We start from the raw sequence: 288,358 nt of genomic DNA, 5'->3' as shown, positions 1-288,358 counted from the left end.
TCCACCCCTCCCTCCTCCTCTCCCCCACCCCCACCATTCCACTCCTTTCCTGCAACTCCCCCCTCCTCCCCCACCTCCCCCTCCCCCGCTTCACCCTCCCTCTTCCCCCCAGCTCACCTCCCCCACCCCCCCAACCTCTCCTCCTCCCCTGCGCCCCACTTTCCCTCCTCTTCCCCCCCACCTCCCCCTCCTCTCACCCACCCCCCCCCCCCCCACACTCTCTCCTCTCCTCTCCGCTCCCCCTCCCCCCCTCACCTGCTCGGGATTTAGCTGCTGGAAGTGACAAATGGGTATATATGGCAGCAATGGTTGGATGGATCTCAGGAAGTACAGGGGCCACGACTCCACATCCCCGAAGGTGTTGCTGTTGATCAGCCTCCTGGCGAACGCTCTCTTCTGACTTGCCTTCATGTCCGAGCTGTGATCCCTGATAGCAGCTAAACTGTAAGAAACAAAGCAGCTGTCAGCGTGTGGGGGTGGGGGGGTGGGGGGGCCAGGGTCAGGGGTTACCCTTCAACCCCAACTCCTCAACCCGGGGTGGGGAGGGGGTGGCGGGCAGGGATCCACCTTCCACGACTCCCCTGTCGCTGGGGTAGTTCCCCTGCAGGGGACTGGGTCCTTCTCACCCAGGCAGCCATCCTCCATGGCAGCTTATTCAACTGTGGAAGGCATTGCTGGCCACTCTTGTCACGCTGTCGCTCACACCCACACCTTCCAGCAGGAGGTGCTGGACCGCAATCTGGAGCACAAACCTCTTCCCCACACCACCCACCACCCCCCACCCTCCCACTACCCCCAACTCTTCTCAAACCCAATAGTTGGGGAGGGCCCTCCACCCAGGTCACTGTGTTGATCACCAGTTTGGGATCTGCTCCATGGTCAGACAAAGCTGTGACTAGCACATTGACAACCAGGCTCCCACATGAACTACGGCCACCCAGACCAGGGGCTGCAGTGCCCACTGCTCACCACTAACTCAGAATGGGAGGCTTCCAGAACTTAGCCCTGACCTACCCTTCTGCTCCATATTTCAGCAGAGAAGCCTCACACCTCCTCTAAACTGCTGTTCACAGCAGGAGAGAGGGGGAGATGGGGGAGAGAGGGAGAGGAAAAGAGAGAGAGAGAGAGAGGGAAAGAGAGAGAGGGAAAGAGAGAGAGAGAGGGAGAGAGAGAGGGAAAGAGAGAGAGAGAGAGAGGGAGAGAGAGAGGGAAAGAGAGAGAGAGAGAGGGAGAGAGAGAGGGAAAGAGAGAGAGAGAGGGAGAGAGAGAGGGAAAGAGAGAGAGAGGGAGAGAGAGAGGGAAAGAGAGAGAAAGAGGGAGAGAGAGAGGGAAAGAGAAAGAGAGAGAGGGAGAGAGAGAGGGAAAGAGAGAGAGAGGGAGAGAGAGAGGGAAAGAGAGAGAAAGAGGGAGAGAGAGAGGGAGAGGGAGAGGGAGAGAGGGAATCACTGTGGGGAGTGCAGGGTGCATGGGGGCATTAACCCGTGCTCCCCAGTATCTGAGTGGACTGGAACAAGGCCCTCGGGCTTTGAGTGAAACTGTGGAAGGGGCTCTTGCTCAGGGCACCATCTCCAACAGGAAAGACAAGGATCGCATTTCTCCGGATGTTCAGAAGTGTTTACAGCCAGAAACATGTACTCACTGTTATAATGTAGGAAATGCTGCAGCCAATTTACACACAGCAAACTCCCTCAGCACTAACCCTCCGACAGTGCAGCTCTCCCTCAGTACTGACCCTCTGACAGTGCAGCACTCCCTCAGCACTGACCCTCCGACAGTGCAGCACTCCCTCAGCACTGACCCTCCGACAGTGCGGCACTCCCTCAGTACTGACCCTCCAACAGTGCGGCACTCCCTCAGTACTGACCCTCCGACAGTGCGGCTCTCCCTCAGTACTGACCCTCCAACAGTGCGGCACTCCCTCAGTACTGCACCGGGAGTGTGAGCTGAATTATGGGCTCACATCTCTGTGCGGGACTTAAACCCACAACTTTCTGACTCACAGGGAGCCTGAGACAATGACCGGCCTGAATCCCAACAGACACAGGACGACACAAAAGAGTGTTCGGTTCGTTAAAGAAATCAGAGCATGGATTTTTCAGACCTTTTGTCGATGAACTCACACACTGTCATTCAGCAGGAGGGAGACAGGGAAACTCTGGATGTCCGACACTGTCATGAAAGGAATGAACTGCGACAGATCCACAAAAAGGTCGGGGGTCACTCGGGGAAACTTGTGCAGAAGTGCAGCTGTGAGGGTCTCCAGAGCAGGTTCATCTCTCTGGGAAACCTGAAAGGGAAAAGGGTAAAAGTATTCGAATGACCTCTGGAGGATGAGGTGATGTTTCATACGGCGAAAATTGCTTCACATTCAGTCAAACATTCAGCTTAGTTACTTGGGGCATTATGAATATCTCTGCCCAAAGGAATGACAAATCAGATTGAGATCCTCCTTCCGCATGTGTCCAGCAGTCCCTGCAGGCTATTTGACCTTAGAGAGCATCACAGCTGAGCCTGATTCTGTTCCCAGCTGCGATTCATGCTCACTCGCTTCTTAATGGAGGTGCCTCACCATCTGCTGCCGAAACCCTCATTTACGTTTTTGTTACCTCCAGACCTGACTATTCGACTTGGCTGACTTCCCATCTTCCAGCCTCAACAATCCTGATGTCGCCCAAAACCCTGCTTCCGAACTCGCACCAAGGCCCATTCACGCCGTGCTTGTTGACTTACGCTGCCTCCTGGTCTGACAACACTCCCGTTTTAAAATTCGCGTCCTTATTTTCAAATCTCTTCATGACCTCAGCCTTCCCTATCTCTGTAATCGCCTCCGACCCCACAACCCTCTGACATATCTGAATGCCTGACTCCAGCCTCCTGCACGGTCAGATTTTAACCCCTCCACTGATTCTCCCAAAGTGTCCTCTTGTGGCTCAATGTCAAGTCATGTTTGATGACATTCCAATGATGCATCTTGGGACGTTTTATTACAAAGGAGCTATATAAATGCAATTTGTCATTGTTGTTGAGTGGCAGAGAGGTTCAGGGAGGGAATTCCAGAGTTCGGGGCCCCAGGCAGCTGAAGGCACAGCCGCCAGTGCTGGAGCGATGGAAATCGGGGGATGCTCAAGAGACCGGAATTGGAGGAGTGTAGAGATCTCGGAGGGTTGTAGGGGCTGGAGGAGGTTACAGAGATAGGGAGGGTTGTAGGGATTGGAGGAGGTTACAGAGATAGGGAGGAGTGTAGGGACTGGAGGAGGTTACAGAGGTAGGGAGGGTTGTAGGGATTGGAGGAGGTTACAGAGATAGGGAGGGTTGTAGGGGCTGGAGGACGTTACAGAGATAGGGAGGAGTGTAAGGGACTGGAGGAGGTTACAGAGATAGTGAGGGTTGTGAGGGCTGGAGGGGGTTACAGAGATAGGGAGGGTTGTAGGGGCTGGAGGGGGTTACAGAGATAGGGAGGGTTGTGGGGGCTGGAGGGGGTTACAGAGATAGGGAGGGTTGTAGGGGCTGGAGGAAGCTACAGAGATAGGGAGGAATGTAAGGGACTGGAGGAGGTTACAGAGATAGTGAGGGTTGTGAGGGCTGGAGGGGGTTACAGAGATAGGGAGGGGTGTAGGGGCTGGAGGGTGTTACAGAGATAGGGAGGGATGTAGGGACTGGAGGAGGTTACACAGATAGGGAGGGGTGTAGGGACTGGAGGAGGTTACACAGATAGGGAGGGGTGTAGGGGCTGGAGGAGATTACAGAGATAGGGAGGGGTGTAGGGAGTGGAGGAGGTTATAGAGATAGGGAGGGGTGTAGGGGCTGGAGGAGGTTACAGTGATAGGGAGGGGTGTAGGGGCTGGAGGAGATTACAGAGATAGGGAGGGGTGTAGGGAGTGGAGGAGGTTATAGAGATAGGGAGGGGTGTAGGGGCTGGAGGAGGTCACAGAGATAGAGAGGGGTGTAGGGGCTGGAGGAGGTCACAGAGATAGAGAGGGGTGTATGGGCTGGAGGAGGTTACAGAGATAGGGAGGGATGTGGGGGCTGGAGGAGGTTACAGAGATAGGGAGGGTTGTAGGGGCTGCAGGAAGTTACAGAGATAGGGAGGGTTGTGGGTGCTGGAGGGGGTTACAGAGATAGGGAAGGGTGTAGGGGCTAGTGGAGGTTACAGAGATAGGGAGGGGTTTAGGGGCTGGAGGAGGTTACAGAGATAGGGAGGGATGTGGGGGCTGTAGGGGGTTACAGAGATAGGGAGGGGTGTAGGGGCTGGAGGTTACAGAGATAGGGAGGGTTGTAGGGGCTGGAGGAGGGTACAGAGATAGGGAGGGGTGTAGGGGCTGGAGGAGGTTACAGAGATAGGGAGGGGTGTAGGTGCTGGAGGGGGTTACAGAGATAAGGAGGGGTCTAGGTGCTGGAGGGGGTTACAGAGAAAGGGAGGGGTGTAGGGGCTGGAGGAGGTTACAGAGATAGGGAGGGGTGTAGGGGCTGGAGGAGGTTACAGAGATAGGGAGGGGTGTAGGTGCTGGAGGAGGTTACAGAGATAGGGAGGGGTGTAGGGGCTGGAGGAGGTTACAGAGATAGGGAGGGGTGTAGGGGCTGGAGGAGGTTACAGAGATAGGGAGGGGTGTAGGGGCTGGAGGGGGTTACAGAGATAAGGAGGGGTCTAGGTGCTGGAGGAGGTTACAGAGATAGGGAGGGGTGTAGGGGCTGGAGGAGGTTACAGAGATAGGGAGGGGTGTAGGGGCTGGAGGTTACAGAGATAGGGAGGGTTGTGGGGGCTGGAGGGGGTTACAGAGATAGGGAGGGTTGTGGGGCTGGAGGAGGTTACAGAGATAGGGAGGGGTGTGGGGGCTGGAGGAGGTTACAGAGATAGGGAGGGGTGTAGGGGCTGCAGGAAGTTACAGAGATAGGGAGGGTTGTGGGTGCTGGAGGGGGTTACAGAGATAGGGAAGGGTGTAGGGGCTAGTGGAGGTTACAGAGATAGGGAGGGGTTTAGGGGCTGGAGGAGGTTACAGAGATAGGGAGGGATGTGGGGGCTGTAGGGGGTTACAGAGATAGGGAGGGGTGTAGGGGCTGGAGGTTACAGAGATAGGGAGGGTTGTAGGGGCTGGAGGAGGGTACAGAGATAGGGAGGGGTGTAGGGGCTGGAGGAGGTTACAGAGATAGGGAGGGGTGTAGGTGCTGGAGGAGGTTACAGAGATAGGGAGGGGTCTAGGTGCTGGAGGGGGTTACAGAGAAAGGGAGGGGTGTAGGGGCTGGAGGAGGTTACAGAGATAGGGAGGGGTGTAGGGGCTGGAGGAGGTTACAGAGATAGGGAGGGGTGTAGGTGCTGGAGGAGGTTACAGAGATAGGGAGGGGTGTAGGGGCTGGAGGAGGTTACAGAGATAGGGAGGGGTGTAGGGGCTGGAGGAGGTTACAGAGATAGGGAGGGGTGTAGGGGCTGGAGGGCGTTACAGAGATAAGGAGGGGTCTAGGTGCTGGAGGAGGTTACAGAGATAGGGAGGGGTGTAGGGGCTGGAGGAGGTTACAGAGATAGGGAGGGGTGTAGGGGCTGGAGGTTACAGAGATAGGGAGGGTTGTGGGGGCTGGAGGGGGTTACAGAGATAGGGACGGTTGTGGGGGCTGGAGGAGGTTACAGAGATAGGGAGCGGTGTAGGGGCTGGAGGAGGTTACAGAGATAGGGAGGGGTGTAGGGGCTGGAGGTTACAGAGATAGGGAGGGTTGTGGGTGCTGGAGGGGGTTACAGAGATAGGGAGGGGTGTAGGGGCTGGAGGAGGTTACAGAGATAGGGAGGGGTGTAGGTGCTGGAGGGGGTTACAGAGATAAGGAGGGGTCTAGGTGCTGGAGGGGGTTACAGAGAAAGGGAGGGGTGTAGGGGCTGGAGGAGGTTACAGAGATAGGGAGGGGTGTAGGGGCTGGAGGAGGTTACAGAGATAGGGAGGGGTGTAGGTGCTGGAGGAGGTTACAGAGATAGGGAGGGGTGTAGGGGCTGGAGGAGGTTACAGAGATAGGGAGGGGTGTAGGGGCTGGAGGAGGTTACAGAGATAGGGAGGGGTGTAGGGGCTGGAGGGCGTTACAGAGATAAGGAGGGGTCTAGGTGCTGGAGGAGGTTACAGAGATAGGGAGGGGTGTAGGGGCTGGAGGAGGTTACAGAGATAGGGAGGGGTGTAGGGGCTGGAGGTTACAGAGATAGGGAGGGTTGTGGGGGCTGGAGGGGGTTACAGAGATAGGGAGGGTTGTGGGGGCTGGAGGAGGTTACAGAGATAGGGAGGGGTGTAGGGGCAGGAGGTTACAGAGATAGGGAGGGTTGTGGGGGCTGGAGGAGGTTACAGAGATAGGGAGGGGTGTACGGACTGGAGGAGGTTACAGAGATAGGGAGGGTTGTGGGGGCTGGAGGGGGTTACAGAGATAGGGAGGGGAGAGCCCATGAAGGCAGTTGATGCAAGAATGACAGTTTTACATTGAAGATGTTGCTAGAATGGGTATTAGTGTAGGTCAGTGAGCACAGTGTTATTCCAGGTAATTTCAGAATATTCCCATGTCAACTGTTTGACCACTGCCCATTGTTACCCCACCTGGAGCTGGTGCCATGTTCTATGCATGTGAGAGAGCAGTTTCTTCACAGTGTCACTTTGAGCTGACATTAGGAGCTTCCGCAAATTCTCCTGGGGCATCTGCAGATATTCCTGGGAACAAGAAAGCACAGCACTACATTATTATTGTAATCGTTCCATCCTCCCTCTTCATTCCTATGCTCTATAGTGCTCTGACTCAGCCTTGTGTTCACCTGTCAGTGTGGCTCAGTGAGTGTTATTCTCAGCAGAGTCAACAGAGCCGTGGGTTTAAATCCCGCTCCGGCAACTTGAGAATGTCGGCTGACACCCCCAGTGCAGTACGGAGGGAGTGCTGCACTGTTGGAGGTGCGGTTCAGCTGAGACGGTACTTGAGGTCCTGTCTGCTCTCTCAGCAGCTGAATGTAAAAATTCCACTGCAATGGTTGTGGAGCTGAGCAGGGCGAGTTACTCCTCTGTGACCCGGACACCAACATCACAAAAAAAACAGGTTAGCTGCAGGCCACTGTCATATTGTTGCTGTGGGATCTTGCAGTGCATAAATTGGCTGCCTTGTTCCCTGCATTACAACAGTGACCACATTTCGAAAGCACTTCATTGGTTGTAGATCGCTCTGGGACATGTGAAAGGTGCCAAATAAGCTTTATATAAGTTTGAAAGTGACCTATTCTGGTGCGACGAATGATGGAGTCGAGAGGTACGGGGAAGGGCACATGGGTATGACAGTGAGACAGAGAATCAGCCATGATTGTACTGAATGTCGGAGCAGGCTCAAAGGGCCGAATGGCCCACTCCTGCTCCTATTGTTTCTGTGTTTGCCCCTTTCCAACCACAAACAAGGCCTTTGGCCTCAGGATTAAGTGGCCCACAATGTTGGTTGGTGGGGTGGGGGGGTGGGGGGTGCTGTGGGGGTCCGGGTGGGGGTGGGGGGGGCTGTGTGGGGAGGGTGAGGAAGGGATGTTGTCATGCATGTCAGGAGATCATCAGGACCTGAACTGTGATGACCTCTGAGGTTGAATAGCTTGATGATATACTCACGCTGCCCAGAGGAAAAAAAATGGCCATTTGGCTGATGTCCAGAAAGCATGTGGACCTCAGCCTAATCCACTGAAAACTGGGAGAGAAACTGACACCAAACTCATTGATTTATCCCACAACACCCCACTCATTAATACTTGATTAGGAATTACATTCAATAATTTAAGAGTCCCTTGAATGATTAAAGTGACTGTATTAAAGTTGGTCACAGCAAACTAAGTGTTGTTTTGCCTGCTGGTAGTTTATTAATAAGCTGCATTCTTTTTCCACCTACTTTTGGGGTGAATTCTGAGACCATCATCTGAGAAAGAGCAGCTTTATTCAGAAAGTGGGTTTTTGGGATCTTACAGATATTCAAATGCCTCACGGAGTGTTTGAACTCTGAGGAGTTCTCATTAAGAGGAAGGTTTGAGGGGGCTCACTACCCAGTGATAAGGCAGGTGACAGCCTGTATGCTATTGACACAGCCGATGAAAAGAAAGATCTGTCCTACATGAAAGGAAACTTGAAGCTTCAGAGAAACGGCCAAATTCTACAGCCTACTATGGTTCAGTCAGATAGTGTTGAACAAATTTAAGGAGAAGCTAGGTAAACGCATGAGGGAGAAAGGAATCAAAGGGTATGCTGATGGGGTGAGATGAAGTAGCATGGAGGGGAGGGTGAGTTGAGCATAAACACCAGCACTGACCCAGGCCTGTTTCTGTGCTGTATATCCTACGTAACTATCAGGGTGGAGGGTGTTAATAAAAACAAGAAAGTGCTGGAAATCCTTAGCCGGTCTGGACAGGATCCAAGGAAAGAGAAACGGTTCATGCTGTGAGTTGGATAGACCCATGTTCGGAACTGAAGGAGTGTAGAAACTTGACATGTTATTTGGCACTAAATGGTAGGGAGGGGCGGGAGGGAAGGCCTGGGACAGACAAGGCATTTGTCCGGAGTGAGCTGTTCATTATTTCATTCACACTCACTCTGGACAAATGCCTTGTTTCTTTACACAACCGTTCCCACTCCCATCGCCTTTTGTTCCATGACATCTTTACCATTTAATCAGTCACTAACCTGTCCCACCCGCTACCCTATCCCAGAACTTGCCTTTCGTTCTTCCTCCTCCTCCCCGCTTTCGACAGCGTTTCTATTCTCCTTCGGTCCCGGAGAAGGGTCACATTCAGCTCAAAGCATGAACTCTGTTCCTCTCTCCACAGATTGCCGCCAGACCTGCTGAGCGTTTCTCGAACTTTGTTTTTATTTCAGATTTCCTCCTCTGCAGCACTTTTGCTTTTATTAAAGGAGTTTTATTGTTCGATATCAACGCACACGAAATTTACAGCGAGGGTCAGCAGCGGGTCAGTGATCAAAATCTGAAACCTTGGCTGATAACCCTCTTCTCTAGCCTGAGGTCACTGAGGTTTTGTATCTGGCTCTTGACTCAAACCAGGGGTAGAACCAGGACCTGTATTAGATAATGATCCTATTAAACTTATCACCAATGAAGCTGTTTCACTAAGTAGCTGACTAGCAGGTCAGCCTCCAATTCTGATTCCCAAGTGTTATCCGAGCTCAGTAGGAAACACTCTCACCTCTGAATCAGACAACTGGGAGTTAAATCCCTTTGAAAATCTAATCTGACACTCCGACACAGCTCTGAGAGAGTGCTGCACTGTCAGAGGTGCTGTCTTTCAGGTGAGGCATGAAACCAAGGCTGCCCTCTGTGTGTGTGTGTGTGAAGAATCCCACGGCACTATTTTGAAGATAAGCAGGCGGGTTCTCCCCAGTGTCCTGGCCGATATTTATCCCTCAAATCAACATCACTAAAACAGGTTAATTGATTATTTACCTGGTTGATGTCTACGGCTGACATGTTTGTCTACGTTACAACAGTGTCTACACTTTGGGACATCCTTAAAATGTGAATGCAAAGTTTCGCTTACCTGAAAAAGAACTCTCAGAGCTGGTGAATCGTCTTCACTCTGTAACATATCCCAGAGGACTGGCTGTGGAGATAAGACAGACAAGACGGTGTCGATATTTACCCAATAGAGATTATGACCCTTCATCAGTAAATGCACTTTCTCCCTCCGGTTTTGGTTCATTCTGAAGGCACCTCGCATTCCAGGATGCAGTTCCTTGTCTACCAGAGTAGTCCTCAGGTACCTCATTCTTCAGGTGTGAGTCTAAATAGTGAACGTTGCCAGGCTGTTTGGCTGGAGGAGGCAAGGCCACTCCTCATATACATGTGAACACTGCTGCAAAATGCATGTGCTCAGATGTGGGGATGTAAAAAGGATTGTGTTCAAATGCAATATACCCCCCATGGTCGAATTTCATGCCAAAACATACATAAAACATTAACTCATGGGAAAGGTGCTGGACAGAAAATTTGCTTCCCAGATCCCAGTGTGAATCAGTGTCTTTGGAAAGAGCAGGGTGTTAGAGAGTATGCAAGGACTGTGGTCAAATATGAAGTTATCAGCATTGTCTTTTGGATGAAACATTAAACCGAGGTCCCTGTCTGCTCTCTCAGGTGGATGGAAAGGACCCCACGGCACTATTTTGAAGAAGGGCAAGGGAGTTCTCCCTGATGTCCTTACCAATACTTAAACACCAACCAATATCACTACAAAGGTACCTGGTCATTGTTATGTTGCTGTTTGTGGGATCTTGCTGTGTGCAAACTGGCTGCTGTGTTTCCTACATTACAACAGCGACTACACTTCAAGAAGTACCTCATTGGCTGTGAAGTGTCCTGAGGTTGTGAAAGGTGCTATATAAATGCAAGTTTCTCTTCCTTCCTCTTCCTCATAATCACCATTTATAACTTGCTTTGGTAGTGAGAGAAGAACATCAATAAATGGGTCACAACTCCAAAAATTATCAGTCTCATATTAAACTCCATCATCCTGTAACTAATCTAAATTCAAATACTTTATTCTGTGAGATAATCACACTTTTCCCTGGGGTTTTGTTACTTGACTCTCCCACAATGCTCAGCCAGTAGGGTGAGGAAATACATTAATTATTCAGCTTGTGGACCGAGGCGAGTGAAAGTGAGTGAAGTATCACAATTTGCATCAATCTTTGCTTGTTTGCGTTAAAATCTTCACAAATATATATTTTTTAAATTTACAGGGTGGATTCCTAATTGATGTTACTGTCAGCATCAGCACAAACTAAGCACAGGCCTGGGAGAGTGATGCATCTTCAAATACTTGTTCCCATTAATGCCTCCACATCTCAACATGCTGCTACGAACTGATCTGGAGGTTAAGATCTGGAATTTCATAGAATCTTACAGCACAGAACGAAATCAGTGTGTTTGTGTCGGTTCTCTAAAAGACCAATCCGATTCGCCCTACTTTCCCCTGCTCTTGGCCCCTCAGCTTGGCACATCAGTGCTGGTTAAGCTTTTATCCAATTTCTTTTGAAAGTTATCATTGAATCTGCTTCCACCGCCCTTTCAGATACTACGTTCCAGGTTACAACCCACTGCATTCAAAAAAAACTCCTCACCTCTCCCCCTTTGACCTTTCTCTCAGTTATAAGTTATCCTGGAACTCCTTTCCTAACAGCACTGTGGGTGTACCTACACCACGTGGACTGCAATGGTTCAAGGAGGCAGCTCACCACCACCTTCTCAAGGGCAATTAGGGATGGCCAATAACTGCTGGCCTAGTCAGCGATGCCCACATCCTGTAAATGAATTTTTTAAAAATATATTAAAAAATTGTGGTTGCCAACTCTCCTGTCAGTGGAAACAGTTTCACCTTATTTATCCCTCATAATATTATATTTCCCTTTAACCTCCTCTGCTCTAAAGAGAGCAATCCCAGCTTCTCTAATCCCTCCACTTAACTGAAATCCTTGGTACAACTCTGATAAATCTCCTCTGCATCCTCTCCAAGCAAGACCTGAGCATCCTTCCTAAAGGGTCGTTCCCAGAATTGAAAACTTTCAGCTGAGACCTAACCACTTCTGGAAGATATCCATCAGCCAATGAGGAAGCAGCGTCACTGAATTCAAACAGGACACAGTGACTACCCGCAACTTCGAGGCCTGTGATGGCTGGGACTCGAGGAACCTTGCTCCAATGGTACTTTTCTGAAGAGTCTTACTTGGAAGCAGTGTAAAGAATTGGTTGTTAAGTATCTCCCCAAAAGTGCTTAGACCTCAGTTGGAGTACTGTGTTCAATTCTGGGCACCAGTCTATGGGCAGGAGGTCCTTAAGAGAGGAGCTTTACTGAAATGTTACCCATGATGAGGGACTTCAGTTTTGTGGAGAGACCAGAGAAGCTGGGATTATTCTCCTTAGAGTAAAGAAAGATATGGGGAGCCAAAACATAACAGAAATACCTGGAAAAACTCAGCGGGTCTGGCAGATGCTGCCAGACCTGCTGAGTTTTTCCAGGTATTTCCGTTTTTGTTTTGGATTTCCAGCATCCGCAGTTTTTTGTTTTTATAAAGATATGGGGAGTTTCATTAGAAGTGGCTATATCCTATTGCTTACACTGAAGCAGTTGAGAAGGTCATTTTTAAGGGCTCCATTTGTCTCCTCCTTCAAGTAGCTGTCAATAGTCTGTAAGATACTGATGGAAGCATTGGGATTGAATGCAGCCCAGAAAGAAGCATTGTCTGATAAACTGGACAGAAGAACGGCTTCACTCAAAACCTCCTGAACGTCACCCTCACTGCGATCGAGGCTGGAAAAATCCAGGATGTAATCGAAGACTTGGAGAATGTAGTTAGCGTTTGAAATCCAGCTGAAGGCCTGGTCATCACACCGGTTAAAACGTTCGACGAGGTCCATCAAGAAAGCGGTTGGGTTTTTACAAGGCTGAGCGGTGTTGAAGCTGAAAGGTATTGGTAGCTTGTCAAGCAAGTGGCGGATAAAACACTCCCCACCCTGTGGAGTGTTGGAGGCCGTGCAGTAGTTTACAATCCAAGGGTGCAGCTGTGAGACTATATAATAGAGAGTAGCGTTTCGGCAAATGACCTCCTTTAACCCCTCACCATCCTGATCTTTGCAGGTTGCTAGAAGGCTGCCATTGAGGAACATCTCGGGTGACCATGTTTTGTAATCACATTTTAATGGACCGTTTCCAACAATCAAAGAATTCAGCTCTTTTTTCGCTCGATCGAGCAGGTTGCAAAACCGAATTAACCAGGACATTGTCTGTTCATCGACTTTTAGAGATGTCCCATTGGTGCAAATATTGTGGATCTGGACTGTAGCATTCGCAAATATGCACTCCTGCAAATTGTTGATGGTGACATTTAAAATCTCAAACAATCGATGACAATTGGTGTTTGAAAGGGGCAGATCCTCTAAACTGCCGATTGTGTGTGTGCAGAGAAGGCTGCTCCAGCCGTGAGCTCCAGTCATGCTCCTCAGAAGTGTATTGTTGGAGCAAAGCTGCTTGATGTATTCAACACCAAGATGAAGGATACATTCCTGAACCTCATCCATTTCAATGTGTGAACTCTGAAACATTCGGTCACACTTGTTCCTAACAATATTTGCTTCTTCAGAGTCGGTACATAACCATGAACAGACTTGGTTAACCCAGCGCTCGATCACACCGATGTTCTTCAGGAGCCTCATTTGGAAACAAAAGTGGTTGATGTAATCGGTAGCATTCTTATCGCCCCCCGTTGAAGAGATCTCTTCCACGTTCAGCTGGTATAGCTGACTGCAAAGGTTAATGATCAGCCTCTTGTCTCCAGTCACATTCTTCAGGAAGGTTTCATTAGAGCAAAGCTTGTGGATATATTCGGTGCTATTGGCCAGCAGACACCTTTGGATATCTTCCGGGCCCAGGCTTGCAATGATGCACCATCTGTAGCAATTACTGGCGGAGGTGCCAACTCCCCTTGACCCGCTCTGCAGCTGGGCACAGAGCTGGAGAATCCAAGGTTGGTTGAAGTCTTGCTGACTCAACAGGGAGACGTTGCTGCAGACGGTGGAGTTGAACTCCGAGGTGTAAAACTTCCTACAGATCTGAACCCAGTAAAGATCCTCCTCGACTGCGGAAAAGTACCAGGCAGCTTCTGAGCAGGCAGCTCTGAGATCTGGTGGTGCCTGGGTAACAGCTGGGGTCTGGTTGAAGAGGTTGCAGTAAAGGTAGAGAGTGAAGTTGGAGATCCCTGGTAGCCGGGGCATGGAGTCATTGCAAACAGCTTCCAGAGTGCCAGCATTGGGAAGGTCATTGTCATCTTTAACTGCCTCCTCCGATCTCTTGGAAACTTCATGGGAATTTTTCCGTGTGTCTCGGACTTTGTCACCCAGCCGGCTACAAGCTAGAAAAGGTGCTTCTGTCAAAAGCCCTTGTGAGCTGAATCCCAGTATTGGGGTGTTCCATGAGATATTGTTCCTGATCCCCCTAGATTTGAAAAAAAAAACAAGTAGGGAGACATCATCATCCAGAACAGAAACACACTGGGGCTTTTTTGCAATGGGTTCACCCACAGGCCAAGGTGAAAGATTTGAAAATGCAAATAACATACACTGGATGTAAACACAGGAATACAACAGAGTCAACAGCAAGAAACAAGTGGGACATGTTTTCTACTGTTCATAAATGTTAGCAAACAAATTAAAGAAGGAACACAATCTTCTAAAACATTAACATGTAAAAATGCTTATTAACTCCAACCTTAAAATACCCACCAAAAAATACTCCAAATTCTTAACACACAAGCAACTCAGAAACTCAAAATTGGCATTGGATGGTCATGATCTGTTTGTTGACTATTTACTTGTTCTGAATCATTGGTTGAGTCGGTGAGCTAAAACACTCTGAAAGAGTTTCCTTACGGTGGACAGAAATGTGCTACATGCTCCTCAAAACCCGATATTAGCCCCGGTTCCAAAGAATTTTGTTTGACTTTCAATTACCTATTTCTGCAGCGACCAATGTTTGGCGGAACAGTCCAAGAAGTGGGACATGCCAATTGGGAGAGGGAGGCAGCAGAACGGGGAAGGTGCCTGAAAGAACCGCCCAAGCAGGTAGCTTTCCAGGAGGCTATTGTCGGTGCTGAGAGGGTACAGGGTAGAGTCCCAGACTACAAGGGGCCATTGAGTGTGAAGGGTGTGTCACCAATAGTGGAGCTATAGTCTTACAGCCTATCAGGCCTGGATTTAAGAGTGAGGTCCCTGTGTTTTGTCATTTTGAGTTTCAAGCTTCTCAGTTCCATGGATACCATGTTTTGTAATCATATTTTACCGGACCATTTCCGACATAAATTCAAACAGCTACAGATGGAGGGAGTGCTAATCGTTTTACAGGGGGAAGATGGAGACCTTTCAGCTCAAACTTGTGCTTTTGTTTTAAAGGCCAAGCTGAAGCAACAGAAGTTCTCTCACCATAAAAGGAGTTGCCTCAGGTCTCCTGTAAAAAAGAAGAGAAATGTAAAAGCTTCATCTGCAATGGTTTCCCATGTCATTGTGTATCTAAACGTACAGTGGTTAAGACCATTTGGAATCTTAAATTAGGATACAGGAAGTGTGTCAGGAAAGGAAGCAAGCGAGGGCTCGCTGAGAATGAGAAATTCTAGTTAGGAAGCAAGGATCAAAAAACCAGGACCTTTATTTTAAAAATGCCAAAAGAAGTGAAGATGGGACTTAATAGAGGTTATTAAAGATTGCAAAGGCCAAAAACTAATAAATTATTTCTAATATCTGCTGAATCAGTAGCATAGCGGCACAATTTTAGAATGATCAAAAATGTGTTCATAAGCCAGGCCAGCTGAGGGAGTGCTACACTGTCAGAGGGTCAGTACAGAGGGAGTGCTACACTGTCAGAGGGTCAGTACTGAGGGAGTGCTACACTGTCAGAGGGTCAGTACAGAGGGAGTGCTACACTGTCAGAGGGTCAGTACAGAGGGAGTGCTACACTGTCAGAGGGTCAGTACTGAGGGAGTGCTACACTGTCAGAGGGTCAGTACTGAGGGAGTGCTGCACTGTCAGAGGGTCAGTACTGAGGGAGTGCTGCACTGTCGGAGGGTCAGTACTGAGGGGGTGCTACACTGTCAGAGGTTCAGTACTGAGGGAGTGCCACACTGTCAGAAGGTCAGTACTGAGGGAGCGCTGCACTGTCACAGGGCCTGTACTGAGGGATCGCTACACTATCGGAGGGTCAGTACTGAGGGAGTGCTACACTGTCAGAGGGTAAGTACTGAGGGAGTACCGCACTGTCAGAGGGTCAGTACTAAGGGAGCGCCGCACTGTCGGAGGGTCAGTACTGAGGGAGTGTCGCACTGTTGGAGGGTAAGTACTGAGGAAGGGCTGCACTGTTGGAGGGTCAGTACTGAGGGAGCGCCGCACTGTCGGAGAGTCAGTACTGAGGGATCGCTGCACTGTCAGAGGGTCAGTACTGAGGGAGTGCTGCACTGTCACAGTGTCAGTACTGAGGGAGGGCTGCGCTGTTGGAAGGTCAGTACTGAGGGAGTGCTGCACTGTCGGAGAGTCAGCACTGAGGGATCGCTGCACTGTCGGAGGTTCAGTACTGAGGGAGTGCTGCACTGTCAGAGCATCAGTACTGAGGGAGTGCTGCACAGTCGGAGGGTCAGTACTGAGGGAGTGCTGCACTGTTGGAGGGTCAGTACTGAGGGAGTGCTGCACTGTCGGAGGGTCAGTACTGAGGGAGTGCTGCACTGTCAGAGGGTCAGTACTGAGGGAGTGCTGCACTGTCAGAGGGTCAGTACTGAGGGAGTGCTGCACTGTCGGAGGGGCAGTACTGAAGGAGGGCTGCACTGTCAGAGGGCCAGTACCGAGGGAGTGCTGCACTGCCGGTTTTGAACAAGCCATAAATCTGAACCCTGTCTGGCACAATTTTGAAGATCAGGTGATTTCTCCCAGACTGTCCAAGCCAATATTTATCACTTGACCAATATCAGAAAAGCAGGTCAATATCACATTTGTGGGAGCTTGCTATGTTCAAACTGGCTGCTGTTACAACAGTTCAAAACACCTCACTGGTTGTAAAGGTCACGAAAGATACTTTATAGATGCTTTGATGAGAGATATGAATGGGAAAAGTAGAGAAAATGTATTTCAAAAGGGGGATATTAGAAATTGGAATATTTTGCCACAATGGGGCTATTTTAAAAAGGGAATTGGGTAGTAGAACAGAAGAGGATTTGCAGAACGATAACAAAATGTGATTAGTCCGTGTATTCTACAGCAACATAACCTCGGCTGAGACATCACTTGCCGACAGAACATTTTCCATCGTGATCTAACTGAGGGATTCCGATGACAGATGTAACTTCTTTTGCCAGAGAGCCTGTCATTTGTGACACCTTCCGCTTAAAGTTGGTGTAGACAGATGTCCCGACCTTCCGTAAAATATTCTGTTTGAGCTCTTCCAGGCCGTCCCATAGGATTTTCTCACCCCACGTGGTTTGGGTTCGATTGGCCGAATGCAGCACACCTGAGCCGCTCCTCCTCCTGCTGGGCTTGGAGAGAATCTGGAGCAGGCTCTGCACGCTGTTGACACTTTCTGCTGGGCTCCGGGTTAGTGGGCCGGGGTTTCTGGTGCTCTCAGGCTCTGGAGGCCTATTCCACGGCCGGAATCTCTCGGTCCCAGGAGGTGGACCGTGGGGCTGAAAGTTGACCACTGGCTTCCAGTTTCTCAGGTCAAACAACTGGCTTAGACTTTCAAGCCAATCCACATCGATGGCACAATTGCTCTTCCCTATTAGTGAACAGATTAACTCCTGAAGACCAGCACTGGCTTGCACATGAGTGCCACTGGATAATGTTTGGGAAGCCATCTCACTCAGAGTAACAATGGCCTCCCAGTTCTGCTTTTGGAAAAACCAACTAAAGAGCTGATGCTCGGTGAAAAAGTCCAGGATGCTTTGTAGAAGCTCGATTAGACCATCCAGGTTCCGGCTGGCCCTCAAAGCTACAAAGAGGTCCTTCAGTTCCACAGTGGCCCTGGGTGGGGGATTGACTTCCACTCCTCCTGGGTCAAGAACGGTCAACATTGAGCTTTCATCTGCCAGGTCTTGGTGGTCATTGTTCTGTAAATGTAATGAGATGTTGTACAAAAATGCAGAGAGGCTCTTAGTGTCCAGCCTACGCTGGCTGAGAAAAGAGGGCAGGTCTCTTGGCGGTAAAGCAATCAAAGCTGTGAGTCCTCCCACCAGGCTGGCAATGACAGAATGGATGCTTCGTGAATCTTTGGAACCCGATCGTGCATTGACAGGGAGCGGTTCCGTTCTTCCTTCTGTAGCTGCTCCTCCTAATAACCGAGCGACATCTTTCAACAATTCCATGTACAGGTCAATCTTGTTACCTGTGAGATTAAAGTTCAGCTTTCAGCACCAAGCACTTAGTGAGTGACGGTGAGCACTGCCTCAACACTGCCTTCAAACCTTCAACTGTCTGCCCTTCATTTGATAGAGACCACTTTTGTTCAAAGGATATGTGATACTCGCTATTCATATAATACTTTCTTCATTCCAGTTTTGCCAGCCCCTCCTTTCCTGATTCTAGTTGGTTAGAGTCCCACCATTTGAAAAGCCATCTGAATCTCCTTAAAAAGCTGAGCAATAATCGTAATAGAAAAATTTGACCTTGGGAGGCATAAGAGCCAAACATCACACCCACACCCACACCCACACATCACACCCACACCCACACATCACACCCACACCCACACATCACACCCACACCAACACCCACACCCACACATCACACCCACACCAACACATCACACCCACACCCACACATCACACACACACATCACACCCACACCCACACATCACACCCACACATCACACCCACACACACACATCACACCCACAACCACACATCACACCCACACATCACACCCACACAACACACCAAAACCCACACATCACACCCACATATCACGCACACACCCACACATCACACCCACACCCACACATCACACCCACACATAACACCAACACATCACACCCACACCCACACCCGCACCCATACATCACAACCACACCCACACCCACACACACACATCACACACAAACCCACACCCACACCCAAACCCACACATCACACCCACAACCACACATCACACCCACATATCACACCCACACCACACATCACACCAACACATCACACCCACACATCACACCCACACCCACACATCACACCCAAACCCACACATCACACCCACGTATCACACCCACACCACACACCAACACATCACACCCACACATCACACCCACACCCACACATCACACACAAACCCACACATCACACCCACATATCACACCCACAGCACACATCACACCAACACATCACACCCACACATCAAACACACACCCACATATCACACCCACACATCACACCCACACCCACACATCACACCCACACATCACACCCACGCATCAGACCCACACCCACACCCACACCCACACATCACACCCACATATCACATATCACACCAACACCCACACATCACACCCACACATCACACCTACAAATCACACCCACACCCACACATCACACCCACTCCCACACATCACACCCACACCCACACCCACACATCACACCTACACCCACACCCACACCCACACATCACAACCACACCCAAACATCACACCCACACCCACACATCACACCCAAAACCAAACCCAAACCCACACCCACACATCACACCCACACATCACACCCACACATCACACCCACACATCATACCCACACCCACACATCACACCCACACATCACACCCACATATCACACCCACACATCACACCCACAGCCACACATCACACCCACACCCACATCCACACACCACACCCACACCCACACATCACACCCACACCCACACCCACATATCACGCACACACCCACACATCACACCCACACATCACACCCACACATCACACATCACACCCACACATCACACCCACACCCACACATCACACCCACACATCACACCCACACAACACACCAAAACCCACACATCACACCCACATATCACGCACACACCCACACATCACACCCACACATCACACCCACACCCACTACCATACATCACACCCACACATCACACCCACACTGACACATCACACCCACACATCACACCAACACATCACACCCACAACCACACATCACACCCACATATCACACCCACACCACACATCGCAACAACACATCACACCCACACATCACACCCACACCCACACATCACACCCAAACCCACACATCACACCCTCACATCACACCCACAAATCACTCCCACACCCACACCCACATATAACACCCACACCCACACCCGCACCCACACATCACACCCAAACATCACACCCACAAATCACACCCACACCCACACATCACACCCACACATCACACCCACACCCACACCCACACATCACACGCACACCCAAACATCACACCCACACATCACACCCACACCCACACATCAAAACCACAACCGCACCCACACCCACACATCACACCCACAGCCACACATCACACCACACATCACCACCACACCCACACCCACACCCACACATCACACCAGCACATCACACCCACACATCACACCCACACCCACAAATCACACCCACACATCACACCCACACCCACACAACACACGCGCACATCACACCCACACATCACACCCACACCCACAGATCACACCCACACTTCACACCCACACCCACACATCACACACACCAATCACACCCACACCCACACGTCGCACCCACACATCACACCCAAACATCACACCCACACCGACGCATCACACTCACAAATCACACCCAAACCCACACCCACACATCACACCCACACATCACACTCACACCCACATATCACACCAACACATCATACCCACACATCACACCCACACCCACACAACACACCCACACATCACACCCACACCCGCACATCACACCCACACATCACACCCACACATCACACCCACAAATCACACACACACATCACACCCACACCCACACATCACACCCACACCCACACATCACACCCACACATCACACCCACACCCACACATCACACCCACACCCACAACCACACATCAATCCAACACCCAAACCCACACATCACACCCACACATCACACCCACACTCACACATCACAACCACACATCACACCCACGCCCACACCCACACATCACGCCCACACATCACACCCACACCCACACATCACACCCACACATCACACCGACACATCACACCCACACCCACACATCACACCCACACATCACACCCACACATCACACCCAGACCCACACATCACACCCACACCCACACCCACACATCACACCCACAATTCACACCCACACCAACACATCACACCCACACATCACACCCACACATCACACCCATACATCACACCCATACATCACACCCACACCCACACATCATACCCACACCCACATCCACACATCACACCCACACCCACACCCACACATCACACCCAAACATCATACCCACATATCACACCAACACATCACACCCACAACCACACATCACACCCACACCCACACCCACACATCACACCCACACATCACACCCACACCCATACATCACACCCACACATCACACCCACACATCACACCCACACACACACATCACACCCACACATCAAACCCACACCCACACATCACACCGACACATCACACCCACACATCACACCCACAACCACACATCACACCCACACATCACACCCAGACCCACACATCACACCCACACATCACACCCACACATCACACCCACAACCACACATCACACCCACGCATCACACCCACACCCACACATCACACCAACATATCACACCCACACATCACACCCACACCCACACATCACACCCACACATCACACCCACACATCACACCCACACCCACACATCACATCCACACCCACATCCACACATCACACCCACAAACACACCCAAACATCACACCCACACCCACACATCACACCCACAACCACACATCACACCCACACATCACACCCACACCCACACCCACACCCACACACCCCTCACACACATCACACCCACACCCACACATCACACCCAAACATCACAACCACACATCACACCCACACATCACACCCACATATCACACCCACACCCACACTTCACACCCACACCCACACCCACATCCACTCATCACACCCACACATCACAGCCACACCCACACATCACACCCACAAATCACAGCCACACCCACACATCACACCCACACATTACACCCACACATCACACCCACACCCAAATGTCACACCCACACATCACACCCACACATTACACCCACACATCACACCCACACCCAAACTTCACACCCACACATCACACCCACACATCACACCCACACATCACACCCACACATCACGCCCACACATCACACCCACACCCACACATCACACCCAAACCCACACATCACACCCACACATCACACCCACAAATCACACCCACAACCACACCCACACATCACACCCACACATCACACCCACACATCACACCCACACATCACACACACAACACACCCACACATCACACCCACACCCACACATCACACCCACACATCAGACCAACACATCACACCCACCCCACACACATCACACCCACACATCACACCCACACATCACACCCACACATCACACCCACCCATCACACCCACACTCACACATCACACCCACACCCACACATCACACCCACACCCACACATCACACCCACACATAACACCCACACCCACACATCACACCCACACCCACACATCACACCCAAACCTACACATCACACCCACACATCACACCCACAAATCACACCCACAAACACACCCACACATCACACCCACACATCACACCCACACATCACACCCACACATCACACCCACACATCACACCCACACCCACATCCACACATCACACCCACACATCAGACCAACACATCACACCCACACCCACACATCACACCCACACATCACACCCACACATCACACCCACACATCACACCCAAACATCACACCCACACCCACACATCACACCCACACCCACACATCACACCCACACCCACACATCACACCCACACATCACACCCACACCCACACATCACACCCACACCCACACATCACACCCACACACCACACCCACACATCACACCCACACATCACACCCACACCCACACATCACACCCACACCCACACCGACACATCACACCCACAACCACACCCACACATCACACCCACACCCACACCCACACCCACACATCACACCCACACATCACACCCACACCCACACATCACACCCACACATCACACCCACACATCACACCAACACACACACATCACACCCCACACCCACACATCACACCACCACCACACATCACACCCAACATCACACCCAACAATCACACCCACACCACACAACACCACACATCACACACACATCACACACCACACCCCACACATCACACCCACACATCACACCACACACACACCACACATCACACCCACACATCACACCCACACCCACACATCACACCCACACCCACACCACACCCACACAACACATCAACCACAACCACACCCAAACATCACACCCACAACCCACACATCACACCCACAATCACACCACACCACACATCACACCACTACATCACACCCACACATCACACCCACACCCACACATCACACCCACACATCACACCCACAACACACACACCCACACATCACACCCACACACACCACACATCATCACGCCACACCCACACCTTCACACCCACCATCACACCCACACCCACACATCACACCCAACCCACACATCACACCCACACATCACCACACATCACACCCACCCACAACCACACATCACACCCACAATCAACACACCCACACCACACATCACACCCACACATCACACCCACACATCACACCCACACCCACACATCACACCCACAACATCACACCCACACATCACACCCAACATCACACCCCACACATCACACCCACATCACCATCACACCAACACATCACACCCACACATCACACCCACACCCCACACATCACACCCACACATCACACACCCACCCACCCACACATCACACCACACATCCACCCCCACACATCACACCCACACCACACAATCACACACCAACACATCACACCCACACATCAAACCCACACCCACACATCACACCCACACATCACACCCACACCCACACATCACACCCACCCCACACATCACACCCACACATCACACCCACACATCACACCCACTCCCACACCCACACCCACACATCACACCCACACATCACACCCACACCCACACCCACACATCACACCCACACCCACACATCACACCCAAACATCACACCCACACCCACACATCACACCCACACCCACACATCACACCCACACCCACACATCACACCCACACATCACACCCACACCCACACATCACAACCACAACCACACCACACCCACACATCACACCCACACCCACACATCACACCCACACATCACACCCACACCCACACCCACACCCACATATAACACCCACACCCACACCCGCACCCACACATCACACCCAAACATCACACCCACACCCACACATCACACCCACACCCACACATCACACCCACACATCACACCCACACATCACACCCACACCCACACCCACACATCACACGCACACCCAAACATCACACCCACACATCACACCCACACCCACACATCAAAACCACAACCGCACCGACACCCACACATCACACCCACACCCACACATCACACCACACATCACACCCACACCCACACCCACACCCACACATCACACCAGCACATCACACCACACATCACACCCACACCCACACATCACACCCACACATCACACCCACACCCACACATCACACCCACACATCACACCCACACATCACACCCACACCCACACATCACACCCACACATCACACCCACACCCACACATCACACACACCAATCACACCCACACCCACACATCACACCCACACATCACACCCACACATCACACCCACACATCACACCCACACCCACACATCACACCCCCACCCACACATCACACCCACACATCACACCCAGACCCACACATCACACCCACACCCACACCCACACCCACACCCACACATCACACCCACAATTCACACCCACACCAACACATCACACCCACACATCACACCCACACATCACACCCACACATCACACCCACACCCACACATCACACCCACACCCACATCCACACATCACACCCACACCCACACCCACACATCACACCCACACATCACACCCACACATCACACCCACACATCACACCCACACATCAAACCCACACCCACACATCACACCCACACATCACACCCACACCCACACCTCACACCAACACCCACACATCACACCCACACATCACACCCACACACACACATCACACCCACACATCAAACCCACACCCACACATCACACACACACATCACACCCACACATCACACCCACAACCACACATCACACCCACACCCACTCCCACACATCACACCAACACATCACACCCACACATCACACCCAGACCCACACATCACACCCACACATCACACCCACACATCACACCCACAACCACACATCACACCCACACATCACACCCACACCCACACATCACACCAACATATCACACCCACACATCACACCCACACCCACACATCACACCCACACACCACACCCACATATCACACCCACACATCACACCCACACCCACACATCACACCCACACCCACATCCACACATCACACCCACACCCACACCCACACATCACACCCACACCCACAACCACACATCACACCCACACATCACACCCACACATCACACCCACACCCACACATCACACCCACACATCACACCCACACATCACACCCACACCCACACGCACACATCACACCCACACATCACACCCACACTCACACATCACACCCACACCCACACATCACACCCACACCCACACATCACACCCACACATCACACCCACACCCACACATCACACCCACACCCACACATCACACCCACACACCACACCCACATATCACACCCACACATCACACCCACACCCACACATCACACCCACACCCACATCCACACATCACACCCACAACCACACCCACACATCACACCCACACCCACACCGACTCCCACACATCACTCCCACACGTCACACACACACCCACACATCACACCCACACATCACACCCACACATCACACCAACACCCACAGATCACACCCACACATCACACCCACACCCACACATCACACCCACACATCACACTCACACATCACACCCACACCCACACTGAAACCCACACATCACACCCACACATCACACCCACACCCACACCCACACGTCACACCCACACCCACACTGAAACCCACACATCACATCCATACATCACACCCACACATCACACCAACACATCACACCCACGCCCACACCCAAACGTCACACCCACACATCACACCCACACATCACACACACACCCACACCCACACCCACAACCACACCCACACATCACACCCACACATCACACCCACACATCACACCCACACATCACACCCACACATCACACCCACACCCACAACCAAACCCAAACATCACACCCACACATCACATCCACACATCACACCCACACATCACGCCCACACATCACAGCCACACATCACACCCACACATCACACCCACACATCACACTCACACCCACACCCACACCCACACCCACACATCACACCCACACATCACACCCACACCCACACCCACACTTCACACCCACACATCACACCCACACCCACACATCACACCCACACCCACACATCACACCCAAACCCACACATCACACCCACACATCACACCCACAAATCACACCCACACCCACACATCACACCCACACCCACACCCGCACCCACATATCATACCCAAACAAAACACCCACACACACACATCACACCTAAACCCACACATCTCACACACACACCCACACCCACACATCACACCCGCACATCAAACCCACATCCACACCCACACCCACACATCACACCCACACCCACACATCACACCCACACATCACACCCAAACATCACAACCACACCCACACCCACACATCACACCCACACCCACACATCACACCCACACCCACACATCACACCCACACATCACACCCACAACCACACATCAAACCCACACATCACACCCAAACCCACACCCACATCCACACATCACACCCACACCCACACATCACACCCACACATCACACCCACATCCACTCATCACACCCACACCCACACCCATACATCACACCCACACATCACACCCACACATCACACCCACACATCACACCCACACAACACACCTACAACCAAACATCACACCCACACATCACACCCACACATCACACCAACACATCACACCCACACCCACACATCACACCCACACATCACACCCACACATCACACCCACACATCACACCCACACCAACACCCACACATCACACCCACACTCACACATCACACCCACACATCACACCCACAAATCACACCCACACATCACACCCACACACGCACATCACACCCACACATCACACCCACACATCACACCCACACCCACACATCACACCCACACATCACACCCACACATCACACCCACACCCACACATCACACCCACACATCACACCCACACATCACACCCACACATCACACCCACACCCACAAACACACATCACATCCACACATCACACCTACAATTCACACCCACACCCATACATCACACCCACATCACAACCACACATCACACCCACGCCCACACATAAAACCCAAACATCACATCCACACCCACACATCACACCAACACATCACACCCACACCCACACATCACACCCACACCCACACATCACACCTACACATCACACCCACACATCACACCCACACATCACACACACAGCAACACATCACACCCACACCCACAACCACACATCACACCCACACCCACACCCACACATCACACCCACACCCACACATCACAGCCACACGCATACATCACGCCCACACATCGCACCCAAGCATCACACCAACACCCACACATCACACCCACACATCACACCCACACCCACCCATCACACCCACACATCACAACCACACCCACACATCACACCCACACATCACACCCACCCCCACTCCCACACATCACACCCACACGCACACATCTCACCCACACCCACACATCACACCCACACATCACACCCACACCCACACATGACACCAACACATCACACCCACACATCACACCCACACCCACACATCACACCCACACATCACACCCACACCCAAACATCACACCCACACCCACAACCCCACCCAAACATCACACCCACACCCACACCCACATCCACACATCACACCCACACATCACACCCACACCCACACATCACACTCACACATCACACCCACACATCACACCCACACCCACACCCAAACCCACACATCACACCCACACATCACACCCACACATCACACACACACATCACACCAACGCCCACACATCACACGTCACACCCACACATCACACTCACACATCACACCCACACCCACACACACACCCACACCCACATCCACACATCACACCCACACATCACACCCACACCCACACCAACACATCACACCCACACATCACACCCACACCCACACATCACACCCACACATCACACCCACACCCACACATCACACCCACACATCACACCCACAAATCACACCCACACCCACACCCACACATCACCCCCATACCCACACCCGCACCCACACATCACACCCACACATCACACCCACACATCACACCCACACCCAAACATCACGCCCACACCCACACCCACGCCCAAACATCACACGCAGAGCCACACCCCCACCCACACATCACACCCACACATCACACCCACAACCACACCCACACATCACACCCACGCCCACACATCACACCCACAACCACACATCACACCCACACATCACACCCGCACCCACACCCACACCCACACACCCCTCCCACACATCACACCCACACCCACACATCACACCCAAACATCACACCCACACATCACACCCACACATCACACCCACATATCACACCCACACCCACACATCACACCCACACCCACACACACATCCACTCATCACACCCACACCCACACCCAAACATCACACCCACACCCACACATCACACCCACAAATCACAGCCACACCCACACATCACACCCACACATCACACCCACACATCACACCCACACATCACACCCACACATCACACCCACACACAAACATCACACCCACACATCACACCCACACATCACATCCACACATCACACCCACACATCACGCCCACACATCACAGCCACACCCACACCCACACATCACACCCAAACATCACACCCACACCCACACATCACACCCATACCCACACATCACACCCACACATCACACCCACACATCACACCCACACATCACACCCACACATCACACCCAAACCCACACCCACACATCACACCCACACATCAGAGCAACTCATCACACCCACACCCACACATCACACCCACACATCACACCCACACATCACACCCACCCATCACACCCACACTCACACATCACACCCACACCCACACATCACACCCACACCCACACATCACCCACACATAACACCCACACCCACACATCACACCCACACACACACATCACACCCAAACCCACACATCACACCCACACATCACACCCACAAATCACACCCACAACCACACCCACACATCACACCCACACATCACACCCACACATCACACCCACACATCACACCCACACATCACACCCACACCCACATCCACACATCACACCCACACATCAGACCAACACATCACACCCACACCCACACATCACACCCACACATCACACCCACACATCACACCCACACATCACACCCACCCATCACACCCACACTCACACATCACACCCACACCCACACATCACACCCACACCCACACATCACACCCACACATCACACCCACCCATCACACCCACACTCACACATCACACCCACACCCACACATCACACCCACACACCACACCCACATATCACACCCACACATCACACCCACGCCCAAACATCACACCCACACCCACATCCACACATCACACCCACAACCACACCCACACATCACACCCACACCCACACCGACACCCACACATCACTCCCACACATCACACCCACACCCACACATCACACCCACACTTCACACCCACACATCACACCAACACACACACATCACACCCACACATCACACCCACACCCACACTGAAACCCACACATCCACACATCACACCCACACCCACACCCACAACCACACCCACACATCACACCCACTCCCACAACCACACATCACGGCCACACATCACACCCACACCCACACTTCACACCCAAACATCACACCCACACATCACACCCAAACCCACACATCACTCCCACACATCACACCCACAGATCACACCCACAAATCACACCCACAACCACAACCACACATCACACCCACACCCACTCCCATACATCACACCAACACATCACACCCACACATCACACCCAGACCCACACATCACACCCACACATCACACCCACACATCACACCCACAACCACACATCACACCCACACATCACACATCACACCCACACATCACACCAACATATCACACCCACACATCACACCCACACCCACACATCACACCCACACATCACACCCACAATTCACACACACACCCACACCCACACCCACACATCACACCCACACATCACACCCACACATCACACCCACACCCACACATCACACCCACACCCACACATCACACCCACACATCACACCCACACATCACACCCACACATCACACCCACTACCACACATCACACCCACACATCACACCCACACCCACATCCACACACCACACCCACACCCACACCCAGACTTCACACCCACACCCACACATCACACCCACACATCACACCCACACCCACACATCACACCCACACATCACACCCACACCCACACCCACACATCACACCCACTACCACACATCACACCCACACATCACACCCACACTGAAACATCACACCCACACATCACACCAACACATCACACCCACAACCACACATCACACCCACATATCACACCCACACCACACATCACACCAACACATCACACCCACACATCACACCCACACCCACACATCACACCCACACATCACACCCACATATCACACCCACAGCACACATCACACCAACACATCACACCCACACATCAAACCCACACCCACACATCACACCCACACATCACACCCACACCCACACATCACACCCACACCCACACATCACACCCACACATCACACCCACACATCACACCCACACCCACACCCACACCCACACATCACACCCACACATCAAACCCACACCCACACCCACACATCACACCCACACCCACACATCACACGCAAACATCACCCCCACACCCACACATCACACCCAAACCCACACATCACACCCTCACATCACACCCACAAATCACACCCACACCCACACCCACATATAACACCCACACCCACACCCGCACCCACACATCACACCCAAACATCACACCCACACCCACACATCACACCCACACCCACACATCACACCCACACATCACACCCACACATCACACCCACACATCACACCCACACCCACACATCACACCCACACATCACACCCACACACACACATCACACATCACACCCACACATCACACCCACACATCACACCCACACATCACACCCACACCCACACCCACACATCACACGCACACCCACACATCAAAACCACAACCGCACCCACATCCACACAACACACCCACAGCCACACATCACACCCACACATCACACCCACACCCACACCCACACCCACACATCACACCAGCACATCACACCCACACATCACACACACCAATCACACCCACACCCACACGTCGCACCCACACATCACACCCACACATCACACCCACACCCACACCCACACCCACACCCACGCATCACAATCACAAATCACACCCAAACCCACACCCACACATCACACCCACACATCACACCCACCCCCACACATCACACCAACACATCATACCCACACATCACACCCACACCCACACATCACACCCACACCCACACCCACACCCACACATCACAACAACACCCACACCCACACATCACAACCACACCCACACATCACACCCACACATCACACCCACACCCACACATCACACCCACACCCACACATCACACCCACACATTACACCAACACCCACACATCACACCCACACATCACACCCACACATAACACCGACACATCACACCCACACATCACACCCACACATCACACCCAGAACCACACATCAAACCCACACATCACACCCACACATCACACCCACACATCACACCCACACATCACACCCACACCCACACCCACACCCACACATCCACACCCCCACACCCCACATCCACTCATCACACCCACACCCACACATCACACCCACACCCACACATCACACACACCCACACATCACACCCACACCCACACCAACACCAACACCCACACATCACACCCACACCCACACATCAAACCCACAAATCACACCCACACCCACACATCAAACCCACAAATCACACCCACACATCACACCCACACATCAAACCAACACATCACACCCAAATCCACACATCAAACCCACAAATCACACCCACACCCACACATCAAACCCACAAATCACACCACAAATCACACCCACACATCACACCCCCACACATCACACCCACCACATCACACCACACATCACACCCACACATCACACCCACACCCACACCACACATCACACCCACACATCACACCCACACCCACACATCACACCCACACATCACACCCACATATCACACCCACACCACACATAACACCCCAACATCACATCCACACCCCACACATCACACCCACACATCACACCCACACCCACACATCACACCCACACCCACACATCACACCCACACATCACACCCACACATCACACCCACACATCACACCCACACCCACACATCACACCCACACCCACAACCACACATCACACCCACACCCACACCCACACATCACACCCACACCCACACACATCACACCCACACCCACACCCACACATCACACCCACACCCACACATCACACCCACACATCACACCCCTCACCCACACATACACCCACACCCACACACCACCATCACACCCACAACACCACACATCACACCCACACATCACACCCACACCCACACATCACACCCACATCACACACACAGCAACACACCACCCACCACCCACAACCACACATCACACCCACACCCACACCCACACCCACACATCACACACCACCCACACATCACCCCACACATCACACCCACCATCACACCAACACCCACACATCACACCCACACATCACACCCACACCCACACATCACACCCACACATCACACCCACACCCACACATCACACCCACACATCACACCCACACATCACACCCACACATCACACCCACACATCACACCCACACCCACACATCACACGTCACACCCACACATCACACCCACACATCACACCCACACATCACACCCACACCCACACATCACACCCACACCCACACCCACATCCACACATCACACCCACACATCACACCCACACCCACACATCACACTCACACATCACACCCACACATCACACCCACACCCACACCCAAACCCACACATCACACCCACACATCACACCCACACATCACACCCACACATCACCCAACGCCCACACATCACACCCACACATCACACCCACACCCACACACACACCCACACCCACATCCACACATCACACCCACACATCACACCCACACCCACACCAACACATCACATCCACACATCACACCCACACCCACACCCACAACCACACCCACACATCACACCCACTCCCACACCCACACATCACGGCCACACATCACACCCACACCCACACTTCACACCCAAACATCACACCCACACATCACACCCAAACCCACACATCACACCCACACATCACACCCACACATCACACCCACAAATCACACCCACAACCACACCCACAAATCACACCCACACCCACACCCACACCCACACATCACACCCACACATCACACCCACACATCACACCCACACACACACATCACACCCACACCCACACCAACACATCACAACCACATTCACACACCCACACCCACACATCACACCCACTCATCACACCCACACATCACACCCACACCCACACATCACACCCACACCCACACATCACACCCACACATCACACCCACACATCACACCCACACATCACACCCACACCCACACATCACACCCACACATCACACCCACACATCACACCCACACATCACACCCACACCCACACATCACACCCACACCCACATCCACACATCACACACACACCCACACATCACACCCACACATCACACCCACGCCCACACATCACACACACACATCACACCCACACCCATACATCACAACCACACATCACACCCACACAACACACCAACACCCACACATCACACCCACATATCACACACACACCCACACATCACACCCACACATCACACCCACACCCACACATCTCACCCACACATCACACCCACACCCACTACCACACATCACACCCACACATCACACCCACACTGACACATCACACCCACACATCACACCAACACATCACACCCACAACCACACATCACACCCCAAACCACACATCACACCCACACATCACACCCACACCCACACCAACACATCACACCCACACCCACACATCACACCCACACATCACACCCACAATCACACCCACAGCACACATCACACCAACACATCACACCCACACATCAAACCCACACCCACACATCACACCCACACATCACACCCACACACACACATCACACCCACACCCACACATCACTCCCACAAATCACACCCACACATCACACCCACACCCACACATCACACCCACACCCACACCCACACCCACACATCACACCCACACATCTCACCCACACCCACACATCACACCACACCCACACATCACACCCACACACACACACACCCACACATCACACCCACACCCACACCCACACCCACACATCACACACACACATCACACCCACACCCACACATCACACCCACACCCACACATCACACCCACACATCACACCCACACCCACACATCACACCCACACATCACACCCACACATCACACCCACACCCACTCCCAAACCCACACATCACACCCACACCACATCACACACCCACATCCACACCCACACATCACACACCACACCCACCATCACACCCACACATCACACCCCACACATCACACCCACACCACACCCACACCCACACATCACACCCACACATCACACCCACACATCACACACACACACACCCACACATCACACCCACACATCACACCAACACCCACACCCACACATCACACCCACACATAACACTCACACGCACACCCACACTTCACACCCACACATCACACCCACACCCACACATCACACCCAAACATCACACCCACACCCACACATCACACCCAAACCCACACATCACACCCACACATCACACCCACAAATCACACCCAACCCACACACACACATCACACCCACACCCACACCCACACCCACACATCACACCCACACCCACACCCACACATCACACCCACACCCACACATCACACCCACACATCACACCCACACCCACACATCACACCCACACCCACACCCGCACCCACACATCACACCCACACCCACACCCACACATCACAACCACACCCACACATCACACCCACACATCACACCCACACCCACACATCACACCCACACCCACACATCACACCCACACATCACACCGACACCCACACATCACACCCACACATCACACCCACACCCACACATCACACCCACACATCACACCCACACATCACACCCACACGTCACACCCACAACCACACATCAAACCCACACATCACACCCACACATCACACCCACACCCACACATCACACCCACACATCACACCCACACCCACACCCACACCCACACATCACACCCACACAGCACACCCACACCCACATCCACTCATCACACCCACACCCACACATCATAGACACACCCACACATCACACCCACACATCACACCCACACCCACACCCACACCAACACCCACACATCACACCCACACCCACACATCAAACCCACAAATCACACCCACACCCACACATCAAACCCACAAATCACACCCACACCCACACATCACACCCACACATCAAACCAACACATCACACCCAAATCCACACATCAAACCCACAAATCACACCCACACCCACACATCACACCCACACATCAAACCCACAAATCACACCCACACATCACACCCACACATCACACCCACACATCACACACACACATCACACACACACATCACACCCACACCCACACCCACACATCACACCCACACATCACACCCACACCCACACCCACACATCACACCCACACCCACACATCACACCCACACATCACACCAACACCCACACATCACACCCACACATCACACCCACACCCACACATCACACCGACACATCACACCCACACATCACACCCACACATCACACCCAGAACCACACATCAAACCCACACATCACACCCACACATCACACCCAAACCCACACCCACACCCACACATCACACCCACACATCACACCCACACCCACACATCACACCCACACATCACACCCACACATCACACCCACACCCACACATCACACCCACACATCACACCCACACCCACACCCACACCCACACATCACACCCACACATCACACCCACACCCACATCCACTCATCACACCCACACCCACACATCATAGCCACACCCACACATCACACCCACACATCACACCCACACCCACACCAACACCAACACCCACACATCACACCCACACCCACACATCAAACCCACAAATCACACCCACACCCACACATCAAACCCAAAAATCACACCCACACCCACACATCAAACCCACAAATCACACCCACACATCACACCCATACATCAAACCAACACATCACACCCAAATCCACACATCAAACCCACAAATCACACCCACACCCACACATCAAACCCACAAATCACACCCACAAATCACACCCACACATCACACCCACACATCAAACCCACAAATCACACCCACACATCACACCCACACATCACACCCACACATCACACCCACACCCACACCCACAACCACACATCACACCCACACATCACACCCACACCCACACATCACACCCACACATCACACCCACACCCATACATCACACCCATGACCACACATAACACCCAAACATCACATCCACACCCACACATCACACCCACACATCACACCCACACCCACACATCATACCCACACCCACACATCACTCCCACACATCACACCCACATATCACACCCACACATCACACCCACACCCACACATCACACCCACACCCACAACCACACATCACACCCACACCCAGACCCACACATCACACCCACACCCACACATCACACCCACACCCGCACCCACACATCACACCCACACCCACATATCACACCCACACATCACACCCTCACCCACACATCACACCCACACCCACAACCACACATCACACCCACACCCACACATCACACCCACACATCACACCCACACCCACACATCACACCCACACATCACACCCACACCCACACATCACACCCCCACATCACACCCACACCCACACATCACACCCACACACCACACCCACACCCACACATCACACCCACAAATCACACCCACACCCACTCCCACACATCACACCCACACATCACACCCACACATCACACCCACACATCACACCCACACCCACACATCACACCCACACATCACACCCACACCCACACATCACACCAACACATCACACCCACACATCACACCCTCACCCACACATCACACCCACACATCACACCCACATATCACACCCACACATCACACCCAAACCCAAACATCACACCCACACCCACATCCTCACATCACACCCACAACCACACCCAAACATCACTCCCACACCCACACCCACACCCACACATCACACCCACACATCACACCCACACATCACACCCACACATCACACCAACACCCACACATCACACCCACACATCACACCCACACCCACACATCACACCCACACATCACACCCACACATCACACCCACACCCACACATCACACCCACACATCACACCCACACCCACACCCACACCCACACATCACACCCACACATCACACCCACACCCACATCCACTCATCACACCCACACCCACACATCATAGCCACACCCACACATCACACCCACACATCACACCCACACCCACACCAACACCAACACCCACACATCACACCCACACCCACACATCAAACCCACAAATCACACCCACACCCACACATCAAACCCAAAAATCACACCCACACCCACACATCAAACCCACAAATCACACCCACACATCACACCCATACATCAAACCAACACATCACACCCAAATCCACACATCAAACCCATAAATCACACCCACACCCACACATCAAACCCACAAATCACACCCACAAATCACACCCACACATCACACCCACACATCAAACCCACAAATCACACCCACACATCACACCCACACATCACACCCACACATCACACCCACACCCACACCCACAACCACACATCACACCCACACCCACACCAACACCAACACCCACACATCACACCCACACCCACACATCACACCCACACATCACACCCACACCCACACATCACACCCACACATCACACCCACACCCATACATCACACCCATGACCACACATAACACCCAAACATCACATCCACACCCACACATCACACCCACACATCACACCCACACCCACACATCATCCATACCACCCACACATCACACCCACACACCACACCCACATATCACACCCACACATCACACCCACACCCACACATCACACCCACACCCACAACCACACATCACACCCACACCCAGACCCACACATCACACCCACACCCACACATCACACCCACACCCGCACCCACACATCACACCCACACCAACATATCACACCCACACATCACACCCTCACCCACACATCACACCCACACCCACAACCACACATCACACCCACACCCACACATCACACCCACACATCACACCCACACCCACACATCACACCCACACATCACACCCACACCCACACATCACACCCCCACATCACACCCACACCCACACATCACACCCACACACCACACCCACACCCACACATCACACCCACAAATCACACCCACACCCACTCCCACACATCACACCCACACATCACACCCACACATCACACCCACACATCACACCCACACCCACACATCACACCCACACATCACACCCACACCCACACATCACACCAAAACATCACACCCACACATCACACCCTCACCCACACATCACACCCACACATCACACCCACATATCACACCCACACATCACACCCAAACCCAAACATCACACCCACACCCACATCCTCACATCACACCCACAACCACACCCAAACATCACTCCCACACCCACACCCACACCCACACATCACACCCACACATCACACCCACACATCACACCCACACATCACACCAACACCCACACATCACACCCACACATCACACCCACACCCACACATCACACCCACACATCACACCCACACATCACACCCACACCCGCACCCAAACCCACACATCACACCCGCACATCACACCCACACCCACACATCACACGTCACACCCACACATCACACCCACACATCACACCCACACCCACACTCACACCCACACCCACAGCCACACATCACACCCAAACATCACACCCTCACCCACACTTCACACCCACACCCACACATCACACCCACACATCACACCCACACATCACACCAACTCCCACACATCACACCCACACATCACACCCACACCCACACATCACACCCACACCCACACCCACACATCACACCCACACCCACATATCACACCCACACATCACACCCACACATCACACCCACACATCACACCCACACCCACAACCACACATCACACCCACACCCACACATCACACCCACACATCACACCCACACCCACACATCACACCCACACATCACACCCACACCCACACATCACACCCCCACATCACACCCACACCCACACATCACACCCACACACCACACCCACACCCACACATCACACACACAAATCACACCCACACCCACTCCAACACATCACACCCACACATCACACCCACACATCACACCCACACATCACACCCACACCCACACATCACACCCACACATCACACCCACACCCACACATCACACCAACACATCACACCCACACATCACACCCTCACCCACACATCACACCCACACATCACACCCACATATCACCCACATCACACCCAACCCAATATCACACCCACACCCATCCTCACATCACACCCACAACCACACCCAAACATCACACCCACACCCACACCCACACCCACACATCACACCCACACATCACACCCACACATCACACCCACACATCACACCAACACCCACACATCACACCCACACATCACACCCACACCCACACATCACACCCACACATCACACCCACACATCACACCCACACCCGCACCCAAACCCACACATCACACCCGCACATCACACCCACACATCACACCCACACATCACACCCACACCCACACATCACACGTCACACCCACACATCACACCCACACATCACACCCACACCCACACACACACCCACACCCACAGCCACACATCACACCCAAACATCACACCCACACCCACACATCACATCCACACTTCACACCCACACCCACACATCACACCCACACATCACACCCACACATCACACCAACTCCCGCACATCACACCTACACATCACACCCACACCCACACATCACACCCCGACATCACACCCACACCCACACCCAAACCCACACATCACACCCGCACATCACACCCACACATCACACCCACACATCACACCCACACCCACACACACACCCACACCCACAGCCACACATCACACCCGCACATCACACCCACACATCACACCCACACATCACACCCACACCCACACATCACACCCACACCCACACATCACACCCACACATCACACCCACAAATCACACCCAACCCACACCCACACATCACACCCACACATCACACCCACACATCACCCCCACACATCACACCCACACATCACACCCACACCCACACATTACACTCACACCCACACATCACACCCACACATCACACCCACACGTCACACCAACACCCACACCCACACATCACACCCACATATCACACCCACCCCCACACATAACACCCAAACATCACACCCACACAGCACACCCACACCCACACATCAGACCCACACATCACACCCACGCCCACACATCACACCCAACTATCGCACCCACACCCACACATCACACCCACACATCAAACCCACACCCAGAAATCACACCCACACATCACACCCACACCCCCACATCACAACCACACATCACTCCCACACATCACACCCACACCCACACCGACACATCACACCCACACATCACACCCACATATCACACCCACCCCCACACATAACACCCAAACATCACACCCACACCCACACATCACACCCACACATCACACTGGCACATCACACGCAAGTCCACAAATCATACCCACACCCGCACATCACACCCACACATCACACCCACACCCAAACATCACACACACACATCACACCCACTCCCACACATCACACCCACACATCACACCCACACCCACACATCAAAACTACACATCACACCTTCAACCACACATCACACAAATAACCACACATAACTCCCACACATCACACCCACACATCACACCCACACATAACACCCACACATCACACCCACACCCACATATCACACCCACACCCACACCCACACATCACACCCTCATATCACACCCACACCCACACCCACACATCACACCCACACATCACACCCAAACCCACACATCTCACCCACACCCACACCTTCACCCACACATCACACCCACACCCACAAATCACACCCACACCCACACATCACACACACACCCACACATCACACTCACACATCACATCCACACATCACACCCACACCAACACATCACACCCACACATCACACCCACACCCACACATCCCACCCACACATCACACCCACACATCACACCCACACATCACACTCACAAATCACAACCACAACCACAAATCACACCCACATATCACAACCACACCCACACATCACACCCACACCCACACATCACACCCACACCCACACCCACACATCACACCCACACCGACAAATCACCCCCACACATCACACCCACACCCACACATCACACCCACACCCAAACCCACACATCACACCCACACCCACATATCACACCCACACTTCACACCCACTCCCACACATCACCCCCACACATCACACCCACACATCACACCCACACCCACACATCTCACCCTCACATCACACCCACACCCACACCCACACCCACACATCACACCCACCCATCACACCAGCACCCACACATCACACCCACACATCACACCCACACCAACAAATCACACCCACACATCACACCCACAAATCACACCCACACATCACACCCACACATCACACCCGCACATCACACCCGCACATCACACCCACACCCACACCCACACATCACACCCACACATCACACCAGCACCCACACATCACACCCACACATCACACCCATACATCACACCAGCACCCACACATCACACCCACACCCCCACATCACACCCACACATCACACCCACACCCACACCCACACATCACACCCACACATCACACCCACACATCACACCCACACCAACACATCACTCTAAAACCCACACCCACAAGCACACCCACACCCACACATCACACCCACACCCACACCCAAACATCACACGCACACATCACACCCGCACATCACACCCACACCCACAACCACACCCACACCCACACATCACATCCACACATCACACCCACACACACACATCACACCCACACCCACACATCACACCCACACATCACACCCACACATCACACCCACACCCACACATCACACCTACACATCACACCCACTCCCACACATCACACCCACAAATCACACCCACACATCACACCCACACCCACACATCACACCCACACATCACACCCACACCCACACATCACACCCACACATCACACCCACACATAACACCCACACCCACACATCACACCCACACCCACACATCACACCCACATATCAGACCCACACATCACACCCACACCCACACATCACACTCACACCCACACCCACACATCACACCAACACCCATACATCACACCCACACATCACACCCAAACCCACACATCACACCCACACATCACACCCGCACATCACACCCACACCCACACCCAAACCCACACATCACACCCACACATCACACCCACACATCACAGCCACACGTCACACCCACACATCACACCCACACATCACACCAACACCCACATCCACACATCACACCCACACATCACACCCACACCCACACCCACACATCACACCCACACATCACACCCACACCCACACATCACCTCCAAACATCACACCCACACCCACACATCACACCCAAACCCACACATCACACCCACACATCACACCCACAAATCACACCCACACCCACACCCACACATCACACCCACATCCACACCCGCACCCACATATCATACCCAAACATCACACCACACACACACATCACACCCAAACCCACACATCTCACACACACTCCCACAGCCACACCCATACATCACACGCAGACCCACAACCACACCCACACATCACACCCACACATCACACCCACACATCACACCCACACCCACACATCACACCCACACCCACACCCACACATCACACCCACACCCACACATCACACCCACACATCACACCCACACATCACACCGACACCCACACATCACACCCACTCATCACACCAACACCCACACATCACACCCACACATCACACCCACACCCACACATCACACCCACACCCACACATCACACCCACACATCACACCCACACATCACACCCACAACCACACATCAAACCCACACATCACACCCAAAGCCACACCCACACCCACACATCACACCCACACATCACACCCACACATCACACCCATACATCACACCCACACCCACATCCACTCATCACACCCACACCCACACATCACACCCACACATCACACCCACACATCACACCCACACCCACACATCACACCCACACATCACACCCACACATCACACCAACACCCACACATCACACCCACACATCACACCCACACCCACACATCACACCCACACATCACACCCACACATCACACCCACACCCACAACCAAACCCACACATCACACCCTCACATCACACCCACACATCACACCCACACATCACACCCACGCCCACGCATCACACGTCACACCCACACATCACACTCACACATCACACCCACACCCACACACACACCCACACCCTCAGGCACACATCACACCCGCACATCGCACCCACACACACACCAACACATCACACCCACACATCACACCCACACATCACACCCACACCCACACATCACACCCACACCCACACATCACACCCACACATCACAGCCACAATTCACAGCCACACCCACACGCACACATCACACCCACACCCACACCCGCACCCAAACATCACACCCACACCCAAACCCACTCATCACATCCACACGCACACTCACACATCACACCCACACCAAACCCACACATCACACCCACACATCACACCCACACCCACACATCACACCCACACCCACTCCCACACATCATACCCACACATCACAACCACTCAACACAACCACACCCACTCCTACACATCACACCAAAACATAATACCCACACATCACACCCCAACCCACACCCACACATCTCACCCACACATCACACCCACACCCACACATCACACCCACACATCACACCCACACATCACACCCACACCCACACCCACACATCTCACCCACACATCACACCCACACCCACACATCACACCCACACATCACACCCACACCCACACATCACACCCACACATCACACCCACACCCACACATCACATCCACACATCACACCCACACCCACACATCACACCCACACATCACACCCACACCCACACATCACACCCACACATCACACCCAAACCCACACCCACACATCAGACCCACACATCAGACCAACACCCACACATCACACCCACACCCACACATCACACCCACTCATCACACCCAAACCCACACCCACACATCACACCCACACATCACACCCACACCCACACATCACACCCACACCCACACCCACACATCACACCCACACATCACACCCACACATCACACCCACACCCACACATCACACCCACACATCACAACCACTCATCACAACCACACCCACTCCTACACATCGCACCCACACATAACACCCACTCATCACACCCAAACCCACGCACACACATCAGACCCACACATCACACCCACACCCATACATCACACCCACACATCACACGCACACCCACACATCACACACACACCCACACATGACACCCACACCCACACATCACACCCACAGCCAAACATCAGACCCACACATCACACCCACACCCACACCCACACATCACACCCACACATCACACCCACACCCACACATCACACCGACACCCACACCCACACATCACACCCACACCCACACATCACACCAACACATCACACCCACACATCACACACACACATCACACCCACACCCACACATCACACCCACACAGCACACCCACACATCAGACCCACACCCACACATCACACCCACACCCACACCCACACATCACACCCACACATCACTCCCACACCCACACACACACATCACACACACACATCACTCCCACAACCACACATCACACCCACACCGACACCCGCACATCAGACCCACACATCACTCCCATACCCACACACACACATCACACCCAAACATCACTCCTGCACCCACACATCACACCCACACCCACACATCACACCCACACCCACACATCACACCCAAACATCACACCCGCACCCACACATCAAACCGACACCCACACTACACACCCACACCCACACCCACACCCACACATCACACTCACACATCACACCCACACCCACACCCCCCACATCACCCCACACCCACACATCACACCCACACCCACACATCACACCCACACATCACACCCACACCCACAACCACACATCGCGCCCACATCCGCACATCATGCCCACACATCACACCCACACATCACACCAACACATCACACCCACACCCAAACCCACACATCACACCCACGCCCAAACATCACACCCACACATCACACCCACACCCAGAAAACACAACCACACCCACACACACAGATCACACCCACATCCAGACATCAGACCCACACTCACACATCACACCCACACATCACACCCACACATCACACCCACACATCACACCTACACCCACACATCACACCCAGACATCACACCCACACATCACACCCACTCCCACACATCACACCCACACATCACACCCACACCCACACATCACACCCACTCATCACACCCCGACCCACACATTACACTCACACATCACACCGACACATCACACCCACATCCACACATACACCCACACAACACACCCAAACCCACACCCACACATCACACCCACACCAACACCCACTATCACACCCACGCCCACACATCACACCCACACATCACACCAACACCCACACATCACAACCATACATCACACCCACACCCACACCCACACATCACACCCACACATCACAACCACACCCACACCCACACATCATACCCACACCCACACCCACACATCACACCCACACCCACACTCACACATCACACCCACGCCCACATATCACACCCACACATCACACCCACACATCACACCCACGCCCACACATCACACCCACACAACACACCCTCACCCAAACATCACACCCACACATCACACCCACACATCACGCCCACACATCACACCGACACCCACACATCACACCCACACCCAAATCCACACCCACACATCACACCCAAAACCACACATCACACCCACACATCACACCCACACATCACACCCACACATCACACCCACACATCACACCCAAACATCACACCCACACCCACACATCACACCCACACATCACACCCACACCCACACATCACACCCACACATCACACCCAAACATCACACCCACACCCACACATCACACCCACACATCACACCCACACCCACACATCACACCCACACATCACACCCACACCCACACATCACACCCACACATCACACCCACACCCACACATCACACCCACACATCACACCCACACATCACACCCACACCCACACATCACACACACACATGACACCCATACCCACACATCACACCCACACCCACACCCACACATCACAGCCACACCCACACCCACACCCACACATCACACACAAACCCACACATCACACCCACACATCACACCCACACCCACACCCACACACACACCGACTCATCACACCCACACCTCACACCCCCACATCACACACACACTTCACACCCACACATCAGACCCACACATCACACCCACACCCACACCCACACATCACACCCAAACATCACACCTGCACCCACACATCACACCCACACCCACACCCACACATCACACCCACACATCACTCCCACACCCACACCCACACATCACACCCACACATCACACCTGCACCCACACATCAAACCCACACCCACACATCACACCCACACCCACACCCACACATCACACCCACACATCACACCCACACCCCCCACATCACCCCCACACCCACACATCACACCCACACCCACACATCACACCCACACATCACACCCACACCCACAAATCACACCCACACATCACACCCACACCCACAACCACACATCACGCCCACACATCACACCAACACATAACACCCAAACCCAGACCCACACATCACACCCACACATCACACCCACACCCAAAAAACACAACCACACCCACACACACAGATCACACCCACATCCAGACATCAGACCCACACCCACACATCACACCCACACATCACACCCACACCCACACATCACACCCACTCATCACACCTACACCCACACATCACACCCAGACATCACACCCACACATCACACCCACACCCACACATCACACCCACACATCACACCCACACCCACACATCACACCAACTCATCACACCCCGACCCACACATAACACCCACACATCACACCGACACATCACACCCACATCCACACATACACCCACACAACACACCCAAACCCACAACCACACATCACACCCACACCCACACCCAAACATCACACCCACAGCCACACATCACAACAACACATCACACCCACGCCCACACATCACACCCACACATCACACCAACACCCACACATCACACCCACACATCACACCCACACCCACACCCACACATCACACCCACACCCACACCCACACATCACACCCACACCCACACGTCACACCCACACATCACACCCACACATCACAACCACACCCACACCCACACATCACATCCACACCCACACCCACACATCACACCCACACCCACACTCACACATCACACCCACGCCCACATATCACACCCACACATCACACCCACACATCACACCCACGCCCACACGTGACACCCACACAACACACCCTCACCCAAACATCACACCCACACATCACACCCAAACATCACGCCCACACATCACAACCACACCCACACATCACACCCACACCCAAAACCACACCCACACATCACACCCAAAACCACACATCACACCCACACATCACACCCAGACCCACACATCACACCCACACATCACACCCAAACATCACACCCACACCCACACATCACACCCACACCCACACATCACACCCACACATCACACCCAAACATCACACCCACACCCACACATCACACCCACACATCACACCCACACCCACACATCACACCCACACATCACACCCACACATCACAGCCACACCCACACATCACACCCACACATCACACCCACACACACACATCACACCCACACCCACACATCACACCCACACATCACACCCACACCCACACATCACACCCACTCATCACACCCACACCCACACCCACACCCACACATCACACCCACTCATCACACCCACACCCACAACCACATCCACACATCACACCCACACATCACACCCACAGAACACACCCACATATCACACCCACACCCACACATCACACCCACACATCACACCCACACATCACACCCACACATCACACCCACACCCAGACTCGCAGCCATACATCACACCCACACACACACATCACACCCACACATCACACCCACACCCACACCCGCACATCAAACCCACACCCACACCAAACACATCACACCCACACCCACACCCACACATCACACCCACACATCACACCCTCACATCACACACACACATCACACCCTCACCCACACATCACAGCAACACAGCACACCCACACATCAGACCCACACCCACTCATCACAACCACACCCACTCCTACACATCACACCCACACCCACACATCACACCGACACCCACACCCACAGATCACACCCACACATCACACCCACATATCACTCCCAGACCCACACATCACACCCACACCCACACATCGCATGCACACCCACACATCACACACACACCCACACATCACACCCACACCCACACATCACACCCACACCCACACATCACACACACACCCACACATCACACTCAGACATCACACCCACACATCACACCCACACCAATACATCACACCCACACATCACACCCACACCCACACATCACACCCACACATCACACCCACACATCACACCCACACATCACACCCAAACCCACACATCACACTCACAAATCACACCCACACCCACACATCACACCCACATATCACAACCACACATCACACCCACACCCACACCCACACATCACACCCACAACGACAAATCACCCCCACACATCACACCCACACCCACACATCACACCCACACCCAAACCCACACATCACACCCACACCCACACATCACACCCACACATGACACCCACACATCACACCCACACCCACACATCACACCCACACATCACACCCACACATCACACCCACACATCACACCCACACCCACACCCACACATCACACCCACACATCACACCCACACCCACACATCACACCAAAGCCCACACCCACAAGCACACCCACACCCACACATCACACCCACACCCACACCCAAATATCACACCCACACCCACACCCACACCCACACACACACATCACACCCACACCCACACATGACACCCAAACATCACACCCACACATCACACCCACACCCACACATCACACCCACACCCACACACACACATCACACCCACACCCACAACAACACATCACACCCACACCCACACCCACACCACACATCAGACACACACATCACACCCACACGCACACATCACACCCACAACCACACCCACACCCACACATCACACCCACACATCACATCCACACCCAAACATCACACCCACATCCACACCCACATCCACACATCACACCCACACCCACACCGCCACCCACACATTACACCCACACCCACACACACACGTCAGCCCCACACATCACACCCACACATCACACCCACACCCACACAATCACACCCACACATCACACCCAAACCCACATCCACACGTCACCCCCACACATCACACCCACACATCACACCCACACATCACACCCACACCCACGCATCACACCCACACATCACACCCACACATCACACCCACACATCACACCCACACCCACACAATCACACCCACACATCACACCCAAACCCACACCCACACATCGCACCCACACATCAGACCAACACCCACACATCACACCCACACATCACACCCACACCCACACATCACACCCACACATCACACACAAAACTACACCCCCACATCACACCCACACATCACACCCACACCCACACATCACACGCACACCCATACCCTCACATCACACCCACACATCGCACCCACACCCACACATCACACCCACACCCAAACCCACACATCACACCCACACGCACACTCACACATCACACCCACACCACACCCACACATCACACCCACACATCACACCCACACCCACACATCACACTCACACCCACACATCATACCCACACATCACAACCACTCATCACAACCACACCCACTCCTACACATCACACCAAAACATAACACCCACACATCACACCCAAACCCACACCCACACATCTCACCTACACATCACAGCCACACCCACACATCACACCCACACATCACACCCACACCCACACCCACTTTTCAGACCCACACATCACAACCACACCCAGACATCACACCCACACCCGCACCCACACATCACACCAACAGCCAAACATCAGACCCACACATCACACCCACACCCACACCCACACATCACACCCACACATCACACCCACACCCACACATCACACCGACACCCACACCCACACATCACACCCACACCCACACATCACACCCACACATCACACCCACACATCACACCAACACCCACACATCACACCCACTCATCACATCCACACATCACACCCACACCTCACACCCACACCCACACATCACACCCACACATCACACACACACATCACACCCACACCCACACAGCACACCCACACATCAGACCCACACCCACACATCACACCCACACCCACACCCACACATCACACCCACACCCACAGATCACACCCACACATCACATCCACACATCACTCCCAGACCCACACATCACACCCACACCCACACATCACACCCACACCCACACATCACACACACACCCACACATCACACTCAGACATCACACCCACACATCACCCCACACCAACACATCACACCCACACCAACACATCACACCCACACATCACACCCACACCCACACATCACACCCACACATCACACCCAAACCCACACATCACACTCACAAATCACACCCACACCCACACATCGCACCCACATATCACAACCACACCCACACAACACTCCCACCCCCACACATCACACCCACACCCACACCCACACATCACACCCACAACGACAAATCACCCCCACACATCACACCCACACCCACACATCACACCCACACCCAAACCCACACGTCACACCCACACCCAAATATCACACCCACACTTCACACCCACTCCCACACATCACCCCCACACATCACACCCACACATCACACCCACACCCACACATCTCACCCACACATCACACCCACACCCACACATCACACCAGCACCCATACATCACAGCCACACATCACACCCACACGAACACATCACACCCACACCCACACATCACACCCACACATCACACCCACACCCACACATCACACCCACACATCACACCCACACATCACACCCACACATCTCACCCACACCCTCACATCACACCCACACATCACACCCACACATCACACCCACACCCACACATCACACCAAAACCCACACCCACAAGCACACCCACACCCACACATCACACCCACACCCACACCCAAACATCACACCCACACCCACACCCACACCCACACACACACATCACACCCACACCCACACATCACACCCACACATCACACCCACACATCACACCCACACATCACACCCACACCCACACTATCACACCCACACATCACACCCAAACCCACATCCACACGTCACCCCCACACATCACACCCACACATCACACCCACACATCACACCCACACCCACGCATCACATCCACACATCACACCCACACATCACACCCACACATCACACCCACACATCACAACCACACCCACACAATCACACCCACACATCACACCCAAACCCACACCCACACATCGCACCCACACATCAGACTAACACCCACACATCACACCCACACATCACACCCACACCCACACATCACACCCACACATCACACACTAAACTACACCCACACATCACACCCACACATCACACCCACACCCACACATCACACCCACACCCATACCCTCACATCACACCCACACATCGCACCCACACATCACACCCACACCCAAACCCACACATCACACCCACACGCACACTCACACATCACACCCACACATCACACCCACACCCATACCCTCACATCACACCCACACATCGCACCCACACCCACACATCACACCCACACCCACACCCACACATCACACCCACACCCAAACCCACACATCACACCCACACGCACACTCACACATCACACCCACTCCCACACATCATACCCACACATCACAACCACTCATCACAACCACACCCACTCCTACACATCACACCAAAACATAACACCCACACATCACACCCAAACCCACACCCACACATCTCACCCACACATCACACCCACACCCACACATCACACCCACACATCACACCCACACCCACAGATCACACCCACACATCACACCCACACCCACACATCACTCCCACACATCACACCCAAACCCACACCCACACATCACACCCACACATGAGACCAACACCCACACATCACACCCACTCCCACACATCACACCCAATCATCACACCCAAACCCACACCCACACATCACACCCACACATCACACCCACACCCACACATCACACCCACACCCACACCCACACATCACACCCAATCATCACACCCACACCCACACATCACACCCACACCCAAACCCACACATCACACCCACACGCACACTCACACATCACACACACAACACACCCACACATCACACCCACACATCACACCCAAACCCATGCACACACATCAGACCCACACATCACAACCACACCCACACATCACACCCACACCCACACCCACACATCTCACCCACACATCACACCCATACCCTCACATCACACCCACACATCACACCCACACCCACAGATCACACCCACACATCACACCCACACATCACTCCCAGAACCACACATCACACCCACACCCACACCCACACATCTCACCCACACATCACACCCATACCCTCACATCACACCCACACATCACACCCACACCCACAAATCACACCCACACATCACACCCACACATCACTCCCAGAACCACACATCACACCCACACCCACACATCGCACGCACACCCACACATCACACACACACCCACACATCACACCCACACCCGCACCCACACATCACACCCACAGCCAAACATCAGACCCAGACATCACACCCACACCCACACCCACACATCAAACCCACACATCACACCCACACCCACACCCACACATCACACCCACACCCACACCCACACGTCACACCCACACCCACACATCACAACCACACATCACACCCAAACATCACACCGACACCCACACATCACACCCACTCATCACACCCACACATCACACCCTCAAATCACACACACACATCACACCCACACCTCACACCTACACCCACACATCACACCCACACCCACACATCACACCAACACAGCACACCCACACCCACACCCACACATCACACCCACACCAACACCCACACAACACACCCACACATCACACCCACACCCACACCCACACATCACACCCACACATCACACCCACACATCACACCCACACATCACACCCACACCCACATCCACACCCACACATCACACCCACACCCACACATCATACCCACACCCACACCCACACATCACACCCACACATCACACCCACACCCACACCCACACCCACACATCACACCCACACCCACACCCACACCCACACCCACACCCACACATCACACCCACACATCACACCCACACCCACACATCACACCCACACATCACACCCACACATCACACCCACACATCACACCCACACATCACACCCTCACCCACACCCACACCCACACCCACACCCACACATCACGCTGCACATAAAGGATCTAGCATTTCAAAGAACAATGGCTTCTCCTGTGTCCTGGGGCCAATATTTACCCCTGCATCACTAAAACGGGTTCCCTGGCTATTATCACATTTCTCTGTACAAACTAGCTGCTCTGTTTCCTGTATTACAATGGTGAATACACTTCCACGGTGTGTCAATGGTTGCAAAGTAAAAAGAAAGCCTTGCATTTATATAGCGCCTTTTACAACCACCAGATAATCTCAAAGTCTTTTTCAACCAATCAAATACTTTAAGTGTAGGAAATACCCTGGGATGTCCAGAGGTGGTGAAATGTGCTATAGAAATGCAGGCTGCCTTTCTTTCTTTTAAACTGAAGCCAGTTGTGCTCCATTAATTCAGCACCGACTGACTCGACAGCTGGTCCTTTGGGTCTGTGTGACGTACTTTAACAACTAAACCTCTGTGCTAGCCGTGCATTCGGAACTTCAGGCACAAACCTGACCAAGTCGCTGAATCACAAGCTCTTACCTGTGCCGTGTGGGGTCAGCAGCAGCAGCAGCACCAGGCTGACCATGAGGGGGACTGCGGCTGTCATCCCTCCTCGAGAATGGGGACAATCCCCTGCGGGGAAGTCGAGCCCTCACTCCGCAACTCTCATCTCCTCCCAGCCCAAACACTGACGTTTCAGCAGTGATGTCCCATTCGGAGGCTGCACAAAGACAGGAGGGCCCACATGACAGTACAGGGCTGACATTCTAACCATGTGCGCACTGCCTCACAATTCATTGCAGGTCTCAGCTTCTACAGCGCAGGTTAATGATTTTATTTGGGTTTTTTTTTTTAATTGCCATATAACAGACTTATCTAACCCTTGTCCAAAGAAACAGGAGCTGTGATGAGTGAGCCTCTTGGCTCCTACATTTAAAGGTTTGCTAGATCCTGGGACTATTGCCATGGCTGAAATGTGAGCTTCCTGCAGTACAAAAATAAAAATACCTGGAAAAACCCAGCAGGTCTGACAGCATCTGCAGAGAGGAGCACAGTTAACGTTTCGAGTCCGTGTGGCTCTGCAACAGAACTAAGGAAAAATAGAAAAGAGGTGAAATATAAGCTGGTTTAAGGGATGGGGGGGGGTGGGACAGGTAGAGCTCCCTTAAGCGCCTGCATTCAAAAAGCGAAACAAGACAACACAGGGAAAGGACTTTGGGTTGCAGACAAGTTGCTAGTAGGGACCATTAGAGTCATTGAGGTGGATCTTCACCCGACAATGGTATAGGCAGCGAGTTGGCCACTCGTTCCCCATCTCTCTCTCCTCCCTGTCAACTTCAACAGAAATAAAAACCAGGAGGGATGTAAGACGAGCTGTGACTCACCGCCACACAAAGCCTCGATTGACCCCCGGCTCTGTCAGAGAAGGGGTTAATGGGGATTTCTGACATGGAATTTGGGGAAAGAAAGTCATTGGCTTAGCAACGTGGACCAATCGGTTGAGGAATGTGCTAGGTTGGTGGATGTAGAGAGCCTGTTTGATATTGTATAACTAATAACCCTCTGAGATCATACAGACAGGGCCGTCCCTAGAGGGATGCGGGGCACGGGACAGATCACACACTGTGTGGGGTCCCCCTAAGGTTTTTAGGCAAGTTTCCTCTGACTGTTGAGTCCCTGAGCGCGCGTGTGTGTGAACAAGGAACACCAGCAGCCTCCCAGCTACCGAGCCCTCAGTTATAAGCACGTGCTGCACTGCTGACTGTGATTCCCATCTCCATGTAAAACTACATCTTGTTTCCGAGGTGGAACATAACTCACAGAGTCACGCAGTGCAGAAGAGGCCCTTCGGCCCATCGAGTCTGCACCGACACATGCGAAACACCTGACCTACCTACCTAATCCCATTTACCAGCTCTTGGCCCATAGCCTTGAATGTTATGATGTGCCAAGTGCTCATCCAGGTACTTTTTAAAGGATGTGAGGCAACCCGCCTCCACCACCCTCCCAGGCAGCGCATTCCGGACCATCACCACCCTCTGGGTCACCATCACCCCCCCCTACACTTCCTGCCCCTCACCTTGAATGTATGCCCCTGCTGGATCTCCTGTGCTCGAGGGGAAAGATCCATTATCTCTACGGGATTCCGTTGGAACATTTTTAACCCACACGCGCCCCACACTCCCAACTGGGGGAAAAGGCTGGAATTTCCCAGCCCCTCGCACCGGCCATGCCGAGGTGAACGGAGGTTTCAATGGCTCACTGGCCCCGGCACAGGGGGTGGGGGGGGAGGGGGCAGTAGTGGGGGTCGGGGGATGGTGGTTGGGGGGAGTGGGTAGAGGGGGGAGGGGGTGGTGGAGGAGAGAGGAGGAGGGGGTGGGGGAGGGCTGGAAAATTCCGGCCTACATGTTGGGAGTGAGAACAAAAACAGAATTGCCTGGAAAAACTCAGCAGGTCTGGTAGCATCGGCGGAGAAGAAAAGAGTTGACGTTTCGAGTCCTCATGACCCTTCGACAGAACTTCAGTTCTGTCGAAGGGTCATGAGGACTCGAAACGTCAACTCTTTTCTTCTCCGCCGATGCTGCCAGACCTGCTGAGTTTTTCCAGGTAATTCTGTTTTTGTTTTGGATTTCCAGCATCCGCAGTTTTTTTGTTTTTATTTATGTTGGGAGTGAGGACAGTCACCACGTTCAACTTTTTAAAAAAAATTACAAACTACAATGCAAGAAAGTAATTTGACTCTTGTTTTTAAAAATGACCTCCCCCACCCCACCCCCCAACCCCCTCTGCCCCCACCCCCATCCCCACCCCTACACCGCCATGACTGAGAGCTGGGGTAAAATCCGCTCTGTCAAGGTCAGCATTGCCGTCTCCAATGGCGATGAACGGCACTGAGCCCAGCAAACCCCCTCCCGCCCGACGTGGTGATGTCAAAGGGCGGGGCCTTGGGTGGTCACCCGGTTTGACCGCACCCTAGGGACGCCTCTGTGTACAGAGCCCATAGAGGTCAGCCTGCCAACTCATCGCAAACAGGGGAAATCGGGGGCACATCAATACCCGACAAGCTGTGACAAAAGGCCCGAAATGTTAACTCTGTTCCTGTCTCCACAGACACTGCCTGACCCGCTGGGTCTTTCCAGCGTTTTCTGTTTTTACCTCAATGACCAGTCTGACTTTATACCGCAACAGGTGATATGCTCACCTGGGGAAGCTTGAAAGTGTCTGAGAATACGGGGTAGACCATTTAGGACTGAGATGAGGAGAAATTTCTTCACCCAGAGAGTGATGAACCTGTGGGATTCGTTACCACAGAAAGTAGTTGAGACCAAAACATTGTATGTTTTCAAGGAGTTAGATATAGCTCTTGGGGTGAAAGGGATCAAAGGGTATGGGGAGAAAGCAGGAGCAGGCTATTGAGTTGGATGATCAGCCATGATCATAATGAATGGCAGAGCAGGCTCGAGGGGCTGAATGGCCTCCTCCTGCTCCTAGTTTCTATATAATGATTAACCAGAGCAGCAGAGACAGATGACACATGCTGGATTAACTAGGTGAACAACGTCCTGTCAGTGATAATATCTCAGCGTGAGGAAGGAAGGAGGAGTGAGATTACACCCAGGAACAAGAATAGAGAATTCATCAAAAGTTCAGACAGGCAAATGAGAGTGAGTGAGAAACTGAGTGTGACAGAGAGACAAGCACTTATACAGGGTTAACAGTATCGTTAGGTAAAAGTTTGGTGAACTGTAACATAAAACATCCACAAACATCTCTCTTCCTCAAAAGGCAGAGGCTTTGAGTATTTTTAAGGCAGAGGGAGATAGATTCTTGATTAACAAGGGGGTGAAAGGTTATCGGGGGCAGGCAGGGATGTGGGGTTGAGGTTACATTCAGATCAGCCATGGTCTTATTGAATGGCGGAGCAGGCTCGAGGAGCCGAGTGGCCTACTCCTGCTCCTAATTCACAACTTCATTTGTTCATATCTATTATATGCTAAATCTGCTTACAAAATGTAAATTGTAATTTAGGAGTTCCCTGTCAATACCTAAAATACACTAAACTTGGTTACATTCTATGTCTTTAAACCTGTTAGGGTGGGGGTGGGGGTGGGGGCTCCCATAATGCTGTAATTATTTTCAAACATGCTTTCCAAAACCACACACAATATTTTAAAATGAGCCCTTCAGCATAGGCTGACTGTGTCTATGACTCTGACCCATAGCCACTGAGTTATAGAGAAACAAGTCCCTCACTTCAGCCTCAGAGCGCTGTCGTGTCACTTCTGCACTGAAATTGCAGTATGAAATTACCCCGTCCGTTAGTTTAGAATCATAGGAAGTTTATGGGCACAGAAAGAGGCCACTCGGCCCATCGTGTCTGTGCCGGCTGAAAAATGAGCCAGCCAGCCTAATTCCTACTTTCCAGCATTTGGTCCATAGCTCTGCAGGTTATGGTACTGGAGGTACAGGTCCAGAAACCTTCTAAATGAGTTGAGGGTTTCTGCCTCTACTGCCCCTTAGCAAATCAGTTTAAAGTAAGTAGACTAAAGTTTTGTTCAATTAGCAGAAAATTTCATTTGGGTGTGAAAATACATTTGATATTGTGCACTGCAATTTTAACCCATTTAACATTTCCCCATAACCAAGGCTTGGTATTATTTCTCCCTTCCCCTTAAGTAGGTTGTGTGTACTTACAGCCTTCCTTGAATTCACCAGGTAATACAAGCTTGATAATAAGAGAGACAATGTCCTACAGCATCTCCGATAGCTTCGGCAAAGACCTATGATCTTTCCTTTTAGTGAAAGTCTGTCTCTGTCTCTCTCACACTGACTGCAGTCCTTCTTTTGCATTAGGTTTCTCCCACTACAGGTCAGATTTCACACATACATGTTCCAGGGTACAATAACACACAATTACTTTCACCAATGCTTAAACTGAATTCTGCTTTTTTCTCTCTTTTCTTCTACCTTATCCCTTCTTCTCTCCTGTGGTGCCCTCAGATACCTTGGCCAAGACTTCACACCATCAAACGTGAACTGGTCTATGTGTATCGCTGAGCTTTTCGACCAAGTGATGCATCAAAGTCAAGCCTATCTGTCTCATTCAATGTCCATTCGTGTGAACTTACCAGAAGTCACTGGATGAAATGTTTTGTAAGTCTGAAATATGGAACGCTTCACGAATTTGCGTGTCATCCTTGCGCAGGGGCCATGCTAATCTTCTCTGTATCGTTCCAATTTTAATATATGTGCTGCCGAAGCGAGCACGAGAAGTCACTGGATAGTGATCAGGAATGATTGCCTCTTGCAGCTGCCTCCAATTCAAAAATTACAAGGAGTAATTTGCAACTGGGTCAGTGAGGAGGTTATCGGTAGATTTTTTCATTTGAACCCCAGTAGAACCCAAACTCAGAGACATATCATATGTGATGATGGCTATAAGACAGGATGACAGAAATTGTACTGACAATCAGAGCTCATCACTCCCTCTCCAACGCTAACATCCTTTCCCCGAGATTTCAAAACTGTGGAACTCCTCACCCCCCCAGTCTTGCCTTCCTTTCACAAGCTACACATTTACAATACAAAATACACACTATTACTTCTCTCAGAAACAGAAAATATGGAGAAAGTTCCTGGTTCCAAACCCTCAAACCAGTACATTATCCGTCTTCTCTCTCTACATTTTGGATCTCAACCTTTCACTTGAGTTGCCCAACAATCAGAAGCGGGAGTCTGAATACGTCTGCTCATAAAGTGAGCTGAAATGGAAAGTTCTGGGCTAGATATGCAGAAACTCATTAGGTAGAAAGGCAGGTTAATCAGTGTTTTGTTCCGTTTTTACAAACTTTAATTCAGATGTCACATCGACATGTTCAACTGGGCTTTCAATCTGAGAATATTGCGTGAAAAGGTCCCTCAAACTCTGTTCCTTCATAATCCTGGACTTCTAAATACCAGATACAATGCAGTGTACTTATCCCCCATATAAATAATGCAGCAGGAAGTAGGTGATGTACAAGTCTGACCGGCTCCAGCGAACAACAGATAAGGAATCTAAAACCTTTACTCATTACCCAATTCAATGAAAGCAGTTAAGTTGCTATGGTGACTCCTCTTGCTGTTTTAAAAACAAATATTGGCAAATTGGCGTGCCTCTCTGCCAAATATACTTTTACATGATCAGGTAGCTAAATGGAATAGCAAAACTTCTGCCATTAACTGAAAGAGTTTGATGTTATCGGAAAATCCCCACCCCTTCAGAGAGTTAGCCTAACCAGTTAGCGTCTTTCTTTCCAGTTTATTTTCAAGATGTAGGCATCGCCAACAAGGCTGGCATTTATTGCCCTTCACCTGTTGCCCTTGAGAAGTGGTGGTGGTGAGCCACCTTCCTGAGCGGCTGCTGCCTGGGCGTTGTAGGTGCTCCCACTGTGCTGTTAGGGAGTTTGCTCCAGGATGCCCAGTGGAGTGGCTGACATATTTCCAAGTTGGGGTAGTGTGAGCAACTTGGAGATATCGATGCTCCCATGCGCCTGCCACTCTTATTCCTTTAGGTAGTGGAGGTCACAGGTTTGGGAGGTGGTGCCGAAGAAGCTTCAGTGAATTGTTGCAATATTGCAACTGTGGTGTGTCGATGGTGGAGGGAGCAGATGTTTAAGATGGTGGATGGACTGCCGATCAAGCAGGCTGCTTTGTCCTTGTTGGTGTTGAGCTCCCTAAGGGTTTTTGCAATTGTATCCAGCTAACCTACACGCAGCTGATTGGGGTAAGGAGCGATGGATTTGAATAAGTCATTGAAGATCCAAGGTTCAGCCTCAGGTCTAGCTGATTTACCTGAGTTCAACCAGGCAATGAGTGCCACAGGAAGCCTTAATCTGCATGGATTAGAGAGAAGGAAATGTAAAAAGTAAAGAATTGGATTTACCCCTTAAAAAAAACTGAAGGGAATCGAGCAGGGCCTGATCTCTAACATCTGCACCAGATGCTGGGAACCATAGTTCCCAGTCAGTTGCTTTAACATCAGCATGGGTTTAGTTAAAAGAAGTTAGGATAACCTGGTGTTTGGGAGCAGACTTCAGATGGTGCTGCTGGTAATTCTAACTTCCTGGTTATGGGAGTCAGTGAGCTAGAGAACTAGTGTGTGGATCAGATTAGTATCAACAGGGCAGGGTTCCATTCTCATTCCAGCCGAGTTAGATTTAGGGTCACCCTCCCTGTCATACCCATGGTAAAAATCATGAAACTTTGCTGTGGATTGGCAAAAAATCACCAAGGATGGTGATAATGATCCTGGCTATAGCCACACAAGGATTGATTTGATTAAACTGTACTGGACCATGACTCATTAATCCATGCCACACTAAGATGCACCATCATACGAGGGCGGAGGGAAAGGGAAGTAAATTATAAACGTACAGAAGTGGCAGACAGGATGAGACCAGCTGGCCCATCAAGCCTGTTCCATATGGTCATAGTGAGAAAAAGCTGCCACCCACCGACAGCCATTTAATCCCCAGGGAGAGGCAAAATTAGGGAAGAGGGATGTGGGGGAATTCCTCCGTTTGAAAGGTGCTCAAAACACGTTTCAGGAATGAGGCCTCACCTACATTTTGCCCACTGACTAAGCTTACCCAATGCCTTTTTGAAGGGTTGCTGTGAAGCTGCACTTACTGTATGAGTCTGCAATTCATATCAGAAACTGGTGATCCCTCTGTGGAAAGATCATGACATCTAACCGAGTTCATTGTTGACAACGTCTACACATGCCCCATGATTAAAAGGTATCAACTTGTTCTACAGCTTTATAGTTGTTGCAGATTTATTGTTGTTCTACTTTAGCTAATGAAAGGGTGCGAAAAACTGTGATAACCTATGCTCAGCCCATGTGTCAGATTTCAAATCAAAGGTTTTATTTCTCTTACTGAGAAACATTTCTTTAAAAAGTAAGACCGTGCATTCAGGACATCACTAAGATGAAAGAGTCTAGACTAGAAGCCAAGGGTAATTAGGTGTAATGGTTGGGTTAGGTTAGACAAAGCATGGGTGTAAAAGCCAGCAGGTCAAAGAAGTCAAGACCAAAGGAGGCCAGGATCTGGAGCCCTGGAAAAACAGGGGTTAAATTGGTTATATGGAGTCTGTGAAGATTCAGGATTGAATGTAGTTTGGTTTATTGTGAGTTCAGGAGTTAGCTCAGAAGCTCTGACCATTAAACAAAAAATCAAGCAAAACTATAACAACAAGGTAGGAGCCTGGATGGTTCAGCTCTCAGCTATGCGCTGTATGTGGTATCCAGCTCAGCAGTGCAGGAGGTGCATGATCACCAACCCAAGGAGAAAATCTCTCCTAGAGCAGGCTTCAACAGCCTTAGAGTTTGAAGTTGTGCTCACAAGACAAGGTGAGGGAAGATATAAACATAAAAGCAAAGTACTGCAGATGTTGGAAATATGAAGTAAAAATAGATTTTGGAAAAATGGGAAAACTCAGCAGGTCTGACAGCATCTGTGGAGAGAGAAATGGAGTTAACGTTTCAAGTCCGCATGACTCTTCATCAGAGGGAAGATATAATTAGGTGGGTTTTGCCTCCCTGCTCAGTTAGGCACAGTACTGCCTCTCCAGGCAAGCTCTAATAAAATGTGGATTTTCAAAGAAAAGCCAGATCAACTGAAAAGGCTACACACACGCTAGTGCGTCTCAAGGTAACTTCAATAGTTCAGGATTACAGCTGAAAGGAGGGAAACTAAACAAGATCTGGGTTCTTTTCACTAACATTACCCATATCAAATGGCTTTGGACAATGATACACTGACAAGCTGTAAGCTACATTGACAAGCTGTCAGCTACACCTACTGCCAAAGGATCATTCAAAGAATAAAGCAGTAAGGATACAACCACAAAGTCCCAGATGACCAAGAAGTAGCAGCAGCAAAGATGGCTAGACATTATAAATTCCATTTATTTTAAAGACAGAATGCTATTTTATATGCATGACAATTTTTAAAGATGTTACCTATTGCCCCTCAAACACCATCAACCCATTATGTCTAGTTTAAAGCATACTCTCACTGATCATTCCTACGTTCCATTACACTTCTACATGCTCTTCAACAATATGAGAATCACCATAAGAGACATGCAGCCATTTTGAAATGAGGGTAGAATTTTGAAATCTACGGTTGACACAACGATAAATCCTGTGGCATTGACTTACTGGGAGGAAAGCAGCTTAGTTGGAGGCCCATAACATGGCATGAAGTATCCTTAGGCAGTGTGAGTGCTAGTTTAGGTGACAAGTAGAATGTAGAGACACAGGGTGCTCCCATCCCACAATGGAGTGGGCCACTAGAGTTCCACTCTGGTTCTGTACATCTAGTCAGATATTGCCAGGGGTTGTTGGATCTTCCACACCTGTTTTTGGGTGTCCTTGCGGTGTCTCCTTCTGAGTTCCCGTGACTTTTGTTCTAGTAAATTGAGTGCTTGCAGGGGTTGGAGAATACTGCTGCAACAGCTGCCCTTCTATCAAACACTTTGTATAGTTTGGGCAAAGCTCTTTTGTATTGTTATTTCCATCTGATCTGCAAAAATCTTACTAAAGATAAAGCCAACTAAACCTTCACATTGAGGATTTCTTTAATTTGCTTTCAGCCCCACTGTTTAGCCATTAGAAAACTGCAGATGCTGAAAGCTTTCAGCACCTTGCCATTTGTCAACAATTGCAAAACCAAATCTTATTTGGAATGAAATATCTTCTTCTTGGCAAGTCCCTCAGGATTGAGGATGACTCACTTCCACTTCAGGTTGATGGGTTGCAAGATGGCTGATAAGTCCAATGCTCGATCTGCAGGTTCTGCTACGTGAGAGGTAGGCGGGTGGATGAGCTGTTTGGAGGTTTGTGCGTTCCCTCCGGCTCCTCAACTTCACCTCTGCACATTCCCATCAAAGTCTCTCGATGTACTCAGTGCCCTCCCAAATGAACTCTCTCTATTTTGGTCAGTCACAAGCCAAGGTCTCCCATGACTGGGTGGGTGTTTTATCTCTTCGCAGGTGCTTTGATGATATGCCTAAAGCATTCCCATTGTCATCCTGGCAACCAAGCTCAGAATGGAGCAATTGCTACAGGAGTCTGGTGTCAAGCATACAAACCCCACCCAGCAGAGTTGGTTTTGAGTGACTAGCACCTCAATATTGGGAGAGGACACTGCTGTTGGGCAGTCTTTCCAGAATCTCACCATTGATCTGAAACAATAAAATATGCCTGAGTGGTGAACCAGGCTCTGTTGTGCAGTACCATTATGCACATGGGTAGGAGAGCCAAAGATAACATAGACTTGGAAGCAGACAAAAGGGAAGAACAAACAGGCTCTGGATAATAGCAACTGCATTGGATATCATTGGCGTGCATGATTTAGGAATATGCAGGGGGTTCTTATAACATGAATCTAATTACATGTTAGAGGCTGGGAATTCTGCAGCAAGTAACATACCTCCTGGCTCCTCAAAGTTTACAAACCATCTACAAGGCACAAGTCAGGAATACAATGAATACTTTCCACTTGACTGGATGAGTTTTATTTATTCATTCAGGGATGTGGGCTTCTCTGGCTGGGCCAGCATTTATTACCCATCCCTAGTTGCCCTTGAGAAGGTGGTGGTGAGCTGCCTTCTTGAACCGCTGCAGTCCATGTGGTGTAGGTACACCCACAGCACTGTTAGGAAGGGAGCTCCAGGAACAGCAACATTGAAGGAACGGCGATATATTTCCAAGTCAGGATGGTGTGACTTGGAGGGGAACTTCCAGGTGGTGGTGTTCCCATCTATCTGCTGCCCTTGTCCTTCTGATAATGGTCGTGGGTTTGGAAGGTGCTAATGAGCCTTGGTGAATCCCTGCTGTGCATCTTGTAGATGGTACACACTGCTGCTACTGTGCATTGGTGGGGAGTGAATGTTTGTGGATAGGATGCCAACCAAGTGTGCTGCTTTGCCCTGAGTGCAGCTCTAACAACTCGAGAAGTTCTAAAGAGACATGTGGACTCAAAACATTAACTGTTTCTCTCTCCACAGATGCTGCCAAACACGCTGAGTTTTTCCAGCATTTTTGGTTTTTATTTCAGATTTCTGGCATCCACAGTATTTTGTTTTCAACTCTCTCCACCACTGGTGTACTCTGGCAATAGCATGTGTCATCTACAAAATGCACTGCAGCAACTCAGTGATGCCCATTTGACAGTACCGTTCAAACTTGTGAACCCTAACTATAGAAATATAAGGCAGCAGATGCATGGGAACATCACCTGCAAGTTCCCCTCCAAGCCACACACCATCCTGAACTGGAACTATATCAATGCATCCATCATGACTGGATCAAACCTTGGAGCTCCCATTCTATATCAGACTGAAGTGGCTCAAGGTGGTGTCTCACCAGCCCCTCCTTAAAGGCCCTTAGGGATAGGCAATAAATGCTGTTCTTTCTAGCAATGCCCACACCCCATGAACAAAAATATTAAATTGATTGTAATAATATTTACAATTCTATTCCCCCATCACTTGTCACTGTTGTACATCCTTCAATACTTCTATGTTCTCTCTCACCTATTCGCTCTTTGAGAAGGCAAATAACAATTTGGCACTTCTATCAGAGCTGTCACAGGTAAGCCACTAGGGCACCACATGCTTCAATAGTCTGTTCATATGCTGGAAGATAACAGATTGCACCAGCGTATTATGAACTTTCAGTCAATGCTTTATACTAAAAAAGCACTGCAAAAGGCAATGGCCATCCAAGGATCACCTGGCTTCTCTTATAGATTGAAACACTCCCATGTCTCAAGAGGGAAATTTTCCAGACTGATGTTGACTGTCTTTTCCTACAACTAGTTCAAAAGGGTAAGTTTGAATTGAATGGATCACTCAGATACAAAGGCACTAGCTGTCTCAAACACTCAGGGTGACAGTCATCACGCAGGATGTATGATCAACCTGGCCATCCACTATTTAGAAAAGGGCTTTGGACTTGTAATCGGTTACTTGGTGTGACAGCCATGTTTGTTGCCTGCTTTTAAAACAGGAAGCTATTCTGCAGATGGATTTCATTGGATGTCATCCACCAATTGAAAAGCATTCATAGGCTCTGGGGACCCAAGTTTGAATCCCACTACAGCATAGAATAACGATGACCATATAATCATTGTCAATTATCTTAAAAAAAAACTCATCTAGTTCACTAATGCCCTTTAAGGAAAGAACCTCTGCTGTCCTTAATTGGTCCAGCCTACATGTGACTTCAGGCACATAGCAATGGGGATGACTCTTAAATGTCCTCCAAACAAGGGCAATTAGGGATGGGCAATAAATGCTGTACTAGCCAGCAACACCCACATCCCATGAACATTTTTTTTAAAAATCAGCTAAGGTAATAAACAGCAATACCTTGAAAGTGGGAGATGGGCTCTTCCCAACCTGTTTCAAATTCAAGTTCACCTGAGAACTTCTGAAAATTTAACAAGAGGCTTTGCAGCTTACTTAAAATCCTCTGCTTTACAAGCCATTCACTTCAACCAAAGCATCAACTCATCTAAGAAACTACAGGCCTGCCACAAGAGACTGAGACAATCAAATTGTAATTGTACTTGTCTTATCTTCATCTGTCTAATCTGCGTGTCATGGTGTGTTAGGGTCCAGTGAATGAGTCAGTGTATTTTTAAAGGGTGAAAAAAAAACACATTACATACTGCCTGTGGTCAGTGTGTTTTGCAAGAAAACACAATACTGTTCATGACAGTTATGAATTACAATGAGAAGTAGCTCTTCTAACATCAGGCCACAGTCATGATGGTAAATGCCAAGTGTACTTCAAGTTGCAGCAGGGTAGGCTCCTGGAATCATTTTTATTATAATGCAAGCACACAGCAGATTTCCAACTTGACCTCTTTTTAAAGTGGTAATATTGCAGGTAATGCAGTATTTTGCCTGGTACTGTTCCAGTACAATGTAGTCGTCAAAGGCTTCAATCCAATTATTCATAATTAACACTATTACAAGGCTAAGCATGATTATAAATTGGATAACAAAGCAGTAACAGCTGATTATCTGCTTTCGGGTTTCAACTGCTACATTAAAATGATTAGTAGACATGCAAACTGAAAGGAGTTTCAATTTTAACTGTTTATTACATAGCACTGCACAGTTTAAAGGCATGTTCAAACCAAATGGTCAGAATACTGATATATTTGTGTCCAATGCTAGCATTTATAGATTTTTTAGTCACCCAGAAGATTTTCTCCCTTGTCCTTAGAGCTCCATGGTGCCTGCTGCCTTTCAGTAACTCGCGCAATTGTGCATAATAATATGAAGCGAAATCCTCTCTTATTCAACGTATACACTGGATAGTCCCTTTTGATTTCATTATATCTCTTTTTCTTAGGCTGGAACACTGAAGTCAGTGGTGGTTTCCACCACCATTCTGATTGAAATTAGTTAATTTAGCACAGACCAGTATCTGAACTTGGTACATTGCTGACTCCTTATGATATTTATAGATTTTACAAGAAGACACTTACAACCTTTTAAAATGAAAATAGCATCCAACTTTCTAAGTGCTAGCAGGGACATTTCTGAACAATTTCTAAGTTCAATACACTTTGAGTTAAAACAGAGATAGATTTCTAGGTGCACAGAGATATTGCAATCTAAATGTAAGCCCCAATTTTGTTTGCCCATCTTGTCTATACATTCTGCCGCAGCAGTCAGTTCTGTTGAAAACAGAAAATATTCAAAATTATCACAGCCCTGTGATTTTTTTTATGGACAGATACAGAACAAGCTTTCAGCAAATTAGAATAATTCAAAGGGAAGGAAAGTGGAGAGAGTAGTATTTCAAAATGTTCCTTTATATAAAAAAGTTTTATATTTTTCATAGTTGGTTTTATAGCAGTGAAATATGAGCATAACAGAGTAAGACTTTCATCAGCCACTGTAAATTCACCAGCATTTGAAAAGTATGGGCCAGTGAACATTCCAGATATGGGCCTTTTAGCAACAGTTTCTGCTAATGGATCTGCTGCGTATTCTGAATTTTCAAGTTAAACTGCACTACTAAATGACAAAAAAATAGACTGGCCAACATCTTTTGATGCTCTTGTGACTATCTGCAGTTGTGAATGGGATGGTAAGAAAATTTGGAATTCGAGACAAATGATGATTTTTACATCCTAATTTGTAGTATACACATCAACTGACAAATGTCATACATTAAGATTATTACCTTCATTTAAAAAAACCTGATTTCTGGCCTCAAGATACATCAGGGTCAGGTCCACCTTCTGTCAATTTCCCCAGCACCACCAGCAATCAGCTTCACAAGTCCCAGGGCAGTTTCACTGAAACAAGGTTCACCAGGTGCTTCCTGGTGCTGCCCAACTCCCAGATCAGCTCTGGGCCAAGTCTGGAATTATGATATCTATGTCACCTCTGGGAGTCAGCAGACAGCTTCCTGGTGATGTCCAGAGCTTCATCAGACCCAATGTGACAGGGCTGCACAGAAGTCAGAAAAGGAACAAATGATTTTTACATACTTTTTTTAAAATGAGAAATTACAAAACTATAACTCCACCTAGGATCTCTTTACCCTTTAACCGCAATCAAGATTAAAACCTGCTCTAGGATTGAAAATTCTTCACTCCAAGATTGAGTAAAATACAGTTTTTACAGCCATGAGCCAATTCAGGCAGATATAGGAAGACTATACAACGTGTACCAAAAACAAGAATCTTCTCAAGTTGCAGATAAAATGATGCCATTCCAGACAGCAAAATTGCACTGTTTGGGAGCAACTGCCTAAACAAACCCTGTAGCGCACTATGAAACTATGGTTAGTGTTTAAAGGCTCCTCTCACCGCCCATAATTATTTTACAGCATATCTGTAAATAATTAAAAGAGAAAAGGCCAACATATGAATAAATAAATGAAAATGAAAACGTGCAAATCTCCATGATTAGCTTAATAAAAGAATATTTACACAATTTAAGTGTGCAGAAATTAATATTTAAAACTGGATACAATTAAAGGGATCATAAAAGCCGTATGATTATGTGAAAAAAAGCAACCACAAGGAACAAAGGGTAGGTTATGAAATTTACAGCCAATTAGATGCTCACATGGAATAAAATACAAGGCCCAATTCAGATTAATCTTAAGTTCTTCACTTGCCAAATGAAAAATTATAATTTAATGCACAATTTAGTTGGCATAGTCAATTATATTGGTGTGGCTCCATCTCTGCTAAGTGATACAAAAGAAGATTAAATACAATAAACAGTTACAGGCTACTAAATGGAGAATGAATCCCTAAGTTCTTGATGAGTCTCCATTAAGTTTAGCATTCCAAACAAACACATCGAATTAGGAAAGTAATGAGTGTCTGAGTAACACCAGAGTGAAGGATTTGGGTTTTCCTCATTTAGTATGAGCCAGGGAATTAGAGCAGCTCATTTCAGACTCCTTTGAAGTTGAAATACAACTGGAATAGAAAGATCTATGATCAAAAATTGATAATTCCAATTTTAAAAGAAATTACCAGCGAAAAGTTGTTACAGTACTTAAAATTGAACTTGGACAAGACAATTTTGTGGATCAAAGCACTTTCGTAGTTGAGCCCTGGAAACTCCAGATCATTTATCCTTCCCCCTCCTCCCTCCCTCTCTCCGAGAAAGCTTTCCAGAAAATGACTTCTGGAAACATCTGGAATACTGGTATTTTGTAATTAATTTCAACAGTTAGGGCTATTCAGTAGCAAGGTCCATTTGAAATTCTTCATATTAAAACACATTAAAATAGTGTCCATGTTCACTAATTCCCCATTTTGGCAAAGACTTATTCAACCTGCAGAGCAAAGGTAATTTCATTACCTGTGTTCACCTGTAGTATTTTTCACATAATCTACAATTTACAGTTTGAAGAAATATATATCCTAACATGCCAGCTCTATTGCAACATGTATACAGTATACACAGACTTCATTTTGTGCATATGCAATTTTCATTTCTGTGCAGTCCAGCTCCCCACTGGTTTCTTTTCACTGGCTCAGGTATGGATGTTGGTGGTTGTTGAGTTGAGAATTCGTGATCGACACTCAAATTTGGAAGCTTTTGAAAGTTCTCGCTGGAAAAAGGAAAAGGAAAACAGGTTAACAAAATATACTCAAAATATATCATCTCACAGGCTAATTTCTAAGATATGCCACTCAGCAAGCAAATTTTCAAAAAGACAGCCAAACCTCTCTCATTATTCCAGCAGACACTTCAGCATTTCAGTAGGGAGGCATTCAGCTAGAACTGATGTCATGCATTAGAGAAGTTAAAAAAAGCTGGCAAAATGAGAATACAAGGTGTGTGATACCAATACTTTTTGACCAGAAAAGCAGCAAATGTGATGGCCCAAAAAACACACAGTAGTATGTCTTATTAGATACAAATTTGTTTGCAGTGTAGGTCAGATTCTAAGAGTTTTCGGATGCTGTAGCATCACAGTTGCAAGCATTAAGGTGCTTTGTTCAAATATTTTAAAAATTAAACTCTCAAAATTGCAATCGCCTAAACTGAAGCAATTACCTGAGAAAAGTTGGGGAACAATAATAATATTGCAGCACATTAAAGTACAGTGGGAGCCATCAGATTGAAGTGAAAAGCTAGATATATTGGAACACCAAGAGGCGAATGACAAACGCAGGATCATTTGTAACAAAGGAAAGCCTGTACAGAGCAGAAAACCTTAATGATGCCAGTAGGGAAGAGACTTAGTGACAATAACCTTTTACACTTGACAAGAAGAAACAGGATTACAATATGGTAAAATCTGCTCAATTACTGATAAAAAAAAATGTGAACCCAATGTTGCAAACTTCACATTTAACTAAAATTCGATTGCGGGGAACAAAAGGGACTTCAATTATAATTCTAGTACAACCTTCACTTCCTTTACCCACTAATCCTGTTCCTTTTGTCTCTTCTGAAATGAAGAAGTAGACATGCAGGATCAGACTGCTCTGGAGGGGTAACAGGGGCAGATTCACCAGAATGATGTCAAGGGTTAAATTGAGGACAAGTTGCCAAAACTTAAGCTTGTATTTTTGAGGTTAGAAAGTTGAGAGCTGATCTCGTCGAGGTGCTTAAAACAACTGAAGGTTTTGACAGCAAAAATACAAAGGAGCTCTGGTAGAGTAGTTTAGAACAAGGGAGCATAAATCTAAAATTACAGCAATGTTTTTCAGGAATGAAATCGGGAAGCATTTTTCCACATGAAAGCATAATGGAAATCTGGAATTCTCTGGAAGACAGCCAAATGAAATTGAGATTTAGATCATAGTTGATCGAATTAAATGATGGAACAGGGTTGAGGGGCTGAACAATCTAATGCTCCTAATAATGAGTGGGAACCTGGGCTGATTTTCCCCTCCCTAACCCAGGGACATTGCCCCAATGTAGCACTCCTACAATCACACTCTGACTGAGATCAGCTGACTCAAATATTTCTGCATTAATGTATGCATTAGTGACTCATTGCCTTTACCAACTGAAGCATTCAAATGACATAAGAATCTAAGAAGTGGCTAGGTGCTTCAGCAATATTTTAAGCAATAGTCCTTTAGCTCTCCAATCATAACTTGTAGCTCAAATTATTTGCCATATTGGATTCACATTGTATTAGTCGAAAGGCAAAAATTCAGTTGTGGAGCAAAGGTAGAAAAACAGTAGAAAAAGTGCAGTCTTTGCAGGTGCACACTTTACCCAAACGCTACAAGCAAAGAATCCAGACTGACCATTAAAGCAGTACCATCTACCAATCCTTGGGAGCAGTGTTTCCTGAGAATAGAGTATTACAGCCATACCAATATAACTACCTTGGAATTTGAATTGCTGATTTAATTGAATGAAAGCTAAACAAAATTCTTGCTGACTTGGTACATGCTCAGTGCACAGAATGAAAAAAGAAAAGAGATGTCAGGCAGGCAAAATGAAGCTGAAAACAAAGCCGTGAAAAGGATTAGTTAGTGTGCAGCTATAATTTCCCACACATTACATTACCAAACTGCTGGGGTGAAGGGCAGCACAAAGAAACACTGAATAGAAGCAAAGCAGAGGGAGAAGTGACTCTTAACCACCTCCTTGCCTCCAGTCAGAGCACGAGTCAAGAGTTCAGCTACCTACCATCAAGAATCAGCCTGGTTCATTACATGAAGTTCAGGTGGCATGTGAAACAGAATACAGCCATCAAGCGAAAACAAACCCATGTGTGCAGATTGGAAAAATGCAAGATCTACATTGTATTCCAGGTGATCCTTTCCCAAAAACAGCATGAGTTCAAATTTGAAGGGGATTTGTAAAGATAGACAATATCTGATACATGCAGCACACAAAATTTGCACATAATTGTACACTGATTGTGTGTGTCCATTTTCACTTCTATCAATGTTGTACAACAGTTAGCATTTTATGATCTATAAAAGGTCAAAATATTATATCATTCCATTATAGGAAGCACATGTCTGAGGACCCAAAAAAAGGGGGCAGGGTACTGGGTAATTACTTCAGTAGTATTAAAAGCATTAGTGTAAAGGTAGCCATAGGGTAAGGATGCTAAATTGGTAACAGCAAAGTAACTAAGCAGATACAGAGCCAAACACAACAGATAAAACAGCTTTCATGCAAACATGCCATAAACAATCAGCAAACACAAAAAAAATAAAATGGCAGCACACAGTCAGGAACTATGAACTCTAACCCAACTGCCCTAGTAGGGAATATAGTAAATGTAGGAAGAGAGATCTGAAAATTAAAGGGCAATAGAAAAAACACACTTCCAATTGCCTGCCCATTTCCAAGTACAAAGTTTCTCAATGCAGCGTCTGAACTAGCTGTTAGAGAAGTAATTGTATACAGAATGCTTTGTGTGTTAGTCTCAGTGTATTAATACTTCTAGTTGCAAAAAAAGAGAAGTGTTTCAGGTTGGAGTTTGATGCTCAGCTCGTGAAGAATAATGTGAACCCATGTTTGATAAACTTTTCTAACCACAGTGGACATGTATCAGAGCACTTTGAAGCTACAACTATGAGAACAGGACTGTGTAGTTAATGGTTTTAAAGCTCTAGTTCTCACTAGATTGAGTTGGGAAATCCTCGATGGTGGATTACCATACCGACCTGCAAAGTGCTGCTTTATATTTGTGCAGGCTCCTACAGTGGAGCTGAATCCATCTACAAACACAGAATAAAAGAAGTTATCAGGATTCCAACAGTAACTGGTAATGGAAAGAGGGAGTATTTACTGCTTTCAGAGGAGAGTGCAAAACTCCTAATGCCCAAGGTCCCACAACTCAATAAACCAAGATCTCGCAAGTTTTACACTACCATTTGCAACCATTCAACACCATCAAAATAAATCTACTAAAAAACAATAGGTTTCTGAAAAACTATATATAGACTGATTTTCCATGTTAGCAAACTGTTGAGCAGGGGTTTATGCCAAGTGATAGCAGTAAATGTGCATAGAAATAATCCAACATTTAGCCTGCACTGCATAACACTACTGAAACAAGTGGCAGAGCTGGAGTTCTGGAAAATTGATAACACCAAAACTGCAGCCAAATGGACGAAGAGAAACTGCATTTCCATAACTCCCAGAACATGCTACAAACACAATATGCATCATAGACTGGATGATAATCCAGATCATTCCCACCTCCAAACTGATCATCTGATAGCTGTGAAAACTCTTGTGTGATAATGATTTGAAGTAAACATGCAAAAGAAACAATTCTACTGGGCAGTCCTTTACTCACTTTCGCCTTTTTAAATCAGCAAGAAGGAAAAACTTTATTCTACTTCCCAAACCTATCCCATGACCTCCAACAACAACTGTGTGCTGCCACAGCGATTGGTAGATGACCGCAAAAAAGGAAATTACCGCAAACTCAGAATAAGTGGTGGCAACTGAATTTATGCTGAGATTATGCTGTGGTGTGGAGATGGTGGACGCACCACTCATTGCTGTTGCATTTAGGTGAGAAATATTTTCTTTGTTCCTTTCAATCAGGCCAAGGCGTGGGGGCTTTGTAGATGAGTATCCTGGTGTGCGCACAGATTGTCCTGCCTAAAAAGAGCAGGAAGGAGAGAATTAGATTGGAATACTGAAGGCAACAGCATTAATATCACAGTTACTGGTATTATTACTAATAAAACAACTGTTTTTGTATTTGATCCCCCCACCCCACCATGTTCATCTAAACTATCACCAAGTAGTACAATTACAATCATCCTTCAAACTTGAGTTGCTTCAGCAAAGACTATTTTGAACTAATGGAACATTGGGTGAAATGTTGATGGGAGCAATTAGAGGTTGTGGATAATTTTACATAAAGATTTCTCAATATCAAAAAATAAGGACTTAAGTGTGAACCACCAACAGCAAATTGCTAGTGTCACATAAAATAAGCCATGCAATACAATCCATGAAAAAGTGACATAACTTCATTTAAAGGCAGACAAGAGCTATAGTTCAGTGAAACATTGCACTAGTCAATTGTTTAACTTGGTATCAAAAAAATCTTGAGTAAGGCTGCATGATTCCATGCAAACTATGCCTTTGTTCTGTAAATTCCATAACCAAACTTGGAAGACAATTTTATACAACTGTCAAGAATGCATTAAAAACATTTTAAATAACAACAAAAAGTATTAATTCTAGGCTCAGGTTGCCTCACAATTCTACCAGAAGGCTTCAAAATAAATTGGCAGTAGTATTCTTCCGATGGCTCAGCTGGGATGCTATAGCTGTACACAACTTGCATGTCGAGTTAACCAAACAGTTGGGGTGTTACAATCTGAAAGTAGGTTAAGGACACAATCAGACTTGACTGTGGCTCTCACCAATCAGCCAGCACTCTGAGCAGCCTTACATACGGAAGGTCATTTAGGCTATATGCTGAAGGGTTGCACCTATATCCCAGCAATAATCAGCACAGGAGAGATAGTGAGAAAATTGGGACCAGAGTGAATATGGTCAGGAGCTTCGAGCAAAGACTAGGTGAAAAAAACAAGTTAGTATTTCAAAAATTATATCACTCCAGAGTCTTAAATAAAATGTAGAGATTAGCAGTGAGTACAAACATCAAAATAGCTTCTATAATTGATGTCAATTATTTTTAAAATTCAAAATATATTTTAATAATTGGAGATATTGAGTCCCTTAATTATGATTTTAGCCATAAGCAGACACCTGGCTGCATACTTGCCTAGAAAACAAAATAAAGCATGCAGACTGGTGACTGACCTTGCGTCCAGACAGCGGGGGTCGTGAGATGGGTGAGTAACAGATGCTACCGCCAATGGCAGAGCGAAAGGTGCTGTTTGGGGTGGCACTGGCAATTGATGTACCATTTAGCTAAGACAAAGCCAGAAAAAGGAGGAAATATTAATAATGTTAATGCAAGGGTCTGTGGGGCAAAAAGGGTGACAGCACATCAAGCGCAAACTAAGTTTTAGTGGCAACATTGAATTCACATTTAAAAACACATCCAAACTTAGAATTGTAGCTCAGCATAAGAAATACAGAATAGCAAATGGTGCTCCATGCTATGCAACTTCTCAACTAACAAACAGGAACGCCTAATTTTCAATTACCACAATGTGAAACATAAATAACATGAATCTTAACTATTGACGACAGAATATTTTGGAGTTATGCAATTTAGAACAAGTGATTCGCTCAGATCTCATTAGGTGGGTTCAATCAGAATTTGGATCTCTTGATATTACTGACCCAATAAACAGATATGTCAAGTCAGATAGATAAAAACACAGAATTTTTACCAGCAGTCATTAACATGTAGCCCATACCAAAGATGTCAATGACTATCATCAACAGGTTTGTGGGAATAAGTAATTTCCAAAACTGAAAATAACTTGCATTTATTACTCAATGTGTGCACACCCAGTGTATGGGCAAAAACATCCAGACAACAGCAGTTTTTGAATACACTTACCTTTCGTGATTTCCCTGGGGTATTTAGTGCATTAATCCTTCGTTTGCTTGGAGTTTTGGGGGCACTGCCATACAACATTTCCTCCTCAATCAGCTTGCTCTTTTTCAGTTGCTGCAGAGCAGACAATATCCTGTTAGCTTCCAATCACATACCTGCTGTCATTGCATGGGGACTTTATACAATATCTGAACATCTTTGGCTTCTATGACAGATATGACTAAGAGGAGTGAATGAGAGTCTGCTTCTTAAACATCCAGTGCTGAGGGAACAGATTCTTTTACCTTTACAAACTGGGTGTTCCACAGGAGATAAAAAGCCTCTTAGGCATTCTTATAAAGAACTATTGAAACTCACATGGGAAGCTTGAATAAATCCAATGAATCCATGCAAGACAACATTCATTGTTAGCTATTAAAAATATAGGTCCAGTGGCACAACACATTTGCATATTGATAATTTTGTCGTCAGCATCTTTGTAGACTTACAATCCCAATTAGATTGTTTTGCAGAGGGGAGGGAACTGTTCCTTTGCAACCCTCCCCAAAAGTTAACTAAGTAACAACATTGGCAGAGATCCAAAGATAAATTGAACAATCCATATCACATAACAGTATAACCCTGAACAAGTTAAATTAAAGCTTGATCTCACCCGCTCTTGTTTCTCTCGCTCTTTTTCCAATTTATGCAGCTCCCATTGTTCTGTCACATAATCCATGAAATTTTGTCCATTAACCTGAAACTGAGCATGATGCTCCTGCTCCCAAGCATCAATCTGAACTTTCAACTCTTCCTCCAGCTAAAATACACAGCAATTTGTTTGTTAATTTCTTTTCAGCAAGTGTAAAGTTCCTTTCACAGATTTAACTATGAAATATTGCCCTGCCTCTCCAGATACTGTTATTTAGCTTGGGATTCAACTTTAGAGTGAGGTAATCTACCTTACATCCAAGCCAGGCAAACTGAGATATTTTAATGGCAAAAGATACAAACCCTGGAACAGTAAAGCTGATTGGAGTAACTAGGTACACAAATCACAAAGCTGGTGCGCAGGTATAAAAACACTAATGAAACGCTGGTTTCTATGATGAGGGTTGGAAGACAAAGAGAACTACTTTAGTCGCAGAAATCCTTATTCAGACTCCATCTGGAGCATTGTATTTTGATCCTGGCACTGCAATGTGAAGTATAAATTAGCCTTAGAGGGGCTACATCATAGTTTACCAAAACACTGGAGCTAAAATGATTAAATTATGGAACTCAGGTGCATAAACTTCTATCGTATTCTCTTGAGTTTAGATGATTGAGGATGATCTAATGGAGACATTTCAAATGATAAATGGGTGTGATATAGGGTAGGGACAGAAAAGCTATTTCTTCTACATACCAGATTAAGGAGGCACCAATGACAAAAAGTAGAGCTAGGGCAGTCAGCATTGAAATCAGCAAGCACAAAAGGGCAGTAGAAATATGCAACTCTTCCAAAAGGTTGCAGATGTGGAGTCAAATGAAAAATTTCAAGACAAATAGATAGATTTTTATTTGCTAAAGGATATGCCATGACAGGAGATGTGCAAAGTCAGGTGGAAGGAAAAACCATAATCTAATGAAGGAGCTGAATGGTTTCTGCACTTGTTATCTCAGGCTTTTAAAACCAGAGGTTAGCAGGAAACAATGTGTCAAAATACAGAATTCAATTACTATTCTATTAAATCAAAATGAGTCTCATTCAGCAGATATCCTAACTTGAGGAGTTTTGAATGAGCATTTCAAACCATTTCACCCACTCTGCTTAAATAAATCATGCAGTCAGCTGATTCTACTGGAATCATTGGAAATGGGTATAAAAGTGTGTCACTCTAGTACTATTATTGTCATATTCATGTGAACCATAGCTTTCATAGGAGATTCAAAACAAAGACACATTGTGTTACATACTTTAGGCAGCATTTTGTAAAGCTTTGTTCTCTGCTTCTCTTCTTTTAATAGATTGCCCCCTCGGTTGGTGAAGCGGTTTGGGTCCGCTGCTTTCTTCTGCAAGGAGGACAGTTAAAAATATTTTTACTTTTGATGTCTCCTTCAACCTGGTTAAACGAGCTGCTCAACTCATAGTGGTAGCCATGGGTTTAAGCTATTAGCCTCTAATCTTGTTGCTTGATCAAGAACTCCATCAGTGGTAGGGGTTTGAGTAACAGTAGTATTCACAGTACAATCGGCTGAAATCACATTGGCCTTTAGTAACAGAATCCAAGTGCGACTGTACATGAGTTTTGGCTTCTCACCTCAAAACTCAGATAAAGCTTCCAATTTTCTTCCCACTTCCAGACACCCTCAAACAGCTGTTGGTGTGCTTGGTAATACTGCTTTAGTCGATTGAGCTCCAGGTTATGCAGCTGCAATAAGTCCTCTGTGTAGTCCTCTTAAAAGAGGGTGAGAAATGTGTTTTAATCAGCATGTAGGTCAAATTCAGTGCTTACATTACACCCATCTAAATTAATTTTCAACAAAAATGTGGAATTTCAAGTTCCAATTTGAAGAGATTTAAAATATACATGAGCCCAATTACAGTTTGCAATTTCTGTGATTTGAAAAAAGGTTTATCCACTCGATTTTCAATGTAGAAAAAGATTCAGTTTATGAATTTGCTTAACATGCAGATAAACTCCTAAATCTAGAAGAGGATACTGACATTCCTCCAGCTTGATATCATACATATTTCCTGGCATTTTTGCCCATTCTTTTCTTTCAATCCTTTATTTTGGTTACCCATTCCCATTGCCTAATGCCTACAATGAAATATGCACACAAATTAGATAACTCCTTTAGATTTCCCTTCCCTCCACACTCCCCTAAAGCTGGGAGACATTGCAGTTTCAGGTAAACTCTGCCCTACTCTAATTTGAAGCAGACTTGCAATTGAATGGAATGGGAGTCAAATTCACTATCCATACATTGCATTGTCATATTAGCAGACAATCCCCCACCATTCCCCCCACTTTACTTGCTAATATTTAGAGACATGCATTTCAGTCAATGTTCCAGTTGGAAGTGGGTGTGAAAATGTACAGATCCTAACAGACCACTGTCCTAACTGCCAACTGTGGTAAAGTTCATGGAAACTAACCAAGAAGCAGTTGTTAAATATTTCAATCTTATAGTCGTTTGGTTGTACAGAATTTGAGTATTGCTGAAAAAAGACATTTTGTTGAAGCTTTTCAGCCTGCACTCATCTGGTATTCTTGTGATTGTCCTATATCAGGGGAAGCAACAACTTTATACTGTATGAGAAGAGAGTGCTGATTGGTTGGCGAGTGGACACTGATTGGTAGAGGCATTGCCATGGAGAGTGCACCAGTTAATGGTGACTGACAGTTAACTGCCAGCATTATTTGAAATTTTAAACCAGCCAGTTTGACTTTGATTGGTCAAGGCATCCAGTCAGAAAGATGCTCTGCCTAACATGCCAATGGGTAATGGGGTATATGAATTTCAGTGCCAATGCAATGCTAGGTATGTAGGCCGTACATCCAAAAGACTGGCAGATCTGATCAAACAGCATGTTCCTTCCACTGTTCACAATGGCAAGGTACAGGCTGTACTCAACCAGTCTGTGCTTGCAAAACTCAGTGTCCAACATTAGATGCAATTCCGCAATTGGACAACATTTGCTAAATAATCCTCAGTGTGCTAAAAACTACACTGACAACCTGTTTAAGATGTCAGTCGGACTCGCAGTGTGACACATTTGCATGTACTGGAGGCTACACATGTTAATACACAGGGCCCAGTTCTTTGTAGACAGAAAGAATATGTACACACATTGCACCCATTTCAGCTAAACAAAATAAAATACAACATTGTTTCTTCCCCTGACGTTGGTACCCTTGCGATTATCTGATGAGTGCAAGACAAAAAGCTTTGACAAAATGTCTGAAATATTGCTGAAAACAATCATAATAGCCTGACTACAGTATGGCTGAATTATTCAGTAAGTGATGTGGAATCTGAATTACCTAATTGTAGGCCCCTAATAAGTTCTCCAATTATTGCGTTTGTAACAAACCTCAAGTTCATGAGCCATCTATCCTCCAATTAGTTGGCAGCAACTACCTCTTTCTCTCCCCCACCACCTACCCAAAAAACTTACAAATTGAAAAAATAAAACAGGAGCAATACACAGAGAAGGTAAAACAATCTAACTTATGCAGTTAGTGAATGTTGCAGCATCCATCTCCAATCAGTAGAAGTGTTATTATCTACACAGCTCATGGAAATACCAAACAGAAAAGAAAGTACAGTATTCAACAAACACAGGCCTATGCCCTACCATAATATTAAAATAATTAAATGCCCATGTTACTTGGAATGAAGTGAAATTTAAACAAACCATCATGGTATGGAGCAAATGCTTGCCGCTGTGCAGAACTAAAGAAACATTTCTCCCAGTACGTTGTCATCTCTTGTCTGATTGCTTCAATCACATTTTTCATGTTCTGCTGTTTCAGTACCTCTAGACGCTCCAACTCTGTCTGTAGCTGGACCACAAAATACATTGCTTGTATCTGATTCAATTCAGCATTGTGGAATCTAAAGATTCCTGATGTTTTAATCATTGGATAGAAGCAGTTATTTAGGTTACTTATTTAGATCAATTTTCTTGAGCAAGTATGCTTAAATCTATGAGGACAGGGTCCTAAATTGAAAAATATGTGGTGTTATCAAATAATATTAGTAGCTGGCTGCCATAATCGAATGTAAGTAATCACATAGCATAGGTCTTAGGAGTTTTTTTTAATATACACTACATTACAGGGGGAAAGAGGAAGAAAGAAAGTGGGGGGTATGCAAGTTGGAGAGGAGGGATGTCTGAGCTTCCAGTCCTGACCACTGTTCAGTGGGCCCAGCAGGAAAATGACAGTAGATATGGATAAGGTTCATCAATGGGAGCAGCACAGCATATAAACGATTTAAAAGCTCCAAGGATTTGAGTTTTCACTCTGCAAATCACAGAATCACAGTGCAGAAGAGGCCCTTCAGCCCATCGAGTCTGCACCAACACGTGGGAAACACCCAACCTACCTGCCTAATCCCATTTACCAGCATTTGGCCCGTAGCCTTGAATGTTATGACAAGCGCCCATCCAGGTACTTTTTAAAGGATGTGAGGCAACCCGCCTCCACCACCCTCCCAGGAAGTGTATTCCAGACCATCACCACCCTCTGGGTAAAAAAGTTTTTCTTCACATCCCAAATGTCAACATGCAAGTGCTTAATATATTTGAAATTTATTTTCAATGGTGTTTAATGCTTTTAATAGAAATGGCAAAACAACGTCACTAAAATTGTTAAGGATCCACATGCTAACCAGCCAGATTTTGTTGCACCTAATGGTATCTGCTATTAGTTAGATTTGCTTCTGGATGCATTAGCTTAAAACAAAGCTGCTGAAAGTGCAGTGAAGAAAAGAGAGCAAGAAACAGGGCACCTCCTTAACCAGTGAGATATAAGGAATAGGAAATACTATAAACAGAAAGGACCAAAGATGGTGAATTCAATGTCAAATCAATTACAGAAAGAAATAGGAGACTAAGATTGGATAAAGAAACAGAAAGGAAAATAATTTTTAATTCAACTTTTATAAAGTCTCTCTAAAGGCTTCAAAATATGAAGGAATGAGACTCCACACATAATAGTTCAGTGCCAGAGGTTGATGTGATTAATTATTTCCAATTAAAAGGGTGCTAGTTACTAATTACTAGATATATTATTACAAACTAATTAGCTATAAATCTCTTGACAAGATTAGTTCATATCTGCTGCACAGATACAGAAACTTCACAATATTCATGGTAATAGTAAGGCAGACAGCAAAATGCCATTTCTGTGAATTGGCACAACTTGGTGAGCAACTTTTAAACATTCACATTTAACTGCATATTTGATCCTTGCCCGAAGTTGCCATAGCGGTTAAACATGGATAACAGAGGGCAATTTGCAATATTTTGACAAATTTTAGCTCAATGTTCAGCAAAATTACAACAGCTAACTAAGCACACATGGAAACACAGTTACTTACTGCCTGCATTGTCTTAGCTCTGGAACCAATCATGTGTACAGAAAAAGCATCACGCTCTTCATGGGAAATCTGGAGCCAATCCCACAGGTTAATTATTTGATCTCTCAACTCTGAGCACTTGGTCTCATTCTGAGCTCTCTTCACCTCCAACTAGAGAAATATGCATCACAGTTAGTTATAGGCACATTCCTATAATCAGACACAAGGACATAACAGTTCATTCATAATGCAATGTACAATAAAAGCCCTTAGTTACAACAGAGAACATACAGGTAACAATATTTCCACAACATTCAATGCTTTATTTGCATCACTACCAAAAAGCAGAATGCAAACTTTTTCTTGAGTTTTAAAAGCACTTTTGAATTGTGTCAACTAAGTGCCTATTAATACTGAATTAGGGAATGTTTTGTATTGAGAGCCCAGTTTAAAAATGGGTTAAGACTACCGCAGGTTCAGTTCATGTAACACACTTTCAACCAGCAACAGAAAACACTGATTTAAATCAGAGTTGGATTCAAATCCAAATCCTGAAGCCCAGTAGGATAAATGTAATCCGTGCACTGCACAGACAAATATGGGCAATAACAGTGACACCCACATCCCATTAATGAATATTTTTATAAATCCTATTCCCAGGTTTCTAAAGGGTTGTATATTCTTAACATATTACTCAAATTCTAGAAACGAGCTTGAATGCTTTCCAGGCTACAAAGTTATCAAGTGAGGCAAGTTGATAGGTTAGGAAGTGGAAATGAATCATTTAATTTACATATAAAGATCAGCCATGATTATATTGAAATGGTGGATCAGGTCGATGGGCTGTATGGTCTACTCCTGCTCCTATTTCTTATATTATTTCAAGCAGCTTGCACTCATTAAAGGATTGCTGGTTTACATCAGCAATCTTAAACTTTGATAACTGCAGTTTTAGATTGAATTTCCTTGAAATGGGCTAACAGTTCCTGCTTAGCAGAATGTAAAAAGATGTTACATGAAGATTTGCTTTGACAGGAAAGTTTATTAACTTGAAGTAATAGATAAATGAAACAGCAACTAATGAACTGACTAGTTCCATAAATAAAGTGATAGTGTTACGGAATAGCATCATTTTTACCTCCAAGGGCTTCAGCCTGAACAAATACAGCATAAATCTCTCCAAATTTAAAATGAATATACTGTACAAACATATCAGGTTAAAGCAAATGTTCAGGAAAAGTCAGACAATCACAGCTTGCAACAAGTTTACTGAATTCACAAAATGGGAATCAAGCTGAGTGCAAGACAAACTGTTGCATTCATCCTTAGTTTGCCTTGTCCAAATTTTGCCAACAAAGAAGTTGACAATCATATTTAATACTTTTATGTACATCTGTCATCCAGCTTCATCTGCTTGGTTAGGTGACCATAAAGATCCAACAACACAATTCAAAAAGGAGGAATAAATCCACCTAGTGTCAAGGTCCCATTTATTCCAAATAAACACGCCCAAAAACAAACTGCTGATTTATCTCACTGCTACTTATGGAACTATATTTTTCAACAGTTCAAAAGCAGTTCATTAACTAAAGCAATTTGATATGCTCTGAGGCTCTGAATGGTTCTACATAGGACGTAGTTCCGTCACAATTTCATTTACACACCTGTTGAAGAAGTGTTTTCAGACCGACAACGTTCTCATTGGACAGACAGAAAGCATCCTCATCCTCACACACAATATCTCTCTCAAAGCTGGTATCTGGAAGTTGATCAAGTTCTTCCATACAAAGGATGATTTTTTTCTTTGTTTCAACAAAGTCTGCCCTTCTGCGCTCCTGAAAACAAAACAGATCTATTAGGGAACTTAACACTTCAGGATTTCACATCTGCAGTACATGAACATCACAAGTTTAATTTATAGTGTAGGCTGATAATGATTTGTATCATAGGTTAAATTGTACAGCATTTATTTATTTTATGCTTATGTCATGGTGAGAAATAGGAGACATGTATCATAGGAATAGGGTTAGGCCATTCAGCCCCTTGAGCCTGTTCCACCTCAACTTAATTTAAATCACACCTGATCTCTGCCTCAACTAATTTAATCACTTTTACCCAGCAAAGCAACATCCTACTGGGGGGGGAGGTGTAGTCAATATTATTGACCAGAAGCTTAACTGGACTAGCCATATAAATACTGTGGCTACAAGAGCAGCCTCTGCGGTCAATGGCTGGGAATTCTGCACAGAGTAACTCATCTCCAACACTTCAAAGCCTGTCTACCATCTACAAGGCACAAGTCAGGAGCGTGATGGAATACTCCCCACTTGCCTGGATAAGTGCAGCTCCCACAACTCTCAAGCCTGACAACAACCAGGACACAGCAGCCCATCTACCAAGTTAAAATATTCACTCCCTCCACCACCGATGCATTGTGGCAGCAGTGTTCACCATATACCAGATGCACAGCAGCAACTCACCAAGGTTCCTTCAACAGCACCTCCCAAACCCACGACCTCTATCATCTAGAGAAACAAGGGCAGCAGAGGCATGAGAACACCACCAACTGCAAGTTCCCGTCCAAGCTACACACTATCCTGACTAGGAACTATAGCACCGTTCTTTCACCATCAAAATCCCAGAACTCCTTTCATAATAGCACTGTAGATGTATCTATGCCAGATAGACTGCAGCAGTTCAAGGCTGAAGCTCTCCACCACCTTCTCAAGGGAAATTATGGGTGAGCAACAAATGTTTGCCTTGCCAGCAATACTTTCAACCCATGAAAGAGTAAAGAAAAGATTTTTGCTGGGTAAAAATGAATCAATCTTGAAAAGGTTCAATTGATCTAGAATCCATAGCCTTTTGAGGGAAGCAAATGACTCAGATCACAGCAGCATCACCTCATTTACAGTAAAACCAGTAGGAATTGATAGGACATTTCAAAATTAGCACACTTGGTGAATCGGTTGAATGCAATTTTACAAAAGTTAGTACACTTGCAGTTAACTCTTCATCAAGATCTTAAATTTATCTTTACCTTCTCCACATTAAGTGAAGCAATATGCTCACGAAACGCATCAAGCTGTTCAAGACTAGGAACAGTGTCGGCATCAATGGGGTAAGCTGCTGTACAGAGTATGTCACAAAGCTCTTCATCTTGTTCTTTAAGGCACTTTAATTTCAGCATCCTCTCTTTCTTCTGCTTCAAGAGGACCTCTAATCGTGTTCGCAGATCTTTCTCCATTTGCAGCATCGTGCAATCATCTTCTTCTGGCTGCCACAGATACAAGTTTAAGCTGTTAATAAGAGTGAGTGGGGTGGGGAACAAAAGTCTTTTTCCTCTTTTCCCCAACCTCCTATTCAAAAACAGGTGATTTGCAAAGACATTTTCTCTTACCATACAAACAGCCAAGTTGAGTTCCTGACATATAGCATGCAGTTCCTTCTGACACATATCAATGCTCTTTTTCAGCCGTTGCCTCAGACTTTCTTCCTCTGCAATCATCATATCCAATAAGCCCTATGTGGAAATGGAGGGTAATAAATACTGGGCAGGTTTCAGATTTGGGAATCAGCTACATTTGGATTTTAGGTAAATTCATAATTTGCTTTTTTTAAAAAAAGCTACAGGCTGTGGGCATTGAAGATGAGTGCGCACATGTTCCAATTTGCCCACATTCTAATTCACCACAAATACAATAATGGCCCCAATTAATTTTGACAAGGTTGCTTTGTTTAAAGTTGCACCCCAATGTATTAAAGAAAGACAAAGAGAGCCAGTCAGCCAGCCAGCTAGGTCTGGGGAGCAAGTTAGACTTGTCCTCACTTGTCACCCCACCAGCGTCCGCATTCAAAGGATCATCCTCTGCCATTTCTGCCAACTCCAGCATGATGCTGCCACCAAACACATCTTCCCTTCATCCCCTCTGGCGGCATTCCGCAGGGATCGTTCCTTCCAAGACACCCTGGTCCACTCCTCCATCACCCCTACACCTCAACCCCCTCCCACGCAACCGTAGAAGGTGCAACACCTGCCCCTTTACTTCCCCTCTCCTCACCGTCCAAGGCTCCAAACACTCCTTTCAAGTAAAGCAGCACTTCACTTGCACTTCCCTCAATTTTGTCTACTACATTCGCTGCTCTCAATGCAGTCTCCTCTACATTGGAAAGACCAAACGCAGACAAATCTGTAGTTAAATCAAGGGGATATTTGATAGCACTTGTGATTCTGCAAATTTACTTGCTGTTGTCAAATTAAGTGGCTTAAGGATTCAGAGTAATTTTTATTTGGTCCAGCCCACTTACTTTCAATCTGCCTTTGGAAAGGGGCATTAGCCAGCTTAGATCACAAGGGAATGTTTTTGCTATTGTGTAAATTGATATTGGACAGTAAAAACTCTGAAACAAGAGAGTAACAAAGCAAGACCCTAAGCTTGTAACAATACCACAATAGCTTAGGTTTGAATAGTTGATGAAAGTTTCTCATGCTGAATCTTATGACATTTCACTAAAGTGAAAGTAGTTAATTCTGAAAACAATTTTTGCTACTTGCCTTGATATGCTTTTTAACAACTTCAGTTCTTTGCAATCGTTGATCTTCTGGAATCCCTATCTCTTCCCAGATATTCCGCAGATGGGAAAGTGCTCCATTAAGACAGGTCACTGACTCTGTAGCCAGTGCATCACTGCAAAGAAAGGGTGATTTTTTTTCATTTGTGGTGACAGCAAAATATCAGCATAAATCTACGCAAAGGTGCCAAAAGCAAATGAAGACTTTCAATTTCACCTGCATCTCAATCCAAAACAGAAAATCTAATCTAATAAAGAGCCTCGTCAGAAAACTAAATACTCTTAGAACAGAACTGAAGTATACATCACATTGTTAAATATTATTCAGTGCAGGATTTTAGATCAAAAAGCAAATACTTTGTTGTTGACAGATCAGACTCCACTATATTTCACTGACACCATTTTTAATGAGCAAAACCTACAAGGTCAGAGAGAGAGGACTAAATGCATACAATATTTATTCATGATAAAAATTACTGAAATAATGAAATGCCAAAATTGTCAAATAAACCTAACCAGGACCAAGAGTTCAATCTGAATGGTAGAAAATTCATTCTTTTTGGCAAGATTAATGCAAAGAGTAAAAATGACTCATTTTGCTAATGCATTTTTAAAAAATTAGCCATTCAAATGTGGGGAAAGGATATCAGAACTGCACAAAGTTAGAGATATGGTGAGGGGCAAGACCAAGAAAGGATTTCAACACAAAGGTTAAAATTTTATGTTGAAGGCGTTGGAATATTGAAGCGATCGGCAAGCAGGATTTGGTGCAGGATAGGATACAGGCTGCAAAATGTTGAATCTGAAGTTTACAGAGGGTGGAAGATGGGAACTGGTCAGAAGATCATTTGAGTAGTTGAGTCTGGAGGTTTGAAAGACCTGGATGAGTCACAGCTGAGGCAGATGTTAAGGTTAAGAGCAGGGACAGAGGTGGGTGCTGCTTTCAAGGTGAAAGTGCTGATCTTTGCGAGACAATGTAGCATCAAAGTTCAGCACAGGATAGAATGGGTTGTGAGGTTGTGAACTGTGTTTCTATCCAAGACAATGGCCAGGGAGCAGAATAGAATTAGTGCCAAACATCCATAGTCTGTGGTGGGGACCAAAGACCATTGCTTTGGTCTTCCCAGGAACTGACAGGAGTAAATTACAGCTCACTGACAGCACAGAAGCAGCAAAGATTTAGAGATAGAGCTGGGTATTGTTGACATTCAAATTTGAATTTGACCCCATGTCATCATATGATATTGTCAAATGAGGGTAGTGGGGCATGTAGATGAGAAGACCACCCCCACCCCCCGACCCCACAACAAAAGCCAGGGAGAATCCAGCATAATGACGGGGGGCAGGAAGAGAAGCTATCACTACGAATATTCTGGCTTCAGTTCTATAGTGTGGATCCAAGTGAGGGAGGTCTTGCTGAAGTGAACAACAGAGAAGAGGCATTGAAGAAGAATGATATTGTCGGCTGTACTAGAGATTAAAGGGATTGAGGAAGAAAAATGCAGCTTGGAGGATATTATTTCTGACGTTGATCAGTTTGGTTTCTGTATTGTGGCAAGGATAGAAACCTGCCTTGAGAGGTTCAAGCAGAGTTGCAAGACAGATGGGCACATATTTAGGAGCTGAGAAAGCTGCAAAGCCTCGAGAGGAAAATAAACCTGGGACAGAGTATCAGTTCTTTACCCCACTAAGAGGATGGTGGTGACGTTCTTTTGACATGGAGGGAGACTTTATCCAAGGAATGGGAATTGTTTATAATGTCAGGTAGCACAGGGCCTGGGAAAGGAAGCTAGGTGACCTGTTATCTAGTGGGAATGAGGTAAAGGGAGCAGGCGATGGGTCTCATAACAGGCTGATTTCAGAGAGGGTGCAAGGGGAATAGGAGAGAAAGTACAGGACCCGGGTTGAGACAAGGTTTTGCCTGTTGAATAAGAGGCATTAAATAATCCCGTGAAAAATATCAACATTTTAACATAAACCTCTTGATGCCCCGCTGACGCATCGCATTCACTGCGCAAATCTCCTCTGGACACACTGTAGCCCGCAATTTGGCCGCTTGTCTGGTCAATGGGAATTGGTTAATCTATTTAGCTATCAGTCATGGTTAGGCGGTGGCAACAGGTCACCAAGAATTCACAGGTGCACAGGAAAGTGGTTTCTATGATTATACCCTGGCTTGGGATTGTGAGAAAGCAAAAGGAGGAGGAGAGTCGATGATGACCCATTTGCCAGCGAGTGTCAGTGAGTGAATCCCACCCCCCCCCTCCTCCTCCTCCTCCTCCCTCCCTGCCAACAGCCGCTGAGGGAGGGAGGGAGGGAGGGAGGGAGGGAGGCAGCAGGTAGGTCCCTGGGTTTACCTGACGGTTGTGTGGGTGGCGGGGGGTGCGCTGGCTGTTGCCCCAGGTGCCGGGTTGACTGAACTCTCCACCTGTTTCAGGTGCATCGCTTCGTGCAGCCGGGTAGGGGCCTGGGGTCTAGGGTCTCGGGGGTCCGGGGGACCTGGGGTCCAGGGGTCTGGGGGGTCGGGGTCCGGGGGTCCAGGGGGTCCGGAGGTCCAGGGGACCTGGGGGTCCGGAGGTCCAGGGGGTCTGGGGGTCCGGAGGTCCAGGGGGGGGTCCGGAGGTCCAGGGGGTCTGGGGGTCTGGAGGTCCAGGGGGTCTGGGGGTCTGGAGGTCCAGGGGGTCTGGGGGTCTGGAGGTCCAGGGGGTCTGGGGGTCTGGAGGTCCAGGGGGTCTGGGGGTCTGGAGGTCCAGGGGGTCTGGGGGTCTGGAGGTCCAGGGGGTCTGGAGGTCCAGGGGGTCTGGAGGTCCAGGGGGTCTGGAGGTCCAGGGGGTCTGGAGGTCCAGGGGGTCTGGGGGTCTGGAGGTCCAGGGGGTCTGGGGGTCTGGAGGTCCAGGGGGTCTGGGGGTCTGGAGGTCCAGGGGGTCTGGGGGTCTGGAGGTCCAGGGGGTCTGGGGGTCTGGAGGTCCAGGGGGTCTGGGGGTCTGGAGGTCCAGGGGGTCTGGAGGTCCAGGGGGTCTGGGGGTCTGGAGGTCCAGGGGGTCTGGAGGTCCAGGGGGTCTGGAGGTCCAGGGGGTCTGGAGGTCCAGGGGGTCTGGAGGTCCAGGGGGTCTGGAGGTCCAGGGGGTCTGGGGGTCCAGGGGGTCTGGGGGTCCAGGGGGTCTGGGGGTCTGGAGGTCCAGGGGGTCTGGGGGTCCAGGGGGCCTGGGGGTCCAGGGGTCCTGGGGGTCCAGGGGGTCTGGGGTCCAGGGGGTCTGGGGGTCTGGAGGTCCAGGGGGTCTGGGGTCCAGGGGGTCTGGAGGTCCAGGGGACCTGGGGGTCCAGGGGGTCTGGAGGTCCAGGGGGTCTGGAGGTCCAGGGGGTCTGGGGGTCCAGGGGGTCTGGGGGTCCAGGGGGTCTGGGGGTCCAGGGGGTCTGGGGGTCTGGAGGTCCAGGGGGTCTGGGGGTCCAGGGGGCCTGGGGGTCCAGGGGGCCTGGGGGTCCAGGGGGCCTGGGGGTCCAGGGGGTCTGGGGGTCCAGGGGTCCTGGGGGTCCAGGGGGTCTGGGGTCCAGGGGGTCTGGGGGTCCAGGGGGTCTGGGGGTCCAGGGGGTCTGGGGTCCAGGGGGTCTGGGGGTCTGGAGGTCCAGGGGGTCTGGAGGTCCAGGGGACCTGGGGGTCCAGGGGACCTGGGGGTCCAGGGGGTCTGGGGTCCAGGGGGTCTGGGGGTCTGGAGGTCCAGGGGGTCTGGGGGTCTGGAGGTCCAGGGGGTCTGGGGGTCTGGAGGTCCAGGGGGTCTGGGGGTCTGGAGGTCCAGGGGGTCTGGGGGTCTGGAGGTCCAGGGGGTCTGGGGGTCTGGGGGTCCAGGGGGTCTGGGGGTCTGGAGGTCCAGGGGGTCTGGAGGTCCAGGGGGTCTGGGGGTCTGGAGGTCCAGGGGGTCTGGAGGTCCAGGGGGTCTGGAGGTCCAGGGGGTCTGGAGGTCCAGGGGGTCTGGAGGTCCAGGGGGTCTGGGGGTCCAGGGGGTCTGGGGGTCTGGAGGTCCAGGGGGTCTGGGGGTCCAGGGGGCCTGGGGGTCCAGGGGGCCTGGGGGTCCAGGGGGTCTGGGGGTCCAGGGGTCCTGGGGGTCCAGGGGGTCTGGGGTCCAGGGGTCTGGGGGTCTGGAGGTCCAGGGGGTCTGGGGTCCAGGGGGTCTGGAGGTCCAGGGGACCTGGGGGTCCAGGGGGTCTGGGGTCCAGGGGGTCTGGGGGTCTGGAGGTCCAGGGGACCTGGGGGTCCAGGGGGTCTGGGGTCCTGGGGGTCCAGGGGGTCCGGCCCCCACCCTGAGGAAGGTCTAACGTGACATTATCACCAGAGGCAGAAACTCCTCAAACCCAACACCTTCCATTCGAACCATTCATCAAACGGTCAATGCCCATCCGCCCCGTGGTCAGTGTGAGGGGGGGTGGGGGGTGGGGGGCGGTTTCGGTGCCGTTTGCCCCACCCCCGGGTATCTCTCACTCACCTTTTCCTCACCATCCCGCAGGCGCTGCCGAATCCGCTCCCTCCCTCTCCCTCTCCCGGTCCCGGTCCCGGTCCCGGTGCTGTCTCCCCCGCTCCGGTGGATGTGACTCTCCCTCTCCCCCGGTCCCGGCGCTGTGTCTCTCGGTGTCTCCCCCGGTGTTGGTCCCGGTATATGTGACTCCCTCTCCCTCTCTCTCTCTCTCTCTGCAGCGGTTCTGACCGTTGCTCCTCATTCGATTCAAATTTTCCAACCGCCAAACCGCCGCACGCTCCCATTGGTCGCGTCGCCCTGACGTCAAGGTACAAGCCAGCGATGACCTCATCGGCAGGGCAAGGGATCGGCCAGCGCATGCGCTCCGCCGCCTTTAACAACCGTAAGCCATTCAGCCCCTCCCCACCCCACCGTTCAATCAGATGATCACTGATCTATATCTTACCTGCCCTGTTTCCCTAACCCCTGGGTGTAATAGTGACTCAAATGGAAAAAAAATAAGGCTTTGTTTGAATTACTCTCCAATTTAATAAGAAAAATATTGTTATCTAAAAGCTGCTTTAAAACTGATGTGGTGTCAGGTCTCACTTATAACTTGGAGGTGATGTTTATAATTCCAATACCGAGGAGGCAGCGCATTCAGAGATGGAAATAAAAATAGGGGAACCGACTTCAAAGCCATTAAAAATGAGCTAAATCACAGCAAACCACACTGTAATTTCAGTGTAAAATCTGAACCCACCACTCCTATTGTGGTTTCCCACAATCAGAAGATTCCACGACTTGGATTCCAGCTTTATGTGTCCTAGAGAAGGTTTCTCTTTAAAGCAACAATAAACCCAATCATGCTCCAATATTTTCATAATTAAAAAATCCCTCCCACGTTTCCCTTCTGTAATTGTTACTTTATTAAGAAACCTATTGAAAAGTAAAAGATAAAAGGCAGGATGGTCATGTTTATAAGGTAGCAAACATTGGAATTTAAAAACCCTTTGGATGGGAAGAGGAAGGGAAAACTGTGGGAAGCAGGGTGCTGGAATAGGACAAATTAAGAGTACCAGATGATATAAGTCTTCATTTCAACACAGTGAGATTGTAGAAAGGAGGAATGTCATGTAGAACAATCTATTTAATGTCGGAGGAACACAATAGGAAATTTCAGAGCAGCAATGACCACAGTAGTATCAATGAACTGGAGACAAGATAGGTTGCAACAGAGAATTTGGATACATTATACATGTGTAATGGGGTGTTGCATTGCCTACTCCCAACTCCTATTTCTTGATGTGTTGCTTGCACACGCTAAAAATAATTCTTAGAAACGTGAATCAGAACTTGCAAGATTATATTACAACATTCAGGCTAGTGCAAACACAACCATTTTGCCAAGTGCTGACATCAGTAGGAAAAGGATAATTTTTAAAAACTGGAATACGGTACTTAAAATACCTGACTCACTCTTTTAATTCTACCAGTTAAACATTCCATGAGGGGACGTAGGCACTTTGAGGTTAACTTGAAGTTAATTACTGTTGTTTATGGAAGATTCTTCAGATTGGTTGCTATTTATCTAACATCTCAGGGAGGGGTCAGGTTATCTTCAGACTAGTGAGACCAACAGGAAATGTTTAGCGTTCATCAGTTTACTTTTCTGAAATAAAGCTTCAGTTGTGATTTGTCTTGTGAAGTATGACAGATGCATTGTATAATCTTTCTGTATATAAAATTGATGCTATTTGTGATTACCAGTAATGTGAGGGCCATTGCAGTTGAATAGCCTCCCAATGGTCATCATCAGAGGGACCTTGGTGTGCATGTCCACCAGTCCCTTAAGGTAGCGGGACAGGTAGATAAGGTGGTTAAGAAGGCATATGGGATATTTGCCTATATTAGCCGAGGCATAGAATGTAAGATCAGGGCGGTTATGCTGGAACTGTATAAAACACTGGTTAGGTCACAGCTAGAGTATTGCGTGCAGTTCTGGAATCCGCATTATAGGAAGGATGTGATTGCACTGGAGAGAGTGCAGACGAGATTTACCAGAATGTTGCCTGGGCTCGAGAGTTTTAGTTATGAGGAGAGATTGGATAGACTAGGGTTATTTTCCCTGGAGCAGAGGAGATTGAGGGGGGGACATGATTGAGGTGTATAAAATTATGAGGGGCATAGATAGGATAGACAGAAAGGAACTATTCCCCTTGGTGGACAGATCAATAATCAGATGGCACAGATTTAAGGTAAGGGGCAGGAGGTTTAGAGGGGATGTGAGGAAGAGTTTTTTCACCCAGAGAGTGGTGGGAATCTGGAACTCTGCTTGAAAGGGTGGTAGAGGCAGAAACCCTCACAACATTTAAGAAGTATTTGGATGTGCACTTGCGATGCCAAGGCATACTAGGTTATGGGCCTAGTGCTGGAAAGTGGGATTAGAATAGTTAGGTACTTGTTTGACCAGCGCAGACTCAATGGGCCAAAGGGCTTTCTTCTGTGCTGTAGACCTCTATGATTCTATGTTGGCTCATACATGAAGAATGAGGTCCTAGCTGAGATATTGGAGGGCAGCCATAGAAATGTCCACCACAAGCAGTCTGGAGGGGCAATATCTAAGAGCCACCAGCTCAGTGGTAGCTCTCTCACCTCCAAGTCAGAAAGTTGTGGGCTCAAGCTTCACTCTAGAGACTTGAGTACAGCATCCAGGCTGATACTTCAGTGCAGTACTGAGTGGGTGCTTCATCAGTCCGTGGTGCCGTGTTTTGAATGGGCCATTAGGCCTTAACACTTGCTAGGGAGAAGGTAAAATCAGGCATATTATCCATGTAATTGCCTCTGGAACAAACATAAAGCCCTAAGATGTACAAAAACAAACTGAATTTCAGATGTTAACCTCAATCCAGTATGCATTTTAAAAAAAGTCTTTTTTTTAAAAAACAGATTTATTACACATTATGTACATAAACACAGGCAGTTCAGTGCACAACACAATCTCTCAGTTCCAAAGCTAACAGTATTTCGGTACAAGTGAAATTTCACATCTCTGGGAACAGAAACTTCCAAATATTACCAATAATAAATGTTGATGCTTAAATCATATCTTAATGTAAGTTGCAACAGTCCAATTCAAAAAGGTCTTTTGACATTAACTCATTAATTAAAGTAGCTACCATTTTACCAGGTTGAAGTAAATTGGACAAATTTGAAAAGGAGGAACGTAAAAATATATATAAGGAAGGGGGCAAGAAAATGAAATCAGAAATAAAAGTTCGTATTGAGGAGTACTGATGAGATGGAACAAATCGCCTTTTCCTGTGTTGTCATTTCTGATACTTTATATTTTTTAGTTCCAAGATCACCCTTTAAAATTGGTACTTGTAAAAAAAAAATTGCCACACTTTTAGAAATAAATAATATAAATTGTATGTTAATATTAGGGAGAATAAGGTGATTTCATGTGCTTATGTATTTTGGAGATAATTTTAATCAGCAGCTTATATTCACAACTTTGCAAAAGCTATGCATTAAATGGGGAAATCACTGAGAAACTAAAAAGTACCTGCTTTGGAATGGTTCACTGTGATACAGATCAGCGAGGTTCTGTGCTCAGTCTGTCCCAAGTGACCCGATTATAGTCAGGGCAATAGTTGAGGGGGGTTACAATTGGTCTCAAACACACTAGAGCCCTGGAAAGGAAAGATCAGTCGAGGCTCCCACTCCCGCTATATGTCTAGTTGATCCTGCTGTAAAATATGTTGGTATTTATTAGGCTTCTTCATTTAACCCCCAACCCAACTCCGCTCATCACCATGCTCGAATGTTTTCTGTAACAGGCCCCCACATCAGCCTGAGCCAGGAGTTAGTGGCTTCAGGAGAGCAGAAAAGGAAATTAGGGATATAAAAGATACTTTCAATGAATATTTTAATCCAAAGGGTCTATTAAATAAATGCATTCCCTCAAACACAATGTGTGTATCACAGATATTTAGAGATTTCATGTGTTTTCAGCACAGAATACTAAAGCCTACAGATTATGGTGTAAAGTAAGACTAAATTAATTCAAATAGGCCCTCCACACTCTCAGTGCAGCAATTTTGCTGCTGTGCATTAATCTACACTATATTCCAAAAGGCAAGGTTAAATATTTCATTTGAGATCCTCTGTCAGAAAGGGAAGAGACTCAATGCAAAATATTAACCTATTTTATTCTCTCTTTCAGGTGCGGAACTTTGATAAACCCAAATTCCCAGTATTCCCTTTTATCTCTGCAGGCCTTCACTTGTCAATGTTAATGTTTGACAATTCCTCAAAAAACATAATTCTGGTTCTCCAAATCTGCTCCATTCAGAAACTGGTGAGGTCTCACTGATCAAGTAACGAACATTGTTTACGTTCTTGGTTGTCCGAGGCACTGGTCATGAGGGGAACAAGTCAATCTAATATGGAATTCCCAACGTCAGATCAGATTACCCTGTCATTATCTCAATACTACTTGTGGGAGCTTGTTAACAAACTAACTGCCACTCCTGTCTGAGAAGCAACAGTGATTACACTTTGAAAGTCGTTCATTGGCTGTAAAAGGGTGTGAAAGGAGCTGCACAAACACAAGTTCTTCCTGTCTAATCTCCAAACTCAAGCCTTCTTCCAAAAGCTGTCCCAATGCAGTGTGAATCCAGTTCTCTTGGGCTTTAGTTGAAGCAAGTGTGTTGCATATTCTTTACTTCTGCCTCTTCAGCTAGAATCCATTCTGACCTCCCCCAAATAAAAGTTATATCCACAATCAAATTCCTCTGCCAAGCCATCAAAAGGAGGATTTCAGTAGATCCAGCTCACAAATCAAATTTGCACACTGCTACTTTATAGGCCCAGTACCTCAGAAAACATTGGCCACAGCTGAAGTTTAAATCTCAAAAATGTGCCCATAGTTTCTTCAGATATGAGTGACCCCATGCCTTTTTTTGTTATCAGTTAGTTTGAGTGAGGTTGAGGCAAGCCTCTCTTTTGTCTTCTTGGCTAGATTCAATTTCTCCCCAACTCTCTGTAGCTCTGTCACTGAGGAAGCTGGTGCATTTTCACGATTCTAACAGAGATTCCAGCATGCGAAAGCTGTTTGTGATCGCCGTGGTAACAAAAACAAACTTGTATCCTGTGGGAGAGGAAAAAGAAAGAATAGGTTTGGTTGCAGTCAAATGTAATTTCCCCCTCTTGACAAGCAACTGTACGAAAAGCCATTTTGGTCGCCCTCCTCCTCTTCTGAAGCCTTTGAGTCATGTTTGAGTGAAGCCCCGGCCGCATAGGTGCAAACTGCCTGTTAGAGTGCGAGCGTTAACAGGCTACCAGCCGTGGGGACGGGGGCAATCCGAGTCAACCGGGTCCTTCCCTTCTCTACCAAGCATCCACACACACACAGATTTTTCAGTGGATGGCCACTGGACAACAATCAGGAATGGGGACGTGGGATAGTTTTGCTTCTTCTTCCTTCCCTTGTCCGGGGATAGTGACCACAGAACGATACAGAACAGAAGGAAACCCTTTGGCCTATTGTACCTGTGCCAGCTATTTTGGGAGAGCTGTTCATTAATCGCACTCCCTGCTCTTTCCCCATAACCCTGCATTTTTTTCCCCTTTTATCCAATTCTCTTCTCAATGTGATTGAATGTGCTTCCACTGCTCTTTCAAGCAATGCATTTCAAATCACAACAGCTCGTTAAAAAAAAGTTTCCTCATGCTGCTTCTGTTTCTTTTGCTAATCATCTTAAATCTGTATCCTCTGGCAACCAAACCTTCTGCCACTGGAAACAGCCAATTGCATCACAAAATCAATAAATTCAGAGGAGGCCAGTGAATCCAGGAGCTTCTGGTCCCTATAGCAGTGACACACTTCTACTGAGCCACCGGGAGCGCTCAGCCATCGGTCTTGTACCCAGAAGCTAAATATTTTTCTTTTAGATCTACACAGCTCTCACTTCTCCAGACTTTTCCTTTTGCCATTACAGAGGTGCAGCGTCCCACTTTCATTTATACATTTAAAATTAAATTAAAAATTAAAAACAGAAAATGATGGAAATACTCAGCAAGTCAGGCAGCGTCTGTGGAGAGAGAAATGTTTCAGTTCGATGATCCTTCATCGGAACTTTCTCTCTCTCCACGGATGCTGCCTGACCCGCTGAGTATTTCCAGCATTTTTTGTTTTTACTACAGAGTTCCAGCGTCTGCAGTATTTTGCTGTTGTATGACACATTTAAAACTCAGCTTCATAGGAACAATCATGATAAACATAGAAACTAGGAGCAGGAGTAGGCCATTCAGCCCTTCGAGCCTGCTCCACCATTCATTATGATCATGGCTGATCATCCAACTCAACAGCCTGCTCCCGCTTTCTCCCCATATCCTTTGATCCCTAAATGTCAATGGAAAAAGCTGAGGAGACTTGTGCACTTGCTGATACCAGATAATTATTGTTACCTTTCTCTCTGCCCAGGAACCTCAGTGCTGCAATTTCTGAGAACGTACAGCCCCCGAGAAACACCACAAGGATGACTCTCTGCGCACTGCAACAATACCCCGCATCCACGGATCTTTCTAGAAAAAAAACACGGATAGCACTTCAGACATATTATCAACAATGAAACCTGGGTCATTAGGCGTTGAAGTTACAAAGTACTTTTTATTCCCCACCCTCCCTCTCCCATCTCCAAACTACACTGCCTCTGATGCCTTACAGTTCCACTAGAGCAGCCACTCATAAGTATCATGCACAAGTGATCGATTCTTTATGCACGAGCCTTGACAAAGGGTCATAACAGGTTATTCTCTTTTCGAGAAAACACAATCCTTCCTCATCCGACATCCAGTCAAACAGCCACTCTTTGGCTATGCTCATATGAGGGATTAGCAAGGAGCTGGAGGGCTTTCAATGTCCATGAATCTGTGCTGAAGCAGCCCTTAGCATCTTTAGAAAGAGGATGAGACCACAATAGGAGGGAGACAGAAGCAAACACAATGATTTAGGGCACTCAGGAGAGAGCACCACCATGTAAACAAATGACAGATCTGAGCAGTTCAGAAACGTACCTATAGTGATAAATTCATTACTGTTTAGGAACCGTGACACCTCCTCCATTCCTGACCAGCCATCACGCTCCAGCACCTGATGGATTACAAGGAGTTGTCACACTGAACATGGGGGAGAGAGAGAAAGAGAGAGAGAAAAACAGCACAACCTGCATTTATACAGCACCGGTATCACAGCAAAATAACCCAAGGATCTGTGTAAATGGAAGAAATAAATATGGTCAAAAGTTAAGAAAAGTGACTAAACGTCAAAGAGAGGTGAAAAAGTAGCTTGACGGGAGGGGTGTGATGGTCAAAGGCAGTGTCACTAAGGAGAGGTAGTGCACCAGCACACTAGTGTTGGAAGCACTTAGTGCCTGAGCTGAAGATGATACAACTACGATGTGTGGGAAAGCAATTCAGCAATAGATGGCCAAGAAGTGCGCTGACAGAGAAGGGGAGTGTCAGCTCCGTGCAGAGTCAGTGATGGGGGAGTGTCAGCTCCGTGGGCTGACAGAGATGGGGAGTGTCAGCTCCGTGCAGAGTCAGTGATGGGGGAGTGTCAGCTCCGTGCAGAGTCAGTGATGGGGGAGTGTCAGCTCCGTGCAGAGTCAGTGATGGGGAGTGTCAGCTCCGTGCAGAGTCAGTGATGGGGGAGTGTCAGCTCCGTGCAGAGTCAGTGATGGGGAGCGTCAGCTCCGTGCAGAGTCAGTGATGGGGAGTGTCAGCTCTGTGCAGAGTCAGTGATGGGGAGTGTCAGCTCTGTCCAGAGTCAGTGATGGGGAGCGTCAGCTCTGTGCAGAGTCAGTGATGGGGAGCATCAGCTCTGTGCAGAGTCAGTGATGGGGAGCGTCAGCTCTGTGCAGAGTCAGTGATTGAACACATTAGTACTGTGCACAGAATTACCTGGAAAAACTCAGCAGGTCTGGCAGCATCGGCGGAGAAGAAAAGAGTTGACGTTTCGAGTCCTCATGACCCTTCGACAGAACACTCCCCAGTTCTGTCGAAGGGTCATGAGGACTCGAAACGTCAACTCTTTTCTTCTCCGCCGATGCTGCCAGACCTGCTGAGTTTTTCCAGGTAATTCTGTTTTTGTTTTGGATTTCCAGCATCCGCAGGTTTTTTTGTTTTTATTATTATTTTAGTACTGTGCACATTTGTGTGGTTGTGAGTGCTGGTGCTGGGCACTGTGATCGGCACTGTGATCTCACACGTGAAAGGTTTTCCTGACGAAACGTGCTTACTGTTATACCCAATCAAAATTCAGGAAATATATGCCCTACAAACTAAACCAATTCATTCCACAAGAGCCAATGAAATGCATTTAAACATTTCAAAATATGCAGCTTCATACAAGTTTAATTAAATAGGACAATAGTTCTCAGTTTGGCCTTCCATGTTGGGTTTATTCACCTTGCTGTGTAGATCTATGGATTGTCTTGTCTTGTGTTGGACTGCACAGAACTCACCTGTTCTATAATCTTGCAGCTCAGTGGAATATATGCACCACTGAATACATAGGCCATGTCCCGTGGCACCTTCAGATCATACTCTTCCTCAGCGCGGGGGATCTGGAAAGGGACAGAAGATGTTGAGTGCTATGGCACAGGAAACAACACAAACAACTGAAAAGGGCACTCAGTGGAGTGCACAGCCATGCCACGCTCTGCTAACTCAATGTTATTACAATTACGCAGATCTTTCTTGAGGCCTTTCCCTGCCTGGCTGATGCTCTGTAACTAGAAAGCTGAAATGAAGGAATCTTTTTGTTAGGAGCTTCCATCTCACCGAGGAGACGTCAGCCCAATCCACAAGCAACAACCTGCTCTGAAAACGCTGCTCACATTTTGACAGCTATGACAAACTTCATCATAGCAGCACAGACAATCCACAATATTCTAAATAAAACCCGTAACTATTTAAAAAAAAGTCAATTTGCCTTATCTCCCAACGTTAACGGATCTGTTTAAAAATTCCGAGATCCAGATCTGCACCTTCGTCAAAAAGCTATCTGTTCTTCCTTGGGTATACCCTATCTACGTACCAAGTTTTGTTGAAATTCATGCATCATTTTTGAAATATGCGTAGAAACAGGCTAACAGAGGCAAAAACATTACCTCTGCTCACATTCAGTAGCAAAAGGTAATCACAGAATAGTATGGCACACAGATGTCATTCAGCCCACTGAGTCTGCACCATAGTTTGTAAAGGGGAAGAGTACAGTGAATTTTCCACAATGTGAAAGTGCAGTAGTCAGAACTCCAGGTATGATAGATTAATTCATTACAATAAAACAAATAACCTTACAGATGCAATAACTACTAGACTGCTTAGTCAGAGTCTGACGTAGGTTTAAAATATCAAAGTGGGAAATAGTCATACTGCTCATTAAACATGCTCCCTACAATTTGCCCCATAATCGACTCTGCTCAAACCATTCAATCACTTAAAGAGATAACCAACCACACTGAATGTTGGCAGGCTGGTTCACGACGGGAAGCATCACAATGAGCCGAATTCTATCCTCGCCAGTACAATCCAGTTGCTGAATAGTGATCAGTGACCTCCCCAGCCTAGGGGTTCTAAGCTAAAGCATCAGTCAGTTCAGCACAGACTGAAGTGGGGACTCTCCTGCTGAGAGTATTGATCAGTTCCACAATTGGTGGAAAGAAAGAAAGAATTGCATTTATATAGCACCTTTCAAGACCATCAGACCTCTCAAAGTGCCTTACAGCCAATGAAGCACTTCTGAAGTGTAGTCATTGCTGTAATGTAGGAAACACGGCAGCCAATTTGTGCACAGCAAGCTCCCACAAAGCGCAGTATAATTATGGCCAGATAATGTGTTATTGTAATATTGGCTAACGGATACATATTGGTCAGGACCCCAAGGATAACTCCCTTGCTCTTCTTGGAAATAGATTATCATGGGATCTTTTACATTGAACAAGCAGGCAGTTGGGGGCCTCGGTTTAATGTCTCATCTGAAAGACGGCACATCCAACAGTGCAGCACTCCCTCAGTCCTGCACAGGAGTGCCAGTTTTGACATTTGTACTCAAGTCCTGGAGTTGGACTTGAACCTGAAACTTTGTGATTCAGAGGAAAGAGTGTTACCCACTGACACAGTTCCACAACAAATGGGGCATTTATCCTGTGAAATGTCAGGGGAGCTTGGGCTTTGTTTAAATTTTTAAAATATTGTTCCAAGCCGCCTATACTGTTTCTTCCAATGCTTACCAGGTTCAGCCGTTTGCTCAAAGCTCTGAAATGGCCTTTCCTGGCCAGCGATGAAAAGGCATCGGTCAATTTCCCTGAAAGTAAATGATTCAAATTTCACTTACAATAATTATAAAAAATCACCAGGGAGGTAAACCAGCAACATGCATGCAGCGGAAATGGGACTCAGAGGTAGCATGGTGCTGGAGCTGTAATGTATGGCATTGCAAGCTGTGAGAGCTGTCTTGAGCTTGTACCATACACAGCTTAACAAACAATGTCAGCATTAGTGAGACAGAATTTCACAACCAAGGAGACAGAAGACTAGGGAATACATTAAGAGCGAGAGATGGCGAGTTATTTCATCATGAGTCATCACAGGCAAGCCCAACCCTAACCCCACTGAATATTCAACCATATACATTAGACAAAAGAAATTACTAAATTGTATTTTACAACTTTGGGACATTCCAAAACATGCTATTGCCACTGAAGCATGTTTGAAGTTCCAATGTAGGCAACAGACAGCCAGAATGTGTACAGCAAGCTTCCACAAACAGCAACATGATAAAGATTCAATAATCTGTTTTACTGGTGTTGATTGAGGGATAAATATTGACCGAGGCACTGGAGGGAACTCCTCTGCTCTTCAAAATAGTGCCATTGGATCTTTTGCATCCACCCAAGGCGGCAGACAGGGCCTCAGTTTAATGTCTCATCCAAAGGCACCTCCATCAGTGCAGCACTTCCTCAGTACTGCACTGGAGTGTCGGTCTAGATTATATATTCAAGTCTCTGAAATGGGACTTGAAACCAGAACTTTCTGACTCAGAGGTAAAAGTGCTACCTGCAGACGTCACTGTAAGAAGCAGGAACGTACTGTGCTGTAATTCATTTACCTCCATCAAGCTGAGGTTAGACAACCCTACACAATTCCAAGGGCCTGGTATGAATGGGTCAGTTCCACACTAGTGCTCACAAACTGAATCATCAGAAGAAAACATTTTTAAAAATGATGTAATAAAAAGTTCAGTTTTTGAGAATCTGGTGCACCTTTCTTTGTCCCATTATGACACTGTTAAAGCCTTGCCTGGGTTGAAAGCTATATACGAGACAAATAAAGCTCCTATGACATTCGAACATCTAGTATATCACCACTTTATGCTTCCAGTGTCTCCTTACCGACTGCTTTGTCCGTCACGAGTTTGCCCATGGTGCTCTCCACCGCAGTCAGAGTCTCACCTGGCTGCTGCTCTGTCAGCAATCCAATTTGTTTCAGACTGGCGAATGTCAGGATGTGATCATAACCATAACTCTGGAGGGGGATAAATGCGAACGGGTTACAGATCAGGACAGTGACCACTGGTAGAGAATGCCAAAGGGAAGTGGTCTGTTCACTGCTGTTAGATGTCCTGAACACAATTGTCATAAAAGGTGCAATAATGATAAACTCATCAACAAACCCCAAAGAAGGTTTAATTGGAAGCAGCTGAAGTACAATCAGAAACTACTTAATCTGGTTACATCGATCATTTAATTTGACACTCCCGCTACATTACAACAGAAGTCAATTGTCCTACAATCCTGAAGCTCACTATTCATATTAGTTACTCATAGACCAAGTCCCAATCTGTAAAATCAGGAACTGCAAAACCAACAGTTTTGTTATATTCAATTAAGGCAAGTTGGCCAGGTTCCCGGTGAGCTGACATTTACACCGTGTCAGGGTGATCAATAATGGATGGTGACTGAGGTCGGCTGTGGAGTAAATATCACTGCTTGCTTCAATCACATTAAGGCTGGATTGTGTGTCAGATCGCATTGTCAATTTCATAGGTGGGTAGACAATGTATCGGTCAATCAGAGCCTTTGGGTGTGGGTGTCAATTTCACCCTTTGTTTAACGTATCAATTAGCAATGGGTAACTGAGTGGGGCAGCCTGGCACAATGAGTACAGCCGTGAGAATGACACTAAGAGCAAAGGTACAGCAGGTCAACATAATGTGGTTTTGGTAATTGTGAATTAAGCACAATGTCAGTACAATCAGATTCTATTGCAGCTCTGTCTGATGCCTCCAGAAGAACTGAGGTGCATCTGTAAAGGGACGTTTGCCTCAGCCACTGCAGGAAAGACAAATGTGCCGTAGCATCTTTTTTGGATTTGAGCAGGCTGAGCAATGCTTCTTCCTGACCACTTCCACCCTTTCCTCTCTTCTCCATCCCTCTCCAGACGCCAACCTCCCCACCCCAGGATCTCTCCAACCTCACTCTCCCTCCCTTCCCCCTTAATCCATGGCTTTTTTTTAAACCACTGGGGAAAGGCAGACAGCAAAAGATAAAGTTACAGATTGCAGCTCCTAAGCAGTGTTCTGGATAACATTCTTCCTTCAGTCTGTAACATCAAAAATGGCTTAGCCCTTACCCTCTGGGTCAGAAGGTTGTGGGTTCAAGTCCCACCCCAGAGACTTGAGCACATAATCCAGGCTGATGGCCCAGTTGTCGGATGAAGAATCACCAGCAGGGCTCAAAGTTGGCCACACTCCAACAACAAAAAACTATCCAAACAGCTCAGACTCCCGACCACTGCTGTAACACTGACATCTTTTTTTTGCCTACCTGCAGATACTGAGTTTTCAACGAACGGTAATCCTTAGAAATCAGGCCTGAGGGGAAATAACAGGAAATATGACATACAAGACAATGATCAGAAGAAAAAAAACAGCAAAATGCTGAAAATCTATAATAAAGACAGCAAGTGTGGTACTACAAAGGCCTGTCAACTTCCATAAAGAGAAAAGATGGGGGAGTCCTTCATTAGAAAAAAGATTCATCTCCTTAGAGCAAGGAAGCTTACGGGAAGATTAACAGAGGTGCCCAAAATAATGAGGGGTTTTGGTGAATATTGAGAAACAGTTTCGACTATGGGAGGCGAGGGGAGTAACCGGTCCAAGATAAGAATCAGTGGGGAAATTTGAAGAAATTTCTTTACAGAGTGAGTCATTGCGAGCTAGAATGCACTGCCTGAAAGGGTGGTGGACACAGATTCAGTGCTAACTTTCAAATGGGAACTGGATAAATATTTGAGAAGGAACTATCTGCAGGGCTGTGGGGGAAAGAGTGGGGAGGGCCACTCATTGCATAGCTCTTTCAATGAGCCAGCACGGGCACCATGGGCCAAATGGTCACCTTCTGTGCTGTGTCATAACTATGATTAGAACACGATCTCCAGCTGACCTCTAGCCTTGTTTTTTTTTCAGGTGCTGGAGGACCTAGCAGCATTTTCTGTTCGTATTTCTGCGTTGTTATTTTTCCAGTGGTGTTTTAACATTTTCTCCAGTTTTCCTCCTTTTGGTATTAGCTCCCTTAAAGGGGTACACTTCCACAGCGGGTGGTTGTACCTCAGTTCCTCACTCATGCAGCCAATAACCATATGTGAGCCACAATAATAAATGTTGACGAGCTCCACAATGGTGAAGAACATCACGGACCACGAAAACGTAGCCCACATCAGGTGTCCACACTTGTCCATTTGTTGCTGTGTGTTGACCAGAAGTGGGAACCCTGCCTCCCTTTCCCTTCTGTACTCCAAGGGGCTGCAGGGAATTGCAGCAGCCCACTACAGCTGAAACTGACAGCCGCCTATTCTATATAGAACAGAGAAGGTGACGTTATCTTTAAGCCAGCGCAAGATAAGCACTTAAAACTCCAGCACCATCCTGTTCTGGGCCATCAAATAGACTGGCAGGCCAATCTATAATATTACTGTGTATGGTGCTCAAATAATATATAGTTTTCATCATCTCTATGGAAAGGGGATATTATCGCCCTTGAGAGAAGAGCAACGGGTGACACCAGGTATCAAGAATCCAGGTTATGCTAACGTTAGTTGTGCTGAGCTAATTTTCTTTGGAAATGAGGTGACTTCAAGGTGACATAATTTGAAGTTTTCAATATTATGCAGGGAATTAATGCAGGCTAATTATTCACAATGGCCAAGGGCCGAAATACCAGAGGACAAAGCTACACATTAGGAAAAAAACAGGAAGTCATGCAGGAGTCTTTTTCTTACACAGCTGCTAATATAGCTGTGGGGTAAATTACCAGTGAAGGACACTGATCTCTAATAAGAGAAAAGCTTTCTCCTGTTGCTTAAAATTCCTGTGTTCTATCAGAGCTTATAGTTTAATGATAACAGATCTTTACAGTTCAGACTGACATGGTTGCTATTCAAGGAATCATTTAGACTGTGAAGGCTTCAGACTCACCATTTTCTGTCAGTGAAAGGAGACACATCAACCGAAGACTCTCGAGTGGAGAAATCTGAAAGATCAAAACGAGTCAGGGATAAACTGGATCCGTGCAGGAAAGTTATGAAATATAAAACGTCAAGATCAGAGGGTTGTCATTCTTCAGAAAGACATTTTCTTCTCCTTGCCCCACTAAATTGCCCTCCAGCACCTCGTCAAACTGACAGTCTGAACAGTAAGTGTTGGAGGGGTATTCAGCTTGATTGCAGGGAAATCACAGCCAGATTCAGGCCTCTTCCAGTGTGTACACAATGGCACTTCCAGCAGTCACTGCAGGTTAACCGTCAGGAATGGGAACCCAGGCTGTTTTCCTTCTACCCCAAGGTAGAAGCCCACAATCTATCCCAGTAACTCAGAATTAAATTTGGGACCTTGCTGGCCTGCTTAGCTCATATAAACACTGTTTTTACTAACATACCATTAGTGAATCTGTGATCTTATACAAAAGATTGTTATCAAAGTTTTAACCCACCCTCTAAGAGTACACTCTATAGAAACACTAATTACAGATGGTCCATAAAGTAAGGTATTAAAGCCATTTTACTGTGAGGAATGACCATTACCAACATGTGTTTGTGAGATTCACACTGCCCTTGTAAATGAAGTCACCTGCCCTGTATTGGTGTCTTTTCTCATACCTTTGCACAATAATTACTGTAATAGCACACATTACAACTGTTACACTGATCACTCACTCTTACCCAAGCATAGTTTCCCATATAGGAATGCACAAGGTATCTCAATCCCTATAACCTCCTGTTCAGGGTGACTAAGTGATTGCAAACCATGTATACTAATGCAACATACCTGCCGGTTGATGTGTTCCTCAATGCAGCTGGTGCTCTCTCTGATGTCAAATCCCTGCAATAGTGCTGTGGAGGAAAAAAAAAAATCAGTCGGTGAACAGAACGCCAACCAAAAGCACACAAAGGAATGTCAGGAAATTGGTAAATGAATGAAAGGCAAGTTCGCCCTTGCAACATTCCTTCAAGACTGACACTTGCCGGATGTACAGATATACAGTAAAGGGTCTTCACTACTGTCTGTCTAGCTCTCAGATATCATTTGTTAAATCGAGACATTTCTGGCATTAGAAGTTGTCCCTCCTGTGAAACATCTATCATCTTGTCTTCAAAATTTAAAAAACCCGTCAACTTCTGACATAAGGAAATTCCTGCAATTGTCCCAATTGGTGGAATTCGTTTCCAAATCCCAGTTTTGCCCCTTACACTAAGAATAACGTTGATCACTTCAGCAGGGTAACATTTGGATCTATCAGATTTTCTATGATTTTATGCAGAAGTGAAGACTCACCCTATTGTCTCCTCAAACACATTCTTCCTCAGGAAATTCCAAACTGCAGAATTCCTCACCTTCCACTTGCAATCTTTAGTGTTTTAAAATGCTAGCTCCAGGCTCTTGAATCACTACTCCCTCAATTGCCCTCACTTCTCTCCTATTTTTTGCCACCGTCTTGGTGCTCTGTGGACCCCACCAATTCACCTAGATTCCTAACTTACAACAAAAAAAAAGTTTTTTTATGGGACTGGGACTCTGTGATCAACATACCATGTTCAGACTTTAGCAGCTCCTGAAAATCCTGTTTTGTTTTCTTTTTCATAATTGACTCACACGCTCCAATATCTAAGAGAAAAACAAACGGATAAAGTTTTAATTGCAAATTTTCTACAGAATTTCCTTATATCTTGTCTAGGACAATAGGACCAGAGGGTAAATTCAAAACCAATCAGCAGGAACAATATAATCAATGAGTGAATGGTCAATCTATGGAACAGATTTCCCTAGGGAGATGGTGGAAGGAGTCTATATTGATTCATTCAAATTCCAATTAATTAGATGCAGTCCTTTCATGAAATAACATTTTGGGATCCAGAATAACCTGAGACATGATCTGTGGGGAGTGTAACATGCTCAGAAGGAACAGGTGGTTTTGGACCTCTGGTTCCCAAATCTCTCCAGCGCTGGGGGGGGTTTCCTCACCTCATGTCTGGGTCTGTTGTAGACTCACTGACTGAGATTGATCCCTGTGATTAGTCGACAACTCCACTGAATCATGTGACTGGCAGGATGGTAGAAGATGAACTAGATGAACCTTGGTCATTTTTGCCCAGCAATTCTTGTTTGAAATAAAGGTAGTTTTCCTCAAATGTTCAAACGTGTTTAATGGTGCTATTGTTTAGAGGCAGAAAAAATTAACATTATAAGCAGTTCAGAAATTTAAGGGCTACTTGCCAACCTAAATAATTAGTTTTAGTGGCTTCCTATGCACCCCACCCCCACCCTGTCCCAATTTTCTCTCTGCCTCTCTTAAAAAAACAATAATGCCGGCAAGATTATCTGCAGCTATTCAACCTCAGGGGCAACACAACTCAGGTGACCCTGTACTCCCATGTGCACTTCCCAGCAGGGGTTACTGGTTACTGATCTGCAGGAAGGAATCCTGGCTGGTCCCTAAGTTAAAGCAGCTGGTCAGAGAAGCCCACCCCAACCGAGATCAGCTGATCCAGCACAGACTTGGGATTGACCATGTGATGCTCTGGTCTTTATCACTCAGCAGTAAGGCAGCTATAGTTAAACATAGGAATTCTGGGATGAAAGAAATGCTATTATCTGTCTCGTTCCTTCCATCCTGGGAGGCAAAATGATACAACAATAATGGAGTTATTGATTAATCACAGCAAAGGTCTCCACAGCAGACCGAGATATAAGGCAAAGAAACCATGGGTTCAAAGTCACTTGATCCTTCCGAGCATGCTATACTCACCATGTCTTAAATTATTAATAAATTATGCTGACATTTATAGATTTAGTTGATTTTTGAGGAATACCCAAGAAATTAATGGCACCAGGTGACATTACTATACTGCCCGATCTCTCACTCGTAGCAGTGGCCATCAAACCATCGAGGTTCTGGGTTCAACACGTATTAAGGAGCTGTGGTTCAAGGAAGGATCTGCATTTATATTGTGTTTGATCGCGTCTCTCAGGTGTTCCAAATGCTTCACATGATGCAAGTCACTTTGAAACCTGGTGACTGTCAGCATGTGGGAAGTGGGGCAGCCATTTTGTACATAGGAAGATCACACAAACAGAAATGTCCAGGACACTGTAGGGACTCCCTGTTTTTTTTGAGTAGTGCCATCAGACAGGGCAGATGAGGCTTCAACTTAATGTCTCACCTCTGATGATGCAGCATTTCCATAGTAGATTAATGGAATGTCAGTCCAGATTTTGTGCTCTAGTACCGAAGAAGTTTCAACCCATAACCTTCTGATTTAGGTGTGAGTACCACCAATAGTTAATCACCTGTGGCACAGTGTTCCTGCATGTAACTCCAGGCTAAGGCTCTTGGGTACTTACGAAGACTCAGCAACCGATGCTCCTGTTTTAAGCTCTTTAACTCCTGAGATACAAAATCCTTCATCTGTTTAATGTCCATCCCTTGGCGTTTCTATTTGGAACAGTAAAAAGTCACTCAGATCCTTGTCTAGTTGGCTTACACATGAAAATGTCCCCTTATTCTCTTCTAATCGTCTCACCTCCTCTCCCAAAGATGCTGAATCTTGCTGGAGTAACTCATACCAAGACCCATTTACTCATCACCTCGTGTGCTCACTCACCTGCATTGGCTCCCACTCTGGCAGCAACTCCTTTTCAAAATTCTCATCCTTGTTTTTAAAACTCCTTCATGGCATCGCCCTTCCCCACTCGCTTTCTCCAATTCTAGACTCTTGCCCATCCTGGGCTTTCATGGCTCCACCATTGGAGGCTGAGCCTTCTGCTGCCTGGACCATAAGCTCTGGACTCCCTTCCCTAAACCTCTCTGCCTCTTTATCTCTCTCTCTTCCTTTAAGATGTTCCTTAAAACCGATCATTCTAATATAACCTTGTATATATTGGTGTCAAATCATGATTGATAATGCTCCTGTGATGAACTTGGTTCGGGGCTGGGGCATTTATGACCTTCCTATGACCTTATATAGACGCAAGTTGTTGTTGGGGTACAGTTCTTTGGTAACCGCCAACCCTCTGGTACCTCAACAGATTGATCCTTTGTCAAGTGTGGACACCAAGTGTCAGCAAGTTTGGAACCTTGAATGGCAGCGTTGCTAAGCCCAATTTTATTCTCAGATAACAGACCTTTTTAGCAAGAGTCACTGGATGGTGAGCCCTGGCAGACGTTTCCGCCTGCCTAGTTCACAGTGCTGAGTGCTGCCCCAACTGTGATTAAGGCATGCTAAGAATCCAAACTCCAAAATACCCCATGGAGAGAGAAACAGAATTAACATTGAGTCCATATGACCCTTCTTCAGAGCTAAAGACAAGTAGAAATAGGACAAAATTTCTACTGTTTAAGGGGGTTGGAGCAGGATAGAAGGCCAGCAATAGGTGGGGGCTAAGGAGAGATTGACAAAGATGTCATGGACAAAAAGACAAATGGTGTGTTAATGGTAGTGATAAGGGCTAAAGAAGGTGCTGATAGTGGCATAAAAGTAAGATAGTGGAATGTGTTAGTAGCAGGACAAGGCTTGTTGTGAAAGAACAACATGGAACAAGTAACAGGTGGCCCTTTTGGGGGTGGGGTAGGGGAGTTGTTTGGGGGAAAAAGGGATAAAAAAGGGGATAAATAATGAATAGATAAAGAAAAATGAAAATAAAAATAATTATATAAAAATAAAAATAAATTTTAAAACAGGGATTAAGGGGTGAGGATAGAGTTCATGATCTGAAGTTGTTGAACTCAATGTTAAGTCTGGAAGGCTGTAAAGTGCCTAGTCGGAAGATGAGGTGCTGATGTTCCAGTTTACGATGGGCTTCACTGGAACATTGCAGCAGGCCAGGAACGGACGTGTGGGCATGAGAGCAGGGTGGTGTGTTGAAATGGCAAGCGATAGGAAGTGGGGGGGAGGATGTGTTTGGTGGTGGCATCATGCTAGCAGAAATGGCAGAGGATGATCCTTTGAATGCGGAGGCTGATGGGGTGAAACGTGGAGAACAATGGGGATCCTACCATGGCTCTGGGAAGCAGGGGAAGGTGTGAGGGCAGAGGCGCAGGGGATGGGTTGGACACGGTTGAGGGCCCTGTCAACCATAGTGGGTGGGAAACCTCAGTTAAGGAAGAAGGAGGACATGTCAGAGGAACTGTTTTGGAAAGTGGCATCATTGGAACAGAGGCTTGAACAATCCCCATCCACCACCACTGAACTTATTCTCTCACAGAACAATTTCTCCTTAAACTTATCTCACTTCCTCCAAATAAAAGGTATGGGTACTCCCATGGGCCCCAGTTATGCCTGTCTCTTCATGGGGTATTTGGAACATTCCTTGTTCCAGTCCTACTCAGGTCTCCCCCCACAACTCTTTTTTCAGTACATCCACAACTTTCAGGTGTCACTTGCACCTCCTTCAATTTGATCTTCTGCATTCGCTGCTCCCAATGCAGTCTCCTCCACACTGGGGAGACCAAAGGCAGACTGAGTGACCACTTTGTGAAACATCTTCGGTCTGTTGGCAAGCATGACCCAGACCTTCCTGTCACTTGCCATTTCAACACACCGCCCTGCTCTCATGCCTACATGTCCATCCTTGGCCTGCTGTAATGTTCCAGTGAAGCTCAACACAAACTGGAGGAACAGCAACTCATCTTCCGACTAGGCACTTTACAGCCTTCCGGACTGAATATTGAGTTCAACAACTTCAGATCATGAACTCTCTCCTCTATCACCACCCTCTTTTAAAATGTATTTTTTATCTACTTATTTTTATCCATTTTTGCATTGTTTATCTCCATTTCTTGCCTCCCCCCCAACCACTGCCTCCTCCCCCAAAAGGGCCATCTGTTACTTGTTCTATGTTGTTCTTTCACAGAGCACTGACCCTTGTTCTGTTAATCACATGTTCTGCTTTAACTTTATGCCACTATCAGCACCTCCTTTACCCCTGACCACTACCATTAACTCTCCCTTTGTCTTTTTGTCCATGACATCTTTGTGAATCTCTCCTTAGCCTCCACCTATCGCTGACCTTCTATCCAGCTTCACCTGCTCCACCCCCCCTTAAACAGTATAAGTGTCGTCCCATTTCTGTTTGTCTTTAGCTCTGAACAAGGGTCATACTGACTCGAAGAGTTAACTGTTTCTCTCTCTTCAGATGCTGTCAGAACAGCTGAGTTTTTCCAGCATGTTCTGTTTTTATTTCAGATTTCCAGCATCCGAAGTATTTTGCTTTTATCCAACATGCACCATTGACAGGGTGGTGACGTACTGACTGAGACATCAGGCAAACTTAGGATCTAGGTTAATGGATCTGATGGATGAAGAAATTAGGTACCTCACCCATATAAACACAATGTACATGCGCCAACCCTTTCTGTGCTATCTTAATGGAGGTGTTAACTCATGTGTTCAGTTAAAATAATTCGATAGGAACACCACCTACTGTCATTTCTATAACACAGCTCTCATCAGGATAGTATTACTATGAAGGAAGAGCTCTATTTTCATTGATACTCACATCATACTGTGCCTGAAGCCGTCTTGCTTTCTGGCTTAAGAACCCAAACACATTGGAGAAATGTTCATTCCGAATCTCTTTGAAAACCTGTAAAAGCAGCAACGTATAAACAAATGACATACAATTTATAGCCAAGTGTTAGAATTGCACATCGAGTCTGCTCTGCCATTCACTGAGATCATGGCTGATCTGATAATCCTCAATTCCACTATCCTGCCTTTTCCCCATAACTCCTGATTCCCTTACTGATTAAAAATTTATCTTAAGTATACTTAACGACCCAGCCTCTACAGCCCTTTCCGGTAAAGAATTCCACAGATTCACTAACGTCTGAGAGAAGAAATTCCTCCTCATCTCTGTCTTAAATAGGCAACTCCTTACTCTCCCACAAGGGGAAAGAACCTCTCAGCATCTACCCTGTCAAGCCCCCTAAGAATCTTATATGTTTCAATAAGGTCATCTCTCATTCTGCTAAACTCCAATGAGTACAGGCCCAACCTACTCAACCCCTCCTCATTAGAAAATCCCTCCATACCCGGGATTACCCTAGTTAACTTTCTCTGGACTGCCTCCAATGCCAGTATATCTTTCCTTAGATAAGGCTACTCTCAGATACTCTTACACAGTGCAACTTCTGCACACGATGGCCTTGTTTATACTGACCTACCTCCCCACCATCTGGAAGAGAAAAATACGGAGAGTAACGATTCATGGTTATTTTAAGTCAATAAGGTTGGGAATTCCTCTCTGACCCTAAAGGTAATCAAACTCAGACAATCTTACAATTCATAACCTTGCACAAGGTGCACATGCTTAGCACTAGATCTAAATGTGAGCAAATTATATCTTCGGGGGGTTGGCTTGTGGGTTCAATGTATAATGGTGTCTATCTGCTTTCACATCATCAACTCCTTCAGTTGGTTTAACTACTGGGTCCTTTACCTAATGAAAGGTCATCAACCTCCTTCTCTCTCCACAGATGCTGCCAAGCCTGTTAAGTATTTCCAGCATTTTCAGTTTTTACTTCAGATCACCAGCAGCTGCAGCATTTTATCTCAGTCCTTCATCTTTGTTGTATCAATGTCAAATGCCTGGGGTGTGTCTTTGGGGGCTGCTTAGGTGTGCACTACGGAACCTCGTGGGCGACAAGATTCTGATACTACCTGGTGGAGTGGTTCAGGATTTGGCCATCAGTGAGGCAACAGCACTATGAACATATGAAATAGGAGTAGACCCCATTCGGCCCCTCAAGCCTGCTCTACCTTTCAGTAATGGCTGATCCGTTTGTGTTTCAAATTCTAGATTCTCATCTAGCCCCGATAACCTTTGATCCCCTCGCCTAACAAGAATTTATCTACCTCCGCCTTAATAATATTCAATGACTAGAGGCAGGGAATTCCAAAGTCGCCCAACCCTCAGAAAAAAATTCTCCTCATCTCTGTCCTAAAAAGACAACGCCTAGTTTTAAAACAGTGCCCCCTAGTTCTTGACTCAACCACAAGAGGAAACATCCTTCCCACATCCACCTTGTCAAGACCATTCAGGATCTTATGTACTTCAATCAAGTCACCCCTCACTCTTCTAAACTCCAGTGGAAACAAGCCCAGTTTGTCCAACCTATCCTCATAAGACAACCCATTCGTTCCAGGTATCAGTCTAATAAATCTCCTCTGAACTGCCTCCAATGTATTTACATTCTTCCTTAGTAAGGAAACCAAAACTGCACACAGTATTCAAGATGCGGTCTCACCAATGTCCTGGATAACTGAAGCATAATATGTTTTATGTTCAATTCCTCTCGTAATAAAAGATAGCGTTCCATTAGCCTTCTTGATTACATGCTGTATCTGCATTCTAACTTGTTGTGACTCATGCACAAGAACACCTACATCCCTCTGCACCTCGGAATTCTGCAGCCGTTCTCCATTTAAGTAATACTCCGCTTTTTTATTCTTCCTGCCAAAGTGAACAACTTCACATTTTCCCACATTATACTCCACCTGCCAGATTTTTTGCCCACTCACTCAATTTATACATATATATCCATCTGCAAACTCCTTATGTCTTCTTCACAACATACTTTCCCACCTATCTCTGTGTCACCTGCAAATTTAGCTACCATGCCTTTGCTCCTCTCATCTAAGTCCTTGAGGCAAATTGTAAAAAATTGAGACCCAGCACAGAGTCTGCGGGACTCCACTACTAACATCCTGCCAATCAGACAAAGACCCATTTATGCATACTCTATGTTTTCTGCCAGCCTGCCAATCCTCTATTCAGGCTAATATGTTTCTTTGAATTCATTCACAGGATATGGACTTCACTGGCTGGGCCAGCATTTATTGCCCATCCTTAGTTGTCCTTGAGAAGGTGGTGGTGAGCTGCCTTCTTGAACTGTTGCAGTCCATGTGGTGTAGGAACACCCACAGTGCTGTTAGGAAAGGAGTTCCAGGATTTTGACTCAGCGACAGTGAAGAAACGGCGATATATTTCCAAGTCAGGAGTGAGTGACTTGGAGGGGAACTTCCAGATGGTGGTTTTCCCATCTATTTGCTGCCCTTGTCCTTCTAGGTGGTAGTGGTCGTGGGTTTGGAAGGTGCTGACGAAGGAGTCTTGATGAATTCCTGCACTGCATCTTGTAGATGGTACACACTGCTGCTACTGTGCGTTGGTGGTGTCGGGAGTGAATGTTACCCCCTACACCATGAGCTTTTATTTTTGGCAATAACCTTTGATGTAGTACCTTATCAAATGCCTTCTAGAAATCCAAGTACAATTTGTCTACAGCACATTTTACTCCTTCAAAGAACTCTAATAAATTGGTTAAACATGATTTCCCTTTCACAAAACCATGCTGACTCTTCCCGATAACTTTGTGTTTTTCTAAGTGCCCAGCTATAACCTCTTTTAACGATTGACTCTACACCTTCCCCATGACAGATGTCAAGCTAACTGGCCTATAGTTTCCTATTTTGTGCCTCCCCTCTTCTTGAATAGAGGGGTTATATTTGCTAATTTCCAGTCTGATGGAACCTTTCCAAAATCTAGCGAATTTTGGAAAATTAACACCAACGCATCTACTACCTCATTAGCCACCTCTTTTAAGACCCTAGGATGAAGTCCATCTGGACCCGGAGACTTGTCAACCCGCAGCTCCATCAGTTTGCTCAGTACTGGTTCCCTGGTGATTGTAATTTCACCAAGTTCCTCTCTCCCTTCCACCTCCTGATTTATAGCTTTTACTGGAATGTTTTTTGTATCCTCTATAGTGAAGACAGAAGCAAAATACTTGTTCATTTCATCCGCCATTTCCTTATTATCTATTAATGCCCACTGTCACTCTCTAGAGGACCAACACTCACTTTACTTACTTTTTTCCTTTTTAAATACCGTTTGCTATCCATTTTTACATATCAAGTTAGCTTCCTCTCATACCCTACTTTTCCTCTCCTGATTAACCTTTTAGTCATTCTCTGCCATTCTTTATATTCTGAACAATCAGCTGACCCTGCCACTCTTTGTGCGGTTAAATGCTTTTTCCTTAAGTTTGATGCTTTCCCTAACTACTTTAGTTAACCATGGATGGTGGGTGCTCCCCTTAGAATTTTTCTTTATAGTAGAAATATACTCATTCTGAGTATTCTGAAATATCCCCTTAAATGTCTGCCACTGCTTCTCTATTGACCTAGCCTAGTATCCCAGTTCACTTCAGTTAGCTCAGCTTTCATTATCAGCCACTGCCAAATCTCAGGGCTAACAACATTCAACCAGAAGAAACCAACAGTATGAAATAGGTATAAATCAGCCTGGTGGCATGCTGCACTTTGCACATTTCTGATGTAAATGGTAGAGGAAGAAGTCTGCAGTTTTGCTTTATTACTAAATAGGAAAACTAATTTACTTTTCTGTGAGGTAAAGCAGCCCAGGCTTTGAACAAATGGTGAGTTTCTTATCGAGTTAATAGAGGTTGTGTCAGTTTCATTGTAGAATTTTCTGACCATTGAAAGGTTTCTCTCACTCACATACTCACTTTGTCCTGAGAGTTCAGCAACACTTTCACACTTTTATTTGACGACGTTACTTCTAAACCAAAGTCCACACTCCCTGAAATTGACCAGATTCCACAGTTACTTTTCCAAGGAAGGACGCCTGTTCTGTACATCAGCAGACTGTGAAAGTGAGGGACTGCGTCATGGGCGATAACTGAACTGCCCACCCATTTACCCAGTCGGAGGAGTAACGGTCACACACTCAGGAGCCAATTATCTTCAGGCACGCATCCTTCTCCTATTCCGACTTTGCAGAAAACACTGACTCGTGCTATGATATGGTCCTCTGAAGCTTAACAGAATCCTAGTACAATGCCTGAGTGACCATCCTTCATCTTGTGTGCCATGATATTATTAACACCTATTCAAACATAATGGCTCAGTGGGTAGCAATCTGACCTCTGAGTCAGAACCTCATGGCTTCAAGTCCCACACCAGACACCTGAGCGCACAATCCAGGCCAATACTCCCAGTGTCGTATTAAGGGTGTGCTGCACTGTCAGAGGTGCTGCCTTTCCAAAAAGGCAATTAAACACAGCCACAACTGCCCTCTCAGGCAGAAGTAAAAGATCACACATCATTCACACAAATCCCAGAGGTGAAGGCCATTGTCTAACTACTCTCTTCCACTCTGCCTGCCATCAGTTCTGGTCCATTCTGAACAGCAGTAATTCTTCATCTTACAATTCACTGCCTTCAACAGAATGAAACAAAAGTGGAGACTCACTCACCGCATTTTATTCTGAACACATCATCGACAAGTCCCTCATAAACAACTTGAGAACACATTGGAGTCACATAATCCACATCTGCAAACAAAGCACACGGTTTCAAATTCAAAACACAGCAAGGTTACAATGACAATGATAGATACACGACCCATTTACAGGTAGAGCTACCCCTACTGTTTCCACTCGTGTCTCAGCAAGTAATGGCATTGTCTACATTGTAAGGAGTCACAGGGAATTCAATGGAATGTTGAGTTTGTTGATTTTAGCCAGGGCAATAGTACATACAACAGTCCTCAGTATCCGCTAGGAGCATAAATCAGCCACATTTCCTGCTTACTATCCAGTAGCTCATGTTGGAAAGTATGAGGTGGTTATGCTCCTAGGATTAGGAGAAAACGGATGGGAGGAGGCTTGCGTGCAACATAAACACCAACTTAAGTCAGTTGGGCTAAATGATCTGTTTTTGTAAATAGTGTGGGTGGACGCTGGACGATGCATTCCCACCACAGGTGGATTGTCTTCCTAGGTTCACATCCGAGCTACGTCCCTGAATGAGACACCAGAGGGCGGCCTCTGGAACCCAGTCAGGATCAGTGCCTTCCATAATGGCGGCGAGACACATGGCACATCACAAATTGTGGGGAATCTGACAATCGAAGCTGCAGCTTTGTCACTCATTTCTGCACACATTTCAGATTTCTGCAACATTGCAGTACCTCTGTCAAGAAAGAAAACTCGACCAATCTCAGGCTGACGTGGTTTCATTTCATTCTCTGAATCCTCCACAATCTCCTTCCACAGCTCGTAGGTCATCTAAATCAGAGAGGCAGAGAGAGGGAGAATGTAAAATGCAACTCCATAGGGGTGGCTAACTTCAAAAATGATCAGAACCCAGACCTATCATTTTTAAATGTTTGTTAACCTTTCCCTTCCAGAGTCGGGGCTGGATATGAAGCCAGGGTCCCAAAGGAGGACAGCCTGTGTTTGACAGTTAATTTAACTCAGTGGCACTGCCCTCACCTCTGAGTCAGAAAGCTGTAGGTTCAAGGGCTGTGCAGGACTTAAGCACATTATCTAGACTAACACTTCAGTCTTGGTTTACATCTCATGCCTTGCTAAGACAGTGCATGTGCGCTGGGAACGGGTGAGACACAGGATTAGATAGTGAACTTTCACCTCTAGGACCTGGATTTGAATGAAATGCTGACTGACGGCTGTAATAATTCAACATGGAACGAGTTCACTGACACAAATGACATGGCTCATAAGATAAATGGGTTTGTGAAATTCTAGCCGATCATCTTTCCTTTGTTCATTAGTAAGCTAATGGTTCGACAGAGGTGATCAGGTGAGTTGCCTGATTAATAATTCATTCTTATTTCATGTTCCATTACCTTTGCACATCTGCCAATTCCGTAAGTCTTTGTGAAAGGTCCAAATAGGGAGTGCAACACATGCAAAGCTTTTGCCACTGTGCAGATCCACCGATGGTCGCCTTCCTGAGGACAAAACACATGGAAATATAAGGTCCTAAATTCTTGTCACAATAAGCATCTTAAAATGTGATATGGCATTTATTGCCCATCCTTCAATGCTTTGAGAATATGGTGAACCTTCTTTGAACCATATTTTAATAATCGAGTGTCTTGTGAGGCTACTTCAGAAAGCACGAGGGTGCATTAGAGAAGAAGGAATAGAAAGTTAAGCTGATACATTGAGATGATGTAGGGTGGGAGAAGGCTCACAGTGAGCATAAACACTGGCTAAGCAGCCCGTTTCAGACTGTAAACTCTAGGCAATTATCAGCCTGTGTGACTCAGCGCACATAGCACAATGATTTTACCAACTGACCCACATACATCATTATATCCAGGCAAATAAAACAAAACCATTTGGGGGGCTTTATTTCCTCCTTTAAGACACTCTTTAAAATCTTCCTCTATGACCAAGCTTCTGGTCACCTACCTGGTATCATGTTACACCATATAAATGCAAGTTGTTGTTGTTGAGGGGGGTCATTTCCTGGAATGATCTGGAGGGTCCTAAGCACAAAACCTGCCACTTACCAGAAAATAGTCACGGAAAAACTCGGGCAACTCCATGCTGATAAGGTCATCGTCCAGGGGCAGTAGGTAAAAGGCCCACTCGTCAAAGGTTACGTCTGAAATCAGCCAACATGAAGCACAAACCAAGTAAACAATAGTATAAAACAACATAATTATATGTTTCCCATTTGCTGCCTTGTCTTGGTATCGAGTCCCTAACCTGGGTCTTTTAGTTTTTCAACCTTGACTGCCATGTTGCAAACAAGGAGTCACGGCCTTATGCAGTCATCAGATGAAACAGGGCTGCAAGTGATAGATAATCAGAAAAGGGTCTGCAGATGTCATTCCATTCCCATTTTCAAGTCACATATTCAGTCCTTAATTTATTTTTGTTCATATTTGTAATGGAATCTGTCTATGTAAACTTGTCATGCTGCACTTGCAGCCTCCCACCAGAGGTGACACTGCAATATAACTGTGGATGTAGTAGAAAATGTTGACAGGAAGATTTGATACAACATGTGCACTAAATGGCAGCCTCAGCTCACTTCCTCCCGAGTCAGAAGGTTCAACCCCCACTCCAGAACTTGAACATAAAAGTCTATCTGACACTGCAGCGCAGTAATGAGGAAGTGCTGCATTGTCAGAAGTGCTGTCTTTTGGATGGAATGTTAAACCAAGGCCTTGCCTGCCCTCTCAAGCGCACATAAAAAATTCCATGACACTTTTCCAAGAAAAGCTAGGGAGTTTGCCCCAGTTTCCTAGCCAAATTTTACACCTCAACTAACATCACCAAAACAGATGACCTGGTTGTTGGCATTGCTGTCTGTGGAATATTGCTCTGTACACACTGGCTTCTAGGTTTGCCTATACTGCAAAAGTGACTACACTGCAGAATCACAGAATTGTTACAATGTAGAAGGAGGCCATTCAACCCATCGTGTCTACACCAGCTCTCTCAGCATTTTAACTTAGTGCCAATCTCCTGCCTTTTCCCCGTAACCCTGCACATTGTTTCTATTTAAATAATCATCCAATACCCTCTTGAATGCCTCAATTGAACCTGCCTCCATCACACTTCCAGGCTGTGCATTCCAGACCCAAACTACTCACCACGTGAAGGTTTCTCTCGCCTCACATTTGCTTCTTTTGCAAAATACTTTAAAACTGCGCCCTCAGGTCCTTGATCCATTTACAAGTGGGGACAGTTTCTCCCCATCTACTCTGTCCAGGCCCCTCATTATTTTGAAAATTTCTATCAAGTCTCCTCTTAGCCTTCTCCTCTCCAAGGAAAACAGTCCCAACTTCTCCAATCTTTCCTCATAACTGAAGTGTCTCCTCCCTGCAACCATTCTCATAAACCTCTTCTGCACTTTATCCAATGTGTTCACATCCTTCCTAAAGTGTGGCACGCAGAACTGTACACAATACTCCAGATTAGGTCTAACCAGTGTCTTATTTAAGTTCATCATAACATCCCTGCTCTTGTACTCTATGCCCCTATTAATGAAGCCTAGAATACTATAGGCTTCAGAAATAGCTACCTGTCCTGCCATCCTTAATGACTTATATATATATATATTCAAGGTCTCTCTGCTCCTGCACACCCTTTAGAATAGTATCCTTTATTTTATACTGTCTCTCCATGTTCTTTGTACCAAAGTGTATCACCTCACACTTCTCTGCTTTGAACTTCATTTGCCACCTATTTGCCCACTCCACCAATGTGTCAAGGTCCTTTTGAAGTTCTACACTGTCCTCCTCACAGTTTACAATTCTCCCAAGTTTTGAGCAGTCTGCAAACTTTGAAATTGTCCCCACTGACCCCTGGGAACTCCACTACAAACCTTCTTCCAGCCTGCAAAATACCCATTAACCATTACTCTGTTTCCTATCCCTCAGCCAATTTTGCATCCATGTTGCTACTGTCCCTTTTATTCCCTGACTTATAACCTTCCTCAAGTCTGTTGTGTGGCACTGTATCAAACACATTTTGGAAGTCCATATACACCACATCAACGGCCTTACCCTCAACAATCATCTCCATTACCTCTTCAAAAGCTCAGCAAAGATTTCCTTTGACAAATCCATGCTGACTCTTCCAAATCAATCCATATTTTTCCATGCGACTATTAAACCTAACCCGAAAAATTGTTTCTAGAAGTTGCCCCACCACCGAAGTTAAACTGACTGGTCTGAAATTGGAGGGCAGATATTTACAACCTTTTTGAACAAGGGCATAATGTTTGCAATTCTCCACTCCTCCAGCACCTCCCCTGAACCTAGTGAAGATTATTGAAAGATTATTGCCGGTGCCTCTGTAATTTCCACTCTCACTTTCTTCAATATTCTTGGATGCATCTCATCCAGTCGCGATGCCTAAGTACCAACGGCTTATCCTCATCAATTTTAAACCCTTCTAGCGACTGAGTTTCCTCCTCTATCACCAAGGCCTGGGTAGCATCTGCCTCGTAGGAAAGGGCAGATGCAAAGTATTCACTTAACACCTCAGCCATGCCTCTTGCCTCTATGTGTAAATCCCCTTTGTGGCCCCTAATCTGTCCTACCCCTTCTTTTATCACCCATTTACTATTGATGTGTTTATAGAATACCTTGGGATGCCATGAGGACATGAAAGGTTCTAAACGCAAGTCCTTTCCTTACTCTCTATTTCAACACACCACCCTGCTCTCATGCCCACATGTCTGTCCTTGGCCTGCTGCAATGTTCCAGTGAAGCTCAACGCAAACTGGAGGAACAGCACCTCATCTTCCGACTAGGCACTTTACAGCTTTCCGGACTTAATATTGAGTTCAAAACTTTAGATCATGAGCTCTCTCCTCCATCCCCACCCCCTTTCCGATCCCCCTTTTTTCCAATAATTTATAATTTTTTTAAATATATATTTTTTCCCACCTATTTCCATTATTTTTAAATGTATTTCTATCCATTGTTTTATCTCTACCTTTTAGCCTATTTTGATCCCTTCCCCCCACCCCAGCCCCAGTAGAGCTATCTGTCACTTGCTTGTCCTGCTTTCTACCCTTAATGTCATCATTAGCACATTCCTCAGCTAATATCACCACCATCAACACCCCTTTTGTCCTTTTGTCTACGACATCTTTGGCAATCTCTTCTTTGCCTCCACCTATCACTGGCCTCCTATCCAGCTCCACCTGTTCCATCCCCCTCAACCAGCTTACATTCCACCTCATTTTTTTATTTCTTAGTTCTGTTGAAGAGTCATACGGACTCAAAACGTTAACTGTGTTCCTCTCCGCAGATGCTGTCAGACCTGTTGAGTTTTTCCAGCTATTTTTGTTTTTGTTTCAGGTTTCCAGCATCCGCAGTATTTTGCTTTTATCTCTACTTTTCTATCCTGGAGGAAATACACCCAGTCCCCAGGGGTTGTCGTTGTAATCAGGTGACCAAAAGACAAAGGCACCCCAAATTCCCCTACGTGAGCTGCCTTTTCTCTAGCATGTAAAGATTTGCATTTGCATAGCATCTAATCGTAGTTCACAAAGATTGTAAACATTTCACAAAGGAATACGGTTCTAAGCTCAGAACAATCAGGCAGCACAACCCCATAAACATCAAGAAGATGCACAACCAAAATTTTTTGTGTGTGTGTTTTTGATCAATGCTAAAACATTGATTAGGGCACAGAAAATTCCTTGCTCTTCTTCCAGGGTTTGGCACAGACCCAATAACCAGAAATCCATGAATGGCCAAACCAGGTATTGGTTTAATATCTCCTGAGAAAGATAGCACCTCTGACAATGAAGAAATCCCTCAGTACTGCACTGGAGGGTCAGCCTAGAGCTTAGAACCGCAAACTGCCTTCCCAATGCTGTCAACAAAACCAACAAAACACAGACCACAATTTTGGAAAAACAAAGGAAGGTGAAAAGGTGCTCACCTCCGAAGACCCCCTCCTCCTCAAGCACAGTCTCACACATAAAGAGCTGTAACAAAAAAGAAAGGACAGGTCATACAGCATATTCCCTTCGCCACATTACCCACACTTACAGCCATGACAACTCAAAACAGCCAGATGCAATCCCTGGGCAATGTTACTGGACCAGAAATATTTTTAAAAATTCATTCTTGGGATGTGGGCATTGCTGGCAAAGAGTCAGCATTTATTAGCGGTCCCTAGCTGTCCTTCAGGAGGTGGTGGTGAACTTTTGTAAACACTGCAATCCATATGCCGTCGGAGCTTTCACAGTGCTGTTAGGTTGTGAGTTCCAGCATTTTGATGCAGTATCGATTGATTTCCAAATCGGAATAGTAAGCCACTTATAGAGAGGAACTCGGAGATGATGGTGTTCCCATGCACCTGCTGCCCTTGCCCTTCTAGGTTGGTGGAAGTTAAGAGTTTGGGAGGTGCTGTCAAAGAAGCCTTAATGAGTTCCTGCATTAGTTACCATGTACATTTATTACTGAGGGGAGGGCCACAGAAGCTGCTAGCTGTCCACAGCAAACACAGTCACAGAATTTTCAGCCGCACAAAGAGGCATAAACAGTGCAACCTGAACCACTTTTCCCTGGAGGCAGCAAAGATCCACTATATGTGTATCTTGCGAAAGCACTATTGTTTCACCAAAGCTGTGTCTTTGACTGATCAGTGGAGCAAAATGAGAAAGTAAATGGGAGTGGGGAACATTAACAGGAGGCCAGGCTACAGCCACTCCCTGAAAACTGAAGCATCAACTCATAGCTAAAAGTAACAATTTGGAATCAGTGACTGCAAAAACCCCGTGAGAAAGTATCTGGTTGGCTCTACAAAGTGGCTGAAGTTAGCCAGTCAGCACCAAAATTTAACCTGCCAGTTCCCTGGTTTGTCCGTGTGTTTCTCTCTCACACCCTGCTCCGCTACGACCCCCATCAACCCAAGCCAACCAAGTACTTTGGCTTTGCCACATCTGATCACCTTTTGAGGAGTGAATATTATCTTGTATTTACGCAGCCTGGCACCAGCTTTATCTGCATTGACGATTTCTGCAAGGAGATAGAGGAAAGGATCACATGCATTCTGTAACACTAACACAGAGTTTACAAATGCAGGCACATTCCCAACATTCCCATAACAAATCCAAAAAAACTGAGCAAGTAACCGCCAGGGTAAAAACCTCGTCATCCAATCTGATTATTCTGATGTATATACGAGTAAAGGTATTCTCAAGGTCTGTCCTCAATCATGTGGGCAAATCCAACTCTTTTGGGTGAGATGTTTGAGTAAAACAATGGCATAATTGGTAATGTCATTCGGCTAGTAATCCAGAGGCCCAGGCTAATGGTGGAATTTAAATTCAATTAATAATCTGGAATTGAAAGCTAGTGTCAGTGATGCTGACCATGATGAGCATCACTGACTGCTGCAAAAGCCCATCTGGTTCACTAATATCCTTTAAGGAAGGAGGTCTGCCGTCCTTACCTGGTCTGACCTGCATGTGACTCCAGGCCATCTGGTTGACTCTTAACTTACTGCTGAAATGGCCTAGCAAGCCACTCAGTTCAAGGGCAATTAGGGATGGGTTACAAATGCTGGCCTCCCCAGTGATGCCCACATCCTTTGAACGAATAAAGGGGCAAGAAAAGTTAAATCGAGGCCCGATCCGGCCTCTCGGAGGGTATTGAGACAACCAACGGCACTAATCGAGGAGAACAGGGGATTTCGCCTGGGCATGCTGACCAGTATCTGCCAAACAACAGGTTAACTGATTATCTCACTGCTCTCTGCAGAGCCTTGCTGTGTGCAAGCTGGCCGCTGCAATTCCTGCATTGCAATATGCCAAAAGTAATTCATTGTGAAGCACTCTGGAATGTAACAAGATTGTGAAAGATGCTATGAAAACGCAACTTTGTTCTTTCTAAAGGCCAGTGTATGAAGCGATTGTGCATAATTCCGGAAATGTGTGTGCTCTTTTGTTGCATTTAACTGTTAAGAGTCACTTTTGAAAACGCTGACACATTGGATAATAGCACCCCTAACGTGTGTCAGTAGCTTGGGAAAGTAGGGGGGGCAACTTTGCAGAGCGTACAAATATGTCCTGAGTATGGGTTTTGTTGGCACAGTACAGTGGGACACTAACATGCTGCTCCACCTTGTGGTTCAGTTGTGGATCTGAAGCTCTGAATCTCTTCCAAGTCAAGGGACTTCAGGGAAGCTACCAGCTGCTTTTTTGCAGACTGGAAAAGAAAACTGTGGGAAGTAATCACTCCAGAGCCCTTCCATGTATTTGCTTGTGGCCAGCCCCAAGTCTGGGCTGAAGTTTAGTACACCATACAAAATCACACACACATTTAATGCAGCGTGTGAGTTCCCATACCTGCAACATGCTTAACGCTGGCAATCCGGGGACGGACCAGAAAACATAGTCTGTGAAAGAAAACAGAAAACGACACATCAAATAAACATTCAGAACTCAGGAACCACCAACATAATGAACAGGAATCGAACCTCAGTCAACCCACATCACAGCGCCGGCAATCGCCCACAGACACCGTCCCGCTGGCAATCGCCCACAGACCCCGGCCCGCCGGCAATCGCCCACAGACACCGGCCTGCCGGCAATCGCCCACAGACCCTGGCCCGCCGGCAATCGCCCACAGACCCTGGCCCGCCGGCAATCGCCCACAGACCCTGGCCCGCCGGCAATCGCCCACAGACACCGGCTTGCCACTGAGCAACGCTCACTTCCCCATTTCTCCACACAAACTGACCCACTCCCCACACCCACTGAGTAATACTCACTGGTCACTCACTCCCTGAACCACTTTATTTTCCAATTTGTACAGCTTTTCTACGTCATGTTGCTGTAAAACAAACAGATAAATAATCATTGTCCATCCTTCTCTTTCTAGAACATGGCTGCACATTTTATTCAATCCAGCATTAAATTGCCAATAAGAAGCTAAATTAACTTTGAAATAAAACTGGAAAATCTGGGAAACACCTGACAAATCCAGGCCAAAAAACAGAGAAGAAAGATTTAACATTCTGGTCGGGGACAATTCACAAATTCAAATGAAATCTTCCAGATGAAATGTAAGCCCCTCAGCCCTCTAAATAAGTATTTGCAATTAGTTCAGCACCTGTCAGGTCACTCAAAGTGCTTCATGCAAGGATTTAGAGTGCATGCCAAACATCATACAACAGCAACGCACAGATACTGCACGAATTCAATCACCAGTTAATCTGTTGATGTTGGCCAATGCCCTGGGAAACCTCCCTTGCCTTTCTTCCAATTAGTTAGGAGGAATCTTCAACAAGCACCTGAACAGGTGGGTAGGACTTCAGATAAACAGAGTAGATAGTCAGAAGCTTTTTCCCAGGGTGGAAGAGTAAATTACTAGGAGACATGGATTTAAAGTGAGAGGAGAAAACTATAGAGGACATGTGCGGGGCAAGTTTTTTACGCAGAGGGTAGTGAGGGTCTGGAATTCGCTGCCAGAGGAGCTGGTGGAAGCAGGTACGATAGTGGTGTTTAAGAGGCAGCTTGACAAATACATGAATAGGATGGGAATAGAGGGATACGGACCCCGGAAGTGCAAAATGTTTTAGTTGACAGGTAATATGATCAGCGCAGGCTTGGAGGGCCGAAGGGCCAGTTCCTGTGCTGTACTTTTCTAGCCCGCCCAAAGGACAGTAACATCGGCACAGCAACACTGCACTGGACAGTCATCCTAAGGTGGGGATAGAGGTTTTGGCAGGCAGGTTTCGGTTAGCAGTATTGGTGTCAGATAGGGTGAGGGGTTTGAAATACAGCTATTGGTTGAAGAGAAGCCTAAGCATGCTCATAGGCTGGTTCAAACTGAGTCAGCAGCCAACAGGGATAGAGTGGATGACGAGGGTGTAGAGTTTTTGGGAATAGTTGAAAGCGATGACTTACTCATCCCAATATTCAATTGCTGGGAAACTTCTGCTTATCTGTGACTTAAGAGAGCTTGGCAAGAGGAAGATGGTTGTAAGATTGAGAAGCAGAGTGAAGAGGTGAAGCTCAGCTTGTGTCTATAGATATCCATAGGATGGATTCCTGGGGAATTCAGAGAGGCGTCAGTGCAGGAGCTGCAGGAATAGTAATTGCTGGAGATCTGTAGACTGCACTGAGACAAGACAAAAACGTGTTAAGGAGCAGTCTCACTGGGGTGAAACACAGAGGTGACACTGGAATGATGTGATGGATTATGTGATCGAATGTGCTGAGTGTCGCAAAGAGGAATATGCCGCCTTGGCTTTGATACTGACATGAGCAGGAGAGATTCAGGGAGGGTTTAAACTGAGTGTTAACTTACCTTGAGGATGGAGACATTTGCGATGCGGTCCAGAGGGCTCATCAGAGAGGCTTCAATAAACAAATCCTTCTTTCCTGGCAACTGACAACAAGGAGATTCAATTAAAAAGGAGAAGAATGGGAACAAACTTACCAGAGCTCATTGTGCTTTTCTGTTTTAAAAATATTCCTGCTCGTGTTTACAGCCATGGGTCAGTTTGGAAATGGTTACTTGGATATCAGATCTCAGCACCCCTCTGTCACTCCCCCCACCCTGGTCTCTCTTCCACCCACCCCCACCACCCCCAGTCTCTCTTCTTCCACCCCCCACCCTCTCTTCTTCCACCGCCCCACCCCCCAGGTCTCTCTCTCTCTCCCCCCACCCCCCGAGTCTCTCTCTCTCTCTGCCCCCACCCCCTGGGTCTCTCTCTCTCTCTCCGCCCCCACCCCTCGGGTCTCCCTCTCTGCCCCCACCCCCCGGGTCTCTCTCTCTCTCCCTCTCTGCCCCCACCCCTCGGGTCTCCCTCTCTGCCCCCACCCCCCGGGTCTGTCTCTCTCTCACTCTCTGCCCCCACCCCTCGGGTCTCCCTCTCTGCCCCCACCCCCCGGGTCTCTCTCTCTCTCCCTCTCTGCCCCCACCCCTCGGGTCTCCCTCTCTGCCCCCACCCCCCGGGTCTCTCTCTCTCTCCCTCTCTGCCCCCACCCCTCGGGTCTCCCTCTCTGCCCCCACCCCCCGGGTCTGTCTCTCTCTCACTCTCTGCCCCCACCCCTCGGGTCTCTCTCTGCCTCCGCCCCCCAGGTCTCTCTCTCTGCCCCACCCCCCACCCCCCCGGGTCTCTCTCTCTGCCCCCACCCCCCGGGTCTGTCTCTCTCTCACTCTCTGCCCCCACCCCTCGGGTCTCTCTCTGCCCCCACCCCCCGGGTCTCTCTCTCTGCCCCCCCCCCACCCCCCCGGGTCTCTCTCTCTGCCCCCCCACCCTCCGGGTGTCTCTCTCTGCCCCCCCCCCCCGGGTCTCTCTCTCTGCCCCCCCCCCCCCCCCCCCCGGGTCTCTCTCTCTCTGCCCCCCCCCCCGGGTCTCTCTCTCTGCCCCACCCCCCCCCCCGGGTCTCTCTCTCTGCCCCCCCCGGGTCTCTCTCTCTGCCCCCCCCGGGTCTCTCTCTCTGCCCCCCCCGGGTCTCTCTCTCTGCCCCCCCCCACCCCCCCGGGTCTCTCTCTCTGCCCCCCCCGGGTCTCTCTCTCTGCCCCCCCCGGGTCTCTCTCTCTGCCCCCCCCCCCCCCCGGGTCTCTCTCTCCCTCCCACCTGCTCCAGTAAGTAGATGAGTTGATCCCGGGCGAGACGCTTCAAGATGTCGAAATCCGGCAGCTCCGGAGCGTCCCAGCGGTCCGCCATCTTGTCGCAGGGGGGCCACTTCCGGGGTCAGCGCAGCCACTTCCGGCAGAGCATCTCCTAGCAACCGGAGTAAAGGCTTCCCCTGGAGCGCTAGGCCTCACACCGCTCCCACTGGAATCATTCTTCACAGCCCCCTCGGGCCGGTTCAGTCGGCTCCTGTACAATCTCCTGGTCTCCAGACCCCCTCCCCCCCCCCCGCCCCCACCACCATGGGCCATTCTCCTTTTGCGGGAAAGAAAACTGGGAAAAACATCTGAACTCAATCCCAGATTGCCAATGGAAACCCTGACTCATGATGTTTTGTTTTAGTTTTCTCCAGCTCATTGTCATTGAAGCCATTTTTCTGCACCTCTTATCAGTACCCTGGCCTCAGTACACAATCTGGTCACCAGTGCTCTGTGTTACACGGTGAGCCGGCAGGAGAGGTGTAACTCACTCCTAGACACAAACCACATCTCCGTTCACTTTACTTTTGCACTCTGAGTCCTCTTCCTAACATTTCCTCAATGTTGACAACTCTTTGTCAGCCCTGGAACCAGGTCCAGGACTGACATTAGGCGTCAACGTGCCCTGATTCAAACCTACCGGGTTACAATTCATCAGTTTGTCCTCAGAATGAAGCTTGGTACTAGTGGGTCTAAAAGGATGGGTCAATTATTTGAGGATAAAGTTTGTCGTGTCTGAGAAAAGCAACTTTCTTTTTCTTTGTCTTCCTTTTGAAGGGATATGGCAGCTTGGGTTAATAAAGCTAGTCCAACAGAACAATAATCTTTATTTTAAAGAAAACAGAGAAGAATTCACAGCAACAACAGGGAATAAAGTTGACTTGGGCTAGATTTGCTACTCTTGATCACCGGAATGTGCAAGCATCATAAGAAGAAAGGTCTGATCTTAGCTGTGCCATCTCAGAAATAAGGCTCCTGACACTGTGAAGATTAATAGATGGAAAATGATCATGTCAGCACAATACAGAAGAATTTCTTCATATTGCAAGTCACCACAGGAAACAAGAATAGCTGGGTAAATGGGAAGAGAGGATTCCTTGTTTTACACAACATCCTCCACCGGAAGGAGAGGTAAGCAATGTCTTGTTAGGTTCAGGATGCCACAGCTGCATATGGAAATTATGTGGGAGCAGGCAGGCATTCCAGAGTTTAGTGAACAATTAGACTAGCTCTTTAATTCAGCCTGCTGAACCTGTCAATAGCAACTGGGATTCTCCTCACTCAGCTCCACATAACCCTGTAAGTCCATGTTGGGACTGACAGGGTGATTCTGGTTGAAGCAGCGTCAGGAACTTTACCAGTACTCTCTGTTGGGTTAGCCAGACAATTTTAGCCTCCAGTGATACTTCAGTGTTTAGCTGAGGCTCCCTTGGTCTTGGGTCTGTAATTGGGTGCCTAAGTTCTCTAAACTTATGTCATAGATTGTTTCCCTACATAATAAATGTGTTCTCATATTGGGAAAAAATAAATTCTTCGTGTGTGGCTTCCTTAATAGTTCGGTGTGAAGACTCAGCCACGGAGATAGGTATTGGACAAAAAGAATTGATAAAGAACCCCACCCCCAGCAAATTAAATGTACCTGCTATCAAGGTCTTTGTGGATGAAAATTAGAAGATACACTTTATAGAAGGCACATTAATTCTGATCAATCAGTTAGAATCAAATTGGACAGATTAATCAAAAATACAGTGAATGATACAAGAATGCTAGTCCAACAGAACAATAATCTTTATTTTAAAGAAAACAGAGAAGAATTCACAGCAACAACAGGGAATTAAGCAGCACCAATATATTTAATTCAACAAAATATGTCAGGAAGTGAATCTGAATGTAAGCACATTTCTGAATATTTAGATTTAAAGATTGTTACCTTGGTGAAAGATAGTTATTTAAAACATTGTTTCACAATTACAGACCCGATTGTAAAGCATTGCTCGATCTTCTATCTCAACGTTTCATCTCTTCCAAACAGAAACACGTTATCCGGTAAGGATGTTTCTTTCTTTGAACAGTGTATCCAGGCTCTTTTCCAAGGCCTGATTCGTTCCTCTAAGTCCAGCAATGACTCGGGAAGCCCAGATGAAATATTCTTCAACGCGTTTCTCTGTCCAACCTGAGCAAGGGTTCAACAGAACAAAGGTCAGGGTGCGGCATGGCTCTATGTCCTCCACAGGTTCCGCAATCCTATTCTTTGGTCAGGACCTTGGGGGACTCCTGGTTCTTCAAATAACATCAAGGAAACTTCAACATTTACCTGAGCCACTGCAGGGGCTTGGTTATCTCAGTTGGCTGGATGCCAAGAGTGTGGTGCAGAATGATGCCAATGGCAGGGGTTCATCCCTGTACCAAATGTGGTAGCTCTACCTCCTGGCCTTGCCCCTTGCTTGTTGCGGAGTGATGCCCCTCAACCACATAACCATTTGTCTCTTGTTAACAGAGACAACTGTTACCAACCACCATTACCTGAGCCACCATGACAGACAGGTAGGGCCCTTAATACGTTTTCCAAAGGTCAGTAATTCTGCCAGTGTAGCATTCCTCCACCATTGCATTGCATTGCTGGCCTGGATTATGTGCTCAAGTGGGGCTTGAGCCCACAACTCACTTAGCATGCAAGGAAGCAGTTAGGAGTGGGAACCCTGGCTGGGTTTCCCTGCACTGACACTAAAAGAAGAATTCTTTGAGACCAGGGAACATAACAATAATTAGCCCAGAGCAGAAACTTGGAGGAAGAGAAACATAAAGGCCTGTGTTGCTGACCTGCTGGAGTGCAGCGTTTAAGATCCCTCAGGTTGTACAATTTATCTGCCAGTTTCACCAGTTTAGCTTCGTAGCTGCAGTGAGGGGCATGTTGGATCTGTTGCTGCTTTCGCTCCTCCTTCGAAAGAGACTTATCATCTGTCACCTCAGCAACAATACGCCGCACCTTCTCTCCAAATGTCTCCTCAATCTCTGCAAGGGTCGTGTCTGTATCTTCAACAGTATCGTGGAGAAGTGCTGCCTTGCCAAAGAGTAAGAAAAAACAAGAGATAAATCTCAATTGTACCACACATCACAGCTGAATTGTTATCTACCTCAGTATCGGACATCTCCAACCGAACCAGTTGCTAACATGCTCAGCTCTTATTTCAAAGATGCTGCACTCATGCCTCACATCAGGATTTGAGCATGTAATCTAAGGTGGCACCGAGGGAGTGCAGCATTGTCAGAGCTGATACATTATGAAAGGATTATTTTAAAAGGCTATGCTGATAAGGTGAGATCAACCTGACAGGTTAATTCTATTTCTCTCCACAGATGTTGCCTGGCCTGCTGAGTGTTTCCAGTATTTTATGTTTTCCTCTCAGATTTCCAGCACCTGCAGTATTTTGCTTTTGTGTAGAGTAGTTGGAGACTTGTGTGGAACGTTAACATTGGCAGACCAGTTGGGCTGAATGGTTCTGTACAGTATATTCAGTGTAAACAGTAAACTGACGCTCTGTTTAAACAGATGTTAAAGATCAAAGCCATTATTTGAAGAGAAGCAAGGATTGATTTCTGGTAACGTTCCACCTAAAACCTGAAAATGGTTGAGTTTGGGTTCGGTGTGATGACAATGACTCTGATTTAAGTGGCATTTACCTGTAAGGTGACCACATCTGTAATTCCAGCTTCATAGGTCAAAATTCGGGAAACACCTTTGAACAAACAGAAAAACATAAATCCCACTGAGCAAGGTTCTTATCAGGCAACTTTCAAACCAAGCACTGTGACACACAAACTAATGTGCACCACGGCAGACAACAACAGCTTACATTTGCGTAACAGGACTTCAGAAGAGGAAACACAACGGAATAAGGCACAGTCCAGGGAAACAGGCTGACAGGAGCCCAAGATAGAAATGGAGAGAGGGAGCTGGGTAAAGTGTTTTGGAAAGAGTTTGAAAGAGCAGCAGCTTAGTAACTGAATGGTCTCTGACAATGGTTGCCAGAGTAGAGGGTGAGGGCTGAGTGTTCAGTGAGTTGTTGTTATCTGGAACGTGCTGCCTGAAAGGGCAATGGAAGCAGATTCAATAGTAGCTTTCAAAAGGGAATTGGATGAATACTTCAAGGGGGGAAAATTTGAAGGGCTATGGGGGTAGGGGCGGAGTGGTGTGGGACTAATTGGACAGCTCTCTCAAATAGCTAACACAGGCACAATGGGCCGAATGACCACCTTGTACACTGTATCATTCTATGATTGCTGCAGAGCCAGCACTCAGGAGTCCTGCAATGAATAGACCCACTCTGTCTGGACCAACACCTTGCTACTGTGTATAGAAATTTTATACCAAATTTCAATCTCCCCCTTTCAGTTCGCTACCCTTCTCTGAAAGGCACAAACCCACACCAGGAACTTATTCCTATTTATTTCTCTCTCTTTCCTTTGCAGTAGGATAACACAATCTCTGCATCAGTGGCCTGATGGCTTGGCTCTCACTCCTGCCCAGGTATATCTCATGTAACGATCCTCACTTTTCCATTCCCCTAATCACAGCCTTTTGCAACATACAGTTCCACAGGGGTTGTAACATTCCTCTGCTGTGTCTGCTAGTGCTCATTCTTCACGGTGTAAAGCCAGTCAGTATTAGTCAGCTGTTTGAGTGTGGCAGCTATCACACTTGAGCTCAGTCCTGTGTTTTAATTTGAGACAAAAACAGAATTACCTGGAAAAACTCAGCAGGTCTGGCAGCATCGGCGGAGAAGATGCTGCCAGACCTGCTGAGTTTTTCCAGGTAATTCTGTTTTTGTTTTGGATTTCCAGCATCCGCAGTTATTTTGTTTTTAGCTCTTTGTTTTAATTTAATGTTTTTTTAAAAAATATTTATTCAAGGGATGTGGGCGTCGCTGGCTAGGCCAGCATTTATTACCCATCCCTAATTGCCCCTCCATCAGAGGGCATTTAAGAGTCAACCACACGTTGTTGTGGGTCTGGAGTCACATGCAGACCAGTCCGGGTAAGGACATCAATGAACCAGATGGGTTTTTATGGTCATCGGTCCAGAATTTTTTTTTATTTTGAATTTTAAATTTTGAACCCGGGTCTCCAGAGCATTACCCTGGGTCTCTGGTATGTCCAGTAACAAGACCACCAACCTCCCCACAACTTTAACTTTAATCACCAACTCTCTTCCATTGCTTATGATCTGGTTGGTGGTGCTGGGGGGAAGAGAATCCCCCCAACAAACGACTGGACTTTAAGTAAACTAGAGAATTCGTCCGAATTAATTTATTTTTAAGAATTCGCTCTGGCAACTTAAAAACACACCGAAAACTTTTGGTGCTTTTTAACGTTGCAAATTTATTCAGCCGGCAACAACTACAACAACGACGACTTCTCTCCGGGAACCTGCTGGTTTCAGGGGTGAAGCTGGGGCTTTGGGGGACGTGGTTTGAGACTCTCCCACCCAGCCTTACCCAGCGGGTGGTTGATGTATGGAGTTCCCTCCGGATCTTTGCGCCGCTGATTTTTGTGCTTTTTTGCTGCAAAGTCAGCGGCTTCCAGGATCTGCTGCACGTCAGTGCTCATTGCGCCTTCCGCATCCGGATCTGCGGCAAGAAGCGGAGCTGGAGCTGGAGCATGGAAAACACACACACACACACACACACACGTACCAGAAATAGCAGGAGATTCCTGAGCACAACCAGAGGCAGGAAATAAACAGGAGCAAATCCCTGGGAACAAGCCTCAGCAGCAGCAGGGGCAGATTGCTGGGGGCAGCAGCTGGGGGCATTGCTGGGGGCAGATTGCTGGGGGCAGCAGCAGGGGCAGATTGCTGGGGGCATTGCTGGGGGCAGCAGCAGGGGCAGATTGCTGGGGGCAGCAGCAGGGGCAGATTGCTGGGGGCAGCAGCAGGGGCAGATTGCTGGGGGCAGCAGCTGGGGGCAGATTGCTGGGGGCAGATTGCTGGGGGCAGCAGCAGGGGCAGATTGCTGGGGGCAGCAGCAGGGGCAGATTGCTGGGGGCATTGCTGGGGGCAGATTGCTGGGGGCAGCAGCTGGGGGCAGATTGCTGGGGGCAGATTGCTGGGGGCAGCAGCAGCAGCTGGGGGCAGATTGCTGGGGGCAGCAGCTGGGGGCAGATTGCTGGGGGCAGCAGCTGGGGGCAGATTGCTGGGGGCAGCAGCAGGGGCAGATTGCTGGGGGCAGCAGCAGGGGCAGATTGCTGGGGGCATTGCTGGGGGCAGATTGCTGGGGGCAGCAGCTGGGGGCAGATTGCTGGGGGCAGATTGCTGGGGGCAGCAGCAGCAGCTGGGGGCAGATTGCTGGGGGCAGCAGCTGGGGGCAGATTGCTGGGGGCAGCAGCTGGGGGCAGATTGCTGGGGGCAGATTGCTGGGGGCAGCTGCTGGGGGCAGATTGCTGGGGGCAGATTGCTGGGGGCAGATTGCTGGGGGCAGCAGCTGGGGGCAGATTGCTGGGGGCAGATTGCTGGGGGCAGCAGCAGGGGCAGATTGCTGGGGGCAGATTGCTGGGGGCAGCAGCTGGGGGCAGATTGCTGGGGGCAGATTGCTGGGGGCAGATTGCTGGGGGCAGCAGCAGGGGCAGATTGCTGGGGCAGATTGCTGGGGGCAGATTGCTGGGGGCAGCAGCTGGGGGCAGATTGCTGGGGGCAGATTGCTGGGGGCAGCAGCAGCAGCTGGGGGCAGATTGCTGGGGGCAGATTGCTGGGGGCAGATTGCTGGGGGCAGATTGCTGGGGGCAGATTGCTGGGGGCAGCAGCAGGGGCAGATTGCTGGGGGCAGATTGCTGGGGGCAGCAGCAGGGGCAGATTGCTGGGGGCAGATTGCTGGGGGCAGATTGCTGGGGGCAGATTGCTGGGGGCAGATTGCTGGGGGCAGATTGCGGGGGGCAGATTGCGGGGGGCAGATTGCGGGGGGCAGATTGCGGGGGGCAGATTGCGGGGGGCAGATTGCAGGGGGGCAGATTGCGGGGGGCAGATTGCGGGGGCAAGCCCCCAAATAATAGACCCCCCGACACCCACACAACTTTCTCACCCCAAAAACTTGGAAATCAACCCAATAGGAAAGCTTAAGACGGTGTGTGTGTGTGTGTGTGTGGGGGGGGGGGGGGGGGGGGGGGAGAGAAGGAGGCCATTCGGCCCACTGTCTCTGTGCCAGCCCCACCCCCATTTTCTAGCTAAAAGCAAAATACTGCGGATGCTGGAAATCTGAAACAAAGGCAAAAATTGCTGGAAAGGCTCAGCAGGTCTGACAGCATCTGTGGAGATGAAGACAGTTAACCTTTCGAGTCCGTATGACCCTTCATCAGAACTAAAGAGAAATAGAAATGTGGTGAAATATAAGCTGTTTATGGGGTTGGGACAGGTGGAGCTGGATAGAGGGCCAGTGATAGGTGGAGGCAAAGAGATTGCCAAAGATGTCATAGACAAAAGGACAAAGGGGTGTTGACGGTGGTGATATTATCTAAGGAATGTGATAATAGGTGACATTAAGGGTAGAAAGCAGGACGAGCAAAGTACAGATAGCCCTAGTGGGGGTGGGGGGAGGGGATCGTAATAGGCTAAAAGGTGGAGATAAAACAATGGATGGAAATACATTTAAAAATAATGGAAATAGGTGGGAAAAGAAAAATATATTTAAATTATTGGGGAAAAGGGGGATCGGAAAGGGGGTGGGGATGGAGGAGAGTGTTCATGATCCAAAATTGTTGAACTCTCTCCTCCATCCTCACCCCCTTTTTGATCCCCCTTTTTTCTAATAATTGTTTTTTTATTTTTTTTTCTTTTCCCACCTATTTCTATTATTTTTAAATGTATTTCCATCCATTGTTTTATCTCCACCTTTCAGCCTATTTCAATCCCTTCCCCCACTAGGGCTATCTGTACCTTGCTTGTCCTGCTTTCTACCATTAATGTCCCCATTAGCACATCCTTTAGCTAATATCACCGTCAACACCTGTCCCATCCCCCTTAAACAGCTTATATTTCACATTTCTTATTCCTCTTTAGTTCTGATGAAGAGTCATACGGACTCAAAACGTTAACTCTGTCTTCCTCTCCACAGATGCTGTCAGACCTGCTGAGTTTTTCCAGCCATTTTTGTTTTTGTCCCAGTGTTTAGCTTTTGGCAGGCCAGCCCTGTAGATTCCAGTACTCCAAGTGCCTATCCAAATATTTGTTGAATGTGATGAAGCTTTCTCCCTCTACAAACCTTTCAGGCAGTGAGTTCCAGCTCCCCCCCACCCCCTGGTCCGTGTGGAACGTTGCAGTTCCACAGCTTCAGATTCTTTGTCAGGAACCTCCTTTTCCGGAATTGCCTGAACATTAGGTGCTTCGGTGGGCATTTGCAGTTCTGTATCCTCAACTCTTACAGGAACATCAGACATGTCAGTCCTAGGTTGAGTATCCTCGACAGGAATCACAGACCCGGTCATGTTCGCTGGTGGAACCAAATCCGTGATTTGTCTCTCTCTTACTTAAATAGTCCACGTGTTTACAGATGATCCAGCCTTCCACCTCCATGTGGTAAGATATAGGTCCAGTCACTGCACTTATTTCACCCAGTAACAACTTTGGTCCTTCCCTGAAATTTTTCACGTATACCGGCTCTCCTATGGTAAATTTCTTCTCATGACTATGTCAGTCGTGTCTAGTTTTCTGGCTTCCCTGACTCCTTTCCACCTTCTCTTCTAAATTCAGCATTATTAAACTCAATCTCATCCTGAGACGGTGTTTCAACAATAACTCCAAATAATTCTGTTGTTGTGTGAGGGGTAGTTCTGTAATGAGAAAGAAAGTGGGCTAGCTCGGGTTCCAAGGAATCACCAGTTAGCTTTTTCATGCCTGCCTTGAACATTTGAACTGCCCTTTCAGCCAGTCCATTTGAGGAAGGGTGGGTATGGTGCAGTTTTCATGAGTGTTACCGTTGAGGTTGATAAACTGTTGAAACTCATCACTGGTAAATGCCGTGCCATCATCAGAAACAACTACTTCTGGTGGTCTGTGAATGGCAAAACTCTGACATAGTTTCTCAACTGTAGTGCCTGACATTGGTGACTTCACCTCATATACGTCCAAGCATTTTGAATGGGCATCGACAATGAGCAGAAACATTGTTCCCAGGAAAGGTCCAACATGGTCAATGTGTAAACCGCACCCAGGGCCTACTTGGCCACTCCCATGGGTGTAATGCAGCTGTCACTGGCAACTTTTGCAGTTATTGACATTGCACACAGTGCTTTCCTAAACTCTCTATTTCATCATCCATCCCCGGCCACCATTGATAGCTGCGTGCTGTGATCTTCATTCGGGGAATTCTTGGATGGGCACTCTGTGGTTCAATTAAAAGTGGTTTCCTTCCCTTTGGAGGAACTATCACCTGTGCTCCCCACAATAAGATGCCATCCTGGCTGGTTATTTTATGTCTTCTCTTGAAGTATGGTTTCAATTAGTCAGTTAGCATGTAGCACTTGTTCTCGTACTTGAGACAGGACTGGATCCCAATCTGTCGAGAACATATTGGCGAGGAATCTAAGAAATTTAACATTAAAATAAGTTCCTGTGGACGTGGGCATCGGCATTTGCGATTTGATTGCCAGGCCTATGTATGAAAGTATATTTGTGTGCTGCCAGAATTAAGGCCCATCGTTGTATTCTTGCTGAGGCTATGGATGGTATAGTCCTCACTAAACAATCCTAGCAATGGTTTGTGGTCTGAAACGATTGTAAAACGGCAGCCATGTACGTACTGGTGAAATTTCTTCACATCAAAGGTGATGGATGGGCCTTCTTTTTCTATCTGCGAGTGTCCCTTTTCCACTGTGGTGAGCGTTCTTGATACGTAGCCTATTCCATCCGATGAGAAGGGCACTGCTCCCACTCCATAGGGAGATGCATCATGTCAGCACCAATTCTTTTGTTTGGTCATAGTGCACTAATAGATTGGACAAGTGCAACAATTGTTTCACCTTTCTGAAAGCTTCTCTCTGGGGCGCCTCCCAAGACCAACGTTGGTTTGTTTTGAGTAAAGAATGCAGGGGGGGCTGGCACTGTAGGAAAATTGGGTAAGAGCCGCCCATAATAGTTGATTATTCCTAAGAATGATTTGAGGTCTGAGGCATTCTTTGGCGCAGGTGCCTCTCTTATGGCTCTCATCTTTTCTTCAACCAGGTGGAAGCCCTCTGAATTTACCCGGTGACCCAAATAGATAACCTCCCTTGCCTGGAATGCGGACTTTTCTTTTTTTAAACACACTCAGCTTTCAAGAAATGTTTTTAGACTTCTTGTAAGTTTGCCAAATGCTCCTTTTCAGTTAATCCTGTCACCAATACATCAACTAAATTGACTACCACCTGGGACAGTCCCTGCAATAAGTTTTCCATTATTCTCTGAAAGATGGCACAAGCGGAGGAGACACTGAAATGCAATCATGTATATTGGTACAACCCTTTGTGGGTATTAATTGTGACAAATTCCTGGGAGGCATTTTCCAATTCTAATTGTTGATAAGTGTGACTCATGTCAAGCTTTGTGTACATTGTCCCCCTGCCAGCTTGGCATACAGGTCTTCAATTTTTGGAATGAGTTGCCTGTCTAGCTTGGCTACTTTATTAATCGTCGGTTTGTAGTCTCCACAAATTTGGACATTTTGGTGGGGTTTAAGGATGGGGACTATGGGTGCCGCCCATTCCGAGAACCGAACAGGTTGTAAATCGCCCAGTTTCTCTAGTCTGTTCAGTTCAATGTCAACTTTTTCTCGCGGGGCCTATGGCACCAGTCTCGCCTTCATGAAGCGAGGGGTTGCTTCCGGATCCACATGAATCTTGGCCTGCAGGCCCTGGATTTTTCCCAGTTCACTCTTAAAGATGATGGCGTGCTTTCTCAGTAGCTCTGGTAGCCCACTTGCTCTCAACTGGAAAATTTCAGCACATTCGAACTTAATCTCCTTTAACCAACTTCACCCCAGGAGGCTTGGCCCTTCACCTGCTGCCACCATCAGGGGTAGCTTTGCTGACTGGCTTCCGTAATGGACAGTTACTCTGCTTATGCCTTTTACTTGAATGTCTTCGCCTGTATATGTTTGGTGGTTGTTTCTTGTAAACTTAATTGATATTCACCATTATTCAAATATCGGAAGGTGTGTTCCTCAATTACTGTAGTGGAAGCTCCTGTGTTCACTTCCATTCTAACAGGTTTGCCATTTACTTTCACTATGACAAATATTGGTTTTGTCTTTCCAACTTTCAGATTAAACAATGAGTAAACGTCAGAATGTTGTTGTTTCAGGCTCCTCTACATTGTAGATTTCATTGAGCTTCTTTTGTTTTTAAGCCTGCTTGAATCTTTCCTTGCAATGCTTCATTGTACGTCCATTTCTATGACAATAATAGCCTTCGATTTTTTTAAACTGCCAATTGCTAAAAGACTGGCTTGTTTCCACCTCTATTAAAATTATTCTTCAATTTCGATTATTTTTCAATTTGCTAAGTTACTTTTATTTTCCAGCTAGCACGGGCTGTTCCCTGCTTCTCGGCAGAGTCTCACTTTATCGCGCCTCTTTCAGCTGAGGTTTCCCACCTGATGTAAGGGACGGCGCCTCTATTTTGCGCACCCTGTGTTGCTTTTGAATGTCTTACTGCACATTCCATGGTCAGCGCTATCTCTAGCACCTTCTTGAAATCCAGATTCACTTCGGACAATAATCTTTTCTGAATGGTGTCCTCTTTCACACCAAACACTAAAAGTTCTCTGAGCATGTCGTTCAGAGTCATACCGAACTCACAATGTTCTGTTAACTGCTTCAAATTTGCAACGTAGCATGCAATCATCTCACCCGGAGCTCTACTTTACAAATTAAACCTGCACCTCTGCATCGTGACTGAGGGCTTGGGTTGAATGGGACCCTTCACGAGGTCCACCCATTCATCAAAATTCTTCGAATCTGGGGCACTGTGTGCCATCAAACTTCAAATCAAACTGTAGGTTTTGCTTCCAGGAGCGCTCAAGAGGATCACTCGCCTCTTCTCTTCCTCCGTAATCTCATTCGCTTGAAAAAAGAACGTGAGGCGTTCTATGTATTGAGACCAATCCTCTGTGGTTGGTTCAAAAGGATCAATTCTCCCAAATTGTGGCATTTTGAGAGGGGATAACTTCTTCAATTCTAACAGAGCTTGCTACTTACAATCACTGGGCGAGGTACAGTGCCGATTTCTTTTTAACTTGATTTCTTCTGTTCAATCCTGTTTTATCCTCATTGCCAGTTTGTTGTAGGGTGGCCAACTTGTGCTATTAGTGATAGAGTTGATCTGCAGACACTTCTTGGGTGGAAACATTAAGTTTATTTACAATATCATTAGCAGCAACACGTGCTTTCAACTCCAACTCCATCTCTGCACTGACTTCTGAGGTAGCCTGCACTACTCACCTATTGGCTACTACAGATCATGTGATCTTGCCTAACAAGTATTATTCTTAAAGGTACATTACACACTAAATGAAACCATAATTACTACAACCACCTTTTGAGGAAGAGTTTCAAAGACTCTCCGCCCTCTGAGAGGAAACAAAATTCTCATCTTGGTTTTAAATAGTGACACCTAGTTCTAGATTCTCCCACAAGAGGAACCATCCTCTCTACATCCACCCTGTCGAGACTCCTCAGGATCTTAAAAGTTTCTTGAATTCTGTGTTTCATTCGTGGGAGGATGAAAAATGTAAAATCTTACTCCTATATTACTCCAAATGTTGCTCATGGCCAAATGATAATTAGTGAAAAATTTTTTTTTAAAGCTTAAGGAAGCAATGAGTTGGGAAGACTTCTGGAACTCACTCCACAGTGGCACCAAGTGGCCAGAGCCTGCACCTACAATGTGACAGTTGACAGTAAAACTGAACAGGAAATTTTGACAGGTCAGGAACCAAAATTGTAACAAAGGGAAGTAAGATTTGAGGACAGAAATCAATGTAGATATTTGTTATTGTGCAAATATTTAGTTCAGAGCAAAGCATCTTCAGGTCCCAACTGCAAATAACCTACAAAAGCAAAATACTGCAAATGCTGGAAATCTTAAATAGAAACAAAATGCTGGAAATACTCAGCAGGTCTGGCAGCATCTGCAGAAAGAGAAACAGAATTAATATTTCAGGTCAACGATCAGATGATGAATGCTTATCAGCCTGAAACATGAACTGTTTTTCTCCCCACAGATGCTGCCAGACCTGAATATTTCCAGCATTTTCTGTATATAATCTTTAACTGGATTAGTCGGAAGCAACTTTTACCAGCACTAAGATAATTTGTGTGATTGTGTAACATGTTATTCACTCATTTAATGATATGCCATATCCTAGTGGGTAAAGGTACGAGCTGGTGAAGCAAGGCATATACAGACCATTTTGTGAATCCTTATCACTTGTGGTAGTGAACTACATTAAGGTTCATTCCATGTTGGATTATTACAGCCAGTAGACAGCATCCCTTTGAAATCCAGGTCCTACCGTTGAAAGGTCACTATCTAACCCACTGCATTGATTAATGCCAGCATACATGCATAGTCTAGCACGGCATTAGAACTGAAGTGTCAGTCTACATAACGTGCTTAAGTGCTGCATAGGCTTTGAATCTACAGCCCTCTGACTCAGAGGTGAGGTCACTACCACAGAGTTAAATTGACCGTGACAAATACAGGTCATTCACCTTTGGGACCTTGGCTTCATGGCCAGCCCAGACTCTGGGAGGGAAAGTTTCCTGTGTGTTGGTTATAAGGATTTTGCATGAATTGAGTTTAAGTGTGTTCCCTATCCCGTTCCTTGCGTGCACGGGTCCATAATACACAACGTCCTTAATTCAGTTTCACTCAAGAGGGTTTCAAGGTGGCTTATGTGGAAAAGGGCCAAATGCTACGTGGCGGGATATTGTTCTGAACTTTAAGCTGAAGCTTATTAGGGCAGAATAGAGGGAACTTTACCCTGTATCTAACCACATGCTGTACCTGAGAGTGTTTGATGGGGACGGTGTAGAGGACGATTTACTCTGAATCTAACCCCATACTGTACCTGCCCTGGGAGTGTTTGATGGCGACAGTGTAGATGGAACTCTCCTCTGTATCTAACCCCATGCTGTACCTGTCCTGGGAGTGTTTGATGGGGACAGTGTAAAGGGAGCTTTATTCTGTATCTAACCAAAGACTGAACCTATGCAAAAAGTCCACACACAAACAGCAGCAACAATTGTTCTTCATTTCATTGTTTATTTCAGCAGTTTAACAACATGTGCATAAAAAAAACACAAGATCTAATTTCGTTAAACAGTGAAATAAGCCTACGTACCAAGCTTTACAACAGGACAGGAGGAAGCTCTTCCCAGTGACATCAGCACTATAACTATCCTGGAATTCACTATTCACAGGAGAGCCTTCTGTCAATGTCAGGACACGTTCAACTCTTTACACAACTTAACAGAATCCGTTTCCCAGCGTCTCAGAGCGAAATTAAACAACACATTCCATTCCCTGCTCCAGCTGTTCGGGCTGATCTGCGAGTACAACCCTGTGACTCCTGCGGAGAGAATCCTCTCCCCCACCCACTGACAGCCAGTGTGTTGGCTCAGGTTCAGGTCGAGCTTGGCTCTGAAACGTCTCAATCGATCAATGATCATTCGCAGGGAATGATCACTAGTCTGAGGAACTAGGAGAACTGCCACTCGCAGTCCATCAAGGCCAAAGCAAAAAAGGAAGGTGGGTTGCAAACGGTGGTGTCAGACAGTCAAAGGTTTAAGTTCCACTCAAGAGACCTGAGTGCCAAATCTAACACTCAACTGAGGGGGTGCTGCACTGTCTGAGATACCATCTTTCAGATGAAAATGCAAATAGAGGCCCCATATACTCTCATGTGGATGCGAATGATCCCTGGTGTCCTGGTCAATATATACCCCTCAACCAACCAACATCGCAAAAATATGGTAATTATTGCTGTTTGTGGGAGCTTGCTGTGTGCAAGTTGGCTGCCCTAAATAAGAACAGTGACAACACTTCAAAAATACTGTGAAACACTTTGGAGTGTCCTGAGGTTGTGAAAGGCGCTATAGAAATGTAAGTTCTTTCGTAAGTGACCTGATTGTACAAGTTAGGTTTCCTGTTTGGGGTTATTTAAGGAGTCCATGTTATTAATTCTATAAAGAAAATTACCTTCCTGGTCATAAAACTCATAACCCTTCTGTACAACTTTCATTTGGTTTTCAGTGAGTTTCTGCAATTCCTCATCGGTTTCTTGAACACCCAGTAACTGTTCCCCGTCAGAGGCGTTGCGCTCCTCCCTCTCCACGTAAGCAGCACCGGCTTTTATTTTGTCAGAACCGCTCCGAACCATGAACTTCGTACAGGCGCTCTGTTGACCAAGACTGATTCTCCCAGTCCCCTTTGCAATGGGTTTGTGCAAGCTGCTGTTTAAGTCAGGTTGTGCAGGAAGCGTTACCGTCCCCTGAAAGAGTCTGGGCAAGGGTGCTTGATCTGTGATCGGTTTAGATTCGACCAGAGCCTTTGCACTCGGTGAATTGGCAGTCAGTCGTTTTGTTCCATGAGGGACGGTCTGCCTTGCTCCACAAACATTCGCATCTTGCTTCATCCTTCTCTGCAATGAAGGCTTGAATTTACTTCTCAACACCCTTCGGATTGCATCTTCACTCACTGAAAATCCCTCCGCCAACTGTGACATGCTCCACTCCTCTGGAAACTTTGTCCTCAAAAACCTGAAGCATGTTGGAAGCCAAATAAAATTTACACTGTTTGCAGCTTAGCAATACATATTAGAGAAAAACGTGGAACAGAAACAAGTGAGTGAATTTAAATGTAACAGTTGATTACATCCCTCAGAAGCAGCACTTAATGCACATTAGTTACTTTTCTAGTACAATGTCCTTTGTTGTTATGTGGGCGAGGAAGGGGCTTGGAATAGGAGGCCATTCATCCCTCAAGTCTGTTCCATCAAGTATCTCAACCCCATTTACCTAGCTTTACCCCATATCCCTCGGTACCTTTACCCTACAAAACTTTACAATTCTGCTGCCATTTTGAACACAAACCAAACAAACTTATGCCCAGCTATTCATCCTTGGGAGGCACTGTGGCCCAATCGAGCCAATACTCGACGACCGCACAAACCCTGGCTGTTTTTTTCCTTCTTCTCTCTCCGGCCCAGGACACTAAATCCAACTATAGCACCTCTGCTGACTCAACACAGGCCAGGGTTTGTACATTCTGGGTCTGTGCTGATCCTTGCATCACGTAGGGTGTTTACTCACCTGAGTTGTCTGGAAGCTTCGGCACGTTCAGATGATGTTTGTTCCAGTGAGAGTTCCAGGCTGATAAACACCAACCACATAACAGTTAAGAGACCTGGGTTTAACTCTTACCTGATCTGCTCCATTGCCTCTGTCATTAGGGACCGTGGAGGAGGCCCAGAAAGACCCAACTCTGCCCGAATTCTCCGAAACTTAATGGCTTTCCGCTTCTGCTTCTCAACTCTGCAAATGGAGGTGGAAAATGCACAGTAATATTTTCCACAATCTACTTGTCAACTCAAAAAGCAACTTTAATGAATATTACAAACTAACTATGCAGCCAATAGAGATTGTTTACATGTTTGAACATATTATTATAGTTATCACTGGTCAATACTGGTTATGTTTTATTTTAAAAGGAGTGTAACTCTGGAGCAAGCTGCTTTGTTTATGGTCTACAATACAAAGGTTAAGGAGCATTTTCAAGCTATTAAGAAATGAAAAAGTAAAATTACAATTGTACATTTCTGTCTCTATTTGTCAAAATATCTTTGAAACACTTGACACAATCATGGTCAGAATTACTGTACCAGATTAGTGAATGACAAAATATTCTGACTAATACCACACATCACCAATCAGTCATTAATAAAAGTTAATAGTGGATAATTTTATGTGCTTCAATAACATTAGTGCACAGTAATTAATAATTTGTAGTATCTAGTTACCACTGTTCTGGCTTTCATTAATAATTACCAACTGATAACTATAATATATTTACAGTTATTAATTACTACCAACATTAGATCCTCCAGTTACCATTACTTAACTTATCAGTTGTATTAATATTGTAATATGCTATGATTATGGGTTACTTTAGCAAGTTAAGAGTTTATCAATGTTAGTCATTAGCATGAGTTAAAGTTACAGTAGTGCAAGTTAACTAATATGGTGGTTACGGTGAGTTAGCTAGTGTTGCAGTAGTTACTGAGTTAACTAAAAGTGTGGTAGTTAATGTGAGTTAGCTAGTGTTGCAGTAGCTACTGAGTAAACTAATAATGAGTTAATGTTGCAGTAGTAACTGAGTTAACTAATAATGTGGCAGTTAATGTGAGTTAGCTAGTGTTGCAGTAGTTACTGAGTTAAGTAATAATGTGAGTTAATGTGAGTTAGCTGGTGTTGCAGTAGTTACTGAGTTAAGTAATAATGTGAGTTAATGTGAGTTAGCTGGTGTTGCAGTAGTTACTGAGTTAAGTAATAATGTGAGTTAATGTGAGTTAGCTGGTGTTGCAGTAGTTACTGAGTTAAGTAATAATGTGAGTTAATGTGAGTTAGCTGGTGTTGCAGTAGTTACTGAGTTAAGTAATAATGTGAGTTAATGTGAGTTAGCTGGTGTTGCAGTAGTTACTGAGTTAAGTAATAATGTGAGTTAATGTGAGTTAGCTGGTGTTGCAGTAGTTACTGAGTTAAGTAATAATGTGAGTTAATGTGAGTTAGCTGGTGTTGCAGTAGTTACTGAGTTAAGTAATAATGTGAGTTAATGTGAGTTAGCTAGTGTTGCAGTAGCTACTGAGTAAACTAATAATGAGTTAATGTTGCAGTAGTAACTGAGTTAACTAATAATGTGGCAGTTAATGTGAGTTAGCTAGTGTTGCAGTAGTTACTGAGTTAAGTAATAATGTGAGTTAATGTGAGTTAGCTGGTGTTGCAGTAGTTACTGAGTTAAGTAATAATGTGAGTTGTGAGTTAGCTGGTGTTGCAGTAGTTACTGAGTTAAGTAATAATGTGAGTTAATGTGAGTTAGCTGGTGTTGCAGTAGTTACTGAGTTAAGTAATAATGTGAGTTAATGTGAGTTAGCTGGTGTTGCAGTAGTTACTGAGTTAAGTAATAATGTGAGTTAATGTGAGTTAGCTGGTGTTGCAGTAGTTACTGAGTTAAGTAATAATGTGAGTTAATGTGAGTTAGCTGGTGTTGCAGTAGTTACTGAGTTAAGTAATAATGTGAGTTAATGTGAGTTAGCTGGTGTTGCAGTAGTTACTGAGTTAAGTAATAATGTGAGTTAATGTGAGTTAGCTGGTGTTGCAGTAGTTACTGAGTTAAGTAATAATGTGAGTTAATGTGAGTTAGCTGGTGTTGCAGTAGTTACTGAGTTAAGTAATAATGTGAGTTAATGTGAGTTAGCTGGTGTTGCAGTAGTTACTGAGTTAAGTAATAATGTGAGTTAATGTGAGTTAGCTGGTGTTGCAGTAGTTACTGAGTTAAGTAATAATGTGAGTTAATGTGAGTTAGCTGGTGTTGCAGTAGTTACTGAGTTAAGTAATAATGTGAGTTAATGTGAGTTAGCTGGTGTTGCAGTAGTTACTGAGTTAAGTAATAATGTGAGTTAATGTGAGTTAGCTGGTGTTGCAGTAGTTACTGAGTTAAGTAATAATGTGAGTTAATGTGAGTTAGCTGGTGTTGCAGTAGTTACTGAGTTAAGTAATAATGAGAGTTAATGTGAGTTAGCTGGTGTTGCAGTAGTTACTGAGTTAAGTAATAATGTGAGTTAATGTGAGTTAGCTGGTGTTGCAGTAGTTACTGAGTTAAGTAATAATGTGAGTTAATGTGAGTTAGCTGGTGTTGCAGTAGTTACTGAGTTAAGTAATAATGTGAGTTAATGTGAGTTAGCTGGTGTTGCAGTAGTTACTGAGTTAAGTAATAATGTGAGTTAATGTGAGTTAGCTGGTGTTGCAGTAGTTACTGAGTTAAGTAATAATGTGAGTTAATGTGAGTTAGCTGGTGTTGCAGTAGTTACTGAGTTAAGTAATAATGTGAGTTAATGTGAGTTAGCTGGTGTTGCAGTAGTTACTGAGTTAAGTAATAATGTGAGTTAATGTGAGTTAGCTGGTGTTGCAGTAGTTACTGAGTTAAGTAATAATGTGAGTTAATGTGAGTTAGCTGGTGTTGCAGTAGTTACTGAGTTAACTGATTTAACCATTTAATGAACCATCGTCACCTGATTACTTCCTCCACCCCGGGTCCGGGTCCAGGCTCCCCGCCGCTAGAGCTGCTGCTCTGAGCCAGGCCCCACCGGGAGCCGCCGGCCCGGGGCTGGGACCGGACTCCAGCCCGGAGGATCCCACGAACCGCCGCCCACATGAAGCTCCGCCGGATCCGGAAGTCGCTGCAGTTCCAGCGCCGCCGGAAAGAGAGAGTGGCCCCGCCCCCGGCGTCGCCCTGCGGCCCCGCCCCCGCACAACCGCCCCGCCCCCTCCCAGCCCCGCCCACGCACGCCCGCCCCGCCCCCTCCCAGCCCCGCCCACGCACACCCGCCCCGCCCCCTCCCAGCCCCGCCCACGCACAACCGCCCCGCCCCCTCCCAGCCCCGCCCACGCTCCCGGCCCCGAGCAGAGGCTCCGGCCGTCGGCCTCCCGCTGGCGGGTTTACGTGTCGCGGACAGAGCTCCTCTTCCTGCTGCAAAGGTGCTGATTCCGGCCGGTTTCCACCACAGACTCATCCAGGCGGCCATTCTCCACCTGGACATGGGGCCCTGTGGCCCTCCCAGGGGCCGGAGCTCCTCTCCCCAGAGCCTCACCTGACAGGGCAACGGTCACCAGGCCGGGTACAGGGCAACGGTCACCAGGCCGGGTACAGGGTAACGGTCACCAGGCCGGGTACAGGGCAACGGTCACCAGGCCGGGTCCAGGGCAACGGTCACCAGGCCGGGTACAGGGCAACGGTCACCAGGCCGGGTACAGGGCAACGGTCACCAGGCCGGGTACAGGGCAACGGTCACCAGGCCGGGTACAGGGTAATCAGAACCAGGCCGGGTACAGGGTAATCAGAACCAGGCCGGGTACAGGGCAACGGTCACCAGGCCGGGTACAGGGTAACGGTCACCAGGCCGGGTACAGGGCAACGGTCACCAGGCCGGGTACAGGGTAATCAGAACCAGGCCGGGTACAGGGCAACGGTCACCAGGCCGGGTACAGGGCAACGGTCACCCGGCCGGGTACAGGGCAACGGTCACCAGGCCGGGTACAGGGCAACGGTCACCAGGCCGGGTACAGGGCAACGGTCACCAGGCCGGGTACAGGGCAACGGTCACCAGGCCGGGTACAGGGCAACGGTCACCAGGCCGGGTACAGGGCAGCGGTCACCAGGCCAGGTACAGGGCAACGGTCACCCGGCCGGGTACAGGGCAACGGTCACCAGGCCGGGTACAGGGTAATGGGATCCAGGCCGGGTACAGGGTAATCAGAACCAGGCCGGGTACAGGGCAACGGTCACCAGGCCGGGTACAGGGTAATCAGAACCAGGCCGGGTACAGGGCAATGGTCACCAGGCCGGGTACAGGGTAATGGGAACCAGGCCGGGTACAGGGCAACGGTCACCAGGCCGGGTACAGGGCAACGGTCACCAGGCCGGGTACAGGGCAGCGGTCACCAGGCCGGGTACAGGGCAACGGTCACCAGGCCGGGTACAGGGCAACGGTCACCCGGCCGGGTACAGGGCAACGGTCACCAGGCCGGGTACAGGGTAATGGGATCCAGGCCGGGTACAGGGTAATCAGAACCAGGCCGGGTACAGGGCAACGGTCACCAGGCCGGGTACAGGGTAATCAGAACCAGGCCGGGTACAGGGCAACGGTCACCAGGCCGGGTACAGGGTAATGGGAACCAGGCCGGGTACAGGGCAACGGTCACCAGGCCGGGTACAGGGCAACGGTCACCCGGCCGGGTACAGGGCAACGGTCACCCGGCCGGGTACAGGGTAATCAGAACCAGGCCGGGTACAGGGCAACGGTCACCCGGCTGGGTACAGGGCAACGGTCACCAGGCCGGGTACAGGGTAATCAGAACCAGGCCGGGTACAGGGCAACGGTCACCCGGCCGGGTACAGGGCAACGGTCACCAGGCCGGGTACAGGGTAATCAGAACCAGGCCGGGTACAGGGCAACGGTCACCCGGCCGGGTACAGGGCAACGGTCACCAGGCCGGGTACAGGGTAATCAGAACCAGGCCGGGTACAGGGCAACGGTCACCCGGCCGGGTACAGGGCAACGGTCACCAGGCCGGGTACAGGGTAATCAGAACCAGGCCGGGTACAGGGCAACGGTCACCCGGCCGGGTACAGGGTAATCAGAACCAGGCCGGGTACAGGGCAACGGTCACCCGGCCGGGTACAGGGCAACGGTCACCAGGCCGGGTACAGGGCAACGGTCACCAGGCCGGGTACAGGGTAATCAGAACCAGGCCGGGTACAGGGCAACGGTCACCCGGCCGGGTACAGGGCAACGGTCACCAGGCCGGGTACAGGGTAATCAGAACCAGGCCGGGTACAGGGCAACGGTCACCCGGCCGGGTACAGGGCAACGGTCACCAGGCCGGGTACAGGGCAACGGTCACCAGGCCGGGTACAGGGCAACGGTCACCCGGCCGGGTACAGGGTAATCAGAACCAGGCCGGGTACAGGGCAACGGTCACCAGGCCGGGTACAGGGCAACGGTCACCAGGCCGGGTACAGGGCAACGGTCACCAGGCCGGGTACAGGGCAACGGTCACCAGGCCGGGTACAGGGCAACGGTCACCCGGCCGGGTACAGGGTAATCAGAACCAGGCCGGGTACAGGGCAACGGTCACCAGGCCGGGTACAGGGCAACGGTCACCAGGCCGGGTACAGGGCAACGGTCACCCGGCCGGGTACAGGGTAATCAGAACCAGGCCGGGTACAGGGCAACGGTCACCAGGCCGGGTACAGGGCAACGGTCACCAGGCCGGGTACAGGGTAATCAGAACCAGGCCGGGTACAGGGCAACAGTCACCAGGCCGGGTACAGGGCAAAGGCTGGGTACAGGGTAATGGGAACCAGCCTGGGTACAGGGTAATGGGAACCAGGCCGGTTACAGGGCAATGGGAACCAGGCCGGGTACAGGGTAATGGGAACCAGGCCGGGTACAGGGCAATGGGAACCAGGCCGGGTACAGGGTAATGGGAACCAGCCTGGGTACAGGGTAATGGGAACCAGGCCGGGTACAGGGTAATGGGAACCAGGCCGGGTACAGGGTAATCAGAACCAGGCCGGGTACAGGGTAATCAGAACCAGGCCGGGTACAGGGTAATGGGAACCAGGCCGGGTACAGGGTAATGGGAACCAGGCCGGGTACAGGGTAATGGGAACCAGGCCGGGTACAGGGTAATCAGAACCAGGCCGGGTACAGGGTAATCAGAACCAGGCCGGGTACAGGGTAATCAGAACCAGGCCAGGTACAGGGTAACGGTCACCAGGCCGGGTACAGGGTAATCAGAACCAGGCCGGGTACAGGGTAATCAGAACCAGGCCGGGTACAGGGTAATCAGAACCAGGCCGGGTACAGGGTAATCAGAACCAGGCCGGGTACAGGGTAACGGTCACCAGGCCGGGTACAGGGTAACGGTCACCAGGCCGGGTACAGGGTAATGGGAACCAGGTTGGGTACAGGGTAATGGGAACCAGGCCGGGTACAGGGTAATGGGAACCAGGCCGGGTACAGGGTAATGGGAACCAGGTTGGGTACAGGGTAATGGGAACCAGGCTGGGTACAGGGTAACGGTCACCCGGCTGGGTACAGGGTAATCAGAACCAGGCCGGGTACAGGGTAACGGTCACCAGGCCGGGTACAGGGTAATCAGAACCAGGCCGGGTACAGGGTAATCAGAACCAGGCCGGGTACAGGGTAACGGTCACCAGGCCGGGTACAGGGTAACGGTCACCAGGCCGGGTACAGGGCAGTGGGAACCAGGCCGGGTACAGGGTAATCAGAACCAGGCCGGGTACAGGGTAATGGGAACCAGGTTGGGTACAGGGTAATGGGAACCAGGCCGGGTACAGGGTAATGGGAACCAGGCCGGGTACAGGGTAATCAGAACCAGGCCGGGTACAGGGTAACGGTCACCAGGCCGGGTACAGGGCAGTGGGAACCAGGCCGGGTACAGGGTAATCAGAACCAGGCCGGGTACAGGGTAACGGTCACCAGGCCGGGTACAGGGCAGTGGGAACCAGGCCGGGTACAGGGTAATCAGAACCAGGCTGGGTACAGGGTAATGGGAACCAGGTTGGGTACAGGGTAATGGGAACCAGGCCGGGTACAGGGTAATGGGAACCCGGCCGGGTACAGGGCAAAGGCCGGGTACAGGGTAATGGGAACCAGCCTGGGTACAGGGCAAAGGCTGGGTACAGGGTAATGGGAACCAGGTTGGGTACAGGGTAATGGGAACCAGCCTGGGTACAGGGTAATGGGAACCCGGCCGGGTACAGGGCAAAGGCCGGGTACAGGGTAATGGGAACCAGCCTGGGTACAGGGCAAAGGCTGGGTACAGGGTAATGGGAACCAGCCTGGGTACAGGGCAAAGGCTGGGTACAGGGTAATGGGAACCAGGCTGGTTACATCCAGGACAGAACTGGACAGGGCACCATGTCCTTCACAGGGCACCCACTCACACCGGAGGGTGGGGGGGTTGGTGCGGGACACAATATTACCATACCCTATCCGTCTGACCTTTGGGTTGTCTTATGAGGAAAGGTCAGACAGACTCGGCTTGTGTCCAGTGGAGTTTAGAGGAGTGAGAGGCGACTTGATTGAAACATGGAAGATCCTGGGTGACCGCTTTGCGGAACACCTTCGGTCTGTCCACAAGCATTACCCAGACCTCCCTGTCTTTTGCCATTTCAACATTCCACCCTGCTCTCATGCCCACATGTCCGTCCTTGGGCGCTGCAATGTTCCAGCGAAGCTCAACGCAAACTGGAGGAACAGCACCTCATCTTCCAACTAGGCACTTTACAGCCTTCCGGACTTAACATTGAGTTCAACAACTTTAGATCATGAACTCTGTCCTCCATCCCCACCCCCTTTCCGATCCCCCTTTTTCCAATAATTTATATAGATTTTTCTTTTCCCACCTATTTCCATTATTTTTAAATGTATTTCCATCCATTGTTTTATCTCTACCTTTTAGCCTATTTCGATCCATTTCCTTCACCCTACCCCCACTAGGGCTATCTGTACCTTGCTTGTCCTGCTTTCTATCCTTAATTAGCACATTCCTTAGATAATATCACCACCTTCAATACCTCTTTGTCCTTTTGTCAATGACATCTTTTGGTTATCTCCACCTATCACTGGCCCTCTATCCAGCTCTACCCCCCCTCCCCCCCTTAAACCAGCTTATATTTCACCTCTTTTCTATTTTTACTTAGTTCTGTTGAAGAGTCATACGGACTCGGAGCGTTAACCGTGTCCCTCTCCGCAGATGCTGTCAGACCTGCTGAGTTTTTCCAGGTATTTTTATTTTTGTTTAAGATCCTGTCTTTGAATGGTGGGAGGAAACCAGAGTTCCCAGCGGAAACCAGAGTTCCCAGCAGAAACCCGCACGGACACAGGGAGAACGTGCAAGCTCCACACAGACAGGCGCTGAGGTCAGTGTGTGAACCCAGGTCCCTGGAGCTGTGAGGCAGCTGTGCTCACCACCGAGTCACCATGCCACCCGCTCTTCTCCTCATTTATCCAATTCTCAGGAGATTTGGGTCTGTATGGCGCTTCTCATGACCACCGAACATCTCAAAGCACTTTACAGCCAGTGAAGCGGTCGCTTAGTTGTCCAGAACCTGAGTGTTGCTGAAAACAGACATTTTTGTCGAAGTTTTTCATCTGGCAGTCATCAGGACAATTGCAAGAATACCGATGTCAGGGGAAGCAACAACTTTATACTGTATAAGAAGAGAGTGCTGATTGGTTGGCAAGTGGACACTGGTAGAGGCATTGCCATGAAGAATGCACCAGTAAATTGTGACTGACAGTTAACTGCCAAGCATTGTTTGAAATTTAATCCAGGCAGTTTGACATTAATTGGTCAAGGCATTGTGCTGAGGAATGAAGCAGCTTCCAATACAGGCAAATGCGTCATACTGCAAGCCTGACTGACAATCTTAAATTGGTTGTCAGTGTAATTTTTAGAACACTAGAACACTGAGGATTATTTAGCAAATGTCCAATTGCAACTTTGCAGTGTGGTTCATTTGCATGTACTGGTAGCTACATATATTAATACACAGGGCACTGTCCTTTGCAAATAGAGAGAACACGTGCTCACATTGCACATCTTTCAGCTAAACAAAATAAGTGACAGCCATTCGCTGGTTCATTCCTCAGGGTAATGCCTTGAGCAATCAAAGTCAAGCTGTCCAGTTTAAATTTCAAACAATGCTTAACTGTGGCACTTTATCAAATAGTTATTGTGGCGAATATAAGGGGTAACATATTGGCATGGATAGAAGATTGGCTGGCTAACAGGAAACAGAGACTAGGCATAAATGGGTCTTTTTCAGGTTGGCAAGATAATGAGCGGTGTGCCACAGGGATCAGTGTTGGGACTTCAACTGTTTACAATTTATATAAATGACTTGAATGAAGGGATGGATGGGATGCTTGCCAAATTTGCTGATGACACAAAGATAGGTAGGAAAGTAAGTTGTGAAGAGGACTTAAGGAGGCTACACAAAGATATAGATAGGTTTAGTGAGTGGGCAAAGATCTGGCAAATGTGAAAATGAGAAGCATATTATCCAAATGGTGAGAGATTGCAGAGCTCTGAGGTGCAGAGGGATCTGCATGTCCTAGTGCATGAATCGCAAAAGGCTAGTATGCAAGTACAGCAAGTAATTAGGAAAGCTAATAGAATGTTATAATTTATTGCAAGGGGAGTTGAATACAAAAGTAGGGAGGTTACGCTTCAGTTTTGAGCATTGGTGAGACTACATCTGGAATACTGTATACAGTATTGGTCACCTTATTAAGGAAGGATGTAAATGTGTTGGAAGCAGTTCAGAGAAGGTTTACCAGACAATACCTGGAATGGTTGGGTTGTCTTTTGTGGAAAGGTTGGACAGAGTAAGAGGCGACTTGATTGAAACATATAAGATCCTGAGGGGTCTTGACAGGGTGGGTATGGAGAGAATGTTTTGTCTTGTGGGAGAATCTAGAACTAGGGGGTCACTGTTTAAAAATAAGGGGTCGCCCATTTCAAACTGAGATGAGGTGAAATTTTTTCACTCGGGGTTGTGAGTCTTCCTGAAAAGGTGGTGGAAGCCAAGTCTTTAAATATTTTTAAGACAGAGGTGGATAGATTCTTGACAAGCAAGGGGGTTATAAGTTATCGGGGGTAAGTATAATGCAGATTTCAGGGGCAGAATTTTACCCTTGGAGCGCAGGCGCCCGACGCCCATTTGTGAAATAAAGCACGTTGATGTCAGACGAGTGTCCCGAGGTCACCGCGCACTCTCCTGATAGCTCGGCAGGCACATGCTGGAGCCAGCAGTGTGCCCGCCGACAATTAAAAGGCCGACTAAGGCCACTAAGTTAGCAATTGTCCTGAATTTTTCGCTGCCCGTTCAACCTAACGGTTGATGAACAGGCGAAAAGGCCAAGCGGCCTTTACATTTTTTAGGAAACCTTATCCGTAGGCGGGACGAGGTTTTCTAAAGCAAATAAAAATAAAATAAAAATTTAACGCTTGAATTAAAAACATGACAGTGCCACACGAGGGGACATGTTTTGTGACGTTTTTATTTTGTGCATTGGTTTTTTTTAAACAGCGCTTCATCTCCCTGAGGCAGCTCCGTGCCTCAGGGTGATATTGAATCTCTCTTTCACGCACATGGGCGGAGTTTGCGCTAGGCCCGCGCGCCCTCCTGCCCACCCGCCCGCCCGCGCAGGCAGTGCTGAGCGTTGCTGCATGGGTTCCACGCTGGGTAGGCTGGCCCACCTGTGTAAAATCGTGGCGCAGTGCCGATCGAGGGCAGCAGTCGGCTTCCCGACCACCTCCTCCAAGCACTCCTGCCAAGGGCAAAATTCTGCCCCAGGTTACTATCAGATCAGCCATGATCTTACTAAATGGTGGAGCAGGCTGAGGGGGGCGGTGGTGGGGGGTAGGGGGAATGGCCTACTCCTGCTCCTTGTTCATATGTTCCTAAAAATACCTCTTTCCAGTACTGTGGAGCCCTAACTGAGATTACCTCAGTGCAGGCCGAGCATTGAACATAAATAAAAACAAAAATAGGAATAGCTGGAAAAGCTCAGCAGGTCTGACAGCATCAGAACTGATGAAGAGTCATACGGACTCGAATCGTTAACTGTATTCCTCTCCACAGATGCAGTCGGACCTGCTGAGTTTTGCCAGCTATTTCTATTTTTGTTTTTGTTTCAGATTTCCAGCATCCGCTGTATTTTGCTTTTTACTTTATTGAACATAAATAGCTGTGTTCCACTCTGAGCAGAGTATTCATTAGTCAAAGAGATAGAAACAGAGATACTGTCGAAGGGTCACGAGGACTCGAAACGTCAACTCTTTTCTTCTCCGCCGATGCTGCCAGACCTAAAGAGTTTTTCCAGGTAATTCTGTTTTTGTTTTTTATTCATTAGTCAAACCAGCTGAGGAGCCCCTCTTGTATTACTCCAAACGACTTCTATCTGCATATGCAAAACTTGACTGAACGCAATCCATGCTGGGCAGATGATGTCAAAGTTCAGGAAGAAGAAATTTGGATACATATTTAAACAGATGAGGAAACGACATTCGAATACACAGAATCGTTTCATCGTGAAATAATTACAGGTTTCAAATTCAAAATGAGACAATATCACATTCCATCTGTAAAGGTGCTTTTTATAATTTATTTCAAGTTTTGCTGTGCAAACTATACTCAAAGGTAATTCAAAGAAGTGAATTTATTTTAACAAACAGTGTTACAACATTCCCAGGTTGATGGCAATTCCCCAAATTCCTGGGAACCATGATACATTTACAGATTAAAGTGGAAAGAGTCCCTTCGATCTATGTGGGGTCTCATGCTGCTGCTGTTAGTCCTACACACTTGCAGAGTGGTTGCCAATTAAGAACCTCAGTACAGTAGCCACAGAGTAATTATTGCAGTACAGTTCAACAATGAGTCCAGGAAATTACACCATATCAACATCTCTAATCCCAGTTACTCAGTGTTTGTTTTTTTTTTTAAACAACCTGTTTTTCAGGTCACTTTGTTTTTGTGTTTGAGGTGTTGTGTTATGAATGCTGATTGTTTTCTGTCTCCTGTGACAAAAACAAATATTCCCAGATGAGCTGCAACAAAGGCATTGGATCAAATAGAGTGATTTGTTTACAAATTCTGCTGTTTTTTTTAAAAAAAAGCCTGACCCATATGTGGGAAATGTAGAGAAAGAATTGTTTAAATCTTCAGTGTAACTGTGAGCATTGAGTTAACATTCCTGAAGGACTTGTGAGATGTGAGTGCTGCTAATGCTGATGAATTTCTCTCCGCTCTGCCCTCAGCTCAGTACTGCATCTCCCACTGCAAGTGTGGCTTTCTCCAGTTCCCACAGAGCACAATCATGTAGTTGCAGATGGTTGTACCTCTTAACACCAGTCTGCGCCTACATGAAACCTGGGTTGAAACTATCCACATCCATTTTCCACAAATGGAAAAAAAACAGAATAAAAGCAGAGTTAAAGTAGGATGCCCTGCTTTTTTCTACATACTGTTAATGTTTCCTGTGTTGCCTTGGGTAATTTTATATATATTTCTGTTTAACTGAACCTAAGTGAAGGGGTAAAAACACCAAACTTGGGTTTTAAATGTAAAAAGGGAAGACTGACAGAGGATGAGGGGCCGGATTTTCAATGCAGAGTCAGGAATTCAACATGCGGATGGATTTTGGGCCTCTATCCCATGCCCTGTTGCTCTTTCGACGCTACTATTAAATGGAAACTGCTTAATTGGCTATCAGGCAATTTCGGTGCCCAATTAGTGGTACCAAGCTCCTCTAGGAGGTGAGAGCTGACTGCCTGGTGCTAGTGGCAAAGGCAGACGGCCATTTTGGGAGCTACCACTGCCTTGCCAATTAGAAAAGGCGGCTCTTCCAGGTGGAATACAGCCATGGACGAGACAGGTAGAAGCAGCTCTCATGCCGGTGCTGGATGGTCCCACAGATGGTGGTGTAATGATAATGTCACTGGAATAGTAATGGCGTAATGAGAATGTCACTGAAATAGTAATCCAGAGGCCCTGGCTAATTCTTTAGGGACACAGGTTCAAATTCCATCATGGCAGCTGTTGGAATTTAAATCCAATTAAAAAACATACCAATTAGGAGCAGGATTAAGCCACTCGGCCCCTCGAGCCTCAATAAGATCATGGCTGATCAGAATGTAACCTCAGCCCCAAATTCCTGCCAACTCCCGATAACCTTCCACCCCCTTGTTAATGAAGAATCTATCTAGCTCTGCCTTAAAAATATTCAAAGACTCTGCTTCCACCACCTTTTGAGGAACAGAGTTCCAAAGACTCGTAACCCTCTGAGAGAAAAAAATTCTCCTCATTTCTGTCTTAAATGAGCGACTTCTTATTTTTAAACAGTGACCCCCTGGTTTTAGATTCTCCCATAAAAGGAAACATTCTTTTCACCTCCACCCTGTCAAGACCTCTCGGGATCTTAAAGGTTTCAATTAAGTCGCCTTACATCTGGCATTGAAAGCTAGTCTCAGTAACAGTGACCATGACAACTATCACTGATTGTTGTAAAACACGTTGGGCCTATACCCATTGGAGTTTAGAAGCATAGGAGGTGATCTTTTTGAAACATAAGATCCTGAGGGGATTTGATAAGGTGGGTGCTGGAAGACTGTTTCCTCTTGTGGTGGAGACTAAAACTAGGGCACACAGTTTAAGAATAAGAGGTCTCCCTTTTAAGATGGAGGTGAGGAGAATATTTTTTCTCTCAGACAGTTGTTAGTCTGTGGAATTCTCTTCTCCAGAAAGCAGTGGAGGCTGGGTCATTGAATTTATTCAAGCCAGAGTTAGACAGATTTTTGATGGACAAGGGAGTCAAGGGTTGTTTGTGGGGGTGGGGGGGGGGCTACTGGAAAGTGGAGCTGAGATCACAACCAGTTCAGCCCTGATCCTATTGAATGGCAGAGCAGGCTTGAAGGGCTGAATGGCCTACTCCTGTTCCTATGTCCCTAGGTAACATAACAACAACCTTTAAAAAAAGTGCAGGAATTTCCACCCCTGCCAAAGGCGGGCATCATCACGGGCAAAAGGGAAAATTTGGAGAGCAGCCAGAAGTCAATTTTCTTTTGGCCGCTCTCTAAATTTTCCCATCCCACCTGTGACAATATCCACTGTTGGTGGGTCTGAAAAATCCAGCCCAAAATGTGCTTCACAGGGCTGTTATAAAGCAAAAATTTGCTATCAAACAGAGGAAAAGTTTGGGTCAGTAGCATCTTTGGGAAAGGAGAAGGCTATTCAACCCCTTCAGCTTTTCCACCATTCAGTTAGATCAAGGCTGATGTAGGCGCCTTGCATCTGTTACCTCACAGAAAATCTAAGCCAGTTTTGATGGATGCATACCTCAGATCAGAATATATTATAGTTAATAATTTGAATAATTGTCTTGGCGAATTTATGCTGGAGTCAATTTGAGCAACTACTGAGATCAGCCAACTTAACACAGGCAAGAATCAAACTGCAGCCTTTTAGTTTTTTAATGGTTTTGCTGTTACATTGATGACATTGAAACCTCAGGGACACAAAAAGGCACAAGCAGCTGGATTTATCTCATATCTTGTGACAGCCCTGCAGGGGTTTTAGCTACCACAGGAGGAATATAATCAAGTATTGCTAAAAACAGCAGCCCATAACAAGAGGAAGAAATACTTTAGTCCAATGTTAAAAAACATATCATTTTCATTTATTTGGCTTAATTTGTTCAATGATTAGAAAAGAGTTTATGGACATTCCTCAACCTATAGACAAAATGTCTATCCTCCCTGTCCGTGTGGATTGCACAATGATACCTGTTCAGACCCAGTGCGGTACTCTCCTATAAACTGCTGCCAACATGAAATGCGTTTGTCTCTCTTCTCGGTTCATGCTCATATCCCTTTAATTTTTCTCCATTTTGCCCCAACCTGAGGAGAAGGAACTTTAAAAGGCACAAAAACTTCACCAGGTAGCGAAAAAGTTCTCCAGCTTGAAGGTGTGGAAAAACAATCCAGCAATCCACTTCTCGAGATTAGTTCAGCCGTCTAGCAAGGAAGAATTGGTGAAATTTGTTACTGACTGTGCTGCTGAAAGCACTGACTCTAAATGGGCTACAATTTGGGTTTAATTTGTCTTTGTAAATGACCAGTCATTTGACATCTTCTTCCATTCTTTGGGCAATTTCTTCTATTCTTAAAAAGATTTCCATTAAGAGGTCCTGTATCGGTTTAATTTCCACCCAGTAGGGTTAACCAATGCATCTGCTTCAAAATTTCTGCTTTTCTTGTAAAGCTGGCCCCTTCTGTCATTTGGAATTAATTGTAAGTTTCCAGTATCTTTGGCTCTACCAAACTGTATACCAGGGCCTTGGTGAGACTGCACCTGGAGTATTGTGTTCAGCTTTGGCCTCCTTCCCTCAGGAAAATTTTAATTGCCACGGAGGGAGTGTAATGGAGGTTCACTAAATTAATTCCTGGGATGGAGGGATTGTCTTGTGAGGAAAGATTAAATAGACTGGGCCCTTATTCTCTGAAGTTTAGAAGAATGAGAGGTGACCTCACGCAGACATACAAAATTATTTTACAGGGCTCAACAGGGTAGATGTAAGAAGGATGTTTCCCTTGGCTGGGGGCTTCCAGAACCAGGGGACACAGTCTCAGAATAAGGGGCAGGCCATTTAGGACTGAGATGCAGAGGAATTCCTTCACTCAGAGGGAGGTGAATTTTGGAATTCTCTATCCCAGGGGGCTGTGGCAGCCCAGTCATTGAGCAAGTTCAACATTGAGAACAATAGATTTCTACAAATTAAAAACATTAAGGGACACAGGGATATTGCAGGAAAATTGTGTTGAAGTAGAAGATCAGCCAGCATCTCATTGAGTGACAGAGCAGGGTCGAAGGGTTGAATGTTCTAATGTATATTGTGGTCACTGTTACCTGGGTGTCCCCCTACAAGGAAGTCTAACACAAGATTAGGCTCACTATTAAACACTAGACACGTTAATCAAAACCAGGTTAAAAACAGAGCGTTGCAAGACATCCCACAACAACTGCCGTTTTTAAACCAAATGGTTTGTAAATAGGCAATAGTCTCATTGAAGAATTTTAGATTTACCTGTTCATATTGGCCTGGAATAAGCTCAATATGTTTGCTCGTCTTGTTAAATGAGCTCGTTGGTTGATGGGGGCCCGGGCTGACACGACAGTCAGCCCATGGCTTGCGGGGTTGATCACATTCATCTTCATTTTCCACAAATTGGAGGCACTGCTTGTGCTACTCACTCGTGCTGTGCTCACTGGGATGTTGAACTTGGTTCCAGAGTCTGATGGCATGCTGTTGCTTTGGGAACCTTTTGACTCCATCAGGGAGTTTTCTGTACAGAAACACACTGCAGTCAATGGATTCTGTTCTCACCCTCCCCACCCACCAACCCGACCTGTCTGATCCTAGCTCCTGTGCTACTCTGATTGCCCTTCAGTGAAAGAATACCGATGTGTTTTTACATTACTTTTATTTCTAACAAAGACAGAACAACGATGTAGACAGAATCTGAGTTCTCCAAAAGTATGTCATTTTTTCCTCAATGATGCTGGTAACATTGGAGAAGGATATATTTCAGGACCGATGACACCTTACTGTAAAGATAGGAATGTATAAATAAATAAACAAGCTCGCTGGATAAAATTGAGTTTAAAATTATTAAGATTGAAACACAGCAGTGGGTAGTGTGGAACTGGAGGTTGCTACAATATAAATGGCAACATGCTACTATGAGCGCCTACATCAAAGATTGTTTACAACAAAGCTATGGCCCAGTGAAAGCAATGATAGGAAGTAAAAGTGCGGTGTGAAAGCCATAAGGCCTCATCCCTGCTTGACAATCAGTTCAAATAACTGACGAGCCGTAAAACACCAGAAGATGTTGTATCCAACAGGAAGCAAATCATAAAGAGAATGGCGTATGAAAAGATGCAATGTTTTTATTTATTCAGAAAGATATTTTACTTGCTTCGAGATGCAGTGTGTAAATGGAGTCAGAGAAGCCATTCTCACAGCTCTTCATTGCATCTACCCATCAGTGTCAGATGGGAGGCTGATGTGTTCTGCTTTCTTAAAGATTAATGTTCTGTCAGTAGTAAATGAAGTGAGTTAACTGACATGCTACAGTCTCCAGCTTTTAGAATAGGTTAAAAGAGTAATGGACTTATCCAATATCTAACACCTTGTTCGAACACCCTTCTCTTGTGCATGTGCCTAGGCAGCAAGTGTTGGTAGTCAGTCCTGACCCTGTTCTCGCTTCATATCCACACATTTTACTTTCTAAAGGGGTCACTAGGAAGACATCAAGAACAGGAATTCTGGTTCACATTTTTCTTTCCTTGACCCAATCCCTTTCTGCCACCCCATCATAGTCAGGAACAGTCTGATCTTTACAACTTAAGTGCTATTAATGGACATAGGGAGTAGGAAGAGAGTGCACTACAGTAAACTTGGAGCTTATAATGAAGTTCAGAGTACAGACTGTTGCAGCACTGAGTACTATTCACTTACCTATTTAATGTTCACTACATTTTTCTAGTAGCTGAGCTGTGATCTTAGAGTGTGGTCATGTGGTGGCATGTAATGTATTTCAGTAAGCCAGAGTGCAATGGAAAGTGTACGCTATTTGAACATTTAGTTTTTAAAAAATTCATTCATGGGATGTGGACATCTCTGGCTGGGCCAGCATTTATTGCCCATCCCTAACTGCCCTTGAGAAGGTGCTGGTGAGCTGCCTTCTTGAACCGCTGCAGTCCATGTGGTGGAGGTACACCCACAGTGCTGTTAGGGAGGGAGTTCCAGGATTTTGACCGAGCGATGGTGAAGGAACGATGATATATTTCCAATGCAGGATGGTGAGTGGCTTGGAGGGGAACTTCCAGGTGGTGGTGTTCCCATGTGTCTGCTGCCCTTGTCCTTCTAGATGGTAGCAGTCATGGGTTTGGAAGGTGCTGTCTAAGAAGCCTTGCAGTGCATCTTGTAGATGGTACACACTGCTGTCACTGTGTGTAGGTGGTGGAGGGAGTGAATGTTTGTGGATGTGGTGCCAATCAAGCAGGCTGTTTTGTCCTGGATGGTGTCAAGCTTCATGAGAACTGGTGGAGCTGCACACATCCAGACAAGCAGAGAGTACTCCATCAGGGTCCTGACTTGTGCCTTGTGGACAGGCTTTGGGGAGTCAGGTGGAGTTACTCTCCGCACGATTCCTAGCCTCTGACCTGCTCTTGTAGCCACAATATTTATTTAGCTCGTCCAGTTCAGTTTCTGATCAATGGTAATCCCCAGGATGTTGATAATGGGGGATTCAGTGATGGTAATGCCATTGAATGTCAAGGGGCAATGGTTAGATTCTCTCTTGTTGGAGATGGTCATTGCCTGACACTTGTGTGGCACGAATGTTACTTGCTACTTGTCAGCCCAAGCCTGAATATTGTCCAGATCTTGCTGCATTTGGACATGGACTGCTTCAGTATCTGAGGAGTCGCGAATGGTGCTGAACATAGTGCAATCATCAACAAACATCCCCACTTCTGACCTTATGATGGAGGGATGGTCATTGATAAGGCAGCTGAAGATGGTTGGGCCTAGGACTATCGAGGTAATGAGTGGAAAGAGGCACACTAGGTCCACTAATAACAGCAGCTTCTTACACTGAATCCAAGGATTTATCCAAAAATATAACACAGTCACGGGGCAGTGATTGGGAGCAGGCTGGGACCTTAGGGATTTCCCTCCCTGGCCAAGATAGGGCAAATTACCAGATGCCTACTGCCACTAACAGCTAGCTCAATGGTGAATCTGAGACCTTCAAGGCTATATCATGCAGTGCATTCTCTCACCAAGACACTGCTTGGGAGCTTTAAAACCAAAGTACATTCTGCATATAACTTAATCTAATATGTGCACACATATATATAAAAATTGAGAATGACAGATCATTTTCTCACCAGAGCTTTGTTTGGCACTTGGTGAACGAGGAAAGGTCGGTATTGCATTCATCCGTAACTCTGAAAATCCTGCAGTCCTTGCTGTGACAACAGTTTCAAGCGACACCGGTAAAGGATTTCCTGTTGTCCATGTCACACCCCTGCGGACAGGATAGCGTTGGTGAAAGCGGTGGAGAGGGAGTCCGATTCCCAGACTGGGATTCCCCTTGTGGCGGGCATTGATAGGAACATGGCTTCCAGGAGTCAGCAATGTTGACCAGTTTATTGTAGAAGGGTTGAGGATTCCCAGCTCTGCTGTAGTATTCCTTTCGAAAGAGGATAAAGGACTAATGTATGCTAACTCTTCCATCTCCTGGAAGGGTCTGTATGAGCTTTGGTAAACTAATGACTAGAAAGTTAAAGAAATATACAAGATGAATGATTATAGGACACAAACACAATCTAAAAGAACACTAAACTAAACCAAAATATCTGCATATATCCGAGATGATATTTACATATTTTAGCTATATTTGCTATTCCTTGTCTGATTCCCATCACTTATGAGGGTGCTGACTCAGGCTGGTGTACAGAACAGGATGTACCTGTTGAGATGGTTAGATTAGGGAATTGAGGGATACGAGGATAGGGCTGGAAAGTGGAACTGATGTAAAAGATATCAGCCACGACCTTTTTGAATGGTGGAACAAGCTCGAGGGGCCAAATGATCCACTCCCATTCCTCTTTATGTTCTCATGTCCCACCACTCTTGTCCAAGTTCCAATTTATTGTGACAGTGAGAGTCGCAAGATTATTTAAACACTGAGGAGATTAAGGTGTACCCAATCATGTTCTGCTAATGTGTGGACACAGGAGTGGGACTAATTGGAAAGATTTCTCAAAATCCAGCACAGGTACAATGGGTGAAGTGGCCTCCTTCTGCACTGCAAGGTTCTATTCTATGATTCTAAGATAAAACGCACAGATAACTGTGCAAGCCACTGTCTGAATAGGATTCCCACCACTAGTCTGTGCAGGCAAGTGGTGTATTTTTCGCTGGTTAATCTCCTGCCTTGGCTCTTGCCAATCTGCAGCTTCACCCTTTATCAGCTTTGAATCGTAGAATGGTTACAGTGCAGAAGGAGGCTAGTCAGTCCGACAAACCCTGCCGGCTCCCTGCGAGAGCAATTTTGTAAGGCTCACTCCCAGCCTCTCCAGAAGAGCAGGAGCAGACCATCTGGCCCCTTGAGCTTATTCCACCATTCAAAAAGTTCATGACTGGCCTACATCAACACCTTCCAGCCCTATCCCCGTATCCCTCAGTTCCCTAATCTAACCATCTCAACAAGTACATCTTGAGCTGTACACAAGCCTCAGTCAGCACCCTCATGGTGAAGGGAATCAGACAAGGAAGAGCAAATATAGTTAAAATGTGTAAATATCACCGAGGAAAAATACAGATAATTTTGATTTTGTTTGGCAGCCCTGCAATTTATTTTCCTTCAGATGCATATCCAATTCCCTTTTGAAAGCCATGATTGAATCTGCCTCGACCACACACTCAGGAGTGCATCCCAGACCCTAACTACTTGCTGCATAACGAAGTTTTTACTCATATTGCCTTTGGTTCTTTTGCAAGTCACTTTTTAATCAGTCCTCCGGTTCTTGATGCTTCCTCCAATAGGAATAGTTTCTCTCTATCTAGACCCCTTATAATTTTGAACACCTGTGTTCTTTTTTCCACTAAACATGTGCAGAGTATTTCCTAAATGGTAAGAGATTAGAAAGTGTAAATGTACAAAGGGACCTGGGTGTCCTTGTCCATAAGTCACTGAAAACTAACATGCAGGTACAGCAGGCAATTAGGAAGGCTAATGGAATACTAGCCTTTATCACAAGAGGATTTGAGTACAGGAGTAGTGAAGTCTTGCTTCAATTGTAAAGAAGCTTGGTTAGACTGTACCTGGAGTAGTGTGTGCAGTTTTGGTCCCCTTACCTCAGAAAGGATATTATTGCCATAGAGGAAGTGCAACAAAGGTTCACCAAACTTGTTCCGGGGATGGTGGGACCATCTTATTAAGAGAGATTGAGGAAACTGGGCCTGAATTCTCTATAGTTTCAAAGGATGAGAGGTGATCGCATTGAAACCTACAAAATACTTAAAGGAATAGACAGGGTAGATACAGGTAAGATGTTTCCCGGGTTGGGGAGTCTAGAACCAGAGGACACAACTTCAAAATAAGGGGCAAGCCACTTAGAACTGACATGAGAAGAAATTTCTTCACTCGGAGGGTTGTGAATCTTTGGGATTCTCTACCCTACAGAGCTGTGGAAGCTCAGTAATTGAGCATATTTAAAGTAGAGATTGACAGATTTCTAATTAACAATAACGTGAAGGGTTATGGGGATAGCGTGGGTAAAAGACATTGAAGTGTTCAGTCAGGCATGATCATATTGAATGGTGGAACAGGTTTGACAGGCAGAATAGCCTTCTCCTATTCCTATGTTCCTTATGTTCTACCTCTTATCAATTCTCTCCACAGTCTCTTCTCCAAGGAGGACACCCACAGCATCTCCAATCTATCATATGGTGTGTCCTCAAGAGGGAGAAAGGGTGTACCAAAGATTCTGCACCCATGTGGACTCTACCCTAGTTGAGTTTGTAGATTCTTAAGCATGGTAATAGATTTCCATTTGTGTCAAATAGCTAGCTGACCAAAAACAATGAAACTGTTCAATACTACGATTGCCCCACGCAATCTGTCTGACCATGTGATTTTACTTGCTATAGGTTACATTAAGTTTAGGTACTATTTCCATGCTGCACTACAGACATGTTAACAGCCTCATGTTTACGAGTTTCAGAGTAACCTCCAGCTGTTTCCACAGGGGTTCTCCTGATTATCCATCGCAACTGTGGCAGAGGATCCTTAGAAACAGATATTGCTTCCCTGCCTCCACTGGGGTTTCCAAAGTTACAAAAGGTGATCAGAATTTCTGAAGTGATTTAGCCCCAGCATCTCTTCAGTACATCCAAGTCATCTGAGTTCATTAAGAAAATCAGTCCAAAGTGAGTTGACTGAGAAGGGAAGAGCTAATTCATCTGTTCAAGAAATGCCAGAGCGCTTCACAGCCAAATGAGTAAATTTTTCTGAAGTAAGCTCATACATGTAGCCAAACGCAGTAACCATAGTGTGTACAGCAAGATCCCACAAACAGCAATTGAGATAAATGGCCAGATAATCTGTCTCGACAATGGTTAATACTTGAAGACAGGCCAAGCTTAGGTGGTACATTTTCTACATATTCTTCCCTGACATTTTCTACCAAGCTCTCCAGAATGTGCTGACTCTTGCAGGGTTACAGTTCCACAAGTGCTTGGCTGTCCTCCAATTCCTCTCCAAAGTAGGTGCTATAACCATTTGAACCTAGACATTGTGTATTGACCAGGCTGAGCATCACAGCCAAGTTCAACTCTCCTCTTGTTCAAATACTTTGGACAGCGAAGAGGAACAGAAAGCCTTGACTTTGCTTTTGGCTTTGTTAGCCAACAGGTGCTGCTGAGGCCTATGACACTGTCCACTAGTGTATACTAACTCAACATGGGGGATTGAAATGTGCAGACCTAGTCTATATATCACACTGGCTACAGTGCATTGAACATTCAAGGGAGTAATAGTTTTAAATTATCATTGTGTTGCACTATTTGCCTTGCTAACTTCCTCCTTTCTGTATCTGTCGAAGAATCCTCCTGCTGTTATCTGCTCTAGTTCATGACCTCTGTGACACCTGGGAGAGACAAATCTATTCTGAAGCATCAATTTACAACTTTACTGAGTTCCTAGAAGTATTTTTTTTTAATTAATTTACAGGATGTGGGCTTCGCCCACCCCTAACTGCCCTTGAGAAGGTAGTGGTGAGCTGCCTTCTTGAACCGCTGCAGTCCATGTTGTATAGGGACAACCACAGTGCTGTTAAGGAGGGAGTTCCAGGATTTTGACCCAGCGACAGTGAAGGAATGCCGATATATTTCCAAGTCAGGATGGTGACTGGCTTGGAAGGGAATGTCCGGGTGGTGGTGTTGTGTAAATGCTGCCCTTGTCCTTCTAGATGGTAGTGTTCGTGGGTTTGGAAGGTGCTGCCTAAGGAACCTTGGTGAGTTTCTGCAGTACATCTTGTAGATGGTACACACTGCTGCCACTGTTTGTCGGTGGTAGAGGGAGTGAATGTTTGTGGATGTGGTGCCAATCAAGTGGGCTGCTTTGTCCTGGATGGTGTCAAGCTTCTTAAATGTTGTTGGAACTGCAATCATCCAGGCAAGTGGAGAGTGTTCCATCACATTCCTGACTTGTGCCTTGTGAACAGGCTTTGGAGAGTCAGAAAGTGAGTTACTCTTTGCTGGATTCCTAGCATCTCACCTGCTCTTGTAGCCACAATATTTATTTGGCTAGTCCAGTTCAATTTTTGGTCAATGGTAACCCCCAGGATGTTGATAATGGGGGATTCAGTGATGGTAATGCCATTGAATATCATGGGGCAATGGTTAGATTCTCTCTTGTTGGAATGGTCATTGCCTGGCACTTATGTGGCACGAATGTTACTTGCCACATGTCAGCTTAAGCCTGGATATTGTCCAGGTCTTGATGTAATTGTACATGGACTGCTTCAGTATCTGAGGAGTCGTGAATGGTGCTGAACATAGTGCAATCATCAGCAAACATCCCCACTTCTGACCTTATCATGGAAGGAAGGTCATTGATGAAGCAGCTTAAGATGGTTGGGCCTTGGACACTACCCTGAGGAACTCCTGCAGTGATATTCTGGAACTGAGGTGATTGACCTCCAACAACCATAACCATCTTCCTTTGTGCTAGGTATGACTCCAACCACAGACAGAGACCAATCTGCCCATTAGTGTGCCAGTTCTTTGAAAATGCCCCATTTTAGCCCCATACCCCTCACTCTTTCCACATTACCCCTTTGTCTGCTCTTTGCTTCCCCTTTCATTTGGCAATTTGTCCTACATGAGCAGGGTGGTTGAATAATGGATTGAGGTTCCATGGATGGTCAGACCACTAAAGCATAGCAATAACAAAAACTCGTGTGATATTAGGTCAAGAGTTGTTTGAAAATAAAATGGTTGGGGAAAACTGGGTTATGATGTGGGGTATGCTTCCAGACTAGAGTAACAGGATGAAAGTCTGCTGTCCGACATAAAATGAGTTTGCCCAGTCTTAATGAACCCCATAGTCAGCACCCCAGATGATGAACATGGTCAGCTTCACCTCGAAGGACGAACAAGAGTTGGCACAAGCCCATGGCACAAAATTGCCCCCAATTCTCTGCACTGTTATGTATTTTTCAGAGAGGCCATCAGGTGGCTAGTCAGGTGCTTTAAATTGGGACCGAAGCACATAGTTGAGACAGTGTAAAGGGAGCTTTACTCTGCATCTAAACTGTGCTATATCTAAAGAAGGACTGTTTGCTGCTGACACTTGTATGCCAGGAACTGAATTTCCCTACACTCACATCACTGGCCTCAATCTGCAAAAAATTCACACCAAATAAAATCTGTGGAGTAGAGCAATGCCAAAACGTTCTTTAGAATGAGTTTACAATCTTGTGAGAAATACTGAACTTTTACACAGTGACCAGGTGAATATAACTTGTAAACAATAAATCCATAAAGACTGTATAACGTGGGATACAAGGAAGGTAAAATAAGTGGATGTTTAACTAAATCATGGGAAGGAATGGGTGCCAGAAGGCAGAGTTAGTAATGTTTGACCTTCTCCCCTTTTCATTTAAATACAACCATATTAATTAAGAGCAATAGGCCACTCGGCCCCTCGAGCCTGCTCCGCCATTCAATAAGATCATGGCTGATCTGAATGTAACCTCAACTCCACATTCCCACCTACCTCTGATAATCTTTCACCCCCTTGCTTATCAAGAGTCTATCTAGCACTGCCTTAAAAAATATTCACAGATGCTACTTTCACTGCCTTTTCAGGAAGAGAGTTCCAAAGACTCACTACCATCTATGAGAAAAAAACTCATCTCTGTCTTAAATGAGCAACCCCTTATTTTTAAACAATGACCCCTAGATCTAGATTCTCCCACAAGAGGAAACATCCTCGCCATATCAACCCTGTCAAGACCCCTCAAGATCTTAAAGATTTCAGTCAAGTCACCCCTTACTCTTCTAAATTCTAGCAGATGCAAGCCTAACCTGCCCAACCTTTCCTTATAAGACAACCCGCCCAATCCAGGTATTAATGTAGTAAACTTTCTCTGATCTGCTTCCAACGCATTTACATCCTTCCTTAAATAAGGAGACCAATACTGTACACAGTACTCCAGATGTGATCTCACCAATGCCCTGTACAACTGAAGCATAACCTCCCTACTTTTGTATTCAATTGCCCTCACAATAAATGATAACATTCTATTAGCTTTCCTAATTACTTGCTGTACCTGCATACTAGCTTTTTACAATTTGCACCAGGGCACCCAGATCCCTCTGAATCTCAGAGCTCTGCAATCTCTCACCATTTAGATAACAAGCTTCATTTTTATTTTTCCTGCAAGAATGGACAATTTCACATTTTCCCACATTATATTCCATCTGCCAGGTCTTTGCCCACTCACTTAACCTATCTATATCTTTTTATAGTCTCCTTGTGTCCTCTTTATATCTTACTTTTACCTATCCTAGTGTCATCAGCAAATTTAGCAACCATACCTTCGTTCCCTTCATCCATGTCATTTATATGAATTGTAAAACCTTGAGGCCCCAGCATTGATCCCTGTTACATTTGCCAACCAGAAAAAGACCCATCTCTGTTTCCTGTTAGCTATACAATCTCCTATCCATGTCAATGTCTTACCCCCTACACCATGAGCTTTTATTTTTCGCAATAACCTTTGATGAGGCACTTTTTGAAATGCCTCCTGGAAATCCAAATACAGTATATCCACCAGTTCCTCTTTATCTACATCATATGTTATTTCTTCAAATAACTCCACTGAATTGGTTAAACATGATGACTCTGCCTGATTAGCCTGAAGTTTTCCAAATGCCCTGCTATAACGTCTTTTATAATAGCTTCTAACATTTTCCCTATGACAGATGTTAAGCTAAATGGTCTGTAGTTCCCTGCTTTCTGCCTCCCTCCCTTTTTGAATAAAGGAGTTGCATTTGTTATTTTCCAATATAAGGGAATCTATGGAATTTTGGAAATTTAACACCAACGCATCTACTATCTCACTAGCCACTTCTTTTAAGACTCTAGGGTGAAGTCCATCAGGACCTGGAGACTTGTCAGCCTACAGCTCCAACAATTTGGTGATTGTAATTTTCCTGAGTTCCTCCCTCTCTTCCATTTCCTGATTTACAGCTATATCTGAGATGTTACCTGTATCCTCTATAGTGAAGACCAATGCAAAATACTGGCTCAATTCATCTGCCATCTCCTTATTTTCCATTATTAATTCCCTAGACTCACTTTCTACAGGACCAACACGCATTCACTTTGTTAATTCTTTGCTTTTTAAAATGTCTACAGCAATTCTTACTATTTGTCTTTATATTTTTAGCTAGCTAGTCAGTGCCAAATTACACCACTTGTGTACAGAAGAGGACGATCTAAAACTAGCACAAGCTATTGTTAATATTTCTGGGCAGTGATAGGGGCTTTATTACAAGCTTAAAACCTCTGGCCTAGGCAGCATTTTTGATAAGTTGGCCAGAATTTGCATTTCTGATATCCCTCAGCAATGTCAATAGATAGCACTCTTGCCTCAAGAGTTAGAAGATTGTGGGTTGAAGCCCCAGTCCACTGAAAATCCAGATTGACAAAATCTAGGTTGACACTCTGTGTTGAACTGTTGGAGGGTCATGATAAAACATTAAACTGAGGCACCTGTCTGCCCTCCCACATCATTATTTGAATTAGAACAGCGGAGTTCTCCTGGTGGATATTTTTTCTATAACAAAAGTAACTTTAAAAAAAAACACAGATCAACTGTTCATTTATCTCATTGTTGTTTGTGGGAGCTTGCTGGGTGCAAATTGGCTGCCACACTTCCTACATTTAAACAGTGACTACACTTTGAAAGTACTTCATTGGTTGTAAAGAACTTTGTGACTTAGAAGATGCTATATAAATGCAAGTTTGTTTGCTCTTTCTTTATCCAGTGGCAGAAAGTGTGCTTGTAATCAATGAGTGAGGACAAGATCAGGTGCACTCACAATTAAATAGACACTGACACTTAGGTGGGGATCATTTTAACCTAACTCGTCTTGCAGAAACTGTACACTATTTGACATGCCACCCAACATCCCTCGGTTGGTTTCAATGGGGAGTAGAGTTGAATGGGGTGTAAAACTGGCACTGCACCCAATTCCATCAGTAGCCCAACAGGCGGGTTAGGTTTAGGTGAAATGCAGGGAATTAGCATTCCCTGTGTCTGGTATAACAAACATCAATCAGGTCATTTTCAAACCTTGTGCTCCCAGTGGGCAGCTTCACCTGCTGGAAATGCATTTCACAATCTTAAACCCTACACCACGCACCCCTGAATTTCCAGCCTGAAATTCCTGGCAGGCAAGGCCCTCCCACAAGAGTGCAAAGTTGAATTAACTCTTTCACTCAACTCACTTTATTCTGGATAGTAGGATATGGAGGAGCAGTTTGAACACTGCAGTGAACACCGGGAGTGTTTTGCAATATGCGGTAAACTTGCTCGATAACACCCAGAGCTCGGAGGAGGTTCTCACGCTGCAGTAGGCCACTGAGTCGCTGCAGCTCCTCCTCTTCAATGATATCCAATGGTTTCATGATGTCTATGGTCTCCTGTAAACGTACAACAAAAAGAAGAAAACATTTCTATTAGAAAAGGCCAAATGGGCAACTAAGTTCTGAAATTTATTTCGAGAAAAGATTTCAATAACCATCAGACTTACAGCCGTTAATGGGTGGGTCAGAAGGTGAATGGTGTTCAGATGCTCATTTCAGTCACCCTACTTTGTCTTCTGGGAAGCTGGGCTCAGCAGTAGGGACAGTACAATCAGTTTTGTTATCAGAGGAGAAAAACCAGCCCATATCCTTAATTTTAAATCGCCATTCAGTGTGCCCTGCCTACAAGTTTCTGCATGAACATTGAGTGAAGACCAAGCTTGGCAAGGTCTTCCAATATTCTCAATGCTCACCTATTAAGAATAAGCACTCAATGTGTATCAGGAAGATCTTCTGATGCTTGTGGAACTGTACTCTAATGTAAGTATGCAGCTACTGAAGGGAGGAGAGTGAGTTCAAATCCAGCAACAACTTGCATTTATACACCTTTAGTATAGTGAAGATCTCAAGGTATGTTGAGTGTTGGCCAAAGCATGATCAGAGAAATAGCTTTTTGGAAGTTTTTTAAAGGTGGAGAGAGAAAATAGCAAGGGAATAGAGATCTTGTGGTAAGGTTTCCACTGTTAGTAGCAGAAATGAAGAAATGTACAGGGAGACAGAATTGAAGAATCAAAGAACATTGGCCTTAAATGTTAGAAAAAAAAGTTAGAATTGGGTGTGGGCATTGTGGGATTTGTAAATGAGACAGAGATTTTTATTCCAGTGCATTAATAGGTAGGAAGCCAGTTGAGGTTGATAAGGACAGTGTGATGAGCAAGCTGAAGTTACTGTGGGAACAGGGGTAGAGTTTTGGATGAATTATAGCCAAAGGCAAGGACAAAGTGACAGCACAACTAAGTAGGATAAGTCTCAGTGACCAGAATAATCCCCCAACTAAGACTAGGTTACCTGAATCAATGTTAATACTTTGACAATCTTAGCTTCCTACTAAAATAAATTTTGTAGGATAGAATTATAGTGGATTGACCACAGTTCTTGTGCTCATGTGAAGGGTAAACATTAACAGTGAATAATTGAGCTGAATGGCTGGTTTCTGTGTTGTAATTGCCACGTAGTTCTATAAACCCTAAATGATTACCTATATTGTTATCAAATATGACATGATAAGATTAGGCTTTATACTGATTTACTTCCCTTTTTTTTTCACCCTGCCAATACCAAATCATGGTAGCCCTCTGACACATCTTGCAAGCACCCATTCTACAGGTGTGAGGTTACACACAAGATACTCTACTACAGAGGTCATCACAGTAAAGCCCTATATCAGGACCAGGAAGGAGCAGAGTTTTCTTCTCTCAAGTCTGGGAATACTAAAGCCATCTGGACCTTCCTTACAGCAATACAAGTTGAGATCAGTTCAGACAAGAGATGGAGCACAACAACTTCCTTGCCTATCCTGCTCAGTATCAATCTAGCTACTCTCACTCACTGAGCAATTGGAGTGGGCTAACTTTCAAAGTACTTTAATGTCGACAAGGAAAACCCACATTTCTGCAGGAAAATAATTCACGTTTGGATATTTTGAATGATTAAAGATCCATTATTGCAGCAACAAGCTGATACAACAATTGGGAATATCCAGACGAATGCAGAATTTGCAAGCCTGATTTCTATTCCCGCGCTCATCATTAGTTTGGATAATCCCTGCTCTAAAAATACCAGGTTAACAACATAAGAAAACCCAAAAGAAACTCAAGACCCTGATATTCTAAATCTTCCTTTACAGTGTGTACCTTCTTTCTGAGGCTTCTCATCATTTCTGAGCATCATTAATGTTTCAATAACAAAGTAAGAGCAAAATATTGCAACCTCACTGATTAAAGCACTTCAAGGCAATTAGGGATGGGCAACAAATGCTGGCCTTGCCAGCGATGCTCAGATCCCAAGAAAGAATTTTTAAAATTGGAAATAGCCACCTGTTTCAAAGAATTACAGAACCTGTTAACCTGTGAAAACACAGTATGTGCATCAGAAAATCACCAGCAGGGTCATTCTAGAGAAATACCAGGGACATGATCCTAATCTGTTTGGCTGAAACATTTAACTCCTTCTGTTGTCATTCCTAATATATTGCTCTTTGTTATGGAAGGCAGCACCAGCCACCAGAGGAGGCTGTCTCCCTGAGATCTTTCAGTAAACATTAAATCAGATCAAAAAAATACATTCTGAAACAATATTCAGAGTACCAAAACACTGCCATTGCAGTATCCAACCTGTTTCTGAATTTTCTCTGATGTTTTGATTGATGCAAAGCACAATTAAAACAGAAGTAGTAACTCATTGCATTCTTTTACAACATTTTTATTGATATAGGCATAGAGCTTATGCATTTGAACTAATCAGATTCGGGAGACAGATCCTGAAAAGTCAGTCGACAGAGGTGAATGGGACAGTCACTCATTGGCAACAACTGCTCTGTGACCTACAACAGAATTAAAGAGGCATCATTTAACATCTTTCACTGTACAACTTTATTCTGGCTGCTCCTTTTTTCAGAATTTTCCAGCAAATTTTGTGCTTGTCAAGGTGAGGAATGTTAATGGATGATAGGACTCCTATTTTGAGCACATAATGGCACTAACAAGAATTCCCAAGTCAGATGGAACACAGTTACATGCAGAAGTTGGCGCTGCCTATTCTGACCCATTGCCCCGATATTTCATTTTGCCAGTACCAGCCATCCTCTTTGAGTGAGATTGCCAATTTAGTGCCAAACTCTAGGCAGTCTAGGCATCTTGAGAATGCTCAAAACCCTTTGATGTCACATGCTTACAGCCAACAGATAGGGGAGATACTCCTCCTGGCTGGGTTTGAAACCCAAATCCCAGTGGGACAGAGAAGCAGCTAACCCATCGCACCCTCCATTTTGACCGGTCTTATGAAACATCATAAGTATTTATCAAAGGCATTATGAGTTGCCATCAATTTACCTACCCTCTTGAACAATCCTATGACTGGCTTGATTCTTATTTTTACAAATTAAAGAAATAAGATTAGACTTGCATTCTCCACCCCTTTGATCACAGGTTAGGGGTGGGAGAAGGATCAACTAACAGAAAGCAAGCTCCACTGATATAGGAAAGAACTCCTAGTACAGCAGTCACCAAACTATAGTCACATGCTGTAGGTCAGCCATGACCTCTTGTCAACACAATCCTATTAGTTATTAATATCCACTAATTTGTTCTGTTTGAATCTCCTTGGTGGATAACTCCCGGATCAGAATAACAAGATCTGTTGGTACCATCAACTTGTGAATTAATGGGAACATGGATTTAAGCTTTGTGCGAGGAGGTTCAGGCTCCATGTATGCACATTGGGGCCCATAGAGACAAAGCTTGGATCTTCCTGTCCTGGGAGTAAATGCAAGACCTGGTGCATAATTAGCCATCCAACCCATTCAATCTTCGATCTCTTGTGGAGTCAGCTGGTTTCAGTGCACTTGTGGGTACAATTGACCCAAGCACCATGAGGTAAGGAAGGGAAAAAAAAGACACCAAGGGTTCCTGCTCCTGATTGGTCTCTAGTGACTGCTGCTGAAAAGTGAATAGGAATAATTTTGCTGTGACAAGCAACCACCTTCCCAATATGCAACCCTCCACCAATGTGAAAGGATGGCTGGTGGGGAAACAAGTCAAATTCTCTACACGCACGCTTAATGACACCTTTAATGTCCAAACGACACAGTGTAATCAAATGCATGGGACCAGCAGAGTCTTAATGGAGCATATTGTAGGGAAACTGAGTGAAGGTTCAGGTGTCAGAGGGAATTGGACTTGGAGGAGGCAAAGTAACTATAACAGATATCACCTGACGACTAAGGCAAACTTGCATTTACGCAGCACCTCTCACAGCCCCAGAACATCCCAAAGCGCTTTACAGTCAATAACGTATTTTTGAAATGTAGTCACTGTTGGAATGTAGGAAATGCAGCAGCCAATTTGTGCACAGTAAGCTCCCACAAACAGCAACATGTTATTGATTCAATAATCTGGCTTTTAGTGATGAGGACACTAAGGATAACTCCCATGCTCTTTTTCAAAAACAGTACTGGAGATCTATTGTGTCCAGCTGAGAGAGTAGACATTGGTTTAATGTCTTATTTGAAGGACGGCACTGCTGACATTGTAGCACTTGCTCAGTATACACTGGGGAGACAGCCTGGATTTTGTGCTGAAGTCTCTGTATTAAGGGCTTGAACTCACGACCTTCTGACTCGAAGGTGAGAGTATTACCCACTGAGCCGCAACGGCTGGTGTGTGTTGTGACTTGGGAGAAGGTGAGCTCGAAGCAAAAGGAGAGCCAACATGACGCCCTGCAGCTAGAATGCAAGGGTCAGCACTTCCAGTGACCTGCTCATCCCTTCCTCTGAATAGTTAGGCAACGTGTTCTGTATTTACCTCATTACTTCTTTCACCACTTCATTAATTTTCCATGAAATGACATTGAAACCATTCAGCCAATTTTTATATCAATGACATGATGATAATGCAGATGCAGAAGTGGTTATAAAACCACACAGCCAAATGAGTTGAATTGAATTCCCAACACAATAGTTGCCTTTCATTCATTAATCACCCAACTGTCAACCATGTGCCTTTCTTATAAGAAGGTTTCCTAATGCTATAACTCCTGTGAGGTGAGCGAAGCTGGTAGAATGCTGCTGGTTGCTACTGTTCACATAGGCAGCCTTGACATGCTTGTGGCTGGTGACTCCTGGGTGGTTCAGCCCCTCAGGTCCCAGGTAGGTGCCTGAGCACTCTGCCCCAGCAAACTCTCTGGCATCATGGCTGGTTGAAAGCATAACAAAGGAGCACATGTGCTGATATTCTGAGAGAAGGCAACATGTACTGCATCCATCGCATTACAGGCACTCCCTGGGGTAGAGGAACTCATCATTTCCACCAATCGGGAGAAGAGCAGACTGCAGAGAGCCAGTGACTCCTTGAAAGCCCCTCTCTATTCAGCCCATCAATCCTTCCAGATGGATATCTTTCTCTCTCTCCAAGATGGAGCCTGGTGGCTGCATGATGGCTATTCAGCTTCCACCAAAGCTCCAGAGGGTAGCAATGCTAACTCTCTTGAAGGCCTGGGTGTACCGTTCCTGAAGGTGGTCAACGAAGAGTGCTGATGCCATGTGAAATGAAATGAGAAGCAGACTTCTCCATGCCTCCAGTCACTGTGCTGAAAGAACATTCACAAGTCTCCCAATACCTGCTTCATTTTCTTGGCTGGGTCCCTGAGCTTCTGTCCCACCCAGAAGAGCTGTGCATGGACTTCACCCAGCGAGCAGGACTGATTCAGTGCTGTTCTTGCCACCTGCACCTCCTACTGCTCACTTCTGCTGGGTCTTTCACCAGGAACTGACTGTTGTGGGTAGCTCTCTAACCCATGCAGAGTATGTCTGAGTTAGTGCCTGGGAGTGATGGAACACGCAACACTGCAACCTGTAGAGGACTGTCCTCCTCCAAGGTATGTTCTGTAGGTTCCAAGTGCTAAGAATGTCCTAGAGGAAAGAGAAAAGCAACAAAAGTTAGGATAGCCCCAACAGGCTGGACATTAGCAGGTGACAGTCATGTCAATGCAACATGATGTTGTGAAGGGTCACGAGGTGAAAGAAAAGATGCAAACCATTTGCAGATACCCTGCTTAGTTAAGCTGCCAGTCTTATCTCCCACGAAGTTCATGTTTTTGACTAGACCACTAAAGTCCAGGGCTTTGTGCTCTGCTTGGGTGAGAGCTGCGATGTTGAGTACTCCTGCAGTGATGCTCCTTCCTTTGCTATTATGTGCTGCTTTGGTCTGCAGAAAGAGTAGACAAATCTTAGTGAGCAATTGTTGGAAAGCTAAATGGAAACATATAGGGTTTGTGCATTTGGTGAGAGCTGGAGATGGATCAAGGTGGAATGAGGATGGGGAGGTGATGAATGTAAAATGAAGTGTGTGGAATGTGAAATGGGGCAAGGAGTGCTTAGAGGAGTGGATGCTTGTCCAAGTGCTAGGACATGAGAAGAGAATGCTATTCGTGTGTGTGGTGCAAAGAGAGAAAAGGAAAAGGTGAGTATATTTGGAATGAGAAAGAGAAATGTTACAGTGTGCCCATGTGAGTGTTCTGAAGAATGCGATAGAGGGGAGGGGGTGTGATGGGGAGAACGAAGAGCTATACTCACCCAAGGTGTTCTTTGTTGGCTTTATATAAGGTATTGCTATTTTTCTTTATTGCCTTTACGTGGAAGTATAATAGGATATTGTCACATATCCTCAACTTTTAGTACAAGTTTGAGGAGTAGGAAACATTGATAACTTCTGGTTAATACTCTGAATTGAATCAAATAAATTAGATAATAAAACACTACCCCTTAAAAGCAATGAGTATGAGATGTATGCATTAATGATTTTTAGATTCTTCAGGAGATCGCAGCTTGGTTGATCCTGTAGCTTATACTAACCTTAATCACAGTAGCTCAATACAGCCAAAGGAGCTTCAAACCTGGTAAAGGTAGCAAATTTCCTTCCCTGAAGGATATTATTCAACCAATGGGTTTGAACGTAATTACATGGCCACCATTACTGACACTAGCTTTTTACTCCAGATTTATTTAAGGAATTGAATTTAAACCATTCTTTCTTTTGGGATTTGAACTCATGCCTCCAGATCATTAATCCAGGTCTATGGATCACTAGTCCAGTAAAATAATCACTATGCCACTGTTCCCAATGAAAAATAAAAATATCTTAGCTCAGCTCATGGATGGTTATTAATGTTGTTCTCTGCCTGATCATGTATAGCCATTGTAGTATGATTACTAATGATAAGCTGATAAGTGTTTTAAATGCTTACTATGGTTACTTAATCTGGTAGACCTACACTTTAGTGTGAGATCATTGAAGCTCTTCCTACACTGAAACCAAGTCCTAGGAATAATGTTGCTGGCATTAACCTCTTAGCCATCTTCCTCCAGGCTGAATGCATAGTGGCCCTGGGATGCTCATGTGTATGTCACGAAGCAGTATCTCCTTCCTTGCTCTGACCTGTATCAGGAATTCCATCAGAAAACTTTAGAGAGGGGGCAGAGATTATAGTGGGCAGCCTGTCAATCATTTTAAAATAAGGCATGGGTGTCAAAAATCACTCAGGCTTCACAGTGGTGACAAAATAAGGGCTTCCTGCTCGCCTCATGCCTTACCTGTCTGAACCCCACCTACATCAAGCAGATCACAGACACTCAATGGCTAGAGTCACCTGTGAAGAATGGCCTCATGTGCCAGGACTCCACATGGCACCTGGTTTCTATTGTCAAACATGGGTCAGCACATTCAGGGGAGGTGAAGAGGACTATTAACTCCAAACCATTTCTGCCACATCACCACTTTTCAAACTGAACGGATTGTCAGAAGGCACATTTAGGTCACAAATTCCTCTGTGCCGTTTTCAACAGATTGGTTAATGAAATTCCAGGGTTAGTTAACTTAGCAGAGTGGTTAACACAGAGAGGAACTTCTATGCCTTTCAGCATCCAAGTACAGGGCCTCAGGAACTTAACCCTAGATATTTTAAATACTCTTAGTACAGTTCCTCCAGTAGATGGACAGCAGTTGAGTGAAATATGATGTTGCAGTAATTGGAAACAGTACCTCCTTCTTTAACTTCTTGAAGAGTGAGTCACCACGGGGTTTTCTGGAGAGTAGATCCAGTGTTGGGGGCTCGCCCCCTGACTCCCCTTGTAGGCCACTGTCCTTCACTTCCTTCTTCTTCCCTTTCCCCGACAGCTCCTTTGGTTCGTTTTTCATTCGGATTTCCTCCAATTGCTGCCTGGTCACAAAGCATCCAATAACTGATCAATCAACATGCACCCAGCTCAAATGTAGGCAGCATCAGCTCTTAGATATCACACACACATTCCAAGTACCAACTACCAGTGAAGACCTTGCGCCAGTTAATCCCAGCCAGTGTGTCTGAAGACTCAGAATTGACCCCGGCATTTATGGATTAAGAGCTGAGAAAACAAAAACACAGCCAGGATTCCAACTCCTGATCGCTCCTGTGGGAACATGTGCCTACTTGGGCATTAAACAGGGACAGGAGGTACTGCTTCAACAGCTGAACAGCTGCTATGTACATATCTAAGTTTACGAATGAAAAAGTGACCGTATGGGCAAGATCCCAGAGAAAATCAGATGCAAATAGAACCAGATCAAAGGACAAATCACAAATCATAAACTTGAAAGTAGGTAACAAAGCAGAGCTGTCACGCCAAGCACTCTTTCTTGTAAATTACAATATACTTCATGCTTGTACAGATATTTGTAATATAGATAAATGTAACAATATAAACTTAGATAGGAGCTATGCTGAACAAGGCTGCTGCGTGGTAAAAGGACCTGGGTGTTACTATCCATTAATCATTGAAGGTTCAGTCACTGCTGTGAGATATTGCAAAAGCAAGTAGATCATTAGGATAGGGCAATTAGGGAAATGCTGGCCTAGCCAGGAATGGCAACATCCCATGAAGGAATTTTTAAAAATTAAATATAAGAAATACTATCTCATATCTGTACCAGGACTTATAACCAATGCAACCTCCATCCACAACAATGACTATCATGTGGTCCCTGCTTGGTTGTGACTGGTTCTCTGCCCAGGTACCCACAATCCATACCTAGCACATTCTTCCCTTGCCCTGGAAGCGACTGTCTCCTGAAAGAGCGATCCGCTTTGTTTAAAGAAATTATCGTATTTCTGAGAGTCGGACCTTGGGTAAATCCGACGGAATCCTCCCAGGTGTTCCTTTTCATAGTTTTCCACCTGCTGCAGCCAGGCTAACTGGTGGTTTTCGTACTGCTCGCGTCTGTGTAAGTAACAGACATAAAAATCAGGACAGGATTAATTGGATATTTTAGCATTCCCACTAATATTACACCTCTGTAAAGTGCTTTGGGATATTTTTTCCAAGTTAAAGACGTTTGTAAACGCAAGCTGTTGTGCTATTAAAGGAAGAGTTTTATTCACTCTAACCAGAAAGCCATGTGATCAACCGCAGGACTTAGTCAAATTAGCTAATCTCAGCTGGGACAGCATCCAAGACGTGCTGAGATTATGGCTCTGGGGTTGCAAAGGATGGGTCTGGCATGCTGCTGCGGAACACTATACTTCAGTTGGTCCGGGCCACACCATCTGTCCTTTGTAGAAAGGTTTGTGCAGAAAAGCACCGTTGACCTCAAGTCCATCAAGCAGTGGTCCGCACAGAACTTGCTCAAAGTCCTGCAGGAAAAATAGACAGTGGATCCAGTTAGATGGTTCCTTGAGCAGACTGTCAATGTAATTTGACAGAACACCTCATCATCAGAACTTTCAAACAAGTACCAAGAGGCAGTTTGGCTGGTGCTGACTTCCCCATCAGAACCCTCATGCACACCTGAAGTCTCACTGCCCTCGAGGCAGCTGCAATGGTGAAGAGAATGTTGCCCATCTCCTTCTGGAATGTGCCTTTGCAGAGAATGTTTGGAAAGAGATCCATTGGTTTTTGTCAATGTTCATTCCAAGTAACTGCGCAACACAGGACTTTATGCTCTAAGGCCTGTTCCCAGGGATGCACAAGATAAACATAACTGCTGCCGGAGGACCATCAACTTGGCGAAAGATGCTCTTTGGTCTGCCCAAGATTTATTGGTTGCCCATGTGGAAGGAGTTCTCCATGACCCAGTGTTGCAGACTGGCTCATTCCAAGATTCAGGACTATGTACAGAGGGATGCACAAAAGCTTGGGACAAATGCCATAATGTCTCAATGTGGAAAGGCCACAGTCTAGGGCCATCCCACCAAACAACGGGTTGGAACTTGTATAACACCCCCTTAAGCCCTATGTAGTAGGGAATATTTTTAAATGGGATGAAAATGAAATGTCTAAATAAGATGTGACTGTATGTATAGTGAGTTACCTCAGAGTGCCATGTACTGTATTGAAAGAAAGCAATCTGTATTTCACTTTATGTAATGTCACATTTGAACTGTTCTGTAACATACTTTTACAAATTATTGTGACTAAACTATAGTTTTTTTTAAAAATCTCACCATTGGCCTCAGTGCCCCTGGACTGGGAGGAAGGGTAAAACTGGCCAGAGTTCCTGGTTTTGATCATTATCCATTGACCCTTGCTTGTATGTTGACCCTTATGTGGAACAGCTCACTGGCACTCACTGTGTGGGCTGACGGTTAAAGAGGGAAACTGAGAATGGAATCTTAATCATTAAAATTTATTTTTTTTTGGAATTCAGGTTGCTGGGTAGATCAGGAGGGTCCCAGGTTAAATCCGTGGTCTGTACAGGTTGGGTGGAAGTAGGATCGCTGCAAGTGAACTTAGCTCCTGGAGTTGAAGAGCAAGAGTTTTCCAATCTGAGGATTTATCAGTGTAATCCAGTGTATGTAAGTGACATCAGAAGAGGACAGGATCAGGGTCGCTAATCATTGCTCTCCTCCACTAGAACACGGACATGTACTTCTGATCCTTTTGTGTTCAGGCTATCATCGAAATAACAAGAATATTTTCCCTGCTCGAAAGAAAAGTTCAAAGGAAAATCTTCTATTGTTGAATAGTTTGTTTTTTACTGAGGACACTTTGGTTATTTTAGTGATCTATAGATCCAGAGAACGAGTTCAAATCCCACCGTGGGCAGTTTGAGAATTTTGAGTTCAGTTTAAGCAATCTGGGAACAAAAAACTGGCACCAGTAAAATGAATCTGTCAGATTGTTATTAACACCCAATTAATGTCTCCTTAGAAAAGAAAACCTGCCATTCTTACCCAATCTGGGCCTATAACTCTAGTCCCACAGGGTTGGCTGTTTGGTTAACTATTTACTGGCCACAAAAGTGGCCTAGCAAATCACTTGACTGTGTCAGACTGCTAGTGTTTCAAGAAAGCTGCCCATCACCATCTTCTCAAGAGCAACTATGCCAGCCTTGCCAGCTTGATCAAAAAGATGGGTTTTAAGGAATATCTCAAAGGAGGAGAGAGAGGCAGAGAGGTTTAGGGAGGGCATTTCAGAGCTTAGAAACTAGATAGCTGAAGGCATGGTCTCCAATGATGGGACAAAGGAACTCCAGAATGCACAAGAGGCCAGAATTGTACAGTATACCATTGGGCACCACTTCCTCTACCTTAATTCACGAGTTGTCTGACGGTTCCACAAGCGCTCCTGTACCCTGCGCCTCTCCTCCTCTGCTGCCTTTTGCTTGTCACTTGCTCCAAGATTTATCAGACAAATAGTGTCATACAGCAGATGGTCTTTCACCTCTCGGTCCAGCTTTGAATCTGTAGTGAAACTGGGGGAGTGGTTCACCTGGAAAGCAAAATGTATGATGTGTTGGTATGAAACAGAAGCTAATTGTTATTTGAATATATTTGTCCAAAAACACAGGTCTATTCCAATACTTGTTTGTCAAGGGGACTCTATACAGCACTGTGGGGAAATGACTGCCTGGTGTGACAATAAGGTAAACAAATTGATATTTAGCATGCAATAAATTAATTGATTTCATTCAGGGCAGTGAATGAATAACTACAATTCACTTTAATTTGTCTAAATCACTAAGGAAATAAATTAAAGGTCTTGCTTCTGATGCACTATTCAGTGCTTTTCTGCTGGAAAGCACTGTGCATGAATGCCAGAAGCTGAAGTGGACTACAGCAGCAGGACAGAGGCTGGGTAGTCTGTGGGGATTGACATACCTCCTGAACCCTTCAAAGCCCCTCCACAACTGCAGTCTGGAGTAAAATGGAATACTTTCCACTGGTCTCGATGGATGCAGTCACAACTCCTGAGAGGCACAGCAACATCCTGGACAGAGTAGTTTGGGTTTTTGCCCCCTTCCCCACTCCCCCCCACACACAAGGTTCAATATCCACCCCAACCTTGCCGTTACCATTAACATGTTGTGGCCTAAATGAAGCACAGTAACAACTTGCTAAGGGTACTTTGGTAAAAAGCACCCTGCACAAAAATGAAATATCATCATAATATGAGGACCCGGTCTCTCTTTCTGGCCCCCCAAAAAAAAACCTTTAAATATCAGCTTTACTCAGTGGGTAGGCACTCAGTCAAGAGTTTGCGGGTCAAGTCTTGCTTCAGATACTTCAGCATGTAACCCAGGGACCCTGCACTGTCAGAGGTGTTTGCCTTCAGATAAAATATTAAGCTGAGGTTCCATTAGGTGGTTCTGGTGGATGTTAAAGAACTCCTGCCACTTAGAGAAAGAAGTCCAGAGGAGTTTCCCAACATCCCCAAAAGCAGATGAACTGGTCATTCGTGTTATTTTTTCTTTGTGTGCCTATGCAAATTGCTTGTTATGTTTGATATTGTGGCAGCAGTGACCACACTCCAGAATTAATTAGCTCGGAAGATAGGACGTAGAAACAGGAGTAGGCCATTCGGCCCTATGAGCCTGCTCTGCCATTCGGTAAGATCATGGCTGATCTGGTTGTGGCCTCACTCCACTTTCCAGTCTGCTCCCCATAACTCTTGACTCCCTTGTCAATTAAAAATCTATCTAACTCAGCCTTGAATAAACTCAATGACTGTGATTATGAAGTACTTTGGAACAAAATGTGAGCATGATTAGGTGCTATATAAATTTCTATATTCATACAGCATAATGTATGCTATATTCTTTCTTTCACTATTAGCTCCTCAAGCATTCTGTATTTTTCAGCAGCCTTTTGATACCACAGAGATAAAAACAAAAAAAACTGCGGATGCTGGAAATCCAAAACAAAAACAGAATTACCTGGAAAAACTCAGCAGGTCTGGCAGCATCGGCGGAGAAGAAAAGAGTTGACGTTTCGAGTCCTCATGACCCTTCGACAGAACTTGAGTTCGAGTCCAAGAAAGAGTTGAAATATAAGCTGGTTTAAGGTGTGTGTGTAGGGGGGCGGAGAGATAGAGAGAGAGAGAGGTGGAGGGGGGGGTTGTGTGGTTGTAGGGACAAACAAGCAGTGATAGAAGCAGATCATCAAAAGATGTCAACGACAATAGTACAATAGAACACATAGGTGTTAAAGTTAAAGTTGGTGATATTATCTAAATGAATGTGCTAATTAAGAATGGATGGTAGGGCACTCAAGGTATAGCTCTAGTGGGGTTTTTTTTAAATAATGGAAATAGGTGGGAAAAGGAAAATCTTTATATAAAGATTAGAGCTATACACTAGAGCTATACCTTGAGTGCCCTACCACCCATTCTTAATTAGCACATTCATTTAGATAATATCACCAACTTTAACTTTAACACCTATGTGTTCTATTGTACTATTGTCGTTGACATCTTTTGATGATCTGCTTCTATCACTGCTTGTTTGTCCCTACAACCACACAACCCCCCCCTCCACCTCTCTCTCTCTCTATCTCTCCGCCCCCCACACACACACCTTAAACCAGCTTATATTTCAACTCTTTCTTGGACTCGAACTCAAGTTCTGTCGAAGGGTCATGAGGACTCGAAACGTCAACTCTTTTCTTCTCAGCCGATGCTGCCAGACCTGCTGAGTTTTTCCAGATAATTCTGTTTTTGTTTTGATACCACACCTTGTTCATTGTTTCACCCACCTCCAGGAGCCATGGTTTCAAATTGCGATCCATTAGGATATCAAATCCTAGTATCTCAAAGCAGGCACTGCCAAAGAGATGATTGGAAAAACAAGTCCGATAATTGTGCTTTAGGATCGGATAGGCGGAAACTAGAGTCTTAATGATGACGTCTTCAATGTCTGCCCAAACCTTTGTTGTGTTGTGCCCATGCTGCTCCAACCATTTGTTAAATGAAGACAGTTTTCTGAAACAGAACACAGTATGAATGGACTAATACAGGGATAGATAGCTACTGTATTGATTTTAATTAATACATCAGATATCAAGGCATATGTTTATAAATTACCACCCAGGCAAGAATCTGGTGATGCAGAACCACATGTTATAGAGAGTGTCCAATTTTCACTTCTGTCCTTGTATAGTGGACTAAATCAACACTGCAACATCTGTGTCAGTTGAGGAATGTTTTCAAGCCCTTGCAATTGAATGAGCTGTTCCTGCCTGTTGAAGGTGGCGAGGTTTCAGTAACTGGCGCCATGTAGTAGCTTTGAAATGGGAAGAGGAAGGTACGTTGTTTCACCAACCAGCACAACTGAGTTTGGATTAGGGTTGCCAACCCTCCAGGAGTGGGCTGGAGTCTCCAAGAATTGAAGATCAATCTCCAGGAGGATGCTGTGCGCAATCCTGGAAGATAGTCATCGGGACATTAAAAAAGATTGTTTTCCTTTGACATTTTCTTTGAGCATTTCTCTTTACCAGGTATAACAGTATTAAAAATGGGGGAAAAGGCTGTTTGGCTGACAGTCTAGCGTTATCCAATTGGGTTATGAGTCTTTTTGCTTTCCAATTGGCGTGGAAAGGCAGTGCATCACAAGGATGGATGTGTTGGATGACTGGAGCATGGGGGAAGACACTTAATCATAGTTGGCAGCCCTAGTTTGAGTATTGAAAATCCTGACTAAAGATAGTGACTATGGCACCAGATTTATACCAGAAGTAGAGTTCCTTTCAGGTTGGAAAAGTAATTAAGTACCAAGGATTCCCACCAAACCAGCAAGCCTCCCAATTGATGCTTGGTCCCACATGCTTCAATCCAGTGAAAGGTTTCAGTTACATGGAGAGGCTAGAGAATCTATAATTGTCTTTCTTAGAGTAGAAGAGGTCAATGGGAGATTTGATAGAAGTGTTCAAAATCATTAAAAGTTTTGATAGAGTAAATAAGGAGAAGGTTGTTCCAGTGGCATAAGAATCGCAAACCAGAGGACACAGGTTTAAGGAAATTGGCAAAAAAAACAGAGGTGACATGATCGTTTTTTTCCCCCACACAGTAGGTTATGCTGATCTGGAATGCATGGTCTGTTTCGGTGGTAGAACTAGGTTCAAAAATAACTTTCAAAACAGAATTAGATAAATACTTAAAATGGAAAAATTTGCAGGGTTGTGGGGAAAGAGCAGAGGAGTGGGATTAATTGGATAGCTTTAAAAAGAGCCAGCATAGGCACAATGGGCTGAATGACCTCCTTCTGTCTATTACATTCTGGGTGCAGTCATGCACCATCTTAACCCATCATTAGGGCAACATTTATAGGATCTTTATGATACATTTACTGAATACTGAATGTGGCAAAAGATTGTAGGTATACCGGTAGATTTTTCCTTCCAACCTACTAAATGTACCTTTTGCTGCTCCCGTCCCCATCTCTGACAAAGTTCTTGCTGTGCTTGTTGATGGCATAATTTGTCAAGTGCATGCAGATGTCGTCCTGTCATCAACAAATAAAACACTTCAATGGTTTGGGACATGGTGACAAAAGCTCCCTCCAAAGTCTCATCCCTCCTATCTATGTACATATGTCCCTCCAGCCCTACAACCCTCTGAGACCTCTTCACTCTTCCCATTCTGGTCCCTTGCCCATTTTTCATCATTTTACCATTGGTGGCCGTGCCTTCAGCTGCCTGGGTCCTAAACTACAGAATTCCCTTCCTAAACTTCTCTGGCTCTCGCTCTCTCTCACCTCTTTTAAGGCACTCCTTAAAAATGAACTCTTTAACAAATTTTTGGTTATCTATTCGAATACTCCTTTAGGTGGTACATTGTTGAATTTTACCTGATAATGCTCCTGTCAAGTATCACTATGTCAAAGGGGCTGTGTACATTTAAATTGTTGGTGTAGATAAATACAGGGATACATGCCTAAAGGGCCACCATTTTGTAGAAACATCAATTTAAATTTTTTAATGATTCAGATCTGAGCTGCATTATTTCATAAATACCTCTGGTAAACATCAACAGCTTTAATGTAAGTCACTCCCCTACAGCCACCATGTAGTAAGTCACTCCCCTACATGTAGTAAGTCACTCCCCTACAGCCCCTACATCAACAGCGTTAATGTAAGTCACTCCCCTACAGCCACCGTGCCTAAACATTTTCCTTCTCCTGAAAGCACCATGCTATCGAGAGGTCATGATTTATTATTAGGCTGTTGAGGTATGGTAATAAAATAGAATATCTCACCAAAACTACTACAGTAATTTACTTTTAGGTACCCACTGTGACTCAGTCGAGAAATACACTGCCACATGTAGTCCTGAGCCAAATGGAACTGATGAGGAATCAAGTTTGACCACTGATCTGTATTGAGTTAGATGATGTCAACTGGAGAAACTATTGAAATTGGCCTCAGTAGCCTCAGACTGAGCAGGGAAATAAATCAGCGAGGGTTCCTGCTCCTGTGACTCCTGCTGCAAGTAGCTACATAGACACTGGGTAAAGACAAAGACTATATCCTATCTAAGCCAGGGTTTGCCCTTGTGGGTCACATTGGTGCATAGACTTAGACATTAGGGGTCATGTATAAAGTTTGAATCTATGTTTCCATTAATCTTCATAGGATATGGATAGGTTAAGTGGGTCAGCAAAAATTTGGCAGATGGAGCATAATGTGGGAAAGTGTGAGGTTGTCACATTGGCAGGAAGAAGAGAAACGCAGAAATTTATTTAAATGGAGAGAGACTGTAGAATGCGCAGTACAGAAGGAACCGGGTGTCCTTGTACATGAATCACAAAAAGTCAGCGTGTGGGTACAGCAAGTAATTAGGAAGGCAAACAGAATGTTGGCCTTTATTGCAAGGGGGGTGGAGTATAAAAGTAGGGAGATCTTGCTACAGCTGTACAAGCCATTGGCGAGACCATTTAGAGTATTGGAGGGATATAGTTGCATCGGAGGCAGTGCAAAGAAGATTCACTCAGCTGATTCCTGAGATGAGGGGTTTGTCTTATGAGGAAAGGTAAAGCAGTTTGAACTTATTGAAGTTTAGAAGAATGAGAGGTGATCTTGTTGAAACATGTAAGATTCTGAAGGAGCTTGACAGGATAGATGCTGAGAGGCTGTCTCCTCTCGTGGAGGAATCTAGAACCGGGGGCAGAGTTTCAAATTAAGGGGTCTCCCATTTAAGATGGAGGTGGGGAGGAATTTCTTCTCTTAGAGGGTTGTTAGTGTTTGGAATTCTCTTCCCCAGGAAGCAGTGGAGGCTGGGTCATTGAACATATTCAAGGCTGAATTAGACAGGTTTTTGATTGAAAAGGGAGTTAAGGGTTATGGTGGGGATGCAGGCAGGAAAACAGATTTATGGCCACATCAGATCATCCATTATCTTACTAAATGGCAGCGCTCGAGGGGCCAAATGTCCTATTCCTGCTCTCATTTCCTCTGTTATGTCCCAAGTTGCTGATATTAATAGTTTTTTTTTGTGTAGGATTCATCCACCAACATGACAACAGTGCTAAGAACAGGCCTTTCCCAACCTCCAGGCTCATGGGATGAACCAATAAGTGAGAAATAAAAAAAAGGCTGGAATTTCCATGTGACCCACAGCTGAGTTCTAGCACTCTGGGCAACACTCACATATGAAGGATGATCACTGAGTGAGGGACTGAAGGTAGGTAGCTGGCACTTGTAGCACTGGACCCTAGCCAGAGTAGCAGTTTCAAGACAGGAAGGGAGAAAAGGAATGAGAGAAAAACAAAAGAACAGGCTCGACATTCCCCCACCACAATGTCAGCCATGGCTCAGTGGAACACTGCCGTCTCTGAGTCAGAAGCTTGTGACTTTGAGCCCTACTCTAGATAGAAACTTGCGCACATAACCCAGGCTGGCACAACCAGTGCAGACAGTGCACAGCGCAGGAGTGTTGCGCTGTCTGAGGTGCTGCCTTCCAGGTGAGACATTTGCCATCTCAGGCGGATGTAAAAGATCCCATGGCATTATTTCAAAGAAAAGCAGGTGTGTACTGGACTAACTTATTCCTCAACGAACATCTGAAAACAGACAATTTAGTCATCACCACATTGCTGTTTGTGGGATCTTACTGTGCAAAAACTGGCCACCACCTTTCCTACATCACACCAGTAACTACACTTCAAAAGTATTTAATTGGCTGTAAAGCACTTTGGGACGCCCTGAAGTCACGAAAGGCTCTACATAAAGTAAATCTTTCTTTCTTGCCGCTATGTTAGTTTACTAGTGAAAAAGGGCCGATTGAACATCCAGAAGATGCAGAGGACAGAAATTATAGAGGTGTATTCAGATATAATAACAATAATCTTGCGATAATACAGGAAGTAAAGTTACCAAGTTACTGTTAGAGGGATCACTGTACTTGCTGGTTGCAAACCTTGCCAGACCCTCGTTGTAAATATAAATTCGAAAGGGATCGCAGGATGTAACCAAGACGTAGATACGGAGGTCAAATTTGAAACCATCTATGAGGAAAGGCTGTGAAAGGGAAATTGAAGGCTACATTAGGCAAGCTATACAATACTTGTCATATCTCATAAATCATCTTCACACCAAGGCATGGGGTATATAGCTATATCAGTGGAATACAAATCTACTGGAATTATGTTGAGGCACTAAGAAACACCAGTCTGATAGCAAAGGAGTATTGTGTACAGGTCTGATGGCCGTGCTGTAAAAGGAATATGCAAGCACCAGGGAGAAGGGGGTGGGGGGTGCCTAGATGGACAGGGTTAAAAAATGTTAAATGGTGAGCAATGTCTGGAATAACCTGCCTGGAGTAAGGACACAAACTTTAAGAACAGGCAGAATCACGGAATCACTGAAAATACAGAACAATGGGAAGTGAATGAGCCACTGTGCCAGTTTCAGTGCTGGTTCTTCAATGGGGAGATGGTGGCCAAGTGGTAATGTCATTGAACTAGTAATCTAGAAGCCCAGACTAATGCCCTGGGGAACACAGGTTTGAATCCCACCATGGTAATTGATTGATAAAAATTATTTGTTAATTCTGGGTTTGGAAACTGGTCTCCAGGATGCCTGGGTGAGTGCACCAACAACATTCAAGAAGCTCAACACCATCCAGGACAAAGCAGCCCACTTGATTAGCATCTCATCCACCACCTCCAACATGCACTTCTTCCACTACGATAGCAGCAGTGTGTGCCATCAACAAGATGCACTGCAGTAACTCATCAAGGCTCCTTCGACAACACCTTCCAAATCCACGTACCCTGCCATCTGGAAGCAAAAGGGCAGCAGATACATAGGAACACCACCACCTGCAAGTTTCCCTCCAAGCCACTTACCATCCTGACTTGGATCTATATCGCCATTCCTCCATTATCGCTGGGTCAAAATCCTGGAACTCCCTCCCTAACAGCACTGTGGGTGTACCTACTGTAGCGGTTCAAGAAGGCAGCTCACCACCACCTTCTCAAGGGCAATTAGGGATGGCAATAAAAATGCTGGCCCAGCCAGTGACGCCCTCATCCCGTGAAAGAATGAAAAAAATTGAAACTAGCATTGATTGTTGTTAAAAAAAAATCCACCTAGTTCACTAATGGACTTTAGGGAAGGAAATCTGCCATCCTTACCTGGTCTGGCCTACATGTGACTCCAGACCCACAGCAATGTGGTTGACTCTTTCTTAACTTCCCTTTGAAATGGTAAGCCACTCAGTTGTGGCAATTACAGATGGGCAATAAATGCTGGCCTTGCTAATGATGCCCACACCCCACAAAAGAGAGAATTAAAAATCTAATCCTACGCACTCTAATTCATCTTTCTGCTGTGGCTTCAGGGCCAGCACTCTCATCTCTGACTCAGAGGTTGTGCTTTCAAGTCCTACTCCAGAGACTTGAGTGCAAAAATCTAGGCTGACAGTGCAGTAGAGGGAGTGCTGCACTGTCAGAGGTACATTGTAACCAGGATCAACTTTGTCCTTTCAGATGAACTGAAAAATCCCATGACACTATTGCAAAGGAGAACAGGACGGTTTCCCCAGTATCTTGGCCAATATTTATCCCTCAACCAACATCACGAAAACAGATTACTTGGCCATTATCACATTGCTGTTTCTAGGATCTTGCTGTGCAAAAATTGGCTGCGCATTTCCTACTTTATACCTTTTAAAAGTAGTTAAGTTGGCTGTAAATTGCTTTGGTAAATCCGGAAGTTGTGAATGGTACTATATAAATGCAAGTCCTTCTTTGTTTCTTGGCCTAATTGTTGAACATTTCAGTGCAGGGTAAAGTGGAATCCTGGAAGGGTGAGCTTTGACGAGCCTTTTCCCATCACATTGTTTAAACGCTCCAATGCACTGAGCACTGACAGAGGAGAGTTCAGGGCTCTCAAACTAAAAATACAGGTTGCAGGGGTTAAAGTTAAAAAATAATACGGTAACACAGCTCAGCAGCCCACCTATCTTCTCTGTCCAGGCTCACATTTAAAGGATGGTTACTGGGTTAAGGTACAGTAAGTACTGCTGACATCTTCAAATGAGATGGGGATGGAAAATGGCTGCCTGCTGACACCTTAGCCTGTTTCTGTATGGTAAACACGCAATGTACTTTTTAATACCTTGGAGATATACTGCTGGCAGATCAGGCGGTCTCCTTGTTTAATATCCTTCAGGTTTCTGGTAATGAAAATCCCCCGACCCTGACAACCACAGTCTGGTTTACAGATATATGTCTTGGTCTTCTTCATCCTGCAGTAGGCCTGAAAATCCCCAAAACTGTACAATATACAAACAGAACATTTAAAAGATCACAGGATAAACATCTAAATAGCATCAGCAAACAGACCCTCAAGTTCCCAAAAGGTTGTGATTAAAGACTAAATTTAGCAATTTCTAAGCACCAATTCAAACGAACCTACTATATCAGCTAGCTACCAATTGCCCCAACCCAATTACAAGAAACTATCTACTTCTCCAACATATTCACAAGATGCCCAAACAATACAATACAATGTCCCAAAAAACAGCAACACAATAAATGACCAGCTAAGAGATGGGGCTTCCCCCAATCAGCTGGCCAAATTGCTCCCTGAACCAAATACTAATAAACCACAGTTTAACTGGTTATTCACCTCATTACTGTTTGTGTGACCACCTTGCTATGCACTCGCCTATATAATTACACTTCCAATCATTTATTGTCTATGAACTGCTTTGAGGTATCCTGAGAAATGTGTTGAGGCACTGTATAAAGACTTTTTTTTAATCAACCACAGATTTTTATCTCCACCCAACCAACATTGATGCATTTCACTGCCAATTCTAAGGTCACTCACTCGGCAGGTAAACACCATGTACGTGGGAAGATGTTATACTCCTTTGGGAAGAGTTTCAGCATCCTATTCAAATTCCGGGCCAGTAGATCCTTCCTGCAAATCTCACTCATTCCAGGAAAGTGATTGATTTTCTGCAGAAATGAAAAGAAACACAAAAATCAACAAATGCATGCGCAGATAACTCCAGAAGGAAAAGGGAAATGTAGATCATGGAGGTCTGGAGAGAAGGCAGGTTAAATCAAAATATAGTTTGAAGAATTCACCAAGCTTCAGTTTAAAAGCCTTGGACAATAGGACGAAGGAAAAGCTGAGGAATACATTGGTTTGAGGAATTAATGAATTAGAGGAGATGATTTAGTGGACCACTGTTCCAGCAGGGAAAAAGCAGAGCATTTATAGGTTGGAAGAAGCAAGAGTTGAACTTTCAGGGAACCGATGACCAGAGCAGTATTGATTAAAAAAAAAGAGATATTATGGCAATGGAGAGAGAGAGAGTCTGGAAACTAGAGATGAGAGAAGGATCATCTGTCAGTTAACAAGATTTTTTCTTGTAATTAAAATTCTGAGAATATATATCTCTGTTTTTCTGCAATTATGTAGCTTAAAAAAATAACAATTAAAAAGGCATCATAACAGTAAATGGAAGTCAAGGATAGTTTCAAAATTACTGCTCTTCAGAAGCAAAAAGGTTTGAAGGCAAAGTGCCAGCCCATTGCTGTTATTAATCTGAAACCAATCACTTCATATTGCTTATTTTTTTCTTTTCTTCCTCAGTGCCATGAGCCTGACCTGAAAACATTTCATCTCCATGACTCTCTCATGAGAAACAGAGGAGTCAGTCCAGTACAATATGCATTCTTCATCATCCCCAACTTCCTTCAGTCCATACCGACGAGCTGCACGATGAACTGGAATACAAGAACAGAGGGTAGAGACATTAACCATTGCCATATGGCCAAGAGAGATACACAGACAAAGTGTCAAGACATACAAAGAGAGCAATACAGAAAGATACAAAGTGAGACAAAGAGGTCCAAAGGCAGAGATCGAGGCAGAAGTGTATATATAAGAATGAGAAATATGAATTATAAGGAAACAGAAATGGAGAGACAGAGAAATAGAAAAAGGAAGCAAGGTATAAAAGAGATAGAGGATGAATGAACAAATCAAAAGACTAAGAGTGGAAGAGATAAAGAAGAAGGGAAGAGGATAGGATGAAGAAATTATATATAAAATTATGAATGATTTCAGTAAATAAACACAAGTGCAATGTAAATAGAATGGTCATCCTCACATTCAATGCGTGCGCAATAAACTATCAAAAGAGAACACTGAGCAAACTAGGCTTTTTAGGGAACAGATACCAAAATATATTTGAGTGACCAAAATACTCTTAAAGGAGTAAGACTACTATATGTAGCCAAGAATACAACAATGGGTAAATACACTGTCTGGTTTAGGACATAACTGCAGATACCAGGAAGGTCCCTGGTTTGATTTGTCAGTCTGTATTGAGTTATCTGATCTCAGCCTGGGCTGCAAACGAGGGACACCAGTCATACTTCTGATTGTTCAACCAATATCTATAGGGCAGCGAAGGTGGGAGCTGAAAGGAGAGGAATTAGCTGGGGCTCCTGTTTGATTTCTTGCTGGAAGGTCTATGTGTTTGGACTTCAGGAACATAATGTTTAGGTCAAGCATCAAAGGTAGGTGCAAAGTTGAACAACCCAGCCAAAACTCACTGTCAAAGCTTCACATAGTTACCTAAGCAAGCAGCAGGTCCTCTTGAAGTTGCACCCCAAAGTCTGTGCCTTCAGGAGAGGAGGGAAAATTGGGGGAGGGAAAATCTATTTAGTTGCATAGATCTGTGGGACTCTCCCTCATCGCATTAATCCTAATGTAATTAATACTCACCACTTTTATATTTGCAATTAATACTCACCACTTTCATACTTGCAATTAAGCAGATTTATTCCAACACACCTGCAAGAGAGAAGAGGCTGAGATCTCAATAAAATAGACATTATAAATTTCCCTATGGAAAATGACTGGGTTGTGCTCAACATTGCCATCTGATGGCAGGGTCTCAAATTCAACACAATGGGGATATGGTGAGGAACAGTGTTGAGCGGTGTCACTGAGCATGGAAGCACAAAGAGAGGAAATTTCAGAGTAATAATGAGCAGAGTGGCAATGAGGAAATAGAGAAAAGCACAATGGAAGCTGTGACAGAGTGAAATGAGAGAAGGATCAACTGCAACACAACAGGTTTTACTTACATCTTGCATGTGAATGGGAGGAAGATTTTAGAGGAGCCTCAGTGGGAGCAATGTTCAGGTCATCCACATTAATATTGATTATTGTGAGGGAGTGACCAAGAGATACACTGGTCAGTGCGAGGGAGTGACCATAAGATACGCTGGTCAGTGTGAGGGAGTGACCATGAGATACGCTGGTCAGTGTGAGGGAATAGCTGAGAAAGGATTGAGACAGTGATATTAAAATTATAAAAGTGCTGTGAAAAGGTCAGTAAAAGTTCAGTCCTGTTTTTACCTCCGTTTCTTCCTCTTTTTTTTCTTAAGCATTTCATCTTTAATGGCATTGCCATTTCCCTCAGTTTTCTGGTTGGGCTCTTCAGTGTGAAGGCCCTCGTGGTCTCCCAGCTGTTTACTCTGTTGCATGCGCGTCACCAACTCTCTAGCTGTTACATGCCTTTTCAGGACACTAGGTTGTTGTTTCTGAGCTGGCTCATTTTCATCCTCAGACTCTTCAGCCAGACTCTCTTCCTCATTCTCTGCTTCCTCATCAGCTGACTCTTCCTCGGAATCACTCCCACCCACAGAAGCATTCATTCTGTGAGGTGTAAAGATTTGTTGAAAATGACTTAAGAAAACATCCTTGGTCTCAGACTGATGAACAACAACAAAAATAATGTAGGTGGGTGGCACAGTGACTTAGACCTGATAGCTCTGCGATATTCATTTGGCAGAGATATAACAGCCTGAGCCATGCGGTCACTCCACAAGAGGAGACAGTGACAGAACGACGATATCTTTCCAAGTCAGGATGATGTGTGATTTTGAGGGAAACTCTGAAATAGCAGTGTCCCATCCACCCGCTGCCCTTGTCCCTCTTGGTAGTAGCGGTCATGGGTTTTTTAACAGGCCATTGAAAATGGCAAAGGGCAAGGGCACAGAATTACAGAGTTCCACTTGTCCTCAGCTTGCATCTACGCGTGGCAACTTTTCAACAGAGTCTTCGAATTTTCAAAAGTTATGTCACTGAGTCTTCCAAACTCATGACCTCTGCCACCTAGGACAAGATCTGCAAGCAGATAGGCAGATCACCACCTGCAAGTTCCCCTCGAAATCACACACCACCCTGACTTTGAAAGATATCGCTGTTCCCATTCCTTCACTGTCCCTGGGTCAAAATCCTGGAACTCCCTCCCTAACCTACACCACAACTGCAGCGATTCAGGAAGGCAGCGATTCATCGCCAATCGGGTCAAGTCCGTTCTGGAATTGGTGATCCACCCTGACCAGACCTGCGCTGTGCTCGGCAGGAAGATCTCTGACAGCTTTGCGCTACTCAGGGATACGATTGCCTATGTACAGGACAGGGGTGTGGACACCTGCCTCATCAGCCTGGATCAGGAGAAGGCCTTTGACAGAATATCGCACACCTACATGGTGGATGTGCTCTCCAAAATGGGGTTGGGGAGGGAATTCGCAATTGGATCCAACTGCTCTACACTAACATCAGTAGCGCAGTCTCAATCAACGGGTGGGAATCAGATAGCTTTCCTATTAAATCTGGAGTCAGGCAGGGCTGCCCTCTTTCCCCTGTCCTGTTTGTGTGTTGCATAGAACCCTTTGCTGAGTCCATCAGGAAGGATCCGGGCATAAGAGGAGTGATGATCCCAGGCAGTGGAGGCACTCAGGTCAAAGCCTCCCTGTACATGGACGATGTCACCGTCTTCTGCTCGGATCCCCTGTCGGTGCACAGACTGATCCACATCTGAAAGCAGTTCGAACTGGTCTTGGAAGCCAAGGTAAATCATGGGAAGAGTGAGGCCATGTTCTTTGGGAACTGGGCTGATTGATCCTTTGTCCCCTTCACTGTCAGGGCTGACAGCCTGAAGGTGCTGGGGATATGGTTCGGAGGAACCAGGGTATGCGTTAGAAACTGGAAGGAGTGAGTGTCTATGGTGAAAAGGAAACTGGGCATGTGGGAGCGACATCCCCTCTCCATTGCGGGTAAGAACCTGATCAGGTGTGAGGCGCACTCGCTGTTGCTGTATGTGGCGCAGGTCTGGCCCATTCCAGGCTCCTGCGCGATGGCGATCACCCGAGCCATCTTTCGCTTTATCTGGAGGTCGAAAATGGATCGTATCTGCAGGGATGCGATGTTCAAGCCTCTAGGTAAGGGGGAAAAAAACGTGCCCAACATCGCCCTCATACTGATGGCCACCTTTGTGTGTGGTTGCATCAAGCTGTGCGTAGACCCTCGGTACGCAAACACCAAGTGTCACTACATGCTGAGGTTCTACCTGTCCCCGATGTTGCGAAGGATGGGTCTGGCCACACTGCCACAGAACGCTCCAAGTAGTTGGACCGTGCCGTACCACCTGTCCCTCGTGGAAAAATTTACACAGAGAAACACCTTTGACCACAAGTCCATCAGGCAGTGGTCGGCACATAACGTCTTAAAGGCCCTGAGGGAAAAGGAGAGGGTGGATCCTGTGGGATGGTTCCCCAAGCAGACTGTCAAAGTCATTTGGCAGAATGCCTGATCGCCAGAACTTTCCAACAAGCACCAAGACATAGCTTGGCTGGTGGTGAGAAAGGCCCTCCCCGTCAGATCCTTCCAACACGCCAGGAGTCTCACCCCCTCTGCACGTTGCCCTCGAGGTGGCTGTGGTGGGGACGAGACCGTTGATCACCTCCTTGTGGATTGTGCCTTTGCAAAGAAGGTCTGGAGAGAGATGCAGTGGTTTCTGTCGAGGTTCATCCCGAGCAGTTCTGTGACACAGGTCTCTGTGCTCTACGGGCTGTTCCCAGGGACACACAGCGAGACAAACATCAACTGTAGCTGGAGGATCATCAACTTGGTCAAAGACGCTCTTTGGTCTGCCCGAAACTTGTTGGTCTTCCAGCACAAAGAGTTGTCCCCGACCGAGTGTTGCAGACTGGCACATTCCAAGGTCCAGGACTACGTGCTGAGGGACACACTAAAGCTTGGGGCAGCCACCGAAAAGGCGCAAAGGGGAAAGGTCACTGTCTAAGACCTTTCTGCCACAGGGCAACGAGGGACTGGGAACTGTTGAGAGCCCCTCGGGCTGTACAGCTCAAAATGAATTTATGCAGTGAATAATAGTTGTATTATAATTGTATTGAAGCACCTCAGAGTGCAACATGATGTATGTTGATAACTCCAATACCATTGTCTGATTGACCATATTGAAATGACTGTAATATTAATTGATTGTATTGATGCACCTCGTGATCCATGTGTAAAAGTTGAATCTGATTGTACTTTTGTGATGGTGATTTTGAAAAGTTTTGTAATGTTCTTCCAGATATTTTATGAATAAAGTATATTTTTCAAAAAAAAAAAGAATTCAGTAAGGCAACTCACTCCCACTTCCTCAAAGGGCGATTTTTATTCATTCACAGGATGTGGGCTTCACTGGCTGGGCCGGATTTATTGCTCATCCCTAGTTGCCCTTGAGAAGGTGGTGGTGAGCTGCCTTCTTGAACTGCTGCAGTCCATGTGGTGTAGGTACACCCACAGTGCTGTTAGGGAAGGAGTTCCAGGATTTTGACCCAGCAACAGTGAAGGAACAGTGATACATTTCCAAGTCAGGATGGGGGGGATCTTCCAGGTGGTGGTGTTCTCATGTGTCTGCTGCCCTTGTCCCTCTAGGTGGTAGCGGTCGTGGGTTTGGAAGGAAATAGATTAGGGGTGGGCAATAAATGCTGGCCCAGCCAGTGACATCCACGTCGCATGAATGAATAAAAAAAACAATCCCATGGCAGGTAGAGCGTACTATTACATTGGCTCTTACTGGAGATACAGCGTGTTTACTACTGTGTCACAACAACTGTGCTGGAAAACAGCTGGATGTCCAAAGTGAAATGATGTATTGTCACGAGTCATTGGAAAGTTTGCTGTAAAGTGACTCCAATAGCACAGTGCATGCTGTAATAAACAAATTCTCATTGTTAGCATGTTCCCAGTGCCTTCATGGATAAATCCACTTACTGGTGTGGTACTGAGACATACAGATGGGGAAGGTCCCTGGTTCAATACTTGGTCTGAGCTGAGATAGCTGGTCTTAGTCAGGGTAAAATTGGTCTGTGATGCTTGAACTCAGCGCTGCTGGATTCGAGAAAATTGAAACAGCCAAAGGCTTCCTCCTTGAAATTAATATCCAGCGATTCCAGTTTGGACGATGTGCAGCATCAGACACTCTATGGTGCTCTATGTGATTGAACAGGCGGCTGCCATTCACCACCTAGACTTTTACCATTTGGGCAACTTACTGGAGGGTGCTGCACATTTAAAATGCAGAACCACTTCTATGGAGCAGTATCAGTTCTAAATTACACTTAACTCGTCAATCCCATAAAGGAACTCACCTACCTTTTGCACTTTCTCCTTGCTCCTGAAATGTTAATCTGTCTTTTCCCTTTTCTGATCCGTGACAGAGATTTGGAGCATTTTCTCTCAGACTTGTGTCTTCTTTTACTGTTGTGATGTTTGGGCAGCAGCCAGAACAACTTGATAAAAACCACACAGATGGATAGATGGGTACATTCCTGGAATTAATCAGCTTCCGACTCACTCTAACTCAGCTAAGAACTCTGTCTTTCAACAAGGGCTGAGCCCAAAACAATAACTTTTGCTGCTCTCTCCACAGACTCTAATTGACCTGTCTGTTTCCAGCAATTTCAGATCTCACATTAGCACTGGGAGTTCTTTTTAACATTGTATTTGTGATACTACAGCCCCTGTTATTTCAGGAAGAAAGAGGAACAGAAACAGGCCACATGGTCCCTCGAGCCTTCTTCACCATTCAATAAGATCGTGACTAATCTTCTACATCAACTCCACTTTCCCACATTAACCCCATAACCCTCAATTCCCTTAGTATCCAAAAACCTATCAATCTCAGTCTTGAGAAAAATTAATGTACAGCTTTCTGGGATAGACAATTCCAAAAACTCACAATCCTCTAAGTGAAGAAATTTCTCCTTAACTTAGATCTAAATAGCTGACCCCAAATGAGACAATGACCCCAGCCAGGGGTAACAGCCTCTCAGCACTAGCCTCTCGAGCCCTCTCAATTTAAATTAGTCAAACGCCACTTTTTTTAAAAAAAATTATTCTTGGGATATGAGTGGTGCTGGCAAGGCCAGTATTTATTGCCCTTCTCTAATTGCCCTGAAAATCTTACCATTTCAGGGGGCAGTTAAGAGTCAACCACATAACTGTGGATCTGGAGTTACATGTAGGCCAGACCAGGTAAGGATGCAGATTTCTACCCCTGAAGGACATTAGTGAACTTTACAACAATCTGATAGTTTCATGGCCACCATCACTGATACTAGCTTTCCATTCCAGATTTAATTAATTAATTAAATTTAAATTACGGGATTTGAACTCCCGGAGCATTACTCCAGCCCTACAGATTACTACTTCATAAACATTGTCACTATGCTAATATCCACTTGACCAAAGTGCCAGCCTCACTAGGATAGCCAATGACTGCAGTTCAGCAGCTCTACTGTGAGTTCCATCTCAGCAGGAGGTTCTGCCATCAATGATCGACAAGATGTGCCTTCATGCCCATCCCCCCCACCGAGAGTAGCATTCCAATAGGTAAAGACAACCGTCAAAGATAAAGACGATAGACTAAGAAGAGATAATCATGCATGAATTTCCAAGCCCCTACCGTACAAACTTCTAGTTACTGTTTACAGAAGGCTGTTTACATAAGCCTTTGAGCAGGATACATGATTCTATTGTAAAAGCAAAATACTGCGGATGCTGGAAATCTGACCAAAAACAAAAATAGCTGGAAAAACTCAGCAGGTCTGACAGCATCTGCAGAGAGGAACACAATTGACGTTTCGAGTCCGTATGACTCTTCATCGGAACTGAGAAAATAGAGAAATGAGGTGAAATATAAGCTGGTAGAGGGGGTGGGACAGGTAGAGCTAGATAGAGGGCCAGTGATAGGTGGAGGCAAAGAAGAGATTGCCAAAGATGTCATAGACAAAAGGACAAAGGGGTGTTGACGGTGGTGATATTATCGAAGGAATGTGCTAATGGGGGTAGCAAGCAGGACGAGCAAGTGACAGATAGCCCTAGTGGGGTTGGGTGGGGAGAAGGATCGAAATAGGCTAAGAGGTGGAGATAAAATAAATCGAAATAAATTTAAAAATAGGTGGGAAAAGAAAAATATATATTTTTTTAATTATAAATTATTGGAAAAAGGGGGATCGGAAAGGGGATGGGGATGGAGAAGAGAGTTCATGATCTGAAGTTGTTGAACTCAATATTAAATCTGGAAGGCTGTAAGGTGCCTAGTCGGAAGATGAGGTGCTGTTCCTTCAGTTTGCGTTGAGCTTCACTGGAACAATGCAGCAGGCCAAGGATGGACATGTGGGCATGAGAGCAGGGTGGTGTGTTGAAATGGCAAGCAACAGGGAGGTCTGGGTCATGCTTGCGGACAGACCGAAGGTGTTCCGCAAAGCGGTCACCCAGTCTGCATTTGGTCTCTCCAATGTAGAGGAAACTGCATTGGGAGCAACGAATGCAGTTGACTAAATGGAGGGAAGTACAAGTGAAATGCTGCTTCACTTGAAAGGGGTGTTTAGGCCCTTGGACGGTGAGAAGAGGGGAAGTAAAGGGGCAGGTGTTACATCTTCTGCGGTTGCATGGGAAGGTGCCGTGGGAGAGGGTTTAGGAACCTCGTTCCCTCCGGGACATCCTGGTCCACTCCTCCATCACCCCCTGCACCTCAAACTGCCCCTTTACTTCCCCCTCACCACCCAAGGGCCTAAACACTCCTTTCAAGCGAAGGAGTGCTTCATTTGCACTTCCCTCAATTTAGTCTACTGCATTCGCTGCTCCCAATGCGGTTTCCTCTACATTGGCGAGACCAAACACAGACTTGGTGATGCACTTTACAGCCTTCCGGACTTAATAGTGAGTTCAACAATTTCAGATCATGAACTCTCTCCTCCATCCCCACCCCCTTTTTCCAATAATTTATAATTTAAAAAATATATATTTTTCTTTTCCCACCTATTTTTAAGTTTATTTCGATCTATTATTTTATCTCCACCTTTTAGTCCATTTCGATCCCTTTCCCACCCCACTCCCACCCCACCCCCACTAGGGCCATCTGCCACTAGCTTGTCCTACTTGCTACCCTTAATGTCCCCATTAGCACATTCCTTCGATAATATCACCACCATCAACACCCCTTTGTCCTTTTGTCTATGACATCTTTGGCAATCTCTTCTTTGTCTCCACCTATCACTGGCCCTCTATCTAGCTCTACCTGCCGCCACCTCCCCCCCCACCCCGCCCTCCCCCCCCCCCCCGCCCCGCCCCCCACCCCCTTACCAGCTTATATTTCACCTCATTTCTCTATTTCCTCAATTCTGATGGAGAGTCATGCAGACTCGAAATGTCAACTGTATTCCTCCCCGCAGATGCTGTCAGACCTGCTGAGTTTTTCCAGCTATTTTTGTTTTTGCACATGATTCTATTGCCTGTCTTTCTAATTAGCGAATGGCTTATGGGGGAGGTAAGTTAAGCATATTTATAAACCTCAGTAAAATCATACCATAGGATAACAATTCAAACAAATGTATGTATAAAGCACTTTTAAACACAGTAAAGCATCCCAAAGCACTTTATGGGAGGGTTAATGGGCAACAATTTTGATACCAAACCAAAGGAGGAGACATTTTGATAGACTGGAATGGTTGTGATTCCCCCCACAGTTACATAGTATCCCTACACCTGCTGGCATCACAAATGAAGAGTGGGCCATTGGAACAGTCACGGTGGGCGTACAAGGGAACGTAACCCACCCCAGCACCTTCAAAAAAAACATGGGAGAAACATGTAAAAACTTAAACAGGCAAAGGTATTTTCTTTACCTAGAATTAATAAAATTTAACAGCAAATTTGGCCCAACTGTCCATGTTATTGTTTATTCCCTATACGAGCCTCCTCCCAGACTGCAACAACTAACCCTATCAGCATATCCTTCTGTTCCTTTACCCTACATATACTTATCTAGCATGCCCTTTAATGTATCAATGCTATTCCCTTTCTAACTATTCCCTTGGGAAAGAATTTTCTCCCAAATTTCTTATTGGATTTTACATTTTGGACTCCCTCACAAATGGAAATATCTCAATCTACCCGATTGAGCCCCTTCCTAATTGTAAAGATCTCCTTCTATTTTCTGGAGGGAAAAAAAACCCCAAACCCCTTCCGCCCTTCATCACAACTATAACCTCCTAGTTCTTTATCATTCCAGAAACTTAAAATGGTTACAGCACAGAAGGCAGCCATCCAGCCCATCATGTTCGTGTCTGCTCTCTGTGAGAGCAACTCATCTGCTACCACTCCCCCACCCCTGCAAATTTCTTTTTGAATGCCTTGGTTGAATCTGTTCCCACCACACACTCAGGCAGTGCATTCCAGATCCTAAACAATCACTGCGTAAAAGATATTTCTCTCATGCCGCTGTTGCTTCTTTTGCCAACCACCTCAAATAGGTGTTCCATAGTTCCCAATCCTCGCACCAATTGGAGCCATTTGTCCTTATCTACTCTGTTTCAACCACTCATGATTTGAACGCCTCTATGAAATCCCCTCTAAATCTTTTCTTCTCCAAGGAGACCAGCCCCAACTTCTCCAATCTATCTACATAACTGAAGTTCCCCATCTTTGGACCCATTCTGGTAAATCGTTTCTGCACCCTCACTAATATCTTCATATCTTTCTGAAAGTGTGGCGTCTAGAACAGGACACGCTATCTAGCTGAAGCTGAACTAGTGTTTTATACAGGCTAATCATAGTTTCCCTACTTATATATGTTATGTCCCTATTCAAAAACCAGGATCCTTTATGCCTGACTAACAGCTTTCTCAAACTACCCTGCAACCTTCAATGCTCTGTGCACATAGACACACAGGTCTCTCTGCTCCTGCACCTGCTTTAGAATTGTACCCTTTATATTTCTTCATTCTTCTGGCCAAAATAAATCACTTCACACTTCTCTTTAAATTTAATCTGCCACACTTCCACCCATTCCACCAGACTATGTCCTTTTCAAGTTTAAAACTATCCTCCTCACAGTTCACAATACTTGCAAATTTTGAAATCGTGCTTTTCAATTCCATCCCCCTGGAAATGAACCCCAGAGCATTGGAGGCAGTCCAGAGAAGGTACACTAGGCTGATCCCAGGTAGGGAGGGATTTTCTTATGAGGAGAGGTTGAGTAGGTTGGGCCAGTACTCATTGGAGTTTAGAAGAATGAGAGGCAAACTTATTGAAACACATAAGATTCTTGACAGGGTAGATGCTGAGAGTTTGTTTCCCCTTGTGGAAGAGTCTGGGACCTGAGGGCATAATCTCAAGAGTAAGGGGTCACCCATTTAAAACAGAGATGAGGAGAAATTTCTTTTCTCGGAGGGTAGTCAATCTGTGGAATCCTTTACGGCAGAGGGCTGGGTCATTAAGTATATTCAAGGCTGAGATAGACAGATTTTTAATCAGTAAGGGAATCAAGGGTTATGGGGAAAAGGCAGGAAAGTGGAGTTAAGGAATATCAGATCAGCCATGATCTCATTGAATGGCGCAGCAGACTTGATGGGACAAATAGCTTACTTCTCCGCCTACGTCTTATGGCCTTATTAAAATCAATGATTTATAAATCTGTTCCCCCCCCCCCAGATGTCTTTGCACCCCTGACACATTTAGACTCTTATTTTTCAAGAGATTGAAGGCTTCCTTAATTCCTCCAACAAAAAGCACCAGCTCACACAGGTCTACATTGCACAGTTAAAGCCCACAACAACTACAACTTGCACTTATACAGTGCTAACATGTTCCAAGGAGATTCAGAGCAACAAATCTCAGACATTGCATTGGCCAAATCGGGTTTACATTTTACCTGGTCAACCAGTTTAACCTAGTCAACCAGTTTAACCTGGTCAACCATTTCAACTTGGATCAGAGTCTGCGGCTTGCTCACTCGACAGGCCGGCCCGTTGCTAAGGCCGCCTCCTGTTGCTATGGGACTGAAGCGGGCGATAAAGGGTGGGGAAAGGCCGGGGTCGCGAGTGGCTCCAACCCCGGTCCCCAGCCTCCCCGGCGCTTTGCTGATTTGTTCAGCGGGGTGAGTTCGAACCTCTCCCTCCCTCAGTCACTCACCTGGCGCCTGCCCGCCCGGCCAGGCCGCGCACACGGCTCTGGCGGCATTGTGGCCATGGCAACCAGGCGCCGGCTCTGATTGGCCCGAAGGCGCCGCTCTCCCATTGGCGGCCCGCGCCGCGTGATGCTGATGGGTCGCATAGCGACACCCAGTGAGCTATTATTGGCTAAAAGCAGAAATCCGAAACAAAAACAAAAGTTGCTGGAAAAACTCAACAGGTCTGACAGCGTCTGCGCACAGAGAGAGAGACAGGGTTAACGTTTGAGCAATGTCTGAGCTATTATTAACTGTACAGCGCACAGTCGACGTCCATTGGCTCAGAGGAGACGGCCGCTGCTCCGATTGGCTGATGGGACTGCGACTCGATTGGCTGATGGAATTTTTATGTGTGATTGGCTGGCTGGCTTTCGACCAGAACTAAGAGTTCAAGGATTTTTCGTATGTCGGTTTTTATTTCGGATTCCATTATCGACGGTGGTTTTCGGCTTTCCCGATTAATTTCCGACCGGATTGGGCAGTCGGGCGAAGGATGGGACAGCTTCCGGAAACCATGGAAACGGGCGGGCGGCCGGTGACGTCAGAGCAAGATGGCGGCGGCGACAGCGGTAGGGGGAGACCTGGATGGAGGCCCGGCCTGGCCTTGGGCCCAGGCCCCGGTTTTCAGCTACTCGGAGCGGGATCTGATCCGGAGCGGGGTCCGGTGGGGCGGCTCGGGTTCGGGCTCGGGCTCGGGCTCGGGCTCCCGCTTCGACGCGGCCCTGCTCTCGGCCTGGGAGGAGCGGATGGACGGCGGCGGCTGCTTCCGCTACCGGCTGCCGCCGCGGGGCCTCCCGAGCCGCCGCCTGCCGGGGCCCCGGCGCTTCGTGGCCCAGCTCAACCCGCAGCGGGCGACCGAGCGGCGGCGGCCGCAGGAGATCCTCAGCCTCCGGCAGCCCTTCGAGCCCGAGCGCTTCAACTTCACCCGCATCCCGGCCCGGGAGGTTCTCTTCCGGCTCCGGCGGGGAGGCGGCTGCCCGGAGGCGGGAGAGGCCGAGGCCCAGGCCCAGGCCGAGGCCTTGCTGGTCGTCAACGTCAGCCCCCTGGAGCGGGGCCACGTCCTGCTGGTGCCCGAGCCGGCCCGCGGCCTCCCGCAGCTCCTGACCCGGGACGCGGTGCTCCGGGCGCTGGAGCTGGTCTTCCTGAGCTCGGAGCCGGCTTTCCGGGTCGGGTTCAACAGCCTGGGCGCCTGGGCCTCGGTGAACCACCTCCACCTGCACGGCTACTACCTGGGCCACCGCCTGGAGCTCGAGTCGGCCCCTAGCCGGCCCCTGGGGCCCCCCGAGTCCGGGTCCCCCGGGCGGCGGCTGCTGCTGCCCGTCCACCTCCTGCGGGGGCCGCCCGGCCGCGGGCTGCTCGTCTACACCGACGGCGGCGACCTGCCGGCGGCCGCCCTCACCCTGCACGCCCTCGGCGGCCTCCTGGTCCGCCGCTCGCTGGCCCACAACCTGTTCGTGTGCCGGGGCTGCCCGCCGGGGGACCCGCCCGCCCGGCCCGACTCCCGCGACGGCGTCCGGATGGTCCTCTGGCCCCGCAAGAGCTGCTTCGGGCTGAAGGGGGAGGAAGGGGGGGAGGGGGAGGAGGAGGCCTTCAAGGTGGCTCTCTGCGAGCTGGCCGGCCACTTGCCCATCAAAACCCCCCAGGATTACAGCAGCCTGACCGAGGAGAAGGTGCTGGACACCGTCGAGAAATATTTACTGCCCGAGGAGGAATTCTCCCAACTCCTGTCCGAAGTAACTGAGCTGCTACAGGGTTAAAGCCTGAGTTCATTGCTTCATCTGAATCCTTCTCTAACTCCTCCTCACTCACCACAGTCTGGATGTCCAGTGCATTCACTCTGCTCATTCCGTCTTGTCATTGACCCCAGTGCTGACTTGACCACTCTCTCGCGGGCTTGGAATGAGATGCTCAACCGTCTCGGTCTTGACCACTCTCTCGCAGGCTTGGAGTGAGATGCTTGACCGTCTCGGTCTTGACCACTCTCTCGCAGGCTTGGAGTGAGATGCTCGGCTGTCTCAGTCTTGACCTCTCTCGCAGGCTTGGAATGAGATGCTTGACCGTCTCGGTCTTGACCACTCTCTCGCAGGCTTGGAGCATGAGATGCTCGACCGTCTCAGTCTTGACCACTCTCTCGCAGGCTTGGAGCATGAGATGTTCAACCGTCTCGGTCTTGACCACTCTCTCGCAGGCTTGGAACATGAGATTGCTCGACCATCTCAGTTCAACATCAGAAAGGATTCATTTGTTTTCCAAGATGCACTTTTGAAACTAGCCTGGCCTGCAGGAGTTTGTGGACCTGATGGAATTGACCACAGTCATTCAGGACTTTCAGGACAGACGGTGGTGGATGGGAGGGTTCGGGGTGGGGGGGGGTCATGTAAAATTAAAAACTGAAAATGCTGGAAAAGCTCAGCAGCTCTGGCCACATCTGTGGAGAGAGAAACAGAGTTAACATTTCAATATGACTCCTTCAGAGCTCCAGAGAAGAGTCATTTTAGACTTGAAACTTTAACTCTTTCTCTCTCCACAGTTGCAGCCAGACCTGCAGAGTTTTTCCAGCATTTTGTTTTTATTTCATATCTCCAACAACATCCACAGTAGTTTGCTTTTATAATAATGTAGACTGGATTAGCAGTTGGATCAGGCGCTGTCTACCGGAATGAGGACTACAAGAGTAAATTTTTAAAAATCTACTTACACCTCATCCAACAAGGCATAACTTCTTCAAAAGCTTGACTAACAGCATAAAGCAGTGGAAATTTGGGTCATTTTTTTTAAAAAAAAGTCTCTGAAAAACAGTTAAAATATCCCAGGAAGACTTTGATCAACCCCATCTTAACTGTCGCCTAACAATGAACACCTTTAAAATGCAGGAATTGTTATGTTGCCTTCTCTTTTGCATCAGTTGTGCTCAGGTGATGTTCTCACCGACTTGGGTCATGGCCAGACAGCAACTGCAATGTCACGTTTAAATACTAGAGCTGCTGGAAATCTGAAATAGAAGTGGAAGATACTGGGAATGTTCAGCACCTGCTGAGATAAATAAATCTGGAACCACAACACTGTTTACATAAGAAATAGGAGCAGGAATAGACCATGTGCCTCCACAAGCCTGCTTTGCCATTCAATATGACCGTGTCAGAACTCCACTTTCCTGTCTGCTCTTCGATTCCCTGAGAGACCAAAGATCTGTCGATTCCCAGCCTTAAAACATATTCAACAATAATACATCCACACCCTTCTGGGGTAGAAAATTCCAAACATTCACAACCCTTTGAGTGAAGGAACATCTCCTCATATCAGCCTTAAATATCGGCCCTTATCCTGAGACAGCCTCTTCATGTTCTAGGTACCCCATCCGGGGAAAAGAATCTCTGTCTACCTTGTCAAGCCCCTTCAGAATCTTGCACGTTCCAATGAGATCACCTCTCATTCTTCTAAATTCCATGGAGCATTGGTCCACAGGTATTCCAAGGCCTGCTGAGTACTTCGTGTTTTCAGATTTTATTTCAGATAGTTAAGCATCCGCAGTTTTTTCCCCTGAAACCTTAATTCTGTTTCTCACCCCATTAATGTGCAAATCTCCTTCTGGACCAGTGGGTAAAATAGCAAACAACTGGCTGGACTCGTGCACGTGGTTTCTGTTCATCTTTAGTTTGAATGATTTATACTTAAACTCAGGAATTGAGTGTGCCATTTATTTAAATGATTGAGACATAATTTGGTGTTTAGTGGCCAAATGTTTACCAAGGCACAGAAATGGTGCAGGCCCTCTCAGTTTTTGATCTATCTATTGACCTCGTTTAGAAAAAACGTGCAAATGGACACCTAGTGGAGGACTTGATGAGCTCAGCATTGCAGTGATCCAGCTCATTGTTGAACAGCCTCTTGATAGAACTTTAGCTCCTGCCAGAAGTTGAGAAGCGGATTCCCAGCATGAGTCTTTGGAGGTGAAGAGGGGAATTTTGTGTTCGAGAAGATGAGCACTAATCTCCACCTGTTGAGGCCTCCCTATGTATAATAACTTTGTCATGACTAAAAACAACCGGACTCACTGAGAGACATTTGGATACTGTCTGGGTTTGGAAAATCATGCTTGAACTTCGATTGATAAACCGTGGAAAATTTAGACGAGTGTGGAACAGTGGGCAGATACGAGTTGGGGTGGATAGCTCCAATGGCATTAGCATAGAGAAGCCACCTGTACTGTCAGTTCTCTAATATCTCAACCTGAGTGTTGAGTGAAGTCATTGTCAGGTGAAAATACGTCACTGACTCAGCAAGATTTTACGTAAAAACAGGAATGTGATTGTTATAAATTGTCCCATGTTTACAGAAGAGATGAATCCACCTTCCTACCTTCTACAGAACTTGAACTTATGTTACAGAACTTATGTTAATTCTGTTTTGGAAAGGTGACTAAACTTGTGCAATTCAATAAATCATTGGTTTCTGTTTGCATAAACTTAATGTAACACCAATGTGGACAAACAGCAAGATGGACAACATAGAAAACAGTTACCACACGATGGTGTTCAAATATGGAATGCATTCCACCAATGAGCTTTTGAAATGAAGACGTGCATTTCTGTAGCGGACATGTTCTACAGCCAATTAAGTACTTTTAAAATGTGGGCAGTGTTTTAATGTAGGAAACACAGCTGCCAATTTGCGCACATACACACACTGCCCAGAAATAGCACTCTAATGTTCGCCTGATTATCTGTTGTTGTGCTATATGTTGAGTGTTAAATATTGACTCAGGATTTTCAGGAGAATTTGCCTGCTGCTCTTCCAATAGTGGCTGTGGACCCGTTTACACTCACTTGAGAACAGACTTGGTTCAGAGTCTAATCTGAAAGGTCAGGGAATCTACCACAACATTTCAACAGTAAACTGGATAAACACTTGAAACAATATTAAAGAATCAAAATGTAGGGAATAGGTTGGACTGGGTAACTCCGATTGCACTTTTATGTATGATGTTCTAAAATTTCTGTGAAGTTCAATTAAGTGTTACAATTTCTTATTAAATGATTAGAATTTATAAAACTGAGTGAATTATATTTACGAACATACAAATTAAGAGCAGGAATAGGCTACTCGGCCCCTTGAGCCTGCTCCACCATTCAATAAGATCATGGCTGATCTGATTGTAACCTCAACCCCACATTCCTGCCTACCCCTGATAACCTTTCACCCCCCCCCCCCCCCCTTATTAATCAGGAATCTATCCACCTCTGCCTTAAAAAATATTCAAAGACTCGGCTTCTGTCACCTTTTGAGGAAGAGAGTTCCAAAGACTCACGATCCTCTGAGTGAAAAAAAATTCTCCTCATCTGTCTTAAATGGGCGACTCATTTTTAAACAGTGACTCCCTACTCAGCCCTAGTAACACAAGGCACGTCACAAGGTGACCAGTGTGCAGAATTGAGAGTTATAGTTGGCACTGGCTGATTACAGCCACCTGTAAGACAATCTGTTTACCGACTGCTGCTCCACTTCAGTGATTTTTTTTTTGTCCCAGCTTTTCATCATCTCATCAGGACAATTCTTCCGAATGTCCTGATGAGTGCCAGATGAAAAGCTTCCCACAAAACAAATGTATCTTTTCTCAGCAATACTCCAGTTTTGTACTACCAAACGGCTATTTTCAGTGATACTTTTCCAAATGATAATGTGCCTCCATATTTAGGTGGCTGGGCTGATGGGTTATTCAGCCCTCAGCTGAAGGCCTGTGTTGCCACTCATGGCGCCATGGTAGAACTGGGCTGAGAGTTGATGCGTTTTTTATTTGGCCACTTAAAGAAACTTGCTGTGCAGCTAACCTGCCTCTCGGGTAACCCTAACGTGAACTTCCTATCTGCAAATGTTATTTCCTATTATTTTTGGTTACATGTCTCAGCCTTTACTGTTAGAAATGATGCCGGAATTTCCAATTCATTCTGCCGCGCCAACGTGAATTCGCTGCTTTGTGGTGACCGTGTGTTGTGTTTCGTTTTTTTGCTCTTTTAAAATGTTTGAAATCCGCGTGGATTTACAGATGATGCCCAGCCCCAGGTTGTGGGGGTGGGGGGGAGGAAGGTCACTGGAGCGGGAGGGCTTAAGAAGCCTCTGGGATGCACCGGGAGCACCCCGAAAAGACGTCACCCTTGGGTGAGGATTGATCTTGAAAGTAAGGAACCAGGCTCTGGCATCTCGATGGCTCTCTCGGCATTTTTGTTTTCTGTCGTAAACTTTGTTATTTTAACTTTTTACGATTAAGATATTTAACTTTTCATAATGTGTTCCACGCCCGCCTCTTTCTGTCCTACCCCGCGGAACTCCAAACTTTTCATTCAAACTGAAGGCAAAATAACGAGGATAATAATCTGAAATAAAAACAGAAAATGCTGGGGTCATGCGAGGAAGAATCTCAGTTCGTGATTCAGGTCCATGGGGCTTCGTCGGTTCTGGTGAAAGGTCATTGACCTGAAATGTTCCTCTGATCCGCCTGGTCTTGATGAGTGTTTCCTTCCTTGATTCAAGGTCAATCTTCACCCACGGGTGACATTTTTTTTCGGCGTGCATTCCAAAGGCTTCTTAAGCCCTCCTGCTCTAGTGACCTCCCCCTCCCCTCCCGGCCCTCCTGGGGCTGGGTTTCATTTGTAAATCCACACGGATTTTAAACATGGAAAAGGGCCAAAGACAAAAGCACAACAGACGGAGTGGTCAGGGCGTGGAGCAAGTGTTCCTGTCCCACCCAACACAGGCTGCATATAGAAACATCCAGCGTTTACAACACAGGAGGCCATTCGACCCATCGTGTCTGTGCGGCGAACCAGGAGGCATCCAACCTACTCTCGCTTCCCTGCTCTTGGTCCCTAGACAACGTGGGCTATGGCACTTCAAGTACATTGTTAAACAGCGATGAGGGTTTCTGCCTCCACCGCTCTCTCAGGGAGTGGGGTCCAGACCCCACCACCCTCTGGTTGAAAAGAACTCCCCTCAAATCCCCACTCAACCTCCCACCTCTTACCCTAAATTGGTGATTGACCTCTCTGGTAAGCGGAACAAGCCCTTCCTATCTACTCTAACCAGGGCCCTTATCATTTTAAAAGCAAAATACTGCGGTTGCTGGAAATCTGAAACAAAAATAGCTGGAAAAAACTCAGCAGGTCCGGCAGCATCTGCGGAGAGGAAGACAGTTAACGTTTCGGGGTGAAGAGTCATCCGGACTCGAAACATCAACCCTGTTCCTCTCCGCCGATGCTGCCAGAACTGCTGAGTTTTTTCCAGCTATTTTTGTTTTGGGGTCCCTTGTAATTTTATACATCTCAATGAAATGTCCCCTCAGCCTCCTCTGTCCCAAGGAAAACGACCCCATCCAACTGTTGCTGATGGTTAAGATTTGTCCAGCTCCTGAGCTGCTGGCCATGCCCTGGTGTTGGGGTGAGAGGGAGTGTTTTAACCCCAGGCGGGATGCTGTGTGATTTGGATGTGTTGTTGTTCCCGTGTGTTCACATTCAGTGGGGTTGTAACTGCAGCAACAGGCGGCTCTGTGGAGCAACTTTCGGGAGTCTCACTCTCTCTCTCTCTAACTTCCGCCTAAGTTGTACTCAGGTCAGTAAAGTTTTGGAACTTGTTTTCTTTTAAATGTTGGAACTTTTTGAGAAGAAAAAGCTGAATGCTTCTAATTCCTTCCCTGTCTCCTGCTGGCCTTTCGGGCCTCTCTCTCTGTCCAGCCCAGAGCTGCTGTTCGCTGCTACCGGCCCCGGGACTTCCTTTTCGAAGGAGCGGCCCCGGTGATTTCCCCGCAGCCGAGTGGGAGTGATGTAGCGCCGGGGAGATATACAGGTCCCCCGGGGTGAGCAGCAGGAAGTCCGGGGCCAGTAACCGGCGGGGGGGGGGGGGGGGGGGGGGGAGGAGAGCGAAAGGAATATCTCTTCTTTACAATGTCCGTCCCCTAGTTCTGCTGATTAAAGTTCGGAGGGTGGAGAGAACCCACAAAGATAAATTAACGCCGCATTCCTGATCGTTTCTTCCTCCTGGTTAACCCTGCCCTTTCTAACTCGGCTACCCTGGAGAAGTTTTAGTTCTGAGGAGAGATTAGACAGGCTGGGGTTATTTTCTTGGGGACAGAGAAGGTTGTCACTCACAATTCCTTCCCAAGCCCTTTCCCCTGTCACCACCTCACCTCACCCCACCTAAAACTGGTTGCCCGCTTGAAGGTGTCTATCTCCCAACCCCTCATGGCCGTAGCTCCTCCAACCGTCTCGTTGTAAACTTCCCTCGGCCCCATTCTCTTCCCCACTGCTACCCAGGCGTCCCTTGGAATGTCTCCTTCGCCCACAGCCTTGTTATTGTCAAGGCCTCGTATCTTATCAAACACCTTGGGTAGGTCACCCGCTTTGAGCCCATGTACAATTCTGTTTGACACCATATCTGTGTCAATATTCAGCATTTGTCAATTGCTGTTTCAACTGTGATGCCAATTGAGAGCAGCAACTATTCACAGTTTCTAGCTGATATAAAGTCCCACCTTCAGCAAAGGCAGTAGGGGAATCTCAATGATGATGCGTTTAGACAAACACACATGAGGAAATCACAAGAGACAATCCTAAAGTCGCTCTGATGAGTCACATTTCAGTACTTGCATTCGAGGCAGTTTAGAGAATGTTCGCTAGGTTGACTCCTGAAATGAGGAAAGGTGGAGCTTATACTCATTGGGGTTAAGATTATTCTGAGGGATCTTTGATAGGGTCAATGCTGAGAGGACATTTCCCCTCTTGGGGAATTCTAGAACCAGTGGGCAGTTTCAGAATAAGGGGGCCAATTTAAGGGGTCAAGGAGGAATTTCTTCTCTGAGGGTCATTAATCTTTGGAATTCTCGTCCCCCAGAGAGCAATGGAGGCTCAGTCATTGAATACATTCATTGACAGATTCTTGAAGGTTAGGGGAGTCAGGAGTAATGGGGAATAGGCAGAAAGTGGAGTTAAGGCCAAGATCAGTTGAGCCATGATCTTATTGAATAGTAGAACGGATTTGAGGCCTATTCATGCTCCTATGTCTTGTGTTCTTTGTTCTCATCTTGAGTCTTTCAGGCTTTATAAAACAGACCCAGATTTAGTATCAGAATAACATCTTAATGAACACTTTGAGTGAGAAGAAAACACACAAGGATCAAACCAAACTGTCATTGCAATGGTCTGTTTCCCCATTCTGTTCCTTTGTTTGAATAACCATCCACCCGAGAAGCCCAGTTCATAATGAAACATGAACAAAGGCTTCAGACTCCTAGTATGGTTAGTTATAGTTTAGTAAAAATGTTATATTGGCCTTGTTCCCAAGAGTCATATATCCTGTTAGTAGGTGAGAGGAGTTTCACAGGATTTAAAAGCGGATAACCACTGAAATTTCCTCCTAACGTTCAGCTCCGCTATAATTTGCAAAAAAAAGTCACTGAGCAGAACTGAGGGCTTGTTTATTCATTCAACAGTTCAATACTGCATTGTCTGCTCCTATTCAGCAATAATAGAGCCACTTGTGTTTCATTTTTGGTGAAAGGAAAAAAGTATGAGATTTAAAGGAGGAAGTTTTTCCAAATTGAGAAATCAGGACTGATGGGACACTTGGACTAAAGTTATGGGTTTAAGATTGGTGAGAGCTTTTATTCTATAATTAATGATGGTTTGAAATTAATAAGTGCAGTCTCATTCTGGTACCAGAGCTCAGGGTAAAACTATCCACTGTTTTAATCAGTTAAACAGCGTGTTGGCTGTGCAGCAAACCCTCAGGATGTATATGGAGCGTGGGCCACTGTGAATCGGGCTGAGAGAAAAAGAGTGGATTTCTATTTTTATTTTTATTCTGGATTTCTACAGCATCTTTAATGGGCACAGGACATCCCAAAGTGCTTTACAGCCAATGAAGCACTTTCTGAAGTGTGGTTACTGTTTTAATGTAGGAAGTGCAGCAGCCAATTTGTGCACAGCAAGCTCCCACAAAAAGCAATGTGATAATTACCATAAAATTGGTTTCTGTGATGTTAACTGGGGGAATAAATGTTGCTCAGGACACCAGGGAGAACTCCCCTGCTCTCCTTCAAATTAGCACTGTGGGATTAAAAACAGAAAATGCTGGTAAAACTCAGCAGGTCTGGCAGCATCTGTGAAGAGAGAAACAGAGTTAATGCTTCGAGCCCGTATGACTCTTCTTCAGAGCCACTGTTGAATATTCAGAAAACCTTCGGTGATAGGAGGGAGAGCAGCCAAAGTAGGACAGATTGGCCCCAATGATATAGTTAGAAGTTTATTTGAGGCCTTCCAGAGGAAATGTAAGGAGTTAGAGGACTGAAAAACAGTCAAGAAGGATGAGCAATCTCTGAATCAGTTCTGTGCCAAAAGATGCACAGGCTAAGTGGAGGAAGATTATGAAAGACAACCCATGGCTGTAGGAGTAGCACAGGAGGGAGAGATTTACATTCTTGGGCCACCTGAACCTGAAGCAAAGTGTTTACAGAGGGTCCAGCCAATGGGGAAGCAGTAAAGATAGCATGCCAAGAGTGAGGATTGACTCTAAAGAGGAAAAACAGGAATAAGGAAGCTGGTGAAACAGGAGCAGAAGGCTCATCCTGGGAAATAATGGTCAAAGTGGGGACCAATGTATATATAGTGCTGCTAGAAAATGAGCAATCATACGCCTTTAAATTCAAAGACACCATCCAACGTTCCTTGGGTTGAACCATTACCAGAATTCTTGAACATGATTTCATTTAAATAGATGTCCCCTTGTGGCTTAACTGTTGGGGGGGAATCTTAGGTCTTGTCAATGGTGATTGGACTTATCTTTTAGATACAGATAGTCACTCATCCTTTCCTTGACCCCTGTAAAAGTGTTTTTACTCTTAACTTCCATTTGTTCACATCCTCTAGCTATGTTTACAATAGTTTATTTGTTTGGATATTTTATCTTGGGATTGCCAGGTTAATGCAAAACAGTGGGGATTGATTTGGAATTTAGTACTGTAACAGGAAAGGATGCAGTTGAATCTGTGCTCATATTCCCCCCTAAGCTGTTCCCCCATCTGTTTTCATGGGATAGTTACGTCAATTTTGTGACAAATTGGATTGTCGTCAGGCAAAATATTCAACTCCTGGTCTACATTAGTTATGCTCCCTCATTTAAGGAAATAACTTCCAGAAGTCAACACATCAATTGGGAAACGTGGATATTCATAACATTCCTACCCTGAGCTCTTGGTAATGTAATGTAACCCCTCCCTCTGGGAGGAGCGAGTTTCTCTGGCTGTCTCCGGCTAGGACGATGCTAAAGGCAGCGATAATTTTCTCAGCAGAGGGGTATCCCGTTGGACATTCCCAACTTTCTCTGCCCTTGTGAGTTTTCGGTTCGTTTACTGACGGTGTCTATCCTTCGATATGTTTCCCGCACGGGTCTCTGAGAACAAAGATTTAGCATGATCTGTTTCACTTGGATGTCTGGGATATTTAAAGACCTATTCGAACTTGGCCTTGGCTGAAGTCTTAATAATTCCTGCAGCTCTTTACGAGATAAGTTAACGATCATTTTCTCTTTCATCTCGTGTCAGCATTTTCTCTCTGGGTGAGTTTCCCTGTTGTTTTTAATTCCTGGTTCCTATAAATGAGTTCAGCAGAATTTTGGCTGAGGTTTTCTAACACCTGGGCCCTTCTATTCCCTTTGGGAAAGTGGTGGATTTATTTACAAGGTGCTTTGTACGAATTGTAGTTTTAAATTTCATGTCTCTTTGTCGGGCTGCTGCCTCGTTTAGAGCGAGCTGCTGTTTTAGTTTCTTCTTTGAAGTTCTGCCTTAATATCCCAGGTCTTGCTTTGGTAAATTCCTGCCTTTTAAAGTTTCAACTCGGGAAGTGCAATTGTGTAGGAGCAGAACTCCTCCATGCAAGATCTTGCGGCTTCACTACAGCTTTTTAGTTGTTTGCTAATAGGCATTCATAGAGTTATACAGCACAGAAACAGGCCCTTCAGCCCATCGTGTCCGTGCAGCCATCAAGCACCTATCTGTTCGAATCCCATTTTCCAGCACTTGGCCCCTAGCCCTGTATGTTACGGCGTTTCAAGTGCTCATCTAAGTACTTCTTAAATGTTGTGAGGGTTCCTGCCTCTCCCGCCCCCTTAGGCAGTGTGTTCCCGATTCCAACCACCCTCTGGGTGAAAAGATCTCTCCTCAAATCCCCTCTAAACCTTGTGCCCCTTCCCTTAAATCTATGCCCCCTGGTTATTGTCACCTCCGCTAAGAGGAAAAGTTTCTCCCTATCTATACCCCTCATAATTTTGTATGCCTCTATCAGGTCCCCCTTCAGCCTTCTCTGTGCTAAGGAAAACAACCCTAGCCTATCCAGTCTCTCTTCATAGCTGAAACGCAACATCCTGGTGAATCTCCTCTGCACCCTCTCCAGTGCAATCACATCCTTCCTATAATGTGGCAACCAGAACTGTACACAGTACTCCAGCAATGGCCTAACTAGCATTTTATACAGCTCCAACATAACCTCCCTGCTCTTATATTCTATGCCTCAGCTAATAAAGGCAAGTATCCCATATATGCCTTATCTACCTGCGCTGCTGCCTTCAGGAATCTATGGACATGTACACTAAGGTCCCTCTGATCCTCTGTACTTCCTGGGGTCCTACTATTCATTGTGTATTCCCTTGCTGTGTTAGTCCTCCCAAAATGCATCACCTCACACTTCTCAGGATTAAAATCCATTTGTCACTGCCCTGCCCATCCCACCAGCCCATCTATATCGTCCTATAATCTAAGGTTTTCCTCCTCGCTATTTGCAACACCAATTTTCGCGTCATCTGCGAACTTACTGATCATTCACTCTCTCTAAATTTACAACTCAAAATGTTAACTTTGTTTCGCTCCACAGATGCTATCAGGCCTGGTGAGTTTTTCCAACATTTTCTGTTTTTATAAAAATAAAATTATTCACTGTGCTAGTTCCCAGTAAGAAGGTATTTGAAATTAACAGTAAAGATTTCAAGCCCTCTTTATAAAAGAGGTCTTCTCCTCAAGTCAGTCTTAAATAGACTTAAACTGATGTTTACAGTAACTTCACTCCAGTGCCTTAACCCTTTGTTTCTATAGTGTGGTTGATGTTCATTTGCGAAACTTCTACAAGTTGAGTACTTTATTCAGCTTCTTCTTCCATCTTTAGTTCTTGACCCAAAGGCAGATCCGACCCACAGCACCACAATCGCCACCAGCAGTAGGGGCAGGAGACAGGTCCCAAAACCACCCCAGCCGGAATTGGGATCTAACCCTGTGCTGTTGGCACCAGTCGGATCCACGGAGGCTTGAAGTGAATTATAACCCTAACCCCTTTTGGAGCCATCCTAGATCAGGAGCACTTCCTTCATAATCACCTTCATCTGAGTTTAAAATAGTCACTTCCAGCAGACACTCGTTTTGGGTCTAAGCAAGTGAATCATTTCTCCCTCAAGGAAGAGAGATTACCTTCTTCCAGATAGCCTTTATGAAATAATTATCAGCTAGGTTATAATTACTGGATATTATAAGGGGGTGGAGGTGGTCTCTTCAAAAACTTGTATCTCCCCACTTTAGGAGTATACGAGAGAGAAAGTTGCATACAGAAAACAGAATAAGTGAAATGTTATATTGTACTAAGTTATTTTCAAGCTTATTAAAGAACCAATACATGCAAACACTTTAAAGTGGATAAGTACATCGCAACATTAAAGGCTAATCTTTGTTCTAATATAGAATCCAGTAAAAGGGACTCTTAAAATGCTGCAGACTAAAATCTCTTAGGATATCCATCAAATATTTAAAGCAAAGTGTTATCTTAAGTCCCTGAGTAGTTTAGCTGCCTGAATAGCAGGACACACAAGAACCATTTGAGTAAAGTGTCCAGCTCTGCAACAGCTTGAGAAGCATTGCTTTAAGTTTTCTCCTCAATACTTCTGACTTTCTGCGCAAAAAGCCTCTATCTTATAACCCACTGAACTAACTTACTGCATCCTTAGCAGCTATGGATGTCGTTTCTTTGTTTAAGCTCCTCCCTTTTGATCATCCTTTATCATTCACTATTATTGATAATTATTTAATTGTTGAGAATTGCCTTATTATGTGAACATTGTGAAGATTTATCTGATCAATAAATGTTTGTAATGTGTTCTAATATCAACCCTAATTAATTTCACTTCTTTCTGTATTTTCATAGTGATTTTTAAACTCTAACACAGAAATAGTCATTTTTAAGGGGTTTTTTCTTTTGGGTCATTTAAAGGCTACATTCTCATAGCATCTGTCCTTTTATTAAGTGTCTGATCATTTTAAATTCTGACTGTGAGAAGTCCACTAGCCTTTCATGATATCCTGAACTAGATTTTAAGAATCCTTTCTTAATAGAAAATGATGCCAAGTCCTAGACTGAATGATCATTATTAGATGTTACCACCTTTTTAACACTCCTTTGGTAAATAATAAAGCATTTAAAATCATGAAAAGATAGTGCTTATTGATACCTGTGTCCAAAAAAGACCTTTCTAAAATTCCAGTGGGTTCTGCAAACATGGAGTGATGTTCACCTGTCTTTAATTAAATTGTGCTCTCCGTGTGTTTGTGTCTGTGTCCATGTGTGAAAGGATTCTGGGTAAAAAGCCTCCTATTCTGCCTGTAACCATTTATTCAATTCTAAAGTATGTCCTAATTACATGAATTCTACCTCTATCTATATTCAACCTAACTATGCATATAATCCGTGACCAGCTCTCCAGGCAACTGAGCCAACTAGATCCCCCAACCCCACGAAGGAGTCACAGTTGCTATGGCATTGTGCAGTACTCCAGAGCTATAAATAGTGATGGTGGAGGCTCTAATGTTCTTTCCATCACATGGATGACCAGGAATCTCTCCCGCTCTTACTACCTTCCATGAGCATCAGCCGGAGTGGGATTTGTAGGTTTGTACTCAAATCTGTTAGGCCACATTATGAACACGCCTTCCTTGGCCATCAAGTCCCGGAGTGGGATGTGAACCTGGAGCTTCTGGCCCACAAGACCTACTTTTATTCAGTGCCCCAATAATAAAGAAACAGGTCAAAGAAACATGTCTTCAAAGCATGTGTCAAATCTCCAACTTCAGGGAAGGAGGACTGATGGAAAAAAATCATGTACAAGATGATCAACACATGGGATAGGGTTTTAGTAAGGTATTGCAAACAAAATTTAGCATGACTCATTTAGCATGTTGAATGATGCAATAGAGGATTCTCTTGATGAGCTAAAATAACTTAATGATCTTCCTTATCCATATCTGTCTTGTCAGTGACAACAATAAAGGATCAAAACTCAATAAACTTTGATCTCAGTTTTTAAAAAATTCATTCATGGGATTTGGGCAGTCATTGGCTGGGCCCAGCATTTATTGGCCACCCCTAATTGCCCTTGAGAAGGTTGTGGTGAGCTGCCATCTTGAATCACTTGGTGAGGCTTCGGCTGACAAGAGGCAAGTAACATTTGCACCACACCAGTGCCAGGCAATGACCATCTCCAACAAGAGAGAATCTAACCATTGCATCTTGATATTCCATGCCATTACCATCACTGAATCCCCCACTATCAACATCCTCGGGTGGGTTACTATTGCCCAGAAACTGAACTGGACCAGCCATATAAATACTGTGGCGACAACAGCAGATCAGAGGCTAGGAATCGTGTGATGAGTAACTCACCTCCTGACTCCCAAAGCCTGTCCACCCTCAACAAGGCACAAGTCAGGAGTGTGATAGAATACTCTCCACTTGCCTGAATGAATGCAGCTCCCACAACACTCAAAAGCTCAACACCATCCAGGACAAAGCAGCCTGCTTGATTGGCACCCCATCCACAAACATTCACTCCTTCCGTCACCGATGCACAGTGTCAGCACTGTGTACCATCTACAAGCTGCACTGCAGCCACTCACCAAGCCTCACTCAACAGCACCTTCCAAACGAACAACTGCTACCATCTAGAAGGCCAAGGGCAGCAGATGCATGGAAACACCACCACCTGGAAGTTCCCCTCCAAGTCACAAACATTCCTGACTTTGAAAAATATCCCCGTTCCTTCACTATCGCTGGGTCAAAAGCCTGGAACCCCCCTCCCTAACAGCACTGTGGGTGTACCTACACCACATGGACTGCAGCGGTTCAAGAAGGTAGCTCACCATCACCTTCTCAAGGGCAGTTAGGGATAGGCAATAAAAGCTGGCCTACCTAGTGATTTTCACACCCCCTGAATGAATAAAAAAAGTTTCACGTCACAGGATTCCCAGCTTCTGACCTGCTCTTGTAGCCACAGTATTTATATAGCTAGTCCAGTTCCGTTTCTGGTAACCCCCAGGATGTAGATAATGGGGGATTCAGTGATGGTAATGCGACTGAAAGTCAAGGGGTGATGTTTAGATTCTCTCTTGTTGGAGATGGTCATTGGAGTTGGACACTTGTGTGGCACAAACGTTACTTGTCAGCCCAAGCCTGGATATCATCCAGATCTTGCTGCATTTGGACATGGACTGCTTCAGTATCTAAGGAGTTGCGAATGGTACTAAATATCATGCAATCATCAGCGAACATCCCCACTTCTGACCTTATGATGGAAGCAAGGTCATTGATGAGGCAGCTGAAGATGGTAGAGCCTAGGGCACTACCCTGAGGAACTCCTGAAGTGATGTCCTGGAACTGAGATAATTGACCTCCAACAATCACAACCATCTTCCTTTGTGCTAGGTATGACTCCAACCAGCGGCGAGTTTTCCCCTGATTCCCATTGACTCCAGTTTGCTAGGGCTCCTTGATGCCACACTCGGTCAAATGCTGCCTAGATGTCAAGGGCACCTTCAGCTGTGGAGTTCAGCTCTATTGTCTATGTTTGAACCAAGGTTGTAATGAGGTCATGAGCTGAATGGCCCTGGCGGAACCCAAATTGAGCATCAGTGAGCAGGTTATTGCTAAACAATTACTGCTTGATAGCACTGTTGATGACCCCTTCCATCACTTTACTGCAGGTAGACTGATGGGGCAATAATTGGCTGGATTGGATTTGTCCTGTTTTTGTGTACAGGACATACGTGGGCAATTTTCCACATTGCCAGGTGGATGCCAGGGTTGTAGCTGTACTGGAACAGCTTGGCTAGGGGCACGGCAAGTTCAGGAGCACAAGTCTTCAGTACCATTTTTGGAATATTGTTAGGGCTCATAGCCTTTGTAGTATCAAGTGCCTTCAGCCATTTCTTGATATCACATGGAATGAATCATATTGGATGAAGACTGCTGGGGACCTCTGGAGGAGGCAAGATGGGTCATCCACTTGGCACTTCTGGCTGAAGATTGTTGCAAAAGCTTCAGCCTTATCTTTTGCACTGATGTGCTGGGCTCCTCCATCATTGAGGACGGGGATATTTGTGGAGCCTCCTTCAGTGACTTATTTAATTGTCCATCACCATTCATGACTGGATATGGCAGAACTACAGAATTTAGATCTGATCTGTTGGTTGTGGAATCGCTTAGCCCTGTCTGTCACTTGCTGCTTATGCTGTTTGGCACAGAAGTAGTCCTGTGTTGTAGCTTCACCAGGTGTGCCTGGTGCAGCTGCTGGCCTGCCCTCCTGGACTCTTCATTGAACCAGGGTTGATCCCCTGGCGATAATGGTAGAATGGATGATATGCAGGTCCATGAGGTTACAGACTGTGGTTGAGTACAGTTCTGCTGCTGCTGATGGCCCACAGCACCTCATGGATGCCTAGTCTTGAGTTGCTAGATCTGTTCAAAATCTATCCCATTTAGCATGGCAGTAGTGCCACACAACAGGATGGAGGATATCCTCAATGTGAAGATGGAAATTTGCTTCCATAAGGACTGTGCAGTGGTCACTCCTACCGATACTGTCATGGACAGATCCATCTGATATGTTTAATCTGGAGGGTGGGAGTTGGTGGGGTGCATCACTGGATTTTAGCTAAAGCAGATTCTTTCCTCGCGGTTTCCAATACACACATTTAACAGTAATCAGATACTGGAATCTGGGCTGTTTTCCCTGCCATCTATATTGTTTGGGACATTGAAGGTAATTATATCATCACTGCCTCAGCTCAGTGCATTATGTTTCATTATCAGAAGAAATAGCATTGGAAACACTCTATTATGTTGTAACAAGATACCAAATCTTCAATGGCTTGATTTATAATGCATGAAGATATGTATAAAGCACAATGGTTATGAGTCAGGGCTTTAGCTCATCAGTCTTGTTCCCCACCACCCCGCCCCCACAATTCCAATTAATATGAAATATCAGTGCCCTGAAGAGGAAATTATCCTAAATTTCTCTGTGCAAATCAAGTGATGTGGTTAGACAAAAACAGATGTGTTCTGCCCCCAAATTTGATCACAACTTCTGTATGGCTCACCATTTCAAATCTCTCAATCTCACAGTGCAGAAGAGGCCCTTCGGCCCATCGAGTCTGCACCAACACATGAGAAACACCTGACCTACCTACCTAATCCCATTTACCAGCACTTGGCCCATAGCCTTGAATGTTATGACGTGCCAAGTGCTCATCTAGGTACTTTTTAAAGGATGTGAGGCAACCCACCTCCACCACCCTCCCAGGCAGCACATTCCAGACCGTCACCACCCTCTGGGTAAAAAGGTTTTTCCTCACAGCCCCCCTAAACCTCCTGCCCCTCACCTTGAACTTATGTCCCCTTGTGACTGACCCTTCAACTAAGGGGAACAGCTGCTCCCTATCCACCCTGTCTATGCCCCTCATAATCTTGTACACCTCGGTCAGTTCGCCCCTCAGTCTTCTCTGCTCCAATGAAAACAACTCAAGTCTATCCAACCTCTCTTCATAACTTAAATGTTTCATCCCAGGCAACATCCTGGTGAATCTCCTCTGTACCCCCTCCAGTGCAATCACATCCTTCCTATAATGTGGCAACCAGAACTGCACACACTACTCCAGCTGTGGCCTCACCAAGATTCTATACAACTCCAACATGACCTCCCTACTTTTGTAATACATGCCTCGATTGATAGAGGCAAGTGTCCCATATGCCTTTTTCACCATCCCACTAACATGCCCCTCTGCCTTCAGAGATCTATGGACACATATGCCAAAGTCCCTTTGTTCCTCAGAACTTCCTATTGTCATGTCATTCATTGAATGCTTCCTTGTCAAATTACTCCTTCCAAAGTGTATCACCTCACACTTTTCAGGGTTAAATTCCATCTGCTAATTATGTACCCATTTGACCATCCCGTCTATATCTTCCTGGAGTCCAAGACATTCAACCTCACTGTTAACCACCCGGCCAATCTTTGTGTCATCCGCAAATTTACTAATCCTACCCCCCACATAGTCATCTATGTTGTTTATGTAAATGACAAATAATAGGGGACCCAGCACAGATCCCTGTGGTACACCACTAGACACTGTCACTAAAGCATCCTTCTGTCATCACCCTCTGTCTCCAACAACTAAGCCAATTTTGAATCCACCTTATCAAAATACCCTGTATCCCATGTGCCTTTGCCTTCTTTATAAGTCTCCCATGTGGGACCTTGTCAAAGGCTTTGCTGAAATCCATATAAACTACATCAACTGCACTCCCCTCATCTACACACCTGGTCACCTCCTCAAAAAATTCAGTCAAATTTGTTAAGCATGACCTCCCTCTGACAAAGCTATGCTGACTATCCCTAATCAAACCTTGCCTCTCCAAGTGGAGATGGATTCTCTCCTTTAGAATTTTCTCCAATAGTTTCCCTACCACTGACATGAGACTCACTGGCCTGTAGCTCCCTGGCTTATCTCTACAACCCTTCTTAAATAGCGGGACCACATTAGCTGTTCTCCAGTCCTCTGGCACCTCCCCTGTGGCCAGAGAGGAATTAAAAATCCCTCTCGATTACCAGTGGTTTTTCTGTTGCCTGCATGAGCAAGCTTAATATAAGGGATCAATTAAAAGGAATCTCATCAACCTCCTGCACACCCAACAAATCTCTTCTCTGACAATTGACTTCAACTCCAGACAGCAGCTGTCTCTCTCATTTTCATGCTGGTTTCTGCCATTATTTAATCTCCTTCCACCTTGGAGGGTTTCTTTTGTCTTCGCTTTGATATACCACACCCCTGAACACCAATCTAGGGTGCTGCATTAGTCCCTTGGCTGGACAATTAAAATGAGACAGGTAAATGGCGAATGTTACTTGGCCCCAGTCGAAAGAAGAGTAGGGAGTCTCCCAGGGTCCTGGCCATCATTGTTCTGAATCAAATTCACCAGCGAGAAATTAACTGATCATTCATCTGTTGTGGATGGATCTCACTTATTTGTCCAATCAGAAACAGTAACTACATTAGTTAATTGTGCGCGTGAAGCATTTTTGGGAAAACTTTTGTGAAAGGTGGTAATGGATTTAAATTCGTCTAATGCCTTTGCATTTCATCAGATGATCCTTTTATATTATTTGCCAGTTTTCACCTCAACTTTTCAAAAATATTGTTTGCATTTCATTAAACCCAGTAACTGCCTGTGACGAGGGTCAGCAACCCTAGTTCCATTTTAACATGTTGATGCTCCCCTCCTTCTGCCCAGTAAAGCTACTCTCCCATGTTTTCAATGTCCAGTTCTGAAGAAAAGTCTTCACAAATACATGTTAACCTGTTTTCCTTTTATGCCCACATGTAATTAAATTAAAACAGTTACACAAGGATTCAGAGCTACAGAGGGTGCTGTTCCCAGAAGGTCCGGAGCTCAAAGTCTGCAGTCGGTCGGGTCACATTGGGATCATGGGGGGATCGGCCAGCCACCTCTCAAAGGAGCAACTTTCTGAATATCAGGTCAGAAAATAAAATTTAACCTGGAAAGAATACACTTCTTGGAAGAGTTTTTCCCAGTCAGAGCCTGCCAGAAGTTTGAATTAAACTGTGATTCTAAGTATTTAGAAGAATAAATTAAGCCCAAAATATTTTATCGAAACTCTTTCAATAATTGTTAAGTCGTTCTGGACGGCAGCCGGTAGCTACTCCAGAATTGGTTGCAGAATCGGATCAAAGCCTCATAAACCCAAGTATGAGATGAGATGTTGGTTTCCGTTACGACTGTCCTAGCCAAGGGATTGCTGCTTTGCAGCAACAATATCAGTAAGATCATCAGGTGCAGAAAATGGCCCCACTGAAGATAAATAGAAATTATCAGGTCGTCCCAAAGTGCATCTTATCACATCACATCCACTACTTTTTGAAGTGAATTTCCTCGTGTAAATACTGCAACCAGTACAGTTCGTGGGATTAACATCAGTTAATCTTTTTTTCACAGTTAATTGAGGGGAGAAAAGCAATTTTGGTCGGCTCACTAGAGTTCCCCACTTTTATTTATGATAGTTCTGTAGGACCGCTTACATCCACCTGAACAAACTGACAATTTAACATGTTGTCTGACAGTCAGTACCTCTTGACAATGCTGCACACAAGGGGTCAGCCTTGGAGTAGAGCTTGACCCTCGAGGCGAAGAGGTCAACACAGCCAAACTGATAACTAATTGAAAAGTAAAATATTGTAAATGCTGGAAATCCAAAATAAAAGGGCCAATACAGCCAAAATCAATCCCCTTCTCACCCAGTGTCTAGAGAGGCATCTTCCAGCAGATAATGAGCAGCAATCCTGAAATTTTGAAAATAATCAGGTCAGGCAGCATCCATGGAGAGAAACCAAGTTAACCTTTTAGAAATGTTCTGGTGAAAGGTCAATGACATGAAATGTTAATTCTGTCTCCACAAATGCTGCCTGGCCTGCTGAGTATTTACAGCATTTTCTGTAACAATTAATTGAATTGTGATCTTAAGCAGTGGGGGTGGGGTGAAGGGGTTGTACACAAGGCATTTCTCTCTCTGTTCAGTGAAGACCAAGAACATCCATCTTTAGACAGTGGTTGGTTCATAAGTAGCTTGACTTGCCTGAGTGTACTCAGACTGTGACAATGGTTAAATGTCTGCAGCAGGGATGTTGATGTGTTTTTTTTTCTCTCCTTCTTGTTTTAGGAACTGACTTTTTTAACAAAGCAAGACATTCTGCAGTAAGTAGAGGATTTTATATTTTGTTCCTGGAGAATAAGGAAAATGTTCATTAATTCATCACAATGGGATTTGACATCTCAGCAATTGCAGGAGCGCTGTGGTACTGGCGTACTCACTAAATAGACTTCCTATTGTAGCAATAGCTCTTCTAGAACAGTAATAGCATTGATTCAGTCCTTGAATTATGCTGCTCTCAGTAAAGTTGGTAGCAACGCCACTGCAATTGGCTGCTTTGTTCCCCAACAAGGAGGACGACAGATCAGCCAGTTCTTGTTCCTCTTTGCTGTAGTCACTATTGCAGACGTGTAGCTGTACAGTGAGAGTAACAAGCTTAGTGTGAGGCTTCCACAATCAAATAGCCATCAACACTCGGTGTCTAGGCTCACACAAGAATAGCTTGGGTAAGGTATGGGATGAAATTTGGTACCTGTGGAATTATACCCCAGAAAGTAATTAACATATCAGGCAAAGAGTGATGGATTATAAAATCAGCTACTTGTGGTGATCACTTCGTGATGGGTGTGAATAATTTCCTTCTCTTCAGCAGCAGCTTTTATAACCGAATCAATGCATATTCCAGTGCTAAGGAATAACTGGCTCTTTGCCTTGCGTTAAACATTCACAAGCATTGCATTGTAATCTGCAGTTCTGGTTTTAAAAAAACTGCAGAGCTTGTTTTGTAGCATTCCAAAGAAGAGGTTTAAAATAGTAATGCCCATTTAACTTTTTTATCCACAAAGCGCTTATCGAATATTCACGGAGCTGCTTTCAAAAGAACTGGACGACTTCCAAAACACGCGAGTTTCAAAGGACAGAATCTGTGAGATGCCAGAGTTGAAGGTATGAAAAGATCCCAACGCAGTCCTTAGGTCTCTTTTTTGCTCCAATAGCTCACAACATGAAAACCCTTCAGCAAAAATGCTGACACTTCACAGCGGTTTATATAGTGTTGACATAGAAATGGATTCTGTATAAGCAAACGAGCTGGCGTTGAAAGTTTCCTGGGCTCAAGAGGAGGAAATCTCAGGATTGCTGCTTGTTATCTGCTGGAAGATGCCTCTCTAGACATTGGGTGAGAAGACGATTGATTTTGGCTGTGTTGGCCCTTATGGTAGAACAGCCTCTAAATACTCAGTCTAGGCTCTCTCATAAAGAGCATACAAAATTGGAGCAGGCATAGGCCACTCGGCCCCTCCAGCCTGCTCCACTATTCAATAAGATAATGGCTGATCTGATTGTAACCTCAACCCCACATTCCCACCTACCCCCGATAACCTTTCACCCCGTTGCTTATCAAGAATCTATCTACTTCTTCCTTAAAAATATTCAAAGATTCTGCTCCCACCACCTTTTGAGGAAGAGAGCTCCTAGGACTTACAACTCTCTTAAAGAGAAAAAAAATTGGTGACACCCCTAGTTCTAGAATCTCCCACAAGTGGAAACATCCTCTCCACATCCACCATGTCAAGACCCCCTCAGGATCTTATGTTTCAATCAAGCCGCCTCTTACTCTTCTAAACTCCAGCGGATACAAGCCCAGCCTGTCCAACCTATCCTTATAAGACAACCCGCCCATTCCAGGCAGTAGTCTTGCAAACCTTCTCTGAACTGCTTCCAATGTATTTAGCAAAGAATGGCTGCTGAATGCTCCCCTGATTTAGGACAGAATTGGTCTTGGTTGTGATGTCCTCCAGTCAGATGGTCAACCACCACTGTCACAGTCGAGACTTGCACATGAATAATCAGGATTGCACAGATGAATTACAAAGGCAGTAAACTATTTTTTGTTTTTTTTATGTGTTTCGCTTACAGGCTAACCCTTTCCGAGAGAGAATCTGTCTCGTGTTCTCAACTGCGGCTGAAAAGGATGGCAGTATCTCCTTCGAGGATTTCCTGGATATGCTCAGTGCTTTCAGCGATTCTGCAACTCTTGAGATCAAGTCTCACTACGCTTTCAGAATTTTTGGTTAGTCTGGTCTTCAAGGGGCTAGTACAACAGATACTATGGCCTATGTTTCAATGCAGTGGTACCTGTAATACAGCAGGGTTGCTTATAGCCCAACTTACCTTCACTTGTAGCCTTGGCAGACTAGTTTTTCCATGTACCTCTGGGCCTCCGTAAAAAGATCTGTCCGTCTGTGGGTTCCTGACCAAGCTGAGGTTCAATGCTATTCCTTCTGTTCCTCGTAAGAGGAAATATAAGAGAACTCCTATCCTGTATTTTGAGACCAGCTGAATGGCACCTATTAATAGGTTAGGGCTAAGTTGAGTAGCTGAGCTAGTTGTTCGCAACTGGTATGGCAGTAGGGGAATAATAATTGGGCACATTAGGAAGCGGAATATGGTTAGGGTTTCTGCCCCTCGCCCCCGATTGCTGTACAATGACTCTTGTTAGTAATGCGCATGTTTGGATAAGGATGGTATCTGTGAACTTACTCGCTAACATCCATATAATCTGCTAACACTCATTGTGTAAACTTAACATGAATTAACCATGTGGGAAAGGCACTAGAGGATGCCTGGTATCACAACAAAATCAAAGACTTCAGCAACAAGAAAAAGATTGTACTATTAAAGAATGTGTCACTCCTGTGATTTCACTCCCCTATCCTGTGCCTCCAGGGAAATTGACCTCTAAATAGTGGATAAAAATGGGGAGCACAGTAGTTGAGATACACCATGGGTACAGAACTGAGCCCATCTATTTCCCGCACAGGATGTTGGAGTGTTTGACCATTGACTCCACAAGAAAGGATTGTAGCTCTGGTTCATGAGTAATACTGACTTAATGTAGAGCACATTTAAAACATTAATTCCTTTGACACTGCTTACAGATTTTGATGATGATGGCACTTTAGATAAAGAGGATTTGAAGAAATTGGTGAATTGTCTGACAGGAGGCACATCTGATACACAACTGTCAGAGGGGGAAATGAACCAGCTGATTCAAAACGTAAGGAAAACTCTTATTGAAAAGCTACACATTTTAATACCACTTAGAACCAACAGCATCCTTGATTTAAATTGGAAAGCTGGGTACAAAGCCAGAACACTTAAGAGTGGGACGGTAGTGATAGGAACTGCGGAACACCTTGCTTCCTTCAGTCTCCCTATCCTCCATCAAGCCTGCTGATGTAGGAGGAAGGAAAGAGTTACTGGTGCTGGGAAATAATTAGTTAGTGGAGGAAATACAATGAGCTCGGTGAGAGTTTAGATAAGAATACCTGAATTGTGTATTTATATCTTGGGAGGAAAGGGAGATATTAAGGTAAATATTAATCCCAATTTGCTGTGAGCAAGTTGGCTGCTGCATTTCCTATATTAAAACAGTGCTTCATTCAGCTGTGTGGTGCTTTGCTACATCTTGAGGTCAGGAAAGGTGCCATTTTAAATCAAGCTTGCTCTAGTTCGTCATTCTTTATGCATCAATCTCACCTTGATCTTGCAGGCCAGTATCCTGCTTCTTGGTCTCTGACAATGTCTCTCTGAATGGAGAGCTGGAGCAATGAGACAATAATGTATTTAAATATTTCATGATCTTTTTCAGTGTGACTGCACCTTTGGTACAGGATGCTCCAAATATCAAAACACAGTTGGACAAGTTACCTCAAGGAAGTGTAGGCTTATCAGCTTATTCATATTTGCTGAACATAAATAAACTTGCTGATTTCCCCCCCACCTTTGTCTGAATCTTCTCCCCTCCTCTGACAATACAGACTCTAGCTGGGGTAAGGGAACACAGACTTCCAGGATCTAGCCCAGGTAACCATTCTTTATGTGAGCATAGTCTGCTAACATTCACAATCTAATTAAGTAGAAGCAGCACACCAACCAAGCTAGATCCTTGTCCAAACAAACACGTACATCCTTTCAACAGGAGTCACTGGCAATCAGTGCCGGAAACTGAGTGATCAGTTTTCTTGTTGGTGTTACTGCTAACCATGATGTTAAACTGGAGATAATTTTCTATTTTATAATGAACAACAGCTGCACAGGAATAAGCAACTCCCTTTAGACCCCCTGTACATTAATTTTCAAATGCAGTTGTTATGGAACCTACAGGAAGTTTGTGGCAGTGAAGTACAGAATTCAACAAAGCATTCACGGTTTCAGTAAGAACATCAGCTGGGGTTTCACACGAGTTACAGTGATTCATTTCAAGGGAGCTCCTGGTGCTTTACTCTGATGCAAAATCATTTCAATTTTGTATACAAACTCATTCCTCCCCAGGAGTAAATATATTCCAATGGTTGGATTATTGGTTATACTCAAAGCTACACCCCCTCACATGAGAAACCCAAGAGTGAGGCTACAACAAAAGCAAAATACTGTAGATGCTGGAAACACTCAGCATGTCTGGCAGCATCAGTGGAGAGGAACAGAGTTAATGCCTCAAGTTGATGAACGAGGGAGGCTACTGTATCTGGGACACTGGTCTGTTAACTTACAACTAACTGCAACAAAACTAATTAATTCTAAGACATTTTAATTAGTCAAGGGTATTTGGTACCACAAGTAGTCAACCATGATTTTGGCTTCAAGCCTATGGTTTACATTACTGGATGTTTAAATTCCATTACATGGAGATTTGGTGTTTTTTAGCTTCTGTAAATGCCATATTGGGATTTTGTCCATTTCCACAAGAAAATCACAGCCTTGGCTGCGCTTAGATGTGACACTGTGTAACATGCCTACTAACCTGGACAGAGGCTGTGGGAGAGTCAGACCATCTCAGCTTCACGATCAGTGGTGCACTGGTGGCAAGTGTTGAAGAACAGATGTTAGAATTAGAAACAAAAGATGGTTTGCATTCTGTATGTAACTAACCAATATTCTGTGAATCAAATGCTGACTGTAGTCTATTTAAAGTACTAGTTTATTGCTGTTCATTGATCGGAGAATGGTTGTGATGTTTAGATGCTAATCTGGTCTGTCCCTTTAAAGTCATTAGGCAAATAAACATTCAAGTTAATTGTTGCTAGCTATAGATTTCAAAGTCCAGTATTATATAACTAGGTTTCATTCTCCTTTTCAAGATGGTTTTGTCACTTTAACATCGGAGGGTGTCATGGGTGTATGCCTGACCCACTTTTAAAATATACTTACTGTGTCACCCAGATTTTGGAAGAATCCGATATTGATAAAGATGGGACTGTGAATCTCTCAGAATTTCAGCATGTCATCTCCAGATCGCCTGACTTTGTGAGGTACAGTGAACAGAATTTAATGGCGCTTCTGCTTTCATTAACACATACTTTAACTGAAACGGGATTTAATCAAATCTGTAACCTGAGCAGGAGTACGAAGGGATACTAAGCCCGAAAGGTGGTTTCTGAGATGCTATTGTGAATGCTAAATCTAAATTGATCAAGGGACCAGATCTGTGCTTCATTAAACATGACTGGGCCAACAGTTCAGGAACTGCAATTGGTCTCTGGTGAAAAATGCCTGTGTGTGAATTACCTGCAAGGAGACAAAGCTTCTGATTTTAACTCTCTCTACCAGCATAAACTGGGCAGTAAGTGTCCTGCTAAACTGGCACCCTGATTCAATCATCTTTCAGTTTAGTGAGAACAGAGGTGGGGAAAATAGCCAGAGTTGCCTGCCTGTTTCAGATGAGACAGCTCTAGTAATAGACAAATCAAGGTCACATGACATACTTGAAACTCCAGTTGCAAATGGTGTGTACACGGCCCATTTTTCATCTGATTGTAAACATTATGCAGCCTCTTCAGGGGCTCAAAGACCAGGTAGGGCCAGGAGGAGGAGTGCTCTTCCTATATCCACAAGAAGTTTTGCCTCCCCACCCACTTTATTGAATGTAAAAATAGTTTGATTTTTTTTCCTTTACAGATTTTGATAAATGTTTGTTTGCCTTTCAGTTCCTTTAAGATTGTCCTATAAAATAATCGTGCATCATCTGTGATGGGAAAAATCGTTTCGCCTCCCTGGAACTTTCAGCCCTGTGGAAAAGATCAGTGTTCTCCTGATTCCAACAACTGACTGCCTTTAATATTTTGGAATGGGGCAGGGGTAGATTTTTTGACTAGGAACTTTGATTCTCTATTGCAGCATCAATTTCTAAAGCCAGAGTTACAGTATTTAAAGTAATCATGTTTTAATGTTTGATTTACAACAGGGAGGGAGAAAAAAAAATCAGTTTTATATTTTTTGACTAGAATGCTTCCACGGACTGAAACTCAGCATTTTTATTGTGCAATAAAAGTATTTTCACCCTCAGCAGTCAGAGTTGCATCAGTTTTATCCACCTACAATGTTACAAAAATCTAAATTTCCATCTCCTGTTTTTCCTTTAAAATCCCCCCTCCTCTCCATATTCTACAAAATGTTTACCCCAGTTAATGTCAGCTAACTCAGGACAAACAGTCTCAAACAACTTCTCAAAATGCTAAAATAGTTAGGATTTTTCTACAAGTGTGAATGAGAGCAGGATCCAAACAATTCTCAGATTTGCAATGCCAAGAGCACACCAACACTGCACCTTGGGCTACAGGACAAACACAGGCTTAGGAAAAGCTGGATCTACAAACATCACCTCACCATATCAAGCCAAATCATCAAGAATTCACTAATAGCATGGAAAAGGAAGTATACTGTTACATCCCAACACAACTAGAATTTTCTGAACATGATCTCTGAGAGGAACCTATAAGATAATGGACTGTAATCGAACACAACCTTCTTGGGTCCGTGTAATTGTTGCTGATATATTTGCAACATAGAGCAAGAGAGTCTCAGGAGAGGCTCCTATCACCAAATGTATGTTCAGATAAGCACTTGGGAGACAATGGTCATAGCAGCTGAGATACTCACCAAATTGCTGATGCTGGGCTAATTCCCAAGATGCTGGAAGTATAAAATGAATTGTAAAACATGATCCACAGATCAAAGATCCTTGTGATTACCAACCTCCCAAGCTGCTCAGTAGAATGAAAGTGCTGGAAAAAGTCATCACGTTCTACCTCTCATAACAACTCGAGGATAGTGGTCTTGCACTCTGGCCCGGCCAGGTTCAAGGAGAGGAAGCATCACTAGTGACACTTTCTGACAGCTGCAGTAAGTTATCCTCTAAGCCTTAAAGGGCACAGTAACCAATGAATTTTGAATTTCCTGGCAGAGAACACAACTGGTGTGAAAAGGAACACTTTCCACCAGGATTTTACTGAATGTTGGGAGTCCTACAGTGCTCACTCCAATCTGAATCCTGATTGTTTTTTTAATTATGTTTCCATGGGATGTGACTGTATGAAAGTGCTGGAAAAAGTCATCACGTTCTACCTCTCATAACAACTCGAGGATAGTGGTCTTGCACTCTGGCCCGGCCACGTTCAAGGAGAGGAAGCATTTTGTTGCTCATCCCTAATAGCTCTTCTACGGAGTGGCTTGCCAGGCCATTGCACCAGACAGTTCAGAATCAACTACATTGCTGTGGGTCTGGAGTTGTATGAAGGCCAGACCAGGTAAGGATGGCAGATTTCCTTCCCAAAGGACATTAGTGAACCAGATGAGCTTTTGCAACTTTTGATAATTTTGTGGTCACCATTACTGAGACCAGCTTTCAATTCCAGATTTTATTAATTGAATTTAAATGCCACAAGCTACCATGGTGGGATTTGAACTCATGTTCCCCAAAGCATTAGCCTAGCCCCTGGATAATGTCCAGTGACATTCCCACTGTGCCACTTTCTCCCCCACCCCTGATCTCCTGATGTCAATAATATTCAATACCTGAACTAAAGATTGTGGATTGCTCACTGTTTGTCACTATTTGCTGATGAATGTTATTGGGGGGACTCACCATGAACTCTCAGATTCCTAATCATTTCACCATCATGCCTGTGCAAGCTCTTTGAGAGAGCAATTCACTTAATCCCATTCGTTCCTCCAAAGGCCTGCAAAGTTTGCCCTTTCAGGTCTTTATCCAATTCCCTTTTGAAAGTTACTTTCGAACCTGCTTCCACCAGCCTTGATTCAGAAAAGCATCAGCGATGCTTGGAAGAGCTGGAGGCACAAGCATGACAATGATGAACTCCAGAAAAATCAGCAGGGACAATGCTGCAAAAGAGAAAAATGCAGGGAACAAGTTTGAGGATAGATTTTGACAAGTGGGTCAAGATCAGAAAGGGGAGTAAATTCAGGGGAAACACTGCAGATGAAAATGGTTTGCACAACGCACATCACTGACATCACCTGTCAGTCAGAGTGGGACAAACTAGAGTCCTCTGTGGAATGAGGCAAGGAGAGAATATTCCTCAGTTTATACAAAGCAAATCCTAGGAACAGTGTTTTGGTGCCCCACGTCAGCCACAGACTAAACGGCAACGTAGGATCAAGGATCGAACAGTAAGTACAGCATTTCAGTTCCCAAGTTTACCTGTTCAACTTATCTGCACAGCATCTGTAGGCCTCAAAACAATGGAAGAAAGGCTTCAGAGACTCTAAAATATACAGAAGGCCATGAGCATCCATGCTGATAGAGGAAGAAAGAAAACTCCTACATTTGCAGCAGATGCAGACTTTGGCAACATCCAATCTCAGGGGGATTCTTTAGCAGGAGTCAGCTGAACCAGTGGCAATTAAGTGTACACCCCAGTCGGCTAAGTGTTGCAAACTACAGTATCGGATATTAAAAGGATGTGAAAACGGCAACAACTTTGGGCTGTCCAGTAAAGTCAGCATCATGCACAAATATAGAAGGAAGGAGTGAATCACAGGCTGGGTAAAAAGAGCTCAGGGGATGGATTCAGTCCACAAACCATCAACTTGGGCACTCACTCACTACAGAAGTGATGAGTGAGATTTTCTATAAATATGCTTGAAAACTAATTTGCAGAAAAGTTATTTAATTTTTTTTTAAGTTCCACTGAAAGTGAAATGTTCCTTTAGTTTGAATGGTGTTGAGAAAAAACATTTCCATTGATATGAAATATTTAATTTTTAATATTTCATGAATATTCATGTACACAATAGGGTTCAGCTATGAGCTGAGAGCGCGCTACAGGAAGCAGCTTAAGTCAAGGTGATCAGATAGGTTTTTTTTGAAGGTGGAGAGATGAGGCAAGTTGGAAAGGTGGATAGTGAGGAAAACAGAGTAGACCAGAGTTGAGACATTACAACCATATACCTGTGAAATTGAGCAGTATGACCGGAAATCTGTTCTTTTTGCACTGCTCGCTGCATCAATAGAAATTAATAAGTTAACAAAGTCTCCAATTTATTGCAGCCTTTTATAAACATTTTCTGATCCTAATCAGTTGCTTCATTCCCATGTCAGTCTTGTTGTTCTGATACTAAAGCTTTACATTTGGCAACATTTTCTTTTCCTGAAAGTGCCGACTCCTGCAGGGTCACAGTCCTGTGAGTACTTCAGTCCCTCCAATGTGATCTTTCTCCTCAAAAGTCAAGATAAAAATTGTCAGCAGATTAACTTTATCACAGGAGTAACCACAATTCTGCCCTCATCAGATGCCTGCACATGTGCAGCATCAAATACAGGTCAATGGATAACAAATCAGCAGCAGGAAACAGCTGTCTTCTTCCTAACCCATGAGTATGTCTGCTAGTGCCCGAGGTAATAATGGGAATCAAAAACCAACAATTCCAGTTACTATGGTTTAGTACATGATTGCTCACTGGGCCATTGTGCTGATTTTCCATAAGATCTTAAACACCCTTATTCCAGTGATTGAAAGAACACAATTCACCCAAGGTTTAAAATTATTCCTGTCGCGCAAACACAAAAGTGTTCCACGGTCCACAGACAACATCCAGGACATAAAGATGGTTTTGTACAAAGTACTCAACAAGCCGTGGAAGATCAGAACTATCAGTCTGTCCGTGGCCAAGCTGCCCATAGCTACCTGGAAAATAGAAACAAACGATCTGTAAAACTTACTGTGAAAATAATATACTTGCATCCATACAGGAAAGTCTCAAGGCATTTCACTCATGAATCACTTTTGAAGCACAGTAACTGTTATATAGGAAAATGCATCCCACCCTCCCACCCTGCATTTTATACCAGCAACATCCCACAACCCACCACTGAGATGAATAACTTAATTTGTCTGTTTGATCTGGCGATAGTTAGGCTGAAGGACTCAAGGAGAGCTGCACACTCTTTAAATAGAATCATGGCACCTTCAACATCTGTCAGAACAGAACAGAAACCGATTCGAAAGATGGCATCTATAACGAAGCTGAATACTTCATGATTGGCAGGTTAGGATAAGAATTCCAACTCTCAACCTTCTAGTCCAGAGGAGACTACTAACTGAATCAAAATCAACACTAAAGCTTGTTTCAGTTGCCAATTTGATTAATACTTACCCCAGCCCCAGGTGAAGAGCTTTCCTCCCCCTGGAAAAGAGGGAAAATGACAGGGTTATGTCAAAACTACTTTAGGAGCTTTCACTGAAAAGTTCTAATGTTAAAATCTTTATATAGACACATATATAAAATATGAAGATTAGGCCACATTTTGCCAAGTCCACGAATAGAATTTCAAATGCAAATTCAAGTTCTAAGGTTTGTTAGCGATGAAATCAATTATCTTAATAATCTCAATAGCGAATGCTTCCACATCACGAAAGAAATGAAAATAAATCCAACTATTTAAAAAATAGACTAATGCTCACTGATTTATCCCGTAGAAATTTCTAGGCAGTGTATTCAAATAACAAGACCCAAGAGCTTGACTGAAATTGCTACTACAGTTCACATCAGACACAAAAGTGCCAGAAATAGAGGCCGCATTAGCATCTAAAGACAGGTTTTGCACATTAATTTGGCTTTCTTCCTTTAGTCCTGTTGTGTATTTCCAGCTTATTCATTTCATTTCTGATTTTGTTTTCTCTTTTTGGGATAGATTTTCTGATCAGTGCAAACTGTGCACGAAACTTGATATGACCTTGATATCTGCCCTTTCAGGTGGATGTAAAAGATCCCACAGTACTAGTTTGAAGGAAAGCAGGAGAGTTCTCCCTGGTGTCCTAGCCAATATTCATTCCCTCAATCAACATCAGAAACAGGTTATCTGGTAATTATCACACCGCTGTTTGTGCAAGCTTGCACTCTTACAAGGAAACCCAAATCTCAGTCAGGAATGATATCAGGCACCCTCCAGAGTTTTCCATCTCATCTGGACAGTAGGGAAGGGAACCGCCAAGACCTTTCACTTCTGTTAAGATTCCACATTATCACAGCATTAAAGTGATTTGTTTTACAATGGAGCTTAGTGGTTATGCACTGAGAAACCACCAAAACAAAATCAGTTTTGTTCAGACAAGTTTACCTAGAGAAATATGTAACCAGTATTCAGAGCCCACTGTTACGTACTGGTGATGGCTGCAGTATGTCGTGACCCACAGCTGACCTTGCTGACCTCCAACTCCTCTGGCAAATCTAGCAGTGCAGGAAATGCCTGGATTGAGATGAACACATTCAAATCTTTCCTGGCTGCTTTTCCATTTGTAGATTTTATAACCGTGTCATGTACATCACTCAGGGACGTTGTGCCTGTGTGTAAAATTGAAGTTAGAGATTAAGTTTAAAATAAATATGCAAATACCAGCTAACCTTTACAAATACTGCATGTTTATTTATTGCTGTTTATAACTACTATCATTAAAAGCTTTGGCCATTTAATGAATCACATCAAGTGAAAACAAGTAGAGTAATTTGTCGGTTCCCATTGATGCTCAATCTGTCTCCTTTCTAAGTTGGGGCAGATTCTGCATCAACTTTTCGAGTGTAAGGATCACAGATATCTAATTGCTCTGAATAACTTTTAACACTATTCTACACATGCTAAACCCTCACATGCAGTTTGCACAAAACCAATTTTGCAACTTTGAAGTGTCTGTGGGGAAACCACATACTAAAAAAAATACCATCCTGTGGAGGCGTGCTGAGAACTCAGCCTGCCCACAGTGAGATTCAAAAAAAGCTAGCACAACAACAAATGGCATTAGGAACTTTTGGCTCAAGGCAGAAGGAGAAATCACCATTCTGGAATGGTTTTGCTACTTCCAAAGGCACGAGTGCCTCAGCTGCCTCTGATGCTGGACTTATTGTTGGAGGCAATACTGTAATACAAAAGAGCATGACAGAATCTAAATTAACACATATTTAAAACAGTTGGACATTTGGACATGGATGGCCCAGTCAGTTAAGACAGCGAGTAGCTGAGCCACACACTGGGATATGGGGATAGTGTGGGAAAAGGGCACTGACGTGGATGATCAGCCATGATCGTATTGAACGACTGAGCAGGCTCAACAGGCTGAATGGCCGACTCCTGCTCCGGTGTTCCTAAGACCAGGGAGGTTTCGGAATTGACAGTCAATTGAGTTAGTTAATGGAACCATAGTAAGGACACTGCAGTTGCACTCAGCCTTCCTATGCTTCGGGAAAGAAAATTTCCTAAATTCTATCAAGCAATCCCCACTTGAAAATGCACAGGGCAGAATCAGGGTCAGCTGTGGCGTATCACATGACCAAACTTGAAATATATTGTGTAAACTCAAGAATAATCACTCAGGTGAGGTGCTGGAGGGCAAGCGACATACATGGAATAGTATCCCTATAAGTGTCTTTAGGAGAGAGGAGTGGTGAAAAAGAGACAATACTAAGGATTGGCATATTAAAATGCAGTTTGCTAGCAAAGACTTTTTGTTCTGCCATGTTCCTTGTTACGATTACAAAATAACACAGTGGTGCTGACCCTTCTGTTATAAATAGTGTAAACCCGTTCTGCAACAAGGTTTGAAAGAACATTTTAACATAAAGTACAAATGACAACAAATTATTTCTTATATGATCAAAGGTCACATAAAGCTTAATGAACATATACCACATTTCTGTATGGCACTTTTAAGCAAGGGGCAACCTATATTCACCAAGTTTTCACAATGCAACGAGAGAAGACCACCACACACGTGTTTCTGGGAGGGAAAGGGGAATATGAAACACAGTCAAAGGTAATCTTTTCCTCCACCTATTTTAAGTGAAGAACTCACTGATTTTATCACTAACATTAGCAAAGTAGCAAAATATGCCTCTGCTTGTGTGGGATTACAGACTCTTCAAAACTAGTAAAGTGACTCAGCAAGTCTGCAGTACACACAGAACAAACATTTCTTTAGGTAATACTGCACACCAGTATTTATTACGGTGCAGAATGTCAATGTAACCAGGGAACATCTAGCACTTTAAAGACAAATCCTGCAACTTAATTCTTGTTGCAAATGTTCTTACTTTTCAGAGGAACATAACATTTCCTTACCCTCTCCCTGTCCAGAAAGCACCTTCTGCTGGGAGTGTTTCTGATGTTCCTCCTCTGAACATGACTTTGTTGGCAGTCCCAACTGGCCTGACTCATTCCATCCCCACACATATAGGTCTCCTGATACTAAGGATTTTTAAAAAAAAAGACATAAGATCTAATTATGACAAGTTATAAGGAAATACATTGCTAAAGCAGACTTGCATATTTAACTGATGGCAAATGTTGATTTAGCTTTTATAATAGTTATGTTTTCAATTCCTGTGGTTTCTCAGTTATTGAGGGAGCTCTAAGTAATCATAGTACCCCACTCAGTGGACCATTAATGGGTCCTCAACAAAATACTACTAGAAACTGCTAAATTGGATAAATGCATAGTGTTGTACCAGAGTATACAGAGCAGCAAGTCCCATAATTGATCCTTGCTCTGTCCCAAGTTAGCTGATCCTAGTAAAGTCATCAGATGGATCCCTGAGGAAAAAGGAGCCAATTTTTTTAAAAAAGATCTAATTATGACAAGTTATAAGGAAATACATTGCTAAAGCAGACTTGCATATTTAACTGGTGGCAAATGATCACTATCCTGAAACTACTGCTTAAAAAATGGCCATCCTTGGGCATTAAAATAAGAACAAGATCAAGCTCAGCTCTGATGACTTCCTTAGTTGAATAACCTGCTGTAATTCAACAGTTAGACTCATAAAAAAAATGGCCACCAGGACAAGGTATTGGGGGCAGGTGATGCCCCAGTATGTGCAAGGAGAAGAAATGGGAGGAAAAGTTGTTTTGGTGCAGCCTTGTAGATGAAACAGTTATTCGATCTCAGACAGCCAGGCAGTGAAGGATGAAACTGGAGTCAAAGACAGCAGCCACAGTTTCAGTCTGCTCTTATATACAGAACACCAGTTAAAGCCCACCATCTGAATATAAGTAAGCACCCAATTAATATACAGTTAACAGCAGAGCCTGCCATTAGGGGATAGAGATAAATACACCTTATCAGCAGGCAGTAGTGAGGATACTGATGCAGTTTTCCGACGCAGAAGATAAATTCTGCACCATCTGCCTCCAGTTTAGCAGGAGACTCAGTGTTGGAGAACTGTGTACAACAAGTGTATCAGGTGTCTGTAAATATATGGCAAATAAAATGTTGCTGCAATGACAAATCTTACCACTTGCACTCACAGAATGCCAGCTCCCAGCTGCTACTTCAGCCATTGCCAGCCCATGTAACGCCTCCACAATACGTGGCTCTGCTTCGTCCTCAACGCTACCATGTCCCAACTGACCATGCCTGTAAAAAGGTTGCATTGCTGAAAAACAACTACTGTTTGGATATTTACAACCTCAAGTTCTTTACCAATGTAAATGTCCCAAGGGGCTTCACAGAGGAGAAACAGTCAACAACAGTGGGAGTGTCAGCATAGTAGAAAAAGATGCTTTTAAAGCTGGGAGGAATGGAAAGGTGGAGGGCTTATAGAAAAGGGTTGAAACAGCTGGGAGTTTGGAGGAAGGAGATGTGTGTTCAAATTTATCATAGGATACTATCAACAGTATTTTTAAAAAAGATCACAGCACCTATAGGGATGTCAAATCAGCTCCATGTCAACACCCACAAAGCATTTTCCCCAAATGAATTTTTTTCCCAATATTCTCTTTTCTATCCTGAAGGTGCTGCTGTACTTTTCTAGTGGTGCTCACTGCCCTCCAGCCCCTCATGTGTAAGTCTGTACAATTAATGACAGCAGGGTACTATATTTACTCTTGGGATTTTATAATAGACAAGTCCAATGCTGCCAAAATGTGCTAATTTTCCATAAGAGTCAGTGGATATCAAGCAGGAGCTGGAACCCAGACTGGTACAATTCTCCCCGACCCAAAGGCAGTCAACCCAATGGTAACATTCAGCTGAACTTGTGACCGAACAACTCAGCAAAAGCAAGCAATCAAATTAGACCTTCAGATTTTTATGGCTTCTATTATCCAGTGGGCCATCAGGGATGCTCATTATAGCCAGATTATGTGACATTATCAGCACATTTCAGATGTGAAATTATTGTCGGATGACTAATTTTAAACTGGCTCCAGTCAAAGATATACAATCCAGTGTGTTAATCCTAATCCAATATGTAACTTGTACGTTACTGCTGCTGAGGTTGGACATGACCACATTTTCAGAGATCATGTCAAAATGACCCTGGTCAAATATCAAAAAAAGCAATAAGTGCATAATGTGCAGAAAAATATAATTCAATCAGATAACATTAAAGATGAAATTTGGAGCAATTAGGGACTGAAATAATGGTTTGAAAGGTAAAGCAGAACTGATTTTAAAGATAATAAAAGCACTATCATCCTGAATTTAAAATCTAATTAAAAACATTAATATCCAAGGCAACAATATGCATTTATATAGCAACTTAAGGTAGAAAAAAAATGGCACAACAGAAAAAAAACAAGACACCCAGCCTTAATAAGAAATTATTTTCTTATTTTGCATCAGCTTGTTATGAGCAGCAAAGAGGTGAGAATTCCATCATCCGTTCAAATTGATGTGAAAAACAGTGTTTTAACCCACATGGGTGCCACACTGATCCCTCAAGATTAGATACAAAAACACATTTCAGTAACGAGATTCAAACCAAAAACTTGACTGCTACTGAATCTTTTAACGACTGTATATATTCAGCCTACAATCCAGAACGTGGTTCATTAAATGTACCAACATACACACAGCTACAGAATAAATCTTACCGTCCTGAGCCCCAGGAATACACTGTCCAATCAAAGCTCAGTAAGATAGCATGCTCACTGCCAAGTGCCAGCTTTCTTGCACGAAGCTGTGGTGACAATGGTTTGTAAAATGGAGGAGCTGTTATAACATAGCCATCAGGGATCAATGGAAGTGCTGAGAGGGAGAAAATACAGGGAGAAAGTAAGTGTTTTACCTCTGCTATTCCCTGGCAATTAAAGGAAAGCAGCTTTGAGTCATATAGAGAAGACCCAAAGTTTGATTCAGGGTCTGCGCTGAGTTAACAAATCCATCTGGATAAACAATAGGGTATTTCTGATTACCTCTGTGACGCTGGGCTAGAGAGCAGTAACTCAGCCCAAGTTCCTACTCCTGATCACTATCCAACAATTCCCAATCTCAAGACATGATAAAGCTGTAAATGCATAGGTCCTTCAGCAACAAAACAAAATTAAGGTTTTGGGTATTCTCTTCAAAAATACTGGGAAACCTGCTACATTTTCCCAGCGTGTTCTGGTTTCTCTACTGCTTGCTAATTTAAGGAGAGTGAGGCTAAATGTAGCATCCCTACCATCCTGGCATAGAATCAGATACTGTCAGGACCTATATGGCATGTCGTTAACCTCAGCCATTTATTTTAACCAGCAAGCCACATCAATCAGGTTCAATTCTCTTTTCGACTGGTAGATTAATATACATGCTTAAAGCAGTCGTACACCTTGGGTAATGTGAGGGGAGTGCTAACTCATTTACTACTGATTTACATTGGGATACATACACATCACCATTCTTTGCTCCCTTGACTCAAAAGTTCCCATTCAATTTCCTATGTTTACTCACAACAGAAAAGCCAATTCTGCAGTATGAACTGTATAGGGTATCTGAACATTTGGGTATTTGTATAGCAGAATCAAGTTCATTGTAGAGCATGTTTATACAGCTGCTGTGCTATGAGATTATAAGCAAGTGAATACCCACTCCTCTATCACACAGTTTAAATGTCGTTCTCAGCGGTAGGATTCTCTGCTGGCTGGTGTACAGTGTACCCAGCATACATCTACAGGAGTTGCTGACATACTACACTGTCATACTGAACTGTTTTTCCTAGTGTCTTAATATGAACTATACCAATGGATATTAATCCAGTCAGAAAGCATTCACATAGTTTTAGTTACAAGCACTCAATAAAAGGTTTGCTAGTTAAGTGGGTGTAACAATAGTTGAAGTGTAATGTTATTCACTAACAGCTAAGGGTCATTCTTACCAATGTCTTACTCAAGAGCTGGTCCATCAAATGTATTATTATAAAAAATGGGCCACGGGTGTGCACCTATAGTTTTCCAACTGATGTCAGTGATGTCACTGTGGAGGCCAGTCACCTTCCCCACACACAAAAAAAGTGTCACTTTAAAAGGGGAAGTCTCATTCATTGTACATACGCTGAAACAGGTCTGCCTCTTCTTGCTGGTGAGGCAACAATGTCAGATCCTAAGCTTAAGCCACACAACAAAGTTTCAACGGTCATGAATGGAGACCAAAAGATACTAAGAGCAGCAAGTCTTCTGACAGCCATAATGCAAGCAGTAAGGTCAAAGCTTTAGTAGATGTATATTACTTCAATGAAATAAATTTGAGGTTATATGAATTTGTGAACCACCACAATCCAATACCAATAACCATCTTCCCACCACAATCTCTCCACCAAACTAAATGTTTATGACTTTTATTTTAAGAAACCTATTTGAGGGACCAGGAAACTTAGGAAAATTTAGGTTAAAGGCGAGAAGCTCTGACTGCAAGACTCTGTTAGCTCAGTTACAGTAATTAGCAGCTCAGCTACACACATTCAAAAGCTCAACCCCATCTCTGCTGAGTGAATTGGTCTCAGTTGGTAGGGGGTATTACAACGGACTTGAACTACACTGCCTGTAACAGGAGGGAAGAAATAGGCATGTTTAAAAAAAAGTCAGGGTACCTGCTCCAAATCCACTAAGTGTATCTAGAAGGGTAAAGGTAGATGCAGGCCAATTTGCACCTTGAAATGATATTGTGTCACATGGGCAAGTAGTGGAAAACCAGTGACACTTATGCAAACATACTCAGCAAGGAAACATAGCATAAAAAGGCAGAAAATGTGAAGTTATAGAAAGCAAAGGAGAGCAATTGGATTAGAATCAGGTGAAGACTCTGCATTTTAATTTACTATACCTGTAATATGCCTCTCTTCCTCTTTCAACTCCCTTGTCCAAGTCGCATCACCCATGGGCTCTCCGGTATAGAGGTTTTGGATATCCCAGCATACCACTCTGTCCTGCCATAACATTAGCAAGTATTTCTCAGAGGACAGGATATCTGTGCAACATTGACTGCCTCGCTTACACACCTGATGCCAAGGGCGACCATCAACAAAACCAAAGAAATAAACAGATCCATCACCTGAAACAAAAATGAAACAAAGTTAATGAGATGGAACATGTTCTACAGGGTTTAGTTTGACCTGCAAGAGTACAATAGGCCATCAAATTACTATAAATCTGTACTTTTTTCCTCTCCTGAAGGTATTGATCCCAGCATCACTCCAATACTTTGTCCCATAGACCATATTTCATCTTAATAGCAGTGTTTTTTCCAGCAGAGATGCAGTAGGCCAAATGGCCTACTGTGTGGCAATCTCTATGTTGCAGGAAAAAGCAGTATTAAAACAAAGTACTTCAAGGCTCAGACTGATAGATTTTGTTAGATATAGGTATCAAAATATATGAAGTAAAGGCACCATCCCTGGGGAAGTATGATAGCTCTGCAGCATAGTTGGGAGGGTGTGCTCCTAGGAGCCCTCAACACTGACTCCAGTCCCTATAAAGTCTCATGGTATCAGATCAAACACTAGCAATAAAACCTCTTGATTACCACCTACCACACTTCATCAGCCAGATCGGTACACACCATGTTGAACTCCACTTGGAAGAAGCACCAAACATAGCAAGAACAAAGAATGTACTCTGGAAGACTTCAATGTCCATCACCAAGATTGGCTTGGTAGCACCACTAGTGACCAAGTCTTGAAGGACATAGCTGCCAGACTGGTTTGTGACAGGTGGTAAGAAAACTAATACGAGTTAAGAATCTACTTGACTAAATCCTCACCAATCTACCTGTCGCAAATGCATTTGTTTATGAAACTATGAAACAAAATCCTGTCTTCATGTGGATAACACCCCCCTTTATGTTGTGTACCATTACTACCATGCTAAACAGCACAGTCATAATGATGTGCTTTTTGCCAAATGATTTTTAATCCACCAGCTGGAAACATAAAGTGAACTTTTTCAAAAACCAGACATTTTAAAAAACATAGATTAAAAGTGACTTGAACTCACAGCCAAGATGAACACCTAATTTACATTATTGTACATTCCAACTCCCATTGAAATGGAGATAGCATGTCTGCAGAAACCATCAAAGGCAATAACCCCTTGGGGAATGATAATCTTTTAAATCTTTTAAATCCCTTGGGGAATGATGGGGACTCACATGTCCTGCTGCATTAACAAGGCAACTTTGACAATCACTAACTCAACTGTTGGGAGACCATTAAAGGCTAATTGCTTGGACAATGGGACCCTGGTTTAAGATCGCTCTCCAGACATGCCCTGGTTTAAGATCGCTCTCCAGACATGAGCTAATCAAGTTACAATTGGAATATGCAATCATGTTTGAACTACTGGCAGTTGGAGAGGGTGGTCATATGACAAGCCAACCCCTTTGTGCATTTTAAGCACATGCTTTTTCTGTAGAACTGGACAAGCAGCAGGCCTTCTTGCCTCTCTCTCTCCAAATTGCAGTTTTGGGCCCTGCCTGATATTGCTGACTCTCTCCATGTGCAACAGACTCAAGATTTGAAAGAAAGAACTTAACTCCACAGCTGTGTCTCCAGAAGAACTTCTACAATTTTAAACCACCTCGACACTGAAAGCAGAAAACCACCGGATTCAGTCTAAAGTCAGCAGAGTCACTAAACTAACTGTAAACACTTGTTCCTTTTTTGACAGACTCTTAACTTGGGCCAATCTATCCTTCCCAATTCTGTAATCCATACATGTGTGTATGAGTGAAAGTCAGTGTGTACTTTATTCTTTTACTTAGATCGGTTTAATTGTAATAAAACTAACCTCTTTGTTAAACTCAAGACAATCTGTCTGATTGGTTCTTTTACAATCACACTGTGAATTGGCAGGTATATCCCTTTTTAAAAAAAAACCTGTTGCAGTCAGAAGGGGAGAGGGAAAAAGCAGGGAACCATTCGAACCCTCTTCACCTGATTACAACAGGGACAGATTCAGAACATCTCCAGTAGCTAAAACCTGGACATATATGAAACACTGTGAACTATCAGCACCAACAGACTTGTATTCTGCCACAATCTGTAACCTCAGGGCCCGGCATATCCTTCACTACAAGTACCTTCAAGCCAGGCAACCAACCGTGGTTCATGATGAATGCACTTGAAAATGAGGTGCCAATCTGGTGAAGCTACAACGCAGGATTACAAGCATGCTCAACTGTGGAAGCAGCATGCCAGAGATAGAGATAAGCAATCCCATGGCCAACGGATCAGATTGAAGCTCTGCAGTCCTACCACATCCATTCATGAATGACGGTGAATAGTTAAACAATTGACCAAAGGAAGAGGCCAATTGCTATGATGGCAAGATCCAGAATGAGAGTGCAAAAACAGGACTGATGTTTTACCAGCTGAGAGACCTGGACACGGAGAGTTTAAGGAAGATAATTTATCGCAACAAAGGCAAAGTGTGGGATGGGTGGTGCCTGCCTGAAACCAACGAGTTCCGGGATCAGATGTCTAACATGATTAATGCGATTTGGTGCAAGAACAAAGCAGTTCCAACCTCTTAGAAAGAAGCCATTGGTCACACAGGAGAATGTCCCGAGGAGGAGGATGAGCCGTTAGAAGGAAGCAAAAATGAAAAGACCACCAAAATTCTTGCTTATATGTGATTTGACTGAACAAGGAGACCAAAGCTGAACAGTACTCCAGGTGTAGTCCCAACCAAAGCCCAAAAAACTCCAATACCCTTTGCATTAAAGGCTCACAAACCATTTGCCTTCCTAATTGGTTGCTGTACCTGCTCAAAACTTTTCGTGATTTGTGTACAAGGATACCCAGGTCCCTCTGAATGCAAACATTTCTCTGTCTCAGAATTTTAAAAAGTTCTAATCTTTATTCTATTTTCCCTTCCAAAATGGATAACTTCACACTTCTCTAGTTCATAATCCATCTGAAATACCTGAGATACATGTACACGCAACTGAAGGTGCACGCTCATTCACCTGAGGGGTGCACATTTATCTAATGGATGCACACTCACTGAGAATGCCCACCCTCACCCGAGATGTCCTCTCACCTGAAACATGCCCTCAACTTTTTGTTTATTCTTTCACAGGACATGGGCAGTGCTGGCTAGGCAGCATTTATTACCCATCCCTAACTGTCCTTGAGAAGGTGGTGGTGAGCTGCCTTCTTGAACCGCTGCAGTCTCTGTGGTGTAGGTACACCCACAGTGCTGATAGGGAGTTCCAGGATTTTGACCCAGCGAGGCTGAAGGGAATGGTGATATATTTCCAAGTCAGGATGGTGTGTAGCTTGGAGGGGAACTTGCAGGTGATGGTGTTCCCATGTGTCTGCTGCCCTTGTCCTTCTAGATGGTAGAGGTCACAGGTTTGGAAGGTGCTATTGGAGGAGCCTTGTTTAGTTGCTGCAATGCACCTTGAAAATGGCACACATTAATGCCACTGTGCATCAGTGGTGGAGGGAGTGGATGCTGGAGGTATTGGACATGGTGCCAATCAAGCAGGCTGCTTTGTCATGGATGGTGATGAGCTTCTTGAGCGTTGTGGGAGCTGCACTCATCCAGGCAAGTGGAGAGTATTCCATCACACTCCTGACTTGTAGATGGTGGACAGACTTTGGGGAGTCAGGAGGTGAGTTACTTGTCACAAGATTCCCATCTCTCACCTGCTCTTGTAGCCACAGTATTTATATGGCTAGTCCAGTTCAGTTTCTGGTCAATGGTAAACCGCAGGATGTTGCTAGTGGGGTATTCAGCAATGGTAATGCCATTGAATGTCAGGGAAGATAGTTGGATTCTGTCTTGTTGGAGATGATCTTTGCATGGCACTTGTGTGACATGAATGCCACTTATCAGCCCAAGCCTGAAAGTTGTCCAGGTCTTGCTGTATATGGACGTCAACTGCTTCAGTATCTGAGGAGTTGAGAATCGTGCTAAATATTGTGCAATCATCCCTACATTTAACCTTATGATGGAAGGAAGGTCATTGATGAAGCAGCTGAACATGGTTGGGCCGAGGACATTACCCTAAGGAACTCCTGCAGCGATGTTCTGGGACTGAGATGAGTGACCTCCAACAACTGCAACCATTTTCCTTTGTGGTAGGTATGACTCCAACCGGTGGAGAGCTTTCCTCCTGATTCCCATTGACTCCAGTTTTGCCATGGCTCCTTGAAGCCACACCCAGTCAAATGCAGCCTTGACGTCAATAGCAGTTACTTTCAACTCACCTCTGGAGTTAAGCTCTTTTGTCCATGTTTGGACTAAGGTTGGAATGAGGTCAGGAGTTGAGTGGCCCTGGCAGGACCCAAACTGAGCATCAGTGAGCAGGTTGTTTCTGAGTAAGTGCTGTCTGATGCACTGCAACAATCCCTTCCATGATGATCGAGAATAGGCTGATGGGGTGGTAATTGGCTGGGTTGGTTTTGTCCTGCTTTTTGAGGACAGGACATACCTGGGCAATTTTTCATATTGCCAGGTTGATGCCAGTGATGTAGCTGTACTGGAACAGCTTGGCTACAGGCGCAGCTAGTTCTGGAGATAAGTGTTGGAATATTGTCAGTTCCCATAGCCTTTGCAGTATTCAGTGCCTTCAGTCGTTTCTTGATATCACTTGGAGTGAATTGAATTGGCTGAAGACCGGCATCTATGATGCTGGGGACCTCAGGAGGAGGCCAAGATGGATCATCTATTTGGCACTTCTGGCTGAAGATTGTTGCAAATGCTTCAGCCGTGTCTTTTGCTCTGATGTGCTGGGCTCCCCCATCATTGAGGATGGGGTTAGTTCTGGAGCCTCCTCCTCCAGTGAGTTGTTTAATTGTCCACCACCAATCACGACTAGTTGTGGCAAGGGCTGCAGAGCTTAGATCTGATCCATTGGTTGTGGGATCGCTTAGCTCTGTCTGTCACCTGCTGCTTCTACTGTTTGGTATGCAAGTAGTCCTGTGTTGTAGCTTCATCAGGTTGACACCTCATGCCCTCCTGCACTCTTCAGTGAACGAGGGTTGATCCCCTGGCTTGGTGGTAATGGTGGAGTGGGGAATATGCCGGGCCATGAGGTTACAGATTGTGTTCAAGTACAATTCTGGGGCTGCCGATGGCCCACAGCACCTTAGGATTGCCCAGTCCTGAGTTGCTTGGTCTGTTGGAAATCTATCCCATTTAGCACGGGGGGGGGGGTAGTGCCACACAACACGATGGGGGGTATCCTCAATCCTGAGAGGGCCCTCCCCTCCTCCCAAACCACCCCCCCCCGACCCCTGCCCCCCAACCCCCCTCCCCTTCCCCCAACCCCCCCCACCCCTGCCCCCCAACCCCCCCCTCCCCTTCCAACCACCCCCCCCCCACCCTCCAACCCCCCCCCCCACCCCTGCCCCCCAACCCCCCCCACCCCTGCCCCCCAACCCCCCCTCCCCTTCCAACCACCCCCCCCCACCCTCCAACCCCCCCCCACCCCTGCCCCCCAACTCCCCCTCCCCTTCCAACCACCCCCCCCCCACCCTCCAACCCCCCCCCACCCTCCAACCCCCCCCCACCCTGCCCCCCACCCTCCCCCCCACCCCCCACCCTCCCCCCCACCCCCCCCTGCTCCCCACCCTCCCCCCCACCCCCCCCTGCCCCCCACCCCCCCGGCACTAACCTGTCAGGCAGGCTGTGTGACTCCAGGCGGGGCTGATCCGAGGGGGCCTACCCGCCGGACACTGCCCACCGCCGGCTCCCCGCTCACTGCTCGTGCGCGGCCTCCCCGCTTCGGCTTCCGCCGGGCAAGTCACTGGGCGGGGCTCCGGTACTTTCCCGTCCGCTTCACGCTCCCTCCGGTTAACAATCTGCCCGAATCGATTAAAGCCGAAGCCAAACCAGCAGCCAGGGGCCGCCATTCACCGGGCCGCCAAATTCAAACCGCTCCCCCGCCCCCCAACACACCCCCAGCCCGCGCAGACTCAGACACCGCCAGGCCGCGACCTCACTCCCAGCAAGCACCGCTCAGCAAACGGCCCCCCCACTCCCAGAATCCACTGCACCATAGCCCCTACTCAACACAAAGCGAACAGGTTACTGCAATCACCACAACCACAAGAAAATTAAAGTGACTTTATTCTGGTTATTTATAGAATTGTAGCAGTACATTAGTTCCTGGAAGGTTATATATTGAAGTGATGCATTTCATGTAATATACAGAAAAAGAGAATTGGATACAACACTGGATCACCAAGTTGTACAAGAATCAAGGGCATACTTTCACACTTAACCACAAGAACAGCTCAGCCTTAAGATCTTTTTACCTCCTGAGGGGTTTAGAAAACATATACAATGATGGTAAGTTTTACGTTTCTTTTCCGTAGATACCAAGTGAAGACCCTCTCCACAGATGTGATATTTTTTTGTTCATGGGATGTGGATGTTGCTGGTTTGGCCAGCATTTATTGCTCATCCCTATTTGCCCTTGTTCAGAGGGCCTCTTTCTGTGCTGTAAACTTCTACCATGCTTTTTAAAAGCAATTTTGAGCTTTTCCGAAGGTTAAATGAATGAATGCCTTGCCTGGTGTGGGTGAGCCACATCAGTGATGCAATGTCAGTGACATGGTTTACCTTGACCATCAGGTGAGGTTATTGAACCTCTTCCTGCACTGTGTAGCATGTTAGTAATGCAGGTTGCACTAACATCAGATTCTATTTGTACATCTCGACTCTTCTACCATCTCTATTGGATGGAACAAAATTTATTAAACATTAATGCTGCTTTTATTTAGGTTTAATATAGATGGGAACTGTACTAAATATGAATCATAATTCATGAAAGCTTAACAATTATAATGGAAAATTCCTATCCAAAATAGTCAGCAATCTTGTTGCTTCTTCAGATACAGCCTTTATTTCTATGTTTTTCTTGAGCGCTTTGATTTTTTTGGTCCACAGTTGTTATCTGCTTTATGGATCTTGGTCCAGTTGACCATTCTTCATGTGTTTTTTTTTGCAAGTAAATCCTTTTCTTCTGCTGCTCTTCTGACAGTAGAGTTGCTGGTATTATAGTTTTGGATTTTAGACTCTGCAACTTGTGGAATTTTTATCCCCTTGAATCGCACTTAATTGTTTGGATGCATTGAATGAAAATTGCAAACAAGTTGACATTTCATGAAATCCCATCAATGTTGAACCTGTATAGCATTAACTGCATACAAATTGGAACAGACTGGATGTTAAGTGTTCCTCTTTTCCTGAAGAATAGGGAGCCTCCAGAATGAGCTGCCACTGGGTGTAGTGGCTACTGATCTTTGCACATCTTCAAGAGGAAGTTGGACTAGTTCCTGACTGGGACAGAGATTGTGTCATACAGGAGCGAGTGTCTTTGGTAAGACTTGGCCTGTAAGATTTCCTGGGCGGGTTTGGATTGGACAGAAATTTTCCAGGGTAGTTTCTTCCCTTACTGGCCCTAAGTCTTTTGGTGGGGGGGGGAGAGAAGAGAGAGAGAGAGAGAAGAGGTCATGGGAGGGAATAAGTATTTCACCCTGACCAAACATCAGGCTGTTGGGCAGGCTTGATGGACTATCAGTTCTTTTCTTGTCTGTCACATGTATCTCACCCTAAATATAAAAGGCACTAGCTGGCAACTGGCACAACCATCAACTTGCAGGCCAAGCTTTAAATGGTTCCAGTTAATTAAACACGATATGGATGGTAACCAATTTTTGTTTAACTCAAGTGAAGTGAAAATAAATGAATGTATAAGGTGTACAGTGTAAACAAAGCTCATATTCATCAACTTTCATCTCACACAGCTGGTTTATAGAAAGCCACTAAGTCTGAATTCACACTACAAGTAATGTGGAGCAGCTTCTGTTGTCAAAGTCCGGTATCAACTCTCAAACTGACTACAAAGCTGCACCAGAGCCAAAGCTCCTCCCAACATGGGTCTTGCTAAACTCCTGCCCTGCAGTGGCAGCACAGATTAGATGTTCACATTATGATATGAAGTTCAAGCCCAATAATGAAATTGCTGCAAACAATGCCAAACCAAAAGTGCATCAAATACTAGAATGGATTCAATAAAGGTGCCATGGACCGCAACAGTATTCACTGAAATATTCTGATCAAAAGTCACAGCTTCCTCAGCTAGACCAGAAGCAGATCTATATCATTGTGTTCCAATTATGTTAACATTCCATCTAGTTTGAGGCTCCGTCATAACTTTATATTTAAAAAATTGTGACATCTCCTCAACTGTCCAAAGAGAAAATTGCATTCCCATCTGTGTTAACGGAGCTCAGCCAGGGAGGTGAAATCGGCCTCAGCATCCTTGAGTTTGGGGGGGGGAAGAAATTGGCCAAAACCACACCCATTCCCACTCCCATCCAGTGACCTACAGCCGAGGTCAAGAGCATACTTGCTCTACAATGACCTCCATGGTCAATTAGCCTGCTAACTTTCACTGACCCAGTCCACAGATACAAAGTGATCACTGGGGCCAGGGATCAGAGGGTCTGGGTGGCCATGGGAATAAGCCATTGGCTAGCATAAACTGGAGAGGTGGTCATAAGAAGAAAAGATGAATTCTGAACCAGGAGAGCTCTTTTTTTTGAAGTGATTTTGATACTGCAGGAAATTCCTTCAACACCTTAATTATACAATATTACATGAGCAAAGTCCTGCTGTGAGGATAGTGTCCCTTGCAGTAAAGTACTGTGATTGAAAGATAAGTACTCATTGTGCAGGATGGTTTACCATCCAAAAATAAGAGGCTTGTAGAAGCAATTGCAAGTAGTTATCAGTGTATCGCTTAGTGGGAGTGTTTCTTGCCTGCAAGCTGGCTCATGTGTCCATGGACTGTCCTGTGTTTGCTTTCACTAGGGGCTGGTCTCCTCCTCCGTGGGTTTTATTAGTCCATACTCCACTGCTCGGGCAAGACAATCCTTGGCAACAGCCGACACTTTGCATTTCTTCTCATCTCCATCCCTGCTCATAGCAGACAGGATTTCCAACATCTCTGTCTCCATGAGCAGGGCTGCGAGCTCCCGGTCCGCGTTCATTAAGTTGAGCGTGATGACGAGCCCTCGGTGTTGCAGGTCGACGTTCGAGCTCAGCACGAGCGCCTGAAGGATCTCCAACCAGTGGCTCGTCTGTCAGCGGGGAGAGAGAGTAAAGCACAAAGATGTAACTTCCAGCTGCAGTGCAAATTTGTTTCAAAAGGAACAGGGAACAGAGCCATACTGACCATCTCTCTTACATGGTGCCTGCCAAGTTCCACAGACAATGGCTGCTCTTTAACGACGGTTCTCTAACTGACAGCCTAGATCTTGCGCCTGCTAGCTATTTGACCGTGGGAGCTCATACAACCTCAGTGTCAGCTGTGGATAGCTTTCACTTCTTGAGTCAGTAGGTTATGGGTTTAAATCCCACTCCAGGGACTTGGGCACAATCTAAACTGACATGCCCAGTGCAGTACGGAACGAGTGTGGTACTGTTGGTGGTGGAGCCTTTCCAATGAGACATTAATCTGAAGTTCCATCTGCATAAAATAAATCACTACACAATTTTGAAGAACAGAGTTCTCCCCTATGCCCTGGCCAATATTTATCCCTCAATCAATATCACTAAAAAAGATTATCTGGTTATAATCTCATTGCTGTTTGCGGGTCTTTCTTCTATAGGCCAACCTTATTCCTCACTCAGGTTCCAAAGAAGAGTCATATAGACTCTCTCCACAGATTCTGCCAGACCTGCTGAGTTTTTCCAGCACTTTGTTTTTATTCCTGTTCTTCACTGGATGCCTGTTACCTTTCAGCGTTGGTCTTTGGTCGTGACCAAGTGTAGGGATTTCATCCCCAGCCCTGCCCCAGCCAAGGTTACTGAGGCCAATCAAGCACCGCAGCTGGTGCTCTGCCTGAGATCAGCTGACCTTCCACAGGCAGGGATTAAACCTGGAAATTCCCTGCTCTGTAATACAAAGGATTGTACATTTACGCACTGCATCATAGTGGACCATACATTTTCTATAATATTTTCAGTTTCTCCACCCCACAAAGGCTGGCAATGAACACCACATCTTAGCTGGAGAGACAGTGCTATCTGGCCTGGCTGTGGATTTCCTAAGGAGTCAAATACTCCCTTCACAGGGTGCTCTCCTGGTGATTCATCCAAGCATTGAAATTTAAAACAGTACCTAGTTATGAAGAGCCACAATTTGTTAAAAACTCACTGCCTGAACACAAAGTATCAGTCACTGCTCAGTATCAATTTGTGACAGTGTTGGAAAAGTTTAGGTTTGATCACTAGGTTCTCTTGTGCTGTCACCGGGCTTCGCTACTTTTCTCCTGAGCTTTTTGTGTAATTGATACCGTGAGCCTTCAACCCCCTTCCCAAAAGAAACCTTGAATCACTGAACCTCACAGGTCCAATCTCTAGACAATGCCAATAGAGGACCTGCAGTGGGCTGGTGGTGGCAGTAGGAGCTACACTCAGCCTCAGTACCCCTGGATTGTGAAACTTAATTAGCACCATCAGCCAGAGTTCCTATTCCTGATCACTATCTAGCATTCCTTCTAGACTGTGACAGTCAAGTGACAACAAGTTCAGTTTCGTTAGCGATGCCCTCCTTAGTCAAATATATTACTCACAGATATGGTCTAGGCTCACAGGCAAAGAATACCATTTGGACAGCATATCAGAGGGGCAACAGATATTTGCATCCCCGATGGAGTCAGTGCCCTTGGGAGAGGAGGGGAGCAGACTGCAAGCAAGAAGGAAGATTAAGGGAGGCAAGGAATGAGTAGGTTGGAGGCAAGGCGATGAGTCAAGTGCAGCACATTGAGGATGCAGGGAGGAGCAGGTTGTGTAAAGTCACTCACCACTTGTGTGATTTTGGTACAGAGCTTTGGCTGCAGTGATGTTAAAAAGGCTACAGCCCCCGCAGCTGCACACCTCAACTTATCATCCTCTTCACCACTGTACAACACCAGCAGTTTGAGACGATCTGATCCCTCAACCAGGAACAGCTTCTGCACCTGAAACAAGATCCAAACAGAAAGAAAGGTTAAGGCTACTGAAAAAAGAAAGTTTTCCTTCCCAACAAGATGACAATTCAAGGAAAAATCTTTTATTGGCTAGTTATTTTTCCAAAGTGTTTTCCTCTGCTCCCCTTGCTGGGAGTCAGTTCTATCTGTACCATTAGACCTTGTACCTCACCTACGTGACTATTCCAGTTATGAGGCACTGAGTATCAGCAAGGTACTTGACTCTCTATAGTTAACCTCACCTGATGTCCAAACACTTATGTTTTTCTTTAGGGGTGACTGTACAATAATCATGACCAGACATCCGGGCTGATGTTCCTTCTCCCAGGCCCACTGAAGCCAGGTGACATTCCCCCAGCTCCTGCCCAGGTGAGTTACCAGAGAGTGAGGATTGTACCTGGTTCCTTCCTGATCGCTATGCTTCATATCATGTCATTTACCCATGATAGGAACTCAAACAGCCACAGATCACAATGCTACGAAGTGAAAAGCAAGCAGCAATGCTCTGCACCCAGCACTAACGCACCTCCTCACTCAGGACCATATTACACATGCACTCCGTGGCTGCCAGTCGGATCATCTCGTGGTCTTCAAACATGTAGCTCTCAATCATTGGAATGGCTTTTTCCTTAATTATCTTCTGGCTAAAAGAAGTTAAGAGATTAATCAGTAAATTAGTGCCAGCATTGCCCAACGGGGTCGCACTCTCAACCAAGTCAGAAGTTAGTTCAAGACCCACTCCAATAATCTAAGCACAAAGCCTTGGTAACCACTCCATCATGTTACTGAGAGACTGGTGTCTTTTTGGGCTTTAGGGGAGCTCCCCTAAATGTGAAGTTCAATTTGTTTAATATAATAAATTTACTTTTACTTCAAGTCTGCACGCACTCGCCCATCTCAGGCTCCATGGCCAACTGGCAGGTCTGCTCACTTAAGAATGAAAGACTTGGAATTATAGTATGCTTCATGGCTTCAGGACATCCCAAAAGTATCTTACCACCATTGAATATTTCTGAAATGTAGTCACTTTACCAAAGGAAAGTTATTAGTGCCATGAGAGGAACAGAGGAAAGCAACAGAAATAACTCAAAGCAAAGGTATAAAAACATTAAGGAATTGGGGTTGTTTTCTTTTTAAGAGTTGAGATCGAGGTGATCTAATTAAAGGTTGTAAGAGCTGACAAAGACGGTCCTGGGAAATGGCTTACTATGGTGAAAGAACTTTTTCAACCAATGGTTAATACAGCTATGGAAACAGTTACTAGGGAGGGAAGGTGGAGATTCATCAATTTAAAAAGGAAATGAGCTTATGTGCTAAACTGTTGGAGGAGCCACTCCCCTAGCACATTCTCGCCCCTTCACTCAGTCGCTTACCGCAGCCTCTCACTGATCCCAGCCAAATTAGTTAACGCCATCAGTGACTCAAAGTTCTGCAACCCTGTACGGTCAAGGTGCAAAAGGCTGACCAAAGGTCGGATTACCTCATAAACCTGAGGAAATGAAGAGCGAAAACAGAATGTTTATTCAGTGACCATTTCAACAACAACATCAATAATCCAAACCTCAGCAGAGTGCCTCCTATTATACCAGTGTGGCCTTTTTTGAAACCAACCGTCCTTAGACCTTTGTGAACGGCAGTGACGATATAGGGATAGATCTGAGCCGTGGGGCCATGTTCACTAGGAACTAGATTGACTATGCAAACCTATTTTACGTAGAATCTTTACAGTCAGAAGATAGAGAGGTATCCACCCCTTTACTCAGGGCTGAATTCGATTCCAGTTCCTAGTGGGGAAAGGCCAGTGCCTCCTTCAGTGTATCATCAATATCTTTAAAATGGATCAATACCATATGAAATTTTCTGCTGAATATTTTGAAGTAAAAATATTAAGACTATCTGGCAAGCTGTCAAAAGCTCAAAATTGCTTTAAAAAACTTAAGGCAGTGCATGTAAATCCTCAGGACTCACCCTCTCTCCAGGGAAAGCAATCTCAGGGTTAGAAGTGATTGTGATCTTTGCCAATGCCTGGGCCGCCTTGGTCTTGCCAACCTCTGTGCCTTCTGATGCCAGAGGGAGCAGAGCCTGTGGGAACGGAGGAAGTAATAAGCCAGGTTATTAAATGTGATCATTAGAAGTACATTCATACCATCCCGACAATTTAAATCTGATCACAATCATGCTGGTGGTAGAAGATCAGTCACAGTTCCCTCACAAGATGTTCTATTCCAGAAAGCCAGTTTGTGAAGAACTGGAACCAACCTTTACACTCTTTTATATCTATTCACAGAATTACACATTACAAGCATACAGCTTCTAACTCAACAATCACAGTTTCAGTCCATATCTATTTATTGAAGCTCATGTGAATCCCCAGTTAATGCTCATCACCTGTATATAATTAAATACAAATATACAATTAACAGTAGGGACCTGTAAGTTAGACACAGCTCTCATTTCTATATAGAGGAGATATTTCCACTTATGACAGTTCTAAACTAGGAACTATAAATATAAGAGAGTCACTAATAAATCCAATGGGGAACTCAGGAGAAATGTCTTTACATAGGGAGTAGTCAGAAAGGGGTACTGCTGCCACAGGGAGCAGTTGAAATGAATAGCATGGATGGGAGTATCTATGTTCCCTTTAAACACAAAGGAGAGAGGAATCAAAGGATATGTTATGGTAAATGCTGAGCTGTTCAAATCCCGGAGGGAAACTTGAAACAACTGTCACAACTAATTTTCAATGTGTATAAATTTCAAGATGCGTGCCTTGAATTCAGTAGTAATAAGACCACCAAGTCTTCTAGGTTTTTATAAAACTAGATTAAACATTTATTAATAAGAGAAATGATTTTAAATACATACATAGATCTACAAATTACTACTATGATAACTTCTAAATCTCCTAATCAATCTAACTCCCAGTTACACTTTTGTTAAGGCAACAGTAAGATGCAGCTTTTAAGACCCAGGCAAAGAAACATGATAACCTGAACAAGTCTGAATTCCAAGTGAGTTTTCTTAACTTCAGTCCTTTGAGGACAGCAGCTTGAGGCATTGATGCTGAAGGTTTTTCACACTTGTAAGATCTTAAGAATGCCTTCACTTACAAACAATCTTCTCTTCTTTATACATATCTTCCTCTTTGAATGCAAATACCCATTGTTTCACTATTCTTTGGACTTTATTTCCCTGATAATAAAATCCTCTCATAGCACTAAATTTTGCCAGTAATCTTTTGGAAAAATAAACACACAGTTTCTAAACTTTACCTGGCTAGGTGACACATTTCACCTCCCCTTTGAAAACAACCTTGCCTGGTTTATTTGAAAATGCAAATGTTCCCTTGACACCTATGTTTTTAAACTCCCCCATGTTTATCTAATTAACATTTCAAACCTAACCTCTCTTCTTAGATCAAAGCACCAAGACTAATTCAATTAAGTCACATACACGCATATTCAATTTTACAATAAACTCCAATAATATTACGAGAATGATTATATCTTTTTGACAGAGTACAAACATTGGTATAGGCATTGGCCTGTTTCTGTGCTTTATGTTCTATGTAAGGGTGTAACAGTATTGTGAGTAAGTAGGATCAGGCTAAGCTGTAATGGCCTTCACTTGGGAACTTTGATTAGTGACACTTTGCCAAAAAGAATGGAACTTAAGCGACAGAGCAGAGCGTTTGGCAACCACGGCATTGTATTCTAGCATCAGACAGTATTTTCAGAAGAGGAAACTAATACCTGCAGGTACTAACTGTTCTTGGACAACACCGTTGTCTTATCACTGTTGTCTCCATTCTTTATACCACAAGGGCTACATTGTATTTTTATAAAAAGATACAAATCACATGGCCCACTGATTTGGGGAAAAGCCGAGGAGCTAACATGCTCGCTGCCACACTCACCTTGCCTCCACCCTGAGCTACCATGGTTCCACGATCCTCTGGGGCCTCAACCAGAGACAGGAACACCCTGAAATACAGAGAGGGTTTGAAGTTCTGAGTCGTACACCATTCCACTCTGTTACAGGGCTGCTAAGTAACGCCGTAAAAAGGCTGTTTAACCTGGTTGTGAGCGAATGAATAGAACCAAGGCTCTGAAACACTGGACACTGGCACAAACATTGTCTGAAGCTGGTAATGTTGAGATAGATCTACAAGCAGCAGCAGCTACTCCTAAAGCATCACCCTTAGTGACAGCATCACTAACCATCTGCTCAGTACCATCGGATAGTACAGTTATAGACAGCCATGGGCAGGTTAGGGGGCAAAAAAGTTAAAACTCCTGTACATTTTTAACATAAAGCTTAAGTTAATCCTCTAACCAAGTCTATGGCCTCTCAAATCTATCTACTGAGAAACCAAAAAAGTGTCCGCTTGCTGGTTAATCAATATACAGTCTATCCCAACATAAAGTTTTAAAGCACCTATTGGAAAAGTTAATGCTTAGGGACCAGGTGTTGGCAGAGACACCACCGGAGTTTGGTTAACACATGCTGGTTCAGCCGGGATCAGGAACACCCACAGGAATACTGGCTTACAGAGTTATCTGGTGCTGAGTGAGGACATTCTTAATTCCTAGTGATAAACCAGGCTGGTTAGTAAAACCAGTAATACAATGGACCCAGTTTTGTTGTGTTACACGAGTTTGGTTCAGTGGTAGCACTCTCACCTTTCAGTCATAAGGCTGCGAGTCAGGCTCCACTCCAGTTACTGGAGTATTTCAGTGCATTACTGAGGGAGTTCCGCACTGCCATCGTTCTTTCTTTGTGGCTTCAAGTCCCATTCCCAGGGCTTGCGTGAGTCTTTGTGTAGTGCTGAGGGAGCCATCCTTTAGACTGAGGCCTTCTATGCCTGTTGCAGTGATTCAGGCAGATGAAAGGTCCCATAGCACTATTTGAAGAGCAGAGAGTTCTTCTGGTATCCTCCCTCAGACATCTTGTAGCTATTTGTACCATCTTGCCCACAAAACAACAGGTCATGGTGCTAAATAAGTCACTGTATGTGAAACACTTCCAATGCAACAATATTTTGATTAATGCCACTGTAGCAGCCACACACATACCGAGTAATCATTTCCTTGCAGGAATCTGTCAAAGCTGGACTCTCCTTCTTTGTCATACACACCAGTGCCGACACCACCCCTGCCTTCAGCAGCTTCCCAATCCGTTTCCCTACATACTTGGGTTTATCCTGCAATTCAGAAAATGTCACGTTAGTGCTGAATCATTTTCCAGTTCTCAAAAAGAATTAAGGAGGTGCTGTTTGGAAAAAAATGCCTTTAGCTCGTGGGGTGAAGCTCTCTGCCAGAAGCCACTGATGTCAGGAAGCAGTGCTTCACAGAAGTTGACACCTGGAACTTTCTCCCCCATGTGCAGGGATATGGAATAAAAATGGGTATGGAGTTCAGGAGCAGATCAGCCATGATCTAACTGAACTGTAGAGCGGGCTTGAGAGGTTGCCTCTTGTTTCTATAATTTTACTTTTATAAGAGCAAGGCAGTTGTTTGAAAAAAATGAGGAATATTAAAAGGTACAGCAAGTGAACAGGAGGCTGGGATTATAGGACCTGGCATTTTAAAGGGTGTTGGGAGTAGAATTGAACAGGACGAGATGTACAGAAAATCAGATGCACAGGTTTGATGGACAAAAAGGGATGTTTCTGTGCTGGATCATTCTGGGATGGGTTTATAGCTCCACCAGCTCTCCATGATCAAAAGATTGCTCTTTGTGAGTGAACTGAGAGACTGAATCAACAGGTACTTGATGGTGACAGAGGGAAATCGCAGCTGATCTTGATCAGATTTCCGCCAACGTCCTCACAGATGCAGTCCTCGCAGGAGTCAGCAGATCAGGAACAGAAGCATGGGTGATTATTTCCTCTCCCTGTTCCAAGCAGCACTGAGGACCAATCATAATGTCCCAACTAACTCAGCACAGACTGGGGAATCAGATCTGGAACTTTGCAGATCTGTATGGCTCATGGGCAGAGCAAGAATAACTAGTATCATCCCCTGTAAACACAGGCAATAACTGCTATGTACCTTTGGGTGCTCCTCTGGAACATGCTGCTTGGCGTATTTGGCCAGTTCCAGAAGCTGTGGATCAGGAGTCTCCTTATCGTAGCTGTTCGTGCAGTTTACAAGGGTTGACGCAACTGCATAGAGAGCAGTTTTATCTTCCGACTGGTGAGGGAACAAAAGCAAGGCATCGTTGTACACAAAACAGGAAGGACAGAAGAGCAGTAAACACTGATCATTGCTCTCATTATGAATCATAAAATAGGAATGTTAGACTTTAATCACAAACAACCCAGATAGATCATTAATAGATATAATGTTTCAACCACTCAACCGGGGCTCCTCCTGCTGAGATTCAGTTCCAGAACAGCGACCAGCAGCTTCCAGTATCTCACCCAGTTGGTCCCATTTGAGCTGAAGCAGTGAACCTCTACAGCCTGTTAGATTGTGCAGATTATCAAAGCTGTGCCCAATCCTGTCCTCACTTTGCATTGACACACACACACCGCCACCCGACCCACTTTGTAGAGACAGTCAGAAGTGGAAACAATAGCCGGCTTTCCTCCTTCCAATCCCGGAGGGTAGCCTACTAATAGCAACCTGTATTGTTATCCTTGTTGATTAACTTGGCAGAGGCTAAGAATCAAACAGGACAGTGCAGTGATTATTACCTACAAGGTCAATGGTGGACTTGAACACTATCTCTGTATAACTGCATGGAAAGCCAAACATTTGAAGCACCTCAAAGGGTTAACATGCCACAGTTGCTCCAACAATCCAAGGGATGCAGCCAGAGGATGGGATACAGACCAGTGAACGAACACACATATCTTCCACTTTTCCCTTTGTTGCTCACTTTGCTGGCTGTTTACCTTTGCCAGTTCAAACATAGCCTGCACTGCAGGCTGATCATCCACAAACTCCTCCTTCACATCAGCATCAAAGGTCAGATAGGCCAATCCTTCCATCGCCCAGCGCCGTGTGCTGGACTGAATCGAGTCATTGCATAACCACCTGGCAAGATCAAAACAAGAGTGTGATCAGAAAGAGCCTCGGTGCATCATCCATCACTTTACACCTCCTCTATGATCAGTTTAGACTGCTGAGCCCATTAACAGCACTGCAGCAGTAGTTAACACAACTGCACTTTCAGCTTCTGTCCCCATTGCTCTCCTCTCCTCGACTGTTTTTATATTGTTTATGTATTGTGGATCTGGTACTGTTAACAGCCATAACAATCAAAATAAACAAGACAGATTGATTGAACAGGCTGGAGCTCTTTAATCTAGAAAAGCCAAGGCCGAGGGAGACCTGAAAGAGGTCTTCACGGTTATGAAGAGTTCTGATAAGGTAGATCTAGCAAAGATGTTTCCACTTGTTGGGAAGACCGGAATTAGGGGCCATAAATCCAAATGGAATTTAGAGAAACTTCTTTACACAGAGAGCGGTGAGAATATGGAACTTGCTTTCAGTAGCTGAGGTGAATAATATCAATAAATTTAAGGGGAAACTGGATAAACATATGTGGGAAAGAAATACAAGGATATGCTGATAGGGTGAGGTGAATAGGCATAGGAGGAAGCTCATGTGGACCGTCTCCAACAAGAGAGAATTTAATCATCTCTTGACATTCAACGGCATTACTATCACTGAAACCCCACTATCAACATCCTGGGGGTCACCATTTACCAGAAACTGATTTGGACTAGCCATATAAATACTGTAGCTACCAAAGCAGGTCAAAGGCTAGGAATCCTACAGTAAGTAACTCACCTCCCAACTCACCACAACCTGTCCATAATCTATACGGTACAGGTCAGGAGTGTGATAGAATATTCACCACTTGCCTGGATGCGTGCATCTCCAACAACTCTCAAGAAGCTTGACACCACCCAGGACAAAGCAGTCTGCTTGATTGACACCCCATCCACAAACGACGCACATAAGCAGCAGTGTGTACCATCTACAAGGTACATTTCAGAAACTTACTAAGGCTCCTTAGGCAGCACCTTCCAAGCCCACAACCACTACCATCTAGAAGGGAAGGACAACGGCAGCAGATACATGGGAACACCACTCCCTGGAAGTTCCCCTCCAAGCCACTCACCGTCCTGACTTGGAAAAATATCGCTGTTCCTTCACTGTCACTGGGTCGAAAACCTGGAGCACCCTCCCTAACAGCACTGTGGGTGTACCTACACCACATGGACTGCAGCGGTTCAAGGAGACTTACCACCACCCTTCTCAAGGGCAATTAGAGATGGGCAATAAATGCTGGCCTAGCCAGCGACGCCCACATCCTGTGAATGAATAAAATATATATTTTTTAAAACACCAGCGTAGACCAGCTGGCTGAGTGGCCTGTTTCTGTGCTGTAGACTGTGTGTAATTCTATGTAATCTTTTAAAATCAAACTGCTGTCCATCTTCCTAAGGCCAGTAAAACTTCTACTGGAAGGTGGCTGTGCGATCTGGTCAGGACGCAACCTTCTGAATATGAACACACAGCCACAAAAAGACACCAAAAGGTCACAACAATTTTCCCATGCACAGACTGGTGGACCCACAAAATGCAATTCCTGGTGGTTACAAAACACAAAATTGTCCTTACTTAGCAATCTCAGTGAGAAGAACCATAGCATATATGGTACCGGAAGTGCAAAAATGCCACACTGGTGCAGTAGGAAGCGCTCTTCTAACGTTGGAACTGAGGTACATTGTTACGGGCAGTGTAGAGGGAGCTTTTTAAAAATAGAAGTTCTATTCCCCAGCATCCCACACCTCAATAAGCATGAATAGTATATAATACAAAATTAGAACTACTGAATAACTGAGATTCTTTCTTGAAAGGATTCTTCTCCATCTCCAGTTAAAATGGCACAGGACCTGTGCTCTTCCATTCTCCCTGTGATTGATTCATAGCATCACAACTGCACTCACAGCATCAGAAATAGCAAAACGCAGTTCACCTCCGGCATTGCTTTGCCAGTTTGCAAGTCGAACCTTCAGCAAACTGCTTCATGCTGTAGTCTGTTCCACCTGCCGAACCCACCTTGCACAAACCCTGAAAAAGGAAGCATATCAAATGTTGGACGTACACGACACAGGCTTGACCTCCACAGAAAGTTTGTACAGTGTCTATGAGATAGTCAGGTCAGAACCAAAGTGTCCTTTGTGTAGAAAATCTCAGTAAAGCTTATGACAGTCCCTCTAATAATCAGATGGGTCAAAGGAGAAGAGAAGTTTCAGAACGCACACAGTGCTTTAAGTTCAGTGTTCCCTCAATAATATTTTTAACAAGTCTGTCCCCTCCACTCCATTCCTGATGGTACTGGTTCATTGGAGTAAACTATCTAAATCAAGTAACCTCTATTCACGAGTGAAACTAGACATTGAAACTTAGCAATTATTCAACAATAAGGGGCATCACAGACAAAATCTGACATTCAGACATGTGCAATTGGGTGCTGTAACAATCAAAGACACCCCTCCATAACCCAGGGGGTCTTGAGGCACCTTTCATTCCAACCTGGTAGAGATTAGCCAACTTATTACGGACTCATTGGACCACTGAACCACTGCAGCCCAGAGGAATCAGGGTGGTCTCTGGGGAGAGAGGCAAAAATATCATATATTCAACCCCGCCTCAGGAAGTGGAAATGAAACGGGATGAGCTGCTCGGCTATCTATAAAACTTTTGTAAAGTTTTCTGACCACTATCCTAAACATCGCCTGATGAAATAGCCACAACCTACCACCAAAGCCCGGATCTTGATTTGATCACTTTCATTCCTCTTGTAGATGTCCTTCAGCAGGGTCACCCCGTTTGCAGTGATGAATGAAGCCCGCTTCGACTTGCCCGCAGCGTGGATGAGTGCTTCCACAGCAACCAGCTGGTCTATCTCCCGTTCTGAGCTGCACAACGCTATCATGCACTCCAAAATCCCGCTCATCTCCAGCACCCGGTTTCCAACCTCTGAGGGCCCCTGGAGTAGTGTGGACACGGTCTGGATGGCCTGCAGCTTTCCGTCCATGCCTGAAGACTCAAAGCGGTCCCTGCGCAGGGAAAAATTCAGCTGCAGTTTTTTTTTTAAATTATATTATTCCTTAATCTCTGCTTTATTCCAAGACATAAACTCCTGTTACCAAGTCACACAAGGAGATATTAGGACAGGTGACCAAAAGCTTGGTTAGAAAGGAGAGGAAGGTAGAGAGGTGAAGGCGTTTAGGAAAGGAATACCAGATCATAGCGTCTCAACAGCTGAAAGTATAACAACCAATGGTGGAGTCATTAAAATCAGGGTTGCTGAAAGGTCCAAAATTGGAGAGGCGCAGGGAACTCAGAGGGTTGTAGAGCTGCGGAGGTTACAAGGATAGGGAGGGGTGAGGTCATGGAGGGATTTGAATACCAGGAAGAGTGTTCGACTGTGAGGGCCAAGCCTCATAATTAGGCGCGTTTCTCTTCCCGCAGGAGTCATGGATGTCAGAATTGTGGCTGATTTTTCTTTATGAACAGAGGAGTTAAGCATTGTTATTATCAGCTGACTCAGCACAGAGCAGGAATTAGAGCTGCACCTTCCGGCCCTTTGTCATTCATATCCCAACTCCCTACCTGATGTAATCCTCACAGAGTTTGTGAAAGGCTTCTCGCTCAGCATCACACTTGAGATCATCATAAAGTTTGTTCAGCAGCACCGACACGCTCATCCGACCACTGTCCGTTACTGAAAGGCTGTCAGGAATTTCTGAAACTGCGCCGGCCACTTCTAGAATCTTCTTCATTCCTGATCAGCGCAGACAGAAGACAATTAGATATCTTGATCAGGTGAGATAAAGAGGGGCCGGAGGTGGCCCATGTGGAGTATAAATACCAACATAAGACTTGTTGGGCCGAATGTTTCTGTGCTGAAAATTCTAAGTATTTGTGATTGAATTATATAGCACCCACTGTGAATGCCCCACTCTACAAAAGCCTCTCTTCTCACCCTAGTCCATCCAGGAGAGACGCAGGACACAGTGATTAGGTCCACATTGCATCAATATGGAAGTAGCTGAATACCCACCCCCAGAATTTGCATCTGGAAGAAAAACAGAGACAGGCAGAACCTGATCGCATAGGCAATAAAGAGAGCATCAAGGACTAGAGGGCACAGATTCAAAATAATTGGCAAAAGGAGTAAATGTGATGTGAGGGAAAGAATTTTTCACCCAGAGGGTGGCTGGAGCCTGGAACAAACTTCCTGAAAGGATGGTGGAGGCAGGTTCGATCGAGGTATTCAAAAGGGAATTGGATTGCTACCTGAAAAGAGAGAATGTGCAAGGTTACAGGGATTAAGGCAGGGGAGTGGGACTAGGTGGAGTGCTCTTTCAGAGAGCCAGTGCAGACTCAATTGGCCGAATGGCCTCCTTCTGCACTGTAAATATTCTATGATAAATGTCACTATATTTTAGTTTTAATAAAGCAGTTGGACAGGTGTCCCTCAAGCTGACAATCAGATCAAATAGGCAGATCCTCAAAGCCCAGGTAGCCCAATTCCGCTCTGATGACAGGTCTGAAATGTTAACTCTGTTTCTCTCTACATAGACGCTGCAAGACCTGCTGAGTACTTCCACCGAATTCTGTTTTTATTTCAATTCTGCTCCTGCTGATTTCTTACTCCCTGCTTTGACACATTTGAGTCTTGTGAGATTGGAGATTTGTAAAGAGTTCCTCTTAACATCGTTACTGCGTTGGTAAATAATAGGAAATTAGAACAGCATTAGTTAGTGTCGGTACATAAGTTTAAACTTTGTACCTGGTCAGCCTTGCCAAACAGGGGAACGGTAGGATAATGGTTATGTTACTGGAACAATAGTCCAGAGACCTGGACCAAATATCCAGAGACATGAGTTCAAATCCCACTGCAGCTAAAATCAGTTAATCAAACACATCTGGAACAATAAGCTAGTGTCGCTAATTGTGAGCATGTAACCAATGTACTGTCATAAAAATCAATTCAGTTCACTAATGCAGCTTTGGGATGGAAATCTGTTGTGTGGCCTATATCTGACTCTGGACCCACACAATAAATGCTGGCCTCGCCAAACAGTGAACAAGTATTAAAAAGTGGCTTTTCTGACAGGCACAAAGCTATGCAGGCACCCAGCTCCTTTAGTTTACGTCTTACCCTGATCGATTACCCAGATCGTCATGGCATTGTTGGGGTCCCGTAAGGACTTCCGTGGAACGTTCTTAACGAGGAGGTTAATGGAGTTGTCTCGGCCATGGGTGGAAACCTGGCGCTGAATCAACATCTCCAGCAGCTGGTGGACTATCATCTTCAAATCTTTCATGGGTTCTAAAAATCAATTTAAAAATCCTTAGCGATTCTAATATGCAGCTTAATTAATGTCTTAGAATCTGGAAGAAGTATTCAAGTAATGTTCAAACTTTCCCATATGTGGACCTCGTGTAACTACCAACACTCTCCAGGGTACCCTGCAATTCAACGCAATCTCAGGGACTCCTTTCTAAAAGACAATGCCAGTTAACTAAATTAAAACTGTACTTTCGCTGCAGAAATCAGATGGTGACAGTCAAACTCCCGTTGTAAACAATGGAAAATCATTCTCCCACAAAGAGCTACTCACCAAGAACCAGTGCCTCCTCTTTCCCTCGAATATCACTTTTTATTCCACCTTTCAGTGAATCGAACATGCCTTGTAGGACATTGCATGCTGCCAGGGAAACCTGCTCCTTATCACTGCCCATCACACGACAGAACCTGTCCATTCCTATTGTATGCAAAATCACCATCGCCTGTAAATAGAAATCAAAGCTAAACACAGGCGTTCAGATAAACACTAAGGTGCTATATAAACGTAAATTCTTTCTACACTAAAATAAATAGATACAGTTTAAAGTGAATTCATTTCTGATGATGGGTGAGTCATTTTCCACAGAACATAGCATTTAGCAGTTACCACTGATGGATGATTGATTGAAAGATTCACAATGGGAGCAAAAAATAATTAGAAATATATATTAAATATATTTTATAAAGCTCCCACTTCCTACCAGGAGACATTACATCTTATACTCAAATATTGTTTGAAAGCACTTCTGCGAAGTTCCTTGGAACATTTGATGATATTAAAGGCACCAAATAAGTAGCAATTGTATGATCTTTCATCATACTTTTGTATCAACATTTTCCAATTCAATTTTGCTGTGTCAACTGTCAACGTGGAGTCTCTGGTTACTAGGTGGCTCTGTAGAGCAAGTTTCAGCTTCACAGGCAATTTATTATTTTTTTTAAAAAGAATTGAGGATAGGTTTTTGTCCCCCCCCCAACCCCAAACTTTGTCTGCCTGACTTACCCGGGATTGGTGGCCTGAACACAACCCCACTAGGGTCCGTAGTGAAGCCAGCACAATGTCCATATCCCCAGTGTCCAACATCTTCTGGAGGAGGCGCACTCCATCACTGCGAAAAATCCTTTCAGCTCCTGCGTCTTCCCGAGCAAGAACAATCAGATTCTGAACAGCCTGGAGGGGAAAGAAAAGATGAAAGGTCATCACCTCAATTTGGGGTGAAAAGATGTGGAAACTCTCGGTTTCAAAAATATATTTTTTAATTTAAATTTCAGCTGTGGTCCAGCTGACAGCACTGTTGCCTCAGAGTCAGAAGATCATAAGGTCAAGTCCCATGCCAGGACTTGACCACAAACTAAAATGACCCTAGTGCAGTACAGAGGGAGTGTTGCACTGTCAGAGGAGCAGTCTCTCAGTTGAGATTATCAAACTTGCCTTCTCAAGAGAGCGTAAAAGATGCAATGGCACTAGTCAGAGAAGAGCAGGGATTTTTTTCCAATATCCAGCTGGAATTTATCACTGAGTCAACATTATCAGGAACTAACTACCTGGTCATTTAACTAATGCTACACAACTCATTATGATGTAACCCATGCATGGAAGGAAATAATCTACAATTACACTGTTGGCTGTCTCTCCACAGTTCAAGGTGAATACAGAATGAAAACATTATACCCCCAGCATTACACTGTACTGCAAACCTAGGGACAGCTATCCCTGATCCAGACACTTGCTACCAGTAGCAAGTGCAGAACATTGTCTCTGACGAGAATAGTTTTAGGAAAGCACAGACCTTTTGTTTCTTGTCAGAGTCTTTCTCGCCAGGATCCAAGAGGATGTTAAACATCTGCTCCACGCGGGCATCAGTGGAAGACTGTAGCCGGACCTGGAATAGAGGTATGGATTCAGCACAGTGAGGACATTACACTGGGAATAAAAAGAACTCATCAGCAGACTGAAGCTTAGTAGCGATGATACAGTCCTGGGTGATATTTACTATCTTCGATTATTGGAACAACTTCACTATTTTTAAGGGGATTTTCTTTTTAAATTCACACTTCAACATTGAGCAGTATGCTTCTTGTGAACAGCTCCAAGGGCTCTCTCCAAACTCTGCCCAAATTTGGATTGATAGACTCTAAAATTGTATGAATATTTTACATACTCAGTTATCGTTTACTGAAGCCCAGTGATAACACAGAGTGAATGGGTAGGCTGCCTTGTCCATAAGACCATAAGACATAGGAGCAGAAGTAGGCCATTCGGCCCATTGAGTCTGCTCCGCCATTCAATGAGATCATGGCTAATCTGATAATCCTCAACCCCTCTTTCCTGCCTTTTCCCCATAACCCTTGATTCCCTTAGTGATTAAAAATCTATCTCTCACAACCTTGAATATACTTAACAACCCAACAGCCTCTACAGCCCTCTGCAGTAAAGAATTCCACAGATTCACTACCCTCAGGGAAGAAAGTTCCTTGCAGATTTGTACTGCTAACATAAGGTTCCAGTGCTTCCAGTCTGTGGTTTACTAGTTGAAAACCTGCTTTTAAATGTCTCCACTAGTGATTTCTCCCCTTTTCTCTTGACAGGAGTTTCTCAAGAAACAGGATATGGAGATGTGAGGAATAGCCAGCTAATTACTATGGCAGAATTATTGGAGTCAGGTTAAAACTATCTGTACAGTATAAAGAAACTGAAGAAAATCTTTATATCATGCGATACTGACAATATATGAGAATCAAGGTTAAAAGGAAATGTCCAAAGACAATCCCAGCATCATATCTTACACACTTCTCTCCCTACCTTCAGATTTAGCTCCTCCTCATACAGCTCTCCCTCACCACCCAATATGTCTCTTCCCTCCTACCCATCTGCCCCTTACCTTCTCCTGGACCTTTGTTGCAATTTGTCGCAGCGATTCCTGAAATACTTTGTTCTTTGGTTCCAGAACAGCACATCTCTGGATATCAGCAAATGCCTGATCCAGTCTCCCCAGCTCCTGCAGGGCCTGGCTCCTGCGGAACAGAGCCTTCACATCCTTCCCATCCACCTCAATCACTGAGAACAAAAAGACAATCATTGCTGGGGAGCAAACATTCTGAGGGTCAATAAGGTTCTACACAGAGATTTAACTACCTTAAACAAGGGGCACCAACGGGTGGAATCAACTGCCCACTGGAGAATGAGTTAAGAGATAATTTGGATAGATATTTGTGGGATAGATGTTTTTAGGACTGACCGAGTTCACAACAGAGTCTTTTCTGGTCTAGTCCTTGTCCTCATGGTGCAATGTGAATGATTCCATCAGCCTCATAAAGAGGGTGGCGTGGACACAGACACACTATTCAGGCGATTCCTAATTCAAATTTTCTGCGGTAGCAAGTACACAGAGCCAAGTAAAGAGGCCGACTCTCAACACTGATGATTTATATATGCAACACAAATAAATTTATTTTCACCCACCTTTCGAGGCATCAGCTTCAGCTTTTGAGTACTCCTCCTAATAAATAATGGGAGTAAACATACAAAAATTAGACACAGCTAATTAAACAATCAATACCAACTACAATTACTCGATTGACCAGTTTTCAAAAGGTTACCTGTAAAATTCTGCTCATTTAACTTTTACTCACTAGTTTAAGGTAGCAGGCTGCTCTATTGCGATGCAGGACCATGCCCTCTGAAAAGTCCTGGGAAAGCTCAATTGCTTGTGTATAACAACACAAAGCTCTCTCATAATCTCCCAATTTAAAATGCTTGTTGCCATCCTCCCGCAGCAGTGCCACACTAGTCTGCAACAAGAAAAGGATAAGAAATTAGGCTGTTCCTATCCAGCTGCTCATGGGTAGTCATGGGAACAATTGGCCCTGATTTCACACTAAATTGGTAAACTTACACAAGAGGACAAAAGGCTAGCTGGTACCACATTGCTGCACCTTACTGAGTTAGGACTGAGGTACATTTTGCAGCAGTGTAGAAGGAGCTTTACTCTGTGTCTAAACCCGTGCTGTACCTGTCCTGGGAGTGTTTGATGGGGACGGTGTAGAGGGAGCTTTACTCTGTATCTAACCCCATGCTGTACCTGTCCTGGGAGTGTTTGATGGGGACAGTGTAGAGGGAGCTTTACTCTGTATCTAACCCTGTGCTGTACCTTCCCTGGGAGTGTTTGATGGGGACGGTGTAGAGGGAGCTTTACTCTGTATCTAACCCCGTGCTGTAACTGTCCTGGGAGTGTTTGATGGGGACAGTGTAGAGGGAGCTTTACTCTGTATCTAACCCCGTGCTGTACCTGTCCTGGGAGTGTTTGATGGGGACAGTGTAGAGGGAGCTTTACTCTGTATCTAACCCCATACTGTACCTGTTCTGGGAGTGTTTGATGGGGACAGTGTAGAGGGAGCTTTACTCTGTATCTAACCCCGTGCTGTACCTGTCCTGGGAGTGTTTGATGGGGACAGTGTAGAGGGAGCTTTACTCTGTATCTAACCCCGTGCTGTACCTGTCCTGGGAGTGTTTGATGGGGACGGTGTAGAGGGAGATTTACTCTGTATCTAACCCCGTGCTGTACCTGCCCTGGGAGTGTTTGATGGGGACAGTGTAGAGGAAGCTTTACTCTGTATCTAACCCCGTGCTGTACCTGTCCTGGGAGTGTTTGATGGGGACAGTGTAGAGGAAGCTTTACTCTGTATCTAACCCCATGCTGTACCTGTCCTGGGAGTGTTTGATGGGGACACGAAGGCACTGATATATATGGAGGGGGGAATTTGAGCCAGACCCTGACTCAGGAATTGATGGAGCTGAAGATTCAGGAGCAAACCTCAGGATTCCCGCAGCTCCTGGGAATTAAACCCCCAGCCCCAACTTCAGCTCCTTCTCCCCCTCTATCCCACCCCAGGCCCAAAGCCCTCTCACCCTTACCGCCATCTTCACGCCGGTTGCCCTGGTGACTGCGGCCGGGACAGCGTCGCTGACTGATGGCGTCACTAGGCCGAGCAGTCAATCAAAGGTGGAGGGGCGTGGCCAGGACTGACTCAGCTTCAGGCTGCAGAGATGGCTCCTCGTTGTCAAATCCGACTGAATGAATCAAGACTTGTCCATAAATAAATATAGCTTGCAACATCCTTATCCACCATTGTGACCTTTCAGGTTTAGCTTATGAATACAATTGCATTCATTGAGAGAAAAACCCAGAGGAAGTTTCTGTTGTAAATATCAATTTATTATCTCTAACTATTGATTGATTCACTCAGGGACTGGAGCTAGTGTCAAATCCCGAGGGCTGTTTGCATCAGAAATATTTAAATCAATGTAACTGTGGGTGTAATCAGCATTGTAAATGAAGTGAGGTACCCTAAAATGCTGTCCTGTATTTAATCAAATGATGTGTGTTGCTCTTTGTGTAATGTCAAAATTGCATTGTATTGCGCTTTTACAGATTTTATGAACAAAGTATATTTCAGGGGAAAATCTATTGATTGACTGATATCACATTATGCCTTCTCACTGCTATAATGCAATCAATGGGCTCCTCTTTGGCACAAACATCCATTGGGGCAAGGAATCTGTCACCTTATAAATGGTATTTTTTTGTGCCAGGTTTCTCTCTAGCCTTTTGGACAATGACTCCTCACTATAATAGTTCCATGGATTCTGAACACTTTGAGTGTATGAAAACACAAAGTCTCAGCCGACCATTCTGCTTCAGTGATCCCAATCTCTTACCCCACAAGACTTAGACCCCTTGATATAAAAGGTTTCCCCAACCTCAAACCTCCCATCTTACTCCTAACTACTTATTTTTAAACTTTTCTTCTCTTAATAATTGAACCATTCAGCACAGTGAGGAATTTTTACCTGGTTCAAAATTAGAAAACGTAAGTTAATTTTCCTTAACCTCCCCTTTTTCCAAAGTAAACAAGTAAACATCCTGAACCATCTCTAATAATTAATCTATATAGAATTATATAGCTCAGGAACAGGTCATTTTATCCCGTGTTGGTGTTTATATCCCACATGAGCCTCCTCCCACCCTACTTAGGGTCTGGAATGCACTGCCTGAGAGGTGGTGGTGGCAGGTTCAATCGAGGCATTCAAAACGGGATTAGTTATCTGAAAAGGAAGAATGTGCAGTGTTACGAGGAGAAGGCAGGGAATGGCATTAGGTGAATTGCTGAGTTGGAGAGCTGGTACAAACATGATGGGCCAAATGGCCTACTTCTGCGGTGTAACAATCCTGTGATTCTGTAATACTTCACCTCACCTATCAACATATCTTTCTATTCCTTTCATCCTCATGAACTTATCCAGATTCCCTTTACTGATGGAATAATCTTCACTGCTTATCTCTGTCCCAAAGCAATATTTATTCTGTAAGTGATTGAATAAACAAAGATGCACTTTCTAAAGGTACAGATAATATTATAAGGTAAATAAATAAATATCTATTAATATTGTTGCACAGAACCCGAAGTGACACAAAGTGTATGATAAATCATATTTAATTCTATCATCTGCAATAGTGATTTGTACAATATTGTCCCATAATTCTACCCACATTATCATCAAATTTACAAAATGTATAATCAAAGCATTGGTTTTGGTCGGCTTAGTCTGTGACATTCTTACCTCCTTTCGTTTGATCATTTTATGAATTTGGACCATAATCCAGTGCAGTACTGAGGGAGTGCTGCTGTCAAAGATGTCATGCCTCAGTTCTGCTGTTAAATTTGGGGTACCGACTGCCTGTTCTAGGGTTTGAGTTGAGGTTAAAGGACCAAAAGGACTATTCAAAGAAGAGCGGAAAGTTCCCCAGTTTCCTGGCCAATATTCATCACTGTCCAGCCAACATCACCAAAAGAAAGACTAGCTGGTCATTTATCTGAGTGCTGGTCAGTGGGATTCTGCAGCTGTAGAATGGTTGTTGCATTTTGCTATGTAACAACTGTCAGTGTATGTCAGTGCTGTGTGAATTAGGTTATTTTATAGCTCATATGATCTACAAAAGTTCCTTAATTCAGGGTGGGGGAGATACAGAAAGCTGTACATTTCAGTGTTGTGGAGCAAAATTGACTGCAGCGGTTCAAGAAAGCAGCTCACCACCACCTTTTCAAAGGCAATTAGGGATGGGTAATAATTGCTGGGCCTAGCCAGCGACGCCCACATCCCGTGAATGAATAAAAAAAGTGCTGAGCTAAAGAGAAGAAGACTTGCATTTCTATAGCACGTTTTATGAGCTCAGGGTATCCTAAAGTGCTTTAGTCATATTTGAAGAGCAGTCATTGCTGTAATTACAAAATGTGGCTGTTTCCACACAGCAAGATCCCACAAACAGCAATGTGATGATGTCCAGATAATCTGTTTTTAGTGATGTTGATTGAGGGATAAATATTGGTCAGGACATTGGGGAGAACTCGCCGTGCCCGTGCCCCCCCCCCCCGCCTTTTCTTGAAAATAGTTCCATAGGATCTTTTAAAGCCACAGGAGAGGGCAAATGGGATCTCGGTTTATTGTCTCATTTGAAAGACAGCACCTCTGACACTGCAGCACTCCCTCAGTACTGCATTCGGAATGCAGTTCTGCTCAAGTGGACTTAAATCCATCATTTTCTGACTCGCGACTGACACTATATCCAATTTTTAAGTTTGCAAGATGCCAGGGGAATGTCCCGAATCTCTCACCATGTTCACCCAGACCTGAAAAGACAAAGAATGAACTGCTAATTGAATTAAAGACACGTGTGCTGAAATGGTTCGGTGGGTGACTGGGTTACTCCAGATAATCGGTCAACCCCTGCTTGAATACCCAACCTCAGTGGGCACAGTGGCACAAGTTCAGGATGGGGGGGTGGTTCAGTGGGAGGAGGCACTGAAAGCTATTTCAGTGTCCCTGGTGAGGGGTAGAAAGAGTCAGCCGTACATCAGATCACTTTCCAATGATTCCCATTGGGAAGCGTATGGCGGATGAGAGTGACAATGTTAGAAATGCAGGTCTCCTTTAAGAGTAAACCAGGACAAGATTCAGAGTGAACTGAGAGTAGGTGATGCTTATTGAAGCCTGGACTTAAGAGCTGGGCTTTTCCCCAGTAAGGGGGTTTTCACTTCTGGACGGGGTGAAGGATCTAGTGGGGAAGAGTGGAAACTGGTATTTGTACTGAACTATGGTTTAACAATAAAATAGTTGTGATTCTCTTAAATGCCCTCTGAAAAAGGGCAATTAGGGATGAGCAATAAATGCTGGCCTATCCAGCAACGCCCACATCTCATGAACGAATAATATATTTTTAAAAATTCGCCGGATGTCTTCTGCTGTCTGATTCAGTAACTGGATATCCACCTATTGAACAGAGAGGAGAGGATCAAGGCTAACAGGACAACTGAGACTACTGTGTGAAGAGTGGGAATTCCAATAAGGTACTGCTGTCGGCACCAGTGAAACATTACCAGTATCAGATAGAACCTTCAGAGGTAGAGAGATGAAAATTGAAAAAGGTGCATTTCAAATTGTGGGTTTCATCGCCAATCGCAAAGATGTCAGAAGGGGTGGTTTTCTGATGGGCATCACCAGAGCAAACTGCACCCGCAGCCCAGGTTCCTGCCTATACTCAGCAGCTACACTCACATTTATCTGAGTGCTGGTCAGTGGGATTCTGTAGCTGTTGAATGGTTGATGCATTTTGCTATGTAACAACAGTCAGTGTGTTTCAGTGCTGTGTGAATTAGGTTATTTTATAGCTCATATGATCTATAAAAGTTCCTTATAGAAGGAACTGTCTAATGTATGTAACCTGGAAGATCGGAATTATAATCCCTCTGGAGCAGCTGCACGGTGAGAGTCAAGGTCTGAGGCAGGGTAAGTGGTGAACATAGGAACACAGGAACCTCTGAACCAAGAAAGTTCAAGGTCCAATGAATTCACCTTCCACCTATCTGACAGCCACATGATACCATGATAACAGAGTTATTGATTAATCACAGGGATCAATCTCTATCAATTAGAAATAGCACAGGAAAACCCCCAGTAGGCTTTTAAAACCATAGCTCCAAAATCACCCACATAAAATAAAAACAGAAAGTTCTGGAAAACCTCAGCAGCTCCGGCAGCCACTGTGGAGAGAGAAGCCGAGTTAATGCCTCGAGCCTGTACGACTCTTCTCCAAAACTGGGTTCAGTTCGGAAGAAGTCATATTGGACTCAAAAATTTAACTCTGTTTCCCCCACCGCAGTGGCTGCCGGAGCTGTTGAGTTTTTCCAGAACTTTCCATTTTTATTTCAGGCTTCCAGCATCTGCAGTATTTTGCTTTTACTCTAAAGTCGCCTGTTCCTCTTGAACACGCTGCACTTGCTGTTTGAGACTCATGTCTCAAATTATTCATATACTACAACCCAAAATGTCGCTTTCTGAAAGAAATCTATTTAATTTGTGTTGTCTGAACTGAGCCGTACCACAGTCACCCTGGATACAAGCGCACATTGTGTGATTGTTTTATCTTATTAAAACTAGCTGCACTCCAGTGGCCGGGGGACAGCCTGCAGTCCGAGACATTTAAAGAAAGAAAAATGTCCATTTTTATGGCCTCTTTCACCACCTCAGGACATCCCAAAAGTGCTTTACAAGCATTGAAGTACCTGTTGAAGTGCTGTCACTGTAATAATGTGGGAAACAACAACAAGCTCCCACAAACAGCAATGAGATAAAGTGCAAATAATCAGTTTCAGTGATGTTGATTAAGGGATGAACATTAACCAAGAGAGAGTACTCTCCTGCTCTTCTTCATATGGTGCTGTAGGATCTTTCAAAATGGCCCAAGAGAACAAACAGGGCCATGATCATAATATTTAAGCTTCTAACCCTGCTTCTCCCTTAAGATCAGTTGGATGCCTACATTTCCACCAGTGCAAGCAGCAGCAGACAACCACTCTCCAGTCATGTCCAGTAGTGAAAGGATCTTTAACTGGCAGGAGAGGCCAAGACACCTGATGACCATCAACCCAGCGATGACCTTTGACCCAACGATGACCATTGTTCCAGCAATGACCTTTGCCCAGCGATGACCGCTGACCCAGCGATGACGGCACTGGCCTCAGGGTTGTGCCTGCGGTTGGTTTCCATGGTCACCATTGCAGTATCCACGTGGGCAGCAGGGAGGCTGGTACCGCCAGAGACTGTGTCGGTGTAGAGTGTAGTAATGAAGCAGGTCTGTCAACAACAGGGCCAGAACACAGAGACCGTACACACAGACTGCAATCATTGATCCGTAATTGCTGGGGGGATGGGGGTTGGTGGGAGTGGGGAAACAGAGAAATAAGAGTAACTGTAATACAGAGTTTGAAAATCTCACCAACTCAATCTCAATCACAGAGTCAAACAGCAATAAAGCAACCTCTCCTATTTTGGGTCATCTATTTGGTGCAATGGTCATTAACCACTGAGACTCAGTCCCCAGTCTGTGCTTAGCTGAACTCAGTCATGGCAACAAACGCAAGATATTTGGTGTCTGTGCCCCAGGATTATAGACAGACTCTCACCCCCATGCCCACAAACGCTTGCACTTTCCAACAGGAGGTTACTAATGGGCCGAATGGTCATACTCCTACCAGACAGCGTACAGAAGCAGGAGCATTGGTGGAATTCTACCTCCCACATCTCTGAGACCACTTGTTGCAGCTCAACATCTGCCAACTCAGCATGGGCTGGCGATTGAAAAGCTTCCACAAACAGGATGGTCATATGGTCATCCTTCTACCTGCCTGCCCACCACTACTTGCTGCTGCTCCTCACCTTCCTAGCCCTGTTCAACACCACCCACTTTTCTTTTAACTGGGAGGCCCCTTGTGGATGGCCTTGCACCAAAGACCCTCTTCCAAAGCCATCACTAGCTAGATCGCAGTCCTGCTAACCTGGTCTATGACCCCTCACCTCTGAATTAACCAGCACTCACACTTGGATACATCCCATGCTCATACTCACACAAAGCTCGTTGTGGGTGCAGTCTGGTTGATTTTCATTGTGCTCTGAAACTGAGACTCATTGCAGCAATATTTCAGGGTTTGGTGGCTCTGACGACAGCAGTAGACACGATTCTGCTCCTCGTTAAGCCGCGGACAGTAGAATCCGGAGTGATGCATTTTTGCAGCATCCTGGTACGGCTCACAGGTTCTGTACTTAAAAGCAGAAACTGGACAGAGGAAGATATTGTCAAGACATTGCATGTTGTGACTTCAGATCAATATCATTACAATGTAATGAAGATTCAGGGCAACAGCACAGCCCGGTACAAAGACTTTGAATATTTTCAGAAAATGGGCCAACAGATGGTAGGTGCAGTTTGATAATCCAGAAATAATTAACCATAAAACTAACTCTCTTCCTGTCTCTTCTATATCCTCCCATCCTCATTGCAGGTACATACTCCAGCTGGTGTACAGTCCAGCTCTGATATTTTACCCAGTGCCTATTTTAATGCATTAACTAGACAGACAATGCGGTCTCCTCTACATTGGAGAGACCAAACGCAGACTGGGTGACCACTTTGTGGAACACCTTCGGTCTGTCCACATGACCCAGACCTCCCTGTCACTTGCCATTTCAACACACCACCCTGCTCTCATGCCCACATGTCCGTCCTTGGCCTGCTGCATTGTTCCAGTGAAGCTCAACACAAACTGGAGGAACAGCACCTCATCTTCCGACTAGGCACTTTACAGCCTTCCGGACTGAATATTGAGTTCAACAATTTTAGATCATGAACTCTCTCCTCCATCCCCACCCCCTTTCTGATCCCCCTTTTTTCCAATAATTTATATAGATTTTTCTTTTCCCACCTATTTCTATTATTTTAAAATTTATTCCCATCCATTGTTTATTCTCCACCTTTTGGCCCATTTCGATCCCTTCCCCCACCCCACCCCTACTAGGGCTATCTGTCACTTGCTCGTCCTGCTTTCTACCCTTAATGTCACCATTAGCACATTCCTTAGCTATTATCACCACCATCAACACCTCTTTGTCCTTTTGTCTATGACACCTTTGGCAATCTCTTCTTTGCCTCCACCTATCACTGGCCCTCTATCCAGCTCTACTTGTCCCACCCCCCTCTACCAGCTTATATTTCACCTCATTTCTATTTTTCTTTAGTTCCGATGAAGAGTCATGTGGACATTAACTGTGTTCTTCTCCACAGATGCTGTCAGACCTGCTGAGTTTTTCCAGCTATTTTTGTGTTTGTTTGAGCAAGTGTCTTCGACTTGTCAAGGAAATCACCAATGGCCGCTATCCTGTCCTGAAGCAGTTACCTTACCAACTTCCCAGCATCAGTGAGTGGACAGTGATGAGGAATAGGGGCAGTGCCATCCAATGGACAATGAGTAGAACTCTCACTTTGAGTCCGAAGGTTATAATCTAAGCTGATATGCTCCCAGTGCAGTACTAAGAACGCACTGCACTGTCAGGTATGCCGTCTTTTAGATGAGACATTAAACCCAGACCCTAACTGCCTTCTCGGGTGGACATGACAGGTGCCATGGGTTTATTCAAAGAAGAGTAAGGAATTTCTCCCCAGTGTCAATATAATTATATATTAATTATATTTAATTGTATGCAGTTGGTGGGCATTAACAGGTGATTTACTTAGATCCCCATAGACACAGACTGAAGCTGTGATTGTTGGGTTAGGAGGCATACGCTTGTAATGTGTAACTCTGTAAGTAAATATAAAACTGTGTAAAGATTGGCTCCAGTTCTATGCTTCGCCAACTGGTTTTCTGGAATATAACAATGGCTAATACTTACCCCTTATTCAATATCACTTAGACGGGTTATCTGGTTATTTATCACATTGCTGTTTGTGAGGTTTTGCTGTGTGAAAATTGGCTGCTGCATTTCTTACATTACAACAGTGACTACACTTTAAAAAGCACTTCATTGACTGTAAAGCGCTTTGGGGCATCCTGAGGTTATTAATGATACTCTATAAATGCAATTTCTTTCTTTACATACCTGTTGCCAGTAACTCACACAGCAGCAGAACAGTCAGGAGTTGGCTGGAGCGAGACATTGTAGCATCCACAACCTGGACCTCTAATTGTCATCCTAAAGGATGGTGTTGGTGCCTTAAAACAAAGTACACCATTTATTTCCAGTTCAACATCTCAACTCTTCCTTCTGCTACTTATCTCTTTGGTGAGACCATTCCCACTGCCCAGAGTTACACCAACAAAGATGGAGAAAGAAAGGTAGAGACAGAGGGAAAGAGAGAGAGACAGAGGGAAAGAGAGAGAGAGACACAGACAGAGACAAAGAGAGAGACAGACAGAGAGAAAGAGAGATACAGAGAAAGAGAGAGAGAGCTAAAGAGAGACAGAGAAAGAGAGAGAGAGCTAAAGAGAGACAGAGAAAGAGAGAGAGAGAGAGACAGAGAGAAAGAGAGAGAGAGAGACAGGCAGAGACAGAGAGAAAGGGACTTAGAGACAGATAGAAAGACAGAGACAGAGAGGCAGAGAGGAAGAGAGAGAGAGAGAGACAGGCAGAGACAGAGAGAAAGGGACTTAGAGACAGAGAGAAAGACAGAGACAGAGAGGCAGAGAGGAAGAGAGAGACACAGAGACAGAGAGAGACAGAGAAGTATTTGGGAAGTCTAAATCATTTTGTCTATAGTGGTAGGGTGAGACACCTCTGGATAATTAGCCCGGGGCATGTAGATATAATTCGGTTCCCATTTTAAAATCATACTTTCTTATTTTTAATATTTTTGTAAATGTAAATTGCTTCTACTGTAAATTCCTACATCAATATATTTATCATGGAAATTACCTATGTAAACTTGTCACAATGCAATTACAACCCCTGCCTCCAAACAGTGATGGCATTGTAGCATCCCCTCTGGTGGGAAGGTAACTTACAGTGTGACATGTTTACATATGAAATTTCCATTGTAAACGTGGTCAGGTATTTCATACAATTCCCATGCAGACTGAATCCCTCATTATTTAAGTTTGAAAGCCATAAATAAAATTCACAGCCTAAGATCTTAAAAGAATACATTGCTATAATATATCAATGAAATTGTTCAAACTTGAGTGCAACTACCAGCGTAACCAGAGTTTATTTCAGAATGGGCTGCTGGAGAAATCTCTGGCGCCAACCAGTAGCAATAAAGGAAGTTCTTGCAAAGCTATAAAAAGTTGACTTTTTCCCCGAAAATGTAGCAGGGGTAAACAGGGGTAGGGTGGAGGGGTGGGGAAACAGTTGGGCGCTTGGATTGAAGTTAATCTGTGAATGAAGAATATGAAAAAAATGGTGAGGGGAGATTTAAAATTTACGAAGGGGTCTGTATCAAACTCAGCACAATAGAGCCTGTGAGGCGCCGGGGGGGGCGGGGGGGGGGGGGATGCTATTCGACTGCAGGAGCATCACAGCCCCACCACATCATCACCTGCACCTTCCAGCGGAGTCTCTGAATCGGGGAGTGGGGCCCGCTCGGTGTTTTCTTTGAGTTCGAATCCTGACCAGGTAACGCTACCTCGGACGGTTTTAAATAGGACGATGGTTCCAATGGGACTGTGACCAGCTTGTCACTGCAGTTACGGGTTTGTCATTTTACACCGAATCCAAACATTTAACATAAAAAGAAAGCCCCACGGCGATAGCGTGCCGTGCCACCGAGTGAACAAATACACGAAATTCACTGAATTCATCTCACGAGGGGGCTGGCGAGAAATTCATGGAAAGAGGGAATAGATCAGATTAAACCGCAAGCGCCAGGGTTTGCCCCTTTCTCGAGGTTTCCCCTTACCTGAACCTGCTTCAGGTAAGATCACCCAGGTCGCTGCAGCTCTGTTCAGGGAAGGAATTCCGTTCGTAAAATCTGATATATATATATATATATATATGCGCTCGACTGCTTTTGTTCCAATGGCCTGTCTGTGCTGGAGTTTGAGCGCTGCTTGGCATAACTAAATATCTCCTCTCTGCAGTTTGTAACAGCTCTGTTCTACACCAGCCCTTACCTTTAGCAATCTGCATTCTAACTCTTCAGCTGGACGAGGTGGAGCTGCTGTTTTCGGTCTAGATCCTCACGCTTCCTCTCGGATCTAACCTGGTGCATTTTTAAAGTACATCCTGCGCTGAGACTGGGCTGCTTTTTTTTTTAAATTATAAATTACAGTATTATGTTTAGGTCGATTTGCAATTTGAAGAGCCCCTCTCGCCGGAGGGCGTGTTCTAATTACATTTCCATGCAATTGACACAGTCCCTTGGCAGTCACCGCTCAGCGACGCCTCTCACCTAGCAAAAGGCATGCCTGAGTTCCCATTTATTCCAGGGTTTTATCATTTTACATCGTATCCAAATATTCCAAAGCAGGTTCCCCCCCCCCGCCCCCGTGCCAATATTCGCCGAATTAACATTGAACGGAATTCACCGAATTCATGTTGAGGCAATCGAGAAATTCGCTCCGAAGTTAATAAAGTGAACTTTCCTTACGATGGTAACCTTGCCCTTTCTTGGCGGCAGATACTATTCGACTGCAGGAGCATCACAGGCCATCAAGATGGAAAATATTTACCCCCCCCCCCCCCCCCCCCATTTCTGGCCCAGGTACTTGGTGACATTTTTAAAAGAATATATTTTTAGTCTCCTGCCGGTTATGTCGCTCTTACCCCCTCTCACGTATCTGGGTTAATTGTGATCATGGGATGAATTTATTTCAGCACCTGAAACCATCCTTTCAAGAGTCTGGTTCAAACTCGCTGCCCCTTACGGCTTGTTCTGTGCCAGTAATTGTTACAACTGCGTGCACCAAGGAGACACACAACTGCCAGGCGATGGAAATATTGAGCCATTCTCCAACTAAACCTCACATCACTATTTCTTCCCCAATCCCCAATCTCCAACCCCCCAACCTGCCTTCAACCCTAAACACCATCCCTCATTCCACCTCTCCCCATCAATTTAACTCCCCAGTTTCACGGCCATCATCAGTTACCACAACCCCCCCACCCCAGGTGATCCCTTTCTTCAGTCTGTCAGACTGTAGCAGCCGGGCTATTGAACCATGAGAGTCCGCACCCGATTTTCATAACCGACACTTTCCAACTCACTGGACAGCAATCAGGTGTGGGGGCCCTGGGCGATATTTCCCATCCCTAGCCCAAAGGTCCTGAGGCCAATTGTTCTGCCCTATTCCTTGCCCAGGTGTCAGATGCAGCCTGTGTGTGTGTGGATCAGTGGCACACTGCAGCTGTACATTTTGCCTAAATAGCATGCACTGGAAAACAAGTCATTGAAACCCTCGGGACATTTCAGAGTGCTAATTTATTGTTACTACAGGACAAACAAGGCACGGGGATACACAATGAACGGCAGGACCCTGGGGAGTACCAAGGATCAGAGGGGCCTTGGTGTGCATGTCCACTGGTCCCTTAAGGTAGTGGGACAGATAGATAAGGTGGTTAAGAATGCATATGGGATACTTGCCTTTATTAGCTGAGGCATAGAATATAAGAGCAGGGAGGTTATGCTGGAACTGTATAAAATGCTGGTTAGGCCACAGCTAGAGTATTGTGTGCAGTTCTGGAATCCGCGTTATAGGAAGGATGTGATTGCACTAGAGAGAGTGCAGAGGAGATTTACCAGGATGTTGCCTGGGCTGGAGAGTTTTAGTAATGAGGAGAGATTGGATAGACTAGGGTTATTTTCCCTGGAGCAGAGGAGATTGAGGGGGGACATGATTGAGGTGTATAAAATTCTGAGGGGCATAGATAGGGTAGACAGGAAGGAACTTTTCCACTTGGTGGAGGGATCAATAACCAGGAGGCACAGATTTAAGGTAAGGGGCAGGAGGTTTAGAGGAGATGTGAGGAAGAATTTTTTTCACCTAGAGGGTGGTGGGAATCTGGAACTCACTCCTGAAAGGATGGTAG

The 288,358-nt window shown here is 45.8% G+C and overlaps 10 protein-coding genes, 2 long non-coding RNA genes and 1 other non-coding gene across 28 annotated transcripts; 3 read left to right on the top strand and 10 right to left on the bottom strand.

The window, feature by feature from the left end:
• Nucleotides 1-60,060: 60,060 nt before the first annotated feature.
• Nucleotides 60,061-60,167, bottom strand: LOC121272160. The gene has a single exon (XR_005941855.1). It is a non-coding gene; the product is annotated as a U6 spliceosomal RNA (small nuclear RNA).
• Nucleotides 60,168-68,038: 7,871 nt separating this feature from the next.
• On the bottom strand, nt 68,039-92,089 carry prc1b (protein regulator of cytokinesis 1b). 4 transcript variants are annotated; one of them, XM_041178644.1, is made up of 15 exons: nt 92,031-92,089; nt 87,536-87,668; nt 86,381-86,503; nt 86,021-86,257; nt 84,645-84,815; nt 83,002-83,151; nt 81,314-81,461; nt 79,209-79,345; nt 78,865-78,960; nt 77,579-77,725; nt 76,930-77,040; nt 76,218-76,328; nt 74,853-75,038; nt 74,090-74,143; nt 68,039-71,052 (listed from the first exon to the last, which is right to left on the bottom strand). In XM_041178644.1, exons 1-14 carry the CDS (start codon nt 92,042-92,044, stop codon nt 74,123-74,125), a joined length of 1,785 nt encoding a protein of 594 aa, XP_041034578.1. In that variant the 5' UTR covers nt 92,045-92,089; the 3' UTR covers nt 68,039-71,052; nt 74,090-74,122. The 4 variants fall into 4 exon arrangements, with proteins under 4 accessions (XP_041034578.1, XP_041034577.1, XP_041034581.1 ...); XM_041178643.1 differs by lacking the exon at nt 74,090-74,143; XM_041178647.1 differs by lacking the exon at nt 74,090-74,143 and having other exon boundaries at nt 74,927-75,038.
• Nucleotides 92,090-94,932: 2,843 nt separating this feature from the next.
• Nucleotides 94,933-129,633, bottom strand: vps33b (VPS33B late endosome and lysosome associated). Of its 2 annotated transcripts, none has more exons than XM_041178551.1 (23): nt 129,527-129,633; nt 128,248-128,328; nt 126,707-126,768; nt 126,282-126,331; nt 124,883-124,950; nt 123,869-123,914; nt 119,968-120,062; nt 119,296-119,400; nt 118,618-118,714; nt 117,902-117,979; nt 117,152-117,225; nt 113,122-113,208; nt 109,969-110,059; nt 108,157-108,231; nt 107,395-107,459; nt 106,546-106,600; nt 104,897-104,943; nt 103,463-103,595; nt 102,302-102,375; nt 100,532-100,633; nt 99,084-99,159; nt 98,475-98,591; nt 94,933-97,155 (listed from the first exon to the last, which is right to left on the bottom strand). In XM_041178551.1, exons 1-23 carry the CDS (start codon nt 129,614-129,616, stop codon nt 97,082-97,084), a joined length of 1,842 nt encoding a protein of 613 aa, XP_041034485.1. In that variant the 5' UTR covers nt 129,617-129,633; the 3' UTR covers nt 94,933-97,081. The 2 variants fall into 2 exon arrangements, with proteins under 2 accessions (XP_041034485.1, XP_041034486.1); XM_041178552.1 differs by having other exon boundaries at nt 128,248-128,321; nt 129,527-129,627.
• A 1,692-nt stretch (nt 129,634-131,325) lies between these two features.
• On the bottom strand, nt 131,326-135,208 carry hddc3 (HD domain containing 3). The gene is made up of 4 exons (XM_041178624.1): nt 135,057-135,208; nt 133,243-133,298; nt 132,382-132,622; nt 131,326-131,734 (listed from the first exon to the last, which is right to left on the bottom strand). Exons 1-4 carry the CDS (start codon nt 135,166-135,168, stop codon nt 131,601-131,603), a joined length of 543 nt encoding a protein of 180 aa, XP_041034558.1. The 5' UTR covers nt 135,169-135,208; the 3' UTR covers nt 131,326-131,600.
• Nucleotides 135,209-143,833: 8,625 nt separating this feature from the next.
• Nucleotides 143,834-149,034, bottom strand: ngrn (neugrin, neurite outgrowth associated). The gene is made up of 3 exons (XM_041178623.1): nt 148,871-149,034; nt 146,007-146,117; nt 143,834-145,343 (listed from the first exon to the last, which is right to left on the bottom strand). Exons 1-3 carry the CDS (start codon nt 149,011-149,013, stop codon nt 144,722-144,724), a joined length of 876 nt encoding a protein of 291 aa, XP_041034557.1. The 5' UTR covers nt 149,014-149,034; the 3' UTR covers nt 143,834-144,721.
• Nucleotides 149,035-160,142: 11,108 nt separating this feature from the next.
• Nucleotides 160,143-207,494, bottom strand: ttll6 (tubulin tyrosine ligase-like family, member 6). 5 transcript variants are annotated; one of them, XM_041178654.1, is made up of 17 exons: nt 207,465-207,494; nt 201,642-201,778; nt 197,547-197,846; nt 196,936-196,976; nt 195,783-195,901; nt 194,994-195,124; nt 194,277-194,433; nt 192,030-192,173; nt 189,075-189,160; nt 187,416-187,641; nt 184,973-185,154; nt 182,476-182,664; nt 181,451-181,628; nt 173,559-173,753; nt 164,917-165,304; nt 162,044-162,302; nt 160,143-160,973 (listed from the first exon to the last, which is right to left on the bottom strand). In XM_041178654.1, exons 3-17 carry the CDS (start codon nt 197,843-197,845, stop codon nt 160,961-160,963), a joined length of 2,607 nt encoding a protein of 868 aa, XP_041034588.1. In that variant the 5' UTR covers nt 197,846; nt 201,642-201,778; nt 207,465-207,494; the 3' UTR covers nt 160,143-160,960. The 5 variants fall into 5 exon arrangements, with proteins under 5 accessions (XP_041034588.1, XP_041034591.1, XP_041034587.1 ...); XM_041178657.1 differs by lacking the exon at nt 197,547-197,846; XM_041178653.1 differs by lacking the exons at nt 160,143-160,973; nt 162,044-162,302; nt 207,465-207,494 and adding an exon at nt 162,477-162,564 and having other exon boundaries at nt 201,642-201,754.
• A 558-nt stretch (nt 207,495-208,052) lies between these two features.
• gdpgp1 (GDP-D-glucose phosphorylase 1) lies at nt 208,053-209,835 on the top strand. Its single transcript, XM_041178210.1, has one exon. The coding sequence runs from the start codon at nt 208,053-208,055 to the stop codon at nt 209,256-209,258; it is 1,206 nt and encodes a 401-aa protein (XP_041034144.1). The 3' UTR covers nt 209,259-209,835.
• A 4,688-nt stretch (nt 209,836-214,523) lies between these two features.
• On the top strand, nt 214,524-235,863 carry LOC121271930 (calcium and integrin-binding protein 1-like). Of its 3 annotated transcripts, XM_041178182.1 has the most exons (9): nt 214,978-215,103; nt 220,413-220,427; nt 228,251-228,388; nt 229,588-229,622; nt 230,364-230,463; nt 231,436-231,589; nt 232,458-232,576; nt 234,742-234,830; nt 235,506-235,863. In XM_041178182.1, exons 2-9 carry the CDS (start codon nt 220,413-220,415, stop codon nt 235,525-235,527), a joined length of 672 nt encoding a protein of 223 aa, XP_041034116.1. In that variant the 5' UTR covers nt 214,978-215,103; the 3' UTR covers nt 235,528-235,863. The 3 variants fall into 3 exon arrangements, with proteins under 3 accessions (XP_041034118.1, XP_041034117.1, XP_041034116.1); XM_041178184.1 differs by lacking the exons at nt 214,978-215,103; nt 220,413-220,427 and adding an exon at nt 214,524-214,544; XM_041178183.1 differs by lacking the exon at nt 220,413-220,427 and having other exon boundaries at nt 214,970-215,103.
• On the bottom strand, nt 233,082-237,661 carry LOC121271931. The gene is made up of 3 exons (XR_005941827.1): nt 237,443-237,661; nt 234,323-234,377; nt 233,082-233,120 (listed from the first exon to the last, which is right to left on the bottom strand). It is a non-coding gene; the product is annotated as an uncharacterized LOC121271931 (long non-coding RNA).
• An 899-nt stretch (nt 237,662-238,560) lies between these two features.
• Nucleotides 238,561-253,950, bottom strand: LOC121272066 (RCC1 domain-containing protein 1-like). Of its 3 annotated transcripts, none has more exons than XM_041178485.1 (8): nt 253,689-253,950; nt 247,890-248,117; nt 245,684-245,837; nt 244,102-244,223; nt 242,930-243,055; nt 240,982-241,161; nt 239,974-240,003; nt 238,561-239,504 (listed from the first exon to the last, which is right to left on the bottom strand). In XM_041178485.1, exons 1-8 carry the CDS (start codon nt 253,924-253,926, stop codon nt 239,362-239,364), a joined length of 1,221 nt encoding a protein of 406 aa, XP_041034419.1. In that variant the 5' UTR covers nt 253,927-253,950; the 3' UTR covers nt 238,561-239,361. The 3 variants fall into 3 exon arrangements, 2 of the variants coding, with proteins under 2 accessions (XP_041034419.1, XP_041034420.1); XR_005941843.1 differs by having other exon boundaries at nt 239,400-239,504; nt 240,938-241,161; XM_041178486.1 differs by lacking the exon at nt 238,561-239,504 and having other exon boundaries at nt 239,672-240,003; nt 240,938-241,161.
• A 176-nt stretch (nt 253,951-254,126) lies between these two features.
• On the bottom strand, nt 254,127-277,728 carry LOC121272080 (protein unc-45 homolog A-like). Of its 2 annotated transcripts, none has more exons than XM_041178520.1 (20): nt 277,701-277,728; nt 275,077-275,235; nt 274,907-274,943; nt 274,326-274,501; nt 273,234-273,326; nt 272,447-272,614; nt 271,718-271,886; nt 271,255-271,425; nt 269,700-269,871; nt 268,843-269,143; nt 268,057-268,151; nt 265,961-266,102; nt 265,113-265,253; nt 264,135-264,262; nt 262,976-263,042; nt 261,025-261,138; nt 260,430-260,545; nt 259,583-259,700; nt 258,892-259,047; nt 254,127-257,163 (listed from the first exon to the last, which is right to left on the bottom strand). In XM_041178520.1, exons 2-20 carry the CDS (start codon nt 275,116-275,118, stop codon nt 256,891-256,893), a joined length of 2,679 nt encoding a protein of 892 aa, XP_041034454.1. In that variant the 5' UTR covers nt 275,119-275,235; nt 277,701-277,728; the 3' UTR covers nt 254,127-256,890. The 2 variants fall into 2 exon arrangements, with proteins under 2 accessions (XP_041034454.1, XP_041034453.1); XM_041178519.1 differs by lacking the exon at nt 277,701-277,728 and adding an exon at nt 276,353-276,504.
• Nucleotides 254,249-269,807, top strand: LOC121272082. Its single transcript, XR_005941847.1, has 3 exons — nt 254,249-254,365; nt 259,330-259,425; nt 269,718-269,807. It is a non-coding gene; the product is annotated as an uncharacterized LOC121272082 (long non-coding RNA).
• A 1,156-nt stretch (nt 277,729-278,884) lies between the features above and the next one.
• Nucleotides 278,885-286,631, bottom strand: LOC121272081 (protein shisa-like-1a). 3 transcript variants are annotated; one of them, XR_005941845.1, is made up of 4 exons: nt 286,444-286,631; nt 284,435-284,547; nt 282,407-282,614; nt 278,885-281,700 (listed from the first exon to the last, which is right to left on the bottom strand). XR_005941845.1 is itself a non-coding variant. In XM_041178521.1 (4 exons), exons 2-4 carry the CDS (start codon nt 284,490-284,492, stop codon nt 279,123-279,125), a joined length of 276 nt encoding a protein of 91 aa, XP_041034455.1. In that variant the 5' UTR covers nt 284,493-284,547; nt 286,444-286,631; the 3' UTR covers nt 278,885-279,122. The 3 variants fall into 3 exon arrangements, 1 of the variants encoding a protein (XP_041034455.1); XR_005941846.1 differs by lacking the exon at nt 286,444-286,631 and adding an exon at nt 285,870-286,029; XM_041178521.1 differs by having other exon boundaries at nt 278,885-279,132.
• Between the last annotated feature and the right edge of the window lie 1,727 nt (nt 286,632-288,358).

Source organism: Carcharodon carcharias, chromosome 32 (genome assembly GCF_017639515.1).
Source record: "Carcharodon carcharias isolate sCarCar2 chromosome 32, sCarCar2.pri, whole genome shotgun sequence".
NCBI classification, from domain to species: Eukaryota; Metazoa; Chordata; class Chondrichthyes; order Lamniformes; family Lamnidae; genus Carcharodon; species Carcharodon carcharias.
The sequence above is the reverse complement of the archived record's forward strand: the minus strand, read 5'-3'. Positions and strand labels throughout refer to the sequence as shown.

Excerpts from the sequence above, each read along its gene's own strand:
- LOC121272080 (XM_041178519.1), bottom strand. Across the intron at positions 264,263-265,112 it reads TTCCAGAGGAGCACCCAAAG|GATAAACCCAAGTATGTAGG; the intron begins GTACATAGCAGT and ends TCTGAATTGCAG. Across the intron at positions 259,701-260,429 it reads GGGATCAGTGAGAGGCTGCG|CCAGAAGATAATTAAGGAAA; the intron begins GTAAGCGACTGA and ends AACTTCTTTTAG.
- ttll6 (XM_041178654.1), bottom strand. The coding sequence starts at position 197,845 with ATGAATGCTTCTGTGGGTGGGAGTGATTCCGAGGAAGAGTCAGCTGAT. Across the intron at positions 192,174-194,276 it reads GCCAGCAGTATATCTCCAAG|CCTTTCCTCATAGATGGTTT; the intron begins GTATTAAAAAGT and ends TCCCTTTCACAG. Across the intron at positions 181,629-182,475 it reads GCAAGGGAAGAATGTGCTAG|GCAGCAATTGGAGGAAATCC; the intron begins GTATGGATTGTG and ends CTTTGTGACCAG.
- prc1b (XM_041178643.1), bottom strand. Across the intron at positions 78,961-79,208 it reads AGCTTTATCTGAGTTTTGAG|AAGAAAGCAGCGGACCCAAA; the intron begins GTGAGAAGCCAA and ends TCCTCCTTGCAG. Across the intron at positions 77,726-78,864 it reads TTTACAAAATGCTGCCTAAA|CTGGAGGAAGAGTTGAAAGT; the intron begins GTATGTAACACA and ends TGTGTATTTTAG.
- vps33b (XM_041178551.1), bottom strand. The coding sequence starts at position 129,616 with ATGGCGGACCGCTGGGACGCTCCGGAGCTGCCGGATTTCGACATCTTG. Across the intron at positions 120,063-123,868 it reads GGAGGAGGGGGTCTTCGGAG|ACGTAACCTTTGACGAGTGG; the intron begins GTGAGCACCTTT and ends GGCTGATTTCAG. Across the intron at positions 97,156-98,474 it reads GTTCCTGGGCAGAGAGAAAG|GATACAAGTTTGTTTTTGTT; the intron begins GTAACAATAATT and ends CCTCTCCCACAG.
- LOC121272081 (XM_041178521.1), bottom strand. The coding sequence starts at position 284,492 with ATGTCTCGCTCCAGCCAACTCCTGACTGTTCTGCTGCTGTGTGAGTTA. Across the intron at positions 282,615-284,434 it reads GTGTGAGTTACTGGCAACAG|TTTCTGCTTTTAAGTACAGA; the intron begins GTATGTAAAGAA and ends TCCTCTGTCCAG.
- LOC121271930 (XM_041178182.1), top strand. Across the intron at positions 230,464-231,435 it reads GTGAGATGCCAGAGTTGAAG|GCTAACCCTTTCCGAGAGAG; the intron begins GTATGAAAAGAT and ends TTTCGCTTACAG. Across the intron at positions 232,577-234,741 it reads TGAACCAGCTGATTCAAAAC|ATTTTGGAAGAATCCGATAT; the intron begins GTAAGGAAAACT and ends TGTGTCACCCAG.
- LOC121272066 (XM_041178485.1), bottom strand. The coding sequence starts at position 253,926 with ATGGCGGCCCCTGGCTGCTGGTTTGGCTTCGGCTTTAATCGATTCGGG. Across the intron at positions 241,162-242,929 it reads GCTTTCTGGACAGGGAGAGG|GCACAACGTCCCTGAGTGAT; the intron begins GTAAGGAAATGT and ends TTTTACACACAG. Across the intron at positions 240,004-240,981 it reads ACATACTGCAGCCATCACCA|GGGGAGGAAAGCTCTTCACC; the intron begins GTACGTAACAGT and ends CCTCTTTTCCAG.
- ngrn (XM_041178623.1), bottom strand. The coding sequence starts at position 149,013 with ATGTGGGCGGCGGTTCGTGGGATCCTCCGGGCTGGAGTCCGGTCCCAG. Across the intron at positions 146,118-148,870 it reads GGGGTGGAGGAAGTAATCAG|AGTTGAGAAGCAGAAGCGGA; the intron begins GTGACGATGGTT and ends CTCCATTTGCAG. Across the intron at positions 145,344-146,006 it reads GAGGCAATGGAGCAGATCAG|GTTTTTGAGGACAAAGTTTC; the intron begins GTAAGAGTTAAA and ends AACATGCTTCAG.
- gdpgp1 (XM_041178210.1), top strand. The coding sequence starts at position 208,053 with ATGGCGGCGGCGACAGCGGTAGGGGGAGACCTGGATGGAGGCCCGGCC.
- hddc3 (XM_041178624.1), bottom strand. The coding sequence starts at position 135,168 with ATGAGCACTGACGTGCAGCAGATCCTGGAAGCCGCTGACTTTGCAGCA. Across the intron at positions 133,299-135,056 it reads ATACATCAACCACCCGCTGG|GTGTTTCCCGAATTTTGACC; the intron begins GTAAGGCTGGGT and ends GTTTGTTCAAAG. Across the intron at positions 131,735-132,381 it reads TAAACGCTGCACTCCAGCAG|GTTGGACAGAGAAACGCGTT; the intron begins GTCAGCAACACA and ends ACCCTTGCTCAG.